This window comes from Bufo bufo, chromosome 4 (assembly GCF_905171765.1).
Source record: "Bufo bufo chromosome 4, aBufBuf1.1, whole genome shotgun sequence".
In the NCBI taxonomy this organism is placed as follows: domain Eukaryota; kingdom Metazoa; phylum Chordata; class Amphibia; order Anura; family Bufonidae; genus Bufo; species Bufo bufo.
This window is the reverse complement of record NC_053392.1, coordinates 134,985,134-135,254,371: the sequence shown is the minus strand read 5'-3', so window position 1 is coordinate 135,254,371 and position 269,238 is coordinate 134,985,134. Positions and strand designations below refer to the sequence as shown.

Genomic DNA, 269,238 nt, shown 5'->3' with positions numbered 1-269,238 from the left:
TAATCCCTACGCGTTTCGCCCATACCAATGACCTGGGCTCATCAGGGGATATACAGTTCAATAACCTAACAAGCATCAGTATTAGCATGAGTAGGACACAATCTTCCTTATCATGGATGACATTACAATGATATTGTCATCAGTGTCAGACTGTCAATCATTACAGCCATACACTACCAATCCCCCCTCTCGGATGATACAGTGAGAAAAAACAATAGACAGGGTCAAAGCCCTATATAGGTTTAGGGGATAGATATAATACCTCCGTAGATACAGACATATAGACACTGCACCATATCCATTTATACACTAATGAAGTGCCTGCCAATCATATACAGCAGTATTCGCATTGATTCGTTTATGTGCACCATAACAAAAATGATAATTATGGTACTTATGGTACTTGCATGTCCAGGGTGACTACAGGGGGGTGGTTGAAGGCGTCCAAATGAAGATGCCGCAGCCCATCATCTTCCGGCTTGGCCAGTGGTGGTCAGCGCCGGTGCCCCCAATGGATCCAATGTGCCCAATCCAGAAGTTGTCATCCTGTCTATAATCCAGTGTTCTTTAGGGATCTCATTATGCAACAGAAACAATCCTCTCAGAGCACGATTTGCATCTCCAGTTATTAGGTGTCGATTTTTTCTTTTCTTTTTCTTTTCTTTGTGTGTTTGTTATAATGGGAGTTTGTTATTTTATATGTACGATATAATAAAGGCTACGTTTTAATGAAATGACATATAGCAATTTGGAGTGTTCTTATTCAACTGGAGTGGGACACTACAATTATAACTACCTATGTCGGTAGGTACTTCTTTCCCAATAATCGCCTGCAAAACTTGCCTGTCTAATACAGACTTGAGTGAGAAGGTTATCTGATGCCAAATCCAGGCCCTAGTGGTAAAAAACTTAAATCAGTACTTCTGGCACCTTGGTGAGAGAGTGGACATCCTGTGATGGTAACAGAAATGGATTGTGTTATGAATGGACAATTAATATTTATAGTCTTACCTATAACACTACACTGTGGATTAATATAATTGGAATACCTCTATAAGTCAGAACACAAAGGGCATCAAAGATGGCTGTGTATTGAGTTGCGCAGCCACAGATGGGTCAGGATGCCAAAGCTGACCCCGTTCCACCCTGAAAGCACCTTAGGGGCACGTGAGCTGGACCATGGAGCAATGGAAGAAGGTGATCTCATCTGATGATTCACAATTACTTTTACATCATGTGGGCAGTAGGGTGTGTGTCACTGATTATGTCATATTTGATGGGAGGAAGGATGCAGCACCATTCTTCCAGTCCAAACGACTGACTCCAATGAAATTGATGGATGCAACACTGTGTCATGGTTTCTTTTTAACCTAGAAAAACATGGCACTAGAGTGCACTATAGGAAGAAGACAAACCGGCTTTGGGCCATGTTCTGGTGGGGAACCTTGTGTCCTGTCATTCATTTAGATGTTACTGTGACATGTATCTACCTAAACATTGCACAGACCAAGTACACCCCTTCCTGGCCAGTCGCGGATTGTAATAGGGACGTTCGGTCGGCAACCCCGGGCCCGGCATCGCTAGGGGGCCCAACGCCGACCCGAACACCCACATACTGCAGCGGGGCACGGGAGCACATAGTTCCGAGCCCCGCCGCCTATCTCCGTCATAGGCTTCAGGCCTAGTAGGCCTGAGGCTTATGTGGTATTAAAAGCCCGGCGCAGGCGTGCGTGATGACATCATCACTTGCGATGACGTAATCACACGCCTGTGTCGGGGAGCAGGGCTTTGTCGTACGTCCGTCTGCCTCACCATCACGGACACAGGTAAGTATTAGCCTTTAGGTTTTTTTTTGTTTTGTTTTTTTGTGTGGGCAGAGGAGGTCATATTACTGCAGGGACAGTGGGGGCAAATTACTTAATGGGGGGCAGTGTGTGGGCAAAATAATTAATGGGGCAGTGTGGGGGCAAATTACTTAATGGGGACAGTGTGGGGGCAAATTACTTAATGGGGACAGTGTGGGGGCAAATTACTTAATGGGAGAAGTGTGGGGGCAAATTACTTAATGGGGGAAGTGTGGGGGCAAATTACTTAATGGGGGACAGTGTGGGGTCAAATTACTTAATGGGGACAGTGTGGGGTCAAATTACTTAATGGGGACAGTGTGGGGGAAAATTACTTAATGGGGACAGTGTGGGGGTCAAATTACTTTGCCCCCACACTGTCCCCATTAAGTAATTTCCCCCCACACTGTCCCCACAAACTACTACATGGGGGCAGTGTGGGGTAAATTGCTATATGGGGCAGTGTGGTGGAAATTACTATGTGGGGGCAGTTTGGGGGAAATTACTATATGGGTGCAGTGTGGGGAAAATTACTATATGGGGGCAGTGTGGGGGAAATTACTATATGGGGACAGTGTGGGGGAAATTACTATATGGGGCAGTGTGAGAGAAATTACTATATGGGGCAGTGTGAGAGAAATTACTATATGGTGCAGTGTGGTGGAAATTACTATATGGTGGCAGTGTGGTGGAAATTACTATATGGTGGCAGTGTGGTGGAAATTACTATATGGGGGCAGTGTGGTGGAAATTACTATATGGGGGCAGTGTGGTGGAAATTACCATATGGTGGCAGTGTGGTGGAAATTACTATATGGTAGCAGTGTGAGGGAAATTTCTATATGGGGGCAGTGTGGGGGAAATAACTATATGGGGGCAGTAGATACAAAGACTCCAACCAAGTTGTATTTTGATGCAACTGTTTTTATTTTCGTACAGAAGATAGTTGCTGCGGCAGTGTGACGTTTCGGCACATCCGTGCCTTCATCAGACTGCAGCAAAGACAAGTAAATATACTTCAATGAGTATAGTGCATACAGAACAGTATAACATGACAGCGGATACGTAGCGCATGTCTATATATATATATATATATATATATATGGTATATCCACAAACGTATATATTATGAAAAACCGTAGAATCACGGATCAAAGAGTTTTTAAGGAAAGAAAAAGAGGGGGGGGGGGACAAGAAAAAGGGAAAAAGTAATAATACAAATGCGTAAATACAAATGCTGGAGTATATGGGGGCAGTGTGAGAGAAATAGTATATATGTATGGAAAGACTGAGCACTCACCAGCTAGACCAAGTGGAGACCAAAAGCAGATATATATAATATAACAATAATTTATTAATAGGATATTAGCAAATAGCCCTAAACTTATACTGCAATAAAATCTAAAATACAATGACAATATAAAATGATGTAGTACCCAGATAACGAATTAAAATGTGATAATTACATCTACATTAATACAATGATATACCATAGACAATGCTAAAAAGGGCAACTAATATAAAAGTGGATATATATTCGATAGATATTCGGTATATGTTCGATAAACCACTACTCAGTCCAGTGAAGAAATATGCCAGGTATAATGTCCGATGATATAAGCGGATAAGTGTCCCTGTATTTAAAGAAATAAATTCGCTTGTGTGGAAGCAAATGAACATACAGTCTAGGAATACGAATGCACCTGTTGTTTGCCGTCTGATGTGAGTATAACCGTGGCGTCCCACGAGGCTCACTGAATCAGATTAGGCAGTACCTGGGTCTAGTCGCTTGCTCGAGGTGGTCATATAGCTCTCAGCACGAGAGATCTCTTAATAGTGTTCACCGATGTTGCAAGCCTGGACTTGGTTGGTAATAATCAAGGCGTCTTACTTCATTCGCATTTGCGGGATGTCGCTGTTCCGGCAAAATTAAGATCCAATTGTCGGGATGTTGGGGTCTCGTAAAAGTTCATCAGCTGATGTCCAAGGTGTACAGAAACCAAACGCGTTTCGGGGTCCTTTCCTGGCCCCTTCCTCAGTGGTCCTTCCTGGCCCCTTCCTCAGTGGTCCTCAGTGGTCCTTTCCTGGCCCCTTCCTCACTGAGGAAGGGGCCAGGAAAGGACCCCGAAACGCGTTTGGTTTCTGTACACCTTGGACATCAGCTGATGAACTTTTACGAGACCCCAACATCCCGACAATTGGATCTTAATTTTGCCGGAACAGCGACATCCCGCAAATGAAGTAAGACGCCTTGATTATTACCAACCAAGTCCAGGCTTGCAACATCGGTGAACACTATTAAGAGATCTCTCGTGCTGAGAGCTATATGACCACCTCGAGCAAGCGACTAGACCCAGGTACTGCCTAATCTGATTCAGTGAGCCTCGTGGGACGCCACGGTTATACTCACATCAGACGGCAAACAACAGGTGCATTCGTATTCCTAGACTGTATGTTCATTTGCTTCCACACAAGCAAATTTATTTCTTTAAATACAGGGACACTTATCCGCTTATATCATCGGACATTATACCTGGCATATTTCTTCACTGGACTGAGTAGTGGTTTATCGAACATATACCGAATATCTATCGAATATATATCCACTTTTATATTAGTTGCCCTTTTTAGCATTGTCTATGGTATATCATTGTATTAATGTAGATGTAATTATCACATTTTAATTCGTTATCTGGGTACTACATCATTTTATATTGTCATTGTATTTTAGATTTTATTGCAGTATAAGTTTAGGGCTATTTGCTAATATCCTATTAATAAATTATTGTTATATTATATATATCTGCTTTTGGTCTCCACTTGGTCTAGCTGGTGAGTGCTCAGTCTTTCCATACATATATACTATAACCCTTTTATGACTGGGTGAGTCATACTAGACTTAGTAGCACCCATTTCCATAGCCGCTTACAGAGTGAGCCACCATTCCTTGATTCTATTTCTAGTGTGAGAGAAATTACTATATGGGGGCAGTGTGGGGAAAATTACTATATGGGGGCAGTGTGGGGAAAATTACTATATGGGGCAGTGTGGGGGTAATTATTACTATATGGTGCAGTGTGGGGGTAATTATTACTATATGGGGCAGTGTGGGGGGTAATTATTACTATAGGGGGGCAGTGTGGGGGGGTAATTATTACTATATGGGGGCAGTGTGGGGGTAATTATTACTATATGGGGCAGTGTGGGGGGTAAGTATTACTATATGGGGGCAGTGTGGGGGAAATTACTATAAGGGGGCAGTGTGGGGGAAATTACTATGTGGTGTGGAGGAAATTACTATGTGGTGTGGGGGACATTGCTATTGGGAAGGCACTGTAGGGGCCTTTCTATTACAGGACATATTAGGGGACATTAGGTTTAGGGACACTATTTAGGCATTAGTACGTGGAGCATAATATAGGACGTTTTTCTTACTCTGGGAACTCTAGGGGACTTTATAATTGCTGTTGACACTATAGGGATCTTTGGGATAGTTTATCAAACTGGTGTAAAAAAGAACTGGCTTAGCTGCACATAGCAACCAATCAGATCTCACCTTTCATTTTTGACAGCTCCTTTGGAAAATGAAAGGTGGAATCTGATTGGCTGCTATGGGTAACTAAGCCACTTTTACTTTACACCAGTTTGATAAATGACCCCATTATGTCTACTGGGTCACTATTTTTTCAGCAGTATAGTACCTGGGACATTGGGGAGCACAACGGGCACACTAGTGGCAGCAGGATGACATTGTTGGGACACCAGGATGGGTAGGTTGATGGAAAAATTGAGAAATCTAACGTGTCTGTGTAACAAACTCTGTAGAGACGAGATACGGCTGAAAGAATTTGTCATGGTGGTCTGGGTCAGACGCAGGAGAAGAGGAAAGAGAAGGTCTACATGACAGGAGATGTCCCTGGATGTAAGAGGACTGCAGGTAACATCTATGACATCTGTACTCAGAGAGTTATGAGATGGTGGGGGTATGATTCCTGGCACCCCCGCCAATCAGCTGTTTGAGGAGACTGCGATGTTCCAGTAAGCGCTGCAGCCGCTTTGCTCAGCACTGTCCATTTGATATCACTGTTCTTGGTATTTCAGCTCAGCCCCAATCAATCAGATAGGAAGAGCTGCACCTAGACCATGTGAACAATGAATGTGATGTCATATGGCCTAGAAGAGACTGTGGCGCTCACGAAGCACCGCAGCCTCTTCATACAGAAAAATCATGCACTTGATCCGCCCCTGTTCATGGCAACACTTTTCCCTAATGGCAGGATGATGCATCAGAAATGGTTGTGGATAATGACAATGGGTCAGAGCTATTTTGATGGCACAAGGGGGACCTACACAAAGTTAGGTTTTAATGTTATGGCTGATAGCTATCTATGTAAAATATGTGTAGCACAGCTGTGTGTACAATGTACACTCCTCACCACTGAAATTGCAATGGCAAGAAGAAAAAGTAATTGAATTATGGAAATTTCAGGATCCATAGACATGGTAATTATATGCACACACTTACATGCCTTGGCATACTATCAATGAGGTTTCTGAGGAATATTCTGCCACGTTAATGCCCTTGGGCGCACAAATCATCAAGATCTGCTGCTGGCAGCTCCCTTTGCAATGACATCCCAGATGTGCTTGATGGGAGATGCTGCAGGCCACTGTGGCACATTTAGGCCACGTAGGCTGCTCACAGTGGCGGAAGCAACATGTGGCCTGGCATTGTCCTGTTAAAAAACGGGTCCTGGGACACTTGAGAAGTATTGGCCTTACCACTGGTTCCACTACCAAATCAATACCAATTAATGCCAAGCTGTCAGTGTGCCTTCAATGAAGACTAAAGGGGTTTAGCTACTGTTCATTATGTCACCCCACACCAGAATCCCGGGAGTAGGGCTGGTGTGATATTAGCTTTGAAGGCCTCTTCATGGTATTGCCCACGTGGTCTCCATAGAAGTGGGACTTGTAGCTGAAGAGGACAGACCTCCATTGCCATTTTGTAGTGCACTATGATAGCCTTTGAGAGCAGTTGTGTGAGGACAATAGAACACCTGTAACTGAACGTCTGGCTTGTAGTCTGTTGTGCAAAAACTTTCTGATGGTTTATGTAGACATGGGGTGGGGAATCTTTTTGCTGCCAAGGACCATTTGAATATTTGTAACATCATTCGCGGGCCATACAAAATTCTCAACTTAAAAATTTGACGGCTATATTTGGTCAATCATATAATGGATTTAGGGGCAAGTTACATAAATTGTGCTTCAATTAAAAAAAAATCCAGAGCACTGTATTCTTGCAGCACAAAATTATGTCTGCACTATATATATATATTATATATAGTAAAGGTGCCATTTGGGCCAAATATAGCAGTCTAATTTTAAAGTTGAGAATGTTATATACTGTATTTTTCGCTTTTTAAAAGGCACCCGATGATAAGACATGCCTACGTGCACTACATCCTGACACTGTACGTGTCAGGACAGAGCGGGGCCCTGAAGAAGACCCTGTGATGGCAGCGTGCTGATAGTTGCTATGGCATACAGGCTTGCCATGTATCTAAGCCTGACAGACCCTTCAGGGTCTGATCAAGATTAGTATCAGTGTAAAACGGACAGTACTACAGCCATCAGCCCCACTGGATCTTCAAGATAAAAAAAAAGTTAAAAAAAATGAAAATAAAATGGGGAGTATAAACTACACATAATTGGTATCGCCCATTATAGAGATCAGCAAAGAGCTGTTATATTTTCTCATGGCCTGTTCTGCTCAGAAAAAAAACTATAAGATTCTGTTGCAGTGGTACAGGTACCCAGTTAGACTGCACAGGATTTTCCCCTCTGTCCCTGAGACTTACTGGAGATGTGGTAAGGAGAGAGGTACAATGCTACATGTATGGTGGGGTTGTGATTTGGTTAAAGGGAACCTGTCACCAGTTTTATGGTGTCCTAACTAAGGGCAACATAAATAAGTGATTGATTCTCTTAGCACAATGCTGGGTCACTTTCTTTAATTGACCCAGTCAATCTGCCAACATCTTGTATTGAAAAGCTCCAGCTGATAATGATGAGTCATTAATATTCATGAGCTCCTGATTCTCCCCGCCCACCTGCTGCTGATTGACAGTTATTTTCCATATGAACCAGCAGCAGGTGGGCAGGGGAGTGGCTATAGCTCTGAATTAAATATACGCTGGACTCAATGACATCACGCTGGACTCAAATCAGCTCATTAGCATGCAGCATCTTTGTGTGTATATTATGAGGTAACAATCTGTCACACCAGTAAGTGAATACATCTAAGGTACTTTTTAGTAGTTAATGATTGTATATAATTAGTTATATTATAATCAAATATCCACATGACAGGTTCCCTTTAACCACCTCAGCCCCCCTAGCTTAAACACCCTTAATGACCAGACCACTTTTTACAATTCTGCACTACACTACTTTCACGGTTTATTGCTCGGTCATACAACTTACCTACCAAATGAATTTTACCTCCTTTTCTTCTCACTAATAGAGCTTTCATTTGGTGGTATTTCATTGCTGCTGACATTTTTACTTTTTTTGTTATTAATCGAAATTGACCGAATTTTTTGCAAAAAAATGAAATTTTTCACTTTCAGTTGTAAAATTTTTCTAATAAAACTACATTTATATATACATTTTTCTCTAAATTTATTGTTATACATGTCTTTGATAAAAAAAAATGCAATAAGTGTATATTTATTGGTTTGCGCAAAAGTTATAGCGTTTACAAACTATGGTACAAAAATGTGAATTTCCGCATTTTGAAGCAGCTCTGACTTTCTGAGCACCTGTCATGTTTCCTGAGGTTCTACAATGGCCAGACAGTAGAAATATCCCACAAATGACCCCATTTCGGAAAGTACACACCCTAAGGTATTCGCTGATGGGCATAGTGAGTTCATAGAACTTTTTATTTTTTGTCACAAGTTAGCGGAAAATGATGATTTTTTTTTTTCTTACAAAGTCTCGTATTCCACTAACTTGTGACAAAAAAATAAAAACTTCCATGAACTTACTATGCCCATCACAAAATACCTTGGGGTGTCTTCTTTCCAAAATGGGGTCACTTGTGGGGTAGTTATACTGCCCTGGCATTTTAGGGGCCCTAATGCGTGAGAAGTAGTTTGAAATCCAAATGTGTTAAAAATGTCCTGTGAAATCCTAAAGGTGCTCTTTAGAATTTGGGCCCCTTTGCCCACCAAGGCTGCAAAAAAGTGTCACACATGTGGTATTGCCGTACTCAGGAGAAATAGGGCAATGTGTTTTGGGGTGTGTTTTTACATATACCCATGCTGGGTGAGATAAATAGCTCTGTCAAATGACAACTTTGTATAAAAAAAATGGGAAAAGTTGTCTTTTAGAGAGATATTTCTTCATTCGCATCGATCAATGTGGATGAAGAAATCTCTGCCCAAAAAAAAAAGGAGGGGAAAGGCGTCTGCCAGGACATAAGAGCTCCGCCCAACATCCAAACCCACTTAGCTCGTATGCCCTGGCAAACCCGATTTCTCCATTCACATCAATCGATGTGAATGAATAAATCATTGCCAGGATTTATTTTTTTATATACAAAGTGTTTGCCAAAGCATATGAACACCGCCCCTCAGCTCATATGCCTCGGCAAACGTATCTTTTTTACTGCAGAGGAGAAATCTCGTCTTGCAGCGCCACATACACCGACTTTTGAGTAATCTGACAGCAGCGCAATGCTTCTGTCAGAATGCACATCAGTGCTGCAGCTCGTTCATCGGTTGGTCCACCTAGAAGGTAAATAAAACGAAACAAAAAAAAAAAAAACAGGCCGCAACGCAATAAATTTATTAAGTTTATATAACATTTGAACAGAACATTAACTTTTTTGCTTACCGGTGATTTTTTTTTTTTTTACCTTTATAGGACAAACCTCTCCTTCCCCATGGGACAATGTGCAAAGCGCAAATCCCCCAGAGATGTGGCGAAGTACATTATGCACTTTGTCCCAGGTGAAAGGAGAGGTTTGCAGCAGCTGTGAGTGAAAGGGCCCTAATAGCCCTGTGTGCCTGTCCTGTGAAACGCAATCCCTATGCTAAGTGTACCTGTGTGTGGTACTTCCGGAAACACTCCCCTAAGCATAGGGCAGGGTGGTCAGGGCAGTCAGGACAGAAATAGCGGGTGTCACGCCTTATTCCACTCCTGCTACAGACACAACATTTTTTTCGGGGTGGCGGTCGGTTTGAGGTACCAGCAACGACACTGGGGAAATGTCGCTTGTGTAGACGGCTCACTACACTGGTGGTTGGGGCCATGGAACCTCCTGGATACAGGAGGTTCTCGATGATCTCTTCCTGAAATTTGAGGAAGGATCCTGTTCTCCCAGCCTTACTGTAGAGAACAAAACTATTATATACAGCCAATTGAATCAAATATACAGACACCTTCTTATACCAGCGTCTGGTGCGTCGGGAAAGTAAATAAGGAGCCAACATCTGGTCATTGAAGTCCACCCCTCCCATGAGCGCATTATAGTCGTGGACTGAGAGGGGCTTTTCAATGACACGGGTTGCCCGTTCTATTTGTATTGTCGTGTCTGCGTGAATGGAGGAGAGCATGTAAACGTCACGCTTGTCTTTCCATTTCACCGAGAGCAGTTCTTCGTTACACAAGGCAGCCCTCTCCCCCCTTGCAAGACGGGTGGTAACGAGCCGTTGGGGGAAGCCCCGACGACTAGGTCGCGCGGTGCCACAGCTGTTCTAAAAAACAAATGCCTGGAGAGGGGCACACTTGTGTAAAAATTGTCCACATAAAGATGGTACCCCTTGCCAAATAAGGGTGACACCAAGTCCCAGACTGTCTTCCCACTGCTCCCCAGGTAGTCAGGGCAACCGACTGGCTCCAGGGTCTGATCTTTACCCTCAAACACGAAATTTGTGCGTATAGCCTGTGGCCCTTTCACAGAGCTTATACAATTTGACCCCATACCGGGCGCGCTTGCTTGGGATGTATTGTTTGAAGCCAAGGCGCCCAAGTAAAATGTATAAGGGACTCGTCTACGCAGATGTTTTGCTCAGGGGTATACAAATCTGCAAATTTGGTGTTAAGGTGGTCTATGAGGGGGCGAATTTTGTGGAGCCGGTCAAAAGCTGGGTGGCCTCTGGGACGAGAGGTGCTGTTGTCGCTAAAGTGCAGGAAACGCAGGATGGTCTCAAATCGTGTCCTGGACATGGCAGCAGAGAACATGGGCATGTGATGAATTGGATTCGTGGACCAATATGACCGCAATTCATGCTTTTTTGTTAGGCCCATGTTGAGGAGAAGGCCCAGAAATTTTTTTAATTCGGAAACTTGGACGGGTTTCCACCGGAAAGACTGGGCATAAAAGCTTCCCGGGTTGGCGGCTATAAATTCAGTGGCATATCGGTTTGTTTCTGCCACGACTAAGTCCAAGAGCTCCGCAGTCAAGAACAGCTCAAAAAAACCCAGTGCCGAACCGATCTGAGCTGTCTCAACCCGAACTCCAGACTGGGCAGTGAAAGGGGGAACTACAGGTGCGGCTGAAGTTGGGGGCTGCCAATCAGGGTTTGCCAGCACCTCAGGGACTCTAGGGGCTCTACAGGCCTGTCTCTGCGACGGGGGAACTAATGCACGTGCCACCGTACCAGCTTCAACTACCCTTCTGGTGCTCGCCACTTCACCATGTTGTACGGCAGTGCTGGTACTAGGTCCAGGATGGGCTGCGCTGCTGGTGTATGCCTCACCACGTAATCCGACAGCTCCAGCCCCACTTTGCTGCCCTTGAAGCGGATCCTGCGCAACCTGTGGTCTAGCAACACGGGGCCGGGTACGCCTGGTGGTATCAGGGACCTCAACCTCCTCGTCCGAACTTTGGGTCAGACTGCCACTGCTTTCTACAGGTTCATGTTCTGACCCGCTAGATTCGTCAGATGAGGGTTCCCATTCCTCATCCGACTGGGTCAGAATCCTGTAGGCCTCTTCAGAAGAATACCCCTTATTTGCCATTTGGTCAACTAAATTTAGGGGGTATTCCCTGAGACTACCCAAGAAAAAAAGCAAGCCTGTTGTCACAGCCACTATCTCTGGCTGTGACCTTCCGTTCTTGCTCGTTTGGCGCTCCTCGCTGAAGTTCTGTTCCTTTGTGTTATTTGTGGTTCTGTATGGGTTTACTCCCCTGTGTGCCTATTAGGAGTTAATCCTCTGTCTGCTCCATGGGTGTGGTCTCTCTGCTGCACCCATGGAACCTGTATATAAGGCTGAGGTTCCTCAGTTCTGTGTCAGCTCTCCTGGTGTGTGTTGTCTGTCCTGCTCCTGGTTTGTACTCTCTCCCATGCTGCTGACCCATGGGATCTGTGTCTGTCTGTGCTCTGTGAGTTTCCCTACTTGTTCATTTGCGTCCTTTTTCCTGTCCTCTTTCCTGTCTTTCTGTTCTGCCAGTTATGTTTTAGTTACTTTGTGTTTATTCTGATGTCTGTGTTCAGCAAGCCTTTGCAGCAGAGTGGCATGACAAGGCCATGCAGTTTACTACTGGTGGAGCAAGTCCTTCTCTGCTCATTGCCACTCCTGCTCCCTTGCGTGAACTCCTGTTTGTATTATTAGTTGCCCTGTTTTGTATTCATATGTCTGTGTTCAGCAAGCCTTTGCAGCAGAGTGGCATGACAAGGCCATGCAGTTTACTACTGGTGGAGCAAGTCCTTCTCTGCTCATTGCCACTCCTGCTCCCTTGCATGAACTCCTGCTTGTGTTATTATTTGCCCTGTTTTGTATTTACCTGTCTGTTATGTTTGCCTATGTGCCGTCGGTACCTTCTGGTACCTGTTGTCCATTCGCTCCTGCTGTCACTGTCTAGGTCACGCTCCAGAGTGGACCCTGGCAACTTCCTGCGGCTAAGTCTAACCCTACCATCTAGGGCTCTAGTGAACACCAGGAGTTGCTTAGTCACGCCCCTCTGGAGTATTACTAGACAGTGGCGCAGTGGGGGTTTTCTCCCACTGTGCTGACGGTACATAGAGCTCATGTTTTGTCTGTGCTGCCTTCCCTGTTTTGTTTGTGCAATAAACTCTTATGTGTCTGTACCTGATTTCCGTTTGTTTATTGCATGACGACGCGGTGGTCTCTCCTGGGACCTCCAACTCGTGACACCTGTCTTACAAATGGGAGGCTAGCGAAGTACCGGAAGCCGCTGCGATTGATAAAAAATATCAAAACAGTTTTTTTTTATCGCCGCAGCGCTTGTGAAGTGATTGTGCAGTGATCAAAAAATATATAATTTTTTGTCACTGCAGCGGGGCGGGCGTGGGTAAACTTACGTGTGGGCGACCGATCAGGCCTGATCGGGCAAACACTGCGTTTTGGGTGGAGGGCGAACTGAGGTGACACTAATACTATTATAGAGCTGACTGTGATCAGTTCTGATCACTTACAGATACTATAAAAGTACCAATGCTGATTAGCAATACGCTAATCAGCAAATCAGTGACTGCGGTGCGGTGGGCGCTAACCGACGCCAACTACCTAACAAAGGGGCCTAAACTATACTAAAACCTAACCGTCAATACTAGTGAAAAAAAAAAGACAGTTTACACTGATCACTTTTTTCCCTTTCACTAGGTGATTGACAGGGGCGATCAAGGGGTTAATTGGGGTGATGGGGGGTGATCTGGGGCTAAGTGTAGTGTTTGGTGGGTACTCACTGTGATGTGTGCTCCTCTGCTGGGACCAACCAACGAAAAGGACCAGCAGAGGAGCACAGAAGCCATTTAACACCTTATATTTATAAATATAAGGTGCTAGATGGCTTGTGATTCGATTTTTTGAAAATCACCAGCCTGCCAGCGATGATCATTGGCTGGCAGGCTGGTGACGAAACGCCCCTTTAACTTTTGCCGGCCCGCAATGCGCGGGCCGGCTGTGCCCGAAATCTCGTGTCTCGCGAGAGGACGCGCCGGCGAGGAATAACAGGGCCGCCGCAAAGACGCAATCCTGCGTACGGCGGTCTTGTAGTGGTTAAAGAGGACCTTTCACCACTCCTGACATGCCTGTTTTAATAGCTTCATGCTTTCCCCATGTAATAACAGTTCTGGAGCCTCTATTCTTATGGCTCTATGTTGTGCTACTCCTTTATTATTCCTGCTAGAAGTTATAAATGAATTGCTATTAGCCTTCAGTAAGGGTAAAGAGGGGAGGTAACCAGTTGGGGGGGGGGGTGTACCTGCACAGTCTGAAAATGGTGGCACTGATTGGATAGAGTCAGTCTGTGCAGGTACACCCCCCAACTGGTTACCTCCCCCTTCTGTACCCTTACTGAAGGCGAATAGCAATTCATTCATGTCTTCTAGTGCAAATAATAAAGGAATGACACAACATAGAGCCATAAGAATAGATGCTCCAGAACTGTTATTACATGGGGAAAGCATAAGGCTAATAAAACAGACATGTCAGGAGCGGTGAAAGGTCCTCTTTAACCCCTTAAGGACCAGGCCATTTTTTGCAAATCTGACCAGTGTCACTTTAAGTGCTCATAACTTTAAAACGCTTTGACTTATCCAGGCCATTCTGAGATTGTTTTTTCGTCACATATTGTACTTCATGACACTGGTAAAATGAAGTCAAAAAAATTATTTTTTTTGCACAAAAAAATACCTAATTTACCAAAAATTTGAAAAAAATTAGCAAATTTCAAAGTTTCAGTTTCTCTACTTCTGTAATACATAGTAATACCCCAAAAAATTGTGATGACTTTATATTCCCCATATGTCTACTTCATGTTTGAATTGTTTTGGGAATGATATTTTATTTTTTGGGGATGTTATAAGGCTTAGAAGTTTAGAAGCAAATCTTGAAATTTTTCAGAAATTTACAAAAACTCAATTTTTAGCGACCAGTTCAGGTCTGAAGTCACTTTGCGAGGCTTACATAATAGAAACCGCCCAAAAATGACCCCATCTAAGAAACTACACCCCTCAAGGTATTCAAAACTGATGACTGGGAGGAAATTTGAGAATTTCATATTTTTGTCAAATTTTTCATTTTAACCCATTTTTTCCACTAACAAAGCAAGGGTTAACAGCCAAACAAGATTGTATCTTTATTGCCCTGACTCTGCCGTTTACAGAAACACCCAATATGTGGCCATAAACTACTGTACGGCCACACAGCGGGGCGTAGAGTGAAAGGTGCGCGTTTGGTTTTTGGAAGGCTGATTTTTATGGACTGGTTTTTTGACACCATGTCCCATTTGAAGCCCCCTGATGCACCCCTAGAGGAGAAACTCCCTAAAAGTGACCCCATCTAAGAAACTACACCCCTCAAGGTATTCAAAACTGATTTTACATACGTCGTTAACCCTTTAGGTGTTGCACAAGAGTTATTGGCAAATGGGGATGAAATTTGAGAATTTCATTTTTTTGCCTAATTTTCAATTTTAACCCATTTTTTCCACTAACAAAGCAAGGGTTAACAGCCAAACAAGATTGTATCTTTATTGCCCTGACTCTGCCGCTTACATAAACACCCCATATGTGGCCGTAAACTACTGTACGGGCACACAGTAGGGCGTAGAGTGAAAGGTGCGCGGTTTGGTTTTTGGAAGCCAGATTTTGCTGGACTGGTTTTTTGACACCATGTCCCATTTGAAGCCCCCCTGATGCACCCCTAGATTAGAAATTCCATAAAAGTGACCCCATCTAAGAAACTACACCCCTCAAGCTATTCAAAACTGATTTTACAAACTTTGTTAACCCTTTAGGTGTTGCACAAGATTTAATGGAAAATAGAGACACAATTTCAAAATTTCACATCTTTGGCAGATTTTCCATTTTAATATTTTTTTTCCAGTTACAAAGCAAGGGTTAACAGCCAAACAAAACTCAATATTTATGGCCCTTATTCTGTAGTTTACAGAAACACCCCATATGTGGTCGTAAACTGCTGTACGGGCACACGGCAGGGTGCAGAAGGAAAGGAATTCCATACGGTTTTTGGAAGGCAGGTTTTGCTGGACTGTTTTTTTTGACACCATGTCCCATTTGAAGCCCCCCTGATGCACCCCTAGAGTAGAAACTCGAAAAAAGTGACTCCATTTTAGAAACTACGGGATAGGGTGGCAGTTTTGTTGGTACTAGTTTAGGGTACATATGATTTTTGGTTGCTCTATATTACACTTTTTGTGCAGCAAGGTAACAAGAAATAGCTTTTTTGGCACGTTTTTTTTTTTTGTTATTTACAACATTCATCTGACAGGTTAGATCATGGGGTAATTTTATAGAGCAGGTTGTCACGGACGCGGCGATACCTAATATGTATACATTTTTTTTTATTTATGTAAGTTTTATACAATAACTTCATTTTTAAAACCAAAAAAATGTTTTAGTGTCTCCATATTCTAAGAGCCATAGTTTTTTCAGTTTTTGGGCGATTATCTTGAGTAGGGTCTCATTTTTTGCGGGATGAGATGACGGTTTGATTGGCACTATTTTGGGGTGCATATGACTTTTTGATCGCTTGCTATTACACTTTTTGTGACGTAAGATGGCAAAAAATGGCTTTTTTTACACTGTTTTTATTTTTATTTTTTTACGGTGGTCATCTGAGGGGTTAGGGGTCATGTGATATTTTTATAGAGCCGGTCGATACGGACGCGGCGATACCTAATATGTATACTTTATTTTTATTTATGTAAGTTTTACAGAATGAGTTCATTTTTGAAAAAAAAAAATCATGTTTTAGTGTCTCCATAGTCTAAGAGCCATAGTTTTTTCAGCTTTTGGGCGATTATCTTGAGTAGGGTCTCATTTTTTGCGGGATGAGATGACGGTTTGTTTGGTACTATTTTGGCGTACATGCAACTTTTTTGATCACTTTTATTACCTTTTTTGGGAAATAGGTGGGCAAAATTTCAATTTTCTCATAGTTTTTATTTTTTTATTTTTATGGCGTTCACCGTGCGGGGAAAGTAACATGACCATTTTATAGATCAGGTCGTTACGGACGCGGCGATACCTAATATGTGTAGTTTATTTTATTTTTTTAATTTTTATTCAGTGATAAATGTTTTTTTTTTATCTTAACTTTTTTCACTTTTTTTTACATTTTTGTGACCCAGACCCACTTGGTTCTTGAAGATCCAGTGGGTCTGGTGTCTGTATAATACAGTACAGAACAATATATATTGTTCTGTACTGTATTTTACTTACACTGAACAGATCTGTGCTTTTAGCATAGATCTGTTCAGCACCATGGACAGCAGGACGCCTGAGCAGGCGTCCTGTTGCCATGGGAACCCTCCCCGTCTGCTCAGAACTGCGCAGACGGGGAAGTGTAAGCACGGGGCTGAGGGGGGCTCTCTGGGGGCTCTCTCCCTCTCCATCGGGGGGCTGCAAAGGCACAGCAGCCCCCCGATGGAGAGGGAGGGAGCTCCCTGACCGATGACAGTTAACTTTTTCCATACAGCGGTCCCCACCGCCTGCGATCGCGATCCCGCCTGCCTCCCGCAATGCCCCCACCGCCTGCGACACCCCCCCACCCTCCGGCATAAAATCGTGCAGGGGGGGGTGAAAAATATTTATTTTAGCCACTCTAAAGTTTCTGATCCCCGCGGTCAGGGACCGCGGCGATCAGAAACTGCAAAAAGCGCAGCAAACCGCAGGTCTGAATTGACCTGCGGTTTGCTGCGATCGCCGATACGGGGGGGGTCAAATGACCCCCCCCTGCATTGTTACGGGATGCCGGCTGAATGATTTCAGCCGAAATCCCGTTCCAATTAACCCCTGGGGCGCCGGAATACAGATTTTAAGTCAGGACGTACCGGTAAGTCCTGGGTCCTTAAGGACTCGGGAAATAGGGCGTACCGGTACGTCCTAGGTCCTTAAGGGGTTAAACCTTTCTGGATAGGGTTTTTAAAGTATACGTAGCATCTCTCAGAAATCAGTTAACAACTCTCCTCAGGTAGTGCTCCTCTCCATTTTGCCTGGCTCTATCGCATCTCAAAAGAAAAGCCTATGGACATTTTGCATCTCTGCATGTCCCTACCATGATGAAATGGTACCAGGAAATGCTGCATATAGTTCGGATAGAAGAGGTTTTGAGGAGTCCTCCTTTATTGTTATTATTTTTTTCATTTCTTTTTCTCCTTTTCTCTGTCTTTCTTCTTTCCTTCTGTTCTAGTTTCCTGCTTCGCTCTTTCTTTCTTCAACATATCTCATTCTGTATATGCTTAGTTGCATATGTTGGTGAATATAAACAGTCGATCATTCCTAATATATGTCTCGTGTAATATACTTCTGCATTTGAGTGCTTGACTACCTAATACTTCTTGTGAGGATACTTTTTTTTGTATGGTGATATAATGTTCAAACGTTCAATAAAAATGTTTGAACATAACTGGTATTGCCATGTCCGTAATGACCTGATCTATAAACGGATCAATGTTACTAATCCTGCGTGAACACAGTAAAAATAAAAAAATAAAAATAAAAAACAATGACAGAATTGCTGCCATTGAATTAAAAAGGGATCAAAAAGTCATACATATCCCAAAATGGTAGCAATAAAAACTACAACTCGTCCCGCAAAAAAAAAAAAGCCCTCACAGTTACATTTGTGAAAAAATTAAAATGTTAGGATATTTTGGATCGCTATAAAGCTATTTTTAACAAAGTGATTATATGCAGAAAAAGTAGTAAAACATAAATAACTATATAAATTTGGTATCAAAGTTATCATATCATATAAACTGCATGAGAACCCCATAAAAAATAAAAAACACTGACAGAATTGCAATTTTTGGCCACCTCACTTCCCCCAAAAAATTGCATAAAAAGTGATTAAGTCATACGTACCCCCAAATATTGTCAATAAAAACTACATCTTGTCCTGCAAAAGAGAAAAGCCCTCACATATCTCAGTCAACAAAAAATAAAAAAGTTATGGCCCTTAAAAAGATTACATGTTAGAAAATCCAGGTATGGCTCCTTCACTTCTTAATGCTGCCATGTCCCCAAACTGCAGTTTATGACCACATATAGGTTTTGTTGTATTCAGGAAAAAGTGCATAACAAATTGTGGTGTACATTTCCTCCTGTTACCCCTTGTGAAAATGAAACATTTGGTGCTAAAGTAACATTTTATTGTAAACATGTTTCTAAATTCTTTGAAATGTTTGCCGAGCAAGATCGTTCACTGCACCCCTCAAATTCCTTGAGGGGTGTAGTTTCCAAAATGGGGTCACTTTTTTGGGAGTTGCCACTATCTCAGGGTCTCTTCAAATGTAATATGGTGCCTTTGGAAACTATTCCAGCTAAACCTGCACTCCAAAAACAATACTGTGCGCCTTGCCCTTCTGCGCTGTGCCATGTGCCCATACAGCAGTTTACGACCATATAAGGGGTGTTTCTGTAAACTGCAGAATCAGGGTAATCAACATTGAGTTTTTTTTTGCTGTTAACTCTTGCTGTGCTACAGGAAAACAATAGATTATAATGGAAAATCTACACAAAAAAAATGACATTTTTAAATTTCACCTCCATTTTCCTTTAATTTCTGTGGAACACCTAAAGGGTTAACAAAGTTTCAAAAATCAGTTTTGAATAAATTTGAGGAGTCTAGTTTCTAAAATTGAGTAATTTATGGGTGGTTTCTAATTCTATTATGTAAGCCCAACAAAGTGACATAATTTTGCTTCTAAAATTCTAAGCTTTCTAACATCCTAAAAAACAAAATTACATTTACAAAATGATGCCAACATAAAGTAGACATATGGTGAATGCACAGTAACTATTTTATGAGGTACCACTCTCCGTCCAGAAAGCAGAGAAATTCAAATTTCGATAATTCCTAATTTTTATAAAATTTTCAGTAAATTTTAGGATTTTTTAAAATAAATAAAGGTAAAACATATTGACTTAAAATTACCACTAACTTGAAGTACAATGTGTATGGGAAAACAATCTCAGAATGGCTTGAATAAGTAAAAGCTTTCCAAAGTTATTACCACATAAAGTGACATGCCAGATTTGTAAAATAGGGACTACATTGGTCTGTCTTCATAGTGGACAGCGTTGCTCTCATTGACACCGGCAGGTTGTTGCCAGAATAGCCTGCCTAATTGTTTAAAGGCATATGTGAAAATGGCCTAAAAACGACAGAAAACTCACATATTACTTCAAAATGCAGACAAAAGTAGTTTGATAAATCAGGGCCTGTGTTTTTATTTTTGTAGAGCTGTTTTTTTTTGTTCCTGGCATTTTCCATTGTTGGCATGCTCTTGGTGTCACTTTTTGTTTCATGCAGTTTCACACAGACCTCTTTATTGGAAAATAAAGGTCTGAAAAAACACTTGTGAAGGTGTCCCCCACCCCTCCATAAAAAAAAAAAGGTATACTGTATATATCTTAAAGGGGTTTTTCGGGATTTTGATATTGATGGCCTATCCCCAGGATAGATGATCAATACATGATTGGCAGGAATCCAAATCCTGCATCCCTGCATTGTAACCCAGGGCCATTCACTTGAATGGGACTGAGCTGCGGACAGGTCACGTGACGAGGAACTAGCGTAGGAAAAAGCCACAGCACTCACCAGAGAGCCGCAAACTCTTCAAACAGCTGATCGGCAGGGATGCTGGGAGTCAGACTTCCATGATTAGGTACTGATCACCTATCCTGAAAATAGGTCATCAATATCAAAATCCCAGAAAACCATTTTAAAGTTAAAGGGAACCTGTCATGTGGATATTTGATTATAATCTAACTAATTATATACAATCATTAACTACTAAAAAGTACCTTAGATGTATTCACTTACTGGTGTGACAGCTGGTTATCTCATAATATACACACAAAAGATGACACATGCCGCATGCTAATGAGCTGATTGGAGTCCAGCGTGATGTCATTGAGTCCAGCGTATATTTAATTCAGAGCTATAGCCACTCCCCTGCCCCTATAGCAGCAGGTAGGCGGGGAGAGTCAGGAGCTCATGAATATTCAGGACTCATCATTATCAGCTGGAGCTTTTCAATACAAGATGTTGGCAGATTGACTGGGTCAATTAAAGAAAGTGACCCAGCATTGTGCTAAGAGAATCAATCACTTATTTATGTTGCCCTTAGTTAGGACACCATAACTGGTGACAGGTTCCCTTTAAGTACAGTGCAGGAGAAGAGCATTGAAAAAGTAAATTTATTTCAGTAATTCCATTCAAAAAGTGAAACGGACATTCTATAGATTCATTACATACACAGTGATCTATTTCAGATGCTTATTTCTTTTAATGTTGGTGATTATGGCTTACAGCTAATGAACACCCAAATGTCAGTATCTCAAAATATTAGATTATAGAAGACCAATTAAAAATATTTTTAATGCAGAAATGTTGGTCTACTGAAAAGTATGTACAGTATATGCACTCAATACTTGGTTGGGGCTCCTTTTGCATGAATTACTGCATCCATGAGGTGTTATGGAAGCCCAGGTTGCTTTCATTGTTGGGTCTGGTGTCTCTCATAGATTCTCTATGGGGTTTAGGTCAGGCGAGTTTACTGGCCAATCAAGCAGTGATACTGTGGTTATTAAACCAGGCATAAGTACCTTTGGCAGTGTAGGCAGGTGCCAAGTCGTGCTGGAAAATAAATCAGCATCTCCATAAAGCTGGTCAGTAGAGGGAGGCATGAAGTGCTCTAAAATTTCCTGATGGACAGCTGCGCTGACTGCACCTCAAGCAACTTGGACTGTGTCTCTCTCCACCCTTCAGACTCTGAGTCCTTGATTTCCAAATGAAATGCAAAATTACATCTAAAAACAGGACTGTGCAACAGCCAAATTATTTTTCTCCTCAGCCCAGGTAAGATGCTTCCTACGTTGTCTCTGGGTCATGAGTGGCTTGACTCAAGGAATGTGACAGTTGTAGCCCATGTCCTGGATATGTCAGTGGCTCTTGAAGCACTGACTCCAGTCAGTCCACTCCTTCCGAATATCCCCCAAATTCTTGAATGGCCTTCTCTTGACAATCCTTTCAAGGCTGTGGTTATGCACCTTTTTCCTTCTACTCAACTTTCCATTAATATGCCTGGATACAGCACTCTGAACAGCCAGAGTGGCTTATACTCCTTGTGGTACATGTCAATGACTAGCTTCTGGACAACTGTCAGTTCAGTAGTCTTCTTCATGATTGTGTAAGTCCAGAAATTTAGATCCGTGCTGTCGATATCCCAAAGCAGAAATCCAATGCAGCTGGGAAGACAAAGTTCCTCCTCTCCACACGAGCACACAGGCAATCACTGCAAGCTGGCCAAGTTTCCTCTCTCTGCTGGTTTCCTCCTCCTGTAATTCCTCTCAAGAGACAAACCAGAGAAGATCCAAGATAGTAAAGTACTGCAACACTAGGTTCAGCCAAGGATATTTATTATACTTACAGGATATTATATAAAACACGCATGTAATAAAACCAGATATCCTGGGAAACCAGACCCAGATTTCACCACACTTTTTCAAGGGCCCTGCGGTGAAGGTGGCCTATTTCTATAGATCCTGCAGCACCAAAAAACAGTGGATTCTGGACATTCCATGATTGTGTAGGCGTAGCCAGGGCCGGTGCAAGGATTTTTGCCAACACAAGCAAAGCTACATTTTGCCCTTCCCCCAGAAGTTGAACTCTATGGTTCAGTTGACCCATTGTTGTCCGTTTGTTGCAGCCGTAATACAGACGCTAAAATGCTCCAATAGTTTGGCCATGTGAAAGCAGAGAGGTTTTCATGTTTTATGTAAATATGGCTTAAAAATAGGCAAGATAAAAGGCGCAATTAAAAAACAAACAAACCAAAATCAATGTAAAGAACCATAAGAAGGCAAATGGCGCATGCACACAACCGCCATTTTCTGACCCATTCATTTCTAAGGGGCTGAATTTTTGCAACGGTTCTGCAAATTACAGATTGAGTCCTATTCTTGTTCATACTTTCAGACGATAACAGCCCTTGCAAATGATGGGTGTGAGAAAAATACAGAACGTACGCAGAAGGACCCCTCCTCGCAGCTCACCTGGCCCTGGTCCCATCTGCAGCAGCTGGCTTCTCCTCTGTGTGGTCCTGGTATCTTCTCTCTGCTTCAGACAATCACTGTATTAAGGACCGTATTTTTCGCCCTGTAAGACGCACCTAGGTTTTAGAGGAGGATAATAAGAAAAAAATTAATTTCCATTATACCTCAGGTCAAACCAGCAACCAGACCCCCAATGTTAATTAGACCTCAGATCAGACCCCCAATACCTCAGATCAGACCCCCATGTCAGCCATCATGCCCCCATGTCAACCATTAGCCCCCCATGTCAACCATCATGCCCCCATGTAAGCCATTATGCCCCATGTCAGCCATCAGCCCCCCATGTCACATTTCTCCCCCTCAAGGCCTCAATGTCACATTTTTCCCCCTCCATGTCAAATCACCTATGTCACATCAGCCCTCCATGTCACATTTCTCCCCCTCCATCCATGTCACATCACCCCCTTCGTATCACATCATGATCACATTTCTCCCCCCACCCCTATGGCACATCCAGGGCCGGTTCTAGGTGAAATGGGGCCCTGGGGCGAAAAACAATAAGGGGCCCCCCCATGACACTTGATGACTTTTACAGAAGAAACTGTATATTTTGGGGCACAGTGTAGAAGTATACTGTATATTGTGTGGCACAGTGTATGCTATACAGGGAGTGCAGAATTATTAGGCAAGTTGTATTTTTGAGGATTCATTTTATTATTGAACAACAACCATGTTCTCAATGAACCCAAAAAACTCATTAATATCAAAGCTGAATATTTTTGGAAGTAGTTTTTAGTTTTAGCTATTTTAGGGGGATATCTGTGTGTGCAGGTGACTATTACTGTGCATAATTATTAGGAAACTTAACAAAAAACAAATATATACCCATTTCAATTATTTATTTTTACCAGTGAAACCAATATAACATCTCAACATTTACAAATATACATTTCTGACATTCAAAAACAAAACAAAAACAAATCAGTGACCAATATAGCCACCTTTCTTTGCAAGGACACTCAAAAGCCTGCCATCCATGGATTCTGTCAGTGTTTTGATCTGTTCACCATCAACATTGCGTGCAGCAGCAACCACAGCCTCCCAGACACTGTTCAGAGAGGTGTACTGTTTTCCCTCCTTGTAAATCTCACATTTGATGATGGACCACAGGTTCTCAATGGGGTTCAGATCAGGTGAACAAGGAGGCCATGTCATTAGATTTTCTTCTTTTATACCCTTTCTTGCCAGCCACGCTGTGGAGTACTTGGACGCGTGTGATGGAGCATTGTCCTGCATGAAAATCATGTTTTTCTTGAAGGATGCAGACTTCTTCCTGTACCACTGCTTGAAGGTGTCTTCCAGAAACTGGCAGTAGGACTGGGAGTTGAGCTTGACTCCATCCTCAACCCGAAAAGGCCCCACAAGCTCATCTTTGATGATACCAGCCCATGAGGTCTAGCATTGTCTTGCATTAGGAGGAACCCAGGGCCAACCGCACCAGCATATGGTCTCACAAGGGGTCTGAGGATCTCATCTCGGTACCTAATGGCAGTCAGGCTACCTCTGGCGAGCACATGGAGGGCTGTGCAGCCCAGTACTCCACCTCCACCTCGCTGGCGTCTGAGTCGGACTGGAGCTCTCTGCTCTTTACCAATCCAGCCACGGGCCCATCCATCTGGCCCATCAAGACTCACTCTCATTTCATCAGTCCATAAAACCTTAGAAAAATCAGTCTTGAGATATTTCTTGGCCCAGTCTTGACGTTTCAGCTTGTGTGTCTTATTCAGTGGTGGTCGTCTTTCAGCCTTTCTTACCTTGGCCATGTCTCTGAGTATTGCACACCTTGTGCTTTTGGGCGCTCCAGTGATGTTGCAGCTCTGAAATATGGCCAAACTGGTGGCAAGTGGCATCTTGGCAGCTGCACGCTTGACTTTTCTCAGTTCATGGGCAGTTATTTTGCGCCTTGGTTTTTCCACATGCTTCTTGCGACCCTGTTGACTATTTTGAATGAAACGCTTGATTGTTCGATGATCACGCTTCAGAAGCTTTGCAATTTTAAGAGTGCTGCATCCCTCTGCAAGATATCTCACTATTTTTGACTTTTCTGAGCCTGTCAAGTCCTTCTTTTGACCCATTTTGCCAAAGGAAAGGAAGTTGCCTAATAATTATGCACACCTAATATAGGGTGTTGATGTCATTAGACCACACTCCTTCTCATTACAGATATGCACATCACCTAATATGCTTAATTGGTAGTAGGCTTTCGAGCCTATACAGCTTGGAGTAAGACAACATGCATAAAGAGGATGATGTGGTCAAAATACTCATTTGCCTAATAATTCTGCACTCCCTGTATGTGTATAACAAACATATTTCATATGAAAACTTACAGTTACTTGGCTTGGCCCTTGGGGATCTCGGACACCATTCAACACTTGGCCGGGGGCTCGGTGGAGCTGATGTTGTGTTTTATCCTAATGAGAAAGATTTCATAATAAGAATTTGGAGAAGGGGCAGAGGAATAGCAGAGCAGGGAGAGGATGGTGCTGCTACTAGGGGGTCATACCATGGGGGAGTAATAACGCCCACCATAATGCCCCCCCAGTAGAAATAATTCTCCTTATAATGTGACAGTGCAAAAAATACCCCCTTGTAATGCCCCCAGTTGAGCTAATGTCCCCATAGTGCCTCCATAATGTGCCAGTATAAAATACCCCTCTATAGTGACCCCAGTAAATGCCCCCATAGTGCTCCTCTCCCCCTAGTGCCCCCCATAATGTACCAGTATAAAATGCCCGATATATAGTGCGCCAGTAGATGCCCTCAGTGTCCCCCATAATTTGTAAGCATAAAATACCCCTTCTCAGTGCCCCCGTAGATGACCCCATAGTAGTCCTCTCCCCCCTTCCCCATAGTACCCACCACAATGTGTCCCAGTATAAAATGCCCCTATACAGAGCCCCCATATAAAATAACCGTTCTTTGTGGCCTCAGTAGATGCCCCTATAGTGCCACCAATAATGTGCCAGTAAGAAGTACCCCATAGATCTCCCCCAATAATGTGCCAGTAAAATGTGCCCTCATAGATGCCCCCCAATCATGTGCCAGTAGCCTGAGCCCCCCATCAACATGTGCCAGTAGCCATAGGTGGCCCCCCATCATGTGCCAGTAGCCATAGGGCCCACCTATCATGTGCCAGTAGCCTGAGCCCCCCATCAACATGTGCCAGTAGCCATAGGCGGCCCCCCCATCATGTGCCAGTAGCCATAGGCAGCCCCCCCATCATGTGCCAGTAGCCATAGGCAGCCCCCCTATCATGTGCCAGTAGCCATAGGGCCCCCCTATCATGTGCCACTAGTCATAGGGCCCCCCTATCATGTGCCAGTAGCCATAGGGCCCCCCTTATCATGTGCCAGTAGCCATAGGGCCCCCCCTATCATGTGCCATTATCCATAGGGCCCCCCTATCATGTGCCAGTAGCCATAGGGCCCCCCTATCATGTGCCAGTAGCCATAGGGCCCCCCCTATCATGTGCCACTAGCCATAGGGCCCCCCCCCTATCATTTGCCAGTAGCCACCAGTATTGTACAGAAAAAAAGAAAAAAGAAAGAAACACTTATACTTACCTCCTTGGCAGCGATGCGATGCAGGCCTCTTCCGGCCTGTGTCCCGCGATGTGTACGGCTCAGGCAGCGTGATGATGTCATCGCGCCCCCTGCGCCGGCCTCTGATAGGCAGCAGACACTAGGCCGGCAGCCTATCAGAGGAAGGGAAAGGGACACGCCTCTCCCTCACCTGCCGCACAGCCATCTGTATCGCTGTCCTGAGGACGGCGATACAGATGACTGGAGATGAGCGCTTCCACAATGGAAGCGCTCATCTCCGTGTGACACTGACTGTCCTGCCTACCTAAAGTTAGTTGCGGACCGGCGCGGGGGGCCCCTAAGGACTCAGGGGCCCGGGGGAAATTGCCCCCCTTGCCTCTATGGAAACGCCGGCCCTGGGCACATCATCATCCCCCGGCCGGCCCAGGCCCCATCCTCATGTCACAGACTACAGATATTCTCTCCCCCCCCTCCATTTATGATTGTTGTTTGTGTAATAATTTTTTTAAAACACATTTATGCCGTGCACTCTGGCGCTAGTGCGCTCATCAGTGATCACGTACCCACCTGTCCTGCTGCTACGGCAATCTGGCTGTGTGTGAGTCAGACAGATAGTCAGTTCTAGTCCCTGCTGCTGCCCGCCACCGCTGCGCAACTCGCCAGTCACACCCCCCTGGCCTGACCCCGTGACCGTGTTGCTGTGCTGCCGGGCCCATGCCACTCTGTGAGTGAGGGCTGGGGCCGCACGGCGCACGCAGCCTAAGGTGGGCGGCTGGCGGCGCAACTCACAAGTAAGTGATTTTTTTTTTTTTTTAAAAGGTTCATTTTTCCGCCCTCCCCCAGGGCACGCCCTAAGGCAGCCGCTTGGTCTGCCTTATGGTAACGCCGGCCCTGTGTGTAGCCTACTGAACCAGGCTGAAGGACCATTTAAAGGCTTAGAAAACCTTTTATGTTGATTAGCTAATTGGAGTGTGACACTGAGTCTACAATACAAAATTTTCACAATATTCTAATTTTCTGAGATGCTGACTTTTGGGTTTTTATTACCTGTAAGCTATTATCATCAACATTAAGCCCTCTTTCACATGAACGATACGGATTGGCTTAGGATGCGTTCAGTGAAACTGGTACCATTTTGCAAGCAAGTTCAGTTTTGTCTGAGATTGCGTTCAGTTTTTTATGCACGGGTGCAATGCGTTTTTCACGTGCGTGATAAAAAACTGAAGCTTTACAAACAACATCTCTAAGCAACCATCAGTGAAAAACACATTGCAGCTGGACTTGCTTCCAGATGCGATGCATTTTTCACTGAAGCTCCATTCACTTCAAAGGACCTGATTTTTTTTCAGACCAGGAAAGAGCAGGCCGGAGTACCTTGGGAATTGGAGGCGCCCAGATCGTCCCTGGCCAACATTTTCCAGGTGTGGTCCCCCATACTGGAAAGAAGGGACGAACCAAAAAAAGATGCAGAGTGTGTCACAAGAGGGGCATACGGAAGGACACCACCACTCAATGTGAAACGTGCCCCGATCATCCGGGCCTCTGCGTTATCGATTGCTTCAGGGAGTATCACACTTCCATGGAGTACTACATTTTTATAATCCCCAACAGTCCCCTAGAGAACATAAAAAACTATGGCTCTCAGACTTTGGAGACACGGAAACAATTTTTTTCCCCAAAAAATATTAGTTTTAGTGCAGGCATCCTCAAACTGCGGCCCTCCAGATGTTGTAAAACTATAACTCCCAGCATGCCCAGACAACCTACAGCCATCAGCAGGGCATGGTGGGAATTGTAGTTATACAACATCTGGAGGGCCGCAGTTTAAGGATGCCTGCTTAGTGTCTCGAAAGTCTGAGAGCCATACATATTGGGCATTGCCGCGTCCGTAAAAATCTTCTCTATAAAAATAACATTTAACCCAACCCCCCCGATGAACAGCGTAAAAAATAAAAAAATGTCACCTAACATCACAAAAAGTGTAATAGCGAGCGATCAAAATGTCATATGCACCCCCAATTAGTGCCAATAAAACCACCATCTCACCCCGCAAAAAATGAGCCCCTACATTAGATAGTCGCCCAACTAAAAAAAAAAAACTGTAGCTCCCAAGCTATGGAGATACTAAAATAAATTTTTTTGGTTCCTAAAATGATAATATAGTGTAAAATCTAAATAAATTCTAAAATGTAGACATGTTAGGTATCGCCGCGTCCGTAAGAATCTGCCAAACCCCTCGGATGAACAGCGTTAAAAATATAAAATAAAAACGGTGCCAAGACACCCATTTTTTGGCAAAATTTCCATTTAAATCCTTTTTTACCGGTAATAAAGCAACAGCCAAACAAAACAAAATATTTATTGCCCTGATTCTGTAGTTTGCAGAAACACCCCATATGTGGTCTTAAATGGCTATATAGCCACACGGCAGGGCATAGAACGAAGGGAACGCCATATGGTTTCTGGAAGGCTGATTTTGATGGACATTTTTTTTTGTTTTGACACCATGTCCCATTTGAAGCCCCCCCTGATGTAGCCTAGACTAGAAACTCCAAAAAAGTGACCCCATCTAAGAAACTACACCCCTCAAGGCATTCAAAAGTTACTTTACAAACTTTGTTAACCCTTTAGGTGTTCCACAAAACTAAATAGCGAATGTAGAAACAATTTTAGAATTTCAATTTTTTGTTACCTTGCCTCAAAAAAGTGTAATATAGACCAACCAAAAATCATATTTACCCCTAAAATAGTCCCAAAACAACAACCACCTTATCCCGTAGTTTCCTAGATGGGGTCACTTTTATGGAGTTTCTACTCTAGGGGTGCATCAGGGGGCTTGAAAGGGTACATGGTGTAAATAAACCAGTCCAGCAAAATCTGCCTTCCAAAAACCATATGGCGTTCCCCTTCTTCTAGGTCCTGCCGTTTAGCCAAATAGTAGTTTACGACCACATATGGGGTGTTTCTGCAAACTACAGAATCAGGGCAACCCATATTGAGTTTTGTTTGGCTGTTAACCCATTTTTTTCCGTAATAAAGTAAGGGTTAAAATGGAAAATTTTCCAAAAAATAGAAATTCCAAAATTGTTTCTCCATCTGCCATCAACTCTTGTGGAACACATAAAGTGTTAACAAAGTTTGTAAACCCAGTTTTGAATACCTTGAGGGGTGTACTTTCTTAGATGGAGTTACTTTTTTGGAATTTCTATTCTAGGGGTGTAAGGGGGGGGGGCTTGAAATGTGACATGGTATAAACAAAACCAGTCCTGCAAAATCTGCCTTCCAAAACCCATATGGCGTTCCCCTCCTTCTATGTCCTCCCGTTTGGCCAAACAGTAGTTTAGGACCACATATGGGGTGTTTTTGCAAACTACAGAATCAGGGCAACCCATATTGAGTTTTGTTTTGCTGTTAACCCTTGCTTTTTTCCTGAAAAAATTGATTATATTGGAATATTTTCCAAAAAATAAAAATTCTCAAATTTTATGTCCATTTGCCATGAAGTCTTGTGGAAGACCTAAATGGTTAACAAAGTTTGTAAAATCAGTTTTGAATACCTTGAGGGGTCTAGTTTCTAGAATGGGGTCATTTTTGGATGGTTTATATTATGTAAGCCTCACAAAGTGACTTCAGACCTGAACTGGTCCATAAAAAGTGGGATTTGGAAAATTTCTGAAAAATTTCAAAATTTACTTCTAAGCTATGTAACATCCCCAAAAAATAAAATCTCATTCCCAAAATGATACAAACATGAAGTAGACATATGGGGAATGTAAAGTCATCACAATTTTTGTGGGTATTACTATGTATTACAGAAGTAGAGAAACTGAAACTTTGAAATTTGCTAATTTTTCCAAATTTTTGGTAAATTTGGTATTTTTCTATCCAAAAAACTTTTTTGACCCAATTTTAGCAGTGTCATGAGGTACAATATGTGACAAAAAAACAATCTCAAAACGTCCTGGGTAAGTAAAAGCGTTTTAAAGTTATCAGGACTTAAAGTGACACTGGTCAGATTTGCAAAAAATGGCCTGGTCCTTAAGGTGAAATAGGGCTGTGTCCTTAAGGGGTTAAAGAAATAAACACAAAATAGATCACTCTGTGTGTAATGAATCTAAATAGTATATGAATTTCACTTTTTGAACTGAATTAGGCTACTTTCACATATGCATTTTACATCTGGCAAAGGATCTCAAAACAGGAGCAAAATGCTTCAGTTCGATTTAATACATCCAGATGCATCCATTCCATTTGGACGCGGTTGTATTAAATCTAAACAAACCGGATCTGGCAGCATTGCCTTAGGCCTCATGCACACGCCCGTTGTTTTGGTCCGCATCCGAGCAGAGGTTTGGCGGCTCGGATGCGGACCCATTCACTTCAATGGGGCCGCAAAAGATGCAGACAGCACTCAGTGTGCTGTCCGCATCCGCTGCTCCGTTCCGTGGCCCTGCAAAAAAAAAAAATATATAACCTGTCCTATTCTTGTCCGCGCTTTAAGGACAAGAATAGGCAGTTATATTAAAGGCTGTCCGTGCCATTCCGCAAATTGCGGAACGCGCACGGACGCCATCCGTGTTTTGCGGACCGCAAAACACACCACGGTTGTGTGCATCTAGCCTTACATTGTTTTTAGTACAGATCCGGTTTCTTCAGGTTTCGCAGATCTTGCAGCGGCTTTGTGTCCAGTAAAAAAAAAAAATTAAAAAAATTAACTGCATCCTGATCGAGTTTGTTCTGTTTTGTCCCAATTGACAGAGAATGAGGACAAAACAGAAGCGTTTTACCCAGGTTTCGAGATCCTTTGCCAGATCTCAAAACAGGAATGCAAAATGCATACGGGAGAGTAACCTTACTGAGATAAATTAACTTTTTGATGATATTCTAATTTATTAAGATGCAACTGTATGTTATTTATACTGCAATAGTAAACTGTGTAGTCTTTAGGGCAGGCTGCATTTTCTCTTTCTTTGAACCCAGAAATGTTCTTTCACACAGTTTGTCCTTATTTACTTTAGTGGGAAAACCACATATGAAGTCATGCTAGTGAGTGATAGGCTAAAAAAAACAACAAACACACGCTGTAAGGGCAGCACATAATCAGAACAGGTTTTCATCTTCAGGCTGTAAATAATTTCTTTGACTGGCCATAAGCAGAAATCATGAAAAATGAAGGAAAAAGGGCCTTACACACAAATTTGGCTCTGATGTTTGTTTAACTTTAAAAAAAACCGGCATAACAGCATTTATTTGGCATCTGCGTTTTTTGCTACCGTTTTGCCCACACTTTCTACTGGTGTTTTCATCATGGTGTTTTACCTGTAGAGAAGGTGATGTCAAAATGGCCAATAAAACACCAAGAGCTACAGCATGCTGCGTTTTTTAAAAGAAGCCAGAAACACACACAAAAAAAACCCACAACCTAATTAACAAAAATGCCAGTAGCAAAAAAAAAAAAACGCTTGTGTGTCCTGCATTTCAGATTTCCTATAGACCTTAAACGAACATCTGGAGCTAGCGTCTTTGCTGCAATAAACACAGGTGCAAAAAACATCACTAATAATGTAAATGTGCAGAACCCCCCCCCCCCACCAAAAACCTATACTTTGACTGTTTCACACTGCCAGCAGCAGTATTTATCCCGTCGTTTCTTGGCGATCAGATAACCGATGGACCTCATTATAGTTAACGGGGCTGGACGGCATTCCGGCAGCATCCGGCAGGCAGCATCTGGTAGACGCAAGTGTGAAACAAGCCTTTGAAAGCAGCCACAAACTGGTGCCACACACATACCACTTTTTTTTATTAAATTTTTTACAAGCTTTTTGTTTAGTTTTTTTTGTGTGATAGCATTCAGTTGCTCAGTTTTTATCGCATGGGTGCAATGCGCATTAATGCATTTTTCATGCGCGTAATAAAAAAAAAAAAAACTGAAGTTTTACAAACATCATCACTTAGCAACCATCCGTGAAAAACGCATCGCATCCGCACTTTCTTGCGGATGCGATTTTCACGCATCACATTCACAAGTGATACGTGAAAAACAATGCTCATGTACACAGATCCATTGAAATGAATGAATCCGGATTCAGTGAGGGCGCAATACGTTCACATCACGCATTGCACCTGCGCGGAATACTCGCTAGTGTGAAAGGGGCCTTAGGGTGCTCTGCTACACTATATTTTCTTATTTTTTGGCTTAGAAGTAACAGACTTTTACTAGCCTTTTTTTTGTTTTGTTTTTTAAGGGGGGGGGGGGGGGGGGGGGTAGGGAGTCAATTTTATATTCATTTTTCACAGTCCATGTGAAAATACCTGAAAAAATGTCACATCTAGGAAGGGGTGTAGCTAGACTTTCCAGCACCCAGGGCTGGATTCCGCATGGCAACACCCCCCCCCCCCCTACACACACACACACACACACACACACACACACACACGCCAGCCACTCAAGTTTACATAAAGAGGTAAAAGATCAGTGGCGCACATGGCATAAGGCATGCCACAATTAAAAGAGGGGGGGGGGGGGGAAGCTAGGAAACACCACTACAAAAAATGTAGTATTTTTAGGCCACTTTATAATTTCCAGAATGGAGAAGTGGGAGCAGCTGAGAATGATTTTATGGTACATTATGAAATACACTGCATCCATTTTTCTTTGGGGGGGGGTTGATGGAGAAGGAGGTGTATTTAGCTTATTTTTTTCCCCCAAAAAAATATTGCATGCTCTTATTAGGGTACTTTTACACTTGCGGCAGAGGATTCCAGCAGGCAGTTTCGTCTGACATTCACTTAAACACGTTCAGGACCTTGGACGAAAATGCTCGTCCTAACTTGCAGGTACTTAACGCACTAGGATGAGCATTCTCGTATCTGTATCTGCCAGCATCAGTGAAAACACTGATGCCGGAGGATTAACCCCCTGTATGCCGCGGTCACGCTGACTGCAGCATACAGGGGGTTTGCGGCAGCTTGTACATCACCATCAGGTTCCCGTGCTGTGGTGACGGGGAACCGGGGGTTGCTATGGCAACCCCGATGCCTTGAACAGGCATCGGGACTGCCAGCTACGGAAGCCCAGGAGATCCAGCCCCAGGGCTGGGTCTCCTAGGCAACTGTTAGCGTCTTACAGTGTAAGACACTGACAGTTCAATACAGCACAATACAGATGTATTGTGCTGTATTGAAACAGCGATCAGACCCTGTCTCATAGTGGGAAAAAAATAAAGTGAAAAAAGAAGTTAAAAAAAGTAAAAAAATTAAAAATTAAAAATAAAAGCTCCCCTTTCCCAAAATAAAGTAAACATTTTTTTTTACAAAATAGGGAAAAAAGAAAAGTTGACATATTTTTATAGAGCCGGTCGATACCTAATATGTCTACTTTTTTAATTTTTGTTTTTTTACATTTAACACAATATACGGTAAGCATTTTTGAAACAGAAAAAAAATCATGTATTAGTGTCTCCATAGGCTGAGAGGCATAGTTTTTTTGTGATGTAAGGTGACAAAAAAATGTTTTCTTAGAACAGATTTTATTTAATTTTTTGTACGGTGTTCAGCTGAGGGGTTAGGTCATGTGATATTTTTATAGAGCCGGTCGATACCTAATATCACATGACCTAACCCCTCAGATGAACACCGTCAAAAAAATTCAATAAAATCTGTTCTAAAAAAACATTTTTTTGTCACCTTACATCACTAAAAGTGCAACACCAAGCGATCAAAAAGGCGTATGCCCCCCAAAATAGGACCAATCTAACCATCACCTCCGCCCGCAAAAAATGAGCCCTTACCTAAAGACAATTGCCCAAAAAATAAAAAAAACTATGCCTCTCAGCCTATGGAGACACTAAAACATGATTTTTTTTCTGTTTCAAAAATGCTTACTGTATATTGTGTTAAATGTAAAAAAATTAAAATGAAAAAAGTAGACATATTAGGTATCGCCGCGTCCGTAACAACCTGCTCTATAAAAAATACAACATGACCTAACCCCTCAGATGAACACCGTAAAAAAATAAAAACCGTGTAGAAAAAGCCATTTTTTGTCACCTTACATCATGAAAAGTGTAATAGCAAGCGATTAAAAAGTCATACGCACCCAAAATAGTGCCAAACAGTCATCTCATCCCTACCTAAGACAATCACCCAAAAAAAAAAAAAAAAAACTATGGCCCTCAGACTATGGAGACACTAAAACATGATTTATTTTTTTTGTTTAAAAAAATATTATTGTGTAAAAATTAAATAAATTAAAAAAATGTATAATATATATATATATATATATATATATATATATATATATATATATATATATTATTTTTTTTTATTTATTTGGTATTGACACATCCATAACAGCCTGCTCTATAAAAAAAAAATTTTTAAATGGTGTGAAAAAAGCAATTTTTTGCCACCTTACATCACAAAACGTGTAATAGCAAGCGATCAAAAAGTCATATGCACCCTAAAATAGTACCAAACAGTCATCTCCTACCGAAAAAAATGAGCCTCTACATAAGACAGTCGCCCAAAAAATAAAAACTATGGCTTTCAGAATATAGAGACACTAAAAAAATCATTTTTTTCTAAAATAATTTATGTAAAACTGAAACAAAACCACAAAAAGTAGTCATATTTGGTATTGTCGCGTCCGTAACAACCTGCTCTATAAAAATACCACATGATCTAACCTGTCAGATAAAACATTGTAAAATGACAAAAAAATGAAAACTGTGCCAAAACAGCTATTTTTTGTTAACTTGCCTCACAAAAAGTGTAGTATAGAGCAACCAAAATTCATATGTACGCTAAAATAGTACCAACAAAACTGCCACCTTATCCCGTAGTTTCCAAAATAGGGTCATTTCTTTGGAGTTTCTACTCTAGGGGTGCATCAGGGGGGCTTCAAATGTGACATGGCAGCTTAAAATTATCCCAGTGAAATCTGCCTTCCAAAAACCGTATGGCATTCCTTTCCTTCTGTGCCCTGCCGTGTGCCCGTACAGCAGTTTAGGAACACATATGGGGTGTTTCTGTAAACTACAGAATCAGGGCAATAAATATTGAGTTTTGCTTGGCTGTTAACCCTTGCTTTGTTAGTGGATAAAAATTTATTAATATAGAAAATCTGCCAAAATAGTGAAATTCAGAAATTTCATCTCCATTTTACATTAATTCTTGTGGAATGCCTAAAGGGTTAACAAAGTTTGTAAAATCAGTTTTGAATACCTTGAGGGGTGTACTTTCTAAAAAGGGGGTCATTTTTGGGTGGTTTCTATTATGTATGCCTCACAAAGTGACTTCAGACCTGAACTGGTCCTTAAAAAGTGGGTTTTGGAAATTCAGAAAAATTTCAAGATTTGCTTCTAAACTTGAAGTAGACATATGGGGAATGTAAAGTAATACATATTTTTGGAGTTATTACTATCTATTATAAAAGTAGAGAAATTGAAATTTGCTAATTTTTCAAAACATTTTGGTAAATGTGGTGTTTTTTTTAATAAATAAAAAGGAAATTTTTTGACTCAATTTTACCACTGTCATGAAGTACAATATGTGATGAGAAAACAATCTCAGAATAGCCTGGATAAGTAAAAGCGTTTTAAAGTTATTACCACATAAAGTGACATGTCAGATTTGCTAAAAATGCCCTGGTCCTTAAAGGGCTTCTGTCACCCCACTAAAGTCATTTTTTTTTTTTTTGGGCTTGTTAAATTACTTATATTGCGATATATGAAAATATAATGGTCTTACTTACTTTGATTCAGCAGTTTCTTCTAAAAACGAAGTTTTATAATATGTAAATTAGGTCTCTACCAGCAAGTAGGGCGGCTACTTGCTGGTAGCAGCTGCAGAAAACCGCCCCCTCGTCGTGTTGATTGACAGGGCCAGCCGGGATCTCCTCCTCCGGCCAGCCCTGTCGGCATTTCAAAAATCGCGGCCCTGTGTTCATTCGGCGCAGGCGCTCTGAGATGAGGAGGCTCGCCTCCTCAGCACTCCCTCAGTGCGCCTGCGCCGATGACGTCTTCTATTTCGGTGATGTCATCGGCGCAGGCGCACTGAGGGAGTTCTGAGGAGGCGAGCCTCCTCATCTCAGAGCGCCTGCGCCGAATGAACACAGGCGCGCAATTTTTGAAATGCCGACAGGGCTGGCCGGAGGAGGAGATCCCGGCTGGCCCTGTCAATCAACACGACGAGGGGGCGGTTTTCTGCAGCTGCTACCAGCAAGTAGCCGCCCTACTTGCTGGTAGAGACCTAATTTACATATTATAAAACTTCGTTTTTAGAAGAAACTGCTGAATCAAAGTAAGTAAGACCATTATATTTTCATATATCGCAATATAAGTAATTTAACAAGCCCAAAAAAAAAAAAAATGACTTTAGTGGGGTGACAGAAGCCCTTTAAGGTAAAAAATGGCTCGGTCCTTAAGGGGTTAATGGCAGAAAAAAAAAAAATATCAATCACAACAAAAACCGACAGCCAAGTTTACTTTCCCTCACATAGGTCACTGGGGGGCAAAACAAGTCCTGCAAAGGTTCCAACATAAAATAAAAGCTAGTCACCTCTTCAATCCCTAATGACTGTACTTCTGTTGGTCTTTATTTACAATCTGCCAGCAAAAATGTGGCTGCAAGTAATCACTGTAGCCAATAAGTGGCCTCAGTGGCCACATGTCATACTACTGGCATCACTGCTTGGTGAAATTTGTATATATATTTTTTTAATTATCAGACAACCTCTTTAAAAGAGATCATGTCGTCTCTTTTGATAGGTTTGTTTTAGGAAATACTTGCAATAAGTATTCTTAAAGAGTCACTGTACTTTCACACAATTTAATTTAACAAAGAATGGTGTAACAAGCAAATTTCCAAAATCATTTCATAAAATAATAATAATATTATTATTATTATTAAGCCTGCATCCACCTAAAACAAAAACAAAATAAAACAAACTGTAAAGTTGTGGCCACTAGAGGTCTCATTTCCGCCTAATTTGCAGTCCACTGCCTGCTGTCATGCACAATCCGTCCCTAGTAACTAGGGATATGCCGATACAGATACTGGTATCGATACCGGACATTTGCATGAGTATTTGTACTCGTGCAAATGTCGCCGATACCGGATGGCCGTGCAGCGGCGGGTCCCATATGATCATCCCATTTGACATCTTGCCTTCCGGCTCCCTCACTCATCGCCTTCATTTTGCAGACTGCGCATGCGCCGTTCAGTTCCATCGCGCTCGGCCGTCGCTTCTCGTCTTTAGAGTGAGCGTGATCACTGGTTTCAGGCGCTGGAGAACGCAAGCCAGGGATCACCCTCACGCTAAAGACGAGAAGCGACGGCCGGGCGCGAGCGCGATTGAACTGAATGGCGCATGCGCAGCCTGCAAAATGAAGGCGGTGAGGGAGGGAGATCGCACTGTAACAGGCAGTGCACGCGCGAGAAGAACGCCGTCCCGGCCTCACGGCAAGATGTCCATCACAATGTAGAGAGGAGGGATAAGGGGTGGGCTTATTGTGCCTTGACTGCCCCCCTGACTTCAAGCCCGACTTGGAGCATGTGCCAACAGACATTAAAACTGCGATTTTAACAAATATGAGGAGACAGAATGTGGAAAGAAAATCATGATTAGCAACACACTCGGGGATACTTTAAGGTACTGTTGTTGGTTTAATATGTGTTTTCCAGGTGACAGGTTCCCTTTAACCCCTTAAGGACTCAGCCCTATTTCACCTTAAGGACTTGGCCATTTTTTGCAAATCTGACCAGTGTCACTTTAAGTGCTGATAACTTTAAAACGCTTTGACTTATCCAGGCCGTTCTGAGATTGTTTTTTCGTCACATATTGTACTTCATGACACTGCTAAAATTGGGTCAAAAAAAAATTTTTTTTTGCATAAAAAAATACCATATTTACCAAAAATTTTGAAAAATTTGCAAATTTCAAAGTTTCAGTTTCTCTACTTCTGTAATACATAGTAATACCCCCAAAAAATTTGATGACTTTACATTCCCCATATGTCTACTTCATGTTTGTAGCATTTTGGGATTGATATTTTATTTTTTGGGGATGTTACAAGGCTTAGAAGTTTAGAAGCAAATCTTGAAATTTTTAAGAAATTTACAAAAACAAATTTTTAGGGACCACTACAGGTCTGAAGTCACTTTGCGAGGCTTACATAATAGAAACCGCCCAAAAATGACACCATTCTATAAACTACACCCCTCAAGGTATTCAAAACTGATTTTACAAGCTTCGTTAACCCTTTAGGTATTGCACAAGAGTTATTGGCAAATGGGGATGAAATTTGAGAATTTCATTTTTTTGCCTAATTTTCCATTTTAACCCATTTTTTCCACTAACAAAGCAAGGGTTAACAGCTAAACAAGACTGTATCTTTATTGCCCTGACTCTGCAGTTTACAGAAACACCCCATATGTGGCCGTAAACTACTGTACGGGCACACAGTAGGGCGTAGAGTGAAAGGTGCGCCGTTTGGTTTTTGGAGGGCTGATTTTGCTGGACTGTTTTTTTGACACCATGTCCCATTTGAAGCCCCCTGATGCACCCCTAGAGTAGAAACTCCATAAAAGTGACCCCATCTAAGAAACTACACCCCTCAAGGTATTCAAAACTGATTTTGCATACATTGTTAACCCTTTAGGTGTTGCACAAGAGTTATTGGCAAATGGGGATGAAATTTGAGAATTTCATTTTTTTGCCTAATTTTCCATTTTAACCCATTTTTTCCACTAACAAAGCAAGGGTTAACAGCCAAACAAGACTGTATCTTTATTGCCCTGACTCTGCCGTTTACAGAAACACCCCATATGTGGCCGTAAACTACTGTACGGCCACACAGCGGGGCGTAGAGTGAAAGGTGCGCCGTATGGTTTTTGGAAGCCAGATTTTGCTGGACTGTTTTTTTGACACCATGTCCCATTTGAAGCCCCCCTGATGCACCCCTAGAGTAGAAACTCCATAAAAGTGACCCCATCTAAGAAACTACACCCCTCAAGGTATTCAAAACTGATTTTACAAACTTTGTTAACCCTTTAGGTGTTGCACAAGATTTAATGGAAAATAGAGATACAATTTCAAAATTTCACTTTTTTGGCAGATTTTCCATTTTAATATTTTTTTTCCAGTAACAAAGCAAGGGTTAACAGCCAAACAAAACTCATTATTTATAGCCCTTATTCTGTAGTTTACAGAAACACCCCATATGTGGTCGTAAACCGCTGTACGGGCACACGGCAGGGCGCAGAAGGAAAGGAATGCCATACGGTTTTTGGAAGGCAGGTTTTGCTGGACTGGTTTTTTTGACACCATGTCCCATTTGAAGCCCCCCTGATGCACCCCTAGAGTAGAAACTCCAAAAAAGTGACCCCATTTTAGAAAGTACGGAATAAGGTGGCAGCTTTGTTGGTACTAGTTTAGGGTACATATGATTTTTGGTTGCTCTATATTACACTTTTTGTGCGGCAAGGTAACAAGAAATAGCTTTTTTGGCATCGTTTTTTTTTTTTTTTTGTTATTTACAACATTCATCTGACAGGTTAGATCATGTGGTAATTTTATAGAGCAGGTTGTCACGGACGCGGTGATACCTAATATGTATACCTTTTTTTTATTTATGTAAGTTTTATACAATAACTTCATTTTTAAAACCAAAAAAAGTTTGTGTCTCCATAGTCTAAGAGCCATAGTTTTTTCAGTTTTTGGGCGATTATCTTGAGTAGGGTCTCATTTTTTGCGGGATGAGATGACGGTTTAATTGGCACTATTTTGGGGTGCATATGACTTTTTGATCGCTTGTTATTACACTTTTTGTGACGTAAGATGACAAAAAATGGCTTTTTTCACACCGTTTTTATTTTTTACGGTGGTCACCTGAGGGGTTAGATCATGTGATATTCTTATAGAGCCGGTCGATACAGACGCGGCGATACCTAATATGTATACTTTATTTTTATTTATGTAAGTTTTACACAATGATTTCATTTTTGAAACAAAAAAAAACATGTTTTAGTGTTTCTTTAGTCTGAGAGCCATAGTTTTTTCAGTTTTTGGGCGATTATCTTGGGTAAGGTATGATTTTTGCGGGATGAGATGACGGTTTGATTGGTACTATTTTGGCGTACATGTGACTTTTTTGATCACTTTTATTACCTTTTTTGGGAAGTAAGGTGGGCAAAATTTCAATTTTCTCATAGTTTTTATTTTTTTATTTTTATGGTGTTCACCGTGCGGGGAAAGTAACATGACCGTTTTATAGATCAGGTCGTTACGGACGCGGCGATACCTAATGTGTAGTGTATTTTATTTTTTTAATTTTTATTCAGTGATGAAGGTTTTTTTTTTTTTATCTTAACTTTTTTCACTTTTTTAAACTTTTTTTTTGACCCAGACCCACTTGGTTCTGGAAGATCCAGTGGGTCTGATGTCTGTATAATACAGTACAGTACAATATATATTGTTCTATACTGTATTTTACTTACACTGAACAGATCTATGCTTTTAGCACAGATCTGTTCAGCACCATGGACAGCAGGACGCCTGAGCAGGCGTCCTGTTGCCATGGGAACCCTCCCCGTCTGCTCAGAACTTCGCAGACGGGGAAGGGTAAGCACGGGGCTGAGGGGGGGCTCTCTGGGGGCTCTCTCCCTCTCCATCGGGGGGCTGCAAAGGCACAGCAGCCCCCCGATGGAGAGGGAGGGAGCTCCCTGACCGACGACAGTTAACTTTTTCCATACAGCGGTCCGTACGGACCGCGGTATGGAAAGGGTTAAACGGCTGACATCTTCACAGATGTCAGCCGTTTATACCAGGGTGCCAGCAATGTGCTGGCACCCTGGTATAACCACTAGAAGCCAACGATCATTCATGGGGAGGCGGGCGGGGGATCGCGATCCCGCCTCCCGCACCGCCCCCACCGCATGCGACACCCCCCCCCCGCCGGCATAAAATCGTGCAGGGGTGCATGAAAAATATTGATTATAGGCACTCAAAAGTTTCTGATCCCCGCGGTCAGGGACCGCGGGCATCAGAAACTGCAAAAAGCGCAGCAAACCGCAGGTCTGAATTGACCTGCGGTTTGCTGCGATCGCCGACACGGGGGGTCACATGACCCCCCCTGGCGTTGTCACAGGATGCCGGCTGAAGGATTTCAGCCGAAATCCCGTTCCGTTTAACCCCTCGGGCGCCGGAATACTGAGTTCAAGTTAGGACGTACCGGTACGCCCTGAGTCCTTAAGGACTCGGGAAATAGGGCGTACCGATACGCCCTGCGTCCTTAAGGGGTTAAAGCCACTTCCTCCCAGTACTCTGGTACATCTGCATGGGAAGGCTTACAGCAAGGCAGGTGGGTATGGTGCATGAAATGGAGGAGAAATTCAGTTAATTTCTCTCCATTTCATGTTCAAACAGTGAATATAAAATAAGGTGGGGGTAGGAGAAATGGGCATATATATGCCCATTCTCTCCCTTCATATGCCCATTCCCCTCCTTATATGCCAGTGTTTCTAAACCAGTGTGCCTCCGGCTGTTGCAAAAACTGGATTTTTGTACTCATCGTAAAATCCTTTTCTCGTAGGATGCATTGGGGGGACACAGCACCATGGGTATATGCCCAGCTGCCACTAGAAGTAAAAAGTGTTGGCTCCTCTTATCTGGGCTATACCCACTGCAGATGCAGGAGCAAACCAGTAGGTAGAAAAGCAGTAGGAGCACAAGAAAAAAAACTAAGGCCTCTTTCACACGGCGATATTTCCGCGCGGGTGCAATGCGTGAGATGAACGCATTGCACCCGCTGAATCCGGACCCATTCATTTCTATGGGGCTGTGCAAATGAGCGGTGATTTTCACGCATCACTTGCGCGTTGTGTGAAAATCGCAGCATGCTCTACTTTGTGCGTTTTTCACGCAGGCCCCATAGAAGTGAATGGGGCTGCGCGAAAATCGCAAGCATCCGCAAGCAAGTGCGGATGCGGTGCGATTTTCACGCATGGTTGCTAGGAGACGATTGGGATGAGGACCCGATCATTATTATTTTCCCTTATAACATGGTTATAAGAGAAAATAATAGCATTCTTAATACAGAATTCTTAGTAAAATAGGGCTGGTGGGGTTAAAAAATAAAAAATTTAACTCACCTTAATCCACTTGTCCGCGCAGCCCGGCTTCTCTTCTGTCTTCATCTTTGCTGTGCAGTAGGAAAAGGACCTGTGGTGATGTCACTGCGCTCATCACATGGTCCGTCACATGATTCATCACCATGGTGATGGACCATGTGATGTCATCAAAGGTCCTTTACCCAGGACCTGAAGAAAGAAGAGAAGGCGGGCTGCGCGAACAAGTGGATTAAGGCGAGTTCTATTATAATAATAAAAAAAAAAATTTAACCCCTCCAGCCCTATTTTACTAAGCATTCTGTATTAAGAATGCTATTATTTTCCCTTATACCAATGTTATAAGGAAAAATAATACAATCTACACAACGCCTAACCCAAACATGCTGATTTTTCTCACGCACGTGCAAAACACTCGCGTGGAAAAATTGTGCATTTTCCCGCGACACACCCGCATCTTATCCGGCCCAAAAACATGACGCCCTTGTGAAAGAGGCCCAAGCCCTAAACCAGAAAGGACCAACAGAAAAAACTTAGCCACAAAGGGTGGGATCTGTGTCCCCCAATGCATCCTACGAGAAAATGATTTTACGGCGAGTACAAAAATCCAGTTTTCTCTTGAATGCATTGGGGACACAGCACCATGGGACGCCCTAAAGAAGTCCACAAGGGAGGGCAGAAAAACAGCAATGCAACGCAACTAACTCACAGCTGCTTGCAGAAGAACCCTGCGACCAAAACTGGCATCAGCAGAGGCCAAGGAGTGGACGTGATAAAATTTGAAAAACGTATGGACAGAGGCCCAGGTGGCGGCCTTGCAGACCTGGGAAGCTGAGGCCTGATGTCTAACCGCCCAAGAAGCCCCGACCGCCCTAGTGGAATGAGCGGTCAATCGAAAGGGAGGAACACTACCCTTGGCAACATAGGCCTCCTTAACTGCCAACCTAATCCAACGGGATATGGTGGCCTTGGAAGCTTGCAGGCCCTTGCGAGGACCCTCAGGGATCACAAAGAGGAAGTCCGACCGGCGAAAGGGCTCAGTCAACCGAAGATAGAGGCGAAGCGCCCTAACAACATCCAAACGATGAAGAGAACACTCCCTAGGATGAGAGGGGTTAGGAAAAAAGGACAATCTCCTCATTCATGTGGAATGAGGACACCACCTTAGGGAGGAAGGAAGGGACCGGACGCAGAACCACCTTATCCTGATGAAACACCAAGAAAGGGGATTTGCAAGAGAGCGCAGCAAGTTCAGAAACTCTGCGAATAGAAGAAGAAAGAAAGGCGACCTTAAACGAGACAAAGGAAAGAGAAATATCCTGTAAAGGCTCAAAAGGGGAGGTCTGAAGAGTGTCCAGGACAATGTTCAAGTCCCACGGTTCCACAGGTGGACGAAAAGGCGGAACGCAGCGAGCGACCTCCTGCAGAAAGGTTCTCACTTGGCAGCGAGAAGCCAGGGGTTTCTGGAAAAGAGCAGACAGGGCCGAAATCTGACCCTTGAGAGAGGCCAGCCGAAGGCCCTGTCAAAGCCCGCCTGGAGGAAAGATAAGACCCTGGGAATAGACAGGTAGAGAGGGTGAAACTGAGCAGCCTCACACCAGGAAAAATAAGTCTTCCAAGTATGATGATAAATTCTGGAAGACTGGGGCTTGCGTGCGTGGAGCATAATCTGGATAACAGACTCCGAGAGACCGCGGAACCTCATAACTGCGGCCTCAACCGCCACGCCGTTAAACGCAGCCGATGTAAATTCGGGTGGAGTAGCGGACCTTGGGAAAGGAGGTCGGGACGTAGAGGGAGGCGCCACGCCGCATCTGCGAGTAGGAACAGAAGATCCGTGTACCATGCACGGCGAGGCCAGTCCAGGGCCACCAGAATCGCCGGAACCCGGGTCGGCTTCAGGCGCTTGAGAACCCTGGGAAGGAGCGGAATTGGAGGAAAGAGGTACACAAGACCGAACTGGGACCAAGGAAGGACCAGAACATCCGAGGCCAGCGCCTGAGGGTCCCGGGACCTTGCGAAGTAACGCGGGACCTAGTAGTTGAGACAGGAGGCGAAAAGGTCTATGTCCGGCGTGCCCAAACGCTGACACAGACGAAGAAACACCTCTGGGTGAAGAGACCACTCGCCCGGGTCGGGGTTTTGGCGATAGAGTCCGCCACCCAATTGTTAATCCCGGGAATGTGGACTGCGGAGAGGACCGGAGCGAAGGACTCCGCCCACTGAAGTAGGTGAGATGCCTCTTCCATGACCCTCATGCTTCTGGTGCCCCCCTGATGATTCAGGTACGCCACCCCAGTGGAGATGTCAGTCTGGATTCGGACTGGAAGACCAGAGAGAAGGTGTGTCCAATGACAGAGAGCCAGAAAGATCGCCCTGAGCTCCAGAATATTGATGTGCAGGGAGGATTCCACTGCGGACCACAGGCCCTGAGCAGATAGGGACCCGAAGACAGCTCCCCAACCCGTCAGGCTGGCGTCCGTGGAGATCACCTGCCAATGAGGGGGAAGAAAGGACTTGCCCAGAGATCGGGTGCGAGGTAGAAGCCACCAGCACAACTCCTTGCAGACAACACGGGGAAGACGAACCAGACGGTCGAGGCCCGGCTGGGACTTGTCCCAGCTGGATAGGATCCCCAGCTGAAGAGGCCTGGAATGGAATTGCGCAAATGGGATTGCCTCGAAGGAAGCAACCATCCGGCCCAAAACCCGCATGCACATCCGAAGAGGTGGAGGGGACGGCTTGCGAAGGCGAACCACTGTATCTCGGAGAGCCACCACTTTGTCCGGGGGAAGGAACACTTGACAGAGGCGAGTGTCTAAGGTCATGACCAAGAAATCCATTCTCTAGCGGGGAACCAGGGAGGACTTGGGATAGTTGACCAACCACCCGAACTGAGACAGGGTGATACGGAGGCTGGCTAGGTTGTCCTTCAGAGACGGAGCCTTCACCAACAGGTCGTCCAGGTAGGGAATCACTGCCACCCCCCTCGAGTGCGGAGGAGAGCGATAAGAGGGGCCAGGACCATCGAGAAGACCCTTGGGGCAATCGCTAAGCCGAAGGGCAGAGCCACAAATTGGAAATGCAGAGAACCCACCGCGAAGCGAAGGAACCGCTGATGGGCCACGGCAATGGGAATATGGAGGTATGCGTCCTGTATGTCGATGGACGACAAAAATTCGCCCTCATCCAGGGAGGCAATCCCCGACCTGAGCGACTCCATGCGGAAGTGTCGGGTCCGAACAAGGCGATTGAGCGCTTTTAGATCCAGGATAGGGTGGCGGGAGCCGTCCTTTTTGGAGACCGTAAAAAGATTTGAATAAAATCCCTGGAAGCATTCCGACTCGGGGACAGGAACGATCACTCCGAGGGATTGAAGGGAATGAATGGCCCGGAAAAAATCTGCCGCCTTTACAGAAGACTTGGGGGGACGATACATGAAAAACCCACTCGCAGGAAGAGTGCAAAACTCTATTCTGTAACCAGAGGAAATTATCTCTGGGACCCATGCGTCGTCCACGCTTGCACACCATGACTGCTGGAAGTCGAGCAAGCGGCCCCCCACATGTGGTAAAGCGCAGTCATGCAGAAGAGGTTTTCGCAGACTGGGGCTTTGAAGGCCTGGGGCGAGAGTGCCAGGCAGGTCTGGCCTTGAAGGAAAGCCCCCCCCCCCCGACTTCTTGTCCGAGCGGGAGGAAGAGTCCGGAAAGGAGCGAAAATTTTTGGACCTTCAAGTCGCCAAGGGAGGGCGACGGCGGTTCTGGGGAAGTAGGGAGCTTTTCCCACCAGTGGCCTCTCAAATAAGCTCCACCAGGCGCTTCCCAAACAGCTTTTCGCCCCATAGAGATCAGCGCCTTTTTGGAAGCTACATCTGCCGCCCATGAACAGAGCCAGACCGTATGGCGGATGGCCACAGAGTTAGCAGCCGCCCTGTTAGATCGGCCAGCCGATTCCAGGGAGACATCACATAGGCATCGGGAAGCCTGGAGAAGCTGAGAGGCAAGAATGGAAACCTCACCTGGAGCAGAATCTGGCAGCAAACGGATGAGCTGCTTGGACCAGACCACGCAGGCTTTGGCGACCCAGGAGGCGGCAAAAGCAGGCTGAACAGCGGAGCCTGCCGCTATAAAAACGGCCTTAGCCAAGGAATCAATCTTATTGTCAGCGGGATCCGACAAGGAAGCCGCATCGACCAAGGGAAGGGTGGTGGCCTTGGCCAAACGGGCCACCTAAGGATCAACCAGAGGTGGAACTGACCAGAGGTTCACGGATTCTGCACTGAAAGGAAACAGAGCGTCTGAACCCTTAGAGATCTGCAGGCGCTTATCAGGCTGACTCCACTCCTTGGCCAGGAGTGCGTCTAGGTCCGGGTGGTTAGGAAAAATCAACACTGAACGCTTGGAACAGCGGAAGGACACAGGATCCTGAGAAGAGGAGGTAGTACCCTCCTGCACATTGAGAGTGTCTCTAACCGCCTTAAGGAGGTCCTGCATGGCCGCAGATAAAGTAGAACTCTGTTCTGATACAGAATCGGAGTCCGAGGTGTCCCCAGGAGCAGCAGAAGCGGCGGAAGACGAGACTTCGCCTGTCTCAAACTTGTCCAGGGAGTGACCAGAGGACGCTGATGATGAGTGGGACGCGGCTGAGATCACTCGAGGTCTTTTACGGGACCTGGTGTCAGCGGCGGCGAGCCTCTTCAGCAGCATGGTCCCTGTGAGGGGCAGAGACTGCCGCAATTTGAGCAGGCAAGCGGTCCAGCGACTGCACCATGGACCGGGACAGGCTGGCAAGGTCGCCTATGGCCTGGGACAGTGAGGCGGCCCAATCAGGAGGAACCGCCACCGCAGGGGGTGCCAGGGCGTCAGTAGGGGGCATGGGAGCAACGCACTGCGCGCAAAGCGAGTTAGGTTGCGGGGAAGGAAAAGCTTTACTGCACTTAGAGCAAGCATAGAAAATAGCTACGCCAATAGGAACCCAGGCTTTAGGGTCCGTACTAGCAGAAGACATGATGGCAAAAAGAATTGTATAGCCAGAGAGGCTATACTACCAGGCCCCAGGTACTGTGCTCCACGATGCGAAGAAAGAGCAGGAACAGTCTGAATGGCGATCAGGCTTTAGCTGCAAAATGAAGCCTCTTCTGAGCTCGCAGAAGAGACGGCCCCTTGAGAGGAAAAGACTGCGCCTAGCAGTGATAGGAGCAGGCAAGGAGGAGTTGGAGCACCCCCTGCAGCAGGAGAAAAAACCCTCCTAAAGAGAAAAAGAAAGAAAAATAAAAACAAAATAGCAGCAAGACCTGCAGGAAAAAAATAAATAAAAATCAGGTTGTGTCTGCCTCCTAAAGACACTAGAAAAAAAAACAACTGGTTTGCTCCTGCATCTGCAGTGGGTATAGCCCAGATAGGAGGAGCCAACACTTTTTACTTCTAGTGTCAGCCTCCTAGTGGCAGCTGGGCATATACCCATGGTGCTGTGTCCCCCAATGCATTCAAGAGAAACTACAACTCCCAGCATGCCCGCACAGCCAAAGGCTGTCAGGGCATGCTGGGAGTTGTAGATTTGCAACAGCTGGAGGCACATTGGTTGGGAAACACTGTTATAAGCCCATTTATTAATATATTAACCCTTGTACAAAGGAAAAGTAAAGCAGTTGTCCATAGCAACCAAATTCCAGCTTTAATTTTTCTCATTACTACTGTTATAATTGGTATCGGTGAGTACTTGAATAAAAGGATCGATACTCGGTCTTAAAAAAATGGTATCGGGTCATCCCTACTAGTAATGAAGACAGCAGATAGGAAGTGGGAGTGTGTCAGAGAAAGCAGAGATCATGAGCCTGATAGAAGATCTGCTTATACACAGCTTTTGAAGATTATAGGAGCCTCCTGTGTCTCTGTAAGTGTGATTTCCCCCTGCATATCTGTTCGGATGAGCTCCAGAGCTAAAAGCAAACAGTGGGAAGTCAGGGAAAGGACGGCACACAGTACAGTGCTGGCAGATCTCACAGAAGGGAGATGCCCTTGCTTCTGAGTGAAATGCATCTAGCTGTGCAGCAGCAACAAGGAATAATATGGCGGAAAGATACATTAGGGAAGCCCTAAAAAATAAAAGTTTTTCACAGTTATTAGTGTACAAAAATTCACAGCCATTATGCAAACTTTTTTTTTTTTAAATCTCGCGTATGCTTTAAGCATTTTGTTAGAACTCTGAATTGTGCTGTTTCTCTGTTATTCCTCTTTGAAATTTATGAATAAATGATAACAGGGTGTTAACCTTTCCATCATGAAAGGGGTGTGTCCCTATAGAGTCCGGCACTTTCAGCAGAAAATGGACTATGCAAGGATTTGTATGGACACCTCCCTCCAATTTATTCATAAATTTATAGTAGGTATAACAGAAATGGCACAGTGCAGAGTTCTAAGAAAAACGATCCCAGCGTTATATTAGATTATAAGGAATACAATTAATTACTCAGACATTTCAGTGTAGATGACAAGTCCTCCTAAGAACACGCTGTTTGTTTGTTTTTCAATAAAGCTACCACTACTTACCTGTTTTTGGAACTTTTTAAAACCAGAATAGTTGGCCTTTTACAGTACTGTCAGCAACACAATGTTTTGCTGAGACGCATTACAAATAAATGCATAATCATTTTGTTCAGCACGGATTTATAGAAATAGAGAAGAAAGCGTAAGCAGTTACATAAAAATGAAATGTAGAGGGTATGTACATACGTGGGGTTTTTCTTTTTGTTTTTTAACACAGACATGAATAATCAGGGCACTCGATCTACAGCAACACAATAACAGACTCTGCAATTCAACATATGGCGCCTTAAAATGAAATCTCTTCAAAACATGGAGCACTAATAAGAATCACATTTAAAGTGTGTGCACATAAAGGGAAAACAGCACTATACACAAGCATGTGTCACACACACTAAAAATCAGTTCCAATACACAGCACCAGGTAATAAATGACAGGATTCCTCATGGCAGAGGAAGTATTTTGAGTCCCAAAAATAACAAAATAAAAAAACAAACACAAAAAAAAAAAAAAAAAAGAGCCATCAGTCCTGAAGCAGGCCAAGAAAACAGGAATAAAGCGCAAGTAGGTTCATTCCTTAAAAAAAAAAAAATATATATACATTTTAGGTGAATGGTCTGCTGTCACTAGAGCAGCCCAAAATGAACACCTGCAAGTACGCAATGGTCTTGGTGAAACTGGAAGTGATCTGTCCGCTGCTCACACTTTGTCTTTGTGTTTCACTTTTGAAAGCCTGCGTGATGCTCCACTCTTGTTTAGTAATTTTAGGACACGGTCCTTGTGATCAAGTACTTTAAGCATGCAGTCCCGGGATTCTGTAATCTGGTCCATCACTAGTTTACAGCGCTGCATGTTACCCTGCAGAAAGGAGCACAATGACATTCACATCAGTCTAGTGCTTTTAATGACTGATGACAATGGACTGTAACATGCTGAAAATTACATGAAGCAAATATATAAACAGCGACAACAGCAACAGACAAGCCCCGTCTATATACTTTATTAATGCATATGGTTGTCAGGAACATCCTCTAACAGATTATTATAGATGCTGTCCATGATTATTATTATTTTTTTTATATATTTTTCCTCCCATTGTGGCATTGCGCGTTTATGCTAAAGAGTTTGGCTTCATCTGTCCATACAGCAATTACCCAGGTGCACTGTGGAACATCCAGGTAAACTTGAGATAGGCCCTTCCTTCACAATGCTACCTGTGAAGGAAAAAGAAAACTGCACAAAACCACAAAAACCTCATCCCAACTGTGAAGCATGGTGGAGGAAGCATCAGTGTTTGCGGAGGCTTTGTTGCCTCATGGCCGGGATGTATAGAGATCATTGAGAGAACAAATAATTCTAAGGTCTATCAAAATACTTCACTGAAGGTGATTATTTTCTTTGTATCATCTTGAATATTGTACACTGGTGTTATTTCATCATTCATGTACTGTACCAGTGGATATATATTTTTTTCTCTTCATCTGAAAATCGAATAAAATGTTGAATAAAAAAATTCACTGAAGAACATAAGGGCAGCAGTCCATGATCTCAAACTGAAGAGACACTGGGTGATGCAACAAGACAATGACCTACATACAAATTAATCAACAATGAACTAGAAAAACAAGATTTTTGTATAACTTACCAGTAAAATCTCTTTCTCGCTCTTTCCTTGGGGGACACAGAAGACCTTGGGTATAGCTCATCTCCATAGGAGGCGTGACACTAAGTGAAAGCTGTTAAGCCCCTCCTCCACAGCTATACCCTCAGCCTGGAGAGAGAGACTGCCAGTTGCGTGTCCAAGCAGTGAGAAAAGGCAAAGTCCAACAAGGAACCAACAAGCCAACTACCCAACGGGTAACACAAACTCGGAAACCGTGTAGAGAAAAACAATGAATGGGTGGGTGCTGTGTCCCCCAAGGAAAGAGCGAGAAAGAGATTTTACTGGTAAGTTAAACAAAAATCTCGTTTTCTCGCCCAGTTTCCTTGGGGGACACAGAAGACCTTGGGACGTTCAAAAGCAGTCCAAAAGGGGAGGGACCACAGCTCCAAGGCGAAGCACCCGAAGGCATCAAGGAACCGCCGCCTGCAGACCCAGGCGGACCAAGGCAGCATACGCCGAAGCCAGAGTATGCACCCTGTAGAACTCTGTAAAGCGTGCACGGAAGACCTGTGGCCGCCCTGCTCAAATGCATGGCCGAAGCCCAATGTCTCCGGCCCAGGAGGCACCGATCGCTCTGGTGAAATGAACGGTGACAGCAAAGGCAGAATCCTGCCCTCGGTGCGGTAACCTCAGCAATAGCCAATCTGATAAGGCGGAGGAAAACCACCCTGGAGTCCGTCAACTCTAAGCGCGGACCTCCAGGAAACCCAAGAGACCAAACGTCGACAAGAGTCGGAGATCTCCAAGTAAAACCGGCAAGGCCCAAACAACGTCCAAATCGGTGAAGTGTTGAAGCGAAAGGCAAACACCACCTTCAGAAGGAAGGAACAGGATGTAGAACAGCCCTGTCCTGGGAAAAGACATAAGGCTCAGAACAAAAAGGGGCCATTCAGGCACCAGTCAGAGACACGACTGATACGGAAACACAACCGTACAGGACAGACGGGGTAGAGAGAACTTCTGTAACGGCTCCAAGGACAAGATTGGAGCACCGAGAGCTCAGTATGAAGTTCCTAGGGCGATACCGAAGGACAGTACAGAGGAACCAAAGAGCCATTTCGAGTAAGAAGGTCTTGACAGGCCCAGAGGGCCGGGGAACGCTGGAAGAGGAAGAACAGCGCTGACACTTGACACCTCAAGTAAAGGAATCCCAGTCCCAGGTCCAGGCCGGACTGGAAAAAAGACAGAACCATGGGGAGAGAAAAGGTCAGAGTGGGGAATGCACAGCTTCCCACAGAACCCCAGACAAAAGAACCATAAGTCTTACGACAGATCCAGGACGAAATACAGCCAGGAGCGGACAGTAGCAAACCCGCTGGAGTCGCCTGGCAAGCGGGCGAAAAAAACCAATGTGATCAGGCGCAGACCAGTAACACGGGCAGAAGTCGACAAAACTGGTCCCGTCGGCCCCCGGGCAACGTTGTCCCGTATCCACCCAGCGGGGGAGTAGAAGGACAGACTGAAAGGAACCAAAGGGCCCGCCCAGCATCCGCCAGATGCCAGGACAAGACAGGCTAAAGTCCATGCTGATGTAGCCATGTTCTACAGTCCCGGTGTGGGAGATCAAAGGACAATCTGGACCGAAAGGTAGTCCCCCCAAGTTACCGAGAAGGTAAGTCTACAGCAGGACCATTGACTTAGAATGGACCACGCAATCTGCACTCAGCGGGAGGACAGAACGCGGTAGACTCGGTAAATAGGCACAGCTAATACAGCCAGTGTGGACAAGGGAGACAGTACGAGGCCAAAAGGAACACCGGAACCATCCACATGAACAACCATGCTCTCCCCAGAGGGGAGGACAGTGAAGGAACAGCCTCTGAAGTCTGGCGGGACAGAAGCCACATCGGAGTGATCTGTACCGAGCGGGAGCCAAACAGAGCCGGCGAGATAAGGTAGTCGAGACAGAGGCCGGCATAACACCCTCCAATCGAAAGGAGGAGTGGGCAACAGGGAAGCCATAGGACAGCTCAAAAGCAGAACCCTGCTACACTGTGAGATGCCCGGTTCACCGCCTCGCAGAAGGCGAATACCCTGAAGAACCCAAGGTGGAGGTCCTCCGGACCTGGGTAATCGAGCACCCAAGAGAATTTGCGTGACCTTCCCGAGAAAAGCGGCCCGCACCTGGTAGCAGATCAGACTGAAGCGTAGAGGCGCCAAGAGGAAGGACTCATACCACACTACATCCGAAGAGGAGGAAATTGCAGCAGGCAAGGGAACCGCAGTCCTGCCAGAGCCAACGAAGAATTCGAGGGGCGCTCCAGACAACAGCACTCCCGACCATGTGACCACTAACGCAGGGAAGCAATACCGCGGAAGGACGAATGGGCACGCATCTAGGAACCACGAACACTCCCTGGGATGAAGGGCCAACTAAATGAATGAGTACCACCCAGCTCCGTGCAGCAGAGAGCAAGTAGAGCCCGTCCGGGTCAGGTGGACAGAATGAACTCCTTAGAGACGAGTGCAAGGCTTGCGGCCAGCATCGTATCCCAAGAAAACAAAAGTATGCCGCAGGAAGCAGGTGAGGCATACGTACGAGCAGCCCGTAAGCAGTGAGAAGGCCAACCCACCTACAGGAGGAGAAGGCATAAACGGCCCAAACAACGCACAAGAACGTTCGCTCACTGCAAAAAGGTTAATTCAGCGAAAAAGGGGGCTCGCCACAGAGTGCCACAGCATGTACGGAATTGCAAAGTGCAACCTGAAAGGGAGTTATGCACAAGCCTAGTATAGCATGCGATGGAACGCAAGCAGTCCGCCCCGAAAGGGGGGAAATTGTATCTGGCAAACTGCAGTCTGCAAGAGTGCAAAGGCCGGTCCCAAAAGGGAGTGATGCCTAAGGCCGCACCTACTTCAGAGAAGCAGGACATACCCTATAATCCAGCAGGAACGCAGGAGGTCCACCTAGTGAAAGGGGAACATGCACAGGGTTATCCTAGCATTAAGTGAGTGTGCAATAATACACCCAACACTGATTTAGCGAGAGTGCTACTACTCTGCCAATGAAGGGGGACATGTACAAGTCCAGTACAGCCATACAAGGACAGCCGTGAATCTCATGAGCGTGCCAAATTCTGCCCATGGAACAAGGGGTGGTCACGCACAAGGCCAGCACCGTATCCAATGGGAGTGCAAGCGTTCCACCCATGTTAGAGGGCCATGCTCATGGCCAGCAAGGTATCCGGTGAGAGTGTAGCATGCCGCCCAGAAAAAAGGGGGGGGTAATGCACATGGCCAGCATCTCATCCAGGGAGAGTGCGTGCACCCGCCATGTATGGGAGTCATACACATGGCCAGCAACGTACTGGTGAGAGACAAACACAGTCAGTGAGAATGTGTGTATGTCACCTGAGGAAGGAAGGCATGCCCATGGCAGGCAGCGAATCCAGCGAGAGTGCGTACACCGCCCACGGAATAGGGGTCATGCATATGGCCGACAGCGGATCCTGCGAGAGTGCAAGCACCCCGCCATGTATGGGGTACTTACACATGGCCAGCAACGTACCTGCGAGAAAACAACCACAGACAGAGGGATGTATGTATGCTGCCTGAATCATGCCTATGGCCGGCAGCGGAACCAGTGAGAGTGCAGCATAGTAACATAGTACATAAGTTCATCATAGCACATCAGAGAGAGTGCAGCGTTCCGCCTATGGAAGGGGGTCGTGCACATAGCCAGTACCGAATCCGGTGAGAGTGCAGTATTCCGCCTAAAAAGGGGGGTCATGCACACGATCGGCAACAGATCCAGTGAGAGTGTAGCGTTCCGCCTAAGAAGGGGGTCACGCACATGGCCGACAGCGAATCCAGTGAGAGCGCTGCGTTCCGCCCATGGAAGGGGGTCACGCACATGGCCGGCAGTGAATCCAGTGAGAGTGCAGCGTTCCGCTTAGAGAAGGGGGTCACGCACATGGCCGGCAGCAAATCCATAGAGAGTGCAGCATTCCGCCTAGGAAGGGGGTCATGCACATGGCCAGCACCGTATCCGGTGAAGGTGCAGCATTCCGCCTAAAAGGGGGTCATGCACATGGCCAGCCGGCAGCCAGGGAGAGTGCAGTATCCCGCCTAGGAGGGGGGGGGATGCACATGGCAGGCACCATAACTGGAGAGATGATGAATGCTGCCTACGGAAGGGCCGCATGCACTTGGCCAGCGCCATATCCTGGAAGAGGGCAGGAAAACTGCCTAAAAGGGGAAATGCCCTAGCACCGACGCAGGTTGGGAGCGCAACACTATGCCGCCTGTGGAAAGAGGGCATGCAGACATGCAGCACTACTGATGAGGCTGCAGCGTCCTGCGCAGTCCAATAGAAATCTGTTATTATATATATATATATATATATATATTTTTTTTTTTATTATTTTTTTTAAAACACAGCCACCATATAGGGGCACAGATAGTCAGGAAAAAGGGGGGGGCCCGCCATACAGGCCCATTGGGAGCCGGCCTGTACCCAAAAGGGTTAACATGGATCCGGCCTGGAGGGCGGCGCTGCGATCCCCTGGGGGCGGAGGAACCTCCCGGCGGGAAAAATTCGCGCCTGGACAAGTTCCCGTCCCCTCCACCAGAGGCCGGAATTTTGCGGCCTAGCAGGCCGTGAGGCCGGGGTCTAAATTTGCGGCGCCCGGTATGTACCGACGGAACCTGAGGCGGAGTGGCGCATCAAACCGGCCGCGGGTGCCCACCCCGCGGGCCGGTCGGAATTGCGGCCCAGCAGGCCGCGAAGCCTGGGCCACAATTTGCGGAACCCCACCGACCGGCACCGACGGTCGGCCGGGGCCTGCTGAAGTCAAGCCCAAAGCCGGCCGCGGGAGCCCACCCCGCCGGCCGGAATGGCGGCTTGCCGGCCGCGGGAGCCCACCCCGCCGGCCGGAAGAGTCAGGGGCCCGGAATAGCGGCTTGCCGGCCGCGGGAGCCCACCCCGCCGGCCGGAAGAGTCAGGGGCCCGGAATGGCGGCTTGCCGGCCGCGGGAGCCCACCCCGCCGGCCGGAAGAGTCAGGGGCTCGGAATGGCGGCTTGCCGGCCGCGGGAGCCCACCCCGCCGGCCGGAAGAGTCAGGGACCCGGAATGGCGGCCTAGCAGGCCGCGGAGCCTGGGCTAAGATTTTTGCGGCGCCCGGTCGCACCACAGTACCAATGTCGGCCGGAGGCGAGGCCTCACTCCACAGCCGTCAGGAGCCTCAGGCCTTGAGCAACACTCCGGTAGGAGATGGGGGGGGGACCCAGAGACCGGGTGCCTGTGGTAGAAATAAACTATGTTGCCGCTTCTGTAGCTGGCTGTGGAGACAGCCACTGGCTGCATGTCTATGGGAGCCAGGCAAAGGGGGGGGGGGGTAAGGCAGAAGGAGATTGCCGCTCTGCAGGTGCCAGCATAGATCCAGCAGGGGACTAGAGGCCCAGTATGGGGGTCAGGCACGCAGGAGACCGGGGGGGACGGGGACGTAGGGCTGGAGAAGCCTCTCTCTTACCACAGCCGTCTTCACCCTCGGTCCATTCCAGCAGGGTCGCCCCCTCAGCTACTGGCACCGTAGTGGCAGGACGCTGGAAGAGGGACTTGGCGTGCGGGCGACCCTTGGGCTGGCGGGATGCAGGGGAGCTAGGCTGCCCTGGTCCACCTTGCCTTCTGTGGGGGAGGCAGCAGTGCGGGTGACCGGCACTGGCGCAGCTCAACCCCGGGAGAACAGAGAGGTCTAGTGCGACTCTGTTATCCCTGATGATCTGGAACAAAAAGAAAATAAAAAAGTAAAAATCTAAAATTTAAACAAGGAGAATACAGCCCTGCAGAGCAGGGAGTGTCTTGCCTCCTTGGACACTAAGCAAAAAACTGGCAGTCTCTCTCATCAGGCTGAGGGTATAGCTGTGGAGGAGGGGCTTAACAGCTTTCACTTAGTGTCACGCCTCCTATGGAGATGAGCTATACCCAAGGTCTTCTGTGTCCCCCAAGGAAACTGGGCGAGAAAGCTCAAATTTCTGGGGAAATTGTGTGAAGTGTTCTTGCCTCCACCAGTAGTCTACAATTGGAGTGAGCTGAGTAACTAGCTGTTGTGTGGTTGGAGTGGCTGGAGAAACTGTGGAAAGGTTGGACTGGGCAGAGTAACTTTATAGAGTGGGCAGAGTAACTTTATGGAGTGTTTGGAGTGAGTAAAGACAGTAAACATTACACTAACCAATTGATTAAATTTAAAAAAGTGCACATGGCAAGCTTGATAGTGAGAAATGCATTTCAACATTTATTTATATAGCACATTTAATATCAATGTTGTTGCCCAAAGTTCTTTACAGTTACATTAAAACATACATTTATAAAACATTAGCAGCCGATTTGTGTAGGTGGGCTTGAAAATGAGGGTGTGGAGGCAGTTTAGAAATCATGTCCTGATTTGTCAGCTCCCACTCTAGTTTTGAACATTCCGCCATTCATTCCTATGGGACCAATTTCGCCACAAAAACGCTGATATTTCGTGAACCATTCGGCATATTACTGTCTATGTAGTGTAAAAACTGTGAGAGGAGTTAGGGTGGTAAATTTGGCTATAATAATAAGAATATATATGTGAGATAACACTAAGTGGTCTTGCCATGCAGGAACACTTAAATAGCCAGGGTGGATTTGATTTAAATCAAACTGATTTAAATCACGATTTAAATCACTAGTCAGTAAGGCTTGATTTAAATCATAGTTTTCTACATAAAGACTAATTCTTGCTGGTCTAACTTATAATATGCATGTAAATGAAGATTTTTAAAACAACAACTTTTCATATTAGGCCTCATGCATCCGCCAAAAAAAAATAATAATGGATGCAGCATCCGTTTTTTTGGGAGGATCTGTTTTTTCCCACAGATCCCTTGTAATAAATGCCTATCCTTGTCCGCAAATGTGAAAAAAGTAGGACATGCATTATTTTTTTTGCTGAAGGGAAACACGGACAACGGACGCGGAACATAAACGCATGAACTATCAGCATTTTTTTGCTGACCCATTGAAATTAATGGGTCCCCATCCTATCCGCAAAAAAAAAATGGAACGGAGGCCGAGATAAACAACTGTCGTGTGCATGAGGCCTTAGTTTGATTAGGTTGATTCTGTATTCATAGGTTTGTAGACATTAGGATTAAGGTCTTTTTCTCAACTCTGATCAGGTTATAACATTTTTGCTGTGAAGAGGCATGTGATCTCTGCTGAGTCAAATTCAGTTTTGAGAACTGCAAAAGTAAACCAAGCATCTGTGATAATATCTTATAGGCAGAGAAACTGCCCAATAATCTTACAAAAACCTCTGGAAGAGCATGACATTGTGAATGGATTAATGGAATTTATTTACCAAAATTTTTTAATATATACAGCCTTATTCTACATTAAAAAAAACTAATGTTTATTTTGTGATGGAATAACATTTGGATGGTAATATATTTTTCTCAAAAAGCATTTTATATAAAAAAATCCGATTTAAATAAAAAAAATCCGATTTTTTTGATTAAAAAATAAATAAAAAAAATCATTGATTTTTATCCACCCTGGCCAAGTCAGGGTACTGACCTTAACCCTTCTGAGATGCCCTGAAAAAGGGCTGTGCGCACAAGGTATTCTAAATATATTAACTGCAGGGAGGAATAGTCCAAAATTCCACCTCAACTTTAGGGTAATCTTATTTGCAGATATAATTTTTTTGGAAGTAATTACTGATGAAGTGGGATCTGCAGATCACAGGTTTATAAATTGAAGGGTTCACTTTTTCTCCCTACACTGTGACGTTTACTCTGTCAACTCAATAAAAGTACAGCACGACTGTGTGGGGCAAGTTTAGTTAGATTGTGTCCGTCTTTAATTGGTACTTCAGACCCCATTTTTAAAAAAATAAGTAATCAATGCAGAAATCTAGGTAATCCCAAAGGGTTCACTTACTATTTCTTTCAACTGTCAGTCCCCTACTGCTTCAGCGACTCCCATCATTCGGTGCTTACTTTGCTGCAGCAATCACCTGCCATACATCTACAGCATAGTAGTTGTGAACCATCACAGCTTTCGTGTTGAAGCTGTAGGGAATTTAACCAACTAACTGTTTTGCCCCAGTCCAGCTCCAGCAGTGGGAAAAGTAGCTAACTGGAGGGGGACACCTGCTTTAGATGCTGCCATCTCCTGAATGGTAGCAGCTAGAAACATGCAACTGATCTTGTTTGAAAGCGGACAATAAGGGAATGACAGCAATATGTACAGGGGAAGATATCACTGATAGAAATCAGGATGCTGTAAATGCAGCTGAAAGTGAAAGCAAAAACAGGTTTTACCTGCGATTATTTCCGACCTGCGATTATTCCCGACAGTGATTTCTCCTTTGTTGCTTAGACTTTAGCTGTCATTTTGGTCTTGTATGAAAGCCTGGACTGTCACCTTTCAAACAAGACCAGTTGCATGTTTTTAGCTGCTACCATTCAGTAGATAGCAGCATCTAAAGCAGGCATCCAGTTAGCTACTTTTACTACTGCCCGAGCTGGACTGGGGCAAAACAGTTAGGGGGTTAAAGGGTTTTTCTGAGTTTCATATATTGAAGGCCTATCCAAAGGACTATGAATGAGTGCAGCATCAGAGCTTTGGACGACTCCGGGCAGCCCAGCTGATCAGCTGTTTGAACAGGCCGCAGCGCTCCAGTGAGTGCTGCCTTTTCCTAGGCCAGTGATGTCACGTTGATTGGTCACATGGCCTAGCTCCAGCACAGTCCTATAGAAGTGAATGGGCCTGAGCAGCAATACCAAGCACAGCCACTATATGACAGGGTGAAAAATAAAGCGGGCTAGTGTGATTATGGAGACACCACATTTATAGGTTTGTTATGATTTACTACTTACTATAATTAAAAGGGGCATTTTTTTTTTAAGGAAATAAAACAATTTGATGGTGTTCTCTGTGTGGGTTAAACAATGGGATAATTTGACAGACTGAGTGATTACAGATGTGGCAAGCAGAATAATTTTAATATATTTTTTAGCTGTGAGAGTTTTTACATGTACATTTTTCTACATATATTTTTTAAAACTTTATTCAAGTGTTTTTCAATTTTTTTTAGTTCACTTGGGGGACCTGAACCTGCCAAAGACAGGATGCAATAGCCACTGGAACATGGCAGGCCTGGGGACCATCAGAAGGCCTCCAATATAACCTATTCAGGTGCCGTGATTTCTATTGACCACGGCATCTAAGGGAGTTAAATTGTTATCTCTGATACCGGCAGTGAGAACCGGTTGCCAGCTGTATTATTTGGCTGGCACCTGCAAACAATGACCACAATGTGCAATTATAGGACCCGGGTTGTTAACTATCTGTGCTCAGTGACACAATGTTATGTCAGTGGGAAAAGGTTAAGCCAATGCAAACAGTTATGTCAAGGCTGCCTGATAAAACTACATTTCCCCTGCTACATTTCACCAATATTACCATCCAATAGCCAGGGAGTAACTGAAGCGTACTACCTACTTATCCCAAACTCTAGTGACTTCTTTCTCTCAATAGGCGACCATGGTGGTCTCCAAGAGTGTGGAGGTCCAATGCGGTCACCACTAACCTTTTAATACAAATACAGAAGGAGGGTGCAGGCGGCAGAATCACATAGCTGGCTCCCGACCTCTGACAGGGCGCTGCGATCCGCGGCAGTTAACACCTCAGGTGCCGTGCCTGAGGGGTTAACTGCCATGGATCGCAGCGCCCTGTCATAGAGGTCGGGAGCCAGCTATGTGATTCTGCCGCCGGCACCCGCCTTCTGTATTTGTAATAAAAGGTTACTTATCTTCATTGGTGGCGCAGTAATCTTCCTGCTGCTGTGTGTACTATGCACAGGGCAGCAGGGAGAGTGTAAAGTCCTATTCACCCTAATAGAGCTCTATTAGGGCGAATAGGACAAGAGATTAAAAGATATCAGGTTCTAGCCCCTAAAGGGGCTAATAGTTATTAAATAAAAAGTAAACAATAAAAAAAAAAGTAAAAAAACAAAACAAACACCAAAATATTAAGTTTAAATCACCACCTTTCCCAATTTTACATAAAAAAAAATATATAAACAAACATATTACATATCGCCACGCCCAAAAAAGTGTGAATTAATAATTAAAATACATAAAAAATATCACCTATGCGGTGAACACCGTAACAGAAAAATAAATAAATAAATTAAAAAAAAATGCGCGATTTGCCATTTTTTAGTCACCTTGTCCCCCCAAAACATAGGATCGGACTGTTCGATTATGGGCCGGGCGTTCAATAAAATGCGAAATGAACGCTGCTTTTTTGGTGTTTTATTTTTTTTGCGTGGTATCGAATGGTATTGAGTATCGCAATACTTTTTATGGTATCGAAATAGAATCAAAATGTTGGTATCGAGACAACCCTACATGCATATACTTTATATAAAAAAAGTAAGATACCTGTATAAGTTCGTTGATCCTGTGCAAATCATCATCTGTGGCAGTTTTCTTTTTCGGAATAATACCTTCTTGTAGCACAGTTAAGCGATCAAACACATCTTGCTCTAGTTTAGTCTGAAAAATCCATGTATATATAAAGGTCAGTGTTCTAATTGAAAAAAGTATAAGAAAACAAAAGAACATGATAAGTCTTTAAAGACCACAAAGCTTACTAATTGGAGAAGCTGAGCGGCACAGAGATGAGTCTTCCAGCCTTGTACACGACAAGCAATCCCCTTTTGGTTGGCAATCTCCTGTAACGTCAACTTCTTCTCTTCTGCAAGGAAACAACCCAGAAACACAACTGTTGATGAAAAACTGGTGCTTTCTGCTTCTTGAATAGCAAATTGACCTAGATGATAAATCCAACTGGACATTTGGAGCCTAAATCTCAAGACGTAAAGTTCTGTTTTACAGAATGACCTCTTTATTAAAATATCGGCAGTCTTTAACCACCTCAGCCCCCAGTGCTTAAACACCCTGAAAGACCAGGCCACTTTTTACACTTCTGACCTACACTACTTTCACCATTTATTGCTCGGTCATGCAACTTACCACCCAAATGAATTTTACCTCCTTTTCTTCTCACTAATAGAGCTTTCATTTGGTGGTATTTCATTGCTGATGACATTTTTACTTTTTTTGTTATTAATCGAAATTTAACGATTTTGTTTGCAAAAAAATGACATTTTTCACTTTCAGTTGTAAAATTTTGCAAAAAAAACTACATCCATATATAAATTTTGCTCTAAATTTATTGTTCTACATGTCTTTGATAAAAAAAAAATGTTTGGGTAAAAAAAAAATGGTTTGGGTAAAAGTTATAGCGTTTACAAACTATGGTACAAAAATGTGAATTTCCGCTTTTTGAAGCAGCTCTGACTTTCTGAGCACCTGTCATGTTTCCTGAGGTTCTACAATGCCCAGACAGTACAAACACCCCACAAATGACCCCATTTAGGAAAGTACACACCCTAAGGTATTCGCTGATGGGCATAGTGAGTTCATAGAACTTTTTATTTTTTGTCACAAGTTAGCGGAAAATGCTGATTTATTTATTTATTTTTTTTCTTTCTTACAAAGTCTCATATTCCACTAACTTGTGACAAAAAATAAAAAGTTCTATGAACTCACTATGCCCATCAGCGAATACCTTGGGGTCTCTTCTTTCCAAAATGGGGTCACTTGTGGGGTAGTTATACTGCCCTGGCATTCTAAGGGCCCAAATGTGTGGTAAGGAGTTTGAAATCAAATTCTGTAAAAAATGACCTGTGAAATCCGAAAGGTGCTCTTTGGAATATGGGCCCCTTTGCCCACCTAGGCTGCAAAAAAGTGTCACACATCTGGTATCTCTGTATTCAGGAGAAGTTGAGGAATGTGTTTTGGGGTGTCTTTTTACATATACCCATGCTGGGTGAGATAAATATCTTGGTCAAATGCCAACTTTGTATAAAAAAAATGGGAAAAGTTGTCTTTTGCCAAAATATTTCTCTCACCCAGCATGGGTATATGTAAAATGACACCCCAAAACACATTCCCCAACTTCTCCTGAGTACGGAGATACCAGATGTGTGACACTTTTTTGCAGCCTAGGTGGGCAAAGGGGCCCATATTCCAAAGAGCACCTTTCGGATTTCAAGGGTCATTTTTTACAGAATTTGATTTCAAACTCCTTACCACACATTTGGGCCCCTAGAATGCCAGGGCAGTATAACTACCCCACAAGTGACCCCATTTTTGAAAGAAGAGACCCCAAGGTATTCGCTGATGGGCATAGTGAGTTCACGGAAGTTTTTATTTTTTGTCACAAGTTAGTGGAATATGAGACTTTGTATGAAAAAAAAAAAAAAAAAAAAAATCTGCATTTTCCACTAACTTGTGACAAAAAATAAAAAATTCTAGGAACTCGCCATGCCCCTCACGGAATACCTTGGGGTGTCTTCTTTCCAAAATGGGGTCACTTGTGGGGTAGTTATACTGCCCTGGCATTTTCCAGGGGCCCTAATGTGTGGTAAGTAGGTAAATGACCTGTGAAATCCTAAAGGTGCTCTTTGAAATATGGGCCCCTTTGCCCACCTAGGCTGCAAAAAAGTGTCACATATGTGGCATCGCCGTATTCAGGAGAAGTTGGGGAATGTGTTTTGGGGTGTCATTTTACATATACCCTTGCTGGGTGAGAGAAATATCTTGGCAAAAGACAACTTTTCCCATTTTTTTATACAAAGTTGGCATTTGACCAAGATATTTATCTCACCCAGCATGGGTATATGTAAAATGACACCCCAAAACACATTCCCCAACTTCTCCTGAATACAGAGATACCAGATGTGTGACACTTTTTTGCAGCCTAGATGCGCAAAGGTGCCCAAATTCCATTTAGGAGGGCATTTTTAGACATTTGGATACCAGACTTCTTCTCACGCTTTGGGGCCCCTAGAATGCCAGGGCAGTATAAATACCCCACATGTGACCCCATTTTGGAAAGAAGACACCCCATGGTATTCAATGAGGGGCATGGCGAGTTCATAGAAATTTTTTTTTTTTGGCACAAGTTAGCGGAAATTGATATTTTTAATTTTTTTCTCACAAAGTTTCCCGTTCCGCTAACTTGGGACAAAAATTTCAATCTTTCATGGACTCAATATGCCCCTCACGGAATACCTGGGGGTGTCTTCTTTCCGAAATGGGGTCACATGTGGGGTATTTATACTGCCCTGGCATTCTAGGGGCCCTAAAGCGTGAGAAGAAGTCTGGAATATAAATGTCTAAAAAATTTTACGCATTTGGATTCCGTGAGGGGTATGGTGAGTTCATGTGAGATTTTATTTTTTGACACAAGTTAGTGGAATATGAGACTTTGTAAGAAAAAAAAAATAATAATTCCGCTAACTTGGGCCAAAAAAATGTCTGAATGGAGCCTTACAGAGGGTGATCAATGACAGGGGGGGTGATCAATGACAGGGGGGGTGATCAATGACAGGGGGGGTGATCAATGACAGGGGGGGTGATCAATGACAGGGGGGGTGATCAATGACAGGGGGGGTGATCAATGACAGGGGGGTAATCAATGACAGGGGGGTAATCAATGACAGGGGGGTAATCAATGACAGGGGGGTAATCAATGACAGGGGGGTAATCAATGACAGGGGGGTAATCAATGACAGGGGGGTAATCAATGACAGGGGGGTAATCAATGACAGGGGGGTAATCAATGACAGGGGGGTAATCAATGACAGGGGGGTGATCAGGGAGTCTATATGGGGTGATAACCACAGTCATTGATCACGCCCGTGTAAGGCTTCATTCAGACGTCCGTATGCGTTTTGCGGATCCGATCCATCTATCAGTGCATCCGTAAAAATCATGCGGACGTCTGAATGGAGCTTTACAGGGGGGTAATCAATGACAGGGGGGGTGATCACCACAGTCATTGATCATGCCCCTGTAAGGCTTCATTCAGACGTCCGGATGCGTTTTGCGGATCCGATCCATCTATCAGTGGATCCGTAAAAATCATGCGGACGTCTGAATGGAGCTTTACAGGGGGGTAATCAATGACAGGGGGGTAATCAATGACAGGGGGGTGATCAGGGAGTCTATATGGGGTGATAACCACAGTCATTGATCATGCCCCTGTAAGGCTTTATTCAGACGTCCGGATGCGTTTTGCGGATCCGATCCATCTATCAGTGCATCCGTAAAAATCATGCGGACATCTGAATGGAGCTTTACAGGGGGGTAATCAATGACAGGGGGGTGATCAGGGAGTCTATATGGGGTGATCACCACAGTCATTGATCATGCCCCTGTAAGGCTTCATTCAGACGTCCGGATGCGTTTTGCGGATCTGATGCATCTATCAGTGGATCCGTAAAAATCATGCGGACGTCTGAATGGAGCTTTACAGGGGGGTAATCAATGACAGGGGGGTGATCAGGGAGTCTATATGGGGTGATCACCACAGTCATTGATCATGCCCCTGTAAGGCTTCATTCAGACGTCCGGATGCGTTTTGCGGATCTGATCCATCTATCAGTGGATCCATAAAAATCATGCGGACGTCTGAATGGAGCTTTACAGGGGGTTGATCAATGACAGGGGGGTAATCAATGACAGGGGGGTAATCAATGACAGGGGGGTAATCAATGACAGGGGGGTAATCAATGACAGGGGGGTAATCAATGACAGGGGGGTAATCAATGACAGGGGGGTAATCAATGACAGGGGGGTAATCAATGACAGGGGGGTAATCAATGACAGGGGGGTAATCAATGACAGGGGGGTAATCAATGACAGGGGGGTAATCAATGACAGGGGGGTAATCAATGACAGGGGGGTAATCAATGACAGGGGGGGTAATCAATGACAGGGGGGTAATCAATGACAGGGGGGGTAATCAATGACAGGGGGGGTAATCAATGACAGGGGGGGGTAATCAATGACAGGGGGGGGTAATCAATGACAGGGGGGGGGGAATCAATGACAGGGGGGGGTAATCAATGACAGGGGGGGGTAATCAATGACAGGGGGGTAATCAATGACAGGGGGGTAATCAATGACAGGGGGGTAATCAATGACAGGGGGGTAATCAATGACAGGGGGGTAATCAATGACAGGGGGGTAATCAGGGAGTCTCTATGGGGTGATCAGAGGGTAATAAGGGGTTAATAAGTGACGGGGGGGGGGGGGGGTGTAGTGTAGTGGTGCTTGGTGCTACTTTACTGAGCTACCTGTGTCCTCTGGTGGTCGATCCAAACAAAGGGGACCACCAGAGGACCAGGTAGCAGGTATATTAGACGCTGTTATCAAAACAGCGTCTAATATACCTGTTAGGGGTTAAAAAAAACACATCTCCAGCCTGCCAGCGAACGATCGCCGCTGGCAGGCTGGAGATCAACTCTCTTACCTTCCGTTCCTGTGAGCGTGCGCGCCTGTGTGCGCGCGTTCACAGGAAATCTCGGCCATCGCGAGATGACGCATATATGCGTGACTCTGCGCAGGGCTGCCACTTCCGGAATGCGATCCTGCGTTAGGCGGTCCGGAGGTGGTTAATATGATCATGGTTGCATCTGCCATTTTACATAAGCGAGTTACTGGCATTCTGCACATTTTCCAGTTACTTGCCTTTGACCCGTACATCACTGTAACGCTGAAAATGATGATAGGCAGCTTTCCAAGGATTACGGTAGTGACGGAGAAGAGTAATGGGGGGCCGAGGTTTAACTGGGACATAACGTACACCTTCTTCATCTGAAAACAAAAGAAATGTAACAGCTAGCTTAGATGACTGCTGAACCTTAACTTGTGTTCAAGCACATTTTGAAAAATCCTGTTCAAAGAATAGAGCCTGATAACTTATTCTCTGCATCCAAGATTTGTGTAGCAATGTAAACAAGGGAAACCAGGACATAAAATAATAAATAAATAAATAGACATGCAATACCTATATACTCCTTAGGTGGGGACTTTCGTTTCTCTGGGCGAGATGTGAGCGGTTTTACAGAGTGACATTTCTCCTCATCTGTACTATTGGTCTCCATCATATCACCTTCCTCTGTAGATATAATATGCTGCTGTTTGCGAGGCTTTTTACGAGGTGAAGCTCCTGGTGGCAATTCACCAGCAGAAACAGAGATGTTATGGGCTAACAAAGCAAGTGGGGAAGAGATAGATCCAGACGTCAGTGGAGGCACTGCTGGTAAAACAAAGCACGAAAGTAGAATAAGAGTATTGTAAACATTTCTACATACTAAATAAAGCACAACACAAACTTTCACATTAAAGGAGTTCTCCCGGGAAGTGATAGCGATGACCCTCAGGATAGCCTGACACTCCACACCACACCACACCCCACCCCCATTGATCAGCTGTTACCGGCACCTGAAGCAGCACTCTGAATAGAGCCAGAAGCACAGCTCGATTCAAAGTGTAGAGGCTGGGCCAGGCAACTGCAGCTCCTATTCACTGTGTGGGACCACCACCGATCTGATTATTTAGGTCTTCAATATCATTAACCCAGAAAATCCCTAAAAAGTGCTAAGAAAGTTCGGGCTGTCACCAGGCCATTACAGGTGGTCCTCTGTTCTGCTTGTTTCTCGTGACTATAGACATTAAAGCTCTGTCTACCTGCAGCCACCACTAGGCAGGATCACTGCATGCAGACTTGTACAGCTAGTACTTTTAATGTGCAAGTACCTATAAAAAAAAAAAAACTGCCAGACCGCTAAGAATTAATATAAATTTTATTGATAAATTCATAAAGTTAAAAACAAGTACAGTATAGGTGCAGGGAAAAGGTGACATCAACCAGAGGGGAACACAATGGAAACAGTTCATATCTTTCCACAGAAAATAGGAAACAAAGATAAAGTGCAAGTGCAGTAAGTGGCAATGACTAGATATATGCAGGACAGGAAGGTTCGCCGAAATGCGTGTCGGGGTTGGCGCCATTCCTTAGGAGACACTTTATGAGTAACTGATTCCTCTCCTGCATATATCTAGTCATTGCCACTTACTGCACTTGCACTTTATCTTTGTTTCCTATTTTCTGTGGAAAGATATGAACAGTTTCCATTGTGTTCCCCTCTGGTTGATGTCGCCTTTTCCCTGCACCTATACTGTACTTGTTTTTAACTTATGAATTTATCAATAAAATTAATATTGATTCTAAGCGGTCTGGCAATTTATTATAGGTACTTATATTATGCTTTTGCCATAGGCTTACACTAATTTGAGTAACACATGTTTAGTTAGCATGAGATTTTTTTTTATATCATCTACTATCATAAATAAGCCGAGTTCCATTTGTTTTTTATTTTTAATGTGTGAAGGGAAGGAAGCAGCAGAAAATGGAGCTGAGACCCCCTATAAAAGATATATTAATACATTTTCCAGCAGAGATGTTCAGACATATTTAGCTCAAATACAATGAAGTCATAAGTACAGAAGTATGCCATATACTGTGCATTTTAACCCCCTTAGGACACAGCCTTATTTCACCTTAAGGACCAGGCCATTATTTGCAAATCTGACCAGTGTCACTTTAAGTGGTCATAACTTTAAACGCTTTGACTTATCCAGGCCATTCTGAGATTGTTTTTTCGTCACATATTGTACTTCATGACACTGGTAAAATGAAGTTAAAAAAAAATTCATTTTTATTTATGAAAAAAAAAAAATAAATACCAAAATTTACCAAAAAATCTGTAATAAATTGCAAATTTGCAAGTTTTAATTTCTCTACTTCTATAATACATTGTAATATCTACAAAAATAGTTATTACTTTACATTCCCCATATGTCTACTTCATGTTTGGATCATTTTGGGAATTAGATTTTATTTTTTGGGGATGTTACAAGGCTTAGAAGTTTAGAAGCAAATCTTAAAATTTTTCTTAAATTTTCAAAAACCCAATTTTTAGGGACCAGTTCAGGTCTGAAGTCACTTTGCGAGGCTTACATAATAGAACCCACCCAAAAATGACCCCATTCTAGAAACTACACCCCTCAAGGTATTCAAAACTGATTTACAAACTTTGTTAACCCTTTAGGTGTTCCACAAGAATTAATGGAAAATAGAGATACAATTTCAAAATTTCACTTTTTGGAAGATTTTCCATTTTAATAATTTTTTAACTTTTACAAAGCAAGGGTTAACATCCAAACAAAACTCAATATTTATGGCCCTGATTCTGTAGTTTACAGAAACACCCCATATGTGGTTGTAAACTGCTGTACGGGCACACGGCAGGGCGCAGAAGGAAAGGAATGCCATAAGTTTTTTGGAAGGCAGATTTTGCTGGACTGTTTTTTTTGACACCATGTCCCATTTGAAGCCCCCCTGATGCAACCCTAGAGTAGAAACTCCAAAAAAGTGACCCCATTTTAGAAACTACGGGATAGGGTTGAAGTTTTGTTGGTACTAGTTTAGGGTACATATGATTTTTGGTTGCTCTATATTACACTTTTTGTGAGGCAAGGTAACAAGAAATAGCCGTTTTGGCACAGTTTTTATTTTTTGTTATTTACAACATTCATATGACAGGTTAGATCATGTGGTATTTTTATAGACCAGGTTGTCACGGACGCAGCAATACCCAATATGTATACTTTTTTTATTTAAGTTTTACACAATGATTACTTTTTTGAAACAAAAAAAATCATGTTTTAGTGTTTCCATAGTCTGAGAGCCATAGTTTTTTCAGTTTTTGGGCGATTACCTTGGGTAGAGTATGATTTTTGCGGGATGAGATGACGGTTTTATTGGCACTATATTGGGGTGCGTGTGACTTTTTGATCGCTTGCTATTACACTTTTTGTGATGTAAGGCGACAAAAAATAGTTTATTTAGCAGTTTTTATTTTAAATTTTTTACGGTGTTCATCTGAGGGGTTAGGTCATGTGATATTTTTATAGAGCTGGTCGATACGGACGCGGCGATACCTAATATGTATACTTTTTTATTTATGTAAGTTTTACACAATAATATTTTTGAAACAAAGAAAAAAAATCGTGTTTTAGTGTCTCCATATTCTGAGCCATATTTTTTGGGTGATTGTCTCAGGTAGGGGCTCATTTTTTGCGGGATGAGGTGACTGTTAGATTGGTACTATTTTGGTGGGCAAACGCCTTTTTGATCGCTTGCTGTTGTACTTTTTGTGGTGTAAGGTGACCAAAAAAATGGTTTATTTAGCACACTTTTTATTTTTTATGGTGTTCATCTGAGGGGTTAGGTCATGTGATATGTTTATAGAGCCGGTCGATATGGACGTGGCGATACCTAATATGTATACTCTCCCCCCCCTATATTTTACCAATTTTTTTTTAACTTTATTTGGGGAAAATGACGTTTTTGTTTATTTTTACTTGAAACTTAATTTTTTGGGGGGAAAACTATTTTGTAAACTTTTTTTTCCCCACTTTATTTTTTTGTCCCACTTTGGGACTTGAACTTTTTGGGGTCTAATCCCTTTACAATGCATTCCAATACTTCTGTATTGGGATGCATTGGCTGTATGAGCTACTTTCACACTTGCGTTCGGAGCGGATCCGTCTGGTGTCTGCACAGACGGATCCGCTCCTAGAATGCAAACGATGGGATCCGTTCAGAACGGATCCGTCTGCATTATCTTTCAGAAAAAATTCTAAGTCTGAAAGTTAGTTAGACGGATCCGTCCAGACTTTGCATTGAAAGTCAATGGGGGACGGATCCGTTTGAAATTGCACCATATTGTGTCAACTTCAAACGGATCCGTCCCTATTGACTTACATTGTAAGTCTGGACTGATCCGTTTGGCTCCGCACGGCCAGGCGGACACCCGAACGCTGCAAGCTGCGTTTGGGTGTCCGCATGCTGAGCGGAACGGAGGTCAAACGGTGCCAGACTGAGGCATTCTGAGCGGATCCACTCAGAATGCATTGGGGCCGTACGGATCTGTTCGGGGCCGCTTGTGAGAGCCTTCAAACGGAACTCACAAGCGGAACCCCGAACGCTAGTGTGAAAGTAGCCTAATACAATGAGTATTACTCATACAACTTCCGGCCTGTGAGATCCAGGGGGCTGGATCTCACAGGCACGTCACAGGAAGGCAGCGCGATGCCTTCCTTAGGCATCGCGCTGCCTTCCATGCCATCGGGTCCTCCCTACAGCAGCATGGGGACCCGATGGCACCGCCGCCAGAAGCACAGGTAAAAGCCGCAAATGGAAGATCTGAATTGACCTGCGGCGATCGCCGACACTACGCATTTAGCCAAGGTGCCTGCTCAATGATTTGAGCAGGCACCGGGTTCCGATCACCGCCCGCCGGCGATCGGAACAACACATGACGTACCGGTACGTCATGTGTCCTAAAGAGGTTAAAGGGGTTGTCAGGGATTCTGATATTGATGACCTATCCTCAGAATAGGTCATCAACAGTCTTGAGCGAATCGAGCTTCGGGTCATCGATCCAAAGTTGATTCAGTCAAACACTTCTTTCTCCGTACAGCATTAAAATGTATTGGGTCTGTGGAGCCAAACTTCGTTTCACCCAAGGTTCCGCGAGACTTTGGCGAATTAATTCGGTATATATTACTGCATCTTTAAAAACATTTAATATTAGGAATCCGAAGTCGGGTTTGGTACCAGCTGGTACCTGTCCATCAGCAGTTTTATGAGGCCGCAGCACTCTGGTGAGCTCTGCGGCCTTCTTCTAGGCCAGTGACGTCACATTCATTGGTCATGTGGTCATGAATGGGGCTGAGCTGCAATACCAAGTAGAGGCCTGGACCTGACCATATGACTAATTATACATGCACATGAACCAGTGTGATTCTCCAGTAGGGATCGACCGATTATCGGTTTTACCGATATCATCGGCCGATATTAAGGATTTTGAACATTATTGTTATCGTTATCTATTTTGCCGATATACCGATAACGTATGGGGAACAAGGATCACACTGCTGTCAGTGCTCTCAATGTTCCCTCAGCAGCAAGGAAGCAGTGTCTCCCTCCCCCCTGTGCTGCTGCTGCTGCCACTGCCACCAATGAGAGGACAGGGGACAAGAGGAGGGGAGGGGCTGTAGCCACTGCGCCACCAATTAAGATAAGTCTCTCATTAATTCGTATACAGGAGGCGGGAGCTGGCTGCAGAATCACATAGCCGCCTCCCGACCTCTATGAGCGGTAGCTGCGATCCGCGGCACCTGAGGGGTTAACTACCGCGGATCGCAGCTACCGCTCATAGAGGTCGGGAGGCGGCTATGTGATTCTGCAGCCAGCTCCCACCTCCTGTAAATGAATTAATGAGAGACTTATCTTCATTGGTGGCGCAGTGCGCCCCACCCTCCACCAAACCCAGTATTATTAATTGGTGACGCAGTGCGCCTCCCCCCACCCAAGCCCCCCAGTATTAATCATTGGAGGCAGTGGCCACAGGGTCCCCCCTCCCCTCCTCCTCAGTGGCAGTTCCGATCGGAGCCCCAGAAGTGTAAGCCTGGGGCTCCGATCGGTTACCATGGCAGCCAGGACACTACTGAAGCCATGGTAACGTCCCTGCTGCTGTGTGCACTATGCAGAGAGCAGCAGGGACAGTGTGAGGTCCTATTCACCCTGATAGAGATCTATCAGGGTGAATAGGACAAGGGTTCTAGTCCCTAAGGGGGCTAATAGTTAGTAAAAAATAATAAAAAGTAAAAAACACACCAAAATATTAATTATAAAATGAAAAAAAATAATGATTTACAAAAAAATAACTACACGTTAACAATAAACATTCATCTTCAGCAGATTTGAGTAGGAATTTTTTATTTATTTTTTCAAAACTGAAAATTCACAGAATATCGGTATAAATTATCGGCCGGAAAGTTCACAGATTATCGGTATCGGCCCTAAAAAAAATCAAGATCGGTCGATCCCTATTCTCCAGCCCTACAGGTGTTGGTGCTGGCAAGCCATAAAATCAGCATTTGCATATTAGGGACAGCTAGACCCTGCATCTTTAGACAGCTGCATTTTTTGATGCAGTATCCTAGGCACTCCATTCTTCCAGATCAATTGACAAAATAGCCCGCTGACCCGTTGGAAGGTAGCAGGTAATGAGGTTTGCCCTACCAATAATTGACACTGGATGTTTAGTTCAGGCATTTATTTTAGCCTGAAACTTTTCTAGTAAGGAAGTAATATAAAGTTGCAGAATCTCATGGAAACTGTAAAACCCACATACCAGAAGGAGGATACACATTGCAAAGCTCACAGACAGTCTCCACAACTGCCCAGTGAGGATGCAACGGCATCAGCACAAAATTCATGTCAGTTCTAGTGCATCTCAACAATACAAAATGGGTCACTTTTTAAGTTATTAAAAAGAAATCGGCATACCTGAAACTGGCCTTGCTATGTCCATTGGCTCCACTTCTTCCTTCACTTTGGCCTCTTGTACAGCTGTTCCAGAAGGTGCACTGCTCAGGAGAGGTGGAGGTGCTGACAAGGTTGGAACAGCGGCTGGAGGGACATGAATGCTGCTGGGGAGCGGTCCAGGCACAGGCTGAGAGGGAGGGCTGGGTACAGCAGCTGCAGGATGATGAGAAGAAGGGAGGGATGCAGCTGCACTCGGCTGCTCACCACCTGTGCCTGGATCCCCAGTCACTCCTTGTGCCACAGAGATGTGAAGTTCAGCTTTAGGTTTAGCACTGCATGATAAGAAAACGCAAGTATACATTTGGTGAAGCGTAAAATTTACCGATCAGTGACAGAGAAAATTTTGTAAAGGGAAACAAAACTAACGGAGCATTAAATGTACAGAATTTCCTAGAGGGCAGCAGATTACTGCTCGGGATAGGGATGCAAATCAATGGATTGAATTCTCAGAAGGGCACAAGGAAAGGGACTTAAGGACAATCTGCCATAAAACCGGACACATACTTCTTTCTAAACAGCACTGTCAGATTATTAATTTAATGACATAGAAGCTCCAGCCATTGTCCCTGAAGACAGAGCGTCCATGTTTCTATGGAAGATAAAGGCAAACATGAAGGGAGAGAAGACCGCCTCCAATGTCTCTTAAGGAGACTTCCGGTTTTTGCATGCAAGGGTTTCAGTAGGTATAGACTCTCCTTATATACACAGGCTCATCAACTAACCCCCCCCCCCCCCCCCCCCCCAAAAAAAAAACACCCAGATAGAAATACGGGATTGCTGCAAAACATGTCATGCAGTTATGTCTCAGGCAGATATGCAAAAGATTACAGGTGTGGTCTGATTGCGCACAAGAGAGCGTAAAAGTGCTTCCCCCGATGCACTGTAAAAAGGCTCTCATAGGCTACTTTTGGGTAGTGTACCTCTTGGCGAGTGACCAGTAACTGCATAATGGAAGCACTCACTAGTATTCGTTATATAAACCGCACAGCCATTCATTCCCCCCCACACTTATTTTTTTTGAGGGGGGGTCTTATAAAGAGAAAAATACAATATATACATACATATACAGACACACCTACTAATTGGCTTCCAATAAAAATTACACTGAATAAAATTTTCTATTAAAATTACCCAGCAGGTCGAGGAGAAGCAGAGGTGCTGCGCAGAGCACTGTCATGGCGAGGGCTCACAGCATCTCCTGGATGAGGAGGAATAAGGCTTTTTCGAACAGACAACCTAAGAGGGAAAAAAAAGGCAAGTGGCAATTGCAAAAATCACATAATAATATGACCTTATCTTGTGGAGGTTGATAGATATTTATTAACACTTACCCATCAGTGGTAGGCTTCTTGCGCAGTATGCTAGGCCGTGGAGAGGAACCCTGGGCTGGGGCACTACCAATACCTGGACTTTGATTGTGACCCTGCATGACTGTAGCACTTGCTGGTGCTGTAGTAAAAGCACTATTTAGGGGATTGGCAACTATTGTAGCCCCTTCTGCAAGTACGACTGCAATGACAGAAGAAAAAAAAAAAAAAGGGGTGCGGGTGTAAGGTTATAGAAAGCAAAGTTTCAACCTTTCTATAAGACACATTCATCTATGGAAAACATTATATTCTGCCTCATGTTTCTATGCCACTCATATCAAGCTCTCATCAACATGCATATGCCAAAGGCTATGTAATTCAAAGATATACAAGTAATATGTATTTCCAGTAACAATTAAAATACAAGCACATACATTGAAATCAGTAAACTGTTCAACACGAGAAAATACATTTAACCAAATGTAATCTGTCATTAGAAGACACAATACCAGAAGGCTTTGGGTCACTTGATGCTTGTTGGGCATTAACTGAAGAGGTCTGGACACCCTGAGTGGTGATGGATCCTGCTGGATGCATTCCTTGGTTGCTGATGGGAGGGGGTGGGATACCCTGGGTAGCAATTGGAGTAGCTTGAATGCCTTGTGTACTGAAAGGTGTAGGCTGCATCCCTTGTGCACTGACTGGTGCTGGTTGAATTCCTTGTATGTGACGTGTGTGTGACGTGTCAACATTTATCAGCTGCATGGGGTTCAAATGGACTGTGGAAGCCACTGACTGGGCTGTGATGGCAGAATTTGGAGCTTGAGCTGAAACTAAAATGATATGCAAATATTATTTTTCAAGTAATTAGCAAACATTATATATTATGATTAATGTCTCACTAGCAATTTATTAAAAATATATCCTCATTTCCATGGAATAATAATAATATCACTTTAAAATAGAATCTGTTATCATAGAGGCATATCGAAGGTTTTAATCAGTGAGGGTCAGAGTGCGGAGACCCCTACTGATCTCTAAAACAATCTCAGCACTCAGACCCCATGAAAAGTTATTTTCAAGTACAGGGACACTGGACTTATTAGTAACTGCTGAAGGTGTATTCCCAGGTAAGACATTTATAGCCACAAACACAAAAAAACAAACAAAAGCAAAGCACACAATCTGCTCACTAGTAACTATTAACTCAAGAGAACAGACCACTGTCCAAATGTTCATATTAAAATATGGCATTGTCATCCAAAATGACAACCTTCAAAGACCAGCCATAAACAACAAGGAGTTCAGAAAACACCCATCTGAAACCTTTAATGTATGAAAATCCTTAAAGGGGTTTTATAGGAGTACAATATTGATACTCAATTTTAGTGGGGGTATGACTCCTGGCACCCCTACTATCAGCTGTTCGCAGAGGCTGCAGTGCTCTAGTGAGCTGAGCGCTACAGTCTCTTCCTAGACAAGCAATGTCATGTTCATTGGTCACACAGCCTATGTGTAGCTCAGTGCCATTCAAGTAATTGGGCAGGGCTGCAATACCAAGTACAGCCACTAAACAACGTAGGGCACTATGCTTCATGTGCGGTGAGAAGGTTGCAGTGCTCTTCTTCGAACAGCTGATTAGCAGGGGTCTGACCCACAACAATCTGATGCTGATGATCTCTCGTGAGGATAGGTCATTAGTATTGTACCCCTGGAAAATGGCTTTAAAGGGGCTTTTCAGTACTTGTATACTCATGGCCAATCCTCATAATAAGTGATCAGTAACAGATTGGTGGGGGTCCAACACCTGGCACCCCCAACAATCAGCTGTTTTGGGCAGCCCCTCGAGTTGGAAACTAGATTGTGAACTGAGCCAGATGCACAAGGTTCCATCCACAGCACAGTGATTGACCGAAAAACTGTTGAATGGTGGGAGTGCCAGGTGTTAGACCCCCACAGATTTGATATTGATGACAAAAGATGGGCCATCAATATCTAAGTACCGGAAAACCCATTTAAACCTAAAAATAAAAATAAAGTGCTTGCAACAGAAGTTTTCCAACCAAAGGCATTTACACAATTTTCCCATAGATGTCTTTAGTTGGACTAATAGGAATCCGACAGGAACTTTCATGTCCTAATTCCTAAAAGGGGAAGAAATGTTTTTCCCTTACTGACCTGGGTATTGACGAATAGTGGATACCGAACTGGTTATAGGTGTGTAGGTATGAGCAGCCAACGGGTAGCCAGTTTGAGGATATGTGGGTAGAAAATACTGTAACTGCACGGGTACAGGTGGTCTGTGAAAGTGGAGAGATAATGAGTATTTGTAAAATATTTTCATAAACAAATTTTACTAAAACTCTAAATTACAATACGACAAGATCAATTTGTATTACAGGACATTTAGGCAGAAGTACTGCTGGAAGTAGTTTTTAAAGGGTTTTTTCCAAAATTTTGATACTGATGACCTATCCTCAGGATAGGTCATTAGTACAAAATTTCAGAAAACCCATTTAAAACAAAATAGGGTTAATTACAAACATTCCTAGTTCAGACAGCATGCACAAAGTCACACTACAGATTGTGTTACAGTGCTCACAGCCAGCTATACACTCCCACCAATGGAGTTACAATACCTCTACTGGTTTTTAAGCACTGACAAAACTGCATGTTATGAGTAGATGCTCCAGAATTGTTATTGCATGAAGAATGCAAGTAGTATGAAACAAGCAGTGTATAATGCGATGGAAAAATTAATGAAGCCAGCAAAGGAGGCAATATGGACAATCACAATATATTATTATTATTATTAAGTGTCTTTTATTAAAAGGGTATTCCCATTACAATGGGAACATATCGCTAGGATATGCCCCCATTGTCTGATAGGTGCGGGTCCCACTTCTGGGATCCGCATGCGCAGCCGCCCTACATTCATTTCTATGGGGCCCCAAAAATAGCCGAGTGCTGGCTGGTGCGCCCCCATTCACTTATTTGGGAAGAGCGCTGGGTGGTGGCTGAACCCCGTTAAACCCAGGGTCCTCCAGCCACCACTCTCCCCGCTCCGTTCTTGGCATAGGTGCGGGTCCCAGAGGTGGGACCCGCACCTATCAAACAATGGGCACATCTCCTAGCGACATGCCCCCATTGTCTGCGATGGGAATATCCCTTTAACTTTCTGTACATGATAAATGTCACTTGCTGAAGTGAGACAGCCCCTTTAAGAAGGCACAGAGTTGTTGTTTTTTGGTCAGATTCCAAGAGACTCCATCAGAATTTGCATTATGGAGACAGACATTCTCCCCTCTAAGTACTAAGACGCCATATTGTGGAATATAAAAAGCACAAAGGCGTCATATTGTGGCAAATAGGGCACGTCCATGGAAACAAACTCAACTTGCTAGCAGATGGCATACAGCAAAAAAAATAGCAGATTAGAAAAAAGTAGCACAGATACATAACACTATTATATTAAATGAAAGCAAAACCTTCTCGAAATCCACCTGACACAGGCTCAAACCTACTTGTGAACAGAGCGTTATTAGATAGTCGTTGGATACAGAGGCATCATTTCCTTTAAAAGAGTAATTCTAAGTAGACATCATAACTGATTGCCCTATGCAGCTAACTAATCAACTGAAATGAATTCAGGACTTGCTGTCATGTCCTGTATACTGCAAGGCTCTGTTCACATCTGCACACTGGTTCCTGTTCCTTACCAGAGAAAATGCTATTTGCACTTCTTTATCAAACAGCCAATGCAAAAACATAATTATAGTACATTTGCTGCACATGAAAATACGAGGCTATAACGTACCTATTTTCACTCCGTGCCTCCATGGCCATGGGATTGGGAGAGGCTCTGTGACCGGAAATAGGGATAAGATTGCTTCTCTCAGGCCCATACTCTGACTGTATCCGAGGTGAAGTGTGGGTGATTTGCTGTGGAACAACCTTAGCTAAAAGATAAAATAAGTCAATTTAACTAAATGAAAGCAGAGAAGTGTCATAGGGCGATAAGTACAGGTATGCAATAAAACAGACCAGATAAATCAGGCCATTTTCAGGAATTTGTCTTCCTTTTGACTACGCTTTGACAGTGGATCATTTTCTTCTCAGTTGGTTCTGTGTGCTCAAAATACCCATTAACGGGGGTTGACCACTTTAAAATTACTTGTCCAAAGGTGCTGGAAACAGTACAATAAGCCACTTACTAATATACAGCTCCTACCGTCATGTTGTACAGTTCGCTCCCCTATCTGCACTGGGCTCCAGTCCTCAACATGGCAGTTGACGAAGTGGCACATGACCAGACCCATCCATCAGCGTTCTTCACTGAACAACACGACATTATGCGTACTAGGCTCCCATGGCGTATGCAGTATTCCTCAATGGAGGCTGCTGATGGATAGGCCTGGTCACCTGCTCCTCCATCAGTGGAGCACAGAGCACAGGGATGCAGACTGTACTTAAAAAGGGGGTGGCAGTGGTTAGTGGGGGATATCGGCTGTGAACCTGTAATAACTATATACTAGTAAGTCTATGTACCTGTTTCCAGCACATCTGGAAAAGAAATGTTAACACATTAAGGATACGGTGATTCTCAATTTTAATTTTTTACTCCTTGCCTTCCAGGAGCCATAACTTTTTTTATTTTTCTGTTCACATGGCCATATGAGGTCTTGTTTTTTGCTGGGCAAGTTGTACTTTCTAATGGCACCATTTTACATTGAATATGATGTAGTAGGAAGCTGGAAAATAATTCCAAAAGAAGTGAAATTGGAAACACACACAATTCCTCCACAGTTTTATGGATTTAGGGGGTCATTCATCAAACTGGTGTATAGTAGAACTGGCTTAATTGCCCTTAGCAACCAGATTCCACCTTTCATTCTGGACATCTTTGGAAAATGAAAGGAGGACTCTGATTGGTTGCTATGGGCAACTAAGCCAGTTCTACTTTACACCAGTTGGATAAATGACCCCTTTAGTTTTTACGGCTTTTTCTATGCAGTAAAACTAACCTGCGCCCTTCATTATAATTACATCAATACCACATTTATATAGCTTTTCTTGTGTTTTAATACAAAAAAAAAATAATAATTGGAAAACATTTGTTTCTTTGCATTGCCATATTCTGACCCCCATAACTTTTTTTTTTTTTTTTTTATGTCTACGGAGCTGTGTGATGGCTCATTTTTTTGCAAGGCAATCTGTAGTTTTTATTGATACCATTTTGGTGTATGTATGACTTGCTGATCACTTTTTATTTATTTTTTGGGAGGGGAAGTGATGAAAAAGTGATAGTCTATTTAGATTTTTTTTCTGTTAAGGCATTCATTATACTGGATAAATACATTCCTATTTTAAAAGAACAGGCATTTTTCAACATGGTGCAAATGACCTTTATTTTTTTATTGTTTATTATGGAGAAAAGAGGGGTTATTTCTTTTTTGCACACATTTTAAGTACCCTTATGGGATTTTAAGAAGCGATTGTTCAATCCCTTGTCACATAGACTGCAATGAATTACCATTGCAGCCTATGGGAGTTACACTATGTTCCTATGAAGTCTTGTCATCTACAGGAACTACTGATGTGGTAGCCTTGGATCCTTCAGAGGAACAAAGGCTACCACAAGAAATGAACGGCTTCCCCAATCGAGCGTGGGGGAGCCGTTCAGGGCCTGGGAGTGCAGCGCTCCTGGGCAAAACAGGTGCCTCAGATGCTGTGGTCATAATTGAGGGGATCTAAGTGGTTCAATGTCTGACCAGCGTTGTCGACAATCACACCCATTAGCCCTGAGTATCCGCCATTTAAAACAGCAGAAACCTGGCAGCTATGGCGCTATTTTTAAAGGGAGTCTGTCACTGACTTTTCACTAACTGAACGTGGTACTTTTTATTAACAGCATGTGGTAAAAGTAATCTAAACATACCTGTATGACATTTTGGTGGTCACTGAATATCCAGGAAAATAACTTTTATTGCCATGCAAATAGTCTCCTGACTGCCCAGCTGGTCTGGATTGTATTTTAAAGTACCCAAGCGAAAGGCTCCCAATTTGAAAGGTGAGTATATTAACATGAGTTTTACACCATTTTGTGCCCATAACAAACCAGTAATGGGGGTTTGACACCCCCCCTTAAATACATTATTAAATATCTATTACAGAGGGCTGAAAGGACCTTACAAAAGAACAAATTTACTTACCTACAGGAATGTTGGAAGTGGTCACTGCTGTAGCATGGGAGGAGTGAGATGGCATTGTCATGGTAACAATGGTGCTTGTAGAAACTTGTGTGTGGGCAGCAGACCCTGTGCCAGCATTTAAGCAAATAAGTTAAATTCAGTAATTATAACCTATGCTGCATTTACCAACCTCTACTTAGGCAGCTGTATATCAGATGTAGTGCAACCTCCTATTTTGAGTATTTTTTCTATCCCTGTGCAAGTTTCCTTTTCTCTCGTCAGGCCTGCTATTTCTGCTATGATGTAGGAGCCATGATGTGGCCACTGGGGTCTCCTGCTGCTTCCCTCTCACACGATGCAGTCTCACAGACACACTGAAGTAGGGAAGCTGCATCATGCTCCTCCTCCCTATGGACTGCTTTCTTTTGGGATGGAGGAGGTGTTTGAACAATTGGAGACAGAGTACAAGAAAGGGAAGGGGACTACAGGGTGATGGAAGCTAAAGAATATGCTAATTTCCCCACAAAAGGTATATTACAAAGTCTAATGCATTGACACGGACTACTAAATTCTAAGAAATACCTACCTGATGTTGTTACAGACGGCAGAGTGTTTGTTGCCAGAATGGGAGCCACGGTCGCTGCAGCTACTGGGTTTCCAGTGCCAAAGAGAGTCTTCTACCCAAAAAATATAGCGAATAATTTGTTAGGAAAAATGTAATATTCTAGCTCAATACTAAAACTATTTTTGTACTAATCCCTTAGATCGCAGAGGCAGCACTGTGTATTGCTTAGTTTAAGGACCCGTTTACAAAGTGTGTATCACATGTATTTGAGGATAATACAATACCATAGCGTACATGCATATCTTTAGCATGGGTGATTTTCTTTTTTAACCGTTTATTTTCAACCCTGCAAGTTCAGAGCCTTCCCTCTAAGGCATACTCTCTCAGCCTCTCTTCTATCAAAAGTGGTGCAGAGGAAAACTGGCTTGGTTGCTATGGGCAACTAAGCCAATTTTCCTTTGCACCATTTTTGTTAAATCTCCCCCAATGTTCTAATCTCTGTAGCTCAAACATCTCATAAGGGACCGAAGGCATAATGTGACTGAATAGCCTAGTTTAATCACAGATGTCTTTCCACTGCACAGGCATAGGTTAGCAAGAAGCAGGGGAAAAGGAGGAATAAGTGACTGTACCGTGAAGACTACACATCAGGATTGTTTGTCGTCTGTAGACCAAGACCAGTAGCCGCTTCATTTTTAGGGCACATGGGTCTTGAATGGAGCCATGTACTCAAAACTGTAGGATGCTAAGACTATGAGCAAATTGCTTTATGTTTTATTGCATATTTCCAATGCATTTAGAATATGAATTTGATTTTTAAAAGCATGCTCTGTCTAGTATTTGAGGAGATTTTACCACCCACTGATTATAATGGGGAAAACATGATAGAAGTGAACGCTGTGGCTGCCAACTGTTGCAGAATGTATTAATATAAACTGACAACTGTTAGGATGGGTTAATATGGCCCGATTTTTAGAAACTAAAATTTGCATGAAAGCTGGTTCCAGATAATCGGCCCTTGTAAAAGTGCTGCAAATCAACTGATGAATGAGCAAAACACTCATTCATCAGGAGAAATGATGATATTTTGTGCAGACACCTCAATCATCGTTTTTGCGCAGTAAATGGTCATGTGTAATCAGAGGTTTGCCGTCCAGAAACATTGAATCTGACTTCAGTTGCCACCGCTCGTCCACATACTGTGGGGGTGGATTCTGCGTGTAAAGGTAGCTTCTCACCTCCAGTGACGAGGAGGCAGTTATCGACAAGGAACGCTTCCTACCCAGTAATTTACACTGTGATGACAAGCAGACAATGTGTCTTTTAAAGGGGTTGTCCAGCCATTAATATTGATGAACTATCGTCAGGAAAGGTCATTAATATCTGATTGGCAGGGGTCTGAGACCAGGGACCCCTGCAGCTCAGCTGTTTGAAGAGGAGGTGGCGCTCCATGCAAGTGTCGCTTGCTCTTCATTACACTGCTCTTCATCATAAGTGCAGTGTAATTCAAGTACCCACTCCATTCAACTGAATGGCGCCAGTGCTTGCAATTATACTACGTCACCTCTCCAAAGGAGACGAGGCGAAGTGTAAAGACCAGGAAGCGGCGTTTGCACAGAGTACTGTCTCTTAGTCAAACAGCTGATAGGTGGGGGTGCCAGGGTTTGGACCCCTGCCGGTCTGATATTGATGACCTATCCTCACGATAAGTCATCGATATTAACGGCTCATGACGTAATAGCACTTTTTTTTTTTAATCAGTGTATTTTTTATTGTCGAGCACATTGCAGCAAAATGACAATCAGCAAGTAACATTTGTTTACACAATAAAGTGCATCAATATTACAATATCCATTTGTTTTTGTCCTCATTATGCTGCATGCTTGACATTATTTTTCCCCCCATTTTTAATACCCCCCCACCCCAACCCACAACAAAAAGTGCATTGTATTGTCTAATGTTGTACAGCACTGCCTTATATTGCATTGTGCGGCGAGACGGCCAATCCGACATCACACGACATCCTATCTTAGCTATCAGATAATATCCTATATTTCTCTACAAGTATGGGGCAATCCACAGATTCAAGTTCCATCTCTCAGCGATCCAACCCAGTATAATGTAATCTATAGCGGTTAAACAGGATTACTGCATTCTACCCAATCCAGACATTTGATCTCGGATGCATTCTTCTGCTAGCGCCCTTGAAACTAGTCTTGGATCAGACACCCAACCCCCCCCACAGACATAAACTTATTTGGACGTTTCCTCAGGTAAAAGGACTTATCACAGCTCAGTCCTGGGTCTTTACTCACTTTTGACTATTTAAACAGTCATGAAAACAATGGAATTGGATGATTAATTTAAGAATCTTACATGTTATATACATCACTGTAAGGGACAAAGCATTCATTTTACAGTACCTGTGCCATGGCATGCAACTGTTGTTTCTGAGGTCCCAAAGCAGGATGTGTGGGCAATGTAATGCGTGTTCCAGTATCACGAACCTGGGCAGGTCTCTGAATGCTGATTGTTGCAGGAGAAGGGTGCTGCTGAATTGACAGTGTTGGTCTAGGTAAGAGCAGAAAGGCAAAATGTTCAGTGGTAACTACCATAACAAAAAACCCCGGAAAGAAACAGTATTAAAAAGAAAACCTACATGTACCTTAAAACTGGTTCTGCAGCATGTGCTGGCGTGGTGGTGATAACTGGGGACTGCGCTCGGGTAGCAGACACTGTGGCCACTACAGCAGGGGTGACTGAAGTCGCTGTGGTTACTGGAGGGCGAGACTGTGTAGAAAGGCAATGAGTTAAATTACTAAGGAACTCAAAAGAAACTCTAAACATTCATATTTTTTAATTGTGATGAAATTTGGAAATTTTATGGTCACATGTGACTTTTTCCCCACACTGGGAAACACAGGTGTTCCATTGCAACCATGACTTGACATGCAGCCCCCGGCCTTAAAGAACCTATTGACCACTAATGAACATTCAACCATTAGGAAAGGAACTACATGAACAGAAACATTCAAGCGGTTGTTAAAAAAATAAATAAAAGAAAGCTCTGACACCTTATCACATTTATGTAAAATGTTAGATAAAATTTCTACTTGTAGTGTTACAATACATTATATTCTGAAGTTTGTTTTTTTTTTTTTACCTGTATAGGGGGGTGGATGATGTGCTGCGCTACCGACTGTGCAGTAGGCGCAGAGGGCATCTGATTAGAGGCTGGTCTTAAAACCGTGGTCACTTTGGAGCTGGACATCACAGCAGCTGCAGCAGCTCCTAAGAAATGAGTTAATGAAGAATGGGAGAACTGCAAATTGTCCATTTTCTAATAGTAAATTAGGCTGGCGTTTGTGGCATTTTTCAGCACTTTTAGAGCGCTTTTTAGGAAATGCGTTCTTTGTTTCAAAAACATCAGCTGAAAATTTATGGGACATAAGAAATGAAGAACACACTTGTGTTTTTTTTTTTTTTTGCATCTTTGGAGGTATTTTTTATGTAACTGGAGAAGGTTGAAGCTATAAATTGCAGCACGATGAGCGGTTTCTATATTTTTTGTTTTTCCTTTTTTGTGGTACAAGAATGCCATGCCAAATTTATGTGTATAGGGGCCCTAAAGGTGTTCTCTGAGAGATATATAAGATGGCATTCAGCAACCGGTCTAGTATGTGACCAGAACAGGGTTTGTCCATTTGTAGAGCTGCTTTGGGTGGGATGGGGTGCCGTCCTGCTACACACTAGTGATCCAGCCTTCACTTTACATTGCTGATCTTTCCTGTGAGGCTGCTCAGCCTGAGGGGGAAGTCTCACATGTTCATTTCATTACTCTACTTTAAATTGTGCATGCAGAACTTTACGCTACCTGCCTAGCTCTTACCGCCCCAGAATGTCAGCATTAGCAGCACAATTTGACATGGGTTATTTTAGAAGGGAATCTGTTAGTGGGTCTGGCTTAGGCTACATTCACACGTCCGTTTTTTTCTACATCCCGATTTTCGGTCCGTTTTTTGCGGATCCGTTGTTCCTGAAAATGTTTCCGTATGTCATCCGTTTTTTGCGGAAAAAAAAACGGAAACATGTGAAAACTCAAATCCGACAGTATATTCTAACACAGAGGCGTTCCCATGGTGATGGGGACGCTTCTAGTTAGAATATACTGAGAACGGTGTCCATGACTGCCCCCTGCTGCCTGGCAGCACCCGATCTCTTACAGGGGGCTGTGATCCGCACAATTATTGTGCGAATCATAGCCCCCTGTGAGAGATCAGGTGCTGCCAGGCAGGAGGGGGCAGACCCCCCTCCCTCCCCAGTATTAAATGTGCCCAGTGCGGCCTCACCTCTCCCCCCCCCCCCCCCCCCCCCCTATCATTGGTGGCAGTGCGGATTCCCAGTAATAATAAATGTGCCCAGTGCGGTCTCACCTCTCTCCCCCCCCTGGAAAAAATCGGACAGCACAATGTGTGCTGTCCGTTTCCGTTGTTCCGTTCCGCATGTCCGTTTAAATATAAAACATGTCCTATTCTTGTCCTGAAAAATCTGATCCTGGACCAATACAAAGTCAATGGATCCGCAAAAAACGGAAGACATTCGTATGTCATTACGTATGTCATCCGTTTTATGCGGATTCCGTTCCTGGAAATTAGGCTTCCTCCCCAGTATTAAATGTGCCCCCCTCCCTCTATATTCATTGGTGGCCAGTGCGGCAGTGCGGATTCCCAGTAAGTTTTCTACAGATCTGATTTTTCACTTCGTGAAAAACTCAGATCCGACAGTATATTCTAACACAGAGGCGTTCCCATGGTGATGGGGACGCTTCTAGTTAGAATATACTGAGAACGGTGTACATGACTGCCCCCTGCTGCCTGGCAGCACCCGATCTCTTACAGGGGGCTGTGATCTGCACAATTAACCCCTCAGGTGCTGCGCCTGAGGGGTTAATTGTGCATATCATAGCCCCCTATAAGAGATCAGGGGCTGCCAGGCAGCAGGGGGCAGACCCCCCTCCCTCCCCAGTATTAAATGTGCCCAGTGCGGTCTCACCTCCCCCCCCCATCATCGGTGGCAGTGCGGATTCCCAGTAATAATAAATGTGCCCAGTGCGGTCTCACCTCTTCCCCCCCCCCCCCCCCCCATCATTGGTGGCAGCGGAGAGTACCGATCGGAGTCCCAGTTTAAATCGCTGGGGCTCCGATCGGTTACCATGGCAGCAAAGACGCTATTGCAGTCTTGGCTGCCATGGTTACTTAGCAATAAATACAAGCATTATACTTACCTGCGACTGCGAGCTGCGATGTGTGTCCGGCCGGGAGCTCCTCCTACTTGTAAGTGAAAGGTCTGTGCGGCGCATTGCCTATAGACCTGTCACTTACCAGTAGGAGGAGCTCCCGGCCGGACACACATCGCAGCTCGCAGTCGCAGGTAAGTATAATGCTTGTATTTATTGCTAAGTAACCATGGCAGCCAAGACTGCAATAGCGTCTTTGCTGCCATGGTAACCGATCGGAGCCCCAGCGATTTAAACTGGGACTCCGATCGGTACTCTCCGCTGCCACCAATGATGGGGGGGGGGGGGGGGAAGAGGTGAGACCGCACTGGGCACATTTATTATTACTGGGAATCCGCACTGCCACCGATGATGGGGGGGGGGAGGTGAGACCGCACTGGGCACATTTAATACTGGGGAGGGAGGGGGGTCTGCCCCCTGCTGCCTGGCAGCCCCTGATCTCTTATAGGGGGCTATGATATGCACAATTAACCCCTCAGGCGCAGCACCTGAGGGGTTAATTGTGCAGATCACAGCCCCCTGTAAGAGATCGGGTGCTGCCAGGCAGCAGGGGGCAGTCATGTACACCGTTCTCAGTATATTCTAACTAGAAGCGTCCCCATCACCATGGGAACGCCTCTGTGTTAGAATATACTGTCGGATCTGAGTTTTTCACGAAGTGAAAAATCAGATCTGTAGAAAACTTACTGGGAATCCGCACTGCCGCACTGGCCACCAATGAATATAGAGGGAGGGGGGCACATTTAATACTGGGGAGGAAGCCTAATTTCCAGGAACGGAATCCGCATAAAACGGATGACATACGTAATGACATACGAATGTCTTCCGTTTTTTGCGGATCCATTGACTTTGTATTGGTCCAGGATCAGATTTTTCAGGACAAGAATAGGACATGTTTTATATTTAAACGGACATGCGGAACGGAACAACGGAAACGGACAGCACACATTGTGCTGTCCGATTTTTTCCAGGACCCATTGAAAATGAATGGGTCCAGATCTGGTCCTGATCTGTTCCTGAAAAAACGGAACAGATCAGGAAAGAAAAAACGGACGTGTGAATGGACCCTTACAACACCTTTCACCAGTAGAAGTAATGTGTTCTTAGTTGTGTACTTTCTACACGTGCCTATTTTTTCTATAGTTACATAGTTGTTAAAGGGAACCTGTCAAAAACATTTTGCTGCTCATACTAACGGCAGCATAAAGTAGAGACAGGTGAGTTGATTTCAGAGGTCTGTCATTTATAAGTTAAAAGTAAGTGGTTGCCGAGAATCAACATCACAATCATTGCAGACTGGGCCTGGAAAAGAGGAGAAGAGTCCTGGTTATTCATGAATTCCTGCTCTCCTGCCCACCTGCTGATGACTGACCGGCTTCTACCTAGTTTTCTCTATTTCTCTCTAGGAGAGAACTGCCAATCATCAGCAGATGGGTGAGAGAGCAGGAGATTAGGAATAACCAGGACTCTTCTCAGGTAGATTTGACTCTTTTCAAGGCCCAGGCTGCAATGATTATGATGCTGGTTCTCAGCAACCACTTACTTTTAGCTCATGAGTGACACACCGCTGAAATCAGCATTTCTGTCACTATTTTATGCTGCCTTCAGTGAGGTCAGCATAAAGTTGACGACAGGTTCACTTTAAGGTTGGAAAAGACAAAACTCCATCAAGTCCAACTTGTAATCCTGCTATACTGATCCAGGGGAAGGCAAAAAAAAAAAAAAACAACTATGAGGAAAAAAAACTCCCCACTCCAGATGTGGCAATCAGAAGAAATTCTTGGATCAATGTCTATCTTCCTTTTAAAGAAGGGGTGAGCCAAAGTGGTTTTCCAAGATTAGGTCCTATTTTAACTAGCCTCTGTAGCGTGTCATACCTAATAAAAGACACGTACTTTTATGTTCCCCATAGCTACATTTCAGCAACCTGGTTCCATTTGGTGACCTTACAGTCTCTGGCTTGTTTAGTTCCAGACAGGGTTATGTACGCGGCTTCAACCTATTACTGGCTTCAGCAGTATCACCAAGCAATCCTTTACAATCATTGGCTGCAGAAGTGACCCCGTGTGTACCTCAGCCAGAAGTAAATGATCAGTCTTACTCTTGAGAGATATCCATCTATCCATCTATGAAGAGCAACAGAAACGGCCAAATTTGCTTCTACATTCACAGCCTCTGACAATTCATCGTAAAGTTGCCAGGTCCCGATTTCATTAGCAGCAGATGGCCCGCCTTACTCCGCTAAATACGATGTCCACTCCTTGAGTTAACTTGTTCACCCTTAACCATCTCAGATTAGTAATTTTTAGTATTACCTCTCGGCAGATGGGAGGCTCCAATATGCAGAGGAGGTCCTGGAGCGCCGCTGCGGATTATAGACATCTGGACATTAGTTGCAGTCATGATGTGATGCAGATTGTTGGGGTGTCCCTGAAAGAGAGAAAGGGAGTCAGTTAATACACAAAGAAAAAGACAAACTTCATTTTTCAGTAGAAATATTCAGGACAGTTATGACATAGAAACAGAGAGGATTGACGGCAGACAAAGACCCCAAGGTCCCTCTACTCTGCTCTTATATTATTTCTCATTTATTTCAGGATACACATGTTTATCCCAGGTATGCTCAACCCCTTAGGGCTCTTTCACACGAGTGGATGTTGTGCGTGTAATCCACTGCGTGAAAGAGCCAAGCTCCGCTCAGGACAGCAGAGACACGGAGCAGTAACATGACTGATAATGCTCTTTGCCTCTCTGTGACCTTTTTACTACAAAATCACAGTGAGATAAAGTTGTTACCATGATTTTGTAGCAAAGAGAGTTTTTGAAGTATAAAATTTGGCGGCGTTCATTTTTCTAAATAAACCACATTACAGCGATACCAAACACATAAGTTGTTATTTTTAAGTTTTATTACTGTTGCACAATAAAAAAAAAGAAAATGTTTTTTTGCATCGCCGCATCCCAGGACCCATAGCTTTTTTAATTTTCGTTCCACAGAGCTGTGCGAGAGCTTGATATTTGCAGGACGACTTGTAAGTTTTCATTGGTATCATTTTATTATATAAAACACTTTTTGAGCGCTTTTTATTTTAGGTGAAGAATAAGCAAAAAAAAACAGCAATTCTGGCATTTTATTTTTACAGTATTCACTGTGTGGGATAAATTATGTGATAATTGTGTAGTGCTGGTAGTTACAGACAAGGCCATGCCAAATATGTAGAGGGGATTTTTATTTATGCTATTTTTTTCCAATTGAATCATGTCCCTTCTTTCCTCAAGGCTATAGAGATTAAAAGGGTTGGGCACTTTCTGGCTGCTGTTGATCAATGTGTTTATACGGCTCTAAGTCTTTGTTGATATTCTGCACCATTTTTTATATTTCATAAGGTATGCCCCCTTGTTGGCAGTCTTTTGTGCTGTCCACACAGAGGTCCGGTCCATAAATTGAGCCTCCGCCTTTCAAACACGCTGTACCTGCCTTCTGCACCTTCCCTTTTGGGAGTTCAGAGCAGGTGGAGTGTGTTAGAGTGGAGGAGGTTGAGTGGTGTGTCTGGTCATATGTCCCTCCATCAGCGACCATCTTATGTAAAGGACCTCTATGCTGACAGCGCAGAAGATATACCCAACAAAGGGGCATACCTTATGAAATATAGGAAACAGCACAGAATATCAACAAAAGCTATATTAGCAAGTGCCATATAATCATCTTAACTACGCACTGGTGAACAATCCTCAGAAAGTGGCCAACCCCTTTAAGTTCTTTCAGTCTCTCCTGATATGTTTTATGCTTCAGAGTCCACCATTTTTGTAGCCTGCCTTTGCACCGGTACTATTTTACCTATGTCTCTTTATAGGTGGGGTCACCAGAACTGGACACAGTATTCCAGATGTGATGTCACTAACACCCCATACAGTGGGACCACAATCTCTCTCTTCTTAGGGCTCTTTCACACCTGCGTTATTGTGTTCCGGCATAGAGTTCCGTCGTCGGGGCTCTATGCCGGAAGAATCCTGATCAGGATTATCCTAATGCATTCTGAATGGAGAGAAATCCGTTCAGGATGCATCAGGATGTCTTCAGTTCCGGAACGGAACGTTTTTTGGCCGGAGAAAATACCGCAGCATGCTGCGCTTTTTGCTCCGGCCAAAAATCCGGAACACTTGCCGCAAGGCCGGATCCGGAAATAATGCCCATTGAAAGGCATTGATCCGGATCCGGCCTTAAGCTAAACGTTGTTTCGGCGCATTGCCGCATCCGACATTTAGCTTTTTCAGAGTGGTTACCATGGCTGCCAGGACGCTAAAGTTCTGGCAGCCATGGTAAAGTGTAGTGGGGAGCGGGGAGCAGTGTACTTACCGTCCGTGCGGCTCCCCGGGCGCTCCAGAGTGACGTCAGGACGCCCCAAGCTCATGGATCATGTGATCACATGGATCACGTCATCCATGCGCATGGGGCGCTCTGACGTCATTCTGGAGCGCCCGGGGAGCCGCACGGACTGTAAGTATACCGCTCCCCCGCTCTCCACTACTACTATGGCAACCAGGACTTTAATAGCGTCCTGGGTGCCATAGTAACACTGAACGCATTTGGAAGACGGTTCCGTCTTCAAATGCTTTCAGTACACTTGCGTTTTTCCGGATCCGGAGTGTAATTCCGGCAAGTGGAGTACACGCCGGATCCGGACAACGCAAGTGTGAAAGAGGCCTTACTTGTTATACTGTACCTCCAGCTATGCAGCCAAGCATCTGACTTGCTTTCCCAGCAGCCTGTCCACACTTAAACTTAAAGGCTATGTGCATCTTTGGGGCAATTTTTTATGATTGCGTGTTACTCATTTTGAGCTAAAATAATTTTTTAAACTGGTCCGCAGTTTCTGTGATACATGTGGTTAAAAATCAGTCTATTTGCAGACTGTCCATCCTGAGTACCATCAGCAGACAAATGTGAAGCCTTATCTTTGATCTTCTGACCCCATAACCACTCATTATAGCTACACTCTTACTAAACTGATAATAATATGGCTTAAATGAGTGTTTATGGAGGTTAGGAGATCAGAGATAAGGCTTCACATTTGTCAGTTGATGGAACTCAAGAGGAACAGACTGCAAACAGACTGATTTGCAACCGCATGTATCACAAAAACTGAAAATTTAAACAATTATTTTAGCTCAAAGTGATTAAAATCAATCATAATATTTGCCCAGAAGCTGTCCAGTCTTTTTTTTTATTTTTATAAATGCTTTTTATTTTCCAAAGGATAGAAATCTACAATCTTCCAATTTGATATCACATAGCAATATACTGGTACATCATCTCATCTTATACTAAGTTTCCCTCTTATTTTTAACCCTCCCTCCAACCCCCTTTTTTCCGCGGAGCTACCATCACTGCACCAAGTATTGTCATTTCCAATTACCCCATATCCGCGACCAGGCTGCCTGGGCGAGAATGTATTCATATTGCTTAACCCTATTCATCCACTCCATCCATTCCTGAAAATTAGGATATTTCGTGGAACCCCAATGTTTAACAATTATTATCTTGGCCAAGGCAATGCCCCGAAACCAAAGTATCTGCTCAGTTTTATTTTTATCTGTCTCTGGGAGAGTGCCCAGGATCACATATTCAATACATGCTTCAAATTCCATGGGGGAACTGTCCTGCAGTCCAGTCTTTAATCTAAAGCAGTGGTACCCAACCATTTTTCGTCTGAGGGCTGCACTAGACATGGTATAAATTTTGCGGGCCAGAACCAGGTAGCTTTGCCAGAAAGAAATGTAAACACTGTGAGGGGGCACGTGTGAGCATTACTAAAATACATAATACGTAGGCCTTCAAATCTGCGTTTGGAGCCTCTGTTGCAGATTCTGTCGAAAGACCAGACAAAAAAAGTCTTGCATGCAGCACTTTTGTGTCCAGTAAAAAGACAGGATCCCAAACGGAAACTGAACGTATCCCATCATAGTCGTGGAGTCTGTTCAGCTCCTTCCCTGTGGGGTTACAAAAGGAGGGTGAAGCAGGGTCACTAGTGGGGTGACAGGAGGAGGGTGAAGCAGGGTCACTAGTGGGGTGACAGGAGGGGGAAGCAGGGTCACTAGTGGGGTGATAGTAGTGGGGAGGGGGGGGGGGGGGGGGGAGGGGTCACCGGGGACCAGTCACATGAGTCCACGCTCCTTACCTCTCCAGCAGCCCTGTCATGTTGCCCAAGGTCTTCCGGCAGCGTGCTCCGCTCTGCTTACTACAGCCACCACGGGAGCCGGCCCCTCCTCCTTCCAGCTCCCGCCGGCTTCTCCTGCCTGACCCGACTTGTATTGCTGTGGCGCGCTCATACCAACCAATAACAAAGCTTCTTGCTGTAAGGAGCTTTGTTATTGGTTATTTCAGGCACAGGCAGCATCGCCTGTGCCGTTTACAGCGCTCACTGCGCTGATGAATGTGGGGAAAAAGTCTAAGGCGTATTGTTACGCCTTAGACTTTTTTCAGGGAGTCGCACGGGCCGCATGAAACAGCATCGCGGGACAGATTTGGCCCGCGAGCCGTAGGTTGGGCATCACTGATCTAAAAGGCTTGTTTTTGCCTCCAGTGTCCTCAGCTTATCTCAGACAACCCCTTTACAGTAGGTCATTTTTATGCACTACAGACACCCAGCTCAGAAAGAAATTACAATATACATTTACTATAGAAATAATACATTTTATAAAATAATGGTGCATCAGTAATGCAAATAAAAATACAAAAAAAAATAATATTAACCTGTCACATGACAACACACTGTATTAATGCTGTAGCATACCCTGTACTAGATACTTACCTGCTGCCCACTAATAGTGGCTACAGGGATAGCTGAAGCCTGAGGAAGACCACTCTCCATTGTGACTGTGACTGGCCCAGAAACCTTTGGAACAGCAGAAAGGGCAGAGGGAGGTGCTGGAGCAATTGGTCTGCTGGGAATAGTTGGCTTCAAAGGCTGCTGTGGGAAGTCATGAATAGTCAACTACATGCAAGAAATTCTTCAGTAAATATTAAGAGTAGGTCAAGTGTGACACTTTTTTTTTTTCTTATAATTTGTTGGACTTTTAGGAACACTGTCTTGGAATTGTTAAAAGTGTTGCCTCAAGTCAGAAACTTATCCCACATCCCGGCTATCTCTAGCATTCTCACAGAAATGACTAGAGCAGCTCAATTCATCCAGGAAACTCGGGCTCCCTGTTTTTTTTGACTGGTGAGGGTCTTAGCAGTAGGACACCTATTAGATACTTATCCCTATCCAGGGATAAGGAGAAGAAAAGAAAAATTACAGGAAAAAAAAATGATAATAATGCACTAATACAATAGATGCAAGCATTATATATGGAGTAAGCCCTCACTCTGATATGATAAAATCTGAGACTCTCAGCGAATATGTTTTGATCAAAACACTTATGTGCCCGCCTACCAGCTCCAAGGTGGTCTCAGGTCAGGCGGGTCCTACGCTAAATCTACTTATGCCGTTGGGCATCTATGTTCAGGAGCGCAGACTCCGCACATATGGTGTGCTGCTCCTAGTCACCTCCATGTGCATCCAGCAACTGATGAGAGGAGGAGCAAGCACACCTATATGTACCACCTAATCAAGGCGACCTGTTTGATAGGAAGGGCAAAAGTGCACAAGAATGCTACTCCCAGGACAAAATAGGAGCGCATTCACACTTGAAAGTGCCACTCCTTCAAGTATATACTACAAACAAGAATCACAGAAATTAGCCTTTGCCAACCTCTAAATAACGGATTCACCATAGTTTTGTTAAAATACATTTAGGCAGAAATACTCCAAATTTTCCAAAAACATTTAGAAACAATTTTATGACAGCTATGACCTCCCCACGGTGCATTTATCAATCTATGAGACATGCGAGGCTATTTCTATATTTCAAATTTCTTTCTTTATACTATTACAACAAACCTGCCAAAAATGGCATACAAGAAACACCTCATGAAATGACAGGACAATCACCTTTAGGATATTCTCAGAGAACGTCAATGGAACATTTGGGAGATGAGCAGACTGAGCTGTCATAGTCAGAGGACTTGCCGAGTGGTTAGGAACCATCTGTAACTGTGGGTATGGCCGGACCACCACAGCTTCTTGTTTGTCATCCCTTGGGGGAAGAATTGTATTTGCTGTAAGCATGTCACGTGGCTGACCCTCCATTTCCCGTAAATGCTCATCACCACCTTCATAGGGAAAAAAAAATAAAAAAATGAAAGCCGTTAAGTTAAAAAAAATATTGTGGGTAACATGATGGAAAACAGACCAACATTAAAGGGATTCTCTCACTTCAGTAATTGCATTTATCATGTAGAGAAAGTTAACACAAGCCACTTACTAACGTATTGTGATTGTCCATATTGCCTCCTTGGCTAGCTGGATTCAATTTTTCAATCACATTATACATTGCTCGTGTCCATGGTTACAGGCCACCCTACTATCCAGCTATGGTGGTCGTGCTTGCACACTATAAGAAAAAGCATCAGCCTCTCTGGTGGCCGGGACCATGGGAGTGCACATAGGCTGGTGCTTTTTCCTATATTGTGCAAGCACAACCACCACTGATGGATTGTAGGGTGGTCTGTAACTATGGAAACAAGCAGTGTATAATGTGATGGAAAAATGAATCCAGCCAGCAAAGGAAGCAATATGGACAATCACAATACGTTAGTAAGTGGCTTGTGTTAACTTTCTCTACATGATAAATGCAACTTACTAAAGTGAGACAACCCCTTTAAGAGCCAGAAAAATTTGTGACATTACTTATATAGCACCAACATATTCCACTCACATTAGTCCCCATCTGACTACGCACAAGGGACAAATTAAGGCAATGCTAATTGAGGAAAACCTGCCAGGCATATGGAGCAGGAGGAGATGAGCAGATATAGATGTATATTCATTCCAAATGCTTCTCTCTCTGTGCTTAGGTGTCCAGTGGGCAGTCCTAAAAGACTGAGAGCCTTCCTTGTAAGACTGTGTCCACCAATATCCATCAGTCACTGACTAGGACCATCCACTGGTGTCCAGAGCTCAGGATGAGCAGAGTTATAAATGAATGCAGTTTTACGGAACCTTTCTCCACAAATCTCTAACAATCTGCTCAGCTCCATACCATACTGCATGTACACAACGGGTCTCTTTAACAAGGCATTTTTGGAGTATATTAAAATGTCATCAACCTTTCACTTTACGGCAAAGTCATCCTGCTAACATTACATCTAACAAAACAAAAAAAGAAAGAAAAAAAAAAAAGCTCCAAACAAGACTTTGATAACCATAAAACCCCAGAGCACCCATAAACATCAGTGCAATGATAGGTCAGCAGCTGTCACCAAAAGTGCTGATGAAGGAGCTCAGAAGCGTTAACATCAGCCATAGAGGCAGTGGGGAGGTTAGACATGAAATGCACTCAACGAGTCACCAGAAGCTGAGCTGATATATGGATATATCATATACATACTAAAGTGTTTGGAAGTCTAACTATTGGGCACTTTTTTCTAATAATTTAGTACAAGAGAGGGAAAGATTTACATCCAGCAGATATACATACACGTCTTATGGATACTACCTGTCCCTTGAAGATTCTGACCAACGGTCGTTCCACCACCCATAAGCTGTGGTGAATGAATGGGGGCCCCTTGACGAGAGAACTGTTGTGAACTCATGTCCTCCTTATAAAACAAAAAACAAAACCCATGATTAACGCATGACAAGATGTCAGTACAAAAACAAGGTTTAGTGCCATCTGCTAGGAATAACAGGACAAATCCATAACCCTTACAAAGAAGTGGACCATCTCTAGGCACAATGTCCGCAGTTTCAGGGCAGCTTTCAGCTCTAACCTAAAGGATGTATCTGCCGACGAGCTTCAAAGCTTCCATTTACAGAACTGTAAGGCCCCTTTCAGACGAGCGGGTGTCACGCTGCGGACAGAGCCGCTCCCGTCCTGAACTTCCAGCACTGCTGGGGTCACATAGCATTATATTGATTAATTATGCTATGTAACCCTTACAGCCCTGGAATGTATTGTCTAACACTGACAGCATTATATAATGCTATGTGACCCCAGCAGTGCTGGAAGTTCAGGCCGGGTGCTACGCTGCGAGTCTGCAGTGTGACACCCGCTCGTCTAAAAGGGGCCTTAATGCAGATTACGTGCGATTTTTGGATCTGAAAAATCTACAAGAAAATGTGCCTCGAAACCTTCTCCAAAAAAAATTAAAATATGAACTCTAGGGCTACCTGCGGATGGGTGCGGGTTTCAACACAGAATATCAGCGTGGTTCTTAATGCAAAATTCTGTCTGTTTCCGCATTGAAAAGCGTGAAATGTGCGCAAAAAAAAAAAAGCGCAAAGAATTGACATGTGGTAGATTTGTAAATCAGCACAAAATGTCCAGCAGGTCAATTTATGCACTTAAAAAACAAGATGGACATAAAATTTGTCTAAGGTCATTCACTTAGACGATACTGTACGCTGTGGTTTTCTGCATGAGAATACACTTAAAAAAAAACGCAAGTAATCGGCAATGTGTGCAAGTACCCCAAGTGTCTCAAGGATATCACACCAACTATATGTAATCCCGGACAGACAGCATAGAACAGATATAAAAGGCCATCAGATTAGCTAAGGCATATACAGGTATTATATAGTCACCTGTACAGTCTGCCATGGCGAATCACTTTAGCAAATCTGATGGGATTTACTCCCGCTTCGGCTAAAGGCCCAGAGTCTAGAGATTCAAACTTCTAGATTTTTAAAGGTAAGGGCACACTGGGCCGAAATTCTGCAGAAAAGTTCCATGTGTTACATGCCAAATTGTGACCGTTTTCACCCTGTGCATTAGAAAGGGTGAAAGCACAATGGAAATCCACAATATAAAAGCCTTACTCACATGTCCGTTAGAGGTCAGTGGAAATATTGTCAGTGTTTCATCAGTGAAGAGTCAGTATTTGGTCCGTGTATCTGTGTATTGCCCTTCATATGACATCTGTATTCCACGTACACTGCTAGGCTATGAAGGTGCTTTCCAGAGCATCTCCTACCAATGGTCAGTGAAAACCACTAATGACATCCGTGTTGAATCAGTGGTTTTCACAGACCCATAGATTTCAATGGGCATTTTTGGTCAGCGCAATGAACCACAGCAGTGCACGTCTCCGCTGCCTTCCCAATGGCTCAAATTGTAAAACAAGAATGTGTGAATAAATACATCAGTGAATGGCTACATGCACACGACCGTTGTGTGTTTTGCGGTCCGCAAATTGCGGATCCGCAAAACATGGATGGCGTCCGTGTGCGTTTCGCAATTTGCGGAACGGCACGGACAGCCATTGATATAACTACCTATTCTTGTCCGCAAAACGGACAAGAATAGGATCGGTTATATTTTTTGAGCAGGGCCACTGAACTGAGCAACGGAACGGACAGCACTCCGTGTGGTGTCCGCATCTTTTGAGGCCCCATTGAAGTGAATGGGTCCGCATCCAAGCCGCAAATACTGCGGACCAAAACAGCAGTTGTGTGCATGAGGCCAATGTGTGCGCCATGTGTGATTCATGGACATGTGAATAACCTCTAAACTGACATGCTGCAGATTTATAATCTGCACGGCAGCTCTATTTACAGTGTGATTTTTTTTCCCAAAGTGCGTGGAAGAGATTCTTAAGAGTCTTATCCACTTTGCTGTTACTGTAAAATGACGCTGATTTGCAGCACACAAGTCTGCAGCAGAAAATCCCTTGGGACGTACTGCACCCTTAGGCCCCTTTCACACGGGCGAGTATTCCGTGCGGATGTGATGCGTGAGGTGAACGCATTGCACCCGCACTGAATACCGACCCATTCATTTCTATGGGGCTGTTCACATGAGCAGTAATTTTCACGCAACGCAGGCCCCATAGAAGTGAATGGGGTTTGCGTGAAAATCGCAAGCAAGTGCGGATGATGTGCGATTTTCACGCATGGTTGCTAGGAGACCATCGGGATGGAGACCCGATCATTATTATTTTCCCTTATAACATGGTTATAAGGGAAAATAATAGCATTCTGAATACAGAATACATAGTAAAACATAGCTGGAGGGGTTAAAAAAAAAAAAAAAAAAAAATGTAACTCACCTTAGTCCACTTGATCGCGTAGCCCGGCATCTCCTTCTGATCTCTGTGCAGCAATAGGACCTGTGGTGATGTCACTCCGGTCATCACATGATCTTTTACCATGGTGATGGATCATGTGATGACTGGAGTGACATCACCACAGGTCCTGTTGCTCCACAGAGCTAAGATGAAGACAGAAGGAGATGCCGGGCTACGCGATCAAGTGGACTAAGGTGAGTAAAATATATATATTTTTTTTTTAACCCCTCTAGCGATGTTTTACTATGTATTCTGTATTCAGAATGCTATTATTTTCCCTTATAACCATGTTATAAGGGAAAATAACACAATCTACAGAACACCGATCCCAAGCCCGAACTTCTGTGAAGAAGTTCGGGGTTGGGTACCAAACACGCGCGATTTTTTTCACGCGAGTGCAAAATGCATTACAATGCGCTTGGGGCGCCCTGACGTCACTCTGGAGCGCCCGGGGAGCCGCACGGACGGTAAGTATACTGCTCCCCCGCTCCCCACTACACTTACCATGGCTGCCAGGACTTTAGCGTCCCGGCAGCCATGGTAACCATTCAGAAAAAGCTAAATGTCGGCTCCGGCAATGCGCCGAAACGACGTTTAGCTTAAGGCCGGATCCGGATCAATGCCTTCCAATGGGCATTAATTCCGGATCCGGCCTTGCGGCAAGTGTTCCGGATTTTTGGCCGGAGCAAAAAGCGCAGCATGCTGCGGTATTTTCTCTGGCCAAAAAACGTTCCGTTCCGGAACTGAAGACATCCTGATGCATCCTGAACGGATTTCTCTCCATTCAGAATGCATTAGGATAATCCTGATCAGGATTCTTCCGGCATAGAGCCCCGACGACGGAACTCTATGCCGGAAGACAATAACGCAGGTGTGAAAGAGCCCTTAAACATGTAATTTATACAATTAAATCTATTATTTCTGACTTCAGTTGTACACAGGGGAGGGATCATCAGTGATTTATAGCATTCTCTGTGTAAGTGTGTATACATAACTGTCAGTCACTGATAGCTGTACATAGGGAGTAGGGTTGTTTCGATACCAACATTTTGATTTACCATAAAAAAGCATTGCGATTCGATACCACATGAAAAAAAAATTTATGCCCAAAAAAGTCGTGTGCATTCTGCATTTTATGGAACGTCCGGCCCATAATCGAACAGTCCTATCCTATTTTTTGGGGGGACAAGGTGATAGAAAAACCATGCGATTCGCCATTTTTTTTTTTACGCCGTTAACCGCATAGGAGATTTTTAAGATATTTTAATAGTGTGGACTTTTTGGACGTGGCGATAAGTAATATGTTTATTTATTGTTTATATATTTTATATGTAAAATTGGGAAAGGGGGTGATTTATACTTAATATTTTGGTGTGTTTTATTTTTTTATTTTTTACTTTTTAATTTAATAACTATTTCCCCTTTAGGGGCTAGAACCTGGGATCTTTTAGTCCCTTGTCTAAACACCCTAACAGAGCTCTATTAGGGTGAATAGGACTTAGCACTCTCCCTGCTGCCCTGTGCATAGTAAACACAGCAGCAGGGAGCTGACCATGGCAGCCAGGGCTTTAGTAGAGTCCTGGCTGCCATGGTAACCGGATCAAGTGAATAGGTTTGCATCCGTGATGCGGAATACACACCGCCGGTGCCCCGTGTATTGCGGACCTGCCGTATGCAGGCCGCCATATGGCAACAGAAGGGCAACGGTCGTGTGAATGAGCTCCAAGTGTGTATACAGAGATAGCTGTCAGTCACTGATAGTTCTACACAGGGGAGGTGTCATCAGTGATTTATAGCATTCTCTGGGTGGGTATACATAGAAAGCTTTCAGTCATTGATAGGGGTGGTCTTATAACCCTTTCTACCCCGGGCCAGTTTTCACCTTCCTGCCCAGGCCATTTTTTGCAAATCCTACATGTGTCCCTTTATGTGGTAATAACTTTGGAAGACTCTTATTTATCCAGGCCATTCTGAGACTGTTTTCTCGTGACACATTGTACTTCATGACAGTCATAAATTTGAGTCAATATATTTCACCTTTATTTATAAAAAAAATCCCAAATTTACCAAAATTTCAATTTCTCTGCTTTTAAAACAGAAAGTGATAACTTATAAAATATTTATTACTTAAAGGGGTTGTCCGGGTTCAGCGCTGAACCCGGACATCCCTCCATTTTCACCCTGGCAGCCCCCTCTGACTTGAGCATCGAAGCAGTTCATGCTCCGATGCTCTCCTTTGCCCTGCGCTAAATCGCGCAGGCCAAAGACATTTTCAGGAGTTCTGGTGACGTACAGGGGCGCTCCATAGGGCTGCCAGGAAGCTCGGTGACGTCACTGGCACTGATGGGCGGGCTTTAGCGCTGCCCTAGTCAGTTAAGCGGCTAGGGAAGCGCTAAAGCCCACCCATCAGAGCCGGTGACGTCACCGAAAACACTGCCGGGCGGAAGCTTCCACCCGGCAGTGTGTTATGATAAACAAAAGAGCCCGTGCCCTGCGCAATGTAGCGCATCGGAGCATGAGATGCTCCGATGCTAGCCTCAGGGAGGCTACCTGGGTGAAAATAAGGGTAAGCCCGAGTCATACACTAACAAGTTGCCTAGGAGACGCAGCCTGAGGCTGGATCTCCTGGGCACCCGTAGAAGGCAGGACCGGTCCCAATGCCATGCCATCGGGCTGCCTTCTCACCCATCGGGTCCCCGCCACAGCAGCGCGGGGACCCGATGGGCTTCCTTACCCGCAGCAAACCCCTTCTATGTCGTGGTCAGCGCTGACCACGGCATAGGAGGGGTTAATGCGCCGACATCTGTATTTTCACAGATGCCGGCGCATACAGCAGGGGTTCGGCTAACGGGAACACCCGCTCATTTGCACCTAGAGGCTCATTTGCATATCAATAAAACTACGTTTTTTTTTAAGCTTAACCGCTCCAGACAAAGGTAATACATGAACACGGTTAGGTACAGCAGACACTAGCAGATCGCTAGTATCAGACAGCTAAATAGGTGAAAATCTGGTGGTAGAAACCCTTTAAGGGAGCAGTGGAAAGGGACAGAGGACATTAATGAAAGCTGTTATTATAAGGTAATTACGGATCTTTTGACAATCATTGACAGACTAACTCAGATATACATGCCTAGCTGTAATAAAGTAGCAAATAAAAAAAATATGACAGTTATCCTTAAAGTTCAGAAAGACTAGAGATTTTAATGTACAAATTACAAGTTATGCCAGGGTCACATCGCCTTTTAGTTCTCGGTTCTCCTGATCAGTCAGAACAGAAACATTATGCACATTTTCTTCAGTTCCACCTGAGATCCATTATCTGAGATGGGAGGAAAAGTCCTGTGAGGAGGAATTTTTCTCCAATCAAAAATAACAGATCTCCGACAGAACTGACAAAAATGGATGTAAAATGAGCATAATGGGCGCTTACAAATAAAGGACCCTTTTTAAGTTATTTTTCTGTTCTTTTCACAGATAAGAAGCATGGAAAACTAAAAGGAGATGAGAACCTAGCCTTCTACCAAATCTATCAATCTGCTCTGTAACATGCTGCCTGCAGATAGCACTAGATGTTTGTCTAACTTCAGCAAATGGCATTTATCATGTAGAGAAAGTTATTACAAGGCACTTACTACAATGTATTGCGATCATCCATATTGCCTCCTTCGCTGGCTGGATTCATTTTTCCATCACATTATACACTGCTCATTTCCATGGTTACGACCATCCTGCAGTGGTGGCCGTGCTTGCACACTACATGAGAAGGTGGTCGCGACCACAGGATTGCACATCGGCTTGCGCTTTTTCCTATAGTGTGCAAGCACGACCACCACTACTGGATTGCAGGATGGTCGTAACCATGGAAACAAGCAGTGTATAATGTGATGGAAAAGAGTCAATATGGACAATCACAATACATTAGTGTCTTGTATTAACTTTCTCTACATGATAAATGCCATTTCCTGAAGTGACACAACCCCTCTAATGGGGCTCATCTGTAGGATTTTCCATGCAAAATCCACTAAAATATATGTAGCCTCCTGTAGTGCCTCCCACTGATGTGGAAACCCATTCACATGCATGGGATGAGAATATTTTTGCATGGAACCTGTGTCAAAAGTCATGGCAAATTTGTGCCATGCGAGTTTAGCCTCGGTGTATTAGTTGATCATCAGGGGTCCATCTACTGGGGCACATTCATATCACTGCAGGTGATTGGTCAGTCACATGACACTCTGACTACTGAGTTCAACAGGCAATACACAAGGGTGACTGGGAAGAACTGTCATAGAGAACCTTACAGAGCTTTAAACAAGGGTGAGGGATCAGGACTGTCATAGGGACCTTACAGCTTTCTACAAGGATGAGGGAGCAGGACTGACATAAGGACCTTACAGCTTTATACAAGGATGAGGGAGCAGGACAATCATAGGGACCATACACAGCTTTATACAAGGATGAGGGAGCAGGACTGTCATAGAGAACCTTACAGAGCTTTATACAAGGATGAGGGAGCAGGACTGTCATAGAGAACCTTACAGAGCTTTATACAAGGATGAGGGAGCAGGACTGTCATAGAGAACCTTACAGAGCTTTATACAAGGATGAGGGAGCAGGACTGTCATAGAGAACCTTACAGAGCTTTATACAAGGATGAGGGAGCAGGACTGTCATAAGGACCTTACAGAGCTTTATACAAGAATGAGGGAGCAGGACTGTCATAAGGACCTTACAGAGCTTTATACAAGGATGAGGGAGCAGGACTGTCATAGGGACCATACTCAGCTTTATACAAGGATGAGGGAGCAGGACTGTCATAGAGAACCTTACAGAGCTTTATACAAGGATGAGGGAGCAGGACTATCATAGGGACCATACACAGCTTTATACAAGGATGAGGGAGCAGGACTGTCATAGAGAACCTTACAGAGCTTTATACAAGGATGAGGGAGCAGGACTGTCATAGAGAACCTTACAGAGCTTTATACAAGGATGAGGGAGCAGGACTGTCATAGAGAACCTTACAGAGCTTTATACAAGGATGAGGGAGCAGGACTGTCATAGAGAACCTTACAGAGCTTTATACAAGGATGAGGGAGCAGGACTGTCATAGAGAACCTTACAGAGCTTTATACAAGGATGAGGGAGCAGGACTGTCATAAGGACCTTACAGAGCTTTATACAAGGATGAGGGAGCAGGACTGTCATAAGGACCTTACAGAGCTTTATACAAGGATGAGGGAGCAGGACTGTCATAAGGACCTTACAGAGCTTTATACAAGGATGAGGGAGCAGGACTATCATAGGGACCATACTCAGCTTTATACAAGGATGAGGGAGCAGGACTGTCATAGGGACGTTACAGCTTTATACAAGGATGAGGGAGCAGGACTATCATAGGGACCATACACAGCTTTATACAAGGATGAGGGAGCAGGACTGTCATAAGGACCTTACAGAGCTTTATACAAGGATGAGGGAGCAGGACTGTCATAGGGACCATACTCAGCTTTATACAAGGATGAGGGAGCAGGACTGTCATAGGGACCATACTCAGCTTTATACAAGGATGAGGGAGCAGGACTGTCATAGGGACGTTACAGCTTTATACAAGGATGAGGGAGCAGGACTGTCATAGGGACGTTACAGCTTTATACAAGGATGAGGGAGCAGGACTGACATAAGCACAGTACAACTACACAGCTTTCTACAAGGGTAAGGGAGCAGGATTGTCATAGGGATCTTACAGCTTTCTACAAAGATGAGGGAGCAGGACTGTCATAAGGACCTTACAGAGCTTTATACAAGGATGAGGGAGCAGGACTATCATAGGGACCATACACAGCTTTATACAAGGATGAGGGAGCAGGACTGTCATAAGGACGTTACAGAGCTTTATACAAGGATGAGGGAGCAGGACTGTCATAGGGACGTTACAGCTTTATACAAGGATGAGGGAGCAGGACTGACATAAGCACAGTACACAGCTTTCTACAAGGGTAATGGAGCAGGATTGTCATAGGGACCTCGCACAGATCTCTACATGCACCCTATGCTGGAGGAGACAGGGCTTACAGAATACGGGGGTCAGAGCAGGGAGGGAAGCCACAGTATTATGCAGTGCAGCCCCTGTGTGGGGGCAGACTAACCATGACGTAAAGCACTTTCTAAAAGTGTCATATCCCGCTCGGTAACCGGCACGGCACCGCTCGGGGGCATCACTCCGCACAGAAGCCGCGTCAGGTCACTTTGCAGAGCATAAACCTACACAAAGCATACATACCAGGTGATGGACACGGCCCGCGGCGCCTCCCCGCTGCAAAACAAACGAGGATTACACTGTCAACAACCCCGCTGACTGCTCCGTTCTCTCAGTTACTCTTTCGGTTTCCGGTTCCGGTCTCGGTCTTTCTCTCCCTTCAGTCTGACTGAACCGCGCTCCGCCACCAATCACGTGACAGCTGACGCCCCGCCCACCAACCTTCTAAACAAGACGGAAAGCAGCATCCAGGATCTCCACGCAGGACGACTATGGTCTATTTTTATTTATTTATTTTTTTGTCATTTTTTTTAACTAACTTTATTGCTATGGTACTTACAGACACGGATAGATATATGTGTGTGAGGAAATAAAGCAGTGTGTGTATTCTAGATTATTTGCCCGGATGTACCATGAAGGGCTGTTACTAGCGTGTCTGAATACTAAGTGCCGCCGCTGCAGTGGTGTCCCTGGTAACAGGCAGGCAGCCAGGGCGGACGGTGGGGGGGGGGCTATGTACACGCCGCGTCAGTCAGAGGGGAGCGAGGTTTTCAGAACCTGCACAGCGTTGGGCAAGAGGCTCGTTCTGTTCTATAGGTTGGTCTCAGGAGGTGTATAAATAAAGTTTATTGAAGTGCACCTTCAGGGCCGCAGTCGTGCAGATCATGTCAGTGGGGCAGGTATGAACAATGTGTTATCCTGGACATAGGCAGGAGCTAGAGCAGGGCTTATGGCAACTGACCTGCAGACTATGATGTGCATACAGCTGTTGGTCCACTATTTTGGACTTGGACCAATGACTATTTTGTTATTGGGGGAGGGAGGGTGTTAGTTACATTGAAAAAGTGTGACAGCAGTAATGCCAATATGCGATGTTCTGTCTTGTATTATGGCAGATTCATGTCAAATTTCTGTCACTTAAAGGTGTTCTCAGTTTTTAGCAAGTGCCTCTAGGGTTGTTGCAGGTATTGAACTTTCGATACCCAATCGATACTTTTAGCCCGGTATCGATACGATACCGGGATTTGCCTTTTATCGGTACTAGGCTGTGCTACTGCACAGCCCAGAATCAGAGAATATGGATCGCACTGCTCTCAGCGTGCGCCATGTTCCCTCAGCAGCACAGGGAAGAAGGAAGCAGTCTCTCCCTCCCCCCTGTGCTGCTGCTGCCTCCAATGAGAGCGCGGAGGAGGGGAGGGGAGGGGGGGCTGTGGCCACTGAGCCAGCAATGATAACTATCGTTTATTATATTACAAATGCAGGCGGCGGCAGAAACACATTTCCGGCACAGGGCGCTGCGATCCGCGGCAATTAACCCCTCATGTGCCGCACCTGAGGGGTTAACTGCCGCTGATCGCAGCGCCCTGTTAGAGGTCAGGTGCCGGCAATGTGTTTCTGCCGCCGACTGTATTTGTATATTAAACGTTAATTATCATTGGTGGCTCAGTGCGCCCTTCCCCCGCCCCTCCCCAGTATTAAATCATTGGTGGCAGTGGCCACAGAGTCCCCTCACCTCCTCTCATTGTTGGCAGTGGCAGCTTCTGATCGGAGCCCCAGCAGTGTAATTGTGGGTCTCCGATCGGTTACCATGGCAGCCAGGACGCTACTGAAGCCCTGGCTGCCATGGTAATCTCCCTGCTGCTGTGTGTACTATTCACAGGGCAGCAGGGAGAGTGTGAAGTTCTATTCACCCTAATTATTAGGGTGAATAGACAATCCCAGGTTCTAGCCCCTAAGGGGGAAAAAGTTATTAAAAAAACTAAAAAAAAAAACACACCAAAATATTAATTATAAATCACCCCTTTCCCAATTTTACATATAAAATATGTAAACAATAAATAAAATATTACATATCGCCACATCTGAAAAGTCCAAACTATTAAAATATTAAAACAGATCTCCTACGCGATGAAAGCCATAAAAGAAAAACTGCACGAGTCCGCATTTTTTTTTTTTTTAGTCACCTTGTGTCCCCAAAAAATATGATAGGACTGTTCGATTATGGGCCGGACGTTCCATAAAATGCGGAATGCCCGCAGCTTTTTTTGGAGTTTTATTTTTTTTTGCCTGGTACCGAGTATCGCAATACTTTTTTATGTTATCGAAACCGAATCAAAATTTTGGTATCAAAACAACCCTAAGTGCCTCTCCAAACAGAAGACTCATACTTCCCGCTCCGGTCCTCCGTCTGCCTGATGTGTCCACGTTCCGGTCGCTGCAGCATGGGCATTGTCATATGCTCTGCTGCAGCCAGTGACTGGCTTCAGCGGTAACGTGCTGCTTGTGGCTAGGTTACAGCTGAAGCCAGTTATTGGCTGCCGCGGAGCATGTGGCCGTGCCTGATATTAACACTGCAGGGACCGGAGTGGTGGGGAGCAGGTAAGTCTGAATCATCTGTTTTGAGAGGCAGGCTCTTGGCAAAAACTGGTTATTCCCAGAGAACCCCTTTAACCACTTAAGGACCACAGGTTTATACCCCCCTAAAGACCAGGCCCTTTTTTACAAATCGGCACTACACTACTTTCACCGTTTATTGCTCGGTCATGCAACTTACCACCCAAATGAATTTTACCTCCTTTTCTTCTCACTAATAGAGCTTTCATTTGGTGGTATTTCATTGCTGCTGACATTTTTACTTTTTTTGTTATTAATCGAAATTTAACGATTTTTTTGCAAAAAAATGACATTTTTCACTTTCAGTTGTAAAATTTTGCAAAAAAAACGAGATCCATATATAAATTTTGCTCTAAATTTATTGTTCTACATGTCTTTGATAAAAAAAAAATGTTTGGGTAAAAAAAAATGGTTTGGGTAAAAGTTATAGCGTTTACAAACTATGGTACAAAAATGTGAATTTCCGCTTTTTGAAGCAGCTCTGACTTTCTGAGCACCTGTCATGTTTCCTGAGGTTCTACAATGCCCAGACAGTACAAACACCCCACAAATCACCCCATTTCGGAAAGTAGACACCCTAAGGTATTCGCTGATGGGCATAGTGAGTTCATAGAACTTTTTATTTTTTGTCACAAGTTAGCGGAAAATGATGATTTTTTTTTAATTTATTTTTTCTTACAAAGTCTCATATTCCACTAACTTGTGACAAAAAATAAAAGCTTCCATGAACTCACTATGCCCATCAGCGAATACCTTGGGATGTCTTCTTTCCAAAATGGGGTCACTTGTGGGGTAGTTATACTGCCCTGGCATTCTAGGGGCCCAAATGTGTGGTAAGGAGTTTGAAATCAAATTCTGTAAAAAATGGCTGGTGAAATCCAAAAGGTGCTCTTTGGAATGTGGGCCCCTTTGCCCACCTAGGCTGGAAAAAAGTGTCACACATGTGGTATCTCCGTATTCAGGAGAAGTTGGGGAATGTGTTTTGGGGTGTCATTTTACATATACCCATGCTGGGTGAGAGAAATATCTTGGCAAAAGACAACTTTGTATAAAAAAAATGGTAAAAGTTGTCTTTTGCCAAGATATTTCTCTCACCCAGCATGGGTATATGTAAAATGACACCCCAAAACACATTCCCCAACTTCTCCTGAATACGGAGATACCACATGTGTGACACTTTTTTGCAGCCTAGGTGGGCAAAGGGGCCCATATTCCAAAGAGCACCTTTCGGATTTCACTGGTCATTTTTTACAGAATTTGATTTCAAACTCCTTACCACACATTTGGGCCCCTAGAATGCCAGGGCAGTATAACTACCCCACAAGTGACCCCATTTTGGAAAGAAGACACCCCAAGGTATTCGCTGATGGGCATAGTGAGTTCGTGGAAGTTTTTATTTTTTGTCACAAGTTAGTGGAATATGAGACTTTGTAAGAAAAAAAAAAAAAATCATCATTTTCCACTAACTTGTGACAAAAAATAAAAAATTCTAGGAACTCGCCATGCCCCTCACGGAATACCTTGGGGTGTCTTCTTTCAAAATGGGGTCACTTGTGGGGTGGTTATACTGCCCTGGCATTTTCCAGGGGCCCTAATGTGTGGTAAGTAGGTAAATGACCTGTGAAATCCTAAAGGTGCTCTTTGGAATATGGGCCCCTTTGCCCACCTAGGCTGCAAAAAAGTGTCACACATGTGGTATCGCCGTATTCAGGAGAAGTTGGGGAATGTGTTTTGGGGGGTCATTTTACATATACCCATGCTGGGTGAGAGAAATATCTTGGCAAAAGACAACTTTTCCCATTTTTTTATACAAAGTTGGCATTTGACCAAGATATTTCTCTCACCCAGCATGGGTATATGTAAAATGACACCCCAAAACACATTTCCCAACTTCTCCTGAGTACGGCGATACCAGATGTGTGACACTTTTTTTGCAGCCTAGATGCGCAAAGGTGCCCAAATTCCTTTTAGGAGGGCATTTTTAGACATTTGGATACCAGACTTCTTCTCACGCTTTGGGGCCCCTAGAATGCCAGGGCAGTATAAATACCCCACATGTGACCCCATTTTGGAAAGAAGACACCCCAAGGTATTCAATGAGGGGCATGGCGAGTTCATAGAAATTTTTTTTTTTTGGCACAAGTTAGCGGAAATTGATATTTTTTATTTTTTTCTCACTAAGTCTCCCTTTCCGTTAACTTGGGACAAAAATTTCAATCTTTCATGGACTCAATATGCCCCTCACGGAATACCTGGGGGTGTCTTCTTTCCGAAATGGGGTCACATGTGGGGTATTTATACTGCCCTGGCATTCTAGGGGCCCTAAAGCGTGAGAAGAAGTCTGGAATATAAATGTCTAAAAAAATTTACGCATTTGGATTCCGTGAGGGGTATGGTGAGTTCATGTGAGATTTAATTTTTTGACACAAGTTAGTGGAATATGAGACTTTGTAAGAAAAAAATAATAATTTACGCTAACTTGGGCCAAATCAACTTGGGGTGATCAATGACAGGGGGGTGATCAATGACAGGGGGGGTGATCAGGGAGTCTATATGGGGTGATCACCCCCCTGTCATTGATCACCCCCCTATAAGGCTCCATTCAGATGTCCGTATGTGTTTTGCGGATCCGATCCATGTATCCGTGGATCCGTAAAAATCATACGGACATCTGAATGCAGCCTGACAGGGGGGGTGATCAATGACAGGGGGGTAATCAATGACAGGGGGGTGATCAGGGAGTCTATATGGGGTGATCACCACAGTCATTGATCATGCCCCTGTAAGGCTCCATTCAGACGTCCGTATGCGTTTTGCGGATCCGATCCATCTATCAGTGGATCCGTAAAAATCATGCGGACGTCTGAATGGAGCTTTACAGGGGTGTGATCAATGACAGGGGGGGTGATCAATGACAGGGGGGTGATCAGGGAGTCTATATGGGGTGATCACCCCCCTGTCATTGATCACCCCCCTATAAGGCTCCATTCAGATGTCCGTATGTGTTTTGTGGATCCGATCCATCTATCAGTGGATCCGTAAAAATCATGCGGACGTCTGAATGGAGCTTTACAGGGGTGTGATCAATGACAGGGGGGTGATGAGGGAGTCTATATGGGGTGATCACCACAATCATTGATCACGCCCCTGTAAGGCTCCATTCAGACGTCCGTATGCGTTTTGCGGATCCGATCCATCTATCAGTGGATCCGTAAAAATCATGCGGACGTCTGAATGGAGCTTTACAGGGGTGTGATCAATGACAGGGGGGTAATCAATGACAGGGGGGTGATCAGGGAGTCTATATGGGGTGATCACCACAGTCATTGATCACGCCCCTGTAAGGCTCCATTCAGACGTCTGTGTGCGTTTTGCGGATCCGATCCATTTATCAGTGGATCCGTAAAAATCATGCGGACGTCTGAATGGAGCTTTACAGGGGTGTGATCAATGACAGGGGGGTGATGAGGGAGTCTATATGGGGTGATCACCACAGTCATTGATCACGCCCCTGTAAGGCTCCATTCAGACGTCCGTATGCGTTTTGCGGATCCGATCCATCTATCAGTGGATCCGTAAAAATCATGCGGACGTCTGAATGGAGCTTTACAGCGGTTTGATCAATGACAGGGGGGTAATCAATGACAGGGGGGTGATCAGGGAGTCTATATGGGGTGATCAGGGGCTAATAAGGGGTTAATAAGTGACGGGGGGGGGGGTGTAGTGTAGTGTAGTGGTGCTTGGTGCTACTTTACTGAGCTACCTGTGTCCTCTGGTGGTCGATCCAAACAAAGGGGACCACCAGAGGACCAGGTAGCAGGTATATTAGACGCTGTTATCAAAACAGCGTCTAATATACCTGTTAGGGGTTAAAAAAAACACATCTCCAGCCTGCCAGCGAACGATCGCCGCTGGCAGGCTGGAGATCAACTCTCTTACCTTCCGTTCCTGTGAGCGCGCGCGCCTGTGTGCGCGCGTTCACAGGAAATCTCGGCTCACGCGAGATGACGCCTATTGGCGTTAGCGTAGCCTGGGGGAGCCGCCGCAATGACTCCTTTCGGCGTTAGCGTGGCGGCAAGCGGTTAAAGGGTTTGATGGCAACAATTTGCCTTATGGCTCATGCCCATGACCGTAGTTTCCACATACGATGCGGAGGACACAGTGTGTTCTGTTCACATCCATATGTCTGTTCAGTGGCCCCCCAAAAGGACAGAACATGTCCTAATCTTGTCCGTTTTGCAGACAAGGATAGGACATTTCTAGAGGAGTTAAAAAAAAAAATGGTGGCATGCACTCGGCTAGGATCTGTTTTGCGGATCTGCGATTTGTGGACTGCACAACGAATACAGTCGTATGCATGAGTCCTTAGGCTGAGATACCTGTCAGCTGAAGGGGAAGAGTTAGGAGGCCCCTCCCCCATACATATTAGATGGCTGGTCAGGCCCTGCCTCAATCTGCAGGTTAGCCAATATACATATAATATGGGAGATTTATCAAAACTGGTGCAAAGGAAAACTGGCTTAGTTACCCATAGCAACCAATCAGATTACACCTTTCATTTTCAGAGCTCCTTTAGAAAATGAAAGGCTCCATCTGATTGGTTGCTATGGGCAACTAAACTAGTTTTCTTTACACCAGTTTTGATAAATCTCACCCAATGTATATAGAAGGCTTTAAAGGTAGTCTGCCACCTCCATATGGCCATATACAGTGTTTACATTGTCCTATAGCACACTACCTTTGTTTTTGTCTTTACACTTGCAGAAGCTGGAAAAACGAACTTTGATTCAAATGCAAACGAGCACTCGCAAGTGCCCAGTTGCAGCGTTCACTGTGTTGGAGCCCAGGCTGCCCTGCCTTTTTTCATTGTTTCCCCGCCCCAGCCTCTGCCTATGCACGCCCTCCTATTCCCTTGCGTCATCCTTCGGTCCGGCCGTGATCCCGCACCTATGCACTGCCTCGCCGGGCCGGAGCATGCGCACTGTGATGCCCATTGTGGGCACGGCATCGCTTTAACTACTGCGCATGCGCCAGAAAACGCCACATTGCCTTTGGTTTCGCACCGTTCACCGCCGCAGTAGTTAAAGCGATGCCGTGCCCACAACAGGCATCATAGTGCGCATGCTCCGGCCTGGCGAGGCAGTGCATAGGCGCGGGATCACGGCCGGACCGAAGGATGACGCAAGGGATTAGGAGGGCGTGCATAGGCAGAGGCTGGGGCGGGGGAACAATGAAAAAAGGCAGAGCAGCCTGGGCACCAACACAGTGAACGCTGCCCCTGGGCACTTGCGAGTGCTCATTTGCATATGAATCAAAGTTAGTTTTTCCAGCTTCTGCAAGTGTAAAGACAAAGGTACCATAACATTCATGTATAGGTGTGCTATAGGACAATGTAAGCACTGTATATGGCCATATGGAGGTGACAGACTCCCTTTAAAGGGATTGTCCACTTCTATTGTACTCATGAGCTATCCTCGGGTCAGGCCATCAATGTCTGATCAGCAAGGGTCGGACACTCGTCGACTTGCTGAATTGCGCAGGTGCCAGAACTACACAGCTCCATCCAGTGTCAGACGTCTGGTGCTCAGATATTGATGGACTAACCCGATGAATGCCCCATCAATATAAAAGGAGCGGACAACAGACTGCGGGAAAAAAAAAATCGGCAGTGTAAATTGACCTGCAATGCAGATTGTAATTCTGCTGCATGTCCATTTATGCTGCAGAAATCCACTATGGATTTCACCCTTTGCAATGCATAAAGCAGGGGTAGGCAACCTCCAGCACTCCATCTGTTGTGAAACTACAATTCCCAGCATGCATCCTTTAAATCTCCCCCACTGTATGTATTCTGTGTAGCAGAATCTCCACATTTTGCTATGAATTTTACCCGTGCCATTGCATAGAGGGAAATCCACAGCATCAATTAACGTGTTACATTGCAAAATTCACACCGCCTGTCAATTTACACATCAGATATTTTGCAGCGTGTGGAAAAAGAGTTTTGAACACCTGTAAAATGCTGCAGATTTGCCACACGCAAATATGTGGCAACCAAACCACAGCTTCTGTGTTCCATCAGGACTTATCCTTTGGGTCAAGCGTGATAAAAATTCTTGGGCTTTGGGTGCAGAAAAACCATATCATGTACAGTAGCAAAGAGGATGAGAGTTTAACATCTCATTTATGTAGGGGTGGACTGGTCATAGACCCTACTGGGAAATTTTCCATTGGACTGATGACCAGGGGCCGCCTAGGCCCTCCTCTTGGCCGCTGCCTCGGTACTTAACAATCTGATGCTCTCAGCATTAATTAATGCTAGGAGTATCAGGTACTTATGCCCCTGGCCAACATCCACAGGTCTCCTCCTGAACTCAACTGTATCATTGTCCCCAGGATGGAGATACAGTGTCAGGGCTCATGCCACCCGTGCCGTGCATTGCCTGGCACAGTTGTGTGGCCTGCACTGATGGATACAGACCCATTCAGTTTCAATGGGTCCGCGATCCGTCCGCACAGCAAAAAAATAGAGCATGTTCTATTTTTTTACGGTGCGGAGGAACAGACCTAAATACCATGGAAGCACTCCGTAGTGCTGCCATGGCCTTCTGCTCCATATCTTCCAGATTGCGGACCCATTCAAGTGCAATACGGGCACGGCCGGCACACGTGTGCATGAGCCCTCATACTGTGGTATGGGCTTCGGTATTGTGTGCTGCACTCTGGTATTTGCTTCTGCTGAGGCAGTATTTTGTGCTGCACTATAGTATTGTAGGCCCTGCCTATTTGTGTTGCCCCGCCTCCTATCAATTTGGTTACGTTTAGAATTTGGGGCCACTTTAGGTTCCCAGTCCGCCCCCACATTTACACCTTGTAGAACATTTCTTCAGCAAAATCCACACATTATTATTATTTATTTGAAAGCGCTATTAATTCTATGGCACTGTACATCTAAGAGGGATTGTACCATATTTTTCACCCTATAAGACGCACCTAGGTTTTAGAGGAGGAAAATAAGAAAAACAATATTTTTTTTTATCAGACCTCGGCTCAGAGCCACAATCAGACATCCAGTGTTGATAAGAGATCCCCATCCCCATTGTGAATATGACCCGCATTCAGATTTCGGATCAGAACCCCAATGTGCATAAGACCCCCCAATCAGACCACAGATTAGACTGCAGTGCAGAGAAAAGAATAAAAATCTGCTCATCTTCTGCACTGGATGTTGCTGCCCCTGAAATTTGCGCTCTTCCTGGTCTTACAGCCGCGCTGTGCTGTGATCTCATGTCTCACTGCGTGAGGTCGCAAAGCACGCAGAAGTCCTCACGCTGAGCACAGGTCAAAGCACAGGCAAAGAGCATTATCAATCATGTTAATGCTCCGTGTCTCTGCTGGCCGGATCGGGGCTTGACTCTCTTTCACGCAGTGGATGCCACGCACGGCATCCGCTCGTGTGAAAGAGCCCTTACAGTTCTGGAATGTATTGGATAACACTAACAGCATTATTTCAGTGTTATCCAATTCATTCTAGAACTCTAAGGCCTCTTTCACACGGGCGTCACGTGTGAGGGCCATATAGGATGCGGGTTCATTGCGGGAAAATGCGCGATTTTTCCACGCGAGTGCAAAGCGTTTTAATGTGTTTTGCACGCGTGTGAGAAAAGTCGGCATGTTTGGTACCCGGACTTCTTTACAGAAGTTCGGTTTTGGGTTAGGTATTCTGTAGATTTTAATATTTTCCCTTTATAACATGGTTATTTGGGAATATAATAGCATTCTTCATACAGATTGCTAAGTAAATTAGGGATGGAGGAGTTAAAAAAAATTACATTAAATTAAACTCACCTCATCTTCTTGTTCGCGCAGCCCGGATTGTCTTTCTTCTTCTTTTAGGACCTGGAAGAAAAGGACATTTGGTGACGTCACTGCGCTCATCACATGGTCTATCACCATGGTGATGGGCCGTGTGATGAGCGCAGTGACATCAACAAAGGTCATTTTCCTCCCAGGTCCTCAAAGAAGAAGAATTAAGATGAGCTGGGCTTCGCGAACAAGTGGATGAGGTGAGTTAAATTTTATTTTTTTCATTTTTTAACCCCCCCATCCCTAATTCTGTATTAAGAATGCTATTATTTTCCCAAATAACCATGTTAAAAGAGAAAATAATAATGATCGGGTCCCCATTCCGATCGTCGCCTAGCAACCATGCGTGAAAAATCGCACCGGCTCCGCACTTGCTTACGGATGCTGCGATTTTCACGCAACGCACAAGTGATGCGTGAAAATCACCGCTCATGTGCACAGCCCCATTGGAGGTTATGGGTCCGGATTCAGTGCAGGTGCAATGCGTTCCCCCTCACGCATTGCACCCGCACGGAATTCTCGCCCGTGTGAAAGGGGCCTAAGGGTTACATAGCATCATAAATCAATATAATGCTGTGCGACCCCGGCAGTGCTGGAAGGGCAGTACAGGAGCTGCCGCATACTCGCGCTGCGAGTCTGGACCGTGACACTTGCTCGTAGGATTTCCTGAAGGGGTGGTTTTTCAGTTGCTTTTCAAGGTTTAAAGAAGTTGTCCACTTTATTTTTTATTACATTGACCTATCCTCAGGATAGCTCATTAATATCCAATTGGCGGGGGTCCGACTCTCTCTGCCATTTCCATTCACTTCAAAAGGACGGCTCCCACCTGTTCAATTGAATCCCATAGAAGTGAATGGGGATGGAGCAGTTGCAATTACACTGCTCACCACTTCAATTGCGAAGGCGAGCAGGTAAACAATGAAGAAAAGGCAGTGCTCGTAACAGATGATCGGCGAGGTGTCAGGAGTCGGGTCCCCGGCAATCTGATATTGATGACCTATCCCGAGGTCCTGATAAAAAAAAAAAAAAAAGTGGACAACCCCTTTAAATGTCAGGGGAGAGTCTGATATGCTTCGGGTAGTGGGTTCTATAGTATGGGTGCACTCACACATGGCTGAATTTTCCATCGGAAAATCTGCAGCATCAAGACTTCCCCCATGTTATCCTATGGGCCTGAAAATTGTCTATCCCTGCGTGAATTTAACTTCTGCAGCATAAATAACGTGTTGTGGATTTTCTGCATGACAAGGTCTCCATGGGAAACTGATTCTGCAGTGATAAAATCCACAAATAAATCTGCAACTTTGTAAAAATCTGCATTTGCAGATTTTCGGGTGGAAAATTCCAACACGTGTGAGTGCACCCTATGGGGTCTGCATGAGAGAAATCTTGCGCGAGGAACAGATGAGAGGAGAGTAGAAAAGGAGGTCCTGTGAGGATCGGAGAATACGTGTGGCGATGTATCTGGACAGCAGGTCCGAGATGTAAGGAGGGGGCATGTGGTGGCCTTATATGTTAGCATCTTGAACTGAACTTGAATTTGCTGGGGAGGTAGAGGAGAAACGAGGCGAGAGGTGGATTAACCGGGCAGCAGAGTTGGGAATAGATTGGAGGGGCGCTAGTTGGGAGGCCATAGAGGAGGTTGCTGCAGTAGTCCTGGCAGGAGATGACTTGTCATTGCACATCCACAGCATGTTAATTTCTGTTGCTGATTTCTGCAGAGTGTTTCTTCTTTGCAATGCACAGGGTGAAATCCGTGGCAGAAATCTCTGCTGGGCAACAACTGGTTACTTGTGGCCGTACCCTTACGGAAACAGCTGAACGGGCTGTGCTATACTGTTTGCGTAACTCCCATAGAAGACAGTCAGCTATGATGTCTCCGTAAAAAGTGTTTTTTGGTGCCATTGGTTTTACACAGACATTTTTGAGACGTGTTTTATGATTTTTTTTATTTTTTTTTGTTTCCCTTTGACATAGGTCTTAGGCTACCTGCACATGGGTGTGGGTTTCACGTTTTTTTTTTTGTGAATTTCTGAGCGTTTCTGCACCAAAAACCACATGTGTTGCAGTTTTTAGTTCAGATTTGGTGTGGATTTTCCACAGAAAAGGGTGAAATACACATAAAAAAATTGCAGATTTTAAAATCTGCATGTCAGGTCAATTTCTGCATGAAAAAAAAAAAGCTGTGTACATGGGATTTGTCTAATCTCATACACTTTGCTGTTACTGTATTAGGGCTCATGCACACGACCGTATGTATTTTGCGGTCTGCAAAAAGCGGATTCGCTAAATATACGGATGACGTCCGTGTGCTTTCCCTATTTTGCAGAACGGAACAGCCGGCCCCTAATAGAAGAGGTCCTATCCTTGTACGTGATGCGGACAATAATAGGACATGTTTTATTTCTTGCAGACGGGACATACGGAAATGGAATCCACACGGAGTAACTTCGTTTTTTTTTGTTTGTTTTTTTGCAGACCCATTGAAATGAATGGTTCTGTATACGGTCCGCAAATAAAACAGAACGGGCACAGAAAGAAAATACGTTCGTGTGCATGAGCCCTTACGCTGTGGCTTTTCTTTTCGGCCTCTGTCCCTTGGTCCTGGGAGGGCTGCCATATGTCCTGACTTCAGCTGTATTTGTATCCGCAGGATGCACTGCTCCACCATTTCACTGCCATGGGTAGTGACATCATTGTGCCTGCTGCTCCAGGGCACAGGCTTAGGCCTCCTGCACACAACCGTATGGCTTTTTCAGTATTTTACGGTCCGTTTTTCCATTTTTTTGTTTCAGTAGTGTTTCCGCTTCCGTCCCGCCGTTTTTTCCGCATGTGATCCGTTTTTTGCGGATCGCAAACTGAAACTGAAGCATACAATAATGTTTAAACAGTAAGTACATAAAAAAATTGGGCTGGGCATAACATTTTCAATAGATGGTTCTGCAAAAACAGAACGGATACGGAAGACATACGGATGCATTCATAATGTTCATAAGATGCCCCAATTACACCTCAGTGTGAAAAAGACCGCCTTTCAGACCTCAGATCAGAGTGAATGTGAATAATTGGTCATTTGACCATAGAGCGTCTATTTCATGTACTAATTGATTTAAAACTTCACTTTTATTTCTATATTAAATATAAACTAACAACAAACTGAGAGACTCTTCCTTTAAAAATTACTGCAGATAGCCCACATTGGATGTTCTACTAATATATCAGTAGTGTGCTGTTGATTTTCACAGAATCACTTCACAAGGTGTAACAATGTTGCTAGTAGCGGTCATTGCGCGCTCTGACCTGCTACATGTTACTTTTGTATAGCTCTATTTTACCCGGCGCCTCGAGAACAGCACTCCAGGAGGGTGTCTACGCCTCCCCAGGACAGGAAACAACGTAGAAGCCCAATCTTTAAAAGCCTCCTCCCCTTACCTGCTTCAGTTAATGATATAGGACTTGGTTAGGAGCAGGGAGTTCGGCATCCAGCACCGCTGCCCGGTAAACATGCCGGCTCCCCTGGAAGCTCCTGAGTCCTGCAAGTCTGTGGATCCTGCCGCCCAGAGCCCGGTAAGCCTCCTTCCCGTATAATATTGACCCTGCTATGAGAGGGGGGTGGGAAACACTTTATAATATCCCTTACTGGTGCGGTGCTGGTGTTAAATAAGAGAGTCACTGTAGTCAGAGCCCTAAAAATTTCAAATATTACCTTGCAGGGCAGGGACACCAGCACCAGAAGATCTGAGGATTCATTAGCTAAGAAGAAATGTGCAATCTGTAAAAAGACCCTACCCTCTAAATCAAAGAAAACATTATGTCCAAGATGTACGGACAAAATAGTTTCGGAGGAAGCACCCTCTTTTCTTGAATCAATCAGAGGCATGATTAAGGGGAGGTCAATCAGCAATTGATACAAGGCTGCCTCCACATTCTCCTCAGCCCTCTACTTCACAAAATCTCAGATGTCAGACCTTCAGTTGGAGCCTGATTCTGAGGAGGGAGAGGTATTATCTCTGGGAGAATCTGAATCCTCTGACGATGAGTCAGGGAGGCCCCTTTGTAGCCCAGAAGAGACAGAAAGACTATTAAAAACCATTAGGGCTACAATGAAAATAGAAGAAACTAAGGAGCCTCAGTCCATTCAGGACAGAATGTTCCAGGGGCTGGGAGAGAAGAAAAGAAAAGAAAGGTCTTTCCAGTACATAGTAATATTAAAATGCTGATTAAAAAAGAATGGAAAGATCCGGAGAAAAAGAATGTAATCCCTACCTCCTTTAAGAGGAAATATCCATTTACTGAGGAGGACTCAGTTTTGTGGGACAAAACACCTAAGATTGATGCGCCTGTAGCCCGGATATCTAAGAAGACTTCTCTCCCCTTTGAAGACATGGGCCTCTTAAAAGATCCCATGGATAAAAAATGCGAGGGTCTGCTAAAACGTGCATGGGAAACAAACACAGCCATGCTTAGGCCCAGCATAGCCACTACCTGCACTTCAAGATCCCTGTTAGTCTGGTTAACATAGCTTGAAGAACACTTGGCGGCAGGGACTCCAAGGGAAGAAATCCTGGCCTCAATACCTATCTTAAAATAGGCATGTAATTTCTTGTCGGATGCGTCCGCAGACCTGGTGAAACTCTCTGCCAGATCCTCAGCCCTCTCTAATTCTACAAGAATAGCTATATGACTCAGATCTTGGTCCGGTGATGCCAGTTCGAATAGTCGGCTATGCTCTATTCCGTATGAGGGAGATAAGTTGTTCGGGTCAGTCCTGGAGGACATTTTAGATAAAGCATCAGACAAGAAAAAAGGATTCCCTTTGGAATCAAGATTCTATCAGCAGCGTCGATCCTTTCGAAATCAAAGGAAGAATAGACCAGACCAGAAAAGAAAGGACAGTACTGGAAAATGGCAATCCTCCAGAGGAAGAGGGAAGGATTTCTATTCAACCCTGAATCCACTTCTAAACCTGGCCAATGATGCCAGGCCTCAAGTGGGTGGCAGGTTAAAGATGTTCTCCATGGAGAAGGCGTGGCTTGACCGTCCGGCGAGATGGCAGCTTAGTGCAAGAGCTCCGCCGTCCTGAGCTACTGCAGGAGCCTTATTAGCCCGGTGTCCGAGTCCCATGGGGAAATCGCTGCCCTCCAAACGAACTAGAGGCAGTCCGGCACCTAATTTGCGAAGTCACAGCATCGCAGCTTACCTCGACCGCCGTGCTCCAGCACCGACTGCTCCTTGGGGCCTGAGGCGCGAAACTGCTACAGGCGCCATTATAGGTGGAGACGGAGGGGAGAATCCTCTGCAACAGCGGCCGGATCGTAGCGACCTGCAACAGGTGACCAGCTCCCTCTTGTCTCCGCTAGCTGAGGAATTTATATATCAGCCTGCACCACGGGAGGGGACCTTGGGCATAGTTGGGCACTTACCAGAGCCAGAAGCAGCTGCAAACATGCCGCCAAAAATGGCGCCCAAGCGTAGCAACAACCCGGCCACACCGTCCCAGCGCAGAAGGGATTGGGCTGAGGACCCCTTAGATCACCTTCAGACCAAGGGGAGATTGGAGGGAGAGGACACCCCTTGGGACTCACAATCTGACATGAATGAGGACACTGATGATGGGGTCATGCAGTTATCACAACCATCAGCTTCCTTGCCACAGTCCCTGCAGCACCTTCCTACCAAAGAGGATTTTAGGAATCTTATAAAAGAAGTGAGAGCTGCATGTAAAACAGAAATCTCGTCCTTGCGTCAGGACTTTCAACAAGTTGCGGCCAGGGTGGACTCCCTGGAAACTGAGCATGATGTCACCCGCAAGTATATTACTCATCTCCAATATACTATATCCAGTTACTCCCAGGTTATTCGGGATAATACCAGGCATTTGGAAGACCTTGACAACAGGGGTGTCACAGTCGTTACCTTTGGCTGTGACCTTCCGTCCTTGTTCGTTCGGCGCTCCTCGCTGAAGTTCCGTTCCTGTTTGTCATTTGTGGTTCTTTATGGGTTAACTCCCCTGTGTGACTATTAGGAGTTAATCCTCTGTCTGCTCCATGGGTGTGGCTTCTCTGCTGCACCCATGGAACCTGTATATAAGGCTGAGGTTTCCTCAGTTCTGGGTCAGCTCTCCTGGTGTGTGTTGTCCTGTCCTGCTCCTGGTTTGTACTCTCTCTCCCATGCTGCTGACCCATGGGATCCGTGTCTGTCTGTCTGTGCTCTGTGGGTTTCCCTACTTGTTCATTGACGTCCTCTTTCCCGTCCTCTTTCCTGTCTTTCTGTTATCTGTTTTGCCAGTTATGTTTTAGTTACTTTGTGTGTATTCATATGTCTGTGTTCAGCAAGCCTTTGCAGCAGAGTGGCATGCGCAAGGCCATGCAGTTTACTACTGGTGGAGCAAGTCCTTCTCTGCTCATTGTCACTCTTGTTTCCTTGCTATGTACTCCTGCTTGTGCTATTAGTTGCCCTGTTTGTATTTGCCTGTCTGTTATGTATGCCTATGTGCCGTCGGTACCTTCTGGTACCTGTTGTCCATTCGCTCCTGCTGTCACTGTCTAGTTCACGCTCCAGAGTGGACCCTGGCAACTTCCTGCGGCAAAGTCTAACCCTACCATCTAGGGCTCTAGTGAATACCAGGAGTTGCTTAGTCACGCCCCTCTGGAGTATTACTAGACAGTGGCGCAGTGGGGGTTTTCTCCCACTGTGCTGACGGTACATAGAGCTCTTGTTTTGTCTGTGCTGCCTTCACTGGTTTTGGTTTGTGCAGTAAACTCTTGTGTGTCTGTACCTGATTTCTGTTTGTTTATTGCTTGACGACGCGGTGGTCTCTCCTGGGACCTCCAACTCGTGACAAGGGGTCGTAGGCACAATATTAGAGTGAGGGGTCTCCCTGAGCAAGAATCTGAAGAAAATGTACAAGAAGTCCTAAATGACTTTTTTAATGCTATATTGGGGTCCCCACCTTCCATCATTATCAAGATGGATCGCGCCCATAGGGCCTTGCGTCCCAAAAATGCTTCAGCGCAGCCCCGAGATGTCATATGCTGCATGACTGATTTCCAGCTCAAGGAAGCTATAATGTCTAAAGCTCGCACGCTTCGAGTTATTGATTTTCAGGGTGTCCAAGTACAGCTCTACCAGGACTTGTCATGGCTGACCCTGCAAAAAAGACGAATACTTTAACCTCTCCTAGCTTCCATGAGGCATAACAAAATTCCCTACCGGTGGGGATATTCATTTGCGCTTATTGCTAATAAGAATGGGAAAGCTGTACCCTTGAGGACCCATGCGGACTTATCTGCCTTCTGTGAAACACTGGGGGTTCCTATACCCCCCATCGATGACTGGGAGGTCTCTGACCCGATGGTGACGCCTGCACCTGTCTGGGAGCAAGTCCGGAGCAAGAATCGTAGATCCCCGGCGGGAGGGGATACCAGGAGATCCACAATGAGAGATGAACTGACTTGATTTGTTGTGACCTAAGTAGTATCATGATGCTCGTCTCCTAAAAGTTGTCGTCACTTTTGTATGGTGGCGGATGTTCTCCATGTGTTTTTCGTACCTTACTGTTTGATTGTAACGTTTTGTGGAGCTTCCTTAGAGCTCAATTTCTATACATACCGTTCTATCACTGTGTTATTCTCTGTGCCCGTTACGTTCAACCATGTCACCGCAGAGGGGATTGACCTTATTTGCCCTCTTCCTTTCCTTTTGTTCTTTCGGGAACTGAGGAAAAGAGTCAGGGCCGTGTCCGAAGTTTCAGGCCTTTTTTAGATGCCCCCGTCTGGACGTTACAGTCCAATGTTTGGATTATTCCTACCAATCTCTTTACTATGCTAGTGTCCTGTGTGCCCTTGTATCCTCGTGTGTCCTATGTCCTACTATATGTTTGCTGTACTTCAGGATATTGACTATGCTTTTTTACAGATTGTCAGTTGGGGTGTCTGGAGAGAGGTCTCCTGGAGGATTACCTTCTGCTCTCCAAATAGCAAGTATATGGTCCGCTCACTTTTTCCACCATGATTAAGTGTATGTCTTTAAACGTCAAAGGCCTGAACTTCAATGTTAAGAGGAGACTGGCCTTGATGGAGTGTCACACCCAAAAGGCGGAGGTAGTTTTCCTCCAGGAGACACATTTTGATGCTATGGGATCATTTAAATTTGCAGCTGGGCTATTTCCCAAAGCGTACTCGACATGTAATGATAAGAAAAAGGCTGGAGTGGCAATTCTACTATCTGTTAATTGCCCGCTTCAGGTAACCTCACAGATATCGGATCCTCAGGGTCGCTATATTATCCTACAAGCAACCCTGCATGGTGCCCCCATTGTCCTGTGCAATCTATATGCTCCAAACAGATCTCCTTCCTCACTAAGGTGCTCACGAAGGTCACTCATTTACTTCCAGCAGCACTTATTGTGGGAGGCGATTTTAATATCTCCTTCTCTGAAACGTTAGACAGGAAGACGTTGTCAGATAAGCCCCCTTCCAGAGAGCAGGCTAGGCTCTCACGCCTCTTTAGGCGAGTGGTGCGAAAATTTGAGTTGTATGACTTGTGGCGAGTGAACTACCCTACATCTAGGACGTTTACGTTCTACTCACACCCTCACAGTACACACACTCGAATTGATTACTTCCTAGGCAATATTCCAATAATGCGCTTAATGACAGACGCTGATATAGGGTCTATCACTTGGTCTGACCACGCACCTATCTTTCTGACGTTAAACATTAGACATTCAATTACTAGGGTCTGCTACTGGCGCTTAAATGAGAGTCTTCTTTCCAATCCTATACCCAGACAGTCGCTTCAGGAGAGCCTGTCAGAATATTTTAGTATTAACCAGCAATCAGTCTCCTCCGTGTCTACCTTATGGGAGGCGCACAAAGCCGTCTTCAGGGGTAACTGCATAGCCATTGGAGCTAAAATGAAAAAAGATAGAAATATGCAGTATTGTGCGCTCAAGAAAGATCTGGAGTGCTTGGAGGGTCAGTTGGGATCTCGCAATTCCCGCCACCTTTTAAGGCGCATTATTATGTTGAGAGCTAACCTGAGAGAACTAGCATTGGTGAAAACAGATAAGCTACTTTTGTATTCCCGGCAGCGCTATTATGCATGGGGAAATAAGTCACATATGCTCTTGGCAAAACAATTGCGAGATTCTAACATGACTAACACCCCGACAGCCTTGAGACAGGCGGATGGTACCATTACTTATGACCCTAATAAAATTGTCGCTCTCTTTCAGAAGTACTATGAAAATCTTTACTCTCTCCTACTGCAGGTTCCTAAGGACCCTCTGAGGCAGCGGGAAATCTTTTCCTCCTTCCTTGCACAGTGTAAGCTACCTAAATTATCTAATGACCTAGCAGCTACTCTTAATATTCAGATTACAGCGGAAGAAATATCAGAAGTAATTAAAAACCTTCCTAACCGCAAGTCACCTGGACCGGATGGTCTGCCATATCTCTATTACAAGACGTATGTAGATACCCTCCTTCCATATATGGTCAAGATTTTTAACTCTTTCTTGGAGGGCTCCCCTATACCGGACTCAATGCTTCGATCCTTTATTACCCTAAGGCCTTATTCACACGTCCGTTGTTTCTTTCCTGATCTGTTCCGTTTTTTGCGGAACAGATCTGGACCAGATCTGGACCCATTCATTTTCAATGGGTCATGAAAAAAAATCAGACATTGAGCTGTCCGTTTTTTTTCAGGACCCATTGAAAATGAATGGGTCCAGATCTGTTCCGCAAAAAACGGAACAGATCAGGAAAGAAACAACGGACGTGTGAATGGACCCTTATACCGAAACCAGGGAAAGACCATATGGACTGTGCCAACTATTGCCCTATAGCCCTCCTTAATTCAGATTTAAAGATATTTACAAAACTACTAGCGAACAGGCTTGTTAACCTGCTCCCGAGTCTGATCCATAAGGATCAAGTTGGCTTTGTGTTAAATCGCCAAGGAGGCGACAATACAAGGAGGACTATAGATCTGATAGACATTATTAATCAGCGGAAACAGCAGGCGTTAATACTGGGCCTTGATGCAGAAAAGGCCTTTGACCGCATAAGTTGGCCATTTTATGTTTTCTGCGCTGCGGTGTTTTGGTATAGGGGGGCCCTTCTTGAGGGCCATTAGTGCTCTTTACACTCGCCCAACAGCTTACGTGAAAATAACACATGCCCAGTCAAACGAGATAACTATTCGGAACGGAACTAGGCAGGGTTGCCCGTTATCCCCCTTACTTTTTATACTTTGCATAGAACCTTTGGCGGCACTAATACGAGCCCATCCTGATATTCAGGGAATAGAAGTCAACAAGGTGTCCTTTAAATTATCACTCTTCGCTGATGATATCCTCCTTACGCTGACGAACTTACATACTTCCTTACCGAATTTGTTTCTGATTATAGGGGAATATGGCAGATTGTCTGGGTATAAGATTAATACTTCAAAAACGGAAGCTCTATCTATTAATGTCCCGCTGGAGATACTGAGCAATCTACAAAGCAATTTCCATTTTAAATGGAACGATACCACCCTCGAATATTTGGGAGTTCAGCTAACAAAAACATATCATAACTTTTATGCTCATAACTTTGTCCCTCTCTTCCAGGATCTCAATTCGCTTATGGCTAAGTGGATGCCCCTGCCAATTTCTCTAATGGGACGTATTGCAGCGGTCAAGATGACCATACTGCCTAAGTTATTATATGTAATGGAAACTATTCCAGGTCCCATACCTAAAAAAGAACGGAGAGCTTTGCAATCTTCCATCCTTAGGTTTGTTTGGAATGGGAAAAGACACAGAATTTTTTGCAATACTCTTACCGCCCTTAAATCACAAGGTGGTCTGGGGCTCCCTGATGTAACCAAATATTACTGGGCGACGCATTTATGTCATATACCTGCATGGTCTTCCCTCTTGGCATTTTCTAGGTGGATGAAAATTGAAAAGCTATGGTTAGCTCCTGTTCACCCCAATGCCCTCTTGTGGTCACCACTACCGGCCACTTATACTGCCCAATTGTTGGGTCCTATGTCCTTAACATATAATGTGTGGAAACATTGCAGGCAGAAATTTCCGTTAGTGTCTGATAAGTCCTCCATGACCTCGTTTTTATTTAACCCGATATTCCCGTTAGGACTGCAGTACACATCCTTTAAGCTGTGGTTCTCCAACAAATTATTCAGATTGCTGATATAGTGGAGTACAGAACCCTTGAAATTATACCGTTTGAATCGCTCAGGAATAAATACAACCTACCAGAGTCCTCTAGGTGGCAGCATATACAAATCCAACACCTGTTTAGAACCCTATTTAATGATCAGAAGGTATCTATTCCGACAATGTTTGAACGACTTTGTAAACTTTCCACCTCCACCAGGGGTCTTATATCAGACATATATGTTCTTCTTTCAACCCCGGAACCACCACAGGTTATGCGACATGCATATATGTCTAAATGGGAGAGATACCTGGAGAAAGAAATACCGCCGAGCGATTGGCAGCTTATATGGCGTAGAGCAGCAATGTCATCTACCTGTGTGACCTATAGAGAAAATGCTTATAAGCTTTTGATGTTTTGGTATCCTACACCTCAGATGCTCAGACACTTGAATCCTACTATCTCTGATGCTTGCTGGCAGTGTGACTCAGGCCGAGGGTCTCTATTTCACATCTTTTGGGATTGCCATGTCATCTTTCCTTTATGGAGAGAGACCCAACAACTTCTATTGCAACTCACTAATATAAAATTCTCCCCCAGTAATACTAAAGAAATACATGCTTTGCTTGGTACTTCACATATTGTCGGCTACTAAACTCCTTATAGCTAAATACTGGAAGAGACGTGATGTACTGAATAGGTCTGATCTGTTCTCCAGTGTTATGGAGGTTAGACGTATGGAATATCTATCTGCGCTTATCAATAATTCTATGGATAATTTTCATAAGGTATGGCAGTCTTGGGACATGCTCACAGAGACTGCTGACTAGTTTCCTTTCTACCGCCCCCCCCCCCCCCCCCCCCCCCCCAACCTTCTGTCTATCCTTTTGTGTCCTGTCCTATGTTCATGATATTGATACTGTTTTTTACATTACGACTGCTTAGAAGTAGGCAGTTATTGCTCAGTTATATCACTGCACGAAATGTAATTGATGAAACTGGAATTGCTTGTTCTGCATTTATGTGGCTTATTTGAATCGTCAAAGCCTGTATATTTACTGCTCGCCTGATGACCGGCAGATTTCCTATGAAACAGTGTATGTTTCTTCTACTTTTATAATTACTTTAATAAAAATACAATTATACAAAAAAAAAAGATGTTCTCCATGGCCTGGGAAGAAATTTCTTCCTCCCCATGGGTTATAAACACCATATGCATGGGGTACAAACTAGAGTTCGACACGCCTCTACCGGAATTTTTCACCGTAAACAGGCCATTAAAAGGGTCAGAAAAACACCAAGCCTCAGAAATGGAAATATTATCTCTCCTAAAAAAAGGCGTAATTGTTCCAGTCCCGCGATATCAGGAAAGGCAAGGATTTTATTCTGCCATATTCCTTATTCAGAAACCAAACAAGTCTTTCAGACTAATATTCAATTTAAGAAAGCTAAACAAATACGTGACCTACAAAAGATTCAAGATGGAATCAATCAGATCCACAGTAATTCTCCTATCTCGCAATTGTTACATGGTAACTATAGACCTCTCGGACGCATATTACAACGTTCCCATACACAGAGCATACCAAAAATTATCTCAGGTTTGCGATATTCCTAGGAGGTCAGGAGTACCACTTTCAGTTTCAAGCACTCCCCTTCGGGCTGTCTTCAGCCCCAAGACTATTTTCGAAGATTATGGCCGAGGTGACGGGATATTTACATCTCCAGGGTATAATAGTGGTCCCATATCTAGACGACCTATTAATAGCGGGTTCATCCCTTCAAGACCTCCAGGGGCATCTGAAGACAGTGCAGGAAAAGCTGATCGAGTTAGGCTAGCTAATAAATGCCGACCTAGTTTCCAGTCAGCAAAATAAATTCTTAGGAATCCTGCTAGATTCACACAGCCTTATGTCCTTTTTACCTCCAGAAAAACAGATGGTTATAAGTCAAAAGATCTCCCAGTTCTGCGAATCCAGAAGAGTGGCTATCAGGGATATCATGAGACTGTTGGGACATCTAACATCCACTATTCCTGCAGTCCGATGGGCCCAGCATCATACAAGAACATTGCAGAAATTCCTTCTGGAATGCTGGAATAGGAACCAGAGCTCCTTAAACAGGAGAGTGAAAATTCCAGTAAAGGTAAAAATGTCTCTCTTATGGTGGAAGATAAAAAAGAATCTCCAAAGATCAGACCATCATAACAACAGATGCCAGCAGCAGAGGATGGGGAGGCCACTCAGGAAATCAGGTGGTACAAAGCACCTGGAGCCCAGGAATGTCTACAGCCTCTTCAAACATGCGAGAATTATCAGCAGTCCTGAAGGTTCTTATGGGCCTTCTGCCGTATGTAAAATCTCATCACATAAAGATATTGTCGGACAACGCTACCACAGTAGCCTACTTAAACCGGCAAGGGGGTACAAGAAGCAGAGAACTACAACATCTGTCAGGGAAGATTTTCAATTGGGAAGAAAAAAATATAAAGTCCCTGGTAGAGGTCCATCTAAAAGGCGAAGAGAACAGAGTGGCGGATTATCTCAGCAGAGAAGATCTAAGAGTGGGAGAGTGGTCTCTCAGATGGGGGTTACCAAAAGTAGATCTCTTCGCAAATCAGAAGAACAAACAACTCGATCTATTTGGTTCCCTATCCAGCAGGGATCACCCACTAATGTTGGACGCCCTGTCATGTCCATGGCCTAAGGATCTCCTGTATGCTTTTCCCCCTTACAATATAATTCCGAAGGTGTTAGTAAAGATAATGGAAGAAGAGGCACAGTTAATACTGATTGCTCCATTTTGACCAAAAAGATCCTGGTTTCCCCTCCTCTACAATCTGTCGGCAGGTCAATTCTGGTCTCTCCTGTCATATCCGGGACTACTACATCAGGGTCCAGTGTTCCATCCAGACGTAGCGAGACTACATTTAACAGCCTGGAAAGTGAAAGGGTCCACTTACGACAAAGAGGCCTATCCGAGTCGGTAATATCCACTCTGCTTTGTACTAAAAAGGACTCTACCTCTCGGATCTATAGAAGAACATGGAAGGCATTTTTGGAGTTTTCAGGAGACAGACTGTACTACAGTCAGGAAGCCAATATTCCACTCATACTGGACTTTCTGCAGGCAGGTCTTGACAAAGGTCTCAGGCCGAATACCATAAACGTGCAGGTCTCAGCATTAAGTAACTTTCTTGAAGTAAAACTGGCAGACTTGCCGTTGATAAAGCGATTTATAAAAGGGGCATTCAGAAGATGTCCATTTGTCCATTCTACCATTCCTCCTTGGGACCTGAATATAGTATTAGAAGTTCTAATGGACGCACCTTTTGAGCCTTTGCAGGGGAAATCTCTTAAACTCCTGACTCTAAAAACCACCTTTTTACTAGCAATAACATCTGCTAGAAGAGTAGGGGAGATTCAGGCTTTTTCCTGCAGAGCACCCTATCTCACAGTGTTGGAGGACCGTATTATCCTTAGACACACCCCGATGTTCCTACCCAAGGTGGCTTCAAGATTCCATCGCCAACAGGAGGTGTTGCTTCCATCCTTCTGTGAGAATCCAACTTTCGACTTAGAAAGGAAATACCATAACTTGGATGTCAGAAGATGCCTGTTAATTTACCTGGAAGTCTCAGAAGTATTCAGAAGATCGGACCATCTCCTCCTTCAGTATCAAGACCAGCATAAGGGATCGGTGGCAAGCAAGGGTACCATATCCAGATGGATCCAAAGCACCATTGAGTTTTCTGTTACCTCCAGAAACGTTGACCCCCCCCCCCCCCCAAAGGGATCAAAGCACACTCTACCAGAGCCGTCTCGGCCTCATGGGCAGAGAATGCCTCTGCCTCAGTGGAACAAATATGCAGAGCAGCTAAGTGGAACCCAAATACCTTCTTTAAACATTGCAAATTAGATGTACTTCAAAATCGTGAGTTATTATATGGCAGAAAAGTCTTATCTGCAGTAGTCCCACCCTAGAGTTTTGTTTTCTCTATTAATCCTTTTGGAGTGCCGTTGTGGAGGCGCCGGAGAAAAGAGACTATTACTCTTACCGGTAATTGGATTTTCCAATAGCCTCCACAACGGCACTGGATTCCCTACCCAAGTTGTGTTATTATAGTGGGATATATTATATGTTATGTTTTGTTATTATCCATTATATCAATACAGTTCTTGAACTAACTAACCAAGTCCTATATCATTAACTGAAGCAGGTAAGGGGAGGAGTCTTTTAAAGATTGGGCTTCTACGTTGTTTCCTGTCCTGGGGAGGCGGGGACACCCTCCTGGAGTGCCGTTGTGGAGGCTATTGGAAAATCCAATTACCGGTAAGAGTAATCGTCTCTTTTCCACAACTGTACTTTCTCTTATGCTGGCTGCTTACTACTGTCTAAAAATACAAACGCACACCCTGCTTCCAGACATGTTTCGCTGGCAAACCGGAGTCTTCAGGGGAACTTGCAGGTCTGTATGTTGGGGGCGGGGACCATCTTTTATTAGGTAGGTTTGTGAACCCCCTGAGACGTATGAACAGAGAATCCTTCTAGGGCTCGTTCACACGACCGTATGGCCTTTTTCAGTGTTTTGCAGGTTGTTTTTAACAGATCCGTTTTTCGTTTCAGTAGTGTTTCCGGTTCCGTTCCATTTTTCGGTATGGCAAATACAGTAATTACATAGAAAAAATTGGGCTGGGCGTATACTTTTCAATAGATGGTTCTGCAAAAACTGAACGGATACGGAAGACATACATAGTACATTCCGTATGTGTTCGGTTTTTTTTTTGCGAACCCATTGACTTAATTGGAGCCACGGAATGTGATTTGCGGGCAATATTAGGACATGTTCTATCTTTGAACGGAAACGGAATGCATACGGAGTACATTCCGTTTTTTTTGTGGAACCATTGAAATAAATGGTTCCGTATACGGAACGCAAAAAACGTTCGTGTGTACGAGCCCTAAGTGTGCGCGCAGGCGCACTGCTAGCGATAGAGCAGAGAAATATTCTAAGTGTGCGCGCATGCACGAATCTCCTGCTGTGTATGCACAAGCTGGGGAGATACCTGAGCGATGTAACGAACGGGCGGAGTAAAGAGGAAAAGTGAGCCAATCCAGGGTAGCCTAAGATTCAAGTGGGCTGACAATTTAAGTAACATTTACTGACATACATGGAATCACCATGACATCACAAACCTACCTAATAAAAGATGGTCCCCGCCCCAACATACTGACCTGCATGTTCCCATGAAGACGCTGGTTTGCCGGCGAAACATGTCTGGATGCAGGATGTGCTTTTGTGCGTGTTTTTTAGACAGTAGTGAGCAGCCAGCATAAGGGTACTTTCACACTAGCGTTTTTATTTACCGGTATAGAGTTCCGTCACAGGAGCTCAATACCGGGAAAAAACTGATCAGTTTTATCCTAATGCATTCTGAATGGAGAGCATTCCGTCCAGGATGCATCAGTTCAGTCCCTCTTACGTTTTTTGGACGGAGAAAATACTGCAGCATGCTGCAGATTTCTCTCCAGCCAAAAATACTGATCACTTGCCGGAATGCCGGATCCGGCATTAATTTACATTGAAGTGTATTAGTGCCAGATCCGGCATTAACTTTTCCGGCAAAACGGATCCGGCTTTCCAGTCTGCGCATGCGCAGACCTTTTTAAAAATGCAAAAAAAATTAATATGGGATCCGTTTTTCCGGATGACACTGGAGAGACGGAACCGGTATTTCAATGCCATCAATTTGCATCCGGATTGCCGGATCCGGCAGGCAGTTCCTGCAACGGAACTGCCTGCCGGAATCCTCTGCTGCAAGTGTGAAAGTGCCCTAAGAGAAAGTACAATTGTGAAAAATAGAGCTATACAAAAGTAACATGTAGCAGGTCAGAGCGCACTAACCACAAGGTGTAACAATGTTGCTAGTAGCGAAGTGTTGCTGTGAAAATTAACAGCACACTACTGATATATTAGTAGAACATCCCATGTGGGCTATCTACTTAAAACCTACTGATATTTTTAATTTCAATCTTTTTATTGAAGTTTTTCTCATTAACATATAAATTATACACATTTTCAGTGGACACAGCCTTATTAATATATTACCTTATGTTTATGCATAAGAGTCGACATCCAAGGTTTTCAAAGAGAACGACCAATTTTTAAAGCTGTATACATGTTGCCTGAGTCTATGCACCACGACATCCGCATTGGATGCTGCCAAACATGGCGCACGACCCAGCCAATTGCAATATCTTTCAAAATATATTCTGATGATAATTAGAATAGTGACCAAATTTTTTTATAAAATAACAATAAAAACTAACTACAACTGTCTCTCTCTGATATTGTACTGATATTTTTAAAGGAAGAGTTCTCTTTTTCTCTCAGTTTGTTGTTAGTTTATATTTAATATAGAAATAAAAGTGAAGTTTAAAATAAATTAGCACATGAAATAGATGCTCTATGGTCAAATGACCAATTGACATACAAATATTGCTAGTGCAAACATCATACATGTGCTAAGCGGTCCATATTATTTATTTTGTGTTTAACATTTTTTTGGGGGTAACTCCCCCACTCATAACCTTTGAAAAAAGTATTGGTACAGCATATTAAACTCTAAAGCAAATTTGAAGTTGATATGGCAGGTTTCATATCTAGCCAACCAAATAGCCAAATATTTATATTGGAGCTCATCAAGAGAATGCCAAGAGTGTGCAAAGCAGTAATCAAAGCAAAAGTTGGCTACTTTGAAGAACCTAGAATATGACATATTTTCAGTTGTTTCACACTTGTTTGTTATGTACATAATTCCACATGTGTTAATTCATAGTTTTGATGCCTTCATAGTCATGAAAATAAAGAAAACTCTTTGAATGAGAAGGTGTGTCCAAACTTTTGGTCTGTACTGTGTGTGTGTGTGTGTGTGTGTGTGTGTGTATATATACAGTACAGACCAAAAGTTTGGACACACCTTCTGATTCAAAGAGTTTTCTTTATTTTCATGACTATGAAGGCATCAAAACTATATGAATTAACACATGTGGAATTATATACATAACAAACAAGTGTGAAACAACTGAAAATATGTCATATTCTAGGTTCTTCAAAGTAGCCACCTTTTGCTTTGATTACTGCTTTGCACACTCTTGGCATTCTCTTGATGAGCTTCAAGAGGTAGTCCCCTGAAATGGTCTTCCAACAGTCTTGAAGGAGTTCCCAGAGATGCTTAGCACTTGTTGGCCCTTTTGCCTTCAATCTGCGGTCCAGCTCATCCCAAACCATCTCGATTGGGTTCAGGTCCGGTGACTGTGGAGGCCAGGTCATCTGGGGCAGTACCCCATCACTCTCCTTCATGGTCAAATAGCCCTTACTTTTAAAGTTTTCCCAATTTTTCGGCTGACTGACTGACCTTCATTTCTTAAAGTAATGATGGCCACTCGTTTTTCTTTACTTAGCTGCTTTTTTCTTGCCATAATACAAATTCTATCAGTCTATTCAGTAGGACTATCAGCTGTGTATCCACCTGACTTCTCCTCAACGCAACTGATGGTCCCAACCCCATTTATAAGGCAAGAAATCCCACTTATTAAACCTGACAGGGCACACCTGTGAAGTGAAAACCATTTCAGGGGACTACCTCTTGAAGCTCATCAAGAGAATGCCAAGAGTGTGCAAAGCAGTAATCAAAGCAAAAGGTGGCTACTTTGAAGAACCTAGAATATGACATATTTTCAGTTGTTTCACACTTGTTTGTTATGAATATAATTCCACATGTGTTAATTCATAGTTTTGATGCCTTCAGTGTGAATCTACAATTTTCATAGTCATGAAAATAAAGAAAACTCTTTGAATGAGAAGGTGTGTCCAAACTTTTGGTCTGTACTGTATATATATATATCAAAGCTGCAAACAGATCTTCACAAAATATAGGTAACGATTGGAAACAATATACAGATATTTTTGAGTCAGAGTTCTCAGAGTCCGAAGGGAGTACTACCAACCAAAAAATGGGAACTAAAAGGCAAGAAATAAAGGAGGATATCAACAGAGAAATAAATCCACCCAATCCGAGCACAGGATGGCAACAGTGAAAACATCCAAACCAGGGCCCCCAAATAGTAAATATGCCCCCACAACAATCACCATCTGTGCCCTGCTCCTTGCCACAAACAACAATATTGGGCACCCCTGTGACAATGCCTCCAAATATAACACCAAATATACCTTTTTTAGCACCAGGCATACAGCTAAGAGATCGGGACAAATGGGGCTACAATCAAAAAACATAGAGGAAAGCCCCAATGATTCAACAATGCAAATGATTAATTTATCACATATAGCTCTGAAACCTGAAATGTTAATAAAGAAGGGCTTGTCCTTCACTCCAGCCCCTTGGTTTGATTGTTTCTCTTGGGTAAAGGATATTAACCCTTTTGCTAGAAAGCTAGCATTGCTTAAGGAAGTAAAGACTAAGGACGCCAATATGGGCGAGTTTGAGAGGAGAGAAATGACAGCTCTCAATACCTAAGTAGAGCTATACAGAAAAGGAGCTGGACATCTAATAAACCCCCAGGCACCCTTTAGTAAGATAAGTCCCAAGTCTAGATTTACCCCTCCGTTAGGATATGCCAATATACAGACGTTTGTTAATCTAGTTACAGAAGATCTTCAAAAAACAAAAACTAATACAAGTATGGTGGGTAGAAACCTCCTGAAGGAAGAGAGAGAAGCCATTAAAGAACTAACCAAAAAGGAAGAGCTAGTAATAAAAACGTCGGATAAGGGAGGAAATGTGGACAGATGGAAAAAGAAGACTATGTTGCAATGGTGATGACCCTCTTGAATGATACCAACACCTATAAAAAACGAGTACAAACCAACAGAGAAGTTTAATAAGGTACTCAGAACACTACTACTAGATGCAAAAGAAAAACACCTATATACTATTGAAGAACTAAAGGTTCTCTATAAACCACACCCCACCATTGCCACATTCTACACTATACCAAAGGTTCATAAAAAAAGACAGCCGATCCTAGGTAGACCGATTGTCTCTAGGAATAAGAATATCTGTGAAGGCATTAGTGCGTATCTAGATGAAATCATTGCACCCTTTGTCCAAACCCTTCCCTCCTTTCTTAAAGGCACAAGGGACACTGTCATCAGATTGCAAGAAATACATGTCAACAAAAGAAAATTAATAGCTAGTCTTGATGTTGAGGCTCTCTATACAAGTATACAACATGAGATCGGTATCAAAGCAGTGGAATCATTTCTTAACACAAAAGGAACACCGTTTCAAGAACACTAATTTTGTCACTACACTTCTACAGTTTCTACTCGCAATTATTTTATGTTTGATGGCAATTATTATTTACAGATCAATGGGACAGCCATGGGCACGATTTGCGCACTGAGTTTCGCCAATTTATTTTTAGGGTGGTTGGAGGATAAAATTGTCTTCACAGAGCACAATACACGGATCAAATTTTGTTCTGGGGTAGGTATATCGATGATATTTAGATTTTTTTGGAATGGCACAGAAACGATTAACAATTTCACAAAAACTCTAGACAACAATGACCTTGGCCTAACATTCACAGCTGAAATACAAAAAGCCAAAATTTTCTTTATGTAAAAATATCCTTGAGATCAGCAGTGTCTCAACAGAAGTATATAGGAAAACCACCGCCACCAATAATTTCCTCCTCTGGGGGAGTTTCTTCCCAACGTCCTTAAAAGATGGAATACCAGTTGGACAATACTTAAGAGCTAAACGTAATTGTACAGATGAGCTTGCCTTTGAAAAAGAGAGCAGCATACTGTACAGCAGATTTCTAGCCAGAGGTTATCACAAAAAAGTACTCCACCGTGCGTACAGAAGAGCTAAAAACACGGAAAGGAATAGATTATTCCAGGAAAGAAGTAATAAAGAAGATTAAAAAAATAATACACGATGTGCAGCACAAAACAGTATACGAAATTTTGAGGCGTCATTGGCGTGTCCTGCGAGCGGATGGTGATCTAAAAGAAGTTATCTCTAGGAACCCCACTATCACCTATAGACGGGGGAAAAACCAGAAATAATGGTGCATAGCTATTTCCAAAGACAACAAAGAAAAGTAGAAACATGGCTATCAGTAAAAGGTTCATACACTTGCGGCAGTTGCACTTTTTGTAAGTATATGTCCTCAAAGAAACAGTTTACAAATCCAGCTGATGGGAAAAATTACACTATCAAAGACTACATAAACTGTAAAACTACAGGAGTAGTCTATGCTACCCAATGTGAATGGCCAAAATTATATGTAGGGAAGACGATTCAAGAATTGCATTTCAAAACATCTGAGCAATCTAAATCCAGATGAAGAAACACCACTTTCCAAGCATATAAAGAAATTTCATGGGGGAAATCTGGACTTAAAATATGGGGTATACAAAGAATTAAAGTAGGCCCAAGACAGGGCGACTGTAATGGTGCAGAACCCCAAGCAACCAGATAGATTTAGCGCAGGGCAAGGGAGCGCATCGGAGCATGAGATGCTCCGATGCTAGCCTCAGGGAGGCTGCCTGGGTGACAATAAAGGTATGTCCGGGTTCAGCTCTGAACCTGAACAACCCCTTTAAACAAGAACAAAATAGAATAAAATAATATAAAACATGTTAAAAGCTAGCAAATATCAGGAATAAATGTATGGTGATTTGCACATATAATACGTATATGTCAGCAATATGAATTGAAATATTTACATCTAGTTTCTCATAAATCTAATATATAAATTGAAAGTAAATAAAATATAATTAATAAAAAGCCAAGTATATTTATCTAGTAAATTATGAGATACATATTTAGTTAAGGTTAATAAAGTTTCAATTATACCCAACTGACATATAGATACCAGTAAAAACCATTAAAAATCATATAGCTGCTAATACTATATTGATTGTTGCAAGGAATCTGGTGACCAATAACTAGAAAATACCAATATGCAATTAGATACAGTAAGCATCATAACTAATGTGTGCTATCCAGAAGTAAGCCCCAACAAGAGGATAAGTAGATCTGTCCTCGCACTAAGTCCTTTCGCATGCGCATTACCAGCTAAAGAGGAGAGAATATTTTCTAAGTGTGCACGCAGACGCGCTGTTAGAGATAGAGAAGAGAAATCTTCTAAGTGCGTGTGCATGCGCCAACCCCCCGAGACGTACGAACAGAGAGTCCTTTTAAGTGTGCACGCAGGCGCACTGCTAGCGATAAAGCAGAGAAATATTCTAAGTGTGCGCGCATGCGTGAATCTCCCATTGTGTACGCACAAGCTGGGGAGATACCTGAGCGATGTAACGAACGGGCAGAGTAAAGAGGTAAGGTGAGCCAATCCAGGGCTGACAATGGAAGTAACATTTACTGACATACGTGGAATCACCATGACATCACAAACCTGCCTAATAAAAGATGGTCCCCGCCCCCAACATACAGACCTGCATGTTCCCCTGAAGACTCCGGTTTGCCAGCGAAACATGTCTGGAAGCAGGGTGTGCGTTTGTATTTTTAGACAGTAGTAAGCAGCCAGCATAAGAGAAAGTACAGTTGGGGTAAATAGAGCTATAAAAAAATAACATGTAGCAAGTCAGAGCGCACTGACCGCTACTAGCAACATTGTTACACCTTGTTAAGGTTTGCTGTGAAAATTAACAGCACAAACATCCCATGTGGGCTATCTGCTTTAGGGTACTTTCACACTTGCATTAAACTTTTCCGGTATTGAGTTCCATCTATACCGGAAAAAAAATGTATCAGTTTTATCCTAATGCATTTTGAATGGAGAGCAATCCGTTCAGTATGCATCAGGATGTCTTCAGTTTAGTCACTGTATGGTTTTTGGACAGAGAAAATACAGTATTTTCTCCGTCCAAAATTCCAGAACACATGCCGGTATTATTTTCCATTGAAATGCATTAATTCCCCCAAGTATTCCGGAAGAACGGATCCAGTTTTGCGGTCTGCGCATGCATAGACCTTTAAAAGTGTGAAAAAGATAAATACCGTTTTTCTGGATGACGACCGGAAAGACGAATCCGGTATTGCAATGCATTTGTGAGACGGATCCGGATCCGTCTACAAATGGTATCCGCTTGCATACTGATTGCCGGATCCGGCAGGCAGTTCCAGCGACGGAACTTCCTGCCGGAATCCAACAACGCAAGTGTGAAAGTACCCTAATACCTACTGATATTTTTAAAGGAAGATTCTCTCAGTTTCTTAGTTTATATTATATATAGAAATAAAAGTGAAGTTTTAAATCAATTAGCACATGAAATAGACGCTCTATGGTCAAATAACCAATTGACATATAAATATTGCTAGTGCAAACGTCATACATGTGCTAAGCGGTCCATATTATTTATTTTGTGTTTACCAATGTGAATAAGACCCGCCACATTCAGACCTCAGATCATACCCCCAATGTGAATGACCCCCCCCCAAGCAGACCTCAGAACAGAACCCCATGCCAAGAACAGACAAAAAAAAAAAATCAACTTGCCGCTCCTGTCATCCACGATCTTAATACCGCGTTGTGCTGTGACGCCGCACAGCGTGAGGACAGAGAGCAAGCCGCCGTCCTTGCGCTGTGCCGGTGAGGAAGACCAGGAAGCCGTGACTACAGAGCCAGCACGGGGAGCGCTGCATTGACTGCTTCCCGTTCCTCCTGTTACTAATAAGCATCTCCATAATGGGACCGTTTTTAACTCTGATTTCAGACGCAGAAACCCGTGCTGAGAAAAACTCCACAATGGAGTTTGACGCTCTGTGGTTTCTTCTGTAGCTTTTCATTTCGAATTGTGCAATCCTGTCCTTGGTAACCACATCGGGAAAATCCTCAACCACGTGAACTGTGGCGCGGCTTCCCATTGGAAACAGAGGGAGGCAGTCTCAGCGAAGATTCAGCATAGTTTTGGCACTGAAATCCGCGTTAAAAAACCTGTGTGTGAACATAGTATATTGGTAGGTTGATAAGATTAGCTGGCCTCACGTGTATAAGCGGGTCATTAGCATCCCATCTGACAGTGGGTTGATGTCGCCTGTTCTCCACTGCTTTACACTGCCATACTGACAACAATATTCAGTTGGCAACAGCCCTGCACTAAGTAATACGGCATTGCCCTGTATTACAAGTAATAGGGTGGGAGGTAGTGCACCCCTCCACGCCCCGTCATTGCCGTTCAACATCTCAATTCTCTAGTGGAGTGCTGACTGTATTTTTAAACATAGTATTTTTTGGGTTTGTAAAATAGTTAATAAAGGTAAATAAAATGAGCACTCACTTAGGGCTCTTTCACACTTGCGTTATTGTCTTCCGGCATAGAGTTCCGTCGTCGGGACTCTATGCCGGAAGAATACTGATCAGGATTATCCTAATGCATTCTGAATGGAGAGTAATCCGTTCAGGATGCATCAGGATGTCTTCAGTTCCGGTACGGAACGTTTTTTGGCCGGAGAAAATACCGCAGCATGCTGCGCTTTTTGCTCCGGCCAAAAATCCTGAAGACTTGCCGCAAGGCCGGATCCGGGATCAATGCCCATTGAAAGGCATTGATCCGGATCCGGCCTTAAGCTAAACGTCGTTTCGGCGCATTGCCGGACCCGACGTTTAGCTTTTTCTGAATAGTTACCATGGCTACCGGGACGCTAAAGTCCTGACAGCCATGGTAAGTGTAGCGGGGAGCAGGGGAGCAGCATACTTACCGTCCGTGCGGCTCCCCGGGCGCTCCAGAGTGACGTCAGGGCGCCCCAAGCGCATGGATCACGTGATCACATGGATCACGTCATCCATGCGCATGGGGCGCTCTGACGTCATTCTGGAGCGCCCGGGGAGCCGCACGGACTGTAAGTATACCGCTCCCCCGCTCCCCGCTCCTACTATGGCAACCAGGACTTTAATAGCGTCCTGGGTGCCATAGTAACACTGAACGCATTTGGAAGACGGTTCCGTCTTCAAATGCTTTCAGTACACTTGCGTTGTTACGGATCCGGCAGGCACCTCCGGCAACGGAAGTGCATGCCGGATCCCAACAACGCAAGTGTGAAAGAGGCCTTAGTAATTCAGATTTTATTATATATAATAATAAAAGTGAAGTATTAAATTTCACCTGGGTCAAGATAGGTCTTATTGCCTTCCTAGGCATTTGTAAAAATATTGGTAGGTTGGGCACACCTCACTCGGATAAATCTATATCGTTATCAATTTTATTACATCAATTTTATTGTAACACGTTATACTTATAAAATAATAAATGTAAAACCTGTACAGATAAGTGCACGCAATAACATAAGAAAAAATGAGATAAGAACATTCAATGAATGATACCATGTGTCTGTTCAGACACGTATATTGGACCCATATGGTATATATTGGTATATGGGAGATGAACGGATAGCATGTTCGCTTGATGGAACAGGTCGATTCCTCGCTCTTCTCTCACACCAACATATTATAACTGTAAAAAAAATATATAAATTATTAGGCTTATTGGGTGAGGCGAAAGGTAATAGACATATCCACCTTCTTGCTAGGCCAACTGTTAGCAGCTGCGAGAATTCTAATAGCATTCAATTGGAAGAGTCGTAGAGCCCCGTCCATCTCCCAATGGACAGTGAAATGTGATGCACTGTATAGAATGGAACAGATTGCAGGGTGGAAGTCCAAAAGAACACAAGTGTTCGAGGCCACGTGGTCCCCATGGAAAAAATATAGAGGCTTCTCCTCCTGAAATAGACAGGGCTTTTCAGCAAGTGATTTAGGGAAAGTAGAAAATCCCTATCCCTCCCCCTTCCCCTTTCCTTTCCCCTCTTTTACTTTCTTCCCCCCCTTTCCCATTATTGTAAGTACTTAAATATGTTTGCATCTCTGATGTATATGTGCAACAAGTACCCTGTTGTGGGGCGGATGTATTTTATGTATTTTCTGCTCATGATTCAAAATAAAGTATTTTCAAAACCAAAAAAAAACCAATATATAAATTATATCGATGCATACAAAAATCTATTTCATTAATATAGGTATAGATGAAAAGTCTGTTCTTTTCTCTATTGACACAATAGAGGTTATCGTTGATGTAATGAACTGTATAGGGCTACGATGTTCCCCTCCACACTTTCTATAGGTGGCAGTAGCAAGGTACCAATTTTTGTAACCCAAAACAGTCGTATCGTTATGTCCTTTAGACTATAGTTCTGTAATTAGTCTACTATAGAAAAAATATCCGCAGATTTACAACAGTATCCACAAATTAGGAACAATGTCACTTTGATCCAAACCTTTGCATCAATGTTCGTATATATAGATATATCGCTGTATTACTCACGATTGGATGTCATCTCTTTATGAGTAGTGAGAGTGGCAATCCATAAGTATAGATGTAATCGTGTGCGGTACTTCCTTATCCCCTTATACTTGCATTGCGGATGTATACTGAGTATGGCAGATGGCGGAGTATATGATCGTGGCGTCCCACGTGTGTGTAGTCATGTGGACTCCTGCTCTTTACCGTCTCGCTCCTGTTCCGGATACTACGTAGTTAGTGCCCAGGTGTCTGCTAATTTGATGCTGAACACGAATAGTTCTAATAGCCGTAGACAGCAATTTTGGATAGGGGCGATGGAATATTCGTAGGTTTTCTCCGGATCAAAGCTTTATATCAATGTCATCTGTTTGGGGTCCTATTATACCAGACGCGTTTCGGAGACACCTGTCTCCTTCCTCAGTGGAAGGAGACAGGTGTCTCTGAAACGCGTCTGGTATAATAGGACCCCAAAATAGATTTTTGTATGCATCGATATAATTTATATTGTTTTGACTGTTATAATATGTTGGTGTGAGAGAAGAGCGAGCAATCGACCTGTTCCATCAAGCGAACACGCTATCCGTTCATCTCTCATATACCAATATATACCATATGGGACCAATATACGTGTCTGATCAGACACATGGTATCATTCATTGAATGTTTTTATCTCATTTTATCTTATGTTATTGCGCGGAATTATCTGTACAGGTTTTACATTTATTATTTTATAAGTATAACATGTTATAATAAAATTGATGTAATAAAATTGATAACGATATAGATTTATCCGAGTGAGGTGTGCCCAACCTACCAATATACTATATACTTTTGCTTTTCACAGACTGGGTGTGTCTGATATGGTTGGAGGCACCCTACCATAAGCAGAGAATAGATGAGCCAACACTACGTTTTCATTTTTATACTATGTGTGAACATACCCTAATATTTGCCATAGGGATTAAAGAGGACCTTTCATCCGTTTTGACATAGGCTAATATTGGTATTACTTTGTAGGGCGGCCCCATCTGATGCCATGGGTGTATATATTTTTTTTCAAACCGCCCCCCCCGTTCGATCGCTGTGGTCCCCCGATGATTTGGCGCACTGTATTATAATGAGCATTAAACTCGCAACGTGGAGGAGACGCAGTCTTTTGCTGTGGGCGTCTCCTCCCTGGCTGTGAGCAATCCGCTTTGATTGGATCGCGCTCACAGCCAGGGAGACGCCCACAGCAAAAGACTGCATCTCCTCCACGTTGCGAGTTTAATGCTCATTATAATACAGTGCGCCAAATCATCGGGGGGCCACAGCAGACGGGGGGGGGGGGGGGGGTTGAAAAAATATATAATACACCCATGGCATCAGTGGGGGCCGTAAATCAAAGAAAAAATGGATTTTCATATGTAATCACTCACATGAATCATAGAATCGGAATTTATTGACTTGGATTTTTTAATACTTAACTTTTACTTCTTTTTATAAAATAGATGGGATATATCCCTCAAAATAGAAATACTAAATACACAAAACCTTTTTCAAAGTCCCACAATCTGGGGGAAAAATGCTTATTGAAAGCGGTGGTGCTGTGTCCACACTGATGCAAGTAGTGTCAGACACAGAAGGTTACAAGTGTTGATATACACTGATACCCGATCAATAATGTGTGACGGCAATAATCGATGTGTGCCGACACCATGTGGACATAAATGAAGGCTGATTAGACAAAACCGTTTTCCAATTTCCCAAAAAGAGGGGGGACTATAAGAAAACGTTATCAGCTGTGTCCACACTTATTCAAAAAAGTGTGACACTATAGGTAACAAGAACAGATGTGTGCTAGTACCTAAGCCACACAAAGATTAAGGTGACCGCATTGATATATGCCAACACCTTAAATACCGATGGCAAACAAAAAATGCAAGCAGGTATTTCACAACACAGACAATATGCACAACGATACACAACGAGACGACAGAAAACATAAAATGGTATGGATGCAATGGCAGACCGTGCTGCACGGTGTGCACAATTACACCCACAACATAATATGCACGGTGGCACCGTTTGGGAAACCAGGTGTCCTACCCTACAGATGGTGGATAGTCCGGACACCTCCTGTTTCGGTGTTTCTGGTCAGGGTGGTCCTCTTCGGTGGTCAGCACACTGTAAAGGGATCACACGGAGATGTTCCTTAATGTCCCTAGTTGGCCCTCGCAGCCCTACAGTAGCCCTTAAATCTAACCACGGGGTGTCCCACTAGTTGGGCCCCCGTCTGGAACCTATCCCTGGAATTGTGGTCCCTGTATGGCCCTGAAAGGATCCCTACATGCACGTTTCTGAGGCAACGGGAAAAGAAACCCTCCTCTCATCAGGGGAATATATCTAGGATGGGCCAAGAGATGTAAATCTTTCACTGGGGATAATGTGGTCAGCAGCAAATGCGGAAAAAGGCCACCGAGATCAATGGCTCTCAGATGGTATGAAGTGCACAGGTAAGTGCACAAAAAACAGGGAAGAGGAAAGGGGAGCAGATGAAAGAACCCCCTCCCTTCTCACGGTACATAGGTTGCGACCGCAGGCATAGATGTTACCTGGTCTTTATGCCGGCGCGCCTTCTCTTTTAAAGGATCGCGTCGGTACGTCCACACAGCGCACGTCACGATGACGTCGGCCGTCACCCAGTGAGGCGGCGGTGGGGGCCGCCCTACAAAGTAATACTATCATTAGCCTATGTCAAAACGGATGAAAGGTCCTCTTTAATGCTCAGGTCTAGTGGTGAGCGAACGTGTATTTTAAGTTCGGCGTCTAAAGTTCGGGTTATCGAAGAATTGCGTTATGGATTCTAAATTCCGTTATGGTCCGTGGTAGCGGAATCCATAACGCGATTCTTCGATAACCTGAACTTTAGACGCCGAACTTAAAACACAAGTTCACTCAACACTACTCAGGACTACACACAGGGAGAATGTTGGGATTTCACTTTTTCTTTCTTGAAAAATGTATGTTTCTATGAGATGTACAAGTAAATGCAGAGAAGGCCTAAATACGCATTGCACATACACCACAGAAACTGGCTGTAAACAATCTCAGATTTGTTTCACTTTTAAATAAAGTTTCCGAAAAGTAAAAAAAAAAAAAAGAGCTGACGTAATTCGCATCTCTGGGTTTTTAGTCAGGGGAAGGGGCGGGCCGTCGTGTCACGTGATTAATGGCGGAGCGCGGCTTAGCACGGCCGTGGGGAGAGAAAGAACGAGGCAGGAACCGGAAGCGTAAAGAGTGTCTTAGCGAGCCGTGTAGTCGTTAACGGAAAGGGGGTGATTAAGAAGGAGGAGGTGACGGAGGGCAGTGGCCCTAGCTTCGTATGTATATAGTACGTTCGTGCATGGTGGGTTTGGCATACAGTTAACAGGCCTTCCCCTTACCGAGACCGCCTGTGGCGGCAGTAGCTGCGCCAGTGTAGAAAACCCCGTGCTGGGATACGTCTCCCAACCTTACTTCAGGCCTCCGTGTGCCGCCCGTGGTCGGTGTCGTGTTGCTGGGGCTTGTGGAGGCCCTGCACTGAGCAGGCTGCGGAGCACTTGGAGGGTGTACGGGGGCCAAGCTCCTGGTTTCAGTTTTAGGCCTGTGCAGGTGTCTAGGGAACACAGGGAGATTTATCAAAACTGGGGTAAAGGAAAACAGCCTTAAAGGGGTTGTCCAGGCTTTTTCTATTGACCTACCCTCAGTGGGGACCCTCTGCCACCGCTCAGCTTTCTGAGGAGATGGCGCGCGCGTGCCGTCTGCCTTCTCGTCCGCTGCTGTCCTATAGACATACAGTGGAGAGCAGGAAGGGAGGCAGCACTGCGCGCGCCGTCTCCTCATACAGTTGATCCCTGAGGATGGGTCATCAATATTAAAAGCATGGACAAAACCCTTTTTGCAGCGCGTTTGTGTGCGTCACGGGAATGAGTTCTGGTAAACTCCGTTCGGTTTTGTCCCCATTGACAATGAATGGGGACAAAACTGAAGCGTTTTACTCCAGTTTTGAGATTGTATGATGGATCTCGATAACTGAAAGGAAAACGCACCCAGCAAACCAATCAGATGCCACCTTTCATTTTTCAGAGCTCTTTTGGAAAATAAAAGGTGGAATCTCCAGAAGCCAGTTCTACTTGACACCAGTTTGATAAATCTCCCCCCAGATGCATCTAGGCGTTTCTTCCTCAGAAATTCAGTGTGGCTCTCCCCACCGTAACACACATCAAGAGCTTAAAGGGGCTGTCTAGGATCTTTATATATATTTTTTTTCATACCCCAACCATTGGGACCTGTGAAGAGAAACTTACCTGCTTCTAGGTGTCGGCTTCAGGGGCTCTTCTGAGTTTCCAGACCCCTTCAGTCAATATGTGTACAGACAGGGCCACATGCATCACTGGCCTCGGCGTGACATTTCCCAAGCAGCTTGTCATTGCTTGGGGACACATCAGCACTGAGGCCAGTCATTCTCTTTGTTGGCGCTTGTGGCCCCGTTTCCGTGGATTTTGACACATGGGGATCAGAGCTGAGCGGCTGGAAGATGGTTACTGGCTGAGAGAGGGAGAGTCCCTTTAATGGATTGTCTGAGATTTTAATATTGCTGTCCCATCCTCATGATATTCTGCTTTAGGGCTCATGCACAAGACCGTATGTATTTTGGGATACGGAAAACACGGATCCACAAAAAAAAATCACATCCGTGTTGATCCGCTGCAACAATGCTTGCCCTTGTTCTCAAAACGGACAAGAATAGGACATGTTTTTTTTGTTTTTGTTTTTGAGGAAAGGACTGGAAGTGAATGGTTCTGTATACGGAACTGTAAAAAAACTGAATTGTAGTTGCAGCGCCAGAGCTATACAGCTGCATCTGTTGTGTAGTGAATTGGAGAAGTGCTGCAGTTACAATGGATGGAGCGGTGTTACTGCAGCGACAGCTACTCTGAAACAGCTAATTGGCAGGGGTGTCACCCCCCCTCTCCCAATCATATATTGATGGCCTTTCCACCAGATAGGCCATTGGTTTTGTAATCCCAGGCAGCCCCTTTAAAGTGGTATTCCAGTTAGGGGTGGGCGGTATATGCGATATAAATTTGAGCCACGATATGGATTTTCGCCATATCGCCGGACCGCGATATGATTGCGCTCTCTGCGCGCACCATTTTCTCCCGAGCCGGCCGGCACAGTGGAGGGAGAAGGAGGGAGTCCGTCCCTCCCCACTGTGCGCGGCTGCCGCTGAACACCAATGAGGACAGAGTAGGAGGAGGAAGGGAGGGACTGTGGCCACTGCGCCACCAATGAATGTGCTGGCCATATCCCACAGGGTCCCCCCCCCCCCGCCATCATTGGTGGCAGTGGGCAGTTCCGATCGGAGTCCCAGCAGTGTAATGCTGGGGCTCCGATCGGTTACCATGGCAGCCAGGAGTCACGCTACTGAAGTCCTGGCTGCGATGGTATGTTAGTGAGCAGCATTATACTCACGTGCGCCGTGGCCGCCGGGTGCTCCTTCTTCTGTCTGTGCGGCGGATTGCTAATGCTTATAGCATTAGCAATGCGCCGCACAGACCTATGAGAAGAAGGGGCGGTCACGGCGCACGTGAGTAAAATGCTGCTCACTAACATACCATCGCAGCCAGGACTTCAGTAGCGTCCTGGCTGCCATGGTAACCGATCAGAGCCCCAGCATTACACTGCTGGGACTCCGATCGGAACTGCCCACTGCCACCAATGATGGAGGGGAGGAGGGGGACCTGTGGCCACTGCCACCAATGATTAATACTGGGGAGGGGGGGGTGTGGGTTTGGGTTTGAGTTACCGAGGGGGGCGGATCAGAGGCTGAGAGGGGGGCGGATCAGAGGCTGAGAGGGGGGCGGATCAGAGGCTGAGAGGGGGGCGGATCAGAGGCTGAGAGGGGGGCGGATCAGAGGCTGAGAGGGGGGCGGATCAGAGGCTGAGAGGGGGGCGGATCAGAGGCTGAGAGGGGGGCGGATCAGAGGCTGGGGGGGGCGCAGATGAGAGGCTGGGGGGCACATGATAGGCTGGCTGCCATAGTCAGCTCCCTGCTGTTGCGTGCACAAAGCACAGAGCAGCAGGGAGAGTGTAAAGTCCTATTCACCCTAATAGAGCTCTATTAGGGTGAATATGACAAGGGTTCTAGCCCTTAAGGAGGCTAATAGTTATTAAATAAAAAGTAAAAAAAAAAAAAGTTTAACCCCCCCCCCCCCCAATATAGAAAACAATATATTGCAATATATATCGCATATCGCACATGCTTAAAATTATATTGCAATATAAATTTTTGGCCATATCGCCTACCCCTAATTCCAGTATTAACATTTATGGCATACCCACAGGATGTGCCATTAATGCCCATAGGTGTGGGTCCATCTGCTGGTGATGTGCTCTGCACTAGGGATCGACCGATATTGATTTTTTAGGGCCGATACCGATAATTTGTGAACTTTCAGGCCGATAGCCGATAATTTATACCGATATTCTGGGAATTTTCATTTTTGAGAAAAAAAAAAATTCCTACACAAATCTGCTGAAAATTAATGTTTATTGTTAATGTGTATTTTTTTTGTTTGTTGTTAATGTGTATTTTTTTTTTATAAATCTTTTTCATTTATACTTAATATTTTTTTTTTTTTTTTTTTTACTAACTTTTAACCCCCTTAGGGACTAGAACCTTTGTCCTATTCACCCTGATAGATCTCTATCAGGGTGAATAGGATCTCACACTGTCCCTGCTGCTCTGTGCATAGTGCACACAACAGCATGGAGCTTATCATGGCAGCCAGGGCTTCAATAGCGTCCTGGCTGCCATGGTAACCGATCGGAGCCCCAGGCTTACACAGCTGGGGCTCCGATCGGAGGAGCAGGGAAGAGGGGACCCTGTGGCCACTGCCACCAATGATTAATACTGGGTGGGGGGGGGGAGGGGGCGCACTGCGCCACCAATGTTTTCACTATTGGCCGGGATTGGAATGGGGGGCGCACTGCGCCACCAATGATTAATACTGGGGGGCTTGGGGGGGCGCACTGCGCCACCAATGAAGATAAGTCTATCGATCATTCATATACAGGAGGCGGGAGCTGGCTGCAGAATCACATAGCCGGCTCCCGACCTCTATCAGCGGTAGCTGCGATCCGCGGCACCTGAGGAGTTAACTACCGCGGATCGCAGCTATCGCTCATAGAGGTCGGGAGCCGGCTATGTGATTCTGCAGCCAGCTCCCGCCTCCTGTATATGAATGAATGAAAGGCTTATCTTCATTGGTGGCGCAGCGGCCACAGCCCCTCCCCTCCTCTTATGTTCTATCCCCTCATTGGCGGCAGCGGCAGCAGCAGCACAGGGGGAGGAGACACTGCTTCCTTCTCCCCTGTGCTGCGGAGGGAACACAGAACGCGCTGTCAGCAGCGCGTTCTGTGTTCCCCATACGTTATCGGCAAAATTGATGCCGATACCGATAACGTTCAAAATCCTCAATATCGGCCGATAATATCGGCCAAACCGATAATCGGTCGATCCCTACTCTGCACCCACTGGATCTTTGACTCATGGCTACAAAAAGCCCCTTTACACTACTCAACACAGCAGCGTTCCTTCCCGACAGTTGCCTGCTCGTCAGTAGAGAAGGCTACTGCAATTACATGTAGTATGGGAAGGAGGGATCGCTAATGCCATCGCCTGTCCCCATACAGAATCATTGTTTGCTGGCAGCAGAGGCTATTTAGGTGACATGATCTGCTGCCACCAAACAATCCAGGTGACCGCACAAACTATCTTATTACTGGTGGCACCTTTAGGCCCCTTTCACACACGCGAGTGCAATGCGTGACGTGAACACATAGCACCCGCGCTGAATCCTGACTCATTCATTTCAATGGGACTGTGTGTATTTTTTTTTTTCACTCGTCAGTTCTGCGTTGCGTGAAAAACGCAGCATGTTCTATATTCTGCGTTTTTCACGCAGCCCTGGCTCCATAGGCCTCTTTCACACGAGCGTGACAGATTGGCTCCGGATGCATTCAGGGTGCGTTCAGTGGAACTCGCACTATTTTGCAAGCAAGTTCAGTCAGTTTTGTCTGCGAATGCGTTCAGTTTTTTCCACGCAGGTGCAATGCGTTAAAAAACGCATTGCACCTGCTCGGAAAAAACTGAACACATTCGCAGACGAAATGGGGCTTCAGTGAAAAACTCATTGCATCCGCAACCAGGTGCGGATGCAATCCGTTTTTCCCGGGAGATGTTGTTTGTAAACCTTCAGGTTTTTTTTTATCACACGCGTGAAAAACTCATCAAAACGCATTTCAGCCGCGCGGAAAAAACTGATCGCAATTGCAGACAAAACTGACTGAACTTGCTTGTTTCACTGAACGCATCCGGACCTAATCTGTATTGTTCGTGTGAAAGAGGCCTTACACTGGCAGATAATCACTAACGAGTGTTTCTAGGAAGTCTTGTTAGTGATTATCTGCCCGATGTTTGGGCAGTGTAAAGGGGCCAGCTTTGGCTGCAGTGATCATGTCGTACAGATCCGCTAGCGGGCTCACTGAAGCATTGGCGCTAGAGCCGCAGCGTGTTTCTTTTTAGGCTGCAATTGGCCTTATGCAGTCTTCGTGACAATCTAATCTTCCGGCCTGACTGTGGCTCGTGTTAAAGGGTTTTTCTGGGATTTTGATACTGATGATCTCTACTCAGGATAGGTCATCCATATCTGATTGGTGGGGGTCCGACACATGGTGCCCGCACCAATCAGCTGTTTTGGTAAGGCATCGGTGCTCCTGTGAACGCTGCTGCCTTCTCACAGCTTACTAAGTCATTGTATAGTGACTGCTTGCTATTACTCTCAGCCCCATTGAAGTGATTGGAGCTGAGCTGCAATAGCAAGCGCAACCACTATTCAATGTACAGCGCTGTGCTTGGTAAGTAAGGAGAGGGCCACAGTGCTTACAGGAGCGCCGGTGTCAGACCCCCACTGATCATATACTGATGACCTATCCCGAGGAGAGATAATCAGTAGTAAAATCCTGGAAAACCACTAACTGAACTCACTGCATCATAGTGATTTATGGTGCTTTGAATTTGACCCTGAATGTGGGACAGACGACTGGCACATACAGCTTTTTTTTTTTTGTGGTTTGAGTTTGTATTGGTCATACACTTTAAATAACCACTGTTCCTCCCAATCAGCCCAGGACAGACGCTTGATAGTGTATGTGCCATCAATGGGGGAATACTTTTTCCAGTTGGTTAGAGATGAGCTAATCCATTCTTATGAATGAAATTCCTTTAAAATCATCCTTCTGGAGCTCTGAAGGGGCTGGCTCCTGTGGGGGCAGCAGCGGCTTTGGATGGAGGTGTGCCACCTCTACTTCCAGGGAAATGGCTTGGATCCAAATCCCACAAAAATTTCCATGTGAAAGAAATAAAAGATGAGTACCTGACTCATAAGACCTACAAGTCCTTACAAATAAGGCAGTAGCTGGAATGTCACATGGAGAAATCGTCCATCGTATGCTTTGTGGTGGGAACGTTAATGAGGAGGGGAAGGTGCTTTATAATCGCTGTAATATGTCTCTGGGGCTTCTCGCTTAAAGCGCCGCATACTGTAAATGCTGTATACAATGTGTTCACGGTCTATTTACTGATGTGTCAGTGACCCTGTTAAAATGAAATCCATGACGAGTGTGAACTGAGCCTAATGCAGTACCATATAGCATATCTGTATTCAGAGATTTGGAATGTATCTTCCAGTAGGGTAGCAGTGATAGGCAGCAATTGAATCCATTGAAATGCCTTGACTTCTGTCCCTTGCCACTAATCTTGTCTGTTATCCCTGAAGAGTATAGCTTCCGGCCAGTACTGTACTTACTACATTTTCCCTACATCGCCATCATAAACTAAAATACATTAGCAAAGTTGAGCCCATTCAAGGGCTCATTCACATGGCTGTGTATTTCTTGGAGAATATTTTACCATTTTGCTGCCCGGAGTGTTTGGATATTTTTCACTTCTGGTAGTCAGGGTAATTTGTGCAAATAAAACCTAAACCACAGGATTTTTATACTGATGACCTATCCTCTGGATCAGTATCTGATCGGTGGGGGTCTGACACCTTGGACCCCCGGCGATCATCTGTTTGAGATGGCACTGGCGCTCCTTGAGCACTGCGACCTTCTCTCTTCCATGGCACGTGTAGCGCTGAGACTAGACCGCCGTAAGGTTACATTCACACGACAGTGAACAATAGTATTCTGTGGGGTTATTCACATTTTTTTTGACGCCCCGTGAATAACAGCTGTCAAAAAATTGTCCTATTTTGGCTGTTTTCACGGATGACAGACCGCATACAACTAAGGGCCCATTCAGACGGCCGTAGTGCTTTGCGGATCTGAAAAATAACTGGTACTAGCCGTGTACATCCGCAATTTGCAGACCACCCATGGCTGCAACCATAGTAGAAAATTCCTATTCTTGTCTGCGATTGTGGACAAGAATAGGCAGTGCTCTTTTCCGTGGAACGGAACCATGGATGCAGACAGCACACAGTGTGCTGTCTGCATCTTTTGCGGCACCCTTGAAATGAATGGGTCTACACCCGTTCAGCAAAATTGCGGAACGCATGCGGGCACGTTCATACGGCCATCTGAATGAGCCCTAAAGAAGACAATTTTTAACTGCCATCTCTCAGAAAGGAGTCGGTGAAAAAAAAAAACCTGACCATTTTTCAGTTTTTAATGGCTGTTTTTCACTGTCTTGTAAATGTAGCCCAAGACTCCCTAGTGACTGCTGTAAAAAGGCGCATTGGCATTCACTAAGGTGTTGAAGGGGTTATGCACGCTTTAGGGGGTTATAGTGAACCCTCCCTTCTGTACAGACCTTTAATGGGGATCATACTTGCCGGCTTGTCGACATTGGCTCCTTTTCTCTCTGGCCTCCAATGCTCTGCTCGGGTCCGTGGATGTTAACTTCTGATTTGACACTGCTGCAGCCAATTGTTGGCTGCAGCTGTGTCCTGCACCTTTTGCGTCATGTGATGATTTGTCATGATGTAAGCGGAGCATGTAACCACTGTGACTAGCGATCAGCTGCAGTGGCATCAAAACGCGAGTTTACATCCAGGGACCCTAGCAGAAGATGGAGAGCTTAGGAGCCTGCATCGGTAAGCAGATATGTATGCTCCCCTTTGCAGGTTTGCCCACTAGGGGACATTCCTGGGACCCCACCAGTCAGCTGTTTGAGAAGGCATCTGTTGTAACCATCTTGCAGCTTAGCCTAAGGCCTCTTTCACACTTGCGTTGTCCGGATACGGCGTGTACTCCATTTGCCGGAATTGCACGCCGGATCCGGAAAAACGCAAGTGAACTGAAAGCATTTGAAGACGGAACCGTCTTCCAAATGCGTTCAGTGTTACTATGGCACCCAGGACGCTATTAAAGTCCTGGTTGCCATAGTAGGAGCGGGGGAGCAGTATACTTACCGTCCGTGCGGCTCCCGGGGCGTTCCAGAATGACGTCAGAGCGCCCCATGCGCATGGATGACGTGTCCATGCGATCACGTCATCCATGAGCGTGGGGCGCCCTGACATCACTCTGAAGCGCCCCGGGAGCCGCACGGACGGTAAGTATGCTGCTCCCCTGCTCCCCACTACACTTTACCATGGCTGGCAGGACTTTGGTTACCATGGCTTCCAGGACGCTATTCAGAAAAAGCTAAACGTCGGATCCGGCAATGCGTCGAAACGATGTTTAGCTTAAGGCCGGATCCGGATTAATGCCTTTCAATGGGCATTAATTCCGGATCCGGCCTTGCGGCAAGTGTTCAGGATTTTTGGCCGGAGCAAAAAGCGCAGCATGCTGCGGTATTTTCTCCGGCCAAAAAACGTTCTGGTCCAGAACTGAAGACATCCTGATGCATCCTGAACGGATTTCTCTCCATTCAGAATGCATGGGGATAATCCTGATCAGGATTCTTCCGGCATAGAGCCCCGACGACGGAACTCTATGCCGGAAGAAAAGAACGCAAGTGTGAAAGAGCCCTTAGCCATGTGAGGTCTCGTTAATCAGTCACAAGGCCTATGTGCAGCTTAGTGCCTTTGTAATAATCTTTATATAGCGCCAACACATTCCGCATCACTTTACAATTCAGGGGTTCATGTAGAAACAAAATCATGCATTACATAGCAACAGACAAGTCAATAATTGAAATTTTGCACTAGAAGATGGACTCCAGCAGAGACCTTATGCAAATACATATGGTCTGCAAACATCTGTAAGATGTGAGACGTTCCTACATGCCACACGTCTGCCCTCAGTGCTGAATGTGTCAAAGAACTGCAACTGTTACCCCAACCCAATTTCTAAGTGCTCTGACTTGCAATATATCGTGGTTAGAGCATAACTGTTGGTCTTGATTTAAAGCTGAGACTGTCAGCTTTAAAACCAGCCATACAAATAACAAATTACATAGACAGTATGAAAGGGGTATTCTCATCACAGACAATGGGGGCATATTGCTAGGATATGCACCCATTTTCTGATAGGTGCGTACCCGCCCCTACAACAAGAATGGAGTGGGGAAGGTGGTGGAGGGCGCATGTGCAGCCGCCCTCCATTAATTTCTATTTGGCCGCTGAAAATAACCAAGCACCGGCTTAGCCATTTACATCTGCCCTATAGAAATGAATAGGAGCGGTGGACTCCCATTCACTTGTATGGGTAGACCCGCACCTATCGGACAATGGGATGGGAATACCCCTTTAATTAGTTATCCTTTTTTTTATTATGCAAATAAAAAATTAAAATATCAGTAGCAGCAGAAATCATGCGATAACAGAACTACATACCGTAGTGTAACAATATCCCTTCAATACATAGCCTCCCTACAGCAGCTGCAGGACATAATAAACTCCATAAAACACCTTAGCTCCCTGTATCATACAAAGAAATAGTGCCCAGACCAATGTAGTTCAGACCCCAGACCTTACACAGCCTGAGATCCAGCCATTAGTACCAAGGACGTATGACGGTAAATCCTTGGCTTCTGGATTGCCAAAGGTTAAACTTAATACTTTTGTCTTGAAATTCTACTTCAAGTTTTCTACATCACCTCTCCCTACTTTTTAAAGTGCCAGTCGTAAATCTGGAGTGAAACTTGTTCACCCCTTAGTGACCATCAATACACCTTTTCTTCTGCAGTCACTAAGGTCTTTTGACTAGGCTGCCGCCCATTTATGGCGTAGCAGTCTAAGCGCTGTACGGGTCTCGGCCCTCTCGTTAGAAGCGCCAATCCAGGCAACGGTCCAGTGGTTAATAGCGTCCGTGACATCTAAGCAGTATACAGAGGGAGCAGACTCCCTCTGTCTCCCATCAGCACCCTGCAAATGACATTGATGATGCTTGTGCACTGCAGACTGAAATAAGGCCCAGGCCTCCCATGCGCAGTCTGCTTGTGACTGTCAGTATAGCACTGACAGTGGATTCTTCTGTAATGCTTAAACTTATACCGGAGTTTAAAAAAAAAAAGTTTGCTTAAAGGTAATGTGTAGCCAAAACTTTTAACTGCCACTTAAGTTTAGTATAAGAATATGATAAGATAGTAACACACACATCCTTTTTCTAATCAGTTTTTATTTTCTGATTGCAGATTTTTTTTAATTCTATTTTCTGAGTATGATTATGGGGGCGGCCATCTTGCCTGAGCTGTTTTTAACAGCATTAAGAAAATTGCTTTACAGCAGCCCAGACCCTATTGACTTCTATGGGAGAGTTTTCTAGGCATGCTGTGTGACCTCAGGTCATTGTCTCTTCTTTCCTTGTACTATCCCCTATTGTGAATGGAGGATCCTGTCTTATCTGTACATAGAGATGATATCTTCTTATTAGGGATCGACCGATATAGATTTTTTATTTTTTTTTGAGCCGATAATCTTTGAACTTTCAGGCCGATAGCTGATAATTTATACCGATATTGTCTATCTTATAATATATATTATATTAGTTGGTAGTCACTGAGGTAAACTAATAAAGCCCTTATTAGCAAATAAAAAATTAAAATATCAGTAGCAGCAGAAATCATGCGATAACAGAATTACATACCCTGTTTCCCCGAAAATAAGACAGTGTCTTATATTAATTTTTGCTCCAAAAGATGCGCTAGGTAGTCAATTTATAATTTACATTTATAATAATCTAGTGCCAAATGCTAATTTCCACACCATCCCCCCCTTCCCCTCTCCTCACTGACTTTTTATTAACCCCTATCAGACCTCAGATGAATAAAATAAAAAAACTCCTCCCCTCTCCTGCGCCACGGCTCCTCCTTCATCTCCAGGTCCGGCATCTCGCTCCCGTGTCTTCTCCCGCCTGCGCTGCACTGTCACCTGACAGCCCAGCGTCAGGTCATAGTACGCGCACTACGTCCTGACGCTGTACTGGGTCAGGACAGTGCAGCACGGGCCCCATCAAAGACGACCGGGGAGGGTGAGTATCGGAAGCGCTTGCTGCGCTTCTTCCCCGCTCCCGGCACACAATGCATACTGTTGCACTCTTCCATAATGGAAGAGCTCAGTAGTAGTATTCGCTTTATACGCATTATCGGTATATCGGCAAGGTTAGATGCCGATACCGATAATGTACCAAATCCTGAATATCGGCCGATAATATCGGTACTTCTGAGAATCAGTCGATCTCTACTTATCATTACAGGCAGGATTAGATGAGTTAACTGCAGTAAAGTGATCTGTACAAACCAAGAAGTGGTGCAAATTATTAGACAGTGGCCAGTGGAAAAACTGCAGGATTTAATATTTTTTGTTTCAATATATGGAAAATTAAAAACATTTCTTTTTAAAAAGTATGTTAAACATAGTGATTTAAACAGGTCATTTTCTGATAACATATTCCCTTTAATTACTGTGCCTCTTTGTACAATCACATTGTGGAGCAGGTCTTTTTTGGAATTACTTAGTTTATCAGCCTTATGTTTCTCTGTTTCAGCTGCACAGCTAGATGCATTTCACTCAGAAGCAGTGGGTGTCTCCCTTCTGTTGAATTTGCCACTACTGTATGTATGACCTCGCTTCCCTTTTATCCCACAGTATTAGTTTTCTTCTAGGGAGCTCAGAAAGCTAATAAGGAGGGAGAGATCAAACTTTGGCCTCATGCACATGGCTGTATCTCTTTTTGCAGTCCGCATTTTGCCGTTCGGTTAGAAATTACTGTTCTTGTCTGCAAAATGGTCAAAAATAGGACGTGTTTTTTTGTTTTTGTCTTTTTGCGGCGCCGCAGAACAGACATACGGATGCAGACTGCACAAGGTGTGCTGTCCGCATCTTTTGCGGCCCTATTGAAATGAATGGGTGCAGATCGGATGTGTACTGAAACTACGGTTGTGTGCATGGTGCCTTACAGACACACAAGAGCTTCTCTGCTCAGCTAGCTCTGACAGGCTCCCACTTTCTCTCAGCTGTCTTGTGTCTGTTACTAGGGACTGATCTTGCCTAAAAACAAGCGGTGGACAGCAACTTAGTGGACGTGAGACACCTAGTGGCCATGACTTTACAGCTATTTTTCAGGTGGATGCAGGCATATTTTTCAACTGTTTCCTGATGCACCTATTCCGTTTTTGCATTTTCATTTTTCGCTCCCTGCCTTCCCAGAGCCAAACATTTTTATTTATTTTTTGTCTGGTCACATAGCCATATGAGAGCTTGTTGTTTGTGGCACAAGTTGTACATTCCACCATTTAATATGGCATACCATGTAGTGGAACCGGGCAAAAGATGTCCAAATCATTGTAATGCCGTGTAGTCCGGTCAAAGGAGCACAGTAAACGCTGTACTCGGCTCTAGTTTCCAAGGAGAGCACGACTTTGTGCTTGCATGCGGTTTTTAACAAACAAATGTTTAACTAGTTCTTGACTGGGCCATGTACTTCCATCCCTTTCCTGACCAGTCATGTTTTTTCCTGGTTTTTTTTCCCCCCCGAGTAAGTCTTTGAAAGCCATAACACTTCTTTCTGTTTAGATATGTAAATAATTTTTGCACCTTTTTTCGGTGAAACATGGTGCCTTATTTTTGTCATTTTTGAGTACTTTTGTTTATTTATTTTTATAAAAAGGATAGCTATAAAAAGGCAACAACTGACAAGCAAAATATATTAGTTCCCTTTTCATATGTGGCATGTATTGGCTTATGGGGGCAGGGGTAGAAGCTGAGCTGCAGCATCTGGTGGCTTTTTATTTTTTTTATTTTTATTTTACACTTTGTCACATGACCTAGGTGCAGCTCATGCCCATTGAAGTGAATGGAGCTGAGCTGCAGTACCGAGCACAGCCTCTATACAACGTACGGCATTGCACTTGGTGAGCTGAGAATGCAGCGGCACTCACAGGAGCGCTGGTGCCTTCTCAAACAGCTGATCGGTGGGAGTCCCGGGTGTCAGACCCCCCACTAGTCAGATAATGATGACCTATTCAGCGGATAGGTCATCCATATAGAACTCTCAGAAAACCCTTTTTAAAGCCTACCTGAATTTGGTTGCAGTAGGACATCTGTTGCTGGTTCATATAGTCTTTGTTCAGGGATTGCTCTCCAGGCATCTATCAGGTTTCTGGTATTTCTGACTACAAGAATAGCAGTCTGTATAGCCAGAACCCCTAGAGACCCAATTAGAATCAGTTGGGTTTTTTGGAATTTGCCTGTCCCGGCTGTGTTGGAACTAGATGCTAGTATTATCAGGGTTATTTTCTGTGGTCTTTGTATTTGCTCACTGTATGTGTTGCATTTAATGTGAACAGAAATCCCATAGTAGTTTTCTTCTATTGGTTGCACAGACGAGTTCACACCTGCTTGTTGAGTTATGGTGTTACTTTGCATACAGTGAAACATAGAGCTATGTCCTATATGCAGTGTAAAATCATTTAAGGGGGATCTCTTACCAGTTTTACAGTGCCCTAAGTGAGCAAAATGTTGGATCATCTTCTTTAGGCTACTTTCACACCTGCGTTAGGTGCGAATCCGTCTGGTATCTGCACAGACGGATCCGCACCTATAATGCAAACGCTTGTATCCGTTCAGAACGGATCCGTTTGCATTACCATGAAAAAAAAAAATGCAAATGGATCCGTTTTGACTTGCATTGAAAGTCAATGGGAGGCAGATCCGTTTCAAATTGCACCTTATTGTGTCAGTGAAAACTGATCCGCACCCATTGACTTACATTGTAAGTCAGGACGGATCCGTTTGGCTCCGCATCGTCAGGCGGACATCAAAACGCTGCAAGCAGCGTTTTGGTGTCCGCCTCCAGAGCGGAATGGAGGCTGAACGGAGGCAAACTGATGCATTCTGAACGGATCCTTATCCATTCAGAATGCATTGGAGCTAAACTGATCCGTTTTAGGCCGCTTGTGAGAGCCCTGAACGGATCTCCCAGATGGAAAGCCAAAACACCAGTGTGAAAGTAGCTGTAATTGAACAAATCCTGTGTTGTTCAATGTACAACGTGAGCTGATGAGTCCTAATGTTCATGGTCCCGACTCTTCCTACCCCACTGATTGCTATAGGAAGAAATCCTTCAAAGGGATATTCAGTAATATATAATGACCTATCCTCAGGATCGGTTAACATTATCAGATTGGCGGGGTCTGAATCCCAGCACCCCACTGATCAGCTTTTTCAGGGAGCTGCCGTACTCATCTGAGCTCTGGCAAGGACAGCCGGCTTCCAGCAGCTCTCCAAGCACAGCGCCGTACATTGTATAGTGGATGTGCTTGGTATTGCAGCCCAACCCCACTCACTTTAATGGGGCTGAGCTGCGCCTAGGCCATGTGACCAATGTATGGTGACATCACATAACCTAGGAGGAGGCTGTGCTGCTCGTGGAGTGCTCGCCTCTCCTAACAGCTGATTGGCGGGGATCCTGGGTGTTAGACCAGTGTCATCAATATTTATCACCGGATAACCCCTTTTAAATAGGTGCCAGGGGAAAGGGGTAGCAGAATCGTTAAAATATATTAGCGAAATATCTGGGTCTATTAAAGAAAATGAACCAGCATTTTGCTAAGAGCATCTGCAACTAGTTTATGCTGCCCTTAGTTAGGGCACCATAAAATTGGTGACATTAAAAGAACCTTTCTAAGGGCAGAGAACTACCTGAAAAACTGGAAATGTGATTTTTTGCGCAGATTAACCATGTATAAACTTAGTGGTGCTTGGTTAAAGGATTTGTCACCAGATTTAACCCTATTAAGCTAGCTGACATTATGTGATGATGTGCTAATGTCAGCTAAACCTAACTAGCCTATTCCTAATTTTATCTATGCCCCCATTACGCCAGAAATCTAACTTTTATAATATGCCAATTAGCCTCTAGGAGAGGGGGGGGGGGGGTGTTGTTGTTCCTGCTCCTAGAGGCTCTGTTTTCTCGCCTCCCTCCAAGTCCTGATTGACAGGACCAGGCAGCGCTCGCATCTGTCTGCCAGCCCTGTGCTCTGGTGAAATCCCGCGCCGTTCAGTATTCGGAGCAGGCGCGGTGAGGAAGCTGGCAGCCTGCGACCGTCTTTCCCTCACCACGCCTGTGCCAAATACTGAACTGCGCAAGATTTCACATCCTAAAGGCTGTGGCCTCTAGAGAAGCAGCTTGCAACACGATCAGGGACCTGTTAGTAGGGCTGCAACCATTGACTATTTTTGTAATCGAGTATCGATTAATCAAACGATTTAATCAAGTCCTCTAATAACAAAAACGAATTAAAAGAACATTTTTCTTTATAAAAACTCATCAGCTGCTCCCTCCAGTGCCACCAGCTTGCCCCCCAAGTGCCACCATCTCCTGCTCCTAGCCATGTCTCCAGCGCCAGTACTTATCTTTCCTGTAGGGGCGCCGCTCCACAGCTCCTCCATCGTCTTGACGTCACACAGCGTCGGGTCATAGTGCGCGCTTACGTGCACTATGACCTGATGATGTCAGGATACATACAGTACAGTGCAGTGCGGGCCGGCGGACGACCACAGGGCGGTGAGTAATAGCAATTGCTTCCCTCCTCACATGACACAAACGAGGGATTTTTTGTCGTATTACTCAATTCAATCAAGTAATCGTTTTCAGCCCTATTAGTGTTAAAGGGAATGTGTCATCAGAAAATGACCTATTATGTTTAACATATTTTTAGAAGAATTTTTGTTTTTAGTTTTCCATGTTAATATCTATATTTAAACAAAACCCATAAAATCCTGCTGTTTTCGCATTGTCCAGTAATAGGCGCCCCTTCTTGGTCTTTACAGATCACTTTACTGCAGTTGTCTGCTTATGTGTCAATCTAAACCTGCCTGTAATGATATCACCTCTGTGTGCTGATAAGACAGGATCTTGCCTATTCTTTCCTTGTACAATGACCTATGGGAATGTTTTCTAGGCATGGTCTGTGACCTGTTCAGAGAAGGCAATGAGGGCCCCTCTTGTCCACTGTGTCTATCGCCCATGGTGGCTGCCGTAAAGCAATTTTCTTAATGCTCTGTAAATGCTGTTAAGAACAGCTCAGGCAAGATGGCCGCCCTATAGTCATGTTCAGGAAACAGAATAAAAAATGTGAGATTAGAAAAAAAGATGTTACTATCTGGTTTTAACAGATGGCACATTTCCTTTAAGCCCCCCCCCGGTACACATTGGTGTGTTGTGTGGGGTCAGCAACCTACAGCTGTTGTGAAACTACAATTCCCAGCATGTTCATTTGCTCAACTATTCTTGAAACGGTCGTAGAAGTCGAGGTTTCTGAGTGTACAGTCGTGGCCAAAAGTTTTGAGAATGACACAAATATTAGTTTTCACAAAGTTTGCTGCTAAACTGCTGTTAGATCTTTGTTTCAGTTGTTTCTGTGATGTAGTGAAATATAATTACACGCACTTCATACGTTTCAAAGGCTTTTATTGACAATTACATGACATTTATGCTAGGGATCGACCGATTATCGGTTTGGCCGATATTATCGGCCGATATTGAGGATTTTGAACGTTATCGGTATCGGCATCTATTTTGCCGATATACCGATAACGTATTGGGAACACAGAACGCGCTGCTCTCAGTGCGTTCTGTGTTCCCTCCGCAGCACAGGGGAGAAGGAAGCAGTGTCTCCTCCCCCTGTGATGCTGCTGCCGCTGCCTCCAATGACAGGACGGAAGACAAGAGGAGGGGAGGGGCTGTGGCCGCTGCGCCACCAATGAAGATGAGTCTTTCATTAATTCACATACAGGAGGCGGGAGCTGGCTGCAGAATCACATAGCTGGCTCCCGACCTCTATGAACGGCATCTGCGGTCCGCGGTAGTTAACCTCTTAGGTGCCGCGGATCGCAGCTACCGCTCATAGAGGTCGGGAGCCGGCTATGTGACTCTGCAGCCATCTCCCGCCTCCTGTATGTGAAAGAGAGGTATCTTCATTGGTGGCGCAGTGCGCCCCTCCCCCCCCTCAAGCAGTGCGCCCCCCACCCCAATAGTAAAAACATTGGTGGCGCAGTGCGCCCCCCCCCCTCAAGCCCCCTAGTAAAAGTCATTGGTGGCGCAGTGCGCCCCCCCCATCCCAATAGTAAAAACATTGGTGGCGCAGTGCGCCCCCCCCCCCCATCCCAATAGTAAAAACATTGGTGGCGCAGTGCGCCCCCCCCCCCCTAGTTCTAATCATCGGTGGCAGTGGCCACAGGATCCCCTCTCCCCTGCTCCTCCGATCGGAGCCCCAGCAGTGTAAGCCTGGGGCTCCGATCGTTTACCATGGCAGCCAGGACGCTATTGAAGCCCTGGCTGCCATAATCAGCTCCATGCTGCTGTGTGCACAGAGCACAGGGCAGCAGGGAGAGTGTGAGATCCTATTCACTCTGATAGAGATCTATCAGGGTGAATGGGACAAGGGTTCTAGTCCCTAAGGGGGCTAAAAGTTAGTAAAAAAAAAATATATATATTAAGTATAAATGAAAAAGATTTACAAAAAAAATAAAATAATAATACACGTTAACAATAAACATTAATTTTCAGCAGATTTGTGTAGGAAATTTTTTTTTTTTCCACAAAAATAAAAATACCCAGAATATCGGTATAAATTATCGGCTATCGGCCTGAAAGTTGACAAATTATCGGTATCGGCCCTAAAAAATCAATATCGGTCGATCCCTAATTTATGCAAAGAGTCAGTATTTGCAGTGTTGGCCCTTCTTTTTCAGGACCTCTGCAATTCGACTGGGCATGCTCTCAATCAACTTCTGGGCCAATTCCTGACTGATAGCAACCCATTCTTTCATAATCACTTCTTGGAGTTTGTCAGAATTGGTGGGTTTTTCTTTGTCCACCCACCTCTTGAGGATTGACCACAAGTTCTCAATGGGATTAAGATCTGGGGAGTTTCCAGGCCATGGACCCAAAATGTCAACGTTTTGGTCCCCGAGCCACTTAGTTATCACTTTTGCCTTATGGCACGGTGCTCCATCGTGCTGGAAAATGCATTGTTCTTCACCAAACTGTTGTTGGATTGTTGGAAGAAGTTGCTGTTGGAGGGTGTTTTGGTACCATTCTTTATTCATGGCTGTGTTTTTGGGCAAAATTGTGAGTGAGCCCACTCCCTTGGATGAGAAGCAATCCCACACATGAATGGTCTCAGGATGCTTTACTGTTGGCATGACACAGGACGGATGGTAGCGCTCACCTTTTCTTCTCCGGACAAGCCTTTTTCCAGATGCCCCAAACAATCGGAAAGAGGCTTCATCAGAGAATATGACTTTGCCCCAGTCCTCAGCAGTCCATTCACCATACTTTCTGCAGAAGATCAATCTGTCCCTGATGTTTTTTTTGGAGAGAAGTGGCTTCTTTGCTGCCCTTCTTGACACCAGGCCATCTTCCAAAAGTCTTCGCCTCACTGTGCGTGCAGATGCGCTCACACCTGCCTGCTGCCATTCCTGAGCAAGCTCTGCGCTGGTGGCACTCCGATCCCGCAGCTGAATCCTCTTTAGGAGACGATCCTGGCGCTTGCTGGACTTTCTTGGACGCCCTGAAGCCTTCTTAACAAGAATTGAACCTCTTTCCTTGAAGTTCTTGATGATCCTATAAATTGTTGATTGAGGTGCAATCTTAGTAGCCACAATATCCTTGCTTGTGAAGCCATTTCTATGCAACATCAATTCATCTGATCACTCTTCATAACATTCTGGAGTATATGCAAATTGCTATTATAAAAACTTAAGCAGCAATTTTTCCAATTTCCAATATTTATGTAATTCTCAAAACTTTTGGCCACGACTGTATATGGGGAGCCCTCAACTCCGATCCCCCCCCCCCCCTCTTCCCCGGTCAGATTATCTCCAGGAAGAGATTTTTTTTGTTTTCTAGGGAGATAAGCCACCAACAGAAGTGTCTGGCAGCAGCTTTCTCCGCTGGTCACTATTAAATATACTTAGACAGTCGACCGAGCCTAACATGTATGAGGAGGGAGACATGGCTGTCGGCTGAATGATTGCTTAAGGGGGGAGTGTTGGGTCACAAGTGGCATGAATATGTTGTAGCATCCTGGGGTTCCAGACATGTAGACGTCACAGTAATGCAGCAGAGAAGTGAGGAACACATGTAGACTATGGGGTGAATCACTCTTTATGCAATTCCCGGATTTGTCACTTTCATGCAGTGAGTATTCTGCATCAGAAGTATAATGGAAAGAATTACACTTCTTTCGTGTTTTGGACCCACACAAGGTTTTTGCCTTTTTAAATTCTGAAGTGAAAATATGTCTCCAAGGATGCTTTCGTTGGTTGCCTTGACTCGCTGGCAGCAGGTTTTCTCTGAGGAGCTCAGTCCTTCTGAACATGTAAATGTTGCGCTTGGTTTATTGAAGGTACACAGCCTAGCACATAAGTATTTTTTGAGATGCTTCTGAGAACAGGGTTGCACAGCAGCCATGATAACACTAATCTAATGGCTTTAAAGGGGGTTTCCAAGAGTAAAATATCCTCAGGAAATATCCGGCGCTGCAGCCATTTCCTAGGCCAGTGACGTAATGGGCCAGGGCTGCAGTACCAACTAGGGATCGACCGATATTGATTTTTTAGGGCCGATACCGATAATTTGTGAACTTTCAGGCCGATAGCCGATAATTTATACCGATATTCTGGGAATTTTCATTTTTGAGAAAAAAAAAATTCCTACACAAATCTGCTGAAATTTAATGTTTATTGTTAATGTGTATTTTTTTTGTTTATTGTTAACGTGTATTTATTTTTGTTTTTTTAAATCTTTTTCATTTATACTTAATATTTTTGTGTTTTTTTTTTTTTTTTTTTTTTTTTTTTACTAACTTTTAGCCCCCTTAGGGACTAGAACCCTTGTCCTATTCCCCCTGATAGATCTCTATCAGGGTGATTAGGAGCTCACACTGTCCCTGCTGCTCTGTGCATAGTGCACACAGCAGCATGGAGCTTATCATGGCAGCCAGGGCTTCAATAGCGTCCTGGCTGCCATGGTAACCGATCGGAGCCCCAGGCTTACACTGCTGGGGCTCCGATCGGAGGAGCAGGGGAGAGGGGATCCTGTGGCCACTGCCACCAATGAGTAATACTGGGTGGGGTGGGGGGGGGGGGGGCGCACTGCGCCACCAATGTTTTTACTATGGGGGTGGGGGGCGCACTGCGCCACCAATGATTAATACTGGGGGGCTTGGGGGGGGGGCGCACTGCGCCACCAATGTTTTTACTATGGGGGTGGGGGGCGCACTGCGCCACCAATGATTAATACTGGGGGGCTTGGGGGGGGGGGGCGCACTGCGCCACCAATGAAGATAAGTCTCTCAATCATATACAGGAGGCGGGAGCTGGCTGCAGATCACATAGCCGGCTCCCGACCTCTATGAGCGGTACCTGCGATCCGCGGCACCTGAGGAGTTAACTACCGCAGATCACAGCTACAGTTCATAGAGGTCGGGAGCCGGCTATGTGATTCTGCAGCCAGCTCCCGCCTCCTGTATATGAATTAATGAAAGGCTTATCTTCATTGGTGGAGCGCTGGCCACAGCCCCTCCCCTCCTCTTATGTTCTCTCCTCTCATTGGCGGCAGCAGCAGCACAGGGGGAGGAGACACTGCTTCCTTCTCCCCTGTGCTGCGGAGGGAACACAGAGAGCGCTGAGAGCAGCGCGTTCTGTGTTCCCAATACGTTATCGGAATATCGGCAAAATAGATACCGATAACGTTCAAAATCCTCAATATCGGCCGATAATATCGGCCAAACCGATAATCGGTCGATCCCTAGTACCAACTACAAACTGTATACAGTGTCTGTTGCTGTGAGTAGACTGCAGTGCTTGCCTGAGTGCTGCAGCCCTATCAAACAGTTTGTCAGACCCTGACTGACCTTAAAGTGTAACTGTCGTGTTTTCATATAAAATAAAATAAATTTTAGCATATGTTACTGCTGCAGCATAAAGCAATCTTTACTTTCTTCACATACCACTGTTTTCCTTGAGTCTTTCTTAGTTACGGCTGTTTAAACATTTACAATATAAGGACCTTCTCAAGATGGCTCCTCTGCCAGTTCTCTGAGGCAAAAACTGCCTTCCCTCACTTCTCATACACACTTGCTGTAGCCAGAAGCTCCCTGCCAGCCAATCAGATTGGATTACTGAGCGACACGCCTCCTCACTCTGAAGCCTAATGCAGGCATGCAGTGTGAAGGACCGCCCCTCCGTCTTCCTCTCTTCCTAGCCGGAGACAGACAAATCATAGCAACTGTCTTTTAATGGAGCAGTGGAAAGGGACAGAGGTAATTACAGATATTTTGACAATCATTGACAGACTAAGGCTACTTTCACACTGGCGTTTTGGTTTCAGTTTGTGAGATCCGTTCAGGGCTCTCACAAGCGGTCCAAAATGGATCAGTTTTACCCTAATGCATTCTGAATGGAAAAGGATCCGCTCAAAATGCATCAGTTTGCCTCCGTTCCGTCTCTATTCCGCTTTGGAGGCGGACACCAGCTTGCAGCGTTTTGGTGTTCGTCTCACAAAACTGAGTCAAACTGATCCATCCTGGCACACAATGCAAGTCAATGGGGACGGATCCGTTTTCTATTACACAATCTGGCACAATAGAAATCGGATCCTTACCCTATTGACTTTCAATGGTGTTCAAGACGGATCCGTCTTGGCTATGTTACAGATTATACAAACGGATCAGTTCTGAACTAATGCAGACGGTTGTATTATTTGAACGGTTCCGTCTGTGCAGATCCATGACGGATCCGAACCAAACGCGAGTGTGAAAGTAGCCTAACTCATGTATACATGCCTAGCTCTAATAAACTAGCAAATAAAATAAAAAAAAGTTACTTTAAAGGGGTTGTCTCACCACAGATATTGTGGAAAATAAATTGCTAGAATATGCCTCCAATATCTGATAGGTATGGGTTTCGCCTATTTTTATAACGGAGCCTGCAAGATGAAGGAGGGCTCATGTGGGAACGCCAAGCCAGCTTTTGGCTTTTTTCGGCCATCCCATAGGAATGAATGGAGGCCGGCCACGCACGAGCGGTGCTTCCTCCTTCTTCACTTTGTGGGCTCCGTTCTAAAGAGGTGCGGGTCCCACAATATCAGGCATTGGGGGCATATTCTAGCGATATATGCCCATAATGTCTAAGGTTAGACAACCCCTTTAAATTAATGGGCCATCCTGAGGATGCTGTATTCTTGAAAAATCCATTTAACATTGCAGTGTGGTATGGTCTGTCCCATCAGGACTTTTTTCTTTTTTTTCTTTAATAGAAATAAGGACCCCATGGTGGGCGGCTGATCACTGCAGGTATATAAACAATGCAACCCCAGGAGATGAGCAGTTACAATTTAGGAGAAATGAAGTATTTCTTTTACCGGTTCAGATGAATGGCTACCATGTTGAGCCTGCCGGAGCAAGGGCTGCGGTTTTGTTCTGTGGAAACAATTTGTGGCATGTGAATGGTGTCATTGATTGTGGTGGTTGTTATATCTACGGTATATCATGCAAGGTTTCATGTTCTCGACTTGTTTAACCACCCAATGCAGTGTTTCAGGCAAAAGAAATGTAGTCTGTTCCGCCATTTTAGTCAATTGAGAAGTCGCTGGTATCCGGCTATGCTGGATACGGTAACTGGTAGTCTGTTCCTCTGCCAGGACAGACTGCTGGATTAGCACAGATGTGATTTATTCTTAATTTGATGACTAAAAATGTATTGCTTGTAAAATACCATTTACCCTGAGACTGTCCTAGTCAACTGCAGCCTTTAGACTGCACTTCACAGGAAGTGGTGGGCTCTACATGCCGGCTACCATACTGAGATCAGTGTATAACAGTATTATATAGTGGCGTCTGAAGCATCCAGGATTTTATGTTTCATAAGGCCTCATGCACACGACCGTGGTGTGTTTTGCGGAAACGCAAAACACGGATTGTGTTCGTACGCGTTCCGCAATTTGCGGAACGGCACAGCCTTCAATATAAATGCCTATTCTTGTCCGCAAAGCGCAGACAAGAATGGGACATGTTAGATTTTTTTGCGGGGCCATGGAACGGAGCCAGCTCGGATGCGGACCAAAACAACGGCCGTGTGCATGAGGCCTAAGGCTTTGGCCTCCAAGTCTATAAGGTGTAGGTCATCAATATGTACTGGCTGCACAACGCCTTTAAGCTACCAGTGGCCACAAGAGGCAGTGTTATCTTACTGCATACTAATCTTCGTTGAACTCGGTAACGCATGCTTCCCCTAGTGGCATCTGCAGGCAGTCAGCATATTGGAAGTTTTACCAAACAGAATAAGGCTACTTTCACCCTAGCGTTTTTTTGCTGATCCGTCATGGATCTACAAAAACGCTTCCATTACCATAATACAACCGGCTGCATCCGTGATGAACGGATCCGGTTGTCTTCTATAGCCATGACGGATCAGTCATGAACACCATTGAAAGTCAATGGGGGATGGATCCATTTTCTGTTGTGAGAGAAGACGGATCCATCCCCATTGACTTACTTTGTGCGTTAGGACGGCTCCGTCTTGCTCTGCACCACATGGCGGACAGAAAAACGCTGCTTGCAACATTATTCTGTCCGTGATGGGACCGGAACCAAACGGAAAGGAATGCATTTTGGTTTCGTTCAGTTTTGTCCCCATTGACAATGAATAGGTCCCTATGACGGATCTCAATAGCGGAAAGTGAAAGCGCTAGTGTGAAAGTAGCCTTAGCTAAAATTTTGGTTCAAATGGTGCCAAAAACTGGCACACGTGCCATGCCCAGATTTGTGTTTTGGTCATTTATCATGCCTTACTAGACAGTTTTCAAAATTGTCAGGAAAAGTGGTGGAAGTTGGAAAAACTTTTAGATTTGCTAAACGCCAACTTTGTCACACCGCACTCTACTTTGAAAAACCCTCTCCCATTTTTTGCAAATCTGACCAGTGTCACTTTAAGTGCTGATAACTTTAAAACGCTTTGACTTATCCAGGCCGTTCTGAGATAGTTTTTTCGTCACATATTGTACTTTATGACACTGCTAAAATTGGGTCAAAAAAGTAATTTTTTTGCATAAAAAAAATACCAGATTTACCAAAAATTTTGAAAAATTTGCAAATTTCAAAGTTTGTTTCTCTACTTCTGTAATACATAGTAATACCCCCAAAAATTGTGATGACTTTACATTCCCCATATGTCTACTTAATGTTTGTAGCATTTTGGGAATGATATATTTTATTTTTTGGGGATGAGAAGTTTAGAAGCAAATCTTGAAATTTTTCAGAAATTTACAAAAACCCAATTTTTAGGGACCACTACAGGTCTGAAGTCACTTTGCGAGGCTTACATAATAGAAACCGCCCAAAAATGACCACATTCTATAAACTACACCCCTCAAGGTATTCAAAACTGATTTTACAAACTTCGTTAACCCTTTAGGTGTTGCACAAGAGTTATTGGCAAATGGGGATGAAATTTGAGAATTTCATTTTTTTGCCTAATTTTCCATTTTAACCCATTTTTTCCACTAACAAAGCAAGGGTTAACAGCCAAACAAGACTGTATCTTTATTGCCCTGACTCTGCCGTTTACAGAAACACCCCATATGTGGCCGTAAACTACTGTACGGGCACACAGTAGGGCGTAGAGGGAAAGGTGCGCCGTATGGTTTTTGGAAGCCAGATTTTGCTGGACTGGTTTTTTGACACCATGTCCCATTTGAAGCCCCCCTGATGCACCCCTAGAGTAGAAACTCCATAAAAGTGACCCCATCTAAGAAACTACACCCCTCAAGGTATTCAAAACTGATTTCACAAACTTTGTTAACCCTTTAGGTGTTGCACAAGATTTAATGGAAAATAGAGATAAAATTTCAAAATTTAACTTTTTGGGCAGATTTTCCATTTTTATATATTTTTTCCAGTTACAAAGCAAGGGTTAGCAGCCAAACAAAACTCATTATTTATGGCCCTGATTCTGTAGTTTACAGAAACACCCCATATGTGGTCGTAAACCGCTGTACGGGCACGCGGCAGGGTGCAGAAGGAAAGGAATGCCATACGGTTTTTGGAAGGCAGATTTTGCTGGACTGTTTTTTTTTTTTTTTACACCATGTCCCATTTGAAGCCCCCCTGATGCACCCCCAGAGTAGAAACTCCAAAAAAGTGACCCCATTTTAGAAAATACGGGTGACAGTTTTGTTGGTACTAGTTTGGGGTACATATGATTTTTGGTTGCTCTATATTACACTTTTTTGTGCGGCAAGGTAACAAGAAATAGATTTTTTGGCACGTTTTTTTTTTTGTTATTTACAACATTCATCTGACAGGTTAGATCATGTGGTAATTTTATAGAGCAGGTTGTCACGGACGCGGCGATACCTAATATGTATACAATTTTTTTTATTTATGCAAGTTTTACACAATGATTTCATTTTTTAAACAAAAAAAATGTTTGTGTCTCAATAGTCTAAGAGCCATAGTTTTTTCAGTTTTTGGGCGATTATCTTAAGTAGGGTCTAATTTTTTGCGGGATGAGATGACTGTTTGATTGGTATTGCTATTACACTTTTTGTGACGTAAGATGACAAAAAATGGCTTTTTTTACAGTTTTTATTTTTATTTTTTTACGGTGGTCACCTGAGGGGTTAGGTCATGTGATATTTTTATAGAGCCGGTCGATACGGACGCGGCGATACCTAATATGTATACTTTTTTTTTTTTTTTTTTAAGTTTTACACAATGATTTCATTTTTGAAACAAAAAAAATCATGTTTTAGTGTTTCCATAGTCTGAGAGCCATAGTTTTTTCAGTTTTTGGGCGATTATCTTGGGTAGGGTATGATTTTTGCGGGATGAGATGACTGTTTGATTGGTACTATTTTGGCGTACATGCGACTTTTTTGATCACTTTTATTACCTTTTTTGGGAAGTAAGGTGGGCAAAATTTCAATTTCCTAATAGTTTTTATTTTTATGGCGTTCACCGTGCGGGGAAAGTATCATGATCGTTTTATAGATCAGGTCGTTACGGACGCGGCAATACCAAACGTGTAGGGAATTTTCTTTTTTTCATTTTTAATCAGTGATAAATGTGTTTTTGGATTTTTACTTTTTTTTTCTGGACCCAGACCCACTTGGTTCTTGAAGATCCAGTGGGTCTGATGTCTGTATAATACAGTACAGTACAATATATAGGGTACTGTACTGTATTTTACTTACACTTTGTCTGAACAGATCTCTGCCTTTAGCACAGATCTGTTCAGCACCATGGACAGCAGGATGCCTGAGACGGCGTCCTGTTGCCAAGGGAACCTTCCCCGTCTGCTCAGTAGTTGTCAGAACTTCGCAGACGGTGAAGGGCAAGGACGGGGCTGTCTGGGGGCTCTCTCCCTCTCCATCGGTGGGCTGCAAAGGCACTGCAGCCCCCCGATGGGAGAGGGAGGGAGCTCCCTCTTACTGTTAACTTTTTCCATACAGCGGTCCGTACGGACCGCTGTATGGAAAGGGTTAAACGTCTGACATCGCATCACCGATGTCAGCCGTTTATACCAGGGTGTCAGCAATGTGCTGACACCCTGGTATACCACTGTACACCAACGATTATTCAAGGGGAGGCAGGCGGGGGATCGCGATCCCGCCTGCCGCACCGCCTGCGACACCCCCCCCTGCACCACCCGCCGCCATAAAACCATTCAGGGGTGCAGGGGGAATGGAAAAAAATGTATATGCATTTTGAAGTTTGATCCCCGCGGTCCCAATCAGCCAAAAGCGCAGCAAACCGCAGGTCTGAATTGACCTGCGGTTTGCTGCGATCGCCGATACGGGGGGGTCATATGACCCCCCCCCCGGCGTTGTGACAGGATCCCGGCTGAATGATTTCAGCCGGCATCCTGTGCGGATTAACCCCAGTAGCGCCGCAATCTCATTTTAAACTCATGACGTACCAGTACGTCATGGGTCCTTAAGGACTCGGGACCCATGCCGTACCTATACGTCCTAAGTAGGGGTGCACCGAAATGAAAATTCTGGTCCGAAACCGAAAATTCAGGATGCCCTTGACCGAAAACCGAAACCGAAACTGCCTTTTTGCCCAAATACTTTTAAAATACTTTTTTTTTAAAGAGGACTATGCCTCAGCTATAGATTAAAAAAAAAGGAAAGTGAATTAAAATATAAAGTTAAACAGATACATAGATATTATACACACAATGCCACCCAAAGTGGTTATTTAAAAAAAAATACTAAATTGATGGGGTAAAAGACCTTTAAAGGGACACTGACAGGCCTTCTGAGCATAATTAGCTCTTTATATGCCCCCCTAGGTCTTATAATAAGTTCCCAATTCATATAAGTATTATCCCTGTGCGCATTATAAAACGTTAAAAATAATCTTTATAATCACCTGTCCTTTCTGCCCAAGGGGCGCTCTTTGTGCCGCATTTGTGCTCAGCCGCGTCCCAACTGCCGGATCCTTAGACATGCCCATCTCATTAGTATTCACTTGGCGCAATGTGATCCCAGCGAGCGAGGGTGCCGGGCGCATGCGCAGGATCTCCGAATGTCGGGGACTGGAAAATACCGCCCAGCGAAGTGAATACTAATGAGATGGGCGTGTCTAAGGATCCGGCAGTTGGGACGCGGCTGGGCACAAATGCGGCACAAAGAACGCCCCTTGGGCAGAAAGGACAGGTGATTATAAAGATTATTTTTAACGTTTTATAATGCGCACAGGGATAATACTTATATGAATTGGGAACTTATTATCAGACCTAGGGGGGCATATAAAGAGCTAATTATGCTCAGAAGGCCTGTCAGTGTCCCTTTAAAATATGATAAATATAATTACTTACCGCAGGCGATCTTACAGCAGTGTAGCAGTGCCCCACTTCTCTCACGGCACTTCCGGTTTGAAGGCTGCGCGGCGGCAGTGTGCGATCTTCTCACAGCGCGGATGGTGAGCTACTTGGTGGGTGACAAATCCCACAAATCCCAAACCCCATATTTTCTGCCGATATGTACCAATATCTGCCGAAATGGATTAGGCCCATTTTCGGCCGCCGGAATTTCGGTGCACCCCTAGTCCTAAGTCCTTAAGGGGTTAAGGACTCGGGAAATAGGGCATACCGGCACGCCCTGCGTCCTTAAGGGGTTAAAGATGTGTCCATACGTAACAGATTTTCTGATCATTTTTGCAACATCAAATCCTTCAGAGGAAATCCGCAGCAGAAAATCTGTGGGTTGACGTGTAGACAGCGGGGCAATGGAGGGTAGTAGGAAAATAAAAAAAATTACTATCCTTACGTGCAGCAATACTCATGTATTACTACAAATAATAGTCCAGAATCGTGGGGACAAATTCCCTTTGTTTTAAATGTCTGTGTAGGGTTGTTTCGATAACAAAATTTTGCGCCACCAATGTTTTTAGTACTGGGGGAAGGTGGGGGCGCCATGTGCCACCAATGAAGATAAGTTACCCTTTAATACAAATATCACATAGCTGGCACCTGACCTCTATTACAGGGAGCTGCGATCAGCGGCAGTTAACCCCTTATGTGCTGCACCTGAGGGGTTAACTGCCGCTGATCGCAGCACCCTGTCAGAGGTCGGGTGCCGGCTATGTGATTCTGCCGCCGGCACCCGCCGCCTATATTTGTATTAATGGGTGAGTTATCACCGTTGGTGGTGCAGTGGCCATAGCCCCTCCCCTCCCCCACCCCTCTCTCTTCTTATTGCCAGCAGCGGCACAGGGGGGAGGGAGGGAGAGACTCCTTCTCCCTTGTGCTGCTGAGAAGAACATGGCGTGCTGAAAGCAGCGTTCGCCATGTTCTCTGATACTAGGCTGCGCAGCCTAGTATCGGTAAATGTCAAATCCCGGTACAAAAGTATCGATAATCCGATACTCGCTACAACCCTATGTCTGTGTAGCGTGGTTGAAGGTTAAAAATATCACTTGGGTGCGTTTTAACTCCTAAATGTTTTTTGTTTTTTTTTCCTTCCCATTGGTGACTGTGTTAATCTGGAGAACTGGTTTTAGTGTTCTTGTGAGTTAATGGTGCTTTCAAACAGGTTTTTGCTGCAATTTTTCTACTCGCTGCACTGCTTTACAATAGATGTAATCCTGCCTATGATATGCTATTGCAACTGAGCAGCCTGACAGGAACACTCTCCAATATGTAGTATATGCAAGTGCCAGAGCCTAGTGTGTAGTGAGGCCCTGCCTCCTCACCCTCTAGATAGCTCTGCAAGGGGAGGTAACCAGTCCTGCTCACATTCTAGGACTGGTTGCTGGTAGCCATTTACAATTATTCCTTAAGAACACCTTTAAAGTGGCTGCCTGAGCTAGGAACGGATGACCCGTATGGACTGAACCAGTGCCCATTTAAAAAAAAAAGGTGATAATTTTGTCCACTGCCCCGCCATTTCTGCATTTTAGCTATGTTCCTGGCCGCTTTTGATCTCTGGTGGAACCGGAGCAGCTTGGTCTTGTTAATGCTGCGGCCAGTCACTGTTCTCAACGGTCGCATGTGCTTAAACAGCATGTCACTATGACCGCAGCAGTCACTAGACCAAAATACTTCAGGTCCATCAGAGACCAAAAGCAGCCAGAAGAATAGCGGAAATGCAGGAAGAGGCTGGAAATAGGGCAGCGGAGAGGCACAACCAGTTGAGTGTTTTGAGTCTTAGCAATGCTCCTGTCTAACTGTGGAGACCTGCTCAGCACTGACTGTTATGTAAAAGACAGAGGAGCATTGCTAAGACTCAAAATGGGCCACTTTAGAGCTATTTTCCAAAAAAAATGTATGATTTCAGTAATTAAAGTATATTACAAAAATGGTCCGTATCACTGCCCCTATATATTACACAAAAAAAATAGAATAGCAGTTACACTTTAATAAGGGAATTTACAGGTCTGCAGCTAAAAAGATGAAAAGGAGGTCACCATGTAAGTGATCTGTTCTTCCCCACTTGGGCTTCAAGCACTCTACCATGGTTTTAGTCCACATTTGAGGATCGGATGCAGACCCGTTCATGTCCTATACTCCTTTTGTGGACAAGAATAAACATTTTTAACATGGCACAGGACCTGTGCAAGGGAATATGCAAGATGCACATGGCCGGTATCCATGTTTTGCCGACCACAAAAACGGATATGGATGTATGCAGGAGGCCTTAAAGTGTGTGTTTTTGTTTTTTCTTTGAATGGCAGTGTCTCTTTAATCCAGTACATGAAGCCCACAGACAAACAAAAATGGATGACATGGTGCAAACTCTAGGCATGTTGAGTTTTTTTCTTTCTTAGGCCAATTCAGAATTAACATACATTTAACACCAATATATTGTGCCAAAAATGATTCACGTCCTTAGTACATTTGGCAAATTCTCAACTTTTTAGCCATGCCCCATTTTGCTAGACAGTTCTCAAGGTAGATTTAATAAGCTCAGTGTGTGCTGTATACTCCCACAAATCTGTTAATTCCCCCCCCCCCCGTTTGCCAATGTGGTTTCTGCTTTATAATAATAATTATTATTTCATCTATTTGTTTTAACAATTTATTTCATATATATATTTATTTTTATTTTTTTTAAAGCATCCTAGCCTGCTGTAATCATCACAATGGCAACAGAAATTGGTTCCCCGCCTCGCTTCTTCCACATGCCACGCTTTCAGCACCAGGCTCCTCGCCAGCTCTTCTACAAACGCCCTGACTATGCACAGCAGCAGGCCATGCAACAACTCACCTTCGATGGCAAGCGCATGAGGAAGGCTGTGAATCGCAAGACTATAGATTACAATCCCTCTGTCATAAAGTATCTTGAGGTTAGTACAGTAGATAATTCTGAGGGAATTATCACAATATTCTATGTCTGATGGCTAGCCTCTGGCACTCCAGCTGTGGTAAAACTACAATTCCTAAGATGCACACTTTCTTGGCTGTTCTAAGAACTCCATAGAAATGAATAGAGCATGCTGGGAGTCGTATTTGCACCACAGCTGGAGTGCCGGAGGTTAGCCATCACTGTTCTATGTTATCCTGAGCTACAATTTTGAAATAAATCAAAAGTTTTATTTTTTTAAACTCTCTTTATTAAAGAATAGCAAGCAAAATGTGATATAAAGCAGTCAGAAAAGTATGCAATGATATACATAACCCTTAAGACATATCAGAATTTTACAACAACGTGGCCAATGAGAGTAAAGATACATCAGTAATACAATATGTTAATAATGCATCGATATCAACAATTCCAAGGTAAATTGTAATTCCCTTAGTAAATAGATTCCTATATTCTGAAGTGAGGGGTAGGAAGATAAATAAGGCTTCTAAGCAATAGAGTGTAAGTGGGCCGTCGTAACAGTCAGCGGAGAGGCACACCACGGTTCCCATATCTTTTGGAAATGAAAAGGTTAAGGGCCATATCGGCCATTCTTTCCTGATAATGGACAACGCTCATGTAGCAGCCACTGGTTGTGCTGCTCTGGTTTTGTAATTTCAATAGAAGTGAATGGGAACTGTGAAAATGGTGTAGCACAGAGTGCAAGGCTGTCTTTGTAATTTTGGGACTACCCATTTGAAGGGGTTGTCCCAGCTCAACATGTATAATATATTACATAAATGTCAGATGCATTTCCCACCTTTGTAATCTGCCATAATCTCCAAAACAGAGCCCAGAAAGTGAAGGGAGAATATCCACACATGCATGGCCCCCCTCCATTCACCGCTATGGGAGACCCGAAAATAGCGCTCGGCAAAAAAAATTTTTTTTTTATAGACCCTACAGCCAGATGTTCGCAATGTTTCTCCATAATCTTCTCTATAGAGAAATAAGCCTAAAAATGCATGACAAAAATTGTATTTAAAAAGCCACTATAAAAGATTGGAAACCATTCCGAAAAATAATGTAAGCTGGAAGCTTTATAGTAGTAATGTTGCAAGGACATAACTTTCATTACATTGTGAGTCAGTGTCGGATCAAAGTAGATAAGGGATACGTTTCAGTGATTTTTTTTTTTTTTTATATATTTTTTTTTTTTTTGTGTATATTCTACATTAAATGTTCTTTTTAGAGCTGCTGCTTGACAGTATTCTGTGCTTTTTTTTCAGAATCGTGTATGGCAGAGAGATCAGCGAGACATGAGAGCCATCCAGCCTGATGCCGGATATTACAATGATGTAAGCTATTATAACTTATAGCCTTGTTATTGAACTGTAATAGTTTTCTCCAAGGACGACCACATCTGCTATTTTAAAGGGGGTTCTCTGGGACTTACATATTGATGACACATCTTCAGGATACGTCATCAAGGTAAGAGTGGCAGAACTCCAACTGTAGGCACCCCCACCAATCAGCTGTTTGACGAAGCTGCTGCACTCCACAGAGCCCCAGTGAGCACCCCCAACCACCTCACAGCTTACTCAGCACAGAGCCATACATTTGATACAGACTGTGCTCTGTATCATGACTCGGCACCATTCATTTGAATGGGGCTGAGCTGCGCCCAGGCCATGTGACCGATGAACTAGACGTCTCTTGGCCTAGCCGATTGTTAGGGGTCCCAGTCAAACCCCGCCAATCTGATGTTGGTGACCTATCCTGAGGATAGGCCATCAATATGTAAATCCCGGAAAACCTTTTTAAGCCCTGCAGCATAATGCTGTACTTGTATATTGCAATACTAAAATAGCTGCATGAAATGTGCACAAATGTTCTTATTAGGTTAATTTTAGGGGTGCACCGAAATGAAAATTCTGGTCCGAAACCGAAAATTCAGGATGCCCTTGACCGAAAACCGAAACTGCCTTTTTGCCCAAATACTTTTAAAATACTTTTTTTTTAATGATTGGCGCTGTTATGGAGAGGGGGATCTGTGGGTGGCGCTGTTATGGAGAGAGGGATCTGTGGGTGGCGCTGTTATGGAGAGGGGGATCTGTGGGTGGCGCTGTTATGGAGAGGGGGATCTGTGGGTGGCGCTGTTATGGAGAGGGGGATCTGTGGGTGGCACTGTTATGGAGGGGGGGGGGGGGGATATGTGCACTGTTATGGGCATAACAGTGCACAGATCCCTTTCCCCATAACAGTGCACAGATCCCTTTCCCCATAACAGTGCACAGATCCCCCCTCCCCATAACAGTGCACAGATCCCCCCTCCCCATAACAGTGCACAGATCCCCCCTCCCCATAACAGTGCACAGATCCCCCCTCCCCATAACAGTGCACAGATCCCCCCTCCCCATAGCAGTGCCATAGACCGATCCCCCTACCCATAACAGCCCCGGCCCTGCTGCTCACAGCATCACTCACTGCATCTTTATTTTACCTTACAATCGTGACGCTCCAGTAAGAGCTCTGCAGGCAGAGCGGAGGGCGGCGTAACGTCACTTACTTACGTGACGCACCTGCTCCGCCCACTTTATGAATGAAGGAGGCGGAGCAGGCGCGTCACGTGAGTAAGTGACGTTACGCCGCCCTCCGCTCTGCCTGCAGAGTTCTTACTGGAGCGTCACGATTGTAAGGTAAAGTAAAGATGCAGTAAACCGCCCGCCCGGCGCCCGCCCGCAGATGGTGGGTGACAAATCCTACACCCCATATTTTCGGCCGATATGTAACAATATCGGCCGAAATGGATTAGGTACATTTTCGGCCGATATTTTCGGCTGCCGGAATTTCGGTGCACCCCTAGTTAATTTGAATTGATTTGTTTTTGTTTTGCAGTTGGTGCCTCCCATTGGGATGCTTAATAATCCTCTCAATGCTGTGACTACAAAGTTTGTGCGTACATCTACCAACAAAGTGAAGTGCCCTGTATTTGTTGTTCGGGTATGTATTCGACTTATATTTTTACCTTTGTAAAGTTGTATGATGTTTCCTGAAAGGTCCATGGCCTGAATGTAAAACTAACAATTATTAATTGTCTCTTTACAGTGGACTCCTGAAGGCCGCCGATTAGTAACTGGAGCTTCAAGTGGGGAATTCACTTTATGGAATGGTCTCACATTTAATTTTGAGACTATTTTACAGGTTAGTTTTCTGATTGACGTGTGAGGCCATATGTTATCAATGTGACTTAAAGGTTCACGAACGTAAAAAATAAATAAAAAAAAAGCCATAGACACTGCTGCTATTGTTTGCACCCCCCCCCCCCCCCCTTCTCATTCTAGGGATCTGTTTGGTTTCTGCACTCAGACCCCTGGTACTTGGGATCGGTGGGGTCTCTGCACTCAGACCCACACTGATCTAAACTTTTAATATGTCTGACAGCATAGTTAGAAACGCTAACGCTGTTCTCTGACCTGATAGAATGGTACATGATGTAATCTGTAGTGAAGGTAATCTTCTCACCAGTGACTGTTTGTGAGTGATCTCCTTCCTTCTAAGGCTCCATTCACACGTCCGTATAATGGGACCCATTCATTCTCTGTGGGGACCGAATGGATGCGGAGAGCACAGTATGTCCGGTCCGTGGCTCTGGAAAAAAAATAGAACAATTGTGGACAAGAATAGGCAGGTTTATGGGGGTGCCGGCCGGGTGTATTGCGGATCCGCAATGCACTACGGACGTCTGAAAGGATCCTTATTGTAGCATGTGTCATGTGACCAACTCTCTGATCTCCAACTGACATGGGACAGGAAGTCTGTTACGTCTCTTTTCACACCTATGAGACTGACATTGAGGCTACCATAGGAATACATAGAAAAACTGACTTCCTGTCCACACATAAGGGTCCATTCACACGTCTGTAGGTTTTTTGCGGATCCGCCAAACCTGAACACCGGCAATATGCGTTCTGCATTTCGCGAAATCCAGAACGGATCCGGGAAAAAATTGTGGACGCGTGAATGGACCCCAAGATGCTGTGTTAGTCTGATTGATGGTCACATGACACAGCCAAGAAGCAGAAGGGAGGTTATAACTCACAAATGCAGCCACTGGTAAGAAGATTACATTCACTACAGATTACATAGTCAAGTCTGGGAATAACATTTTTTTGTTTGTGGGAGTTCTTCTTTAACTCCAGTAAAAAACAACATGTTTTGATATTTTTTTCAGTTTAATCTCTTGTGAGGCATTGGTTGTGATGTGTAGGTTTGCTATTCTTCAGCCTATGCCCATGTGTGTATGCAACGTTTCCTAGTAACAAAGTCTCCAAAGACTTAGCAAAATCCTGCTATCCCTAAAGATTGATACATTAGGATATGCTATCCATGTCTGATCAGCAGGGGTCCAAACAATTGGGCCACAGCCACAATGATCAATAGCAATATAGGCTGAGGGATGTTGGCAACACATGAATATGATTGTTAGCAGGCTAAATTGGTAGCCTTATTTCTCTGCACTTCCAATATGGTCAAACAATTAGTTATTGTACTAAGAACACCCTTTTACTTTATACCAACTTTTATTCTTTAGTAGAGAATTGGCATCTCAAAGGCTGTGGACATCTTTGCGCTGTTTTTAAAGAAATCTTTGCGTCCTAAATACAAAATCAAGTGTCTTTCTAAATACATGGCTGTCCTGCTGCTCCTGACATAGATCCTCTGCCAGCTTTTTCAGTTTAAGACCTCATGCATACGCTGTATTCTGCCTTGTCTAATCTGCATTTTTTGTGGATTGCACGCGGACCTGTTTATTTCTATTCGTCTGCCAAAAAAAAACGGACAGCACATGGATGTCATCCATGTGCTGTGAGCATCTGTGCGTCCGTTCCGCACATGAGACTGTGAACGTGTTGCTGACAAAAATAGTCATTTCTTGTAATGGTAGGGAGCAAACAGTAGATATCCAGATTTTGTGGATCCTTGGATAGCGGACCGATATACAGTCCTGTGCATGAGGCCTTAAAGATGTAAAGGAAGTGGAAGGAAATGTGGAAAGGATCATCCAGGTCTTGAGGGAGGGCAGAAGACAGCAGTCTACAAAACAGTAGGAAACAGTCACACAGCCTGTCTCTTTGCTAAGTGAGAGGAGCAAAGAAGGGAGGGGAAAAATATTTTTTTCAATGTCTGTCATGAGATTCCTTAACATCCAACATGTAGTACTGGAATGGGCATAACCAAGTGAAAATAAAAGCATGTTGCAAGCTGAATAGAAGTTGTCTCAAAGTGAATGAAGGAATGGTGATTGCAGACTGAAACTTATTGTGCAACTTTTTTCTTTTCTTTCTTTTTTTTTTTTCTTTTTAACTCAAGGAAACAACTAAGGCTTCTTTCACACTCGCGTTTTGGGCGGATCCATCATGGATCTGCAAAAAAGCATCCGTTACAATAATACAACTGCATGCATCCGTCATGAACTGATCAGTTTATATTATCTGTAACATAGCCAAGACGGATCCGTCACTGAAAGTCAATGGGAGACGGATCCGTTTTCTATTGTGTCAGAGAAAATGGATCCGTCCCCATTGACTTAGATTGTGTGCTAGGACAGATCCGTTTAGCTCATTTTCGTCAAGCGGGCAGCAAAACTATGCAGGCAGCGTTTTGGTGTCCGCCTCCAGAGCGGAATGGTGACTGATCGGAGGCAAACTGATGCATTTTGAGCGGATCCTTTTCCATTCATAATGCATTAGGGCAAAACTGATCCATTTTGGACCGCTTGTGAGAGCCCTGAACGGATCTGACAAACGGAAAGCCAAAATGCCAGTGTAAAAGTAGCCTAATGCACGTAAATTTCATGTTATGTTAGAGGTGACAGTAGCCTTTAATGAGAACAGAGGCGTAATGCTGTGTTCAAAGTGCAGTTTCTGATAGTTTAAAAAAAAAAAAAAGTTATTACTCTTTCCAAAGCATTTCTTTTTTTCATAGAATCCACTCCTGCATTAAAGGGGTATTCTGATCGTAGCAAGTTACTTGGAGTGGCAAGTCTGATATGAGCACTACCACTTTCTTCATCTCTATGGGAGTTCTAGAGATCGCTGAGTACAGTTTTCGGCTATCTTCAGAAGTCCCATAGAAATTAATGGAGCAGCAGTGCACATGCTCTACCTGTTGCTCTATTCATTCTGGGGTCCGTCTTCTCATAATCAATGGGGTTTCCAGCTGTAAATCCCCACACTATTTAGTTCTTATCCAAACGGTATACCCCTTTAAACAAAAAACAAATGCAGAAACTGTATCAGAACTGCACTGTGTGAACAAATCCTCAGTATGTTACGTAAACCTGCTTCCTTCCTTAGTGTTGTGCACAGACTTGAGTCAATATCTTTTCTACATTCTGTTTAGGCTCATGACAGCCCAGTCCGAGCTATGACCTGGTCCCATAATGACATGTGGATGCTGACTGCTGATCATAGTGGATATGTGAAGTACTGGCAATCCAACATGAATAACGTCAAGATGTTCCAGGCGCATAAGGAGGCGATTAGAGAGGCCAGGTTTATAACCACTCTACCCTTTTCCATAGATGTTCCTAATCTTTGCCTTCTGTGTTGTATTTATTTGAAGTCTTCAGGTATTCATGGGGGGACAGGCTTGGTAATCAGGTTAAAGCAGCATCTTATGCACGTCCATTCCTGTTATTCATTGTGTTCGATCACAGCATTGTGTACTGTTTTTCGCACAAACTGTGTATGCCAAGACGTTTGCTTTACAAATAAAGAATTCTGTGCCTCTAATAGTTCACAGATGCAAAATAAAGCACAAATCCATACAATAAAACCGACAGCTACACTCACTATGACAATAAATGAAAAACCACCCACTCCCACAGTGCTAAATCCTACAGGAAATGGGGAGACCTATGTGGGACGTCCTTTGAGTGGTTATTAGGAAGGCTGGACACTCTTTCCCCATGTTTATTTATTTTTTTTTTTTTTACATTTCTTATTAGTTTCATCTTTCAAAGATTATTTTTAATTCACTCACATTGAGTTTTGTAAACTAAATCTACAGCACAATGCAATTTAACAGACCTCCATGCTTGTAATGCAAGGATCCTCCAGTAGATTATCCCCAACTCGTACTAACCACAGTGTATGAAAACTGAGATGGCATCTGCAAAACCATCTTCAGGTGTGTGTGTGTGGTGGTCAGTGCAAGGTATAAAAGGGCCCTCCAGGACTTGGCATTTAAATCAACGAATCACACAACTGAAGGTGCTTTCTGTGAATCCTGTCTTGTTTCAGATATGGTTATTGAATATATCATGTTTTCATAGGTGTTCTAAAGGGTCATCATTTTAATGACTGGACCTAGTATTTAAATTGTACCCTTACCATTGAGAGAGCATCTAATATCATTGGTGCCGCTGAAACCTTTCTTCACCACAGACCTCACTGATTTCCTGGTTTAGACAACCCTGATTAATCTGCCATACTAGGGCAAGATGAGTTCAGAAGGTATCCTGTGATGCTTTGTTTTATTTTAGAAAAAGATACCCTTACACTGCAGTTCCCTATAATTAGAAAACTGGGAACAATCCTTATTGTGTAGTGGCCTTTCTTCCAGCACTTGGTACATTTGAGTCTGAAACAGTGAATCAGACGTCAGCCTTTAATCTTTTACAGAGTTTAAGATGGTAGTTATAATTTTTATAAAGGAGTGTCTTTATCATGGTACAGACTTTGAGTTTCTGCAGGGTACCTCAACTTTACTAGTAGCAGGCTGATCAACCTTGAGCAAGCCCCTGAACGCTGGACTTTAAGGTAAGTAATCACTGTCCCCATGTGAACAAAGAAATCAGAAATAGCAGAGGTATAAATTACACTATTTACTGAATCATTTTACATTAAACTATATCTTTTCCCATATAACTAAATCTACTCAGCTCCTCCTGCTCTCTGATATACTGAAGATTGTACTGAATTTTGTGGTGACAGGTATTTTTTAACTGCTTCCAGGCTGCCCATACACTTTATATACTCCCAGCAGTGCGCATTTATCTCATCAAGGAAGTTTCTGAACGTCCTTGCAGAGAAGGCCGCTACCAGAGTGGGAGCCAGTTCTCAGTAACAGCTAGACTCCCCATGGAGAAGGCAGAGATAATCTATTACTAGTGTTGGATCATGCAGTTACCTGGCATGAGCAATCAAATCACTGGTTGAAACAGCGCATTGCTACTTACTGACCTTTACAGACAGTGCTCATTGAGCGCTGTGTATACAGTGACAGGCAAGGCAGCGACAGTAATAGTGTTGAGCGAACTTGTGTTTTAAGTTCGGCGTCTAAAGTTCGGGTTATCGAAGAATCGCGTTATGGATTCTAAATTCAGTTATGATCTGTGGTAGCGGAATCCATAACTGAATTTAGAATCCATAACGCGATTCTTCGATAACCCGAACTTTAGACGCCGAACGTAAAACACAAGTTCGCTCAACACTATCTATTACTGTCGCTGCCTTCCCCGTCACTGTATACACAGCGCTCAATGAGCACCGTCTGTAAAGGTCAGTAAGTAGCAATGCGCTGTTTCAACCAGTGATTTGATTGCTCATGCCAGGTAACTGCATGATCCACTGGGTCTTAGGAGACCCCAATCAGCTTTTCAGTATGTGTTAGGCCGTATTTTCCATGTAACAGAGGGTAATGTGTGTCACTAAGTTAAAGAGAACCTGTCATTTTGAACATGGTGTCTGGGCTCCAGACAGTATGTTTTATAGAGCAGGAGAAGCAAAGCAGATTTATATATTACGTAGTTTCATCGGGGAAAAAAATCTGCATAAGTTGTATTTAATTATTTAAAATTTGTACGCATTCTGGACTTTGTAGTAAAGGAGGCATAGAAATACAACTTATACTGAATCTTTTTCCAGAAAACTGGAGGAGATTTATTATGTCCCTTCACAATAATAATAAAAATAAATAAAAAAAAGTCGCAAACCCAGTGCAATAGAATTGCCGCCAGTGGCTTTCTACATCACCCATTCCACTTTTTGGAAAAGGAGAAGGCCTGGAGGCACTGGCACATTTATGTTTCCGTCAGTTTTCTGGCTCAGATGACTGCAGAAATAATCTAGATTTCAGTTTATGCGATGGACTGCTGGATGATTTGCCTGATTTTATGACATGGGATTGATCTCAAGACTGGCACATCACACGACTGTCTTGTTAAATCTCTCGCTTAACCCTTCCAGGATTTGCACTACATATATGGCACGAGTAGGGGTTTTAAAGATTGTGCCCACTCAGATGCTGAGCAGGCGCTATAGCTGCTGAAGGCTGCAGTTTTACTCAGATACCTGGAGGCAGAGTCTGTGATTGTCGATAATGCAGATAATGGAATTTAACCCTCAGATGCCATGGTCAATTGAAACCACAGCATTTGAGTGGTCTTTTCCCGGGAGCACTGTGCTCCCGGGGGCCGAATGCCCCCTTGAGATCAAGTGAGCTGTTTGGTTGCTATGGCACCCTCTGGCCTTCTGAAGGCTCCAAGGCCTGTCATAGAGAAGTTCCTTAAGCTGCAATGTTAAATCATTACACTCTATGGGAGAAGCAATCGGACTATTGCATGTTAAAATCTCCTAGTGGGACATAAAGATTTTATAAACATTCAAATCAGTAGTCTGCATGTAAAAAAATAAAAAAAATAAGTTATGTTTAACAAATTAAAAAGTTATGTCTGCAGTATTTATCCCATACGTCAAAATGGGGGGAGAAAAATCTGAATGGCCAGTTCGCGATTTTATATATTTTTTTTTTTGTTGCTTCAACACCCCACCCAAAAAAAAATAATACACTTCATATTCACTCCAAAATTTTATTGATAAAAACGACTAAATTTATTGGGGCAGAATATGGCAATACAAAGAAAAAAAATATTTTAAGTTTTTTTCCATCACTGTAATCGTATTGACCAGAATGAAGTTAACGTGACAGTTTTACCGCATAGGGAATGCCATAAAACAATTGAAAATGTTTTTTCCCTATGCTACCCCATCTGGAATTTTTTTTTCCAGCTTCCTCCTACATTATATGCAATAAAAATGGTGCCGTTAGAAAGTAAAACTTCCGTCCCCCCCCCCCCCCCAAAAAAAAAAAAAAAAAAACCCTCTCATACAACTGTAAGGCTGGGTTCACACCTGAGCATTTTACAGCGCGTTCCTACGCGCTGTAAAACGCTCAACAGGCAAACACAAATGTTTCCCTATGGGCATGGTTCTCACCTGAGCGTTTTACAGCGCATACGTAAAACGCCCTACGACCCAAGAAGTACAGAAGCTTCTTTGGGGCGTATTGTCGCGCATATTGTGGCAGTTTTTTATTGGAATAATCACACAAACGCGCGTACTACGCGCGTTTCCAAAATACAAAAACGCCCCAAAATACGCCATAAAAAGCGCTTATCGTATACGCTCAGGTGTGAACCCAGCCTTAATAAAAAAAAAAAAAGAAAAGTTGTGGCTTTGGAAAGGCAGGGAGTAAAATTGTGTCCTTAAGGGGTTAATGTCAAGCTGCTCAGCTCCTCCTGGTCTATAACATGCTGCTGGCAAATTACACTGCATTTTCATGGTGACTTCTTCCCTTTAAATCAGCAAGGATTAAAGGAACATAATGTTTTAAAAGTAGACCTTTTTAGGGGGCACAATAGAAAAATAGAGGAAAAAAGGGCAACACCGGCCCACTTCTACACAAAATACAACAGTAAAACATGGCATGGGGGCAGGGCCTGACGACACATGGAGTGAGACGTGCATCTCAGGATCTTCGGCCAGGATCTTGAACTTCTGCCTTTCCCAGCTGCCAGTAACGCTGCCGTAACAAATATATAGATACCTCTAGCAGAGTAGAGGAGCGGAACACTTGCATCGACCACCCACATGCCGAAGAAAGGTAAAACCCCACTGAAGTCAGAGTGGGAGGCACGGGTCCAACATGGCTGTCGGAATGAGGAGGACGGAAGTGCGCAGGCAGCAGCGCACCAGGAGATAGCGGCGCGACTAGAAAGGTTTGCACATAAACCTCAAAAGAATATGCAGGAGAGGTGGGGAGACTCAGAGGGGGCCCATTCTGCTTCAGACGACAATGAAAACTGTTCAGAGGAGGAACAGGAGCAGGGGTCACAGATAGCTCCAAGGAAGCACAATAGTAAAGATCATAAGGAGCAGAGTCGGGGGGGATGAGAATGCAGAACCTACCTTGAAAGATGTAATGGCAGCAATATCAAGCTGCAACACCACACTCAAAAGCCTGAATTTACAATTTGGGAGCCTTAAAGAGGACCTTTCTATAATACGTCATGATTTACATAAAGTGGCGGAGCGCACCACTGAGGTGGAGCGCAGGGTGTCTTGAGTTGGAGGATGGAGCCAAATCGCTTCAGAAGGCAGCCAAAGTAACTGCAAAAGATATAGCGGCGCTATATGCCGAAGCAGATGACCTAGAAAACGGTCGTGCTGGACTAACATTAGGCTTGTGGGGGTGCCAGAAAAAGCCGGAGGTTTGAATCCCACTGAATTTATTGAAAAGTGGCTAGCTGAAAAGTTCCAAGACAAAGGTGTCTCCTCTCTATATGCCAGTGAACGAGCTCTTCTAGTTCCCACTAGACCTCTACCGCCTGGTCGCCCACCTCGCCCGATCCTTGCAAAAAATTTTACACTATAAGAACAGAGACATCATGTTAAAGAAATCCAGAGACCATCCAGAGCTCAAGATTAGTGGGATAAAGTACTCTATATTCCCAAATTATTCATCGGAGGTACAGAAGAAAAGAGCTCGCTTTGTAGGTTTAAAAAGGTAACTCCATGGATTGCAAGTTCAATATTCCAGGATGTTTCCAGCCAAGCTGCGGGTAGTAGCTTTAGGATCTACTCTGTTCTTTGAAGACCCTGAATCTGCACTACAATGGCTGGATAAGAATTGTAAAGCAACTCGGGAACCAAAATGTGGACACTTGAAATCTCTACCTACGGAGTGGATCAAATCTAAACTCAATGTGGGAGGTTGGTCTACTGAAGTGGCAGTTGTGGACTCAGAATGGACGTCTCGGGCCTGTTGCTGGGGACGTCTCACTAAAGGAACTTGAGTAATGGAAGTTATATGCACTCTGGTGCTAATGGCTTGCTCGCAACTGAGCTGGACTGGAGTATGTTACGGAAAATGTTGGGCTAGTTCTTTTTTGTTAGCCCTATGTTAGGAGTGTATTATTGCTAAATCCGACTGTATTTCAGTTTCTCTAAAGGGGAGTGGGAGGGCACATTCCGGTATCGGCATGCTAATATTGACCGTGGTACACTATAGAGTTTGGTCCATGGGGACACCTGTCAGACATCTATGTAACTTAAAGAATTGGAATGGTGTCTCTGACAAAAGTGCTTAGTTGGAATGTGCGGGGAATGGCAGAGAATACCAAACGGCATAGTATTTTTCAGTACTTATTGAAATCTCAGACTGCCATTTGTTGTCTACAGGAAACGCATGTGACAAGATCAAGAGTAAAGTTGCTTCAAAAATCTTGGGTTGGCTATTCTGTGTACTTGGTCTTCTCTGCACATTCCAGGGGAGTTAGTATACTGGTCAATAAAAACATTCTGTTTGAATGTCTGAGAGAACTTGTGGACTCGGAGGGTAGGTTTGTATGCTTCTATTGTGATAAATGGAGTAAGGATGGTATTGGTGGCTATCTATATTCCACCACCGTACACTTCAGTACATCTGCGGATGGTGTTGGAGTTCATGGCGGAATATCCCGATATCCCGGGCTTGATTTGGGGGGACTTTAATAGTGTAGTGAATGAAGAACTGGATAGATGCAAGGTGACATCAGGAGATGTGAGTGGCATGGAAACCCCTTTTGGTAGATTGATACGAGAAGTGGGACTGATGGATGTATGGAGGGAAGCCCATCCAGTGGAGAAACAATATTCTTGTTGCTCGTCTACATATGTGTCTCTCTCTAGAATAGAGTTGGGACTGACAAACTCGCTTATGTACCAACAAATACGCCTGTCTGATTATTTACCTAGAACACTGTCGGATTACTCGCCACTAAGTGTTGAGTTGGACCTGTCAAGGGAAGCCAGGCCGAGGCCCAGAATCTGGCGACTTAATGCATTTTGGCTGACACTCATGGGAGAAATAGTGGATGTGAAAGCTGTGCTACAGGAATACTTCGAAATTAATGAGGGTTCAGCCTCAGTACATGCAGAGTGGGAGGCCATAAAAGCATATCTGAGAGGAATATTAATTAAATCCGTCAGTAGAATTAAATTTAAGTCTAGGGAGGTGGACGTCCGAATGCATGCAGAAATGCAGGCAGCAGAGGAAGCTTTTACCCAGGTGCCATCTACAGAAAATGTTGTGGGATTGCAGGAAGCGCTGAGATCATCTCCTTTAGATAGCGGAGAGGAAATACCTCTTTTACAAGCAGAATTTTTTTGAAGAAGGGGAAAGAGTGGGACACATGCTCTCTGATATCCAAGGCACAGCAGGGGACTACTTGTATTACGGGGTTAATGGACTCGGGAGGACAGCTTAGACAGAATACTAGTAGTATTTTGGAAATCCTTGGCGGTTTTTACTCTTTGTATTCCTCTAAAACAGGGGTGCACAACCTTTTTTGGTCTCTGGGCCACATTGTCACATTGCTCTATTTCAAGGGGCCGCAAAAAAACAAGTTAATCAGCACTTGTTTGCATCAGTCTATTACACAGGCTGATGCAAAGTAAATGGGGAGGAATGATCACTACCACAGTCACTGCTCCCTCATTCTGATTATACTTTAAGAAAATCGTAACCCCTCACAGTAGTATTGCCCTCCATTGTTTTGTACAGATGTGTGCCCCCTAAACAGTCGTTATGCCCTCATTGTGCCCCTCTCACAGTAATGCCCTCTCTGTGCCCCTTTCACAGTAGTAATACCTTTTCTGTGCCCCTTCACAGTTGTAATGCCCTCTTTGTGCCTCCTTCACAGTAATAATGCCCCTTAATAGAAGTAATGCCCATTGTCCCCTTTCTCAGTAATAATGCCCATTGTGTCCCTTCACAGTAATAATGTCCAATGTGCCCCCTTCACGGTAATGTCCTCTGTGTCCCCTTCATAGTAGAAATCCCCATTGTGCCCCCTTAATAGTAGTAATGCCCTCTGTTAGTAATGCCAATTGTGCCCCCTTCACAGTAATAATGCCCTCTGTGCCCTCTTCATAGTAGTAATGCCCTCTGTGCACTGTGCCCCCTCTATAGTAGAAATGCCAATTGTGCCCCTTCACATTAGCAATGCCCATTGTGCCCCCTCCAGAGAAGAAATGCCCATTGTGCCCCCTCCAGAGAAGAAATGCCCATTGTGCCCCCTCCAGAGAAGAAATGCCCATTGTGCCCCCTCCAGAGAAGAAATGCCCATTGTGCCCCCTCCAGAGAAGAAATGCCCATTGTGCCCCCTCCAGAGAAGAAATGCCCATTGTGCCCCCTCCAGAGAAGAAATGCCCATTGTGCCCCCTCCAGAGAAGAAATGCCCATTGTGCCCCCTCCAGAGAAGAAATGCCCATTGTGCCCCCTCCAGAGAAGAAATGCCCATTGTGCCCCCTCCAGAGAAGAAATGCCCATTGTGCCCCCTCCAGAGTAGAAATGCCCATTGTGTCCCCTTCACATTAGCAATGCCCTCTGTGCCCCCTCCAGAGTAGAAATACCCATTGTGCCCCTCCATAATAGAAATGCCCATTGTGCCCCTTCACATTAGCAAAGCCCATTGTGCCCCCTACATAGAATAAATGCCCATTGTGCCCCCTCCAGAGTAGAAATGCCCATTGTGCCCCCTCCAGAGTAGAAATGCCCATTGTGCCCCCTTCACATTAGAAATGACCATTGTGCCCCCTTCACACTAGCAATGACCATTGTGCCCCCTTTAAAAACAAAAAAACAAGCAAACACAGTACCTACTCACCTTGTCCCGTTCCGGAAGCTCACACACCTCTCTTCTCTGCCGGCACAGATCGCTCTGCAGCACTGTGTGGGCGAAGCTTATGCAGATTCCCGGGCTGCAGGCTCCGCCAAAACACGCTGGCAGCGCGATCCGTGTCTGCAGGCTGAATGGTGGAGCAGGGAGAAGTCTTCCTACTCTACCATTCAGAGCGCCGCCGGCCTGAAGGAGGGGAAGAGCGCGGAGCAGTGAGTGACAGAACTGCAGCTCCCTGTGCTCCAACAATGAGTGCTTCCATCTGTATTGATGGAAGCGCTCATTGCTTCTGGCACCCACCTGAGAGCGGCACCCGGGGCGGACTGCCCCCCACGCCTCTCCCTTAGTATGCCACTGCTGCAGAGCGCTCCTTGAGAATAGGGCAGAAGCGCTGACAAACTGTGCCTGCCTTCTCCTTGGCTCCCTCACTGTCACCAATAGCCAGGGACCCGTCCTGCTCCAGACTCCTGCTATAGTACAGGGGCAGGAGCGGTCATCCTTCCCTGTGTGGTGCTCCAGGAAGAAACACAGCTGATCGCATGATCAGCTGTGTTTCTGTCCAGCAGGATGGGGGCCGCAAACCTTGGCTCCGGGGGCCGCATGCGGGCCGCAGGTTGTGCACCTCTGCTCTAAAACATCTTGCTCGGAATCAGATATTAGAGAGTTCTTGCAGGGGACAACTTTTCAGTGGCTGGCTGTCATGTGAGGACTGTATGCTTTTAGATGCCCCAATAAAACTGGAGGAATTAGAGGAGGCAGTGAAATCCATGGCTAATGATAAGGTGCCGGGGTTGTATGGTCTCCCTGTCGAGATATAGAAGAATCTTCCTGAGTTGTTGAAAGTGTTTAACCACTCCCTGGAGGTAGGCTATTTCCCTGAATCCATGCAGGAAGCGCTAATTGTGGTTCTCCCAAAACCGAGAGAGGACCCAAAACTGCCAGACTCTTACAGGCCCATTTCACTGTTGTCCACGGACATCAAGATCCTAGTGAAGGCCTTGGCTAAGCGCCTATCTAAGGTTATAAATCCACTTCCATTAACATTCGCAGAGTCTTCACTAGCTTACAGATGCCAGCGGATAATATGGGAGATGGGGCCATTTTTTCGTCGGATGCAGCCAAGGTTTTGATAGCGTGGAATTGCAGTTTCTGTGGTGCACACTTAACCATATGGGATTTGGGCAAAAATTCATATCCTGGGTGAAAGGCGAGAATTAGGGCAAATTTGGGGGCATGTCCATGAAATTTCAATTACATCTGGGCACTCGGCAGGGATGCCCTCTGTTGCTGATGTTTGCTCTGGTGATAGAGCCATTGGCTGCTGCAGTGCGCAGGGGTTTCATTATGGTACAGTACACAATAAGGTGACAATGGTTTCTGGGTGACACATTATCCCTAATTACTGTAATGTCTCTTATTGATGGGTTTGGGCAGCTGTCTGGTTTAACAATTAACTGGCCTAAATCTATGCTAATAGATGGTCAGCCACGATCACCAGTGATAACCTACAGAAATATTCTGTATGTAGACAGATTTAAATATTTGGGTATTAATATATCCCCTAAAATTAAAGATTTTGAGGAACTGAATCTTACTCCACAATTATCTAATTTTCACAATAAAATTAAGGCCTGGTGTGAGCTCTACTTATCAGTGGTGGGGAAGACTAACTTCTTAAGATGGTTATAATGCCGCAGCTTTTATATATTCTTCATAATGCCCCGGTCTGGTTACCAAGGGACAGGTTTAACGAGATTAATTTGATTATTTAGGGACTTGATATGGCGTAAAGGACAACCTAGAATAAAACTCTAGACCTTGCAATATTCCAAAACAGAGGGGAGCCTAGCAGTTCCTAATCCGTGGGTATATTATCTGGCGGCCCAAAGTCAACACTTAAAAGGATGGCTAGAGCTAGGGGTCCTGGATACAACTAGCCAGATTCTTAGGCATCATCTGAAAGGACTGGAATTATTGATGATACTGGGGGGTTAGATGGGAGATCAGAGGGATCAGAGATTCCCATATGGCGTACAATGTATTTAGTTTGGCATAATATCAAACAATTAAGAGGGCTTACTGGTATTACAGAATATGCCCCAATATGGCGTTACCCGGTGTTGACTGAATTAAGTTCTCTGACAGGGTTTGATGAATGGAAGGAGAGAGGAGTGAGAAGAATGGAACAGGTTGTTGCTGGATAAATATCTAGAATCACATCCATTGTCCAGGATGCAAAAATGGGAACAGGATGTAGGGGTAATTTCGAAGGATCAATGGTCTGATATACTAGAAGCAGTACCTCCTATCCTCTGAGTAAAAGTAGGAAGCTATCACAATTATTTATCATCCATAGAGTGTACAAGACTTTTTTTTTTTTGTTTGTTTGTTTTTTTTTTACATTAGATGGGATTCAGATCTGATGCTAAATGTCCTATGGAATCTGCAGATCTAATACACATGCTATGGCAATGTCTGGCATTAAATGTATTCTGGGATGAGGTAATTGATGCTGTACAGAAGGCCTTCACAGTACGTTTACCACGAGAGCCTAAGGTCTGCATTTTGGGTTGTGTCAGAATTAGAAACAGAAAATATGATAAAGTGCTTATAGGTCGTTAGTTTTATGTGGCTAGGAAGTTGATAGCTCTACATTGGATACAGGCTGATTCCCCGACACTCAGGGAATTTAAGTGTAAGGTTAACAATATGCTTGTATACGAAAAGGCTGTCTTCCAGAAGATAGGATGTCCTCTCAAATATGAGAAGCTATGGGAGCCATGGCTGGAGTTTGGGAGGCGGAATAATATTACAGGGTAAAGGGGCAGATGATACTGGAATGAGGGGGTTTGATAGGGGGGGGGGGAGGTTAGAAGGGAGTAGGGTTCAGGACTCAGAGAAGGTATTATGTCATAAATATGTTTGTAGACATACATGTACATTAATTCCTTGAGACATACTTCTTGATGTAACCTTAATGTATGATGCTTTTATTCTTTGTGATATGTATTTGACACTAATAAAAACAATCTGATTAAAAAAAATAAAAACCATGGCATAGATTGCAAGATAGTTACAAGCATCACCGAAAGAAGACTCAAATAGATATGGCTTTCTAAGCTTAAAAAAAAAGTCTGCTCATGAATGGGGGTAAATGGTTCAGTCTCGAACTGACAAAATTAGTACTTTTACGAATACATTTAATTACACGTGCTGTATATGGACGGGGAAAATCTCACTTCAACATATGACATTTATCTTGTAGATACAGTTCATAGAAGGTACTTTCTAATGTATTGTGATCATCCATATTGCCTTTACTGGCTGGATTCATTTTTCCATCACATACTTTTCTCATCTCCATAGTTTCAACCACCCTGCAATTCAGCAGCGGTGCCGAGGTTGCACACTATGGAAAGGCACTAGCCTCTCGGATGGGCGGTACTGCAGGGATGTGTGTGTGTGTAGGCCGGTGCTTTTTCCTATAGTGTGCAAGCACGGCCACCGCTGCTGGATTGTAGGGTGGTCGTAATCATTTAAACAAGCTGTGTATAATGTGATGGAAAAATGAATCCAGCCAGCGAAGCAGGGATTATGGACAATCACAATACATTAGTAAGTGCCTTGTATTATCTTTCTCTATATAATAATGTCACTTACTGAGACGACCCCTTTTTATAATGAGAAGTTTTTGTCTCCTTCCTGAGAAAGGGGAGTTTGAGGTTTTAGGCTTCATGTAACACTACATTTCTTCAGAGGAATAGGTTTTTGCCTGCAGATTCTCCCTGTTCAGCAGCTGTATCTGAGATGATCATTGGTAGTGCCACATTTAGAAAAGTTCTTATTGAGTAAGGCGAGTCTCCGATATAGCCCAAGGAGCAGTTTGGTGAAAATAATGAAAGTTCTTTTATAATAGATGTTAGGAAATCAGTGGCCTCCCTTCAGTGAATAAAAATGTTGCTGAGGATTGCAGATAGAGAATCTGACTTTCTCCCCAGTATTATTGCTCATAAAGCAAACTATTCAAGTAGCTGCCACTTATTATGGAATTACTGTAATCTACAGAGTGAACGTTTGAGAGATTTATACCATAAAGGAATACAGTGAAAGTCGCCTAAATAAGAAAGTAATACACTTGGGTATGTTTTTTTTTTTTTTTTGTTTTTTTTTTTTCCTGCCGGAATTCCATACCACCTGCTTCTGACGCTCCCACTACCGTGATGTGTCCCCTTCAACTGTTATATTACTATTTATACTGCATGAGAAAACCTGAATATTTAATCCAGCCACATGCACTCGGTGTTTATTATGCACAGAAAACTCACAACTAAGTAAATTATATTTTTAAAATGTAATATATGTGGTGCAGAAATCTTCCATCTCTCCTTGTGAAGAGCTCATTAATTGGTGTGAGAAGGCTTAGGCTGCGTTCACACGAGCGTGTCCGGATTAGTTCCGGATGCGTCCCGGTGTGTTGCGGCAAACCCGCGCGAGTAGGAATGCAATTGCAGTCAGTTTTGACTGCGATTGCGTTCCAATGTTCAGTTTTTATCGCGCGGGTGCAATGTGTTTTGCACGCGCGTGATAAAAAAACGACTGTGGTACCCAGACCCGAACTTCTTCACTGAAGTTCAGGTTTGGGTTCGGTGTTGTGTAGATGTTATTATTTTCCCTTATAACATGGTTATAAGGAAAAATAATAGCATTCTGAATACAGAATGCTTAGTAGGTGATCAATTGAGGGTTAAAAAATAAAAAATATTAACTCACCTTGTCCTCTTGTTCGCGTAGTTCTCCCGGTCTTTAGTTCTTTAAAAAGATGAACTATGGGCTAAAGGACCTTTGGTGACGTCAGATCACATGCTCCAATCACATGGTACATCACCGCGGAATTCTGGGAACGGGGTATGCAAATGACCTCTTGGCAAGCTCTGCCTCTGATGCCACCAGATGTAAGGCAGCTATCCTAGAAGTCCATGTTTGACCCTTTAACCACCTCAGCCACTATAGCTTAAACACCCTTAATGACCAGGCCACTTTTTACACTTCTGACCTACACTACTTTCACCGTTTATTGCTCGGTCATGCAACTTACCACCCAAATGAATTTTACCTCCTTTTCTTCTCACTAATAGAGCTTTCATTTGGTGGTATTTCATTGCTGCTGACATTTTTACTTTTTTTTTGTTATTAATCGAAACTTTCACTTTCAGTTGTAAAATTTTCCAAAAAAAACGACATCCATATATAAATTTTTCTCTAAATTTATTGTTCTACATGTCTTTGATAAAAAAAAAATGTTTGGGTAAAAAAAAAATGGTTTGGGTAAAAGTTATAGCGTTTACAACCTATGGTACAAAAATGTGAATTTCCGCTTTTTGAAGCAGCTCTGACTTTCTGAGCACCTGTCATGTTTCCTGAGGTTCTACAATGGCCAGACAGTACAAACACCCCACAAATGACCCCATTTCGGAAAGTAGACACAAGTTAGTGGAAAATGATGATTTTTTTTTTTTTTTTTCTTACAAAGTCTCATATTCCACTAACTTGTGAAAAAAAATAAAAACTTCCATGAACTCACTATGCCCATCAGCGAATACTTTGGGGTGTCTTCTTTCCAAAATGGGGTCACTTGTGGGGTAGTTATACTGCCCTGGCATTCTAGGGGCCCAAATGTGTGGCAAGTAGTTTGAAATCAAAATGTGTAAAAAATGGCCGGTGAAATCCGAAAGGTGCTCTTTGGAATGTGGGCCCCTTTGCCCACCTAGGCTGCAAAAAAGTGTCACACATCTGGTATCTCCGTACTCAGGAGAAGTTGGGGAATGTGTTTTGGGGTGTCATTTTACATATACCCATGCTGGGTGAGATAAATATCTTGGTCAAATGCCAACTTTGTATAAAAAAATGGGAAAAGTTGTCTTTTGCCAAGATATTTCTCTCACCCAGCATTATGGTTCATAAGGGGTTAATAAGTGACGGGGGGGGTGTAGTGTAGTGGTGTTTAATGCTACTTTACTGAGCTACCTGTGTCCTCTGGTGGTCGATCCAAACAAAAGGGACCACCAGAGGACCAGGTAGCAGGTATATTAGACGCTGTTATCAAAACAGCGTCTAATATACCTGTTAGGGGTTAAAAAAAATCGCATCTCCAGCCTGCCAGCGAACGATCGCCGCTGGCAGGCTGGAGATCCACTCTCTTACCTTCCGAGACCGCTGAGCGCAGGGCTGCCGCCTCTGGACCGCAATCCTGCGTTAGGTGGTCCGGAGGCGGTTAAATAGGTCTTGAGATATGACTCGGGTATTAAATAAGCCAGCACCTCATCTGCAGACAGATTGCCCCTCATCAGAGCAGAGAGTACTGGGTTAACTAGGTGAGAGTCCTAGGTCAGGATTGGGGGTACTATCCTTGTGGAGAGCGCCTTAATCTGCATGAGGCAGCTTATGGACCATTCATGCTTATTCTGTGAAGGGATGCAAATGAGCTCTTGACAAGCTCTGCCTCTAATGCCACCAGCAAGGCAGCTATATACCATGGCACATTAGAAATGGATATGTTATTGTGAAACAAATTCTCAGTGGTCGTCATTTATCAAAGACCTGCTTCTTATGCCAGTCCTTGATAGCCCCCGCTCTACCAGAGGAAGCTGCAGACTTGGAGACTGGAGTCATTTTCACGCCACTTTTACGGTTTAGTGTTTCCAGGCGTAAATGTTAATAAATTGGCTGGGGCTGATGGTTGTGCCCTGGCCCCACCACATCCCTGCCAATCCCAAGTAGTGACCACGACATAAAAATGTCATGTGCAACAAATTTTGTTCCACGGGTGTTAAAAAGGGGGCTTTTTTTACCCCAAAAACTGGCATAGCACTGTTAGCAAATGACTGTTAACCTAGGGTGAAGAATACAAAAAATATTGTGTAAAGCCTAAGGGGGCATTCACACAACCGCATTAATTTTGAAGCAGTTTGTATCTTCCATTTTCCCCTTCTGCAGGTCCTGTACTATGTAACAAATGCCCAGTATTGTTTGCAAAACAGAGAAGAATAGGAAATATTTTTTTTTGTTTGTTTTTTTTTCTTTCTTTCAGGGATGCGGAACTGACATACGGATGCCGACAGCACATGGTGTACTGTCCGCATCTTTTGCGGCCCCATTGAAATGAATGGGTCCACATCCTTTCTGCAAAAAATGTGGATCAGATGTGGACCGAAAATACAGCCATGTGAATAGACCCTTCACATAGTGTTTGGTCAGTGATTTTCATCAATGATTGTGAGCCAATACCCTTCAGCGAGGAGAAAGAGCTGGATATGTGAGCTCTTCTATCTTCTTGTTCCAGGCAGTCTCAGGCCTCAGACTCGTTTTCTGAAAACTCAGTGACCCTTTAAGTTTAGGTGAAGGGTAAGTAAAAAGTAACTTAGACTAAACATTGACAACTTATTAAAACCATTTGAGGGTTAAACGGCATGCATTGCCAGCGGAACGATAAATTACAAATGTATACATATTTGTATGTTCATGATATAGTGCTCTTGCTCTATAAGCAACACTATATTTTTTTCATCAGGTGTAAATTGTGTCTACTTTTCTTTTTCCACATCCCATGTTGTAGGAATACCTCTTTTTAATCTTGACTAAACGCTGCCTTTTCTTCTCGTCACTAGACATCCACCTTAAATGAAAGCCTGCTTAAGATACATTTGCTAAGTGATGCCCTTTAACCCGTAGAATGTTGGCATAAGCTTATTCCAATCTCTTCTGTCTCTCTTCTATAGCCTCCCTCCATGATCTAGTGGCATGTATGCGGCCCTATCAGGTTTTAAGATTAGAAATCAGAGGCTTTAAACCTCACACTGCTGGCATCATTAGTATCTGAACTGTCTGTCATTTTCATTTGGATGGGCTACGGATTTACCTTAATTATTTACCTTATTGCATCCTTGTGATAGCCACTTTTCTTTAAGAAGGGATATGTCTCTATGCAAACAGTTGGATAGGGAGGTCACTCATTCTCTTTAAATGAGGTGCAGGGTCTCTTATGAGAGATCTGAAAAATCGGGCTTGTTCAGCTTGGAAAAGAGCTGCCCTATAGGTGATCTTGTTTATATGTGTGGTTAATACTAAAAACTGGCACAGGATTTTATACTTCCAAGAACTTTACAAAAGGCCAGGGGACATTCTTATGTGTGGAGAAAAAGGGATTTAGAAGATGATTTGGACATCTATATAGGAAATGGTTCTTTACAGTTAGAAGGTCCAAAGCACAGAAAAGGCACACATGTTTCTGCTATAATTTTTCTATGTGGGTGCAACTTCTGGTTTTTGGCTTACAAATACTGATACAGAATAGTTACTGTGTGAAAGTGGCCTTAGGCCTCATGCACACGACTGTTGTTTTGGTCCGCATCCGAGCCGCAGTTTTTGCAGCTTGGATGCGGACCCATTCACTTCAATGGGGCCGCAACAGATGCGGACTAGAGTAGAAGGTCCTACTCTAAGACCTAGGAATGGTACATACTAAGTCTGCATTTAAAAAGGGCTAGATACTTACCTATTAGCAATTGCATTGAAGGTTAATCAAGCAATGTTATATAATATTAGAAAGGTTGAGCTTGATGGACCTTTTTTTTTTTTTTCTTCTTTCAACCTATGTAGGTTCACTCTTGCGTTAAACAGGTTCGGCAGAGAACATGGAACTAGCCTAGTCGGATACTGCTGTACACCACCGAACCCCATTGACTATAATGTGATCCAGCCACTTTCCGTAGAAATGCACTTATTCTGGAAAGCATGGCAACGGATGACATAGTCAAAGGGTCCGGAGGTGAACTTAAGTATCTGGCTAGGCCGGATCTGATGGACTTCGGAAGGCTGTTCTCTGTTGGAACAGCCTGCTGAATCTCTTCAGCGCAAATGTGAACCTACCCTGTTTTTTCACTTCACCCCCCTCGTCTATTCCAGGTCATACCGGTTTACCCCAATGGCTTTAGGTATGCCATACACATTATAATTATAGTGGATCCTGTTGAAGGTCCTATGTGACAGAAAAAAAAAAATTGTGGCCATTTTTTTTACCCTAAAATTTTGGGGCAAAATAACAAAGCTTGGAAATTCATGTTATTTTTTGGGTAGTGAAGCTGGGGGGTGAATGGCAGCTATCTAGGTGCTCATTTTCCCAACATCCACTAAGGTCAGTTTTTAAACAAAGCCAGTTAACCTACATATATATGTATTTGCATATGTAAGGAAGCCTATGTAAACACAGGGAGAACATGGGAACTTCATGCAGGTGTTGTCCTTCATCGGATTGAAATCCAGGACCTCAGCGCTGCAAGGCAATAATACTAACCACTGAGTTACCATGTTGCCCATATGTTATCTACCTGCTTGTACTCATCTGACCTCTCTCTGGACAAAATATTAGGATATCTGCACATTATATCTACTGGAGCTTTTATAACATCCCATTCTTAATCCATAGGCATTACAATGGAGTTGCCCCAGTCCCCCCTTTGTATCTAAAGCAGCTTCCACTCTTCTTGAAAGGCTTTCTGCAAGATTTTTGAGTTCCCTATTCTTTCAGAATAGCATGAGGTCAGACACTGATGTGGGATGAGTGTCTGGCTTGCAATCTACCTTCATCCCAAAGGTGTTCTATGGGGTTGAAGTTAGAGCTGGTAATGTTCGACACTCATCCAACCATGCCTTTATAGACTTTTCTTTATGCAGTGGGGCGCTGTCAACCTGGAACAGAAAAGAGCCTTCCCCAAACTGTTCCTACAAAGGTGGAAGCATACAATTTTCCAAAATATTTTGGTATGTTGAAGCATTAAGATTTCCCTTCACTGCAAGGGTTCCCTTAAAAAAAAAAAAAAAAATTTTTAACCACCTCCCATCCACCCATAGACTATAAACGTCCAGGAGGTGGTTCTCTATTTCTGAATGGACGTTCCTGAACGTCCATTCAGAAACTGCAGCTGCACGCTAATCGTGCAGCTGCAGATCGGGTTGCCCGCTGTCAGTGACAGCAGGGCAACCCTTTGAGAAGGCAGAGATAGTGCCCAGGTGTCCCTGCCTTCTAGATCGCTGTATACACAGCGCTCACCGAGCGCTGTGTATGCAGAGCAGGAAGTGCTATGCGCTTCCTGTTCCGGCCCGGTGATCATGTGATCGCTGGAGCCGGATGAGTGCAGGAGCTGTGAAGTCTTTCAGAGACCTCTCTAAGCCCTGCTCTGAGGCTGTATTGCACTGTACAGCCTCTCTGGGGGGGGGGGGGGGGGGGGTGTTTCTCCTGTAACTGGGGCTACTATGTCAGCCCCAGTTACAGGAGAAATCAACAGTGAAAAAAAAAAAAAGTGAAGTTAAATGTCCCCCAGAGGTCTTTTATGGGGGATGAAAAGTGTTAAAAAAAAATAAATAAAAGGTTTCACATGTAAAAAAATAATTCCCCAGTAAGGAATAAAAAAAAAATGTTAAAAATAGGAAAAAAAAAAAAAAATTTGGTATTGGCGTGTCCGTGACGGCCGGCTCTATAAATATATCACCTGATCGACCCAGTCCGATGAACACCATAAAAAAATTAAACAAAAAGTGTCAAAAAAGCCATTTTGTCACCTTACATCACAAAAAGTGCAACACCAAGTGATCAAAAAGGCTTATGTCCCACAAAATGGTACCCATAAAACTGTCACCTCATCCTGCAAAAAATTAGCCCCTACATAGGAATCTCTCAAAAAATAAAAATAAGCTATAGCTCTCAGAACATGGACACATTAAAACATAATTTTTTTGTTTCAAAAATGCTATTATTGTGTAAAACTTAAATAAATAAGAAAAAGTATACATATTGGGTATCGCCACATCCGTAACAACCAGCTCTATAAAAATGTCACTTGACCGAACCCCTCAGGTGAACGCTGTAAAAATAAATAAGAACTGTGCTAAAACAACCAATTTTTTTTGGTCACCTTGCCCCATAGTGTTATAAGGAATGATCAAAAAATCATATGTACCCAAAAATAGGACCAATAAAACTGGCACCTTATCCCCTAGTTTCCAAAAGGGGTCACTTCTTGGGAGTTTCTACTGTAAGGGTGCATCAGGGGGGCTTCAAATGGGACATGGCATCTAAAAACCATGTGGAGTTCCTTTTTTCTTCTGCGCCCTGTCGTGTGCCCGTACAGCAGTTTATGACCACGTGTGGGGTGTTTCTGTAAACATCAGAATCTGGGTAATAAATATTGAGTTTTGTTTGGCTGTTAACCATCGATGTGTTAAAGAAAAAATTGGATTAAAATGGAAAATCTGCCAAAAAAGTGAAATTTAAAAATTTGACCTTCATTTTCCTTTAATTCTTGTGGAACGCCTAAAGGGTTAACAAGGTTTGTAAAATTAGGTTTTAAGTAACTTGAGGGGTGTAGTTTCTACAATGGGGTCATTCATGGGGGTATCCACTATGTAGGCCCCACAAAGTGACTTCAGACCTGAACTGGTCCTTTAAAAAGTGGGTTTTGGACATTTTCTTAACAATTTTAAGAATTGCTTCTAAATTTCTAAGCCTTCTAACGTCCTAAAAAAATAAAATGACATTTACAATTTGATACCAACATAAAGTAGACATATGGGGAATGTTAAGTAATAAAATTTTTTATGAGGTATCACTTTGTTTTAAAAGCAGAGAAATAGAAATTTTGAAAATTGCGCATTTTTCTATTTTTTTTTGTAAATTTGGGATTTTTTCATAAATAAAGGTGAAATATATTGACTCAAATTTATGACTAGCATGAAGTACAATGTGTCACGAGAAAACCATCTCTGAATGGCTTGGATAAGTAAAAGCGTTCCAAAGTTATTACCACATAAAGTGAGATGTCAGATTTGCAAAATTAGGCCTGGTCAGGAAGGGGGCAAATGGCACAGATGTGAAGTGGTTAAAAAAAACAAAACCTAGCATTATCCCTTCTCTACCAAATTTTACAGCTGGCATAATGCAGTCTTGCAGGTAACATTTTCCTGGCATTCTCCAAACCCATACTCCATCAGGTTGCCAGCTTGACTTGTCATGTCACAGAACACGTTTCCACTGCTCCAGTGTTCAGTGACGGCGTGCTTTCCATCTCTCCATCTGTGAAACTCCATGCAATAAAACTCCCAGCACACAGTTTTTGTGCTGATGTCAACGGCAGAGGTTTGAACTCTTCGTTTATGGAGTCAGCAGAACGTTGATGACTTTCATGCACTATGTGCCTCCGCACTCTGCAACCCCATTGTAACTCTATATGGTCTACACTTCGTTGCTGTAGTTCTTAAATGCATCCCCTTTACAATACCATTCATGATGAAATTCATTGATCTCTTTAGAATGACCCATTGTTTCACAAATGTGTGTAAAGGCAGTCTGTATGGTTAGGGGGTGTATTTTATACATCTGACAGTGGTACTGATTTTAAATACTTTTCTACTTCGAGTTGGTACGGTACTTTCATGTCTCAATTTTTCATTTGCCCCAGTTTCCCCATTCACTACTTAAACCCTTGTTTAACCTGCTCTTTTCTGTAAAATACCATTGTACCCACATTTTGCTTTCCATTTTGCAATATATTACTTAATTTTCTAATGTATTTTAGCCCCCGTTCAGTTTGTCGGGGATATAAAGCAAATGCTTTGTATAAAAAAAAAAAAATAGGATCAAAGGAAAAATTGATCCTCGAGGTGGACATATAAAACACCTCAAAAAGAGATGGTTGTTAATTTAATTGTTGTGCAATCTGTAAATAAAATACAAGCGTCTATGCAAAATATAAATGATTTATTATACAATAACTTGAATACAATCAAAGCTTAATCAGTGTAAAGTTCAATAATATGCACTAACACACAGTGATATGCAGAACCCAAAACTCATCACTAGATGGCACTAATACAAAGACCAATGTATATACAGTACCTCTGAAACATAAAATGTAATATGATTCATCTCGACCACAATCAGATATAAAACTCAATGTTAATAATGGATACAAACCCTTGCTCTGCACAAAACTATGACAAATCTTGGATAATCTAGTAGGATTCACACAATTTACGGTATAAATTATCAAGCCTGGTATTGACTATGGAATGAAATTATTCCAATCAGAGTTCTTCTGAAATCAAAATGTAGGTCTTTTATTCAGTAATATGCATCTTTACTAAATAGTGACAATATTGATGTAGCACTTTTAACAACTATAATAATTAATTTATATTAACACTACACGGAATAAAGTTATACGTTACCCGAGAATGCAGATGATGTGCAGAGACTAAGGACCCTTTCACACGGGCGAGTATTCCGCATGGGTGCAATGCGTGAGTTGAACGCATTGCACCCGCACTGAATCCTGACCCATTAACTTCTATGGGGCTGTGCACACGAGTGGTGATTTTCACACATCACTTGTGCGTTGTGTGAAAATGGCAGCATGCTCTATATTCTGCGTTTTTCACGCAACGCAGGCCCCATAGAAATGAAGCAAGCAAGTGCGGATGCGGTGTGATTTTCACGCATGGTTGCTAGGTGACGATCGGGCTGGGGACCCGATCATTATTATTTTCCCTTATAACATGGTTATAAGGGAAAATAATAGCATTCTGAATTCAAAATGCAAAGTAAAATGGTGATGGAGGGGTTAAAAATAAAAAAATATTAACTCACCGAGTCCACTTGATCGCGTAGTTGCGGATCTCTGTCTTCTGTAATGTTGAGCTGCCGGCTAAGGACCTGTGGTGACGTCACATAATGTGATTAGACCATGTGATGAGCACAGTGACATCATCAAAGGTCCTATTCCTGTGCACAGCAAAAAAGAAGACAGAAGAGAAGCCGTGCTGCACGATCAAGTGGATTAAGGCGAGTTAAAAAAATTATTTATTTTTTTTAACCCCTCCAGCCTTATTGTACTATGCATTCTATATTAGGAATGCTATTATTTTCCCTTATAACCATGTTACAAGGGAAAATAATGCAATCTACAGAACACCTAACCCAAACCCGAACTTCTGTGAAGAAGTTCGGGTTTGGGTACCAAACATGTCGATTTTTCTCACGCGTGAGCAAAACGCATTACAATGTTTTACACTCGTGCGGAAAAATCACGCATTTTCTCGCAAAACACCCGCATCTTATCCGGGCAAAAAACATGACGCCCGTGTGAAAGGGGCCTAAGGGAAGTCTGCTCCAAAGTCTGTCCTAGTCATTGGGATCTTTCTCTTGGGCTTTCTTGGTTTCTGTTTTCCTTGCGCCCCCCTGTCTTTTTCTCCTGTTGCTGTCCTTTTGTTGCTCTTGTGTGTCTGGTTTATGATCACAAACTTATCAGTTAGACACACCTTACTAGCTTGGAGTTTTCCAATCATTGTCGGCTATTCGTGTACATATGATAATGACTGTGATGTCACTGTATTACCCAAAATGCATTTCTTCTGTTAGTGTAATGTTACTCATTTACCCCTAGGTGACTCTATTACCCAAGCTATTGGTATCATCTTAGTAAGGGTTAAATATCCAAGAATGACTCCCATTCTATACACATGACATATGGAACCTTAAATTAGAACTGATGGATTAATTTTGACACAAAAACTTACTAAAACACAGACTTTTGGGCACCATTTAGACTTTTCCCATACTCTCAAATTTGTTACAGATGATAGTATAATAAACCTTGTTCTCTGACAGAGATATCTGTGCCTCCTCTGCTACTCCAATGGGTGATTGGTTATTTTAAATAACCAATCTTTCCCTAGACAGAGACTCATTAACACGGTTTATACTTAAAGAGGACCTTTCACTAGAATAAAACATCTAAACTAACTATACAGACATGGAGAGATCCTAAAAAGTGTGGGCCATAGTAATCAGATTTTAAAGAGGTTTTCCAAGATTCTGATATAGGTCATCAATACCACACCAGTGGGGATCCCACACCTGGGACCCCCATAGATCTGATATTAATGACCTATCCTAAAGCTAGGTTATCAATATCAGAATCTTGGAAAACCTCTTTAAAATCTAGTTACTATGGTCCACACTGTCACTTTTGGTTCAATCTATGTTTATACGTAGAGCAATTTTTTGCAGTGTCTTTTCCTTTGAGCTATCCTCCAGGCGGGGGGGGGGGGGGGGGCCTGCTGGATCCGTGCTAGTGCACCGTGCCGCCAGAGTTCCACTCCGGCCCCATTCACTATAATGGGGGTGTGCCGGAGGTCCGGTCGCAGCACGGCAAACATGCCGAGAGGTGGCCGGAATAATACTACGACATCCATTATAGTGGATGGGGCTGGAGCGGCGTGAAAGTAGCCTTACTTCTGCAGTGCAATTTCTTAACATGTTGCTATTTGTACAGTAGTGGCCAAAAGAAGATCTGCAGTATTCAGTGGAGCTCATTGGTTCTCAAGCATTTTGTATTCCATCCTGATTTGGAACCATTGCACAAGAACTCGTACAGCTTCAGGATGAAAATTGTCCGCCTAGAGAAAAAATGTGCAGGGACAAACATTGTAAGATGCTTACTATATGTGGAAGTGATACTTGTGGGACATGGCAAACTAACGGATAGGTTTTAGAGAAGGCATGTTGTAAGAAACAAAATCAGTTTATTTGTGCCCACAAACCTACTCCAATCTCATTTCTGTTTAGTTTAAGCAATCTACAGACCCTTTTTGCAATGGACAGCATCTGGACTGAACAACTATTCATTCGTTTCATTGGGTTTATGCACTTTACATAGTCTTTCACCGACCATCTTCATTCGTTTTCCACACAGGACCCATCCATTTAAGTTAACGAGTTAATGAAAAAAGAAAAGATCTCTTACAGACTGCATTGTATTCAATCTGTTTTTCATTGATGGCTGCTGGCAGATGCTGTGTTTTCAGGGGGGTCTTTTCACATGTGTAAAAAACTGATAACAGATGGGGGGGGGGGGGGGGGGGGAACAAACAAACACTGATGCCACTTGTATGCAAAATCATCAGTTTTTCACTGAACAGACTCTTCCTTAGGGCTTGTTGACACGACAGTGTGCTGCCCGTGCCGTGGACCGCAAATTGCGGTCCACAATGCACAGGCACCGACTGTGGGGTAGCCGCATGCGGTTCCGTTAGTTCCACAAAAAGAGAGAGCAAGTTGGAGGCATGGAACGGAACACCAGAAAGCACTCCGTAGTGCTTCCGCTGCCTTCTGTTCCGTGCTTTCGTTCCGCACTGCATCTCCGAATTTGCGAACCTATTCAAGTGAATGGGTCCGCATCCGTGAATTGAACATGTCCTATTATTGTCCGCATTACGGACAAGGATAGTATTGTTCTGCTAGGGGCCAGCTGTTCCGTTCCGCAAAATGCGGAATGCACACGAACGTCATCTGTTTTTTCTTGCGGACCGCAAAATACATGCCATCGTGAGCATGTACACAGTTTAATAGGTCAGTTTTTAATGTCCATTTCTCAGAAAGGGATCAGTGAAGAAAACGTCCGTTAAAAATGGACAGTTTCTGTTTTTAACAGACGTTTTTTTCCCCCACTGTCGTGTGCATGTAGCCTTCCTTTTAGGTCTTATTCTCATGTCAGTGATTTCCATCACAGGGCTCCAGATGGCGACCAAAATGGTCGCCAGTGCGACTTAGAATTTACAAATGGCGACAAGACTTTTTAGTCTTGTCGCCATTTGCGACTAGACCCGCCGCCGCAGCTCTGCCGTTTAATACAGCGGCGGGGCACAGGAGCTGATGGTTCTCTCAGCAGCGCAGTGGAGAAGGAGTCTCTCCCTCCCCCCTGTGCTGCCGCCCCCGCCGCGAATAAGAAGAGAGACGGGAGGGGCTGTGGCTACTGTGCCACCAATGAAGATAACTGACCTGTTAATACAAATACAGGAGGCGGGTGCCGGAATCAAATAGCCGGCACCCGACCTCTATGACAGGGAGCTGCGATCAGCGGCAGTTAACCCTTCAGGTGCGGTACCTGAGGGGTTAACTGCCGCTGATCGCAGCTCTCTGTCATAGAGGTCGGGTGCCGGCTATTTGATTCCGGCACCCGCCTCCTGTATTTGTATTAACAGGTCAGTTATCTTCATTGGTGGCGCAGTGCTCCCCCCCAACACCCCAGTATAATAAACATTGGTGGCGCAGTGCCAATGAGGGTTAAAAAAAAATTTAATAAAAAATTAACTCACCTCCTCCAATTGATCGCGTAGCTGCCAGTCTCCTGTTCTTTCTTCAGGACCTGTGGTGACATCACTGAGCTCATCACATGGTCCATTACCATGGTGATGGATCATGTGATGAGCACAGTGATGTCACCACAGGTCCTTTGACAGGTCCTGAAGAAAGAACAGGAGACCGGCTGCTACGCGATCAATTGGAGGAGGTGAGTTAATTATAATTTTTTTTAACCCTCGTTGGCACTGCCCACCAATGTTTATTATACTGGGGTGTTGGGGGGGGGGGGGCGTACTGCGCCACCAATGTTTATTATACTGGGGTGTATATAATGTTTATTATATTGACCTACTAAGCATTCTGTATTAAAGAATGCTATTATTTTCCCTTATAACCATGTTATAAGGGAAAATAATACAGTGAATAGACTTTCATCCTAGCAACCATGCGTGAAAATCGCACCGCATCCGCACTTGCTTGCGGATGCTTGCGATTTTCACGCAGCCCCATTCACTTCTATGGGGCCTGCGTTGCGTGAAAAAATAAACAACATAGAGCATGCCGCGATTTTCATGCAACGCACAAGTGATGGATGAAAATCACCGCCCATGTGCACAGCCCCATAGAAATTAATGGGTTCGGATTCAGTGCGGGTGCAATGCGTTCACCTCACGCATTGTACCCGCGCAGAAATCTCGCTTATGTGAAAGGGGCCTAAGGGTGAAAAGGACAAGGGTTCCAGCCCCTAAGGGGGCTAATATTAAGTAAAAAAAATAAAATAAAAAAACACTAAGGCTACTTTCACACTTGCAGCAGTGTGATCCAGCGGGCGGTTCCGCCGATCTGGATGTGACTGAAAGCATTAGTGAGACGAATCCAAATGCGGATCCGTCTCACAAATGCATTGCAATAACGAATCCATCTCTCCGCTTGTCATGCGGACAGACGGATCCGTCTTGTATCTTTTTACAGAACGGATCCTGCATTCCGGTATTTTGAATGCCGGATCCGGCACTAATACATTCCTATGGGGAAAGATGCCGGATCTGACATTCAGGCAAGTCTTCAGTTTTTTTCGTCGTGGATAAACAGCAGCATGCTACGGTTTTATCTTTTGCCTGATCAGTCAAAATGACTGAACTGAAGACATCCTGAACGGATTACTCTCCATTCAGAATGCATGGGGATATGCCTGATCAGTTCTTTTCCGGTATTGAGCCCCTATGACGGAACTCTATGCTGAAAAAGAAAAACGCTAGTGTGAAAGTACCCTAAATATGAAGTTTAAATCCCCGCTTTCCCAATTTTACATATAAAATATATAAACAATAAATAAACATATTACATAGCGCTGCGTCCGAAAAGTCTAAACTATTAAATTATAAAAAAATATCTCCTATGCGGTGAGCATTCGCCATTTTTTAAGGATAGGACTGTTCTATTATGGGCCGAACTTTCCTAAAATGCTAAATGCACGCGGCTTTTTTTGGTGTTTGTTTTTTGTTTGTTTTTGCGCAGTATTGAGTATCGCAATACTTTTCTATGGTGACGAAAGCGAGTCCAAATTTTGGTATCGAAACAACCCTATGCCGATCTGATTTTGATTCGGGTTCGATTTGGCGTCTAAAAATTTAATTTGGCTCCTAAATTTTTCAGTTCAGGAGCCAATAGCTACTAGGTATTTTTTTTAGTCTGGAGCACTGCATCAGTTATTTTTAACCAAAACTAGTATTGGTGCCTACACAGAGATAAGGTATAAGGGAAAGATCTTAACCTGTTTTGTGTATAGAGCTGCACCAGGTTTTGGCTCTCAAACAATGATTGTGTGAATAAGGCCTAAGGCTGATTCACACAACCATGTTCAGTCCAAGAAACACTGATCAGGTACTGGATGCTTCAATCAGACTGAGCTCAGCCTCCCTGACCCAAACTTACTGTATCATAGTGTTTTATTATGGTCATTTTGTATCTGATCATGGGTTCTTTATGCATATCATCACGTGAGTACAATACAGCGATAGGAACTGACTATCATAAAAAACTAGGATGCATTCACTTTGCGTCTGGAAGATGCTGCCGACACTCAGACTATGTTTCTTGGACTGAATCAGCTCGTACTCCTTGGCAAGTTATCAGAAATTAGCTAGTCGTAATGCAGGTGCTCTTGAAGGACCTGTTATATTAGTAACATGCCAGCCCTATGTGTAAATGCCAGAAAAAAACACCATACGTAGAGCATCTGATTTGTTTGGATAAAAATACAGTAGCCCTAATAGTGTCATGGCATCAAAAGTGTAGAAAAAGGCTCACATGGCAGAATTTTGGTGGGGGAAATTAAAATAAAAAACAATGCAGAAAGTGCAGTTTAAAAAAAAAAAAGTGGGAGAAACCACACTTGTGAATATTACTCCTTCTCAGACCTTGTAGCTTAGTGTCAGAATGTGAATTAAGAGATGCTTTGCATCTTTACCTTTATACCTTGTCTACGGTTAGAAGCATGGAGGCAAGTAAGCTTACCCTCCCACAGGCTGAGTAAAGCCGCTTCCAGGGAACAGGATTCTAAATATGCTGAAAAGGTAAATGAATTTGCTTATTTAATACATAACTGTTGCTGATTAACCTATTTTATATGTAAAGAATTGCGTTTATATGTCCCTTTTTCTTTTTTAAAGAGGATCAGTCACCTCAAAATGCAATGTAAACTGCAGGCAATAGAGCAGGAGGAGCTGAGCAAATTGGTCTATAGTTTTATGGGAAAAGATGCAGTAAAACGCGTAATACATGTATAGCTCTAGTTTTTCTGACTTCAGTTGTACACAGGGAGGTCTTATCAGGGATTATTGTTAAATTGAGCGAAACTGCACCATTGTCGAGCAGTGTAAAAGCAGTGAACGATAGAGCCACAATCGGTAGATTTCTCGTTGGTTTGATTGTGTGAACACACATCGTTGGACGTTAACGATTTCATACGTGTAAACGCACGATCACAGACTATTACACCATGGGTGTGTGTAAGCACACCACTCAAATTTCACTTTGACTGTAATGCAAACTGTGGCTTTTACACTATGGATTATGCAATTGAAATTAAGATTTTGTGAACGATAATCTGCACGTCTAAAGGGTCACTGTTAAAATGTTCACTTCATCAAGAAACTATTAGTTTGCCGCTCAATTGTACCGATCATCGCACCGATCGCCTTGTGTAAAGGTACCTTAAAAGGATTATACAACCCCTAAATGCCCCCCAAAATGCCTGAGCACCACATACAGGTTATATCTAACCTGCTCCCTGAAACCCGCTTCTGCTGCCACTGCATCTCCCCATTGCGCTGATCAAAACATACAGGGGTCTAGATGGGCCAGCAGCCAATAGCAGGCCGTGACTGGAACTTGCCTCCCTAGTGTCACCCGCTGGCAGTGTGGCATGGAGGCGATCAGCCTGTGGCACTGCTGAGGTGTTAAGGAAGCCCAAGTTGCTTTGATGATGGCCTCAGCTCGTCTGCATTGTTGGGTCTGGTGTCTCATCTTCCTCTGTCCAATCAAGCACCGTGATACCATGGTTATTAACCCCTTCCAACATCTGCCGTAATAGTATGGCGAATGTTGGGTCTTTAAAGATGGCGCCCACTTTAGAGCGGAACGAGAGTCATAGCACCCAGGTAACTGCTGTTTCACACAGCAGACACCTGAGGTTAATGTCCGATGTCGGCGGTAATGCTAAGGGCAGACATTTAACCCCTCAAATGTGACCACTGCATCTTAAAGGCCTAAAACTCTGAAGCACACACTTGGTGGACAGGAACACCTCCTCCAGGCGGAGACTGGGGAAGGGGTTCCATGACAGTAATGAGCCAGAGCCTTATCCCATACAGTGAATGGCATAAATCAATAAAATCAAAATGAACGGTTTGCTGTTTTTTCATCACTTCACCTCCCCAAAAAATTTGAATCAAAAGTTATCAAAGTCATACACACCCTTAAATGGTATCAATAAAAACTACAGATCATCATTCAAAAAATGAGCCCTCACACAGTATCGTCGACAAAGCTGTAAAAAATAATTATATGGGCGTCCGAATATGACAAGGAAATGAAAAATATTTTCAAGTTTTTGTTTCTTTGATTAGTATTACAATTATATAAATATGGTATTGCTGTAATCGTACTGACCTGGTGAATGAAGAGCACAAGTCAGTTTTATCGCATAGTGAACACAGTAAAAACAAAGCCCATAATACTGTGGCAGAATTGTGCGTTTTTTCTTTTTTTCCAATTCCACCCCATGTGGAATTTTTTTTTTTTCCACCTTCCCTCTACACCCTATGCAATATTAAATGGTGCCATTAGAAAGTGCAACTTTTTTCTGCAAAAAAATAAAAAATAAGTTCTCATACGGCTATGTGAACAGAAAAATCAAACTGTTATGGCATAAAGAAGGCAGGAAGTGAAAAATGAAAAACTGGAAATTCTCTCCATCAGAAAGGTGTTAAACCAGATATTGGTACTTTTGGTGGTGTGGGCAGGTGCCACGTCCTGCTGGAAAATGAAATTAACATAAAGCTTGTCAGCAGAGGGAATCATGAAGTACTCAAAAATTTCCTGCTAGATGACTGGTGGACCAATACCAGCAGATGACATGGCTCCCCAAGCCATCACCTACTGGGGAAGCTTCAAACTGGAACTCAAGCAACTTTGATTGCGTGCCTCTCCACTCTTCCTCCAGACTCTGGGACCTTGATTTCCAATTGAAATGCAAAATCTACTTTAACCTGGAAACATGACTTTGGACCACGGAGCAACAGTCCAGGCCTTTTTCTCCTTAGCCCAGGTAAGACACTTCTGACATTGTCTTTGGGTCATGAGTGGCTTTACACAAGGAATGCAACAGTTGTAGCCCATGTCCTGGATATGTCTGTGTGTGGTGGCTCTTGAAGCACTGACTCCAGCCACAGTCCACTCCTTGTGAATCTCCCCCACATTCTCGAATAGCCTTTTCTTGACAATCCTTTCAAACCTGCGTTATTCCTGTATGCGCAGCTTTTTCTTCCACACCTTTTTTCTTCCACTCAACTTTCCAGCCAGCTACATGGCCCTAATTAATCATGCCTTCACTCCAGAATTCTGACTTGGAAAAGTCGCAAAATGGGACTTTTGCGACTTTGGGCTCACGTGCGCTACTTATTGCAGTTTTACACCACCCACTCCAGTTTTTAAATCAGTGGGAACGTGGGCATGGGTTAGCTATGTTACAGAGTTTAACTCTAGATCATTGAGACTTAAAAAATAAAAAGTCAGTCTTACTTCAGTAGTAGGGTGGAGTAGGAAAACAGGTGTTATGTTTAAGGATAAGACAAATTTTTCAAACATGAGACATTTGATAAATATGGCATAAAGAAGCCAACGCAGACTCAGGCAAAACTGGTTTCAAATATTCCTCTCATGATAATTCCAGCCCTCCCACAGTAGTATACAATATTCTAATTTTCTGATATACTGGGGGAGATAAAGGGAAACAACCAGTCAGATTCTACCTTTTCATTTTTCAGAGCTCCTTTGGAAAAAGAAATGTGGAATCTGATTGTTTGCTATGAGCAACTAAGCCATCCTCCCTTTATACCAGTTTTGATAAATCTCCCTTACTGATTGGGTTTTCATTAGCTGTAAGCCATAATCCTCAACAAAAAAAGAAATAAACGCTTGAGATAGATAACTCTGTATGTAATGAAGCTATAGAATCAGTTTCACTTTTTGAATTTACTGAAATTAACTTTTCGACGATATTCTAATACCTCTAAAAGCACATGTAAATGAATGACTTACAATTTTTGCTGAAAATTTTCACACAAAACTACATCGGTACCAACTAAAATTTAAAATGACTAGTCACACAGAGCCCTTCTTTGCAGTCTTCAGTAGGAGCAGCACTGCAGTAACTAGATCTATCTACTATACCAGCGGTCAGCAACCTTCGGCACTCCAGCTGCTGTGAAACTACAATTCCCAGCATGCTCCATTCATTTCTATGGGGGTTCGGAGAAGAACAGAGTAAGTATGCATGCTGGGAGTTGTAGTTTCACAACACCTGGAGTGCCGGAGGTTGCCTACCCCTGTACTATACTATGGATGGGGTTGTGTAGTTCCAGCACTGAAGCTACTGCTGAACAGCAGATTGGCAGGGGTGTGAATTGTTTGACACCAATGTGATGTTTATACTAGGGATAAGTCATCAATTGTTAAATCCTTGAGAACCCTTTTAAGCACTCCTAGAGAACTATTTTAAGCAAACTTGGATGAACTTACTGTTTGGGCCTCCACTCGGCAAATGAGGTTCAATATAGATAAAGTTATGCACCTGGGGGCAAATAATACGCATGCAGCATATGTCCTAGGGGAGTAAAACTAGGAGAGTCAAGTTTGAGAAGGATCTTGGTGTATTAGTAGACCATAGACTAATAGCATGCAATGCCAGTCAGCTGCCTCGAAGGCCAACAGAATTTAGTTTTGTATTTAAAGAGGTATGGACTCGTGGGACAGGGATGTAAAATTGCCACTATACAAAGCATTTGTACAGCCTCACCTGGAATATGCAGTTCAGTTCTGGGCACCCGTCCACAAAAAGGATGCCCTGGAGTTAGAAAAAGTGCAAATGAGAGCAAACTCATAAAGGGCCTGGAAGATCTTGGCTATGAGCAAAGATTAAACAAATTTTAGCTTTGAAAAAAGACATCTGGGGGGGGGGGAGAGGTGAAGAGATAATTAACCTGTACAAATATATAAACGTACCATACAAAAAATATCAAGGGAAGCTTTTCGGTGTTAAATCCCCTCAAAAATCAAGGGGCCACTCCCTACAACCCATAAGAGGCGACAAGCATTCTTTACAGTAAAGGCTGTGAATTTCTTGAATAGCCTGCCGCAGGAGCACAGTTGGTCACAGCAAAAACAGTATAACATTGAGGCTAATGAAATCATGTTCTATCCACCCTTTCCCTTTTGGCCAAACCTTTTTTTTAAAGGAAGATGGACATTGAACCAGGAATTTGTTCCGTGGATCGATATAGCAGGATTATAGGTTGGACTTTTCTTTTCCAACCTTAACAACTATGTAAGATAGTGGCCAACTATTTCTCCTGACTCCTAGAAGGCCTTCATATTTGAACTGCTTGAGCATCCATTTAACTGCTGTTCATGAAAAGGGGCATAGATGTTGATGACGAGAACCTATCTCTGCCACTTTACAAATCACACACTGAGTATTGCATACAGTTCTGGGCTCCTATGCAAAAGAAAGACGTAGCAGAGTTAAAGAGGGTTCAGAGGAGGACAGCTAAAGTAATAACTGGAATGGGTGGACTATAGTACCCTTAAAGATTATCACAATTAGGGTTTAGTTAAGAAAAAAACATGATTCAGGGAAAATCGAATAACTATGTATAAATATATCGGGGGTCAGTACAGAAATCTCTCCCATGATCTGTTTACACCCAGGACTGTGATATTGACAATTGGACATCTTATACAACTAGGGAAAAGATTTCTCCACCAACGTAGAAGAGGATTCTTTAATGTAAGAGCAGTGAGACTATGGAACTCTCTGCCTGAGGAGGTGGTGATGGTGAACTCACTAAGAGTTCAACGGGTTTGGATGTATTTCTGATAAGTAATAATATTACGGGTTATAGTTACTAGATTGCTGGAGATTGGTAATTGATCCAGGGAGTTATTCTGATTGGACTAGGGAAGGAATGCGTTTTCCCCTTAAATGCATAAATGGGCTTCTAGCTCATGAGGTTTTTGCCTTCGTTAGGATCAATTTTGCATGACCAGCTTTTTTTTTCAGTCTTACAGACTGTTTTATGTAGGTGGAACCAGCATGTACAGTGAGGTCCATAAAGATTGGGACATCGACACAATTCTAACATTTTTGGCTCTATACACCACCACAACGGATTTAAATGAAACAAACAAGATGTGCTTTAACTGCAGGCTGTCAGCTTTAATTTGAACGTATTTACATCCAAATCAGGTGAACAGTGTAGGAATTACAACAGTTTCAGGTCAGGTGATTGACTTGGCCATTGCATAACATTACACTTCTTTCCCTTAAACTCTTTGGTTGCTTTTGCAGTATGCTTTGGGTCATTGTCCATCTGCACTGTGAAGCGCCGTCCAATGAGTTCTGAAGCATTTGGCTGAAGATGAGCAGATAATATTGCCCGAAACACTTCAGAATTCATCATGCTGCTTTTGTCAGCAGTTACATCATCAATAAATACAAGAGAACCAGTTCCATTGGCAGCCATACATGCCCACGCCATGACACTACCACCACCATGCTTCACTGATAAGGTGGTATGCTTAGGATCATGAGCAGTTCCTTTTCTTCTGCATACTCTTACCTTCACTCTGGTACTAGTTGATCTTGGTCTCATCTGTCCATAGGATGTTCCAGAACTGTAAAGGCTTTTTTTTTTTTTTATGTCGTTTGGCAAACTGTAATCTGTTCTTCCTGTTTTTGAGGCTCACCAATGGTTTACATCTTGTGGTGAACCCTCTGTATTCACTCTGGTGAAGTCTTCTCTTGATTGTGACTTTGACACACATACACCTATCTCCTGGAGAGTGTTCTTGATCTGGCCAACTGTTGTGAAGGGTGTTTTCTTCACCAGGGAAAGAATTCTTCAGTCATCCACCACAGATGTTTTCCATGGTCTTCCTGGTCTTTTGGTGTTGATTAGCTCACCGATGCGTTCCTTCTTTTTAAGAATGTTCCAAACAGTTGTTTTGGCCAAGCCTAATGTTTTTGCTATCTCTCTGATGGGTTTGTTTTTGTTTTTTCAGCCTAATGATGGCTTGCTTCACTGATAGCGACAGCTCTTTGGATCTCATCTTGAGAGTTGACAGCAACAGATTCCAAATGCAAATAGCACACTTGAAGTGAACTCTGGACCTTTTATCTGCTCATTGTAATTGGCATAATGAGGGAATAACACACACCTGGCCATGGAACTGCTGAGAAGCTAATTGTCCCATTACTTTTGGTCCCTTAACAAGTGGGAGGCACATATGCAAACTGTTGTAATTCCTACACCGTTCACCTGATTTGGATGTAAATACCCTCAAATTAAAGCTGACAGTCTGCAGTTAAAGCACATCTGGTTAGTTTCATTTCAAATCCATTGTGGTGGTGTATAGAGCCAAAAATGTTAGCATTGTGTCGATGTCCCAATATTTATGGACCTGACTATGTCAAGAATAGGGCTCCCTAAAGTCATACATGGTGAGGCTGGCAGCCTGAAGGAAAATGGAGAGGTAGACATAAATGTGTATGGCACTTTGCATTCACTTTTAAGGGAATTACAGAAATAACTGAGCAAGCGGATGTTTTCCCACAGAAAGAGATACGTGGCCACCTTCTCATTAATTCTCTGGCTCTGTTCTCGAGATCACGCCGATCACATTTCACCCGATGTCATGGTCAGTTGTGACCTTGGTGTCTGAGGGAGCTTTCTGCAGGAATGATGCACTCCTGAGGCCCGAACGACTCCCTCCGAGCAGTGATCAGAGAAGCAGTTAGTTTTTTGGTAGCCTTGAGCCTTTAGGAAGGATCGGCTACCCCAAATATGTTCCTATCGAGCCCCTCCTTGGAATCGCTGAAATTTTACTGACCCAGTGAATGAAAGTAACGTCAGTTTTACCGTATAGGGAACACCGTAAAAAAAAAAAAAAACTTAAACTGTCGGAACAAAACACAAGCCTTCCTACAGCTACGTGTACAGGGGAAAAAAAAGTTATGGCTCCAAGAAGGCAGGGAGTAAAAAATGGGAAGTTTCCCATTCAGGAAAGTTAAGTGCCTATGTTGAACAAAAAAAAATAGAAGTTAAGTACCTAAACACAAGAAATTAAGCTGTTCGGGAAGATCTTTTTCAAATTCCCACTAAGTGAGTTCAGAGTGGAGAATTGTTGCATAGAACAACTTTCCCTTTTGAACACCCAGCACTTCAATATATTACAAGTGCTGTTGATTTCAAAATGAACAGTGTAATGCATTTACTGTTGGAAAATTGTACACCCTACCAGGCTTCCCACACATTACCTTTTATGTCCCTTTCACTTTGGTTGGTCCATTCTTGTGTGACCTGAGTTACTCATGCTGCTTTCATTTTAAGACGTGAGGGTTGAGTGCGTCTCCCTTAACGAATGTTAAAGGACCAAATGAGAAGGAATTGTCAAACGGGAAAAAAACACCTTTTTATGGCTTTTTTATTTATTGGTCCGTCATCTTGGTGTCACCCGATCATGATTTCATAAATGTTCTTTAAATGTTTAACAGCTGGTATAGCTTAGGGGCTGTTCACATCTGCATTGTGTGCCTTTGTCAAGGTTTCTATTACTTTTGACTGCTAGAATGGAGCACCATGCATTGCTATTCTTAGTCCAAATGATGATGAACCATGACCAACCCCAGGTTCTGTTTATCGCAGCATTGTTATAAATGCAAATCATACTAGTCTGAAAGCCTAAATCAGAAGAACTGCCAACAGTACCCTTTTTATAGTAATTTAAAGGGGATGTTCATTTTCGTCAGACCTTTTGGACTGAATTCCCCACAGGTCCGGACCTTTTGGAAGGAAGCCTACCATGTATTAACATCTGGTTTGATGCTGCTACTGCAAATGACTGGTCACGGCTCCTGCCTTTGCTAATGATAGTGGGTCACATGACACGGCAGTGAGCAGTTAAAGGGGTTCTCTGGGAATTAAGAAAATTAAAATACTTCAATATTACTTTATTATAAATATATTCCCAAATACCTTTATTTAGTTGTCTGCAGAGCAATCTTTAGGAGAAATAAAATGGCCACCGCCCTATTAACACAAACAAAACCTGTCCTTATCACACAGCAGGACAAGTTACCTCAGAGCAGTGAGGTAAATATCTGCCTCATCCTCCTCTTTGCTCTGCTTGTCAGGGATTATGATCCTGAATATAGTTTAATATGATCTTCAGCTGAAACTCTGGGGGAATGGAGTTCATGAGGAAACATGAAGTACAGAGAGGAGGTGAAGGTGATGAGCAGCAGACTCCATTACCACAGTCTGTCCTCTCTACTTCATGTCTCCTTATGAACTCCATTCCCCCAGAGATTCAACTGAAGATCTTCTATATTCTGGATCATAATCCCTGACAATCTGAGCAGAGAGGAGGATGAGGCAGCTCTTTAGCTCAGTGTTGTGAAGTAACTTTTCCTCATGTATGATTAAGACAGGTTTTGAGTGTACTAATAGAGCGGCAGCCATTTTATTTTTCCTAGTGATTGCTCCCCAGACAAAATGAGCTATTATAACTAATGAAAAGTATTTTGGAATAAAATTATAATAAGAAAATCTAAATACTTAAATATTACTTTAATTCCCGGAGAACCCCTTTAAGTATGCTTCAGGTCCTACTATGTGGTCGTGGGGATCTGCCCCGAAGATTATGAACCCCTTTAAGCTCATGAAATAATTTAGAGTGAACACTTGAGAAAAATGTGTTTTTACAATTTAAAAAAGTAAAGCTATAGCGAGCACCCCTTCTGGGCTCTAAATACACTAGCGGAAAATGAATAAACAACATCTGAAAACATTTATGTAGTTGAGCTGAGATTGATGAACTATAAACTGCTAGTGGTACTTGATGAATTATCATGCATCCAAGGTGGTTCACCCCTTTTTTTTTTTTTTGGGCAGGGTATAAATTGAGGCAGGGTCACTTTAATACTGGGTGGCATCTTCTCTTGCTGTGATACTGTCTGCCAGTCTGACATGGTCATACAGATGCTGGATCTCTTTCTGTGATGGGTCAATCCAAACTCTTCAACCTTGAGCCGGTGGTTTTTGGCTACTGTGCATGGGGGATCAGTCACTCTGTCCAGTTCCAGACATTCTCAATGCAGAAGAAATCTGGCAATCGACCTGGCCAGGGGAGCTACTGGATACCATGAAGAGCATCTTTTGTAGTGCAGCGAGTGTTATCTTGTTGGAGCACAACGTCTTTTCAGTCAATAAAGGCAGTAGGGTTCTATGATGCTCTGGACATACTAAAAGCTTATCAATGTTCCCTCCAAGAATACTAGACAGGATCGGCCATGGTAGCTAATGGCACACTGCATAACACCTGGTGGTGTTCCTGTGTCTCTCTGCACTATGCATGATGGCAGTAGGTGCTTTCCAGCCCTCCTGTGAACTTTGATGCGGCCATCATTAGTACCAAGGCAAACTTTCTTTTATCACTGAACGCGATTGTTTGCTATACATGCTTCCAATAGGCTCTCACAGCTCTAGTGCAAGTGCTCTTGGTGATGAGAGGTCAGTGATAAACAAGTTAGTGGAGTGTGTGAATGCAGTCCTGCTTCAAGTAAATGGTTTCTTATTGTTGAACCATTTTGTTATGCAGTGGCTGTCCTTTGAGAAGTAGCAGCTCTTATATGGCAAGCTTGGTGTGCATCTGTCTGTCTTAATCACCCAGAACCTTTTTTAAGTGTGTGCCCTTCTCTGACCACTGCCAACACCACGGATGCCCTACAGAAACTTCTCATCCTACTCTTTCCAAGATTTGACAGATGGACCATCCAGCTTCTGGAAGTCTCACTATATGGCCCTTTTCAAAGTCTAACTGCACGAATGGTACATGCCTTCATCTAGTAGGCATAGTGAACACTTCAACACCCAATCAGCAGCCCTGTTAGGGAAGATAAAAAAAATTGATGCCTGACAGAAGAAAAGTATGTGCAGCTTCTGTATGTAAAATAAGGATCTTAGAGCTTTGATCAGTATGGGTGCATCTCAGTAAATTTGAATATCATAGAGTTTAATTTATTTCAGTAATTCAATCCAAAATTTTAAACTCCATATAAGGGCTCATTCAGACGGCCGTATGCTATCCGCAAAAATGTGGATCCGTTTTTTTTGCGGATTAGATGCTGACCCATTCACTTCTATGGGGCCCTTTTCTATTCCACGGTTCCGCAAAACAAATGAAACATGTCCTATACTTGCCTGTGAAAATCAAGACATGGCCCCATTGATGTCTATGGGTCCGCAAAAATACTGAATGCTATCAATTTTTTTGTGTATCCGTTTTTTTGCGGATCCACAAAAAAACTGATAGCATTCAGTATTTTTGCGGACAGCATACGGCCGTCTGAATGAGCCCTAATACAGATTCATTACACAGAGGGCTCTATTTCAAGCATTTATTTAGTTGGTGTTAATGAATGTGGCTTACAGCTAATGAAAACACAAAAGTCAGTGTCTTAGAAAATTAGAATATTGTGAAAGTCAGTATTGTAGACTCATGGTGTAACGCTCTAATCAGCTAATTAACACACAACACCTGCAAAGGTTTCCTAAGCCTTTAAGGGCTCTTTCACACGAGCGGATCCTGTGCGTGGAATCCACTGTGTGAAAGAGTGTCAAGTCCCGCTCTGGACAGCAGAGACACGGAGCATTAACATGATTTATAATGCTCCGTGCCTCTCTGTGACCTTTTTACTACAAAATCATACTTTATCTCACAGTGATTTTGTAGTAAAAAGATCACAGAGAGGCACGGAGCATTCTCAATCATATTAATGCTCTGTGTCTCTGCTGTCTGGAACAGGGCTTGGCTCTCACGCAGCAGATTATCAGCACAGCATCCGCTTGTGTGAAAGAGCCCTAATTGGTTCCTCAGTCTGGTCCAGTAGGCTACACAATCATAGGGAAGACTGTCATTGACACCCACCACAAGAAGGGAAAGCCACAAAAGGTTCATTGCTAAAGAAGCTGGCTGTTCAGAGTGCTGTATCCAAACATTAATGGACAGTTGAGTGGAAGGAAAAAGTGCTTCAAGAGCCATCACACCCAGACTTATGCTGGACTTGGGCTTCAACTGTTGCATTCCTTGTCAAGCCGCTCACGACAGAGACTGTGTCAGAAACATCTTACCTGGTTAAGGAGAAAAAGGACTGTACTGTTGCTCCGTGGTCCAAAGTCCTGTTTTCAGGAAATCAAGGTCCCAGAGTCTAGAGGAAGAGTGGAGAGGCACAGAGTTTAACTTGCTTGAGGTACAGTGTGAAGTTTCCACAGTCTGTGATTGTTTGTGGAGCCATGTCATCTGCTGGTGTTGGTTCACTATGTTATATCAAGTCCAAAGTCAGAACAACCGTCTAGCAGGAAATTTTAAAGCACTTCGTGCTTCCTTCTGCTGAAATGGAGATATTCTATTGAGTGCATATATTGTACCTACTTTTCAGTAGGCCAACATTTCTGTATTAAAAATCATTCTTTTTAAGTTGGTTTTATATAATCAAATTTTCTGAGAAACTGACTTTTGGGTTTTCATTAGCTGTAAGCCATAATCATTAAAGGGGTTCTGCACTTTGTTTAAACTGATGATCTATCCTCTGGATAGATCATCCGCATCTGATCGGTGGGGGTCCGACACCCGGGGCCCTCGCCGATCAGCTGTTTGAGATGAGAAGGCAGCCGGCCGGCCCAGTGACATCACAACTAGTACCACTGGCCTGGGCGGGGCTAAGCTCCATTCAAGTGAACAAAGCTTAGCCCCGCCCAGGCCAGTGATACTAGTCGTGACGTCACTGGGCCAGCGGTAAATAGTGAGAAGACAGCTAATCAGCGGGGGTCCCGGGTGTCGGACCCCCGCTGATCAGATGCTGATCTATCCAGAGGACAGATCATCAGTTTAAACAAAGTGCAGAACCCCTTTTAACATTAAAAGAAATGCTTGAAATAGATCATTCTGTGTGTAATGAATTTATATAATGTATGAGTTTCACCTTTTGAATTTAATTACTGAAATTAACTCTTCGATGATCTTCTAATTTATTTAGATGCACCTGTATACTGCTCTGGACTTCCTTTCTCATACTTCTAGGCCCTATCTTAATTCTTGCCCCTATCCTTCGAACACATGGTGTGTAAGAGACTGTTTATGCTCGCAGCACACAGATCTAGGACTCAGAATACACGTCGTGACAACATAGAGGAGAAAATAATTACAGGTCATAGAAGACCGTATATGGGAGAGAGGTAGAGTTTGAGAGGAAAGATCCACAACACAAGGACACATTGATTACAGCAAGCCCTGAATGGAGTAGGGGCCTTTGTACTGAGTTCAGAAACACTGGGAGCCAGATAATGAAGACACACACCCACTTCCTGCAGTCCATCTGTTTCGCTAAGGACAGGATTTACTTAGTAACAGGGAGTGGACACCTAGTAGCAGAGATTTCAGAGGTGTTTATAGGGTGGATAACATGATTTTTAATCTGTCAATTTAAAGATTTGCTCAGGTTCACCTAAAGTGGTCTTTGAGAAGAAGTGGTTATTAATGCAATAGTTTTTACAATTTGAATGTTTTCCATTTCCCTGGGTCAAACTTGATCAATATTTGCCTGTTTGTGTTACCTACCACCACTTAACTTGTCTGCCACTATTTATGGTAACTATACTGTATGAAGCAACCAAGGTCAGTGGTTTGTTAAGGGGCTTTTACAGTGCCACAATATCAGTGAGATCACTGCTAACAAGCGTTTGTCGAACTGCTCGTTAGCGTTAACGCTAGCAATAATCCTCTCGTTCATTGGGTAATTGTTTGTTTTTTCTTCTTTTTTTCTTTCAAGTGGTCATCTAAATCGTTTGCTGGCAGCAGATCGTGCCGTCTAAATAGCATTCTACTGCCGGCAAACAGTGGTTGTGTATGGGGACAAGCGATGACATTAGTGATCATTCCTCCCCATACTGTGGAAAAGATCGCTTCATGTAATAGCAGCACTCTCCTTCACTGATGAGCAGGCAATTGTCAGGAAGGAACACTTCCTTCCCAACAATTGTCTGCTCAATTGTGGTGTAAAGGGACCTTTATTGTTCTGACACAATCTATTCAGGAATGGACATCGCACTCTAAAATTACATTATTTTTCTGTTTGTGTATATATATAATTTTTATTGCAAACATGTAATAAGCATTACTACTATAATTAACCTTTATTACCAATTCTAAAGAAAAACCTAAGGGTTAAATTGGAAGATTAAATCCTAGCCATGAAATTTAGCCTGTCCTTCCCAAAAAATCTTTACAGAGCACATGTTTTCTGCGGGTTTCTACAATTTTTTCCTTATACTGCTCACTTTTGCTTTACAGTTTCTCCCCTACTGATAATAAATTTGCCACCTGTTCTGATGACGGTACAGTTAGAATTTGGGACTTTCTTCGTTGCCATGAAGAGAGAATTCTACGAGGTAGGTTTGTTTGTAGTTCAACGTTTTATTTTCTTCCAGAATATCAGCTTGTCCATTGCAGTTATTAGTATCATATGTCATGTATGTGTCAAAATTGAGCACATTATAATGTTCGAGGCCCTTAGCATATCTTTTCATTTACATTTTTGGGGATTAGGGGAATTTTTGCAAATTAAATTAAAACTTTGTCTGCCGGTATTAAAATGGCAAAAGAATTGATAGTAACCATTTTTCTTCCCTGGCACACTCTATAGCATGCTTCAGTGCTGCCCAATGATGTTTTTGGGTGCAGCAGTGACCTCCTGTGCACACCACGTCACCACAGCAGCTAATCGATGGCCTCAGCAGTTACATGCCTTATGCTGCTGAGGCCAGTGATTGGCTGCATAGTGATGTGGTATGTATGGAATGTCAACGCTGCAGGACCGAAGGGCAATGGTGGAAGTGGCAAGGGAGAAGAGTGGTATCACTTTAGATATTTTAGTATATTTACTGCTGCAGACAAGAGTGGTTGGGTAATTTGAGGTTATCCATTCACAGGATAGGGGATAACTATAACACCAGTGTGGGTTTTGCCGCTGGGACCCCCACTATCTGAAGAACATGGGCCCCATATCCTGAAGGGTCCCTGCATGAACACACCTGCTACTCTATTTGTCTCTGACAACTGCCAGGAATAGCTGAGTGCTGTACTCAACCTTTCTCCGGCAGTCACATAGAAATGGAGCAGCAATGCACATGCTCCATCTGCCACGCCATTAATTTTGGTAGTACCTTCGAAATACAGGGTCCAAATTCTTGTGATCTGTGAAGGTCCCAGTTGTAGGAACTCCACCAATATAATTGTTATCCCCAATCCTGTGGATAGGGGATAACTTGAAATTACGGCAATACCCCTAAGGTTAGTCAGTTATGTTTTGCCATAGAAATTTATTGTACACCAGGGAATAGGCCATAAACAATTCTTTCACACCGGAGAATTTTGCATGATTTGATTGCTAACATGAAGTGTTTGATGTTTGGGACAGCTTATACTGTTCCACTGATGACAAACTGAAAATGCTCTTTGCCTAAAAGTTACTATTAAAGTATATGGAGTAACTGAATTGATGATGCTCTGTGCTCACTTTCTCTATCAGGGTGAGTCCTAATCGCACCCATACTGCTGACTTTCACAATATTTCCATTATATGCCATCAGGGTTAGTCATTAAAAAATCGAGTCTATATCAACTCCGCAATAAGCAATAAAATGTTACTCAAATTGTATGTTTTCCCATTTGATATCTGAGTATACTGGTTGATTATACTTTTACTATACGGCTACAATGCAAATTGTTACTCTTTAGGACATGGTGCTGATGTTAAGTGTGTTGATTGGCACCCAACGAAAGGGCTTCTGGTCTCTGGAAGTAAAGACAGTCAACAGCCAATCAAATTTTGGGATCCCAAAAATGGTCAGAGTCTTGCAACACTGTAAGTAATCACATACTCTAAAAATTATTGTAACATTGAGTACTTGTGCTAGAAGTAATGTGTCACAAAGTACTGCAACAGCCAAACTGTGATTTGTCCTTTGGCCCCCAGTTCAGCCCTTTCCATACCTACCATAGAGGTCAATGAAGAGGTGGTTGCACTTGCACTCTAAGGCCCAAAATACTTTTTTTTTTTTTTTTCTCAAAGGACCCTGTAAATACTAATAATTCATTTTTTTTGCCTAATCTGTTCCTTTGTATCTAATTAGACACGCTCATAAGAATACAGTGATGGAGGTGAAGTGGAACTTGAATGGGAACTGGCTCCTCACTGCCTCACGGGATCATCTCTGTAAGCTTTTTGACATCCGTAATCTTCGAGAAGAGCTTCAGGTTTTCAGAGGACATAAAAAAGAGGCAACAGGTCAGGAGATATGTATGAGTGTTTGAGAGATGAGGGAGTTATGATCCAGCTTCCAGTTAAGTCATCCTAAGTTGACTCTTTTTATTGTAGCTGTTGCATGGCATCCGGTACATGAGGGCTTGTTTGCAAGTGGTGGTTCTGATGGCTCGCTGCTGTTCTGGAATGTTGGGTACGTATGATATGATATTCCTCTTGTCACTGGCTGTTTTCTTGTAACATTATGTGCAAAGTTTTTATATCCTTTTTTTTTATATTTCATTTTAAGTGTGGAGAAAGAAGTGGGAGGTATGGAGATTGCACATGAAGGAATGATCTGGAGTCTTGCCTGGCACCCCCTTGGCCATATTCTGTGTTCTGGATCTAATGATCACACCAGGTATTGCAAATCATGAAAGTTTTGCATGAGGTAGCTTCTTTGAGTATGCATTCTCATAAATTACTGTTTTCAATGTAGTAAATTCTGGACCAGAAATCGTCCTGGGGACAAAATGAGAGATCGCTATAATCTGAATCTTCTTCCTGGCATGTCAGAAGATGGTGTTGAATATGGTAACCACTTCTATATACAAGTAGTCATGCTCTCACCTTTGTTTTCATCTTCCTCCCTTAGGCAGTTATATTTTTGTAAAAATTCATTGTTTTGATATTTTATGTATACCGTAATTATACCTTCTTACAAGTAATCTGTATACTTTTTTAGATGATGTTGAGCCAAACAATCTAGCAGTTATCCCTGGCATGGGCATTCCAGAGCAGCTGAAAATGGCAATGGAACAAGAACAGATGGGTAATATATGAGAATGAGAATTGTTCATTTCTCCCATCTGCTCATCCTGTGTTGTTTAGCTGGTGTAAACAGTGTTATTTTATAGGGAAAGAAGAGGCTAATTCAGTGGAAATGACAATCCCGGGCTTGGACTGGGGAATGGATGAGGTGATGCAGAAGGATCAGAAAAAAGTCCCACAGAAGAAAGTTCCATATGCTAAACCTATTCCAGCTCAGTTTCAACAAGTTAGTCAAAAATGTTTTTTATTGAAATGTTTCCTGAAGATGCTTCTGTTATACAACTTTGTTATGTGAAGAACAGCTACCTGAAATGATGGGGTTGGCCTATGATCACGTTGAAAAATTTGATCTCACCGTAATCATATTGACCCACCAAATAAGGTAGTCATGTCCGTTTTTGCGCACAGTGAATGGCATATCTAGAAAACATTGGCATTGCGTTTCTTGGAGGAAACTGAAAAGAAAACCATAGAATTATTTTTCCTGTTTTTAATTTAAAAAATTTTTAGATTTGATTAGTGCTCGTAAAAGACATAGCTTGTCCCCAAAAAATAAGCCCTCATACAGCTGTGTGAAGGGAAAGTTAAAAAGTTATTGCGCTTGGAAAGCGGGGAGGAAAAGGTGAAAGCAAAAATTGGCCTGTTACTGAAGGGTCCCTTTGTGCCAGAGTGAGATGCGCCTAATTTATTAAGGGGTAGTCCCATCTCCATGCTAAGTTCTGCCCCTCCCATTAAGGCCCACCCAGTTTCTCACCACTTTGTGAAGCTTCATAAGTCGCAAATTATTGCGCATATATTGTGTGCACCATAATTTGACTTTTTTACTCTGCAATTGTGATGTTAAGTCATTAGTAAATGCCCCTCGCTATGTTTTTATTTTCATTGCTACTGGCGAAAACCAATTCCATGTCTTATTTTCAGATGCCAAAAGTTTTATTCTCTCCATTCATATCCACAGCTACAAAATTTGCAGGCTGAAGTTAGATGTAGCTTTTATGCCTGAGGAAAACAGGGCAAACTGCTGTCTTAACACCTTACTTTTTAACCCTGTAATTGTCATCTTATCCCTTATGCACAAAATACAGGATGAGTCTCTCAATTATCTAAACTTTTAAAATTCAGCGTATTCACTGTGTCTATAGAAAGTCTAAAATCCTCTTGTGAATTAATAATTTCAGGCCTGGCTGCAGAATAAAGTGCCCCTTATGCCCACTTCAGAAGCTGTCCCAGAACGGAAGGAAGAAGTAAAATCTGATGACAAGAAAAAGAATCAGGCTGAAATTGAACAGGAGATGGCAACTCTACAGTATACTAACCCCCAACTACTTGAGGTATATGTCAGATCCTACAACTCAGAATAGTATTTGTGTTTGGTGTATTGCTATGTTGACTGTAGCTGTGAATGCAGGTAACTTGATCTTGTAATATGTGGTAAACTAAAGAATAGGCAATTATCGGGACCAACCATTCTTTCCGATGGTTGCCTGCTTTTCAAATAAGGCGAGAGCTGGACTTGTTCCCATAATGAATTGTTTCTGGACAGAAATTAATTTTAGGTGCCACATCAACGATGCTTTCACTGAATGAATAAGCGTTTATCGGGTGATTTAATGGCATCTTTACACGGGTCAGTTATCGGAGTATGAGTTTATGCTTTAAGTTGCTTCCAGTAGCTCTGCACACTATTAGAACGGTGCCCCACTTCTATGATGGATCAGAGACTATTCCTTTTTAAAGGTTTTTTATTAGCCTAGCCATGTGTTTTTTTTTTTTTGTTTTTTTTTTTAAATATGATTTGTTAAAATATGCATAGCTTTAAGGTCTTGCTGTTGGGTCCAGTCCTCCTTTATAAACATTAGACTTTAGATTCTGGTCAGCCTACTTCAAAGGGTTAAAACTAGTGATGAGCAAATCTGTTCATACCGCTAAGGACAAATCCACCTCCACCATATTATTCATTTCATTAATGCGCTGCTAAAATGTATTCTTGCCAATTATACCAATTATTAAGATGGCCGCCGGTCTCGCGAGAACATCTTGTGAATGCGCCATTAGTGTGAGCAGCTACGCATGCACAAATATTCATCATTACGATTCTGGATTGTGGCACACTCCATAAATCCCAGGTTTGCATGCACAAATATTCATCATTACGATTCTGGATTGTGGCACACTCCATAAATCCCAGGTTCAAATTTGTAATAAAGTATATTAATAGTAATATATACTATTAAAGGGGTTGCCCGGGTTCATAGCTGAACCCGAACATACCCATATTTTTACCCAGGCAGCCCCCCTGACAAGAGCATCGGAGCAGTTTATGAATTGCGCAGGGCAAAGGCATTTTGTGGAGTTCCGGTGACGTACCGGGCTCTTCTTCGGGCTGCCAGGCGGAGTCTTCCGCCCAGCAGTGAGCCCGTTGATATCACTGGCACTGATGGGCGGGCTAGGGCAGCGCTAAAGCCCGCCCCATCAGAGCTGGTGACGTCATCGAACACACTGCTGGGCGGAAGCCAGTGTGTTTATAGTAAATAAAGAGCCCTTGCCCTGCGCGATCCTGCGCAGGGCAAGGGAGAGCATCGGAGCATGAACTGCTCCAAAGCTCAAGTCAGGGGGGTTGCCTGGGTGAAATTCTGGGTATGTCCGGGTTCAGCTCTGAACCCGGACAACCCCTTTAAGTATAATGACAAATTGGGTTCGTTGGTAGTAGGACAAACCAATTAGCTCATCACTAGTTGAAACTCCTGTATTTCATTTTCGTATGTAAATGCTTACATGGCTTTACTTTGTATTTTACAACTTATTTTTTTCTGTTTTTGCAGCAATTAAAGATTGAAAGGATAGCACAGAAGCAAGCTGAAGCTCCAGGGCAATCCCAGGGCCTTGCTTCTCCTTTAGGGGCACCTCCACAAGTTCCTTCAGCATTTCCTGCCTCAGGACCACAATCCCAGCCACCACAAAATTTCCAGCAGCCTCATCCATCACAACCAATGGCAATGAACATGCAGCATGGCCCTCAAGGACAGTTCAGGCCACAAGGACCTCAAGTATCTGGAGGTCCACAAGGTTTCATGGGTCCAGGTCCACAAAACATGCGACCTCAGGAAATGCATCCTGGAATGCCTAGACTTCCGGTGCCTGTTGGACCTATGGGTCCACAAGGTCCTCCAGGTAATTCTGGGCCACCTGGTCATTTGGCTCCTCAGATTCCACAAGGTCCAAGAGGAGGTCCACCTCCTCATCACGGGATGCAGGGAGGTCCTGGTCCTCAGGGTCCTTTAATGGGTGTTGCTCCTAGAGGTGTCCAACAAGGTCCTAATCAAGGAATGCTTATGGGCCATCCAGCACAAGATTTGAGAGGTCCTTCAGCGCCAATACTTGGACATGGACCTGATGTTAGAGGACCAATGGATATGAGAGGACCCTCAGATATTCGTGGGCCCCAGGATATGAGGGGACCCCCTGAACTTCATGGACCTCAAGATATGAGAGGCCTTCCTGACATGCGAGGCCGTCAAGACATGAGGGGTGCCCCAGATATGCGAGGTCCTCTAGACTTACACGGCTCTCAGGAGATCAGGGCTCCAGACTTGCGTGGACCTCAGGATATGAGAGGACTTTCTGATATGCATGGCTCTGTAGATATGCGAGGACCTACTGATATGCGAGGTCCTCATGATATGCGAGGACCCCCAGATATGCGTGGACCTCATGACATGCGTGGCCCCCAAGATATGCGCGGTCCTCCAGACATGCGTGGCCCCCAAGATATGCGCGGTCCTCCAGACATGCGTGGCCCCCAAGATATACGCGGACCTCCAGACATGCGCGGCCCACAGGATATGCGCGGCCCCCCAGACATGCGTGGACTTCAGGATATGAGAGGACCACCAGACATGCGTGGTCCTCCTGACATGAGGGGTGGTCCTCCTGACATGAGGGGTGGCCCTGACATGCGTGGTCCTCCTGACATGAGGGGTGGCCCAGACATGCGTGGCCTTCCGGAAATGAGAGGTGGTCCTGACATGCGTGGCCCACCTGATATGAGGGGTGGTCCACATGACATGCGAGGCCCACACGATATGAGAGGACCACCTGATGTACGTGGTCAACAGGATATGAGGAGATCTGATGTAAGAGGGCCACTTGATATGCGTGGCCAGCAACATATGAGGGGTACTCAAGACACTAGGGGGCCATCTGATATGCACATTTCTCCAGACATACGAAGCCCTCAAGATATAAGGGGTTCTCAAGACATGCGCAATCTTCAAGATGTTCGAGGACCCCCGGATATGAGTGGTCCTCATGAAATGAGAGGACCCCAAAATAGGGGGTCAAATTTGGGACTTTCTCAAGATACTCGTGGACAGACAGTAGCCCAAGGTCCCACAGGAAATTCTCAAGGTCCTCACAATTCGCAGACTGCAGCAAGGGCATCCCACCAATCACAACAGAAAACCCCATTACTGGGAGATGGTCCTAGGCCTTTTAACCAGGTAACTGCCTTTAATAATGACAGGAAATACTTTGACAAGAGACACCATTTCTAGTTTCACACTCTACTCTAATAGAAAACAGTTAAGAACCTAGTATTCTTTCAGATTCCAAATTCATTGCACTAGAAATTATACAAACCATCTGGAGCAAATCAGTTTTTCCTTGAAACCCTACTTTAAGAAGGCTGTTACATGAAGTGTTTTTGCTGACCTTAAGATAAATTTGACAGTATTAGAACGCTGTTCTTTAGCCAGATAATACATGGTACTTTACTATTCTGTAGAGTTGAAATGAAAAACCATGAATAATCCTTAAGTAAATAAATGTATTATAGTATTGCCTCTGAGAGGAAATTTGAAGACTGTGTAAAGGAAGTCAGCTTGTTCCCAGCCTTTAGTCAGGTTCAATTATGAGTGAGTTTGTCAATGTGTGCCTGTACTGTTCATGCTGAGATTACAGATTTATATATTTTTATAAAAGAAAAAAAGTATTTTGAAATTCTTCAATGATAATAAATTTTTTAATTTTTTTGCATCATTTGAAGTCTCTGCACTGAGAAGGTTTTTTTTAAATTAAAGGCGAACCTGTATGGGCCATTATTAGATATGTGATGGTAGCATGGGACAGGAGTACAGAAGTGCATATTGTCCTATCTGGATTGTCAGGAAATGATCAAAAGGCATTGTATGAATCTCGCAAATAAAAAAATTGCATTTCAGCTTATTAAAGTGGCAGTGTGTGTAAGTAAAAAATAACCACAAAGGGTTTCTTATAGCCCACACTTCCAGCGTCAAATCTTTTTATTTACTGTGAAAAGATTATGTACAGTGATCAATTTATTACTGAAATAAGTTTTTTGCTTCTATAGTACAACACTGGCATGATGGCAGGCGGTCTCTTTATGACAAAAGTGCCTAAAGTGGGTACTATATACTTATGGTATCACATAACTGAAAAAAGTTCGCTTTGCAAACAAATGCGTCTTTAGTGGTGTGTATGTGTAACCCCATGTTGACGGGACAGTGGCAGGAGTGTGGAATCGCTAACAATTTTTTGCTTCTGAACAATTGATGCCTTCCAGTACATCATGGTATCATTAGATGGACTTGGTAATATAGTTATTGTACACTGCTCAAAAAAATAAAGGGAACACAAAAATAACACATCCTAGATCTGAATTAATTAAATATTCTTCTGAAATACTTTGTTCTTTACATAGTTGAATGTGCTGACAACAAAATCGCACAAAAATTAAAAAATGGAAATCAAATTTTTCAACCCATGGAGGTCTGGATTTGGAGTCACCCTCAAAATTAAAGTGGAAAAACACACTACAGGCTGATCCAACTTTGATGTAATGTCCTTAAAACAAGTCAAAATGAGGCACAGTAGTGTGTGTGGCCTCCACGTGCCTGTATGACCTCCCTACAACGCCTGTGCATGCTCCTGATGAGGTGGCGGACGGTCTCCTGAGGGATCTCTTCCCAGAACTGGACTAAAGCATCTGCCAACTCCTGGACAGTCTGTGGTGCAACGTGACGTTGGTGGATAGAGCGAGACATGATGTCCCAGATGTGCTCAATTGGATTCAGGTCTGGGGAACGGGCGGGCCAGTCCATAGCATCAATGCCTTCGTCTTGCAGGAACTGCTGACACACTCCAGCCACATGAGGTCTAGCATGGTCTTGCATTAGGAGGAACCCAGGGCCAACCGCACCAGCATATGGTCTCACAAGGGGTCTGAGGATCTCATCTCAGTTCCTAATCGTAGTCAGGCTACCTCTGGCGAGCACATGGAGGGCTGTGCGGCCCTCCAAAGAAATGCCACCCCACACCCTTACTGACCCAATGCCAAACCGGTCATGCTGGAGGATGTTGTAGGCAGCAGAACGTTCTCCACGGCGTCTCCAGACTCTGTCACACGTGCTCAGTGTGAACCTGCTTTCATCTGTGAAGAGCACAGGGCGCCAGTGGCGAATTTGCCAATATTGGTGTTCTCTGGAAAATGCCAAACGTCCTGCACGGTGTTGGGCTGTAAGCACAACCCCCACCTGTGGACGTCGGGCCCTCATATCACCCTCATGGAGTCTGTTTCTGACCGTTTGAGCAGACACATGCACATTTGTGGTTTGCTTGAGGTCATTTTGCAGGGCTCTGGCAGTGCTCCTCCTGTTCCTCCTTGCACAAAGGCGGAGGTAGCGGTCCTGCTGCTGGGTTGTTGCCCTCCTACGGCCTCCTCCACGTCTCCTGATGTACTGGCCTGTCTCCTGGTAGCGCCTCCATGCTCTGGACACTACGCTGACAGACACAGCAAACCTTCTTGCCACAGCTCGCATTGATGTGCCATCCTGGATAAGCTGCACTACCTGAGCCACTTGTGTGGGTTGTAGACTCAGTCTCATGCTACCACTAGAGTGAAAGCACCGCCAGCATTCAAAAGTGACCAAAACATCAGCCAGGAAGCATAGGAACTGAGAAGTGATCTGTGGTCACCACCTGCAGAACCACTCCTTTATTGGGGGTGTCTTGCTAATTGCCTATAATTTCCACCTGTTGTCTATCCCATTTGCACAACAGCATGTGAAATTGATTGTCACTCAGTGTTGCTTCCTAAGTGGACAGTTTGATTTCACAGAAGTGTGATTGACTTGGAGTTACATTGTGTTGTTTAAGTGTTCCCTTTATTTTTTGAGCAGTGTAGTTTCAATTGCTGATTTTATGTAAAATAAGTCACCTCCACTGTCCATTTTCAGCTGCCATGGCTCCAGTACCTTTTTATAGCTTATTCCTCAATCATCCTGAAATGCACAGTAAATAGTCTGAGTTCCAAATGGCAAAAACAAGACCCCTCTCTCTCTTTTATCAAAATCAAGGCTATCTCATGCATACATTTGTCAAGAAAATGATACGATTGAGAGGTTAAGTCTGTAAAAAAAGAGGGCAAACTGTATTCAAGCAGGACTGAAAATAATGCAAGTCCCAGTAGCTTAAATATGCACCCAAGGACTCATTAGTTGGCAGCTTCCCTAAAGGGAGCATATTTTTAAAGAAAAGCTTTGTTTGAAACTAGCAAATAGAAAAATATAGGTTAAAATGGGCAAAAAACAACAACAAATGTTTGACAGTGGTTGTCTGGAAGTAGTATGGACATATGCGATGTAACAACATGTGAGACCAGAAAAAAGGATTCAGGGTCAGGCCTTGATGCAAAGTCAAAGAAGTAAATGTAACGGGATGAGATGATTTGGTGGCAGTCACCACTCTGACGCCAAATCGTCTCATCCCGTTACATTTCAAGGTTGATAATCAAACTTTTCTATTACACGTAAAAACATTTGGTCAGTCTAATGGTACCTTGAATAAAAAGTATGTTGCCTAAATTTCTGTGCATTAGTTATTTGAATTGCTCTTTTCAGGAGCAAGAACATTTTGTGTAATAGAGCAGGACAGCTATTTGGGAATTCATATTCTCCCTGACTTCCATCCTCATAGTATTAGTTTTGGACAAGTAAAGGACATGTCTACAATAATCACCCCCAGAATACCAATTGCAGTAAATGGCGCTTCTATAATGCTGACATTGGCATGAAGCCTGCCCTGGAGAAATGTAGGTCCTGGTCAATTAAAAGGGATTCATGTAAAGGTAGTTACAGTAGAGCTTGTATGCTTTATCTCCTGTAGGTTCCCAGATAACTTTAGCAAACTAGTACTTCTGAATTCTGTTTTCCTAAATTTCCTGTGAAGATACTGTAATGTGCTGTGATGAGTGCCGATGTAATCGATCAGAAGGATACAGTGGCTTCCATTAGGGCAGTATTTTATATAGCATACTTTACATTAATAGGAGGTCTGCTTCCTTTTTGAATAGCAAGCTAGTCCATTATGCATTTAAGCCATTTTTGGAACCAAAGCACTTTTCAGACCTTTACATAAACCTTACCTAAATTGTATCTCTACCTGGATTTCTGTTGTATATAGATCAATTCCTAATGCACTGACCATTATATCTTCTGAATCCTGAGCTATACTGAACAAATCCTGAAAACATGGCCTGGGAGGGGGTTGATTTGAGAAACCATAAACTAACACCTTATTGAGTGTCCACTGTGTTTAGATGGCGGGCTGTGCAGGTGCTGAATCTGGCTTTGCTGCATCAGTGCTGCTGCAATCTAGCAAGAGCAGGTCCGGTTTATAAGCACTTCTGTCTTCTCTTTTGAAGTCTACATAGCGCTCGATGAGGTCCAAGTTGGGAATTTAGGAAGCGGCAGTGCCTTAGCAGACTACTACTGTTTGATACTAATGTGAAATCAGGGCGGCTGTTTTTTTCCCTGTAACTGGGGCTCCTATAGGTGCACAATGAAAAAAATGTCGGGACTTATTATGTAACAATATATATCAAGCATAAGACAAACTAATAAAAGTGTAATAAAATGTAAAAATCCCCCACCCCCAAAAAATACTAAAATAAATCAGCCTAAGGGCCCTATTACACGGGCAGATAGAGCAGACGATTGTCAGTAGGGAAGTGTTCCCTCCAATAGTCTACTCACTAGAGGAGACCGACTCCTCAGCAATCTCTAATTCTTCACACGTCCCTATGCATATTAAACAGCGCAATCTGCCGCCGGCAAACCCAGGATTTTTTAACATGTTAGAAGATCTTAATGAATGAGTGTTCGCGCGTTCATCGGATAATCAGCGGCAGCATTACACTGCCATATGATCGTTAATGAGTGTTCATCTTAATAATCTGCCTGTGTAATAAGGTCCCCAAATTGTGGATCCGCAAAGCATGGATACTGGCTGAGTGCCTTCCTCATTTTGCGTAACGTCCAGGCCATATTAGAGCAGTCCTATCTAGGGTTGTTAATGGTATTGAATTTTCGATACCCATTCGATACTTTTGTCCGGTATTGACCTCAATACCAGGATTTGAAATTTTTCGATACTAGGATGCACTACTGCGCAATCTAGTATCACAGAACATGGCACCCGCTGCTCTCAGCGCGCTCTGTGTTCTCTTCAGTCACTCTCTCCCTCCCCCTGTGCCGCTGCCACCAATGAGGAGAGAGAGGGGCGGAGGAGGGGCGTTTAATGTGTAATACAAATACAGAAGGCTGGCAGCAGAATCACATAGCCGTCGCCCAGCCTCTATGAAAGGAAGCTGAGGTCAGCGGCAGTTAACCCCAAAGGTTGACTGTGGTCAGCTTCCTGTCAGAGGCTGGGTGACGGCTATGTGATTCTGCTGCCAGCCTCCTGTATTAAACATTAATTATCATTTGTTACGCAGTCAGAATAGGACATTCTGTATTTTTGCGGATGCTACGGATCAGACATACTTTTGCGGCCCTGTTGAAGTGAATGGGTCCACATCCGACCCGCAGAAAATGCGGATTGGATGTGGACAATATGGTCATGTGCATGAGCCTAAATTCAACTGTTATTTACGGGGAAACATGAACAGTTTAAAAAAATTATACATGACTCAATTTAAATTACTGTACATAGTAATTTATATGTAATTATCTTCAAAAAGCACCAACAAAATAATATAATTTCTCCTGCATAAAGTAAGATCTCATACAGCCACATCAGTGAAGGAATAAAGTAATAGCTGCTGAAATGCAGGCAAAAGAAAAAAAAATAGATGCAGCTGGTCATTAAGGAATTAGTGTGTAATGCTTAGCAAAGATCCTTTTGGGGAACACAGGTAGGTCATTTCAAATATAATAAAGGGAGCCTGGCACATTGAATAAGCAGTCTGATCTGCCAGCAGATTGATATATAGCTTTGTGAAGAGAGGAATTCTAATCTACTATTTAAATTGACCCAATTATTGACAGCTATCTCTATATGTAAATACAATGATGGCTTTCTCCATACAGCTCTAAAGCTGTAATATAAAATGTATATAAAAAAAAAAAAAAAAGAAGAAGCTGCTTCCACTTGGAGGAGCTCTGTGTATATGAATTTATAGAGTTACCATTGTACTCTATGAAAGTTCAAAGGAAATATCACCAAAAATGTTATCTGCCAATTAAAACCTGCTAGTAACATATCTCCTTTTTTTTCTAATCTGATATTATTTTCTGATTAAAGAGTTTTTTATTCTGTTTCCTGAACATGATTATGCGGGCAGCCATCTTGCCCGAGCTGCTGTTAACAGCATTTACAAAGCATTAAGAAAATTGCTTTATGACAGCCCCATGCTCCATAGACACAATGGTCAGGAAGGAACCTCATTGACTTCTATGGGAGAGTTTCCGAGGAATGCTCTGTGATCTGTGCAGAAGTCATTGTAAAAGGAAAAAATGGATAAGCTTTGACAATCACTTATAGTGAATGGTGGATCCTGTCATATCTATACACAGAGGTGATATCGCCTTATTACAGGCAGGTTTAGCATGACAGATAAGCAGATAACTGCAGTAAAGTGATCTGTACAGACCAAGAAGTGTCGCCTATTAGGCTTAGTGGTCAGTGCGAAAACGTAAGATTTAGTTTTTTGTTTAAGTATAGATATTTACTTGGAAAATTTAAAAATAACAATTATTTTTTAAATATGTTAAACATAAAAACGTGATTTAAACAATCGGTCCTTTTCAGATGACCCTTTCCCTTTAAAATCTCGAATTACTGAGCTCCCCCCAGTAGTGGCTGCAGGAAAATACTGTGAATTAATGTGTGAACAGGAGAAGCTGATAAAGGGGTTGTGCAGCAACCTAAGGGCTCATTCAGAAGGCTGTAAGATCCATTCCGCAGTTTTGCGGAACGGGTGCGGACCCATTTATTTTAATGGGGCCACCAAAGATGTGGACAGCACTCCGTTTGCTATCTGCATCCCTAGTTCCGTTCCATGGCTCCGTGGAAATGATAGAACATATCATCCTATTTTGCGGACAAGAATAGGCATTTTCTATTACTGCACATGGCCCGTTATCCGTGTTTTGTGGATCAGCAAAGCACTAAGACTGTCTGAATGGGCCCTAAAACTGATGACTTATCCTCCTGATTTCCATCGCTAATCAACTATTTGAAGGGGTAGTTTGAGTGGCGCTGTTTTTAGCACTGCTCGGTCCCATTCAAGTACATGAGACAAGCACTTGTTGCAGTGCACCACCACTGCAAAGGAGATAGTGCTCAGGCAGTTTTGAAGAGGAAGCGGCGCTCGCATGAGTGCTGTTACCCCTTTATGCAGCTGATCAGCGGGGTGCCGGGAGTTGGACAACCACAACCAATCTTATATTGATGACCTATCCTGAGGTTAGGTCATCTAGATTAAGGCACTGTACAACCTCTTTAAGTGCCAAGCCCCATAGCTGTTGCATAGTCTGCCTCCATGGTAGGTAGGCCACTGTGTGAAGACACTGATCACCCACTGATAAGACCACACTGGACTCCTAAGCCCAGAATGAGCAGTAATTAACCCTTTTGCTGTGCGATGTGTAAACATGGTGCCCGCTCGCGCGCACAGCAAGTGCCATGGCCGGCGAGTCTCTGCAGTTTCAAACAGCAGAGGCCCGCAGCTAATGACCACAACTGGCAATGATGCCGTGTGGTCACAGCATCTAAACAGTGAAAAACCCAGAAGCGCATACAGTGCGGCCAATGGGGATGCCAGCAATTCACTTTAATACGCTGGGTCTCTCTGAAGAGACCCAGTGTATTAGAGATGCAATTCTTATGTTGGCCAGCAGGTGACAGTCCAACATAAGAAATCAGTAATTCACATATTACCATGCTCCTGTATGGAGTGTGGTATTGATGAATAAAAAAAAAATTGTGAATGTTGTATCCTCCTACACTGGCTACAAAAACATAAAAAAAATAAACATTTAAATCACCCCCATTTTCTTAGAATCAAAAAAATAAATACATAATAAAAAATATCAACTTAATGGGCACCACCACATCTGGAAAAACGCCTGTACTATTAAAATATAAAAATATTTTTCCAATACTGCAAATGGCGTAACGAAAAAAAAAAGTATCAAAATGGCTAATCACCATTTTTTCATTGCTTCTCTTAGGGTACTTTCACACTAGCGGCAGGACGGATCCGACAGGCTGTTCACCCTGTTGGATCCGTCCTGCCGCTATTCCGCCGTAGGGTGGAGCTCCGTGCAGCACGGCAGTGCACGGCGAAAGGCCGCCGGACTAAAACGATGACATGTCCGACTTTTTAGTCCGACGGGCTCTCGCCGAGCACTGCAGTGCTGTGCCGGAGCTCCACCCCATCCCCATTATAGTCAATGGGGACAGAGCGGCGGCAATGCGAAATAGCAACAGGACGGATCCGACAGGGTGAACAGCCTGTCGGATCCGTACTGCCACTAGTGTGAAAGTACCCTTACTCAAAAAAAAGTAACAAAATGTGATCAAAAAGTCACACCCACTCCAAAATGGTATCAATAAAAACTACAGATCGTCCCGCAAAAAATGAGCCCCACACAGCTCAGTAGACATAACTATAAAAAAGGTATGGGGGTCAGAATATGGTGATGTTAAAAAAAAATAAAATTAAGTTTAAAAAAGTTTTTTGTTATTTTTACAGAATTTAGACATATAAAACCTATACATGTGGTATTGTTGTAACCGTACTGACTCAGAGAATAAAGGGCAAAGGTGAGTTTTGCCGCAAATGGAATTCCGTAGGGACAAAACCCATAAAACAGAGGAATTGTTTTTTTTATCCAATTCCACCGCATTTGGAATTTCTTTCCCGCTTCCCACTACATTGTATGCCATATTAAATGGTGGCATTAAAAAAGTACAACTTGTCCTGCAAAAAACAAGCCCTTATATGGATATATGAATGGAAAAATAAAAAAGTTGTGGCTTCAGTAAGATGGGGATGAAAAAGCAAATTATGCTGAATCATTTCTTACAAACCCATCAATGTACTCGGCTTTTACTGCTCTATAACATGCTACCTTGGTCTTGAATGAAGGTGGTTTTTCAGAAGGGTTTTAACAAGGGTGGAGAAATATCAGATTTTTTTTTTTTTTTAAAACAACAAAAAAATCCGATTTTTTTTTTTTTAATTTAAATTGGATTATTTTTTTTATATAAAATGCTTTTTGAGGAAAATATTTTACCATCCAAAGGTTATTCCATCATGAAATAAAGATTAGTTTTTTAATTATGTAGAATAAGGCTGTATATGTTGAATTTTTTTGGTAAAAAAATTCCTTTAATCCATTCACAATGTCATGCTCTTCCAGAGGTTTTTGTACGATTATTGGGTAGTTTCTCTGCCTACAAGATATTATCACAGATGCTTGGTTTACTTTTGCAGTTCTCAAAACTGAATGTGACTCAGCAGAGATCACATGCCTCTTCTTCACAGCAAAAATGTTATAACATGAACAGAGTTGAGAAAAAAGACCTTAATCCTAACGTCTACAAACCTATGAATGCAGAATCAACCTAATCAAACTAATATGAAAAGTTGTTATTCTAAAAATCCTTATCTACTTGCATATTATAAGTTATACCAGCAAGAATTAGTCTTTATGTAGAAAACTATGATTTAAATCAAGCCTTACTGACTAGTGATTTTAAATCGTGATTTAAATCAGTTTCATTTAAATCAAATCCACCCTGCTTTTAGCGGTTATTTATAGAACCCATCATCACAAAACGTTCTCTTACAGCTAGATGATGTCTATGCATTTGTACATGGCGATTACAAAGACTGGTTACAAATCTCCACATGAGGGACACAGAGCAGACTTAATATGCATTAGCAGCGAAGTATCTGGGTTTCAGAGCTCCAATGTAGAGATGGACTAAGATAACCACAGCTGTCTTGAACTAAGATGCATTGTTTTCCTCCAGACATTCATGCATAGCTGTAGTTCTAGATGATCTCTGCATTGGAGATGCTTTGCTGCTAATGCAGATTACGCTGCTGGGAGTACACCCTGTGCCAGTCTTTGTCATCCACTTGCACAAATGCATTTTGGCAAATAAGACATCATCTAATTGTCCAAGAGTTTGCTTCCAAATTTACGTACTCTGCAAAACAAAGTGGTGGTGGGTATAGACGAAGGGAGCAAATAAGAAAACTAGAATTCCTTCAGTTTTCTCAGTAGGTTTTACAATGAAACCCTCTTGCATACACAAGAAATGGCATGCACAACTTAATAAGAGATTTCTTCAAAAAAAGAAACTTATCAAACCAAATAAAAGGGAGTCTCTTATTTAACATTGACAAGATCTGGATGGTGATGGACAATTGCAGTAAGGCTTTATTATAAGCCTTTATCTAATTTATTCTTCAGGGTGGCAAAGGCCAGGCCCCTCCTCCTTTATTACCAGGCCTAGGAGGACAGCCGAACGCACAAGGACGCCCGCCAGCACTAGGACAAGGACCCAATCCTAACAAAGGTATTTTATTTGTCTAAAGATTGTTGTGGACATTAGTTTTTTTTTTTATTGTGACTTCTATCCTTTTTAGCTAAGATACCTGAATCCTTTGCTTTAAGTTTTAATGTTTTCAAAGAGCTTGCATAAACTCCTAAGCCCAGCTGCAAACAATAGACATGTAATGCTTCAAAGGCTGTCCATACAGATTAGGCCTCATGCACACAACCATGTCCATTCTGCGGTCTGCATACTGTGCATCCGCAAAATAAGGATGCAGACCTATTGACTTAACTGGGTCCGTGGTCTGCATTTTGCAGACATATTCTTTTTGCCAAACAAACATACGGATGCGTAAAGCAGATGATCCTTTTGCTCTTCACATTTGTATGTCAGTTTCACAAAAAGATGAATGAATCTGCAATTTGGGGACCACGGACCCATGCAGGTGCAACACTGCCAGTACCCATATTTTAGGGAACAGCAGTTTTTAGACGGCAAAATACATAGTCGTGTGCATGAGCGGTCTCTCCCGACCTCTCCATAAACATGCATGCACAGCCAAGCTTAGGCTACTTTCACACTAGCGTTCGGAGCGTATCCGTCTGATGTTTCATCAGACGGATCCGCTCCTATAATGCAGACGTTTGCATCCGTTCAGAACGGATCCGTCTGCATTATAACTTAGAAAATTTTCTAAGTCTGAAAGTAGCCTGAGCGGATCCGTTCAGACTTTACATTGAAAGTCAATGGGGAACGGATCCGCTTGAAGATTGAGCCATATCGTGTCATCTTCAAGCGGATCCGTCCCCATTGACTACCATTATAAGTCTGGACGGATCCGCACGGCCAGGCGGACACCCGAACGCTGCAAGCCGCGTTCAGGTGTCCGCTCACGGAGCGGAGGCTGAGCGCTGGCAGGCGGATGCATTCTCAGTGGATCCGCCTCCACTGAGAATGCATTGGGGCCGGACGGCTGTGTTCAGGACCGCTCGTGAGCCCCTTCAAACGGAGCTCACGAGCGGACACCTGAACGCAGGTGTGAAAGTAGCCTTACATGTGCGCCCCCCCCAACACCTGCCATCAGGGAAGAATTAGGACGCTCTCGTACACATAAGATGGTAGGCCACCTCAAGGCAGTGAATGTGCGTTTTTGTTTTTTGTGGATCAGCACTAAATATCCTCACCATGCAATACAATTGGGTTTTTTAAAACTTCCTTCTTGTGCAGCGCACAGAAAAATCCACAGCATGCCTTATTTGTTGCAGAATTCTTGAATGGATTTCACCCAGTTTTTTAATATATTTTTTATTCTGTTTGTGAACAGTCTTAAATCTGTCATTTAAATACAACCCAATGTTAGTGACATGCTGTCTTGTGGGAGGCATTACAAGTCTATTGTAAATGTGCATAATTATTACTGATTATAGCAATTTCTTTTTTTTCCTAATATGTTCTTAGATTGTAAATGAAATCTATGATAAAGCAAAAAATATATTAAATTGTCACCCACAACCTCAGTCTCTCCTCAGATCTATGGTTTAGTACATTTGTTGTCGCATTGACATTTTAAGGAAGCTTGCAAGAACACACTGCATTCTATTTGGCCAGTTTGCAATATGAACAACGTAATAAATAGACCGCGCTGACTATACAGTGTAAAATAATAGTTAATATCTTAATATGTAGCACATTAGATGATATCCGCTACTGTGTCCACCATTACTGATTAAAGTAATGTCCGGAGTCAGTGCAAGTTGGTTAATCTAATAAATGATCAACTTGTATAGATCAAGAAAGTATATGTATATATAGTCACTTGCCTGTAATGGGCTGACTTTCGGAATCCTTCCTAATCTTCCTGGTGCTTGTACTGGAGGGTAGATGTGACAGCTCGATCTTCAGGTTTCCTCTACAAGCGCGCGCGGTCCCGGCCGGTGACTCGTGCGCGCGAGGGAAACCCAGGCTGGTGATCCACGAGGACGCTGCTTACGTGTGACGTCACACTAGGGATGGATGCCTTCTCGGACCAAAACACTTCCAACGCGTTTCGAAATTACCGAATTTCTTCATCAGGGATGAGTATTGGTTGTTCTCTCTGCGAGTAAATAGGCGTCCGTCTCCATGGTCACCAGTTAACCAGTCACTCTCCAAGTCACAGTGTACCGGCACGTACCATGTCCTCTGTTTTTACCATTAGGGTGGGTTAAAGGCTTCTAATGACCAAATGTCAGAGGAAATGTTTTAGAAATTATAAGATGGTGCACTATATTCTAAATGAAAATGCAATTTAAGAAATTATAAGTTGTATTATCCTGATAGTTGTTATAATGGATTGTTATATGCATTTTCAATGGTTTTGTGATCGTGGATTCTAGGGGAAAGCAAACAATTCAATCTCTTGATTGAGTCCCACTGGTGCAAGGGTGTTCAAATTAAAAATCCACTTGGTTTCATTTCTGGACATTGCTCTGATATAATCTCCACCTCGTTGGTCAGGTTTAATGTGTTCTTGGCCATATGTTCTTTTATCCTGGTTTGTAAAGTCCTTTTTGTTCTGCCCACATATGTCCAAATGTCCATGCGCAAAATTATATGTGGGCAGAACAATAAGGACTTTACAAAGCAGGATAAAAGAACATATGGCCAATATAAAGAAAAATTTGACGGTCACCCATTATCTCGACATTTTGCTGAAAAACATGGAGGGATTTTTAGAGGATCTATGTTCGGAGCGTTAGAACACATTAAACCTGACCAACGAGGTGGAGATTATATCAGAGCAATGTCCAGAAATGAAACCAAGTGGATTTTTAATTTGAACACCCTTGCACCAGTGGGACTCAATCAAGAGATTGAATTGTTTGCTTTCCCCTAGAATCCACGATCACAAAACCATTGAAAATGCATATAATAATCCATTATAACAACTATCAGGATAATACAATTTATAATTTCTTAAATTGCATTTTCATTTATAATATAGTGCACCATCATATGCATTATAAAACATTTCCTCTGACATTTGGTCATTAGAAGCCTTTAACCCACCCTAATGGTAAAAACAGAGGACATGGTACGTGCCGGTACACTGTGACTTGGAGAGTGACTGGTTAACTGGTGACCATGGAGACGGACGCCTATTTACTCGCAGAGAGAACAACCAATACTCATCCTTGATGAAGAAATTCGGTAATTTCGAAACGCGTTGGAAGTGTATTGGTCCGAGAAGGCATCCATCCCTAGTGTGACGTCTCACGGAAGCAGCGTCCTCGTGGATCACCAGCCTGGGTTTCCCTCGCGCGCACGAGTCACCGGCCGGGACCGCGCGCGCTTCTAGAGGAAACCTGAAGATCGAGCTGTCACATCTACCCTCCAGTACAAGCACCAGGAAGATTAGGAAGGATTCCGAAAGTCAGCCCATTACTGGCAAGTGACTATATATACATATACTTTCTTGATCTATACAAGTTGATCATTTATTAGATTAACCAACTTGCACTGACTCCGGACATTACTTTAATCAGTAATGGTGGACACAGTAGCGGATATCATCTAATGTGCTACATATTAAGATATTAACCATTAGCTATTATTTTACACTGTATAGTCAGCGCGGTCTATTTATTACGTTGTTCTTTGATTTGATTCACTTCTTCTAGGGTTTAGGCAATTTACTCCCTACTATAGACCAGCAGCGACACACTCCTTGGAGTGTCATTCAGTGTACTTCACATTATACTCTGTTTATTGAGTAAGGCAGCGCGGGTCTCCTTTTGATTGTTTTTTTGAGTTTGCAATATGAACTTCTGTTTTTTCATACGTATTAGGTTGTAGGCATAATCATTTTGTTCAGCTGATCTTTTATTCTGAAATGTTATACGTTCCCGGATCAGAGAATTTCTATTCTCTTCTTGGCTTGTAGGTGACATGCGTGGTCCTTCAAATAATCAGTCTGAACGGAGACGTGAGCCAAGTCCTTTCAGAGGTGGACCAGAGTGGATGGACTCGAGAGACAGTAGAGGGCCTCCTGACAGAAGGGGTCCACACTCTGAGGGACTTGAGCACCCAGATGATTACAATCAGGATGACCGTTATGGACCACGAGGACGCGACTTTGATGCAAGAAGTGGCAGTGCCCCATTACAAGATGAAAAGTGGAGGCGTGGTACAGGCCCACAGTTTACTCCAAATCACCGAGATTTCCCTGATCGAGAAGCTCGAGATTCAAATCGATGGGAGGGAAGGAGACACTCAGATGATCAGTTTGCCAGGGACTCTGAAGATGGAAGGTTCCGGGGACAAAGAGATGATAGGTTAGTTGTATGTATTTAGGCAGTACAATCATGTCTTATGGCAGTTTCACATTATGGACACATGTGGTACTGACTTGCTCCTCATTTTACCACTAGAACAGTTTGAACCCACCATGACGCTGGCTCTACTAGGTTTACGTATACCTCATTTATATTTTCCTCTTACATTTAATCATATTGATATTTTGCGGAGTCAGGATCTGAAATATTCAGAACTCTGGGACAGAAAGCTAGTAAACCTTCTCAAATTTCTCTGTGGGTTTCTCTGTAAACTAAGAATCATGGCTGTATTAGTAAGCCTTACCCAGTTTTTACAGTCAAAGTGGTTACATGCTTGAGTATTTCAACCAAGGTTTAGCTTTAGTCGCATTCTCATCCCATCTATAGGTACTGTGAGCCTGACTACAAAGGTTCAAAATAAGAAACTGTTCCGAAATGTATTACCCTCTAGTGACAGACAACAGAGTTGTCACCGTGAACCTAAAGGCCCCTTTACATGAGCCGATGGAGCAGATGATTGTTCGGAAGGAAGTGTTCCTTCCTGACAATCACCTGCTCGTTGGTGAAGGAAAGCGCTGCATTTACATGCAGAGATACTCTCTGCAGTGTGAGGAGGAGCCATTGCTAATGCCATCACTCATCCCCATACAGAATCATTGTTTGCCGGCAGCAGAACACTGTTTATACTGCACGATCTGCTGCCAGCAAACGAGGATTTAGATGACCTCATGAACGATCCTATTACCTGTGTCGGTAATCAGCGGCACATTTATACCAGCACATTATCCCTAACAAGCGCTCATTAGCAATAATGTGTCCTAACCTCAGGCAGTAAAAAGGGGCCTTTTACTCCCTGTAGTTACTTTTGTTTCTTTCTTTCATTTTGTTGATGTATAGTCTTTGTATTGAATGTCACAAAACTCTCCACGTGAATTTTTGCATTGCCACCATATACATTTTTCAGTTTTCGTCGGAGTGGTCCCCCAAGACACGAGGGTCGTGGATCTCGTGGAAGAGAAGGATTTTCGAATTCTGACGACTTTGGTTCTAGTGATGGCTATGAAAAGGATGAACATAGTAGAGGGCGAGAGAGTTCCAGAGGACGAGGTCGTGGTCCTCAGAGAGGTAAGATGTTAAAGAAGTGTTCCAGCAATATTTTTCTGTGAGGGGGGGGGGGGAAGCTATAAATGGATTAAGAAAAAAATATTACTCGCCTCTCCGATTCCTGACACTGCTCTGGTTAGTGCTACTCTCCAGTTCCTGGTCTATAAGCGAGCTGATCTCTGGGGTGGCCTCAGCAGTGTACCGCTGTCCCCACAATAGCCTTTTTTATTTTTCGCTGTAACTGGACAATACCTTTAAAGGTGTTATTGCAAGTGGTTCTACCAGTGGATTAATATTTGAATTTTCAGCTTGAGATTTTACTTTAGGAGCAAACTGGTTGTACTAACAATCTGTTAGGGCTGTGCTCCTTCACGTTATATCCCTAGGTGCTGCCTTCATATGAGAATGGTGAACCACATTGGTCAACACCAGGGGGTGTGATTTTCTTTTGTGATCATGAATTTGCAGACGGGTTACTTTTTTTTTGGGGGGGGGGGGGGGAATTTAAATACTTTAAGGTGTTAGAAAAAGAAATCCATATTGGTACAGTTTTAGTTCATCACAAAGAGCATCTCCTGATGATGTTTGTATTGCCAAACAGAAGCAAGAAAAGGACTTCTCCCCACACCAGATCAGTTTTCTGGTTCAGACCGTGGTCCTAATCACCAGTCCCGGGATCCAAGCAGAGATTCAGGTAAAAGTACAGGTGTTAAACTATAGGGAAAAAATGAGAATTTACCAATAAAATGTTAATTTTTTGTGGGGGAAAAAAACTATAGGAAAAAGCACTAGCCTATAAGCACTCCCACCGTCCTGGCCACTAGATGGACTGGCACTTTTTCCTAAGCAATCCACCACTGACAATAGATAAGACACCTCATCTCTGTACACATCACAAACCATGTACACAAAACCCATGAAGTCATTGAGTCATCTCCAGACCATTCCTGTTTCCTGTGGTCCATGTATGCTTCAGAGTTGAAGAGGAGCTCAGGCAACATGGCTGCCCCTTAATCATGTACAGAATATAGAATATAAATGTTACTATTGGAAAATAAGAACAAATTAAAAAAATTATATATTTCAGTATCTGGTTTAATCTAGTAAGAATACAATGTACACCATGGAGAACTTTTGTCTGTGAATAGCACACATGAGCATATCATAAGGTGACAAGTTGTATATAAAGCATCTTGACAATTCTTCTAATTTAATATCGTCCATAATCTAATTTAAATATTTAAATTAATCTGTATAATCATGTAATACATTTGATTGAATATATATATATAATAATGATTTATATATATTTTATTTTTTTGCCCCTTGATGTATCTGCTCAGGTCCAGATAACTTCCAAGGCAGCCCTCAACGGGACATTCCAACTCCTGAAAGTCAAAGTCACTCCCCAGCCAGCAGGGAACGCTCCTCTTCTTTGCAAGGAATGGACATGGCCTCCTTACCACCACGCAAGAGACCCTGGCATGATGGCCCTGGTACCCCTGATCATAGAGATATGGATGCTGGTCTATCAGATGACAGTGGGAAAGGTAAATATATTAGTTGTTCACTTGTGGATTAGGAAACGGTACACTCTTCTGAGTGAGGCCATGTCAAATGGGTATTGTGAAGATGATATACATTGTGCTGCCTGCCCTTCTTGTTTGAATTGAATTTTTTGTTTTGTTTTTTACTCCTTTTTTGTTACTCCTTCAGGGCCACCAAACAGGTCACAGAGACTAAGCCGGTCAAGCTCTCAAGAACAAGATGAAGGCTCATCTAGGGGTAATAGAGGAAACTGGAGTAGAGGGGGATCTGGAACAAGCAGCAATATGAACTCTCAGTGGAGAGGGGGTCCTCGGGGTAGCGGAAGCAGCAGTGGAGGTGGAAGAAATCGATAAGATCACGTAGCAAATATTTTGTTCCCAAGTCCATATTGGACCAAAGTACATTGAACTTCTAATGGATACCAACAGTGTCACTGCTGGAGAGATCCTAGACACACCATTTACAAGAACCGGAACACTGGAAGAAACTTTAAGGACTTCAGAGAACTCAGAATCCAACCCTATTTGTTTTCTTTTTCTGTTGGTTTTTCACATGCTGTTCAGTCCATACAACCATCACTTTTCTTCTCCTCCAGAGACAACAGATATAAACAGCAAATCCTTGTGTACATTTTGTTGGTAATTGAGTTGTTTAATTTTTTTGTATGCTGAATGTTTAAGAAATAACTAAGGGAGAAGAAAGTCTTCTGTTATTTAATGATGTGGTTTTGAAAGCTTGTGTAACACTGTGACCTGAGTACCACAAGACACTGAACTAAGGCCTCTTTCACACTTGCGTTGTTGGGATCCGGCATGCACTTCCGTTGCCGGAGGTGCCTGCCGGATCCGTAACAACGCAAGTGTACTGAAAGCATTTGAAGACGGAACCGTCTTCCAAATGCTTTCAGTGTTACTATGGCACCCAGGACGCTATTAAAGTCCTGGTTGCCATAGTAGTAGTGGGGAGCGGGGGAGCGGTATACTTACAGTCCGTGCGGCTCCCCGGGCGCTCCAGAATGACGTCAGAGCGCCCCATGCGCATGGATGACGTGATCCATGTGATCACGTGATCCATGCGCTTGGGGCGCCCTGACGTCACTCTGGAGCGCCCGGGGAGCCGCACGGACGGTAAGTATGCTGCTCCCCTGCTCCCCGCTACACTTACCATGGCTGTCAGGACTTTAGCGTCCCGGTAGCCATGGTAACTATTCAGAAAAAGCTAAATGTCGGGTCCGGCAATGCGCCGAAACGACGTTTAGCTTAAGGCCGGATCCGGATCAATGCCTTTCAATGGGCATTGATCCCGGATCCGGCCTTGCGGCAAGTCTTCAGGATTTTTGGCCGGAGCAAAAAGCGCAGCATGCTGCGGTATTTTCTCCGGCCAAAAAACGTTCCGTACCGGAACTGAAGACATCCTGATGCATCCTGAACGGATTACTCTCCATTCAGAATGCATTAGGATAATCCTGATCAGTATTCTTCCGGCATAGAGTCCCGACGACGGAACTCTATGCCGGAAGACAATAACGCAAGTGTGAAAGAGCCCTTAGATTTCTTAAGGCTGCCTTCTAATTTTTTATTTTTTTTGGGGGGGGAGTGATGCTTGAAATGCTATTACGTTTTTTTAGGTGTCATTTTTATTTCCAGTTCTGTAAAGAACAAGGCTATGATAATATTTATTTATATAGCCCCACCATATTCCGCAGCAGCGCTTTACAATTTCATAGGGTTCATGTACAAAACAAAAGTAAGTAATATACAACTGAAACACTAGGAGTCAGGGCCCTGCTCACAAGAGCTTACAATCTGAGGAATTGGGGGTGACACATAAGGTAGTTGATTGTGATAAGTAGGATTCGAGCCATTATTGAACTGAAAGGAGTTGTGCTGGCCGATCTGCTTCGGGTTTGAGATTGTTCGATCAAGTTCAGGCCAGAGGAGTTGGTGGGGGAAAAGTCATTCTAGGTAGCTTTATAAGCCTGCCTGAAATGATGTGTTTTTAAGACACGTTTGAAGATGGATAAGTTTTGAATTTACCTAATATCCTGGGGCAGAGTATTTCAGAGAGTAGGTGCAGCTTGAGAAAAGTTTTGAAGATGAGAGTGAGAGGTACAAATTATGGAGGGTATTAATCTTAGGTTGCTAAAGAACGGAGAGCACAAGTAGGGTGGTAGATGGAAATGAGGCTATGAGTAAACACCACATAAAAATGCACTGCAAAATATGCTGTTTGAAACCGCCCTATAGGAACACTAAACCTAGATGTAAATAGTAGCTGAGCTGCAGTTACCCAGCATGACCAGTACACAGTGAATGAAGCTGTGCTTCTGGCTCCATTTTCCGTGTTAGTTCTGGCAGCTGCTGCTGCAGCAAACAGCTGGTCGGTGGGGATCATGGCTGTTGGACCTCCACCGATCTGATATTGATGACCAACTACTGTGAATCTCTTCCATTGTCAACCCGATAATTGGCTGCTCAGTTGGCACGTGAAAATGTGCCTTTATTCTACTACTCCACATTATTGTGTGTGCACGCCCTCTCCCCGTCTTGTTTAGAATAGATGGGAAAGGCTCCTTACAGTCAGATAAAGGATGAGTAATAGCTGAGCTCCTGGAACACAGAGAATAATTCTTTAGTCAATCTTCAACATTGAAATTCTAACACTAAGAAGGAAAAGTTGTGCAATTATGGAAATCACAGGATCGATAGGCATGTTAATGATAGAAAATGGAAACAAAGTATTCAACACATCTCAATTTATTCTTTATTGAGTTTTAGTGCCACACACAGAACTACACGTACATGCTTTTGCATGATCTCAATGAGGTTATTAATGGTCTGAGAAATATTCTTCCATGCGCAATGCACTTAAACACGCAAGTCGTCAAGATCTGCTGCTGGCAGCTCCCTTTGCATTTAACAACCAATGATGTCTCAGATGTGCTCGATGGGAGACGAGTATAGAGACGCTGTAGGCCATGGTCCTTGTTTATGCCATGAGAAGCATGAGCAATGGGCGGGCTGGGGTTGTCCTGTTGAAAAATGTCTCCTGGGATGCTTTGGAGAAATGGCTGTACTACTGGTTGTGCTCAATGTAACGAGTGTACCTTAAATGAAGACTAGAGGGGTCTGCCTACTGTATATTATGCTACCCTACACTATAATCCGAGGAGTAGGACTGGTGTGATGTTCCCTTGTGAAGCCCTCATGGTGTTGTCCACTTAGCCTGAAATTGGTCTGGAAACTATCGCTGCATCTGAGACAAAATCAGGACTCATTGCTGTAGAGGATAGACCTCCATTGCCTTCTTGCTGTGTGCTATGATAGCCTTTGAGAGCAGTGGTGTGAGGTCAGTGCAACACCTGTAGCAGGACGTCTGGCTCGTAACCCAGTGTCGTGTAAACACCTTCTGATCGTTTGTCTAGACACTGTTTTCCGCCCTAGGCTTGGGATAGGGTGGCCAGAGGTTTTACAGTCCATCTTTTGAGTGTGGCTTGAGTGGCCACCCTAGCTTGGGATGTGATGTCCAATTTCAGTTGCAGTACAGAAAGGATCACTATGTGCCATCAGAGGATATGTCTGTGTAGAGCAGGGATGGCCAACTAGCGGCTCTCCAGCTGTTGCAAAACTACAACTCCCAGCATGCCAAGTCTGCCTACAGCTATCAGCCTACAGCAGGGCATGGTGGGAGTTGTAGTTTTACAACAGCTGGAGAGCCGTAGGTTGGCCAGCCCTGGTGTAGAGGTTCTCCTCTGTGCATCTCTTACTGTCATTCAAGTTCGCCATTGTTCTCCCAACCACCAGGACCCGCAACATTGAAAGTGCTGACATCTTGGCCTAGGCCCTAGGGGAAGCGATCTGCCAGAGTGATAGATGAAGGTCTCTCAGCTCAAGGATTCTGCCCCCCTCAGTTTGTGACAATTGGTGATAACTGGCACATTAACAAAAAGGATTGTACAATCATCCCACACGACATGATCCAAATTTTGAGGTTTCACGTGTATAAAAAAATCTTTGCTTTTAATTCGGCTTTTATGCCCCTCCACATGTCACAAATTGGCATTTGCAGATCTTCTAAACACCTGCTACTTCCTTGATTTTCTTAACCTTACAGCTTGTCCTAGGTGTTGCAATTTCAGTGTTGAGTAGTGTATGTACTTGTATATGTTTGTATTGTTTTGTGAATTTTCTTTGTATTTAGTGTTCCTTTACTTAGTTTTTTTTTTTCTCATATGATACACACAACTGAAAGTAATTGTTCATGCTTAAATTTTTTTTTGCTTTAGATGGAGCAATTATTACATGGATTGTGTTTAAAGGGAATCTGTCAACTGGAAATTCACTGATAAACCAGGCACAATGCCTTGTAGGGCTAGCTCAGCTAAATGGAATGATACCTTAGCGATCTGTTGCTTCCTTCTGGAGAATGTGCTTTTAATCCATATCCCCATAAGCAGGTAATTGCACCAAGGGTAGGCCCAAGCCACTCTGCACCCCTGCTCCTCCTATTTTCTTGGAGAGCCCTTCCCTCTCTTTCCGGTTTGAAAAGGCCAAGCCATTTAAAACATTTGTACAAAGTGAAAAATCCTTAGCACTTCCAACGACCTTATAAATACAAGTCATACACCACACAAGCGCTGCATTTGAAGTCTGTATGAGATTTGTATTTTTCTTGCACAAAAACCTGAAGCAAATCCCATCAGAAGAAAGCAGCAAGTCCTTTCAAAGGAACACCATATTGCTGTGCTGTGACAGGACGAATACTGCCGTTATATGGACTGAAGCCTTGATTAGATTGGTATTCAAAAGTAGCCATCAAGCCCCACATTCATGCACATTCATTAGAATATTTCATTTAGCCCAGATGCTCTTGTTGGACTATTTAGGTACCATGTATTCAATGCTAATTGAGGCCTACAGTAGACTTACTTTTTTTTTTATTTCAATAAGGTGTGACCCTTCACACTCTGACACTGTCAGCACTAATGAGATAGTGTGAGACTCTAAGGACACATCCTCTTACTAAGGAGATCGGTAAGACTCTAATGCTGGCAAATAAAAGTATTTACTAAAATGGACATGTCTGCAGGGCCTATATTAGGCGTATTTCTGGTGCAGATTTGCGCCGCAGTCACTGCGAATGCAGGCGTACCTATTAGAATATGAAAAAAGAGTCCTGAATCAAGTAGCAGTGAAATTGGAAAAGGAAATTAATGAGATACAAACATTCCGTTCCCATTTAGATTTTTCAAATCAAGAAAGCAAACTGCAAAAAAATATAAAATATTTACAGAGTGAAGTAAAGGAAAGAAAACACCGCAAATACAACAGGGACAAGAGAGATTTTGAAACAGGAAAGGTCTATGTGAAGAATACACAAACAGAATACCGTAACAACTACATTAGTAATCGGGCCCAATATACTGATTTGTCAGAATCGGAGGTGTCTGAACCAGAGAGTGTAAATACCAACCAAAGATCAGGTAATAGACGGAGAGGAGGAAGAAATAGATACCAGTCCTCTCAAAGAAGAACTAGATACAATCCGAGTGAGAATACAAAATGTATTACAACAATGAATGTAAACCCAGGAGTACCACAAAGTGGGGCAGATGGACCACCATCTGGTCAACTATTGCCATCTTACTCACAACCCTTACAGTTACCAACCGGAGGGCCTACTGGCACTACGACTCAAACAATTATGCCACATTTTTTAGTCCCGGGCATACAACTGCGAGACAGGGACAAGTGGGGGTATCGACAGGGAACATAACCTCAAGGACTGAAAACATGCAAGTAATAAATTTAACTAACATAGCATTAACCTCTGAACATCTAACCCTTTTGAAAAAAGGATTATCCTTTACACCAACACCATACTACGACGCTTTTAGTTGGATTAAAGATATTAATTTATTTGCCAGAAAATTAGCTCTACATAAGGAATATCGAAATATAGAAAGTGACCCTAATAGGCAAATGGCAAAAGAAATCACAGCCATACAAATATTGGAAGAACTTCAGAGGGAACACAGAGGAGAAATAATTCCACCTAGTGCACCATTCAGTACACTAAGTCCTCAATCCAAATATACACCACCATTTACAAAGTATGGCAAGATACAATCTTTTGTAGATGTAGTAACTAGAGATGTACAAAAAATAAAAACTAAGAAAGTAAATATGGGAGGTAATCTCACCAAATCAGAAAGAGATGCTCTGGATTATTTTATGAAAGAAAAAAATCTTGAAATAAAACCTTCAGACAAAGGCGGCAATATTGTGCTCCTTACCAAAGAGTATTACCATGACATGGTAATGACACTCCTAAATGATAAAAAGACTTATAAACTGTTAAAGGAAAACCCCACAGATTCTTTCAAAAAAGAGCTGAAAAAAATTCTGGAAGCAGCAAAAGAGAAAGATCTAATTACTAAAGAGGAATTTCAAGTTCTGTTTCATCCAAGACCAACCATTGCAACATTCTATGCAATTCCCAAAATACACAAAAATCGTGATCCCATACCAGGGAGACCTATAGTGTCAGGCAATCAAAATCTCTGTGAGGGAATTAGCAAATATATAGATCAGATCATATCTCCCTACGTGTCGAGCCTTTCATCCTACCTTAAGGACACAAAAGACACTGACTAAACTCCAGGACATTCAAGTCAGCAGAACAACTATGATAGCAAGCTTAGATGTAGAAGCACTCTACACGAGTATTAAGCATGATCTGGGACTTGAGGCCATAAAATATTATTTACAGAGTAAAGGAACACAATATCACGAGCACAATCAATTTGTTTTATCGATACTTCACTTTCTATTAACACATAATTATTTTATTTTTGACACTAAGTATTATTTACAGACCACCGGGACCGCAATGGGGACCACCTGTGCACCAAATTTTGCTAATTTATTTTTAGGGTGGTGGGAAGAGAGAATAGTTTTCACCGATGACTACAATGACTTCACTAAGCACATTTTATTTTGGGGTCGTTTTATAGACGACGTCCTGATCTTATGGGAGGGCACTGAAGCACAATTTAATAACTTTGTTGGTAAACTCAATAACAACACGGTAGGCCTCAAGTTCACAGCAGAAATAAATAGCAACAGGCTCAACTTTTTAGATCTGACTATTGCCCTGGATAGTAGTGGCAGCATTGATACCACGATCTATAGGAAGCCCACCTCCACAAATAATCTTTTATACTGGAGCAGCTACCATCCAACACCTCTAAAAAGAGGCATTCCGGTCGGACAATACCTCCGAGCTAGGAGGAACTGTTCCACTGATGAGGCTTTTGAAAATGAGTGCAAAGTCCTCTACGGTAGGTTTATAGAGAGAGGTTACCCTAAAAAAACATTGCATAGGGCCTATAATAAAGCGAAAAAAAGTGATAGAACTGCTTTGCTCTCTGAAGGGAAAAATCAACGACAAAATCAAAATATTGTACGATGCATAGGAAACTATGACAGCCAATATAACAAAATCCGAAATATTTTAAGTAAGCACTGGCACATTTTACTCGCAGATGAGGAACTTAAAGAAATTCTTCCTCCCCACCCTGTCATCACCTATAGAAGGGGACCTAACCTTAGAGACAAACTAGTGCACAGCCACTACACATTAGAAAAAACACCATGTAAATCAACATGGCTGAGCACTACTGGTTCTTATCCCTGTGGCAGTTGCACCTTCTGTGCAAGAATGGTGCCCAAAAAGGAATTCACAAACCCGGTAGACAACAAAAAAAATATAATTAGAGAATACATCAATTGCAAAACCACTGGGGTAATATATGCCATCCAATGTGGGTGCCCCAAATTATATATAGGTAAAACCATTCAAGAATTAAGACGGCGAATATCGAAACATCTGAGCACCATAAATATGGAATCTGATACGTCCCTATCAAGACATGTTAAAACAGTCCATAAAGGGAACATAGACACGTTAACAGTGTGGGGAATTCAAAAAATGAGGATGGGCCAGCGAATGGGAGATTTGGACAAAAAACTCCAGCAAGAAGAAACGAGATGGATACATCGTCTCAAAAGCCTGGCGCCCCATGGGCTTAATGAGGGGTTTACATTTGTGTCCTTTCTCTAACAGGGATCCCATAGAGGAATACATACAGTATAAATAACACGAGTTCACTGTATAATAAAGAAGTACATACATTAAATTCAACAAACCAATAATAAAATATGCAAATAAGGCGAGACCATCAGTAACTACTAATCAGGGTAACTAAAAAAGTATAATCAAAAGCACAGGTTATCAGGACGTGTATATATATAAAAAAAAAATGAAAGATCCACACTCCCAATCTCTAGCCTTCAAAATTAAGTTCTGAAAACAAAAGTATACTTACTTAGCTGGAAATGACTCGGCGGATGCAGCAATCCGAGGTGAGCTCTAAAAACAATAAATCATAATTAAAATAAATATAATTATAAAATACAAAGATATAAATACACATATATACATAAAAAATAGAAAATAATAAATAATAAATAAATAAAAAATAATCAAAACAGTTAGTTAAAGGCAATAAGAAGGTCAAAAAAAAAAAGAGAAATAGTGATAAGATGATCATATAGCATAAAACGGATCATGTAGTAATAATAAAAACAAAAAGAAAAATTTAATAACAAAAAATAAAAGAATTGCTAATAACTAAAAAATTAAAACTAATACAGTTCAAAAATAAGTAATTATACGAATGCCATCAATAGGTAAAGTAGTCAATATGTCATAATTTCAATTACAGACATCCCAGAGGGGAAAAAAATGCAAATAAATAAAAAATAAAAAACAAAATATATATAGGGCTGTTTTACAGAGAATTATGACGTCAGCAAGTAAATATGTAGATCTTAGATATTAAAGTAAGGAGACAAATTCTAGTACCGCAATTGGAGAGAGAATGTCATAGAGGAAAGTAGGTGACTAGTCAGTTTGTCCCCTTACGATTAGTACACAATGAGAGTGCAGGTTCGGAGGGCTGCGGACATGTAGCCGACGGCACCATGGCAACAAAGGTACGCGATACAGAGGAAGCCTATCATCGGGTGCAGGGAAAGCAGCGAGTATGGTGTCAAAGTGTGTGAGGATGCGCAGAAAGGGTTTCTGATCGGCCAGCGGCACCAGAGTGAACAGAGGACGCATGCGCAGATACACAAAAGAGACGCAGAAGGTCATAGGATGGCAAAAGGAGGCGGAGGTGATGGCTACATAGTAGCAGACCCCTGATTGGCCCAGGCACCATGTGGGTCACGGAATGTATCCAGAGTGGATACAATCAGCATGACATCATCTAGGAAGGTTATAAGAGTTCAGGTCACGCCCACCGCAGCAGCAGACTGCCCGATCCCCTGAAGACGCCAAGCTAATTTGGCGAAACATGTCGGGGGGCAGAGTGCTGTAAAGCATAAGTTTTAAACAGAGAGAGCCTGCAGTAAATGACAAATCATAGGTAGCTGAATAGCAGTCAGATAGGGAACCGTGTGGAAGGTACATCACTCACTGCTAGTGAAAGATAGGAGCGTGAACAAGACCAGCTACTGTGACGGACCACAGGCTGTGGTATAACAGAGCTGGTACTAGTTAGTATCTGTTGTGGCTGCTGGATACAAAGTAGCCAAACGGAGCTAAGATTACTAGAATCTAAATGTAATCCAAAGATTTTGGATAGATAACAAGCACGTCCACCAGGATCCCAAGACGCCAGAATATTAATCCCTATATATATATATTAAGGAATTTCCATACAGACAGCAGGCCTAGCTGATAATTTTAAACGTTATTTAAGTTGTTTAATGTTTTAATCGAATACAATAAAAGTTTATGTTTTATTTTAGGAATTATCACACGTGTAAATCAGAGACAGCCATTGGTCTTACGGACCATTTGAAAAATAAAAATAAATTTAATTGTGTCTCAACACGTAGTGAAGAGTCACTCATAAGTTTAGCAGTCTGCAACACTTCCCCACTCACGCCTGGTCCAAAAAAGTGGGTGCGGTAGAGAAGGGGACGGGCCAGTATGCCCGTCTCATTCATCATTTGCTATGCCTGTTTTAGGAGGAGAAAATGGTCTAAATTTAAGCCAGCAAGGAAGCTGTCTTACATTTAGACCGGCGGTGTCGAAGTTATGTAGAAGCCGGTGCTGCTGCTGTGACACAAACTAGCAGCATTACAATGTGGTGAATTCCAGTCTGACTGGCTGTACAGTTCAGTAAATCCAAGGCCGGGCAGGAACCGACAGCATTTTAAATCATTCTAAGGCTACATTCACACGAACGTATTTTGTTTCCGTGTCCGTTACGTTTTTTTCCAGACTATGTGCTATCTGCATCTGTATGTCCGTTCCATAGCCCTGCAAAAAAAATAGAACGTCCTATTCTTGTCCGTTTTGCAGACAAGGATAGGCATTGTTACAATGGATCCGCAAAAAAAAAACAAACTGATGCCATACGGTCATCCGTCATCCATACGGTGGTGTGAATGTAGCCTTATTCAGCGAGTTTGTGTCACATGAGCAGTGTTCAGCCTGAGAAATACTGCTCTCACACAGAGTGTGTTTCCCGGGCTGGAAACCCTCTTGTAAAATGGCTATTACATGGTGACCTTCTTTTCATCTTTTTAGTTGCGCATACACCAATCTCATGCTCCTCTTGCCATCTAAGATGGCCTGGCCTAACTGGTGCATTAGGTATCCCAAGACACTTGCTGCTGCCCTTGGTTTGGCAAACACTGGTCATTTGAACAGTGCGGGCCAGTCCAGGGTTGGACAAGTAGGAAGAATCTTGAACTACCAAATGAACAGTAGTCTGACAAGCGGTGGCCGCAATCTTGTATAGCAGAAGAGGAGCATGAGAATTGACGGATTTTCAGCTAAAAAGATTAAAAGGAGACACCATGTGGTTGTTCCCCAGTTAGTGTGACTTTTTATTTTCTTGAACCAGAGGCTCACTTTAAGGCCTAGTTCACACGATTGTTTTTTTTGCGAGTGTTCGGGTCGTTTTTTTGTGTTCTGTATACGGAACCATTCATTTCAATGGTTCTGCATTAAAAACGGAATGTGTTCCGTAAGCACTCCGTTTCCATTCCGTTGAAAGATAGTCCTATATTTGGCAGCAAATCACGTTCCGTGGCTCTATTCAAGTCAATGGGTCCGCCAAAAAAACGGAACACATACGGAAATGCATCCGTATGTCTTCCGTATCCGTTCCGTTTTTGCTGAACCATCTATTGAAAATGTTATGCCCAGCCCAATTTTTTTCTATGTAATTACTGTATACTGTACATGGCATACGGAAAAACGGATCCGTGAAAAACGGACCGCAAAAAACTATAAAAGCCATACGATCGTGTGAACTGGGCCTAAGGTGTAGCTTTTGTTTTAGGTTAGGTGGCTTTTTACCTGCCTTGTGTGGCTGTACTTAAGGAGTGACATAACTTCTGCCCATTATTTACCTTGTATCTTGCATTTATTAGCAGTTTTTTTCCTTGTGCAAGCTCCATCTTAACTCAGTTTTCCTGAGCTCCAGAGTTAGTGGAGACTAGCTGCTATAATGTCCCCCATACACTGCACACAGAAGAGAACATACTGCTCCCCTGTCTCTCACACTGAGAGAGAACATTATATGACAATACTGAGCTGTTTCTGCAGCTGATGAAAATTTCTCTTAATCTCTGCTTCTCTGAAGACAGATTTTTACCAGTGATCTAAATGAGTGATCAGTGTAAGGGCTTGTTCACACGACCGTTGCCCCTCCGTGTCCGTGCTGTGGATTGCAAATTGTGGTCTGCAATGCACGGGCATCGGCCGTGGGGCTGCAGCATGCAGATCGCGACCCCATTCACTTGAATGGGGTCCGCGATCAGTCCGTTCCGCAAAAAGATAGAGCAAGTTCTATCTTTTTGCAGTGCGGAATGCACACGGCCGGTGCCCCGTGTATTGCGGACCCGCCATATGCGGGTCGCAATGGGGCAACGGTCGTGTGAACAAGCCCTAAAGGGGAGGACGAGATGATGACAAGGGCTGATTCACATGCGTTTTTAAATGCGTTTTCTCCACAGACAGCACACGAATCTATTGAATTTTATATATCTATTAAGACATCCTTATTTTCCATGAGAACGCAAGACCATACACTACTTTAGTCTGTCATAGGTCCCATGCATGCGTCTGTTCCGTGCATTTGCGGTCCCCAATGCACAGGCAACATCCGTGCGGTGGCCGGGACAGTCTCGATCTCGAGACCCATTCAACTTGAATAGGTCCGTGATCCGTCCACACCGTAAAAAAATAGAACATGTTCTATTTTTTTGAGGCGCGGACAGAAACACCACGGAAGAACTCCGTAGTGCTTCCGTGGGGTTCCATGCCTCAGTTCTGCAGCGTAGCTCCGGATTGCAGACCCATTCAAGTGAATGGGTCCTCATCCGTGATGCGGGGAGCACACAGCCGGTGCCCGCATATTGCGGACCCAATGTTTGCGGGCCTCAATACGGCCATGTGCATGAGGCCTTACAGACAGAACATGCTCATTCTATTCAATAGGTCAGTAAAAACAACATTAAAAAGGGACAGCACACTTATGCCATCCATGTGGTCCGTTTTTCACTGATGTCATGATCTCAGACCTTTGCAGATGCAAAAAGGTTCTGGCTTTGACTTGTATGAATAAGGCCTAACTCATTAAGAAAAATCAATTTGGGGTGAGTTCTTCTGCAATTCTTCTGTAGGTAAAGAATTAAAACGAGATTTTTGTGAACTCATCTGTAAAATCTCTCTCGCTTTATTCATTGGGGGGGACACAGGACCGTGGTTATAGCTTGCTGCTGCCACTAGGAGGCGACACTAGGCTGAAAGCTGTTAGCTCCTCCCCTGCAGGCTATACCCCCTCCAGCCTGGAGAGAGCATGTCAGTTTGTGCTCCAGCAGTAGGAGAAGCTGAATTAACTGAAAAAAAACAAGCCGAACTGCACACTGCCATAAGACCGAACCAAAACCAGGTCCCAACTGGCAAATCAGGATTCCACGTGCCGTAAAAAGAACATTGGGTGGGTGCTGTGTCCCCCAATGAATAAAGCGAGAAAGAGATTTTACAGGTGAGTTCACCAAAATCTCGTTTTCTCGCTCATATCATCGGGGGACACAGGACCGTGGGACGTCCTAAAGCAGTCCCCGGGGCGGGAAACAACAACCGTCCAAAACATACTCCCTCATGGAAGTCGCTACACTGCGGCCGAGAGCAGCATCCGCCGAGGCTAAAGAATGCACTTTGTAAAATTTTGTGAAGGTGTGCAAGGATGACCAAGTCGTAGCCTTACACAATTGAGACGCAGAAGCATGGTGGAGGTGCGCCCAAGAAGCCCCGACCGCTGTGGTAGAGTGGGCCGTGATTCCGGGAGGAGGAGCCTTGCCCTTAGAACGATAGGCCTCGGCAATGGCCGACCTAATCCACCGAGCAATAGTCACCTTGGAAGCCGCCAAACCTTTACGAAGCCCTTCCGAGATCACGAACAGAGCGTCAGTGTGCCTAAAGGAGGCCACCACTGACAGGTAGATTTTCAAGGCCCGTGCCAAGTCCAGACGGTGGAGAGAAACTTCCCGTGGATGAGAAGGTTTAGGGCAAAACGAGGGCAGAACAATGTCCTCGTTAACGTGAAATGCAGAAACAACCTTTGGCAGAAAGGACGGCACTGGGCGGAGCATCACCTTATCTTGATGGAACACCAATAAGGGCTCCTTGCAGGAAAGAGCCGCCAGTTCTGACACCCGCCGAATAGACGTATTAGCCACTAAAAACGCCACTTTCCATGAAAGTAACCTGAGGGAGACTTCTCTCAGAGGTTCGAATGGCGTGGTCTGAAGCGAAACCAGAACTAGGTTCAGGTCCCAAGAATGCAACGGCGGTCGATAGGGAAGCGCAGTGTGAGCCACTCCCTGCATGAAGGTTTTAACCGGACGCAAGACTGCCAGTGTACGCTGGAAAAAAATGGACAGGGCTGAGACCTGTCCCTTCAGGGAGCTAAGAGCCAGTCCTAGTTCTAATCCAGATTGAAGAAGTGCTAGTACAGTAGGCAGGGAGAACTTCCTGGGAGAAAGACCGCATTGTTCGCAGAAGTATAGGAAGGACTTCCAAGTTCGATAGTAAATCTTGGAAGATGAAGGTTTCCTCGCCTTAATCATCGTCCGAATGATTGCATCAGAAAAACCCCTCTGTTTCAACAGGAAGGTTTCAACATCCACGCCGTCAAACGTAGCGTATCTAAATTCTGATGGAAGACTGGGCTCTGGGAGAGCAGGTCGGCCCTGAGTGGAAGAGACCAGGGAGCATCTCCCAGAAGAAGAATGAGCTCTGAGTACCATGCTCGTCGAGGCCAGTCTGGAGCGATCAGGATCGTCTGGATGCCCTCCATCCTGATTCTGTGGAGAATCCGAGGTAGGAGCGGTAAGAGTGGAAAAACGTAAAGGAACGAGAAGCCTTTCCACGGTGCCACCAGAGCGTCCACGTTGTACGCCACCGGGTCTCTTGCGCGAGACAAGGAGAACGGGAGCTTGGACGCCATCAAGTCCACATCCGGGCGTCCCTACCGGTGACAGAGATCCTCAAACACCTCCTGATGGAGAGACCACTCCCCCGGGTCCACTGTCATCCGGCTGAGAAAGCTCGCTGTCCAGTTGTCCACTCCTGGTATGTAGACTGCTGAGATCACCGGAACATTGGCTTCCGCCCACTGTAGAATCCTCGCAGATTCCTGCATCACCACCTTGCTGCGAGTTCCCCCTTGGTGGTTGATATAGGCCACTGCCGTGGCATTGTCCGACTGTACTCTGATCAGACGACCCCCCAGAAGGGTGGTCCGATGGCCCGGAGTTCCAGGATGTTGATGGGCAGTGTGGATTCCGATGGAGACCAAACACCCTGGACCGTCCGGGTGTCGAAGACCCCGCCCCAGCCGTGGAGACTGGCGTCGGTCATAATGACGGTCCACGTCACTGGGAGAAAGGATTTCCCTGAAGACAGGGGCACAGACACAGTCCACCAGCTGAGCGCCGAGCGCACTCGATGAGATAGACGGATCCTGAGATCCAAAGAGTGCAGGGATTTGTCCCATGATGACAAAATGGCCCTCTGAAAACACCTGGTGTGGAATTGGGCGAATGGAATCGCCTCGAAGGAGGCCACCATCAGGCCAGTACCCCCATACAATTGCGGATAGACGCATTCCGGCACTGGAGTAGTAAGGTCACCAACCTCTGAATGTCCAATCTCTTCTCCAGTGGTAAGCGTACCACAGCTGCCCCTGAATCTAATGTCATGCCCAGGAATCTCACCTGAGTAGCGGGAGACAGGAAGGACTTCCGCAGATTGATTATCCACCCAAAGCGGGACAGAGTGCTCATGGTGAGTTGAAGGCTCTCCTTGCACTGAGATGCCGTAGGAGCCTTCATCAGTATGTCGTCTAGATACGGGAGAAGAGTAATGCCTCTGGATCGCAGTAGTCCCAGAAGGGGCGCGAACACCTTTGTAAACGCTCGCGGTGCAGTCGCCAGACCGAACGGAAGTGCGACTAATTGGTAATGGGCCGAATGAATGGCGAACCAAAGAAAACGTTGGTGAACTGTTGCGATGGGAACATGGAGGTAGGCATCCTGGATGTCTATGGATGCCATAAATTCCCCTTTTACCAATGAAGCAATCACGGAACGGAGGGACTCCATCCGGAACCTCTGAACCCGGAGGGATCTGTGCAAAAACTTGAGGTCCAGTACTGGGCGCATATCGCCTTCCTTTTTGGGGACCACGAACAGGTTGGAATAAAAACCCGTAAACCATTCCTCTAAGGGTACCGGTGCTATCAACCCCCCTTGATAGAAGGGATTGAACTGCGTGAAAGAATGCCACAGCTCGAACAGGATCCCTGGGAGGCTGAGAGGAAAAAACGGTTTGGGCGGATAGACTTGAACTCTATTTTGTAGCCCGAGGAGACGACCTTGAGCGTCCATGCGTCAGAAATATGGGATCGCCAAATTTCCTGAAACAGGAGGAGACGTCCCCCCAACTGAGAGGGTGGGGACGCACCTTCATGCTGAAGGCTGTTTTCCATGGTCTTGAGTGGATGGTCCCGCCGTTGAGGTGGGGGCTGGACGGGTGCCCGAGAAGCGACGAAAGGACTGGTAACGGGAGGAGGAATTTCTAGCATGAAAGGGACGTTTCGTCTTAGGTTGGGGCAGATAGGTGCTTTTCCCTTCCGTTGCCTCCGCAATAATCTCGTCCAGTCGGGCCCCAAAGAGTCGCGACCCTGCAAAGGGAAGTCTCAACAGTGAGCGCCTAGAGGATGGGTCTGCCTTCCAGACCTTGAGCCATAACTCTCGGCGGATAGATACTGCGAGAGCTGAGGAACGAGCGACCAGCGTCCAGAGCCGCTTCGCAGAGATAGTTCCCTGCCTGAGAAATCTGGGGTGCTAAAGACTGAAGTTCCGCTGGGGGAAGATCGGACGCTAGGTCTTGGCTCCTAGACGGAGGGCCCACTCCGAGACCGACTTGGCTACCCATGCAGAGGCGAAGATCGGACGTAATGCCGAACCACTAGCTGCAAAGATCGACTTGGAAAGTGATTCTATGCGACGGTCTACTGGGTCCTGGAGAGAAGAGCTATCTGCCACTGGGATGGTCGTGTTCTTAGCCAGGCGGGCGACCAGTGGATCCACTTTTGTTGGAGAGGACCATTTTGCAATCTGATCGCCTGGAAAGGGATAGAACAGGTCTAGACGTTTCGGCACAATGAAACGTAGACTTGGTTGGTCCCAAGCTTTTGCAACAACTACGGAAAAGTCGTTGTGTAAGGGGAAAGACTTAGGTGTCTGTCTTGAACGCAGAAATGACACCCCCTGGTGGCTAGTTGAGGGAAGATCCTCCTGAACCTGGAAGGTGTCCCGAATAGCTGAAATCAGGCTATCTACCATGGACGCAATCTGAGAAGAGTGGTCCGGGTCCAATTCCGCATCTGAATCTCCAATCTCACCCTCTGACAGTGCGTCATCTAAGAGTGAGGACGCCTGTGATCGGGAGCCAGGAGGAGGGGGGGATGCAGAGGCGTCCGAGGAGGAAAGGTTACCTGCTCTGGGACGCTTACTAGGAAGTCTGCCTCTGGTTTGTACGCACTGCGACGGTGAGGATTCTACCGGTGGCGACTTCTCAACCAAACGACCCAGCAAGGAAAGGGTGGAATGGGAGATTTTGGAGAGGTCTTCCACTGGGACCTTGCCCAGTCAGGTTCCACATAGCCATGATGGTCCTGTGCTTCTGTGGGCTGCTGAAGAATAGGGGGATGGCTCTGTGCAGGCGCATGACATGCAGAGCACAGTGATAGTGACTGGCCACGAGGGAATTTTTATTGAGCATGAAGTGCATGCATAGTAAGTGGTCCTGCAGGGTACCTGGGAGGGGGCAGAGGCTGGGTCAGACATTGTGTATGTCTCTATGCTGGAGGGGGTAGCGATCTCCTACCAGGTAAAATAGCGTTTCCCCAGTCCTGTGTCCCGCCAGCAGCGCTGAGAGAAGGAGGAAGTCGCTGCTGAAGCGGGAGAATAAGCCCCGCCCCCTCCAGCTTAGAGAAGGAAGGAAGCCACGCCCCCCCACCACCACCCTTCCCGCACCGGACTCCCGTTGGGTGGCGCAAGCGGTCGCCATTAATTGCGGCAGTGCCTAAGTATATGGCCACATGATTCAGACCCCTAAATAGTCGCAAACGGCCAGAGCGGTGCCGCTGCGACTATTGAGCGCCCAACTACTATACTGCCGGTGATGCGCTGTGCACCCAAACTGAACGGGTGCCGATCAGCGCTGATGTGCCGGGGCAAAGAGGAGGGAGGGAGGAGATTCTCCCCCCTCACGTCTGCTGCCTCGAGGAACCTAAGTCCTGTAATGTTGCCGCTCGATTAATCCCTGACAACATAAAGTTCAGCAGGGAGATTGCTGTGGCCAGTGTGACGTGCGGAAGTTGCGGAGCCTGGGGGGCGGAGGCGGTCTGCCTCTGGTTACAGGGAGAGGTAATACTCACCTGTCTTCATCTGTGTTCTTCGCCCTCTTAGATCTGTACCAGCAGGGCCACCTCACGACCGCTGGCACCAGGCAGCAGGGGTCCGGGCAGAGAAGGGCTGGAGAGGAGGTGGCCCTATTGCTGGAGGGAAGCAGGGAAGCGAGGCTGCCCTGGTCCGCTTTTTCTTCTTGGGGGAGGTAGGACGGTGGAAATCATGACACTCTGCGAGCGACTCTGTGTCACTTAAGTAACTGTAAAAAAAAAAAAAAAAAAAAAAAAGAGCCACCCTGCTATATGCAGGGAGGTCTGCCTCCTACGACACTAAGCTAAAAACTGATTTGCTCTCTCCAGGCTGGAGGGGGTATAGCCTGCAGGGGAGGAGCTAACAGCTTTCAGCCTAGTGTCACCTCCTAGTGGCAGCAGCAAGCTATACCCACGGTCCTGTGTCCCCCAATGATATGAGCGAGAAATACGCTTGTGTTACATGTCAATTTTAGTTAGGTTCGCATCATCGTTTCATTTTCCGTTCTTCTGATCTGTCAGAAGAACAGAAAATAAAAGGATCCTGCAAAAAACTGATCCTGAGCATCAGCTATTTCCTTCTGAGACAGTTTTTTTTTAAATGGGAAAAAAAGTTGTGCGTGCATGACTTTTTTTTTTCCCTGTCTAAAATAACAGATCTCTGGCGGAAATGGCTCAAACGGATGCTAAATGTGCATAACTGATTAACAGGATCCATTTTTTTCTTTCTTTTTCTGTTCTGACGGTCAGAAACCCATGCACCAAGATAGTGTTAGACGTTGTTAAATTTCAGTGTGGATTCTGAGACGGAAATTTTAGAATAAATACTCAACATGTGAATTTAACCTTAGGCTAGTTTCAGATGAGTGTGTCCTGTGCGGAAATCACACTCCAAGTGTGAGTAGGATTTCCCATTATGGAAACTGCTCGTTTCCCAGTTGTTCCCAGAGTTAAAATGATTTATAATGCTGTTAGTCTCTGCATGAGTCTCTGCTGTGAGTCTCTGCTGTGAGTCTCTGGGTCGATTCACACGTCCGCAAAATGGGTCTGCATCCGTTCTGCAAAATGCGGACCCATTCATTTTCAATGGGGCCGCAAAAGATGCAGACAGCACACAGTGTGCTGTCCGTATCCGCACTTACGTTCTGCGGCCCCGCAAAAAAATAGAACATGTCCTATTCTTGTCCGCAGACATAGACAAGAAAGGGCATTTCTATTATGTTTAAACAATTTAATTGAGTTTTTCATGTAGTATAACATCGTCATTTGCTTCGGAGGAAATCTCCTCCATTCTAGCAATATATAGCATTTCTTGGTACCATTCTCTCAAGTTAGGTACATCTGTCGTGCGCCAGTGTCTAGGTATTACCGATCTAGCTGCCGTGATACTGTACAGAATCTCAGCAAGCTCTTTTTTTGAGATGTGATGGAGCCCGGTAAGAGCAGTGGCAGATCCAGAGCCTGGTCTCGGGAGGGGCACTTTCAGATTATTTTCTGTCCGCCGCCACAAAACAATGGTGCTTATAGAACAGACTACACAGTGTATGCTATATGTGTATAACAAACATATTTCACATGAAAACTTACAATTACTTGACTTGGCCCTTGGGGATCTCGGACACCACTTCAACACTTTGGCTGGGGGGCTCGGTGGAGCTGATGTGTTTTATCCTAATGAGAAAGATTTCATAATAAGGATTTGGAGAAGGGGCAGAGGAATAGCAGAGCAGGGAGAGGATGTGCTGCTACTAGGGGGTCATACCATGGGGGAGTAATAAAGCCCACCATAATGCCCCCCCCCCCCCCAGTAGTAATAATTCTCCTTATAATGTGACAGTGCAAAAAATACCCCCTTATAATGCCCCCAGGTGAGCTAATGTCCCCATAGTGCCCCCATAATGTGGCAGTATAAAATACCCCTATATAGTGCCCCCAGTAAATGCCCCCATGGTGCTCCACACCCTCCTTCCTCCTAGTGCCCCCCATAATGTACCAGTATAAAATGCTCCAGTAGATGCCCTCAG

At 43.9% G+C, this 269,238-nt stretch overlaps 2 protein-coding genes across 19 annotated transcripts; one reads left to right on the top strand and one right to left on the bottom strand.

The window, feature by feature from the left end:
• Positions 1–48,695: 48,695 nt before the first annotated feature.
• Positions 48,696–105,369, bottom strand: SAP130 (Sin3A associated protein 130). Of its 12 annotated transcripts, none has more exons than XM_040427973.1 (22): positions 105,023–105,369; positions 98,719–98,778; positions 96,150–96,270; positions 94,562–94,782; positions 93,380–93,538; positions 88,883–88,997; positions 84,435–84,562; positions 83,937–84,061; positions 83,695–83,842; positions 81,293–81,383; positions 80,728–80,832; positions 78,333–78,474; positions 76,694–76,815; positions 75,025–75,348; positions 74,540–74,717; positions 74,340–74,444; positions 73,170–73,480; positions 66,753–67,004; positions 66,434–66,559; positions 61,483–61,586; positions 61,271–61,384; positions 48,697–50,046 (listed from the first exon to the last, which is right to left on the bottom strand). In XM_040427973.1, the coding sequence occupies exons 2-22, from the start codon at positions 98,746–98,748 to the stop codon at positions 49,888–49,890; spliced, it is 3,180 nt and encodes a 1,059-aa protein (XP_040283907.1). In that variant the 5' UTR covers positions 98,749–98,778; positions 105,023–105,369; the 3' UTR covers positions 48,697–49,887. The 12 variants fall into 12 exon arrangements, with proteins under 12 accessions (XP_040283915.1, XP_040283907.1, XP_040283908.1 ...); XM_040427974.1 differs by having other exon boundaries at positions 66,753–67,001; XM_040427976.1 differs by having other exon boundaries at positions 81,293–81,380.
• A 39,605-nt stretch (positions 105,370–144,974) lies between these two features.
• Positions 144,975–249,890, top strand: WDR33 (WD repeat domain 33). Of its 7 annotated transcripts, none has more exons than XM_040427972.1 (23): positions 144,975–145,154; positions 175,885–176,114; positions 177,400–177,468; positions 179,009–179,113; positions 179,219–179,314; positions 182,516–182,667; positions 224,500–224,597; positions 225,946–226,072; positions 226,341–226,495; positions 226,586–226,664; positions 226,761–226,871; positions 226,950–227,044; positions 227,196–227,282; positions 227,368–227,507; positions 228,460–228,612; positions 230,104–231,039; positions 231,130–231,780; positions 242,068–242,173; positions 246,075–246,465; positions 247,430–247,590; positions 248,171–248,263; positions 248,913–249,119; positions 249,286–249,470. In XM_040427972.1, exons 2-23 carry the CDS (start codon positions 175,911–175,913, stop codon positions 249,468–249,470), a joined length of 4,401 nt encoding a protein of 1,466 aa, XP_040283906.1. In that variant the 5' UTR covers positions 144,975–145,154; positions 175,885–175,910. The 7 variants fall into 7 exon arrangements, with proteins under 7 accessions (XP_040283906.1, XP_040283904.1, XP_040283905.1 ...); XM_040427970.1 differs by having other exon boundaries at positions 230,104–231,075; XM_040427971.1 differs by having other exon boundaries at positions 230,104–231,780; positions 247,517–247,590; positions 249,286–249,890.
• The last annotated feature ends 19,348 nt before the right edge of the window (positions 249,891–269,238 follow it).

Bases quoted from the DNA above. Each gene is read 5' to 3' on its own strand.
- WDR33 (XM_040427965.1), top strand. From the start codon at position 175,911: ATGGCAACAGAAATTGGTTCCCCGCCTCGCTTCTTCCACATGCCACGC. The intron at 182,668-224,499 runs GTTTATAACCAC...TTTGCTTTACAG, and splicing joins GAGGCGATTAGAGAGGCCAG to TTTCTCCCCTACTGATAATA. The intron at 227,283-227,367 runs GTAATATATGAG...GTTATTTTATAG, and splicing joins AATGGAACAAGAACAGATGG to GGAAAGAAGAGGCTAATTCA.
- SAP130 (XM_040427973.1), bottom strand. From the start codon at position 98,748: ATGCCGGGCTACGCGATCAAGTGGACTAAG. The intron at 80,833-81,292 runs GTAGGTATTTCT...ATGCTGGCACAG, and splicing joins GCCGTCTGTAACAACATCAG to GGTCTGCTGCCCACACACAA. The intron at 61,587-66,433 runs GCAAGTAACTGG...GTTTCCTTGCAG, and splicing joins CAGTGATGTACGGGTCAAAG to AAGAGAAGAAGTTGACGTTA.